Genomic DNA, 288,228 nt, shown 5'->3' with positions numbered 1-288,228 from the left:
ATAACTTAGGCAGTAGTGTGATGCCTGGCCATTTAGATAAGAAAGATTTTTAAGAGGTTCCTTTCAAGAATAGCTACAGTAAAAAGCAAACAAGAAGAATCCTCCCCACAAAAAAATAAAGGCCTGTTCTTTCTGAAAGCTGGAAGTGAAACTTTCTGAACTATAGTATGAACTCCAAGACAAACTAAAGCATATTTATTAAATATGCATGCTCAAAAATGAGGTGCACTACTTATTAGTAAATATTTAATGTTAATCCTATCTCTATATAAATATGAGGATTTTCTAAATTATATCTGAGAAAAGAGAATGATAGTATGCTAAGTCTAAGAATAATCTTTAGCTCCCTGAACTAACTTAAATTTATAGATTTCAGAGCGGGTTAGGGACAAATTTGGTTTATATGGTCAACCAGTTTTTCTAGGTAAAGAGTTTTGTAGGAGCTGCTGACTGCCTTGCCATTGTTTGGCGTGAGTAACCATGTCACTATGACATGGAAACTGGCTATTTCATCACGAATGGTTTTAAAAATATTACCCCAGTGCTAATTTGCTGCCCTTCCCTAAAATCCTTCCTTTTCACACAGTTTGGACACTCAGAGAATGCGCTGTATTGAGATGATGGAGAAGAAGGGACACAGTACACAGTGCAACATACAAAAATCCCCTGAGAAGACAGGAGACAAAGTCCTGGTTATATTTCAACTAGTCCTCCACAAAACGGTTTCAAAACTGCTTGAATCTGAATTTCACCAATAAGATGTTCTTAATCTCAGTTCAGGAAACTCTCTCAGCTCTGTTTCTTAAATTTTCATTCTGTTGAGTGTGGTGAGTACTCTAGTCATTTTCTTATAAACACGCACACACACTTAGCTCTATTCACTTGAGTCCAATGGGATCTGCACCCAGGTTCTCCCATGTATGACCTGGCAACTCTCACGTAGGATAATTTAAGGTCATATTGGCTGAACTTTAGGCTTGTTTGGTCATGGTGAGGACCTCCATGTTGCTTGAAACACTTTCATGAAGATTTCTTCTCTCCACGGTGTCCGAGTCTGAAGATGTTTTAACAGGCAGCTGTACCTGAATTTTTGAACAGTTTAATAATCAGCAAAGCATCTCTTCGAGATTGTGTGCAAATGTGCTCACGAGAGTGACACAGAATGCCTTACTCATTTTTCCTTGTGGACGAAAATTGAACAACTTGCCCAGGAAACCAGCATTGTTAACAATTGTCCTTGCTTTCTGCTCAGAGGACACCTCCACAGTGACCCGCAGTACTATCATTATGGCAACACAGGTTTTCTTTCACTGATGGCTCTGCATCTATTTTTGGTGAATAGCAAAGATAACGCAGAGTAAGTGTAGATTCCCAAGTGAGGCAAAAGTGTTGTAGGAACTATATGAGCAGTCCACGTCGTCTCACCCTTTGCAGTTTTAGGTAACTCCATCAGGCCTGCACAGTAGGTAGAAGAGGGTCCCTGAATCTGTTCTTAATTTCAACCGGAATAAAAGACTTAGCAACAGCTGGCTGCAGAGTAGCTCACAGCGAATTCCACAGATGTGTTCATTCTGGTCAGAAGAATAAAGGAAAGAGGCTATAGAGCAGAATTCATTTAAGGAGAAACACATTCAACAAGGAACTGCATTTGAAAGCTTTCCCCAGGAGGGAAGGGGGGGGGGGTCTGTTTACTACCTTTTCCTATAATCCTACAGTAGCTAATTACTTAATCATTGAGTTGTGACCTATTAACATCCCATGTTCTCACAAAAGCAAAACCATTGACTTTTTCTGCCCCCAAATCTCTTTCTGTTTCACCATGCATAACCAATTGGTGACCTGTGCAGATGATGCTAACATCTCCAAGAGAACAGAAATTAAAATTAGGGAACCAGCAATACCTCCTTCCCTGTGGGTGGGCGGGACACACTAGTAATGAAACTGAGGGCAGGGGCGGGGGGACGGACGACGACGACGGGGGGACACACACTCAAAGACCTTTTGGTGAGGTTCTACTTGAATATCACTTAGTACTATTGGAAGTAGAATTTGGTATTTAGAAGTCTCTATGGTGTTAGAATCAGAACAGCAGGGAAAGATATGGTCAGGATATGAGGAAGTGCTTGTCATAATTAAGGAATCAGGATGTTTTCTTGATAAGAGAGAGTAGGAACTTTTTTGGTGACATTTTTATTGTGGTAAAATATTCATCACATAAAATTGGCTATTTTTATAATTTTAAGCATATAGTTCCATAATGTTAAGTATATTCAATGTTGTGCAACCATCATCACCATCATCTCCAAAGTCTTTCCATCTTGTAGAACTGAAGGCATGCCCTTTTTCCCAGCCCCAGCCACCACCCTCTACCTCTGTCTTTATGAATTTGCTCCAGGGACCATGTATAAATGGGATCAGACAGTATTTGTCCTGTTGTGTTGGCTCATTTCCTTCAGCATGTTTTCTAAGTTCATCCCTGCTGTAGCGCGTAGTGAGGTTCGATTTGGCCTTGAGGTGATAGATAATGGAGGCAATAGCTTTACCAAATAAATTAAGGAAGTGACTGTAATCTCAACAAAAACAACCTCAAAATTTTTTCTTCTGTTACCTAGGATGATCTTATTACCCAGCTGTCTTTGCTTGTCCCTGCCTCCATATAAATAAATTTCAGAAGAAAATAAAGAAGGCCCATCTTCCCAAAAGGAGACCAGGGCAGCAGGTTGGCAGGGAGCAGACCAGCAGCTGGGTTTTAATTAAGTACTCTCTGGCCAGTATTTTTATAGCTTATTTATGACTTTTAACTAAACTGTTTCCCCCAACATTGGAAAAAACATATTAAAATCATAAAAATTAAAATTGGAATAAATAAAAAGGCATGGAGAATTGGATGTATGAACCTCATAAGATGGGTTAATTCATGTGGCTGGACGCTCAGGTGACCCCACGCTTCTGGCTCCGGAAAAAAGCTGTGGTTTTGAGAATTTACCTTCCTGGGGACAGAACCAGCACAGGTGTGCGTCCCTGGGACCCCGCTGCTGTGCTATGGGCAGGCCTTCAGTTGTAGAACGGATAAAGGGGGTTTATAAAGAGATGTCAAACTAGTTGTCTCTTTCAAAAATTCCATTTCCGGTGGGCCATGATGGGATTTTTGAGAAAAACAGTTTGAGCTGCCGAACCCCTAAAAGGTGCGCTTGTGTGTGCTTTTGTTTTGCTTTTTATTTTTAAAGCCAGATGTGGTGTTTTGCAAATAGAAAAAAAATGCCATTTTTGTTGCTAATTTTTTATTTAGAAAAAATGATTTTATTTTATCTGATTTTTTCCATCACCATATATCCCCTCTATGCCCCCTTCCAACCACTATCCCTCTCCACACACACATACACACACACACACACACACACACACACACACACCTGCAATCACAAACTTGTCCATGTCCATGAGTTTCCTTTTTAATTTTTCTTTTCTTTTCTGTTTTTTTGGGGGGTGAGGTATGTAATTGTGACAATACATGGGAAATGTGGGAAAACAATATTAGATTGCAAAAACATTGAATAGAACAGAAAAAAAGTTAAATATTTCACATAGGCAGTCACCATTTAACTGAATTTTAAAATTCTAATATTTCATACATTTGCCTCATTCGTTCATTCATTCCACATATACTGCTCCACATGAGGCCCTATGTTAAGGCTAATTATAAAAGTAAGGTGGGCATGTGCCAGGGGCAGGATGTGAAGCCAGCAGCCCTGGAGATGCAACCCCCTGGACCACATCAACAGCCCTGAACACCACAGCCTCAGTTGAATGAAGATGCTTTTATAGAAAGACAAAAAGCCTAGTCCGCGTTTTTCTCATAACAGGACCAGGAACATGAACTCCTGTACGCAGTTATCATCTGCGTGGTGTCGGTCTTCCCAGGGCAAGTCACATCCTCCGACTTTCACATTCGTCACTTACCACAAAGCACTGTCAGTTTTCTGTCCCCGTGGTGTGAGGTACATAGTTGTGCCGGAAACCCTGCTAACCAGTGGATAGGGGATCTTTATGAATATCTTTTTTACTTTCTCAAAGGATTTGTACTGGTTTTTAAAAACATATAAAATACAAAAGGACAGCATAGCAGGGAGAGAAATCGGTCAGAAAAAGCAAGAGAAGAAAGTAAAGAAGTCGGGGTCGCCCTAACTGGTTTGGCTCAGTGGATAGAGCATCGGCCTGTGGACTCAAGCGTCCCATGTTCGATTCTGGTCAAGGGCATGTACCTTGGTTGTGGGCACATACCCAATAGGAAGTATGCAGGAGGCAGCTGATCGATGTTTCTCTCTCATCGATGTTTCTAACTCTCTATCCCTCTCTCTTCCTCTCTGTAAAAAAAAAAAAAAAAAAAAAAAAAAAAATCAATAAAATTAAAAGTTAAAAAAAAAAAGAAGTCGAGGTCACAAAGAAGTTTGAGACAAGTGCACACGGATGCACAGCCAGGGGTGCTGTGTTGTCAGAGGCGCTGGGATTTCCTCTGAGCTCCCTAGCATCCAAAGCAAAGAGGTAAACACTATTCTTTACCAGATTTGCTTTATCTATAATAGGGGTGTCGAACTCAATCAGAGAAGGGGCCAAAATCTAAAATCCAGCCTAAATCGCTGGCCGAATGGTTTACTGAACAGTCATAAACTGTCATTGTGATGGAAACGCAGCGGAGTGCAGTGATGACAATGCGGTGCGGGCCACATTGCAAGGCCTGGCGGGACGGATTTGGCCCGCGGGCCTTGTGTTTGACACATGTGATCTATAAAATGAGAAGTGCGTCCTTCCAAAGAAAGGCATGATGTCCCAATAATGCTATCTAAGTGAAATTTCTCCTACCGTTTCTAAAAAAAAAAAAAAAAAGAGAGAGAAAGGGGGGTTTAGGTAAAGACTGTGGAATGTAATGCACTATATTCCCAACAATATTTTTAAAAATATATTTTATTGATTTTTTTTTTATAGAGAGCCAGAAACATTGATGAGAGAGAGACATCAATCAGCTACCTCCTGAACACCCCCTACTGGAGATGTGCCCACAGCCAATGCACATGCCCTTGACTGGAATCGAACCCGGGACCCTTCAGTCCGCAGACCAACGCTCTATCCACTGAGCCAAACCGGTTTCGGCTCCCAACAATATTTTTACCAAACAAACATATTCAGTGTTCCTCACTGTGATTTGGATGCAAACTATCAGCCTAGAATTTAGTAAGCATTTACATTAATTACCATATCTACAAAGTAGGAATCACAGTTATTATGAACAAGAAAAAGAAAAAGGTGAAATTACTTAAAATCGTTTTAATAGTATTTTTTGTATGGACAAAGTAATTTTTTATCGATTGACTTGAGAGAGGGTAAAAAAAACACACATCAATTTGTTGTTCCATTCATTTATGCATTCATTGATAGATTCTGTGTGTGCCCTGAATACAATATCGAACCCACAACCTTGGCATACTGGGATGACACTCTAACTGACTGAGCTACCCAGCCAGGGCCTTGCAAGTTCTTTTCCTAATATACAAGTTCTTCCTCACCATATAATTGCTGATGTAATCAAATTACAAAATGATGTGTTAATTTAATACATTGTTTAAAAATAACTGAAGGTATCAGAAATGTTATCCCAATCTGTATTGATATTCTTGAAATGAGGGCATTTCTAGAACCATTCATATTTTTGTCATTGATTTGCAGAAATGTGTTTGTTTACATGGGATGCCATTGGTATGGTCCAGCCATATCACATCTCGTGGTCACACCCCAAAGTCACAGGTGTCAGAGCTGCAATCAAGACCCCATCTGCATTCCCAGTGCCCATGTGAACGGTGACTGTGATTCAGCTCCATTCTTATGGTCACTGACCCTCGCAGTCCGGGTTGGGTCAGCACCTGTTTTGCCCTGAGAAACTGCAAAGCTAAGCGGCCTCCTGACAATGGTGAGATCTCCGACAGCCTGGGTCTGCAGAAACTTCTGCAGTGTGGATGTTGAGGTGTCCTAGAGACACCAGCCTCAGAGGTTCGGGATGGCCACTTCTACTTTTTTATTTCGTATGGTTCAAACACTTTCGCTTTTAGAAAGTCATTCTGTGAAATAAATACAGAAAGAATGTGCTACACTGTAAGTTGCAATGCAACACAATCGTCCATTAAGCACCAAACTCTATTTAAACAAAGTGCATGGATGAATGAGAGCAAGGAGATTTGGAGCAGAGAGCCGCCACTCAGGCCTCCTCAGGGCCCACGGGAAGAGCGGGGAGTATCGTTGTTTTTCATATAACTTGCTTCCTAGTGAAAGAAAGGTATTGGTCAAAATAAAGGAATCCTTAAAATGAAGCCATTTCCTGCAAGCCCCTTTCCCCTCAGCAGAAACACTCCAAACTTGCAGGAGGGAGAAACAATGCCCCACTTTCTGGCCCCTCCCCCACACCTCTGTTATTTTTCTTTAATTTCAGTTGCTGTTTACCCAGTTGTTTATTTTGGAACTTAACCTAAATGGAGCGGAGAAGTGACTTTTAGGCAAACTGATAAGAAGTTTCCATCCTAGGCCTTATGTTCTTTAGGAAATATTCCACTGATATTTGTAATATTAGGAAACATTTCCCTGGAACAATACAAAAGCCCCATTTTAAAAAGCCCTGCTTGGGAAGCGTTACGTGGAGGACTGTTTCGTTTTCAAAGCCCAGAAAAATCATCTTATTTCCAAAGGCAACGGCGTGCTCACATGTACCCCCATGTTAGATGTACAGTTCTCAGGGTCAGTGAGAGGCAGGAAGGATTTCAGGGCGAGCTCTGCTCTGGAAGGGCTGGGGCAGCATCATTTCCATGGAGGAGTGTTCCCCCCGCCCCAATTCCTCATTTTTTTTGTGCAGAATCGCTTCTCCCCCTCGCCCTGCAGAATTATAGGGAAGTTAATGGTGCAAACATCCCACTCATCCAGGCCACTGGGGTTTGATGAACTAAACAGAGTAAACACGGGACAGCTGTGTAAGGGGGCTGGGGAAATGAGTTATCCAATGCCCTGAGAAAACACAGAAACCGTGTAAAAAACAAATAATTCTCTCCAAACTAGGATGGGAGTTTCGGCTGATCAGAGTACACTCATAAAACTGCTCCCCTCTTTTGTGTGTGGAGAATCTATTGTCTAAGTCAAAGATAACGTCAAGAATGCCATGGATGTGAAGGCAAGAACAATGATAGGTGATCAGTTACATGTCTCACACACACACACACACACACACACTAAAATGAGTGCATTAGTGGTGAAATGTCAACTCTCCCAGTGACCAAGGCACAGTTGTTTGTGTCTGTGTGTCCCCACACCAGCTGGGATGGGAACAGAGGACCATTGTATCCTTTCTGAAATAGGAGTAGAGGGATTGTCCTATGGAATTGTAATAATCACACACACTACATCTCAAAGTGCTGTCTCATTTATTGTATTTTAGTTCGGCTCACAACACAAAGTGAAATGGCTCTGAATTACTACCTCCATTTAAAAATGTTAAACCAGCTGAAACCGGTTTGGCTCAGTAGATAGAGCGTCTGCCTGCAGACTGAAATGTCCCGGGTTCGATTCCGGTCAAGGGCATGTACCTTGGTTGCAGGCACATCCCCAGTAGGGGGTGTGCAAGAGGCAGCTGATCGATGATTCTCTCTCATCGATGTTTCTAGTTCTCTATCCCTCTGTATTCCTCTCTATAAAAAAATAAAAAATATATATATTAAAAATAAATAAAATAGAAAATAAATAAATAAAAATGTTAAACCAGAGCAAAGTTGTTTCCTGGGTGGTGTGGTCAGTGAGAAGTGGAGTCATTTTGAATTCAGAGTGTTGTTTTGTTTTTGTGTTTTTTTAAATATATTTTATTGATTTTACACAGAGAGGAATTGAGAAGGACAGAGAGTTAGAAACGTTGATGAGAGAGATACATCGACCAGCTGCCTCCTGCACACCCCCCACTGGGGATGTGCCTGCAACCAAGGTATGTACCCTTGACTGGAATCGAACCCGGGACCCTTCAGTCCGCAGGCCAACGCTCTATCCACTGAGCCAAACCGGCTTCGGCTGAATTCAGAGTGTTTTTAAGAATTGTGCATCTAAGGGTCTAGCTCCTGGGATCCATCGACCCCTTGTACTAAAAGAAGTTGTCTCTGGCAGTGTGATGTTCCCACTACCTGTCATTAAATGTTAAGGCAACTGGCAGCCACCGTAGTGTTTTCAGTGAGAAAAGGACATGCTCAGAGAGGTTTTTGAAGAGTCCTCTGGTTCAGTGGGAGAAGGGCATGGTGGTGGAGAAATCAGCTGGGAGGTGAGGTACCCTGAGCCTGCAGACCACAGTCCTGCGTGTCACTGGCTTGGCCAAAAGGAGGGCAGCATCGATGGAGACTGAGACAGCCAAGGCAGGCCAATGGGGCTCTGCCCTTTCAGGTGGGACCGTTCACCTGAAGAAGACAGAGTGGCCAAGGGTGTCAGGTACTGCTGCACATCCATCGGACTCAGTAACAGGCTGCTGTGGAACCTCAGGAGAGAAGCGTCAGAGAAAAGGAGGATGAGCCGTGGGGAACAGTGACGCCAGCCTGAGCTTCAGTCCCTACTTGGGAGGGTCTCAGGTGAAGGCAGAGGCATTCCTGCCCTTGCTGTTTGTTTGAAGGCAAGAGAGTTGTGGGCACGTTTACCAATGCAAAGATTCAGACGAAATGGAAAAGACATGATGCTGGGAATGACAGCCAGTCCTCTGGGACACCACCCTCAGCCCTTGGTGCTCAACATATAAATCCATTCATGCTCAGGGTGTTCATTCGTGGACATGTGGGAAGCACCAGTCCATGTGAGTGGAGCAGGACTGGACCAGGGGTTGCAAGGTCCATTCTGAGTGCTCTGGGAGTCAGTCATAAGTTATGGGGACCTGTCCCAGCAGCTGCCCTCCTGTCCTCTGATGCTAATTCTAGGTGATAGATCTTGCTTTAGGTCTGCTGCCTCACTTATGAAAGACCCCTCAGAATGTAGAGTTGGAACCTTATGTTTTCACCAATCTCAGGGCCTGGTATTCTTCTGTGCCTCAGACTAAAGGAAACTGGAACTAAAGAATAAATTTAAAAAGAAAAGGGACAGAAGAAATGGGTGATGAAAGAAACCAGGAAAACATATTGTTACATTTTAATAAGTGTTGGTTGTAAAAGTTTTTTTGGATTTTGTTTTATTTTGTTTTTTTTTTTATTGATTTCAGAGAGGAAGAGACAGGGAGAGAGAGATATAAACATCATGGAGGAGAGAGAATCATTGATCGGCTGCCTCCTGCACCCCCACTTCCAATAGAGGTCAAACCCCCAACCCGGGCATGTGTCCTGACCGGAATCTAACCGTGACCTCCTGTTTCATAAGTTGACTCTCATCCACTAAGCCACGCTGGCTGGCATAAAAGTTTAACAATAGCTTTTGGGAATAGTATCCCCCCTAAATGTCAAGACTAAAGGAGACAGAAAAAGCCTGGTCAGATTCTTGCTGTGCTGGGTGGGAGGGAGAGGAATTTATTACACTGAGTATTGGCAGAAGGAATATATGTGTTTGAAATGCATGAGTAAAAACTAGGAAAGAAATCACAAAAGGAAAAATTTGTTAAAAACTAACAAAATGTGTTTAAAAAGCAGTAAATGGAAAATAACACTCTGCAAAAGGAGTTAAGACATTTAGGAATAAAAATAAATGAGAAGTGGGCTCTAAGCCGGGGTTTAAAACTGAGCTATATTCATACAGTAATAGTGTGTGACAGCTGTGGTACCATTCCTACTTCTGACCCACATTCTCTTCCTTTTACCCTTTGTTAAAATCATCTAAAAGCCACGTTATAAATGACAGGGTCTTTTTAACAAATGATGGTATGGCAAGTGGATCTGCACATTGAAAAGAATGCAGTTGGACCCCTTTCTCAAAACATACCCCCAAATCAACTCACAACATACTCCAAAATCAACTCAAATATACACCACAGACCTAAGTGTGAGGGCAAAATATTAAATTCTTAGAAGAAAATAATTAGCAAATCATCACAAACTTGGGTTAGGCAGAGACTTCTTGGCCATCACACCAAAAGCACAAAAGAAGCAGATTAATTTGATCCAATCTAAATGAAAAAGTTCTGTGCTTCAAAGGACATTTTCAAGAAAGTGACAAGACTCACAGAATGGGAGAAAGTATTTGCAAATCATATGTCATCTCTGATAAGGGACTTCTATCTGGTATATCGAAGGAACTTTTACAATTCTTACAAATAATTTAAAAACAAATAACCCTCTTTTAAAAACAGACAAAGAATATGACTAGAAGATAAAGGATCCACAGAAGGTATGCAAATGTCCAATAAATACATGAAAAGACACTCAACATCATTAACTAGTAGGGAACTGCAAACCAAAACCACAGTAAGATGCCATGTCATAGCCACTTGGATGGTTAGAATCAAAAGACAGAAAATAACACGTGTTGGCAAGGAGGTGGTGAAATCCTTATACATTGCTAGTGGGAATGGCACATGATGCAGCCACTTTGGAAAACAAGCAGGTCCTCAAAGGTTTAAACACAGAGTTACCATGTAACCAAGAAACTCCAGTCCTAGGTAAACACCCAGGAGAAGTAAAAACGTACACCCACATACACACTTATACTTGGATATTCATAGCAACATTATTCATAAGAGCCTCCAAGTAGAAACACCCAGACATCCACCCACTGATGAATGGTCTGTGCACACAATGGAGAACCATTCAGCCCTAAAGAGGGTGAAATACTGGTACACATGACAGCAAGGATGAGCCTCTGAGAGCAATATGCTATGTAAAGGGCACCTGTTGTACGGTTGTGTTTATATGACATGTCCAGAACAGAAAACCTATAGAGACACAAAGCAGATGAGTGGTGGCCAGGGGCAGGAAAACGGGGAAAAGGGGAGTGACTGCTCGTGGATATGGGTGATAAAAATGTTTTGGTACAAGACAGAGGTGATGGTTGCACAATACTGTGTATATGCTCAGCACCATTAAATTGTACAGTTCCGTTAGGGGAGTTGTATGGTATGTAAATTATATCTCAGGAAAACTGTTATTTTTAAAAATGGCAGTCTTGAACAATGGTCATTGTCTGTTGGGCACAAAAGGGAATGTAATGGCCTGAAAGACAATGCTTGTTCCTAGTTATTCAATTATATTACAAGTTATTTATTTTTTTTTCAAGTCTGCCCAACTCCCTAAAGTGTCTGTTCACTTGGAAAGGGCCAATGTCACAGTTGTGAAGAGGGAAAGCATGGCATCTGGAGGGGAGAAATGGGAGGAAAAGCTTCTCACCCTGACTTTGCCATGTGTGGCTCTGTGACCTTTGGCAAGTAACTTAACTTCTCTGAGCATTAGATAGTGCATCTGAGAAATGAGAGGCCAGAACTAAATAAAACCTCCCACTGTAAAATTCTATGATTCAGATTTAAAATACCATATGTAAGTATAAAAATAATTATGAAAACAAAAAATATTGCATTTATTTTTTTAAAAAAATGGAACAAAATGTATATCGTGGTTGTCTTGTGTGATGGGTTTTATTTTTACCCCCATATAGTTCTCACTTCTTCCATCACAAAAACATATTTAATTTCACACATTAAAAAAAAACCATCAGTTAACGAAGGGTTGTATTGCATGGGTTAAGATGTGATAATTTGTTTGAAATGATTCTGTTAAATCTATAAATACAGATGTAAGACATTTGTAATTTTCCAGTGATGAGTGCAGATACTTGAAACTCCTTGGTGTTTTCAAAGTTGGAATTCGTCTTTATAGAATTAAGTTCTCTTTATGTAAACGTGTTCTTGGTTTTCAAGTTGAATATAGTCCTTGGCACACTGCTTTGATTCTCATAATGTGTGTGCATGGGCTAACATCACTCACACGGACACCTCGGGCATCGTCAGAAAAATTCTTAATCCTTTCGTTTCATAGGCACCACCTGGTTACCTATGGCAAGACAATAGCAGTGGTGAAATCATTTATAATACACCTGCAGTAATGTTACTGTGAAGGAAGCAGTAACACAGTGAAGATCTCCTTTTAGTTCAGATTTCCAAACCAGGAAACTATGAACCACATGAGACAGAAAGCATGTTCACTTACTAGAAAAGATTTTCTTTAACTCAAGTACTTGGTGTACATTTGAAATTACATTATATCACTACGAGCTTAAAATCCACGCTGTGTATTTTAAGAAGTGAATGAGAAGGCCTGAAAGTTGTTAAATATGCTAAGTGTCATGGTGAACTGGGGCCGGCATCGACCATCCGCCCAAATGTGCCTCCATGTGTTTGCTTATTACGACTGGGACGCTGATCGAGAGCTCATAGTGGACCTCCGAACACCGCAAGCAGTGGGGCCCAAGTGGCTTTCCCTCTGGGAGACAAACAGCCCCTGCAACACACAGCGGCCCGGGATAAACACAGGTCCCTGTTTCTGTCCGTGCTCTAAAATGTCCTTATGTCTGCCAATTATTTCCGCGCCTCAGAACCCATCAAGAGGGGATGAAGGAATGAAGAATGGCACATGTGAAGTGAGGAGCAGCCCCTTTTGGCTGGCTTCTCCGGAGTTGCCTTTGTTATTTAAATATCCTGTTGTGTAAGTGGGAGGACAGGAAGTGAGTTGTACAAACCTCACAACAGCAGCCCCCAAGAGGTCCAGATAAGCAGATGTGCCTAGCATTCGGGCGATGGATATGCATTCGGTTTTCTGAAAACGCTAAAAAGTAACCGCCTTTTCTCTGGAAACAACACTCACTATTTCCATGGGAGCTTGGACAATGCTGCCTAACTCTTTTCTGTTAATCTTCGCACTCTGGCCTGCAACAGCAGACTTTAATTATTGAGCCGGTGCTCTATTTGTGTTTCTTTCAAAACTAAAATCTTGTCTTAACAGAGAGAGAGAGAGAGAGAGAGAGAGAGAGAGAGAGAGAGAGAGAAGAGAGAGAGAGAGAGGAGAGGGGGGGGAGAGGGGGGGGAAGAGAGGGAGGGGAGAGAGGGAGAGAGGGAGAGAGGGAGAGAGAGAGAGGGAGAGAGAGAGAGAGAGAGAGAGAGAGAGAGAGAGAGAGAGAGAGAGAGAGAGAGAATGGGGATACTTTGCATTGTCTGGGCAGCTCTGCTGGGTTTCCAGGCCTTTGGGAGTCTGGGCTCAGGGCAAGGAGGGGAGGATCCTCTTACAGGAACCCACCCACCGGCTGGCTCTCCTTCCAAAGGCCGGGCAGGAGTGCTGGCCGCCTCTGCTGGGCGCCCTCGCTCAGCCTGGCTGAGAAAGCGCCTTCCTCTTTTTTAAGTCAGAGCCAGGAGAGCCCGTTCAGAGTCTCTTATTTTCCATTTACACGTCCTTGATTGTGGTTTGGACTTCAGATTTTAGAAATGGACACATTTTCCTAATTGAGGAGTGTAAAGGAATCCCTTGCAAGATAGAAACACCCCAGAATTTTGCTTCCCCACGCTTGTGCCTGGATCAGGAGAAACAGACCGAAGGTGGTGTGTTGACACAGAATTAAACTGGGTCTCCAGGTCTCCCCATGGATCGCAAAGCTCCTCTTTGGCTGGTCCCACGTGAGCCCTTGAGCTGCAGAACAGGAAGTGGAGAGGAGTTTCCAGGAGTTTCTGAGCTGCTGGGAGGGGGAGTGAAGAATGAGCACCCGCAGGCCTGCTGCCCCTCCCCCACGGGCCAAGGACATGGGCTCCACTTCTGCCAGGAAACAGCACAGCCCCATGGACACCGGGCTCTATCTCTGAGGCCCAGTGTGATAGACAGCCATGCCCTCGCCTTCCACACACGCGGGTGACTGAAGTACCAGCAAACGGACACATTTTCTTTCAAGTTTTTCCTGGGAAGATCCCCAAATTCTGATGAAATTTAGGAGAATATAAAACCAAATGTGTGTATGTGTGTGGGAGGGGGTTGGCTACATTTTGCTCTCATGTTCTCAGGAGGACAGCGTGCACTTAGCACATCGTCAGTGCATAAACAGCTTTACTGAAGACTACTCCATGTTATTCTTTTTTTTTTTTTTTAAATACTTTTATTGGTTTCAGAGAGGAAGGGAGAGGGAGAGAAAAATAGAGGCATCAGTGAAGAGGATCACTGATCAGCTGCCTCCTGCAAGCTCCCCACTGAGGATCAAGCCGGCAACCAGGTCATGTGCCCCTGACAGGAATCGAACCTGGAGCCCTTCAGTCTACAGACCTACACTCTGTCCACTGAGCCAAACCAGCTAGGGCAAAGACTACTCCATTTTAAAAAGTCGGTTTAAGAGTTGAGGAAGAGATGCCAATGTACTACTGGAACATAAAATCAACAACCTAATTTCTTGTCACTGGTTCGCCTTGGTTTTTCCTTCACATTTTTGTCCCTGTGTTAGGAGATGGCTGTTCTGAAAGCTGTGTGCACATTTATGAGCAAACCATTTCAAATAACTGTTTGTATGAAACTTGAAGTGAATCAGCATAAGGAGGACATTGTTGGCACCGGAGTGGCAAGCTGCCCACCCTTTCAGGTTTTATTATCAAACCCCAGCTCTCAGGGCTTCACGGCCAGGCCCGTCGAGCTCAGGAAGCCATCTTGATAGAAACTACACTTTGGCCAAAACCAGTTTGGCTCAGTGGATAGAGCATCGGTCTGCGGACTGAAAGGTCCCAGGTTCGATTCCGGTCAAGGGCATGTACCTTGGTTGTGGGCACGTCCCCAGTAGGGGGTGTGCAAGAGGCAGCTGATCAATGATTCTCTCTCATCGATGTTTCTAGCTTTCTATCCCTGTCTTCCTCTCTATAAAAACTCAATAAAATGTATTTTAAAAAAAAAGAAAAGAAAAAGAAAAAAAGAAACTACACTTTGGTCCTAAATGCATCTTTTTAATTTATCTGATTTGTTGGTTTTCCAAATTAGGTAAACTGTTGCTGGTCCTACTGACTGATGCTAGAGTCATTGAAAACATCCTTGGGCAAGCTCTGAGTGAGGTGTCTTAGCTGGATCTCTGTTCCTGGGTTTTCTCAAACATCGAAGAGGAAAAATCAGTGCTCCTTTGGCCACTTGAAGCCTTGTCTTGATTTTATTGCAACGAAACTACAGGCACATTGCAACACTTAAAATGTGTGTGTCTTTATATATATATATATATATATATATATATATATATATATATACTCACAATTAGATTTTAATTCTCCTGGTTAGAACTCTATCTTAGTTGTATTCTGTTCTAGGATTCTTCCCCTTAGCTTAATCTGGTAACAATTTGGTTCTTGAAGCCTGATGTAGTAATCTCTCATTTAGATACAGGAATTATCTGCCTGGTCATTCCTGAACTTTGCCACAAAACAGTCTAGTTCAGTGGTCGGCAAATCACGGCTTGCGAGCCACATGCGGCTCTTTGGCCCCTTGAGTGTGGCTCTTCCACAAAATACCATGGCCTGGGCGAGTCTATTTTGAAGAAGTGGCGTTAGAAGAAGTTTAAGTTTAAAAAATTTGGCTCTCAAAAGAAATTTCAATCGTTGTACTGTTGACATTTGGATCTGTTGACTAATGAGTTTGCCAATCACTGGTCTAGTTTATCCCTAGATCTGTCAGATTCCAGGAAATAACAGCTCCTGGCATTTATAGAGTTAAAATATAGGATTAATGATCAGCTTTTAAATTTACAAATTAAGTATTTAGCAGGAGTGTAGTCAACTTCCCCTTTACCCAGCTTATTTAACACACATTCTCTCTGATTTTACCCCAAATAAGAGGTGCAGGCTGTCTGCACCTCACCAGACTCCTGTCCCATTAGAATGACATTTCTCACTAGATTTTGGGGATAAAACAGGGAATTACAAGGAAGATAACTTAGAGCAATGGCATATTTGTAGCTCCACTGAAATGCCCTCAAGACTTCAGAGCCAGTAAATGATTAACTTTGAAAGCTGCAAGGCCCATGTCTCAGCCTGGAAAGTACAGAATCTGACACCCAGCCAGGCAGGGCCCAGCCTCCCGCAGCAGAACACGGCTTCCGTGTCCTGGAGGGAAAGGTCATCCTCAGATCGTTCTGAGGAAGACTGGAACAGAGGCTCTTCCCTGAAAACCTCATCAGAGTTACCTGCCTTCTTTAAGCACTTAATAACTATGTGCAGATCGTCACAATTATATAATAGTTCCACTTAGGGCAACCTACCGAGAGGCCATTTATGTACTCCAATTTACATGGTAAAAGGCCAGCACAGACTCGGGAAGCTGGAAAAGGCATTGTAAACGATGATGCTGGGAAGAGCTGTGTGTCTGTTGTCTCTGCCACAGGAGGGGACATTTGTTTTACAAAAGGTATCTTCATTGTGATGACAAGTGTCATGGCTGACATTTCTCCTGCTCACGTCCCTTTCTTTCTTGAGAAAAGATTATTTGCCATTTTCAAACAACCTCCTTCCTGCCATTTTGGCAGGATTTGGGCTTCTTTAACTCATTTTGTTGTTTGTTGGTTTTTAATATATTTTATTGATTTTTTACAGAGGGAAGGAAAGGGGTAGAGAGTTAGAAACATCGATGAGAGCGAAACATCGATCAGCTGCCTTCTGCATATCCTCTACTGGGGATGTGCCTGTAATCAAGGTGCATGCTCTTGACCGGAATCAAACCTGGGACGCTTCAGTCTGCAGGCCAATGCTCTATCCACTGAGCCAACTAGTTAGAGCCATTTCTTTGTTTATTGTACAGGATTGCTTCTCAAGGTCTTCATACCTGGGGTTCCTGGCCACCTCTGTCGCAGAAGCAGAAAGGAGAGCACCCACGGAGGCCTTGTGAAGGGCATGCTGTTGTGTACACACACTTGTCATGCTTGCAAGGGACCAGCCCCCCTACAGTGCATCCGTGTCAGCAGCACACGGTGAACTTGCACCCAGAATACAGGCAACAGGACAAGGACAGCTAGACCACTGGGCACTTTGGTCAGAACAAGCTGCTACTAAATGGCTCCTGTGGTATTTCTTTTCTCATTTGCACCACAATGCCCATTCAAGCAGATGCCACAGATTTCGAAGAATCCCAAGCAACATATTGTTAATAGCCTTCGGGAAATCTAAGCCACAGATAAATCAGCCTCAGGGATCCTCTTTTCTGGGTGCTTAGACATAGGCCATGGGAGACAGAGGTTTTATGGAAGTGTGTTTTTACATGAACGTGGCATTCCCCAAGAGTGACATGCAATGATTAACACCGAGACAGACATGTGAACCTTCTTAGTACACCATTGACTTTCAGCAGTAAAATGTGGGGGAGGGTTTGAGCAGAGTCAGCTCTGTGTTGCTTAAACGTTCAGCTAGAGTTGTCTGTGTGCGGACTCGAGAGTTGGGGAGTGGGGGGAAGAGGGAAGTGAGTAGAGATTTGTACAAGTCCTGTGGCCTTTAGAAGGCCCTTTTTTTTCCTCAGAGTTCGGAGCCTTGGCCTTCCCTACCGAAGGAGGACACCATTTCACTCCCAGGCCTGCTCCTGCCCAGGTGGCACCTGCCTCAGGCACAGCCCAGGTGGGGACCTGGCTTGTCCAGGAGGTCAGAGCGCTCAGTCTGTCATTTGTTTGAAAGCAAGCAGGGCATACCATTCCTAGCACACTCTGTGAATGCTGATCTGAGAGGCCACCTCTGAAAGCCAGAAATCCTCATTCCTGTCATCAAGAGCAATTCCTTCATAAGGGCTGTGATGGGTAACGCTTATGGCCTATCCATTTTCTACTTCATCCTATGTTCTCATTTTCTGTGTACATATCTTATACAGGAAAGCAGAATAGAGACGGGGTTTTTCCTAGTTGCTAGGAAACAGGTGTGTAAGTTGTATCCATGAGGATTTGTCAACTATCAGTATGTTCAACAGCCCTTTCTGCATCTCTCACCTGCACTGACAGGACAGGTCATCAAGACCTTGCAGAGACATTTCTGTTGAGGGCTCCTTTCTTTATAGGCATGTCAGTTTTGCAACATCGAAAGCCCAGGCATGGTTTGGGGGAAGTCAATATTTTAAAAGGCCATTTCCCCCAGACAATAACCAGGTTTGACATCTAGGCCCAGCATCTTGATTAGGGCAAACCCACAGGCTCCCCACAGAGAGGGAAAGACTCGCTGGAAAGAGTGAACTCACTGTGCTCCATTCAGAAAAGGAAAATGAAGTTGACATTAGTGTTTTTTGTTTGTTTGTTTGTTTTTACTGTGATTGCTGTAACCTAGAAACAACTTCTAAGGGAAGTTAAAGTCACTTGGGTTCTTTAACATAAATGGGAAACGGCAGCAAAAACAATTTTCAGGCATGAGAAGAATTGCTGTTAAAAAAAAAAAAAATTTCTAGTACCTATAATTCCACAGAATACATTCCAAAAACTACTCACCAATTGTCAAGAGAAAGTGGCCAATTAATATTATTTTAAAACACCGTTGAAAGGTGCCTGATCCTCTTCAGCCAGGGTTTTGTTGATGTGATAGCTTGGGGCTGGGGTTTACAACCTTAAATCAAGTAGGATTAGAAAGTTGATAAGAACACAGAAATATGCACACATGTGACATGAAGTCACAGTTCACATGGGGTTCAATTGCTTTTTGCAGGAAAAGTGACTAAGACGTGTCACAAAAATTGGACAAGGAAGATAGCTATAATTCCCCAACTAACCGTATCGTTCATCAATTATGCTCAGTTTATCTTTACCCAGGTAACAAAATAAGTGATTAATAGTGAGATGTCACTATATAATTTTTGCATTTAGAAAATCTTTGTAGATTACCCATCTAAAAACAATCACTGATATCTTTAAATGAAAATGTCCATTTATTTCCTTATCAAATATTAATGTGTTCCATTTTTTTATGTCCCCTTAGAGACTAATCAGCGTTCCTCTAGCCAAAATCAAATACATCACGAGAAACAAATACAAACAAAAGACACAGTGATATTGAGAAAAGCAAAACTTAGGAGCCTCTTCTCAGATGGTTGCATTGGCCATTTCATGATTTTAGAAACCACAGAAAGAACCGTGCACCAATTAACTTATTATTTTTTGAAAGAAATTGGCCTGCGAGTGGCTGCCTCAGAGTTCCTGAAAGCTGATTACTCTTCAGCCCACATAGGAAAACATGGAGCATCTTCCTGCCCTACCTCTAACCCCCCACCTCGGGCTCCTGGCTCCCCCCACCGCCCAGTCCTCACTGGGGACTCTGCCCTCTGCTGTTCAGTATTCACCAAGACCAAGCTGATGGAGGCCCAGGACAGGGTGTCTGCAGAAGGAGCACTAATGCTCTCAGGTCCCCAACCCCAGCCTAGTGCAATGGAGGGGTGGGTATTGATCTGAGCCACAGGCTGTGTCTCTGAAGAGTCACATATCCGTTGTGTCTTTAAAAGAACCACCCTGTCAGCGTCCCTGTGCTCTTGGCCCTGCTACCTGTAACCTGACTGCGTGGAAAGGAGAACTGCAGAACTTTGGGAACCACTTCCTGGCACCCTGGCACCAGGCCAATTTGTTTAGTTAGTAATTCTACCTGGCAGGGACTTTCTTCTGGCTGGGCGGCTGTGCTGTCACAGGCTGCATCGCCATGGCGATGGGAAAACAGGAGGCAGAAAGGGGCGGAACCCAGGCTCAGAGCAGCCTTGCAGGAAGAGGGCTGCTTTCTGTGTGGGTTAAGGGATGTGGGGACTCAGAGATCAAATGAGGTCTGATGGGCTGTTGGCATGGGAGATATTTATCATGCTTCGTGTAAATACAAACGTGTCTAAAAAAAGAAACCGAAACCTTAAAAGGCATGTAGATGGAGGTTAGTAAATATAAACATATCGGGGAAACAGGCAGGCTGCTAAATTAACTGGCACTTTCAAAAGCCCTGTTAACTTGAATAGGGATAAATCAAGACGGCAACACTCTCCACTGAAACTGAGAAAAACAAATCAATTGACAACATTGATTAGAAATGCTTTGCAATACCTTATGGCCATAAATGCTCAGGTTGTCATGTGCACCTTGGAAACATCTGGTTACATTTTTTAGCTACATAATGTTTGGTTATGAAGAGCATTGATTTCATACTATTAATAATACAGTTAACTTAGTGCCCAGTGGGCAGCATTAATTTGACACATTGTGAGGTGGTGTTCTGAGCTCTGTTTAGAGAGAGTAGCTTTGTCTTTGGGGGGCTCCACTAGAGACACAATAAATGAGCCTCTAGGAAGAGTGATATGATGGGAAATGACTCCTATTCAGTGAACACAATTATTAGTGCTAATTGGGGCCAGGTGAAGCATGGATAATTGAAATGCATAGATAATCCCAAAACCTCTATTTAACCTATATCTTCAAACTTTTTCCCCATCAAATCAATCACCAGAGGAGCTAACAGAGAAAATAATGGATTGGATTGACTTTTGCTCCCCAAAGATTCTTGTGATGATGTGTTTTTATTGATGGATTCAGAACAAGAGCCCAGGATTGACTGAGCTACAGACTGTCCTCAATGATCAAAAAGGAAAAAATTATATCCCAAAGTTTGTTTGTAAATCAGGTCTTTGAAACTCAGAGTGATGTGGTTGGGTTCCAAGTAAACCAGAGGGACTCACTGGTGACCTGATGACACAGGAAGTATATTTTGAGTTCTAAGTCCCTTTGAATCTTAAGCCCTATCCTCCAACTCCTAAATCTCTCTGAGCCCTACAACTAAGGTTAGTTTTTTAACTAAAATAAAATTCACATAATGTAAAATTAACTGTTTTAAAGTGAACAATGCAGTGACATTCAGTGTCTTCATAATATGGTGCCACCTCCATCTACCGCCTAAACATTTTCATATCCCAATTCCCCCAAACTGTCTTGGGACCCATTAGCAATCCCTTCCTATTCTCCCAACCCCTCAGCCCCTGGCAACCACTGATCCACTTCCTGTCTCTATGGATTTGCTGTTCTAGACACGTCAGTAAGTGGAATCATGCATGAGGTGGCTTCATTTCCATTAGTTGCCAATAGCATTCCATTGTTGGGTTGTCCCACATTCATCGGTCCATCCAGTGGTGGAGAGACACTGGTGTGTCCATCTCCTGGCTGTGTTTCTAATGCCTCATTACACTTAGGATTCCATCCTCTTGGTCTGTGGTTGGAGAGGAAAGAAGGTGTGGCATGAATAAGGAATGCACAGAAGCTTGAGATGCAGGGAGCTGTGGTGGAGCGTGGGGAGACTCAGTCCACGTGAACTGGGCCATGGCTCAGCCAGGTGCTGGTATCTGGAACAGGCAGGGAACCTCCCATGAGATATGCTGTTGGCAAGGGACATTTATTAAGAAGTGTCAAAAGAGAGGGGCGGGACTCAAGACAAGGCACATGGTGAAGGAAGGGGAGGGGTGCAGGCAGACTGGGACCTCTTCAGAGAGTACTTAGAGCCCCTGGAGGCTCTGGGGGCACCATGGGGAGTGGGCACCTCCCCAGATGAGAGTCCCATGGTCTCTAGACTGACCACCAAGATGTCTGGCAAACATTCTTGGTCTATGCCCCACTTTTTTGAAAACACAGGTGCCAGAAAACCCTATCACCCGACTTAAGGTCCCATGCTCATAAAACCCACACCTCATGGCCCTCTCTGCTTTAAAGTGGCAGTGGATCCGTGTGGGGCCCATACTCACTTCCTCTGCACCAGGGCACCCTCCACAATTGCCAGTCAAGCTGTCCCCTGTGTCCATGGCTCCCATTTGGTGATTTCAGTAGCTTCTGTCTGTCAGTGTTTCTCATAACTGACCTGCATGAGTGACATGATCTTTGGCTGGGTAACTTGGTACACGTCTATGTGTGTAATATATGCACAAGTATGTACATATATATGTGTGGATATATCGATACAAATAAATATATGTATTTAATTTTATGAGTTATATATTTAATTCCATAAAGGTTGTTATCATTCAATAAATAAAATTTGTTGACCATCCAATCATACCAACACCTTAATGTTTTGTTTTTCTATATTTTCTTTCAGTTTTTGAAGAACATGAAGTTTTATATTTTGCCTTTTCCTCTATTTCATTACTTTTGTCAGTGTTTCTAATTTAAATATATATGATGGCCCTTTTGCTGGGAGACGTGAAAGATGGCTGGTCATGATGGGAACCATGCTCATCTGATCCTGGGTCCAGTCAGTAGGATGAGTCAGGAAAGGCCCTGGTGACAGTGTCCGTCATAATGGTGTGCCTGCCCCCTTAGTGGAAGGAGTCAGGGTCTCCAGTGTCATCAGGGCCAGGCCAGGGGCAGCCTGAGGGACACCCAGGGGAGGGAAAAGCTCTTCTGTGTCTGCCTCCTCTTCCATTTTCTCAGTGACAAAGTGGACACAGACCTGTTACCTCTGTTGCTGAAAGTAGGTGAGATCCCAACCCAAGATGTGTATGTTTTCAGGTGCCCAGAGCAGGGTCCTGGCTCACTGAGACCCAGAGTCACTTTGAGTCTCTCTGCTTCAGGATTGGAGAGGGACAGCTCACTTGGACAGTGAGGCAAGCATCTCACTCTCCAGAGTCCTTTCCCCTTGAGGTGACTCATTGCCAGCTGTGCCCAGCTCTTGGCTGACCCGAGTGTTGGTGGCAAGAGTGGCCATGCCTTGGACAGTCGGGATCTTCTGCCACCCTGCCCTTATCTCCCTATGTCCAAGTCTGGCCCATCATTCAAGTCTGGTCCAAATGCCCTCTCCTTATTTTCTCAAACAATGTGTCAGTTGGTGGTTGTATTCCTTTAAAAAAAAAAATGGCATCAAAGAAATAAGTGGGTGATTAACACGATGTCATATGAGCAAAGCCGTGGTAATTATTGATGTCTGCACTAATTTTAAATAGACAAATTATGTTCCTTGTCATCACATTTTAGGACTAAAAAGTACCCAGAGATCATTAATCTAACATCATTTTTAAGATATGGAAATTAAGCCTCCAAGAGGTTAATCACACACCCAGGACCGGAACTCCAATTTCCTGATTTCCAATTCAGTCCTTTGCCTTCGCATAGACTATGCGGCCTGAATGAGCAGACCAGCGTTCAGTCGGATGTGCATGTGAAAAGATAAGAAACCACAGTTGTGCTGGAGCATAAAATAAGTCCTAAATGAAAATATCAGCTGTGAAAATATCGGACTTGTACTGATGGTGTTGCTCTTACACTTTAGGACGAATCTACTCACCTGGGGTTGACAAGGAGGGCTCGTTTCTGTCTGGTCTCTGAGGGGTGGGCTGCCTGCCTTCCAGGCCCAAATCAACCTGGCAGAAAAGATTGACCTGGGCTCTTTGCATAATTCCCATCTCTATCTCTGGAAGGAGCACCTGAAGATGCTAGAAAGGGGAGTGGGACTGTGGGGCAGACTGTGACCTCCCTGTTTTGGAAATGTTCTCTTGTTTGAATTGAAGTCTGAGCATGACAATCTTGGTCCTGCATTTGTTGGGGGAGATGTCCCAAGTTGTTCGCTAGCTCCTCAAGATGCCCACTGCTCTGTGTTTCCATTCATCAGAGCAGACGTATTTTATTGGTGGATATCATCTCTTTGACTGGGCGGGTCTTCTGAGTGGGCGTGGCACCTATTGTTCATCTTTGCCTCCCTGGACTCTGCCCAGAGACACTTGTGCGAATGTTTGTTGAGTGAACGAATGAGTGAGTCTGCGTGGGTTCTAACTAGGCCGACATTTCATGGAGATGCAGAGGCACCTATGCAAATAGATTGAGTGGCATCATCTGTCAGCAATTTGTGAAAGTGCATTAGTAAGCACTCAGTTAGTTGGATGAAAGGCTTCTAACTGGCATGTGCTTTTGAGATGCAGCGCCTTGCGGGGTGAAGTGGGTGGGCCAGCCTTTGAAGTGATTCCAGCAGCCAGTGGGTCTGGGCTCCAGGGGAGGGGATAGGAGTGGTTTTTTTTGGCTGAAATGAATGTAAGGTTAGGACTTTAGGAGAGAAGTAAGAAAGTTAGAGGGGTGCATCTCCCACAAAGCTCCCCAATTCTTTCAGGAAACCCGCCCTGGGTCTCCAAGGAGGATGGACCTTGACTACCCCTCAAAGACCAAGGGAGTTCACATGTGTGAGCATCTGCTATTTCACTTATTCTCTTTAAAGAGGTCACCCCCAAACCACCTCTCAGCCTGGTGTGCAGAACACTCAGTAAATGGTGAAAAGCAGCCACATGTGAGCCGCTTGGCGTTGCAAATACCGGCTCCCTCGCCAGCCCACAGTGTATGTTGGGTCACGAACCTCCTCTCCTGGGTTCTCTGTTTCCTGTGGGTCAGACGGTGACAGTCAGGCCTACCTCACAGGTTCCCCCAACTTCCAAGATCCATCTGAAGTGACTCCAAGTCTAAACAACTTAGTGCCGCATCGCCCAAGACCTAGTGGGAAGGGGGTGTGCACACTTCATGTATGAGAAAGTGTCTATACCCAATTGCCTGTGTAGGGAGTTACTGTGAATCGTGCTATTTAAATATTGAGGCGATGTTTTTGAATAGTTAAATGTGAGTCATAAAAAATCATTTAAGGGAGAAACTAACGGTGCTATGACAACCCCCGAGTTAAAGAAACCTGAATGGGAAACAAAGGGGTGATGTGCCCATTTTCCTCTGGAGGAAACCATGTTAATTATCAGACTCGGTGAGCAATCCTAACACACTTGGGAGACCCACCCCAGAGCATGCGCTGTGCTTTTCTTTTCCCTGCCTTGCGAATGCCTGGGCCATCTGAACCATACCGGGGACAGTTTGCTGTCCAATGGCTTAACCCGTCCCCCTTGAGTCCCACTGCTCATCAGCCTGCAACACAGCATGCTTCGCTGGCGCTTTGGATCCCTCGCCATGGAACAAGCCAGGGACTGTTCCCGGGGAAGGTCTCACTCCACAAGTGAGATCCATCACAGGTCTACTCTCTGCACGGTCTGCTCTGCACGTGTCTCTATAAAAGGCCACACCCCAGAATTGAGGTCCTTCTTCCATTTTCTACAGGATTTGGGTGGAAGGCGCCCACTGCAGGCTCCGTTTCCCTTCTACAACCTGGCATCCCTTGGCTTTGTCTAATGAGCCCCATCTTTTGTGACACACGGTGAAGAGAGCTGGGTATGTGGGGGTCGTGTGGCAATGCTGGGGCCTGTTTGCTTTGTAATCTAGTTCCATGTCAAAGGAGAGATGATGGGACTCCGGGACCTGCAGACCACGGGACTCCATTGGAATGGTATGGCACCTTTTCTCCGTGTCCCCAGGGGTCCAGGTGCTGGCCTGAATGAGTGACCAGCCTGCTGTCTCAGACCACAATAGCTTGTCCCATTATGGCAGGAAAGAAGGGCTCCCCATCCCATTTATCCTAGTCATATACCCCAAAGGTCAGGTTTGCCTCCAAATTAACTGCTGGGTAAAAAGAGCACATTTCACAAGGGGCATCCTCTGTTTTCTTTAGTTATCACAGCCTCGACAATAGAGACTTCCAAAGAAACAGACATGGCTTGGCAGGGACTCTGAGCCGGGCCTCAGGAGCACCTTCCGGATGGAAAAGATTGGGCTCCCGCCCTTACTAGGCTGACGCCTGTGCTCTTTCTTCCTCGACAAAAATAAACGAGCAAGCGCGCTCCTCTGAGTTTGGTCCCTTAATTGTTGAGATTAATTGGACAGACACAGGAAGATTCAAAGATGTAGAGAGGTGGCCAGCTCGGGGGAAGGCAGGGATGGTTGTGCTGTCTGTCGAGTCGCTCTGTTTTATTTTTTAAGGCTTGCGTGTGAATCTGATTATCGCCCCTCTCACCCCCTTTTTTCAGAGAAGCCTTGTTTTCCAGGGGCTTTCACACTGTCATTAACAGCAAAGCCCGCTCTGCTAACAATGGACCGGGGAGGAAGGCTGAGAAGGAAGCGGTTTACTCGCAATAATTATGAGGCTGCCACAGAGATCGGGAGATGGGGCACACAGAGTTCTATTTTATCCTCTCTGCACTTGAGTCTCAAGTATGCCTGGTATAACTACGCAATTAATCTTGCCTGTAGAGACTGGCCAGAATTCTAAGCCGTAGGAAGACACACCTCCCCGGAATCCTGCGTGATGTTATTATAAAACACACACGGAGGGAGGGAATGTAAATGACCGAGTCACCGTGGTGTGTTTTCACCGCTTTCATGCATCCAATGTGCATGTACGGAGCCTCCTTGCCCTACGGCCCCGGGGGAGAGAAGAGCTTCGAAAACAGCGTCTGCTCAGGCTTGTTCCATGGTTTCCTCCAGCAGCCTGTCTGCAAGGCTCTTCCAAGGACGGCTCCCACAGCCTCCTCCAGAAATTCACGCAACACTTCGCTGCTAGGACATGCCTTCCTGCAGCTTTCTAGAAATCCCGTATGCTGTTGACGCTTCTCTGTTCCGGCCTCTCTGCAATGACACTTTTCAAGAGCAAAGTCCCCTCATTGGCCGGGGACACCGGTGATGCGTTGTCTCATGAATCTCATCTTTTAATAGGTGCTGGGAGAAATTGATTTAAACCTTTACACCCCCTATTAATTATACACTTGAGATTTCAATAGCTGGTGAGCCAAAACGTCACTAATAGGCGGTAATCAGGCAGGGAGAGACCGCAGATTCATTGTCAATTTATGGAAAGCAATGTCTATGGAAGAGATGACCTGGCACGTGTACACAAAGGGTAAAAATATCAGCTTGTGCCGAAACCAGTTTGGCTCAGCGGTAGAGCATTGGTCTGCAGACTGAAAGGTCCCAGGTTCGATTCCGATCAAGGGCATGTACATTTGTTGCGGGCACATCCCCGGTAAGGGATGTGCAAGAGGCAGCTGGTCGATGTTTCTCTCTCATCGACGTTTCTAGCTCTCTATCCCTCTCCCTTCCTCTCTGTAAGAAAAAGCAATAAAATATTTTTTAAAAAATATATCAGCTGTGTCATGGAGCCAGCTGGCGAGTTCAGCATGGCACCCAGCCTCCCCAGGGTGGCGGAGGCCGTGGGGACAAAACCCCAAGGCTTTGTCCAAAGGCATCACAACCGCAGGGTGAGTGCTTCTGAGATGATAAACAGCATATTTTTTAAAAAATATATAATTTATTGATTTTTTTACAGAGAGGAAGGGAGAGGGATAGAGAGCTAGAAACACTGATGAGAGGGAAACATCGACCAGCTGCCTCCTGCACACACCCTACCAGGGATGTGCTCGAAACCAAGGTACATGACCTTGACCGGAATCAAACCTGGGACCCTTCAGTCCGCAGGCCGACGCTCTATCCACTGAGCCAAACCGGTTTTGGCAATAAATAGCATGTTTTTCAAAACTTTTACTTTAATGGGCAGATAATCCTTACATCTGTGAGGGTGATGTCTGAGAGCAAACCAAATCCTGTTCCTCATGTCTCCAAGCCCCTTAGAACAATGCAGGGTCTCAAGTCATAAACTCATCACTTGTTTTGCACCCAGGCCCTCCCCAGTGTGTCTTAGCAGGCACGTCCATTCTTCGTTTGTCTCTCAGCACGTCTACAGTGAGGAAACTGTACGAGAAAGTGTCTTCACGTGGATTTACGAGGAGCCCTTGAAGTGGAGAGACACACAGTGTTTGACCTCAGATGCGCAGGGTTGAGCTCATATTTTCCTCCTCAGTTGGTGGCACAGCGTCCCCCTTGGGCTGTCTGCGCTGCCTCCTTTTTTGTCACTGAGTGACCATGTCTCCTTATTCCCATTCCTCATCCCATCCCCGCTCCCCACCCCACTGTTGCCAACCACGTGAATGTGTTTAATGTGTTACTGTTTGTCTGCATCATCTTAAACTACCATGTTGTGTGCAAGTGCTCTTAATACAGGTGAGTAGTGGTGGTCCAGCCCCTTTTGTTCTGCTTGCCATTTTGCTCACTCGGGACTGTGCCTTTGGTGTTTGCCCACCCTGATAACGTCCACAGGTCATCTGGGGCTCCCAGCTGCTGGGAGTATCCCACGGCACCAGGTATCTCCAGAACTACCCCCCCCCCCCATTCTTCCAGTGGCCACCCAGATTGGGTTCAACCTTCTGCTGCTAAAATGGCACCCAGGTTCATATCCTTGTGCACAATGAACGCCCCCAGGCTGCTCCCCTGTGGGGATATGGGAGCATTTCTGAAGCAAACTGAAGAGGTGGGCTCCTCCTGATTCTCCCTGGAAGTCTGCTCTTGTCTCTGCATTTGTGTGACGAGGCAAGCTGACTTGTCACCTTCCTAGGCAGCCTCTAGGAAATGAGCACATCTCCATCTGGATATAGAGAGCTCCAAACCATAGAGATTTCTTCCTTCAGTTCACTTTTTTCTTCTTTAAAAATTTTTAAAATACACATTTTTTATTGATTTCAGAGAGAAAAGGAGAGAGAGAGAGAAACATCAATGATGAAAGAAAATCATTGATCACTGCCTATTGTATGCCCCTACTGGGAATAGAGCCCACAACCCAGGCATGTGACCTGCCTGGGAATTGAACCGTGACCTCTTGGTTCATAGGCCAATGCCCAATCATTGAGCCACGCTGGCTGGGTAGTTCACTTCTCTTTTTCTAGACTCTAGAATCTAGAACAATGCTTGGCATGTGGGAGTGTTCTGTTCCGCAAACATGTGCTGACTTTAAACCTGGTTGGCATCAGTGAGTTCCATGTATGGTTGGTCTGGGGTAAGCTTGGCCAGAGTCCAGTTCCTGGAAGAACCAAGCATGGACCACAGTGTCGTACCCAGCAGACTACGGGGCTGGCCTGTGTCTCAGCCAACTTGGGGCCAGTTCTCCACTGGGTTGGCATGTTTCTGGGAAAGGCTGGTTCTAGGCTCTGTCTTCCCTTCCAGTCCCTTCCTGGGCCCAAGTTCCTGAGAGCCAGCCCATGTCTGGGGCTCATTTCCCACTCACTATGGACTGAATGGTGGTGTCCCCCAAATTCCTATGTTGAGTCCCCATCATATATGGCTAATTTGGGCATTGGGCTGCTCTGGTCAGGTGGTGTCCTTATAAGAGGAGAAGACACTAGAGCCCTCTCAAAAGGCCATGTGAGGACACAGTGGGAAGGCAGTGTCTGTAGCAGATGACACTTCACTGGGAACCCAGTCGGCTGGCACCTTGATCTTGGACTTCCCGCCTCTGGAAGGGGAGGAGTACATGTCTGCTGTCCATGGCATTTGTCATGGCAGCCAGAGCAGCCTGGCAGCCTTGTTCCCTGAGCCCTGGGATCCTGTTCTGCCCACACCCAGAGTGCTGGTTCTCCTGTTGGACACTATGTACCCCTTGTCCTGTCGTAACTCCAGGTTTCACCTGCCATCTGGGCATGCCTTTCGCCACCACCTGAGCTAGGTTCCGTGAGGTGTCTGCTTCAGGTGCTGTCCATGGGGACATGTGGGTGGTGCTGTTCTGAGACAGGACAGGGGTGCTGTGGAGTCCCAAAGGCTCCTGGACATGGCAGGTGCAGCTGGAAGCAAAGATGCCTCGTGCTGCCCTGTGCACAGGAAGACCCACAGATACTTATTGACTTACATTGAACCCACTGGTGTCAGCCACACAGCTGAGTCATCTTAATCTGAGCCAATGTACTTTGTAGGAAAAGGTTAGTTGTGTGGAAGTGAGGAGCCCATAGACAACAGAAATGATAGGACCCCTCAGGCACCATGTGCCACTGTGAGCAGCCTTTGTCCTGCAGTTATAACTTTGTGGTCAGGTCTCCACACTGTATGCCTACCATAGTATGAATGTTTTCATTTTAATATATTTTTATTGATTTCAGATAGGGAGAGGGAGAGAGAGAGAGATGTCAATGATGATGTCCTCTTCCTGCACATCCCACACTCAGGGAGCCCAAAATCTGAGCATATGCCCTGAGCAGAATTCGAACCGCCACCTCCTTGTTCATAGGTCAACGATCAACCATTGAGACACACTGGGTGGGCAATGTTTTCATTTTACATGTTAATGATTATCTAAAAATTCTTTTGTGGGGCTAAAGCATCAGGAGAGAATTGTGTCCAGAATAGTTCCTTAAAATCCTTACAAAATATGAATTTATAGTTAGACATTTAGAATGAATGTAACAGAAAACAGGGTGTTACTTCGTGGAGGTTTAATTTTCTCTAAAGCTTCTGGGGTGTCCTGGCTGGTGTGCTCAATGGTTCGTATCAGCCCACAGACTAAAGGGTCATGGGTTCAATTCCCAGGCAAGGTCATGTACCTGGGTTGCAGGTTTGATCCCTCGCCCCGGTTGGGGTGATGCTGGAGGCATACAATAGATGTGTGTCTCTCTCATTGATATTTCTCTCTCTCCCCCTCCCTCCACCTTCCACTCTCTCTAAAAATCAATAAAAAAAAAAAAAAAGATCCTTGTGTGAGGATTAACAAAACATAAAAAATAAAATAAAGCTTGAGGGGTTTCAGGTGTGGTGACCTGGGTTCAGGTTCCTCCTGCCTGGCTTGAATCCTTTAACTTGTCTACACCTAAGTCTCCTCTTCTGCACAATGAAAAAGTGATCCCCACCTGGGGACACAAGATTCCTGGGACGATGGGCACTGACTGAAGGGCGGCAGGTATGGGTGCTGCAGGTGAGGATCAACTCTCAAGGCTGGACCTTCACCATGGGGGAGGGGTAAACTGAGTACTTGTGTCTATTGTCCTTTATCTTTCTCAATGGTGAAAATGATGACAGTTGTTTTTTTCCCCCTACAAATAATGAAAAAGCCTCTTGTCATTGCTATGTACTAGTAACTTAGTATTTTAAAGGAAACTGTTGTCATAGTTTTTGAAGTTAGAGATTGTGCGTTAGAATACCGGTGCCACATTTCCTAGCTCTTATCTTGGGCAAAGTACTCAGCCCCTCGGTCCATTTCTGCATCTGTAAAATGGACCCCCTTGAACCTATTTGGCAGGCTTCTGTGGGGAATGGGAGAGATCACTTTTCTGGTGCCCAGCAAGTACTGGGTCTGTGCTCTTAGTTCTTCCACTGCTCAGAGCTGCAGTCTCCCCTGGACTTCTCCTGCCTCTCTGGGTGTCGGCTGTCAGGAAGGCATTGGTCTTACAGGGCTGGAATGCTGCCTTCTAAATTTTCCAAAGCATTTGCAACATTAGGAAACGAAAGAGATGTTTTAGCTAGAACCATAGGTCAATGTCTCTAACCTTGAAGGCTTGAAAAACAATTTGCTGATTCATGTGTTTGCAGAATACAAACATTTAATATTTTTGTGATAAAGACTTATTTACTCGTTTAATTAAAGTGTGTTCACAGTCGCTTTGGTCTGCCCCTCTGTCTTCCCATGGTTTCTAGGGGATTCCTGTTCTTGGGGGGAATTGCTGTGTGCAGACAACATTTCTGAGATGTTTTTCTGCTTGAATTTGACTTGAGGATATTTATGGCCTGGCAACTCAGGTTTCAGCTACTGGAGGTGGTTCAGCCAATCGGGAGGTGAGTCTGCTCGTATATTTGCATATCCCCACCCACTTTTCAGCAATGCCTTGGCTGGTGAAATGCATCTTTGGGGGGGAGAAGAGAGAGGATGTCACAGCTTTGGTTGAGGTTTGCTTTCTTGTGTAGCTATTAGAACAATCTTGGCGATGGCTATTTCATGTGTGCCATGTGGTGCTCAGATGGGTAGAGCTGCCAGAATGCTGTGAAATCTTGCCCATCCCATTGTGGGACGACACCTGAGGGAGATGAGCAATGACAATGAATGCTGTGCGATTAGATTATTAGTACTTTGCTCATTAATACACTGACTTATGGCTTGTTGTTTTTCTTTGGCTCAACGTGATATTAGTACCTACAAAAAAGGCAAACGTGTGTGAGAATGCTTCCAAAGCAAAATCCATTTGCGCAAAGGTAATGATGCTTTAAAATTGGAAACAGTGCAACTCGGGCAAAAAGAAACCTTAACATGACTGAAGTATTTTTCTTTCCAGCTCTTCTGGCTACTAAAGTTTTTCTCAATGTGTTATCAGATCGGTTCCATGATTTAAAAATAGTTCTAACACAGGAAAAAGTTAACAAGTCTCATATTTTAGGTTTCGCAATGCTGCTGGATCATCTTCCACTGTTCCAGATGTTGGCTGGCTTGGTGCAGGCAGGCTTATGGTTTCAAAAGGTTCCTACTTTAAAATTTGCTCCAGACCCCTGAAAATGCTCAGCTGAGTGAGGGACTCGTGTTTTACACAGGAACACTGTGCACATGTGCGCCTGGGCTTGGGCCCTGCAGAACTCAGGGGGATTTATACCTGTGAGATGGAGACTTTTTAAATGGCATGTTGATGTTTATATAAACGAAGCTGTGTTCATAAAAACTAGAAGAAAGCGCTGGGATATAGTTCTAATTTGTGCCAGAGCCACCCCGGCAGGCAGCTGGAAGCTGTCCAGAGGGCTGCCTGCACTCATTTCTCTGCCTGCAGGAATGTACCTCTATGTGAAAATGCCAGGAAGAAAAATCTGTTGTTCAGCTCTGGGTGTGAATGGATTTCTGAACAGGCTAAAGACCTATATGCACTCACATTCCTTGGCCTTGCCTCTTAGGGAGGACAGGAAGGGGTGTGTGTGCCCTGGACAGTTTCTAAATGACAGAGGAAGGCAGGAGGACACTCTTCTCAGGCCCTCCGGAGGAGCTGAGGGGGCGCTGGTCCGGGACTGTTCAGGGCAGGCCTGCCAGTCAGCAGTTGGCTGGGAATTATGTGTGCAGGTCAAGTGAGTGTGGCTCAAACCCACCTCCGTGAGAGTCAAGGGGGCCAGCTTGCTTTGAGGCCAAGTTCACAGCAGGGAAAGGGGCCAGCAAATCACTTGGAGAGGGAGAGTGTATCTGGGGTTGAAGGGACCTGGGTCCTTCTTTGACTCCTCCCCCTCCACCGGCTCCAGGAGGGGACTTTTCTCTCTCATTTTCCGGTCCTTGCCTGTGCTATTTATTAGTCATGTCTCCTGCGGCTGTCCCTGGATGTGGTCCTGGTAGCGCGACCTGGAGGTGGCCAACATAGTCCCTCCTTAGGCCCGGCAATCCCTAGGCACCCCGAGGGCAGAGAGAGCTGAAACACTGATTCTACTTCTGTATCTGTCTCTGGCTGCTGTGACAAAGCACCCAGGCCAGGTGGCGTAAAGGACTGCAATCTATTCTTTCCTGGCTCTGGAGGCTGGAAGCCAGAGTCAGGTGTGAGCAGGGCTGATTCCTTCTGAGGCTGCGAGGAGACTGCTCCAGGCTGGCTCCTGGGTGCTGGTGGTTGCTGGCAGTGTGTGGTATTCCTGGGTTTGTAGATGCATCACCCTGATCCCTGCCTCCATATTCCAAGGCTCTCTTCTCTCTCTCTCTCTCTCTCTCTCTCTCTCTCTCTCTCTCTCTCTCTCTCTCTCTCTCTCTCTCTCTCAAAATTTTCCCTTTTTATAAGGACCCAGTCATATTGGCTTAGGGTCCACCTGAAGACTTCATCTTTACCTACTCCCTGTAAAATCACATTTCCAAATGTGGTCCATTCACAGGTCCTGGGAGTAAGGACTCTGGGGACACAATTCAACCCGGAGTAACCATTGGGGTCAGAGCTCTGTGACTGGGCCACCGGTAGGGCCCTGTAACATGGGGAATTCGTCACTTGGGTCGTGAGCAGAAGGGAATGCACAACGGCTGATTCCCCCGTTCTACGCGTGATCCGTGGGGAGAGGCAACTCTGCATGAGCATATATGTGATTACATGGAGTATGGCCTTCACTTTCTCCCGGAACTACTGTAGAAGGGCTTTAATGACATTTTTTGAGGAGGATGGTAACCGAACCCTGCAGATGGGTCCAAGGCGCACACCTTCCTGTGTTTGGGGTCTCAGTGGAAGAGGAGCTTTAAAAAGGGCACAGACTTGTAAGAGCCCCATCAGGTCCACTGAGTGCAGCTGCTGGAGGGCTTGTGGGCTGAACAGCAGGATAAGAGCCACGTGGCAGGAACAAGAGGCCAAGATGAGGTTTCTGAATGCGGTCAGGTCCCAGCAGCATCTGGGCTCCAAGCACTGCAGTGGAATTTGGAATATTGAAAGTATACTAGTAGAAACTATATACTCTTATGCAAGCATAGTATAAATTAGAGTATAATGTAGATTAAAAAAAAAACAAGTGTGGGTATAAAATATGTAAGTGTAGAATTGACACATACATGAGGCATTCTTCTTTCTGGGATGGAGAGACCCGAGGGAGTTGGGTGATACTGGCCTGCACACCCCCGTCCTTTGCAGCAACTGGGAAAAGAGGTAGCAGGCATGAGACAGAGACATCTGAATCCTAATAAACCACCTTCCAGACTGTTCCCTTCAGGGGTGGCACTTCCTCAGCTGGGAAGCATCGGGCTGCCCACGCCCTGGGACGTGTGCAGGGCAGGCGTGGCTGCGGGCTTGCCTGTGGATTCCTGGGCTGCCTCTGCACCTGGGGCTTGTCGCAGCCCATCCTCCGGGAGGCAATCCAGGATCCTGCTGGTGTTCAGAAACGACACAGCATTTTTGTTCTGGTGGCAAGTCAGTAGAGGGGAAAATTGAAGACAGATTTAAGGTCTACAAGGCACTAAAGTTTCTGTTTGTTGATGTTATGTTTTGGCTTTGGGATATATTGGGGAAATAGACTAAACATTTTGTAATACATATTTTAGATTAATGAGATCATGAGAAAAAAAGAAAAAGAAAAAAAAATAAGAGGGGCTTGTGGTGACAGGCCTTCCAGCTTGTTCCTGGTAGGTCCACGTGGCCCCGGGCCCATTTCCCATTGAGGGCAAAGCTGTGGGCTGGACAGAGGCCTCCGCCTGCCTCGGCCTCCAGGGTAAACCAGGTCACAGAGGAGGCAGGGGATGGTGTGAAGGCGGCTCCTGACAGAATTAGCATGAGGGAACCTTCTGTAAGGCACTGGTAATTCTTTTCTTGTTTCTTGAGCCTTGATCTGTGGAAAGAGGGGCAAGGCCAGTGGATCTTGAGGCTGATCATACACATTTCTGTGGTGCTGCAGTGAAAACTTCCCTGCTCAGGTGGAGGGCTCTGCTCTGTTTCCAATCCTCATCTCTGGCTCAGTGCATTAGAAGGGGGTTGTCTCAGTCACCCCAGCTGCCATTCTAGGACACCACAGACTGGGCAGCCTGCTAGAGGCTGGAAGTCCATGCTCAGGGTGCTGGTGGATTTGGGGTCTGCCGAGAGCCCATTTTCTGGTTCACAGATGGCCACCTTCTGTCTTCATCTGCTGGAGAGAAAGGCAGCTCTGGCTCCCCCTCTCCTCACAAGGACACTAGTCCCAGCATATAGGCCCCACCCTCAGGACCCGGTCACCTCCCAATTCTGTCTCACTGGGGCTAGGGTTCAGTATATGAATTTGGGGGGACACAGTGCAGAGCCAGAGTCACCGGACCTGAGTATGAGCTGGCTGCAGGATGGGCAGTGTGCCTACCAGCCAGCACAGGGTGCACTGCCACTTTGGGCTCAGCACCCTGTGTCTTAACATAAAAGGAATCCCTGATACCTTTGCCTGCAACATAGAAAGGCTGTGGGGGTCAAATAAGGGGAAATAAGTGGATATATATACTGTTGTTTGAGATACCGTATTTTCCGGCGTATAAGACGACCCCCTAATTTTACAGTTAGAACATAGGTTTAGGCCTATATTCACTGTATAAGACTACCCCCCACTTCTGAGGCAACACCAGTTCTTTTTTTAATAGACTGCCTCTCTGACTCTGGCCAATCTGAGCAGGCTTTTTTTCATTTCAAAAGTCATCTTATACGCCGGAAAATACGGTAAATGCACTCCCCTCCCCACTTGTCTCAGGCTGGGCCAACCAAAACTGGATTGAGCTTTGTATGCTGAGAGGGAGTCGGAAAGCCTTGCTTTTGGGGAGAACCTCTCAGGGAGCTGCTGTAGACACTCCCATGGCCACACCTCTGGTCACAACCAGAAATTACGGAGTGGCCCTCCCTGAGGATCATGCCCCGATAGCATCAAAAGACCTGAATTTGCACACCCCGTGATTCCAGGGGCCTCTCAGAAAAAGAAAGCAGCCCTCCACAGTTGTACAAAAATGACTTTTGTGGGATAGCAATGAAGTCAAAAGTTGTCTGATCCTGCCATCATACCCTTTTGTTCCAGAAAGTGTTCCAGAAAAGCACTTACGCTAGTCTAGTTTGCTGTAATGATAGATTACATTTTGCATAAGATACATTAAAATAATTTTAGTTACATAATCTGGTTTCACTTGTTTTCAGAAAAAAAAATCATCTAACCCTATTTTTTTTTTTTTTTTTTTTTTTACTATCTACTAGGAAATTTCATTCTTTTCTAAATGGCTCCCCACCCCTGGTTTAAACCCTTCCTGCCTTTTCCTGGGAACAGGTGTCCTCAGATGACATTGATCTCCAGTTGAGACAGCAGCTGCTGTGACATTTAGGTAAGAATGTAGGACGCACCACGGATGCTTTAGTTCTCTTGTCCTGTCGTAGTCGTTGTTGTCTAGATAGGCCAAACTTTTCCCAGCACCAAGGAAGGGGGGTTGACAGTTCCTTCAGCTGAGGATCAGAGACAACGGCCTCGGGGTCAGCAGTTTTCACGGGGAAATCTAGGCACTGGAAGGGCCAAGTATTGATGACTCACATTTTGAAATTTTAATCCCAGCTTAGATTCTGATATTCCCTCAGTTGTTCCATCGAAGAAATGGGAGATGTGTCAACATAAGATTGCCTCTTGTTCCAAACAGTGCATAAGTTTTAAAAACCTGAAAAGTAGTTTCTGAGGGGAAAAAAAAGGGTTCTACCAAAAAAACTTAAGGTTTTGAGAAGGATTGGGAGAGGTCCACCCTCAGCGGAGGAGACCAGCCCTCAGAGGCACTCAAGAGCGGTGCAAACACTCCGGTAGTCCCGTTACTCGGAGTGAAAGCTGTGTGTGTGTGTGTGTGTGTGTGTGTGTGTGTGTGTGTGTGTTGCCGCGGGACAGCTCAGGGAAGGCATTATGCAAACAGGTAACGGGGGGTTGATGGACTTGAAAGTCCTCCAGGGACACAAGGTGCAGTGCCAGGGTGAAATTCTGGAAGCTTCCAGGAGCGTGTGTTTCAGCAGAAGCGATGTGAAACTACCGCATTATTTATAGGATTGTGGGAGGGGGGAGGGGTGGGTATTAATGAATTCAAGATTCCCTCTTTGGTTTTGTGTTTGTGACGTTGATAAACGAATCTCAGTCACTAGAATGGCTGTTCACCCCAGGACTGCTTTCACAGGTACACCGAACAGAGGCTCGAAATAGTCCTGTATTTTGCTTCCTGGGTTTAAAAGCCATAAATAACCAGCATGAGTTGGTTTCTGTCTGTATCAGTGCCAGCGTTGTTTGTTTATTTGTTTGTTTTTGTTTTAAAGAGGTGAGAAGGGGAAGGGCTGGATCTAAGGCTATTAGATTTGGGGCTGGGATTTCCTTTCCAGAAACTTCATGCCCAACTGATATGCTTCAGGAATTGGATTGTTGGTGTGCCCCACCTCCCAGCTTTCCATGGACTGCTTTTCTGCTCCCCTGCCTATGAGTGTCTGCTCTTCTTTTTTCCCCCATATATTTTATTAGTTTTTACAGAGAAGAAAGGTGAGGGATAGAGAGTTAGAAACATCAATGATATAGAAACATCAATCAGTTGCCTCCTGCACACCCCTTCTGGGGATGTACCCGCAACCAAGGTACATGCCTTGACTGGAATTGAACCTGGGACCTTTCAGTCCACAGGCAGACACTCTATTCACTGAGCCAAACTGGTTAGGGCTGTCTGCTCTTCTTTTACCGATTCCACCACTTGGCTCTTCTTCACATCCTATGTCACCTGGTCCTCTGGAAGGAAGGGTTTAAACCAGGGGTGGGGAACCTTTTTTCTGCCAAGGCCATTTGGATATTTATAATGTCATTCTCGGGCCATATGAAATTATCAACTTATTTTAGCTATGAAAAAGGCTCCTAGATTTATTGAATTGGGAGTCCTGCCTGTGGTTGCCTTGGCAGGGCCAGACCAAGTGATACGGCCCTTGGGAGGGACATTGCCCACCTCTGGTTAAACACAGGACAGAAATACATAAATAAATAAATGTGGACTGCAGAGCAGGTGTCACAAGTTGAAACATTTTTTGGCAAACACAAGATCAAATAACTGACTTTCTTGTTGCCAAACTCAATAGCTGTGCTGGAGGAGATGACTTCAGTGCAGTCCGATTGAGTACTCAGCTGGACCTTCAGTTACCTTCTGTCACATGTGGAGAACACACAGCTCTCCTGGCGACCCCCACGCAGGACTCGCCTTCCACAAAAGGCGGTAGGGCACATGTTGTTCTGTCCTGGTGACCACGTGGAGGGGGCAATGGGGCAGCAACCTGGCTTGGGACTGTCGCACTAGCAACTAGCCTGGGTCCTTCATTTGCACTTACCCTGAAGGACCCTGTACATCTGTCAAGTCTGCTGTCTTATCTAACAACCCCCAATGCATATCCTGTTAGACACCTGGGGAAGGCCAGGGGGCATGTTTGCCCTGCTTGCATTGAATCAGGTGCCCCTGGGCCCAGGCTGAGAGTACTTGCAGGTCTTGCTGAGCTCCCTCCCTGTCCCTGAACAGTTGGTGCTATCAGTCTGGGGTCTGCAGAGAGGCCCCACTGTGGAAAGTGGACTTCTGCTTCGCCACCCATCCAAATCTGAGCCTCTTGGAGCCCCCTCACCTGGCCCTCTGTGCTTCTGGGACCAGGGAGTGGGCTTAGAGAACAGGATTCCCGTGGTTCCTCCCAACCAGGCCCCTCAGTGCAGAAGTCAGCAGTGAAGCAGCCCTGGAAATCGGAGCTGACACCTGGTTCACAGGGACCTGTTGGTAACACAGGTGCTCAGCACAGGTGTGGGCGTTGATGGCTCGCACTCACCTCCTTCACCTGTTTTAACTCCATACATTTCTGAGTTGGGGGTTCCAGCTGGGACCGGGGGCTGACCAAGGGCATGAGGGCAGCTTGGTGGCAGGGCCTATGACCATTCCCAGGAAGCCGGTATGCTCATAGGGGTGGCGGTGGACAGTGTTCAGAGGGTCTCCATCCTCTCTGAATTCAGCCTGTAGGCAATCAGAGCACATGCTGAGCTGTCTGCAGGGACACCCTAAGGGTCCTTGGATTCTTTTCTGCCGCTGGGAGGACATCACTTTATCCCCAGAACAGTGGATGCTGTTGAGAACATTGCCAGTCATGGTGACTCCAAGGATTTAGGGAGGAACTTGCTTTGCCTGAGATCATTTCATGAGCCTAATGTCATGAAGACTCGAGCCTCTGTATTTTCACACAATGGGAGGGCCTCTGAGCCTGAAGCCTCCAGCTGGCGCATCTCGGCTTCATGTGACTGGACCACGACCGGGCTAAAAGAAGAAAGCAGAGAACGAGATGCTGTTCAGAAGCCCACAGGCAGCACTCAGAGCAGACGGAAATCCCTGCGATGCCCGGTGAGAGAATATCCCTGCACATGCACTTGACATTCAGGGATGTGCTGGTGCAAGTTAAAAACACACAGCCCTGGAAAAGGAACGTGCAACTACCCAAATTCATCCATCCATCCACCTGAGAGGTGGGCTTCTTGTGTCAGGAAGAGACAAGAACGGTTTCATTGGCGGCATCTTCACGAGTCCGTCTGTTCTGAAGGCAGTTTTACAGCAAACAGCGTGTCTGTTATTTTTGCTAATATGATTCTAGTCCGTTTTTTGCACATGTTCATACCAGTAGACTCTGCCTCTCCTAATGTTATCAAATTCCTTTACAAAATCTTTTTGCCTGCCAACGATACATACTGCCTTCTAAGGAAAGCGGAAACACAGGACCCAGAGCGTCCTTGCTGAAGATCACAGTGTTCTCTGTGACAACGGGAATGACAAGCCTGAATCTCCTGTTCCCACGCTGGGCCGGGCTTCACTCAGAAGCCGTAATTAGCCTCCCCTTCCTTCGCAGTCTCCAGGCATCTGTGTGCTTCCCTGCTTTTTATTTGTGTTTGACGAGTTTTCAGTGAAGCCAACGAATTGTTTTCCCTCTGTTCTTCTTGGTGGCACATCTGCTCGTCAGTCCCCTCCAATCAGGGTCTCTTTCTGGCAGAGATGATTCTCAGTGGCTTAAGGAACAAGACGTGATTCGCGCACGCCGGCCACGGTGGCAGCGGGACCCTGATTCTGCGTTCTTTCTTCCACTGCGGTGAGGAGACTGGCCCGCCGCCTAAAGTGTGTTTTTGTCACAAGGTAGCTGCCCACAGGTGTTTGTCGTCAGAGACAAGCAACCACAGTGAGATTACAGGGGCCAACATCAGTCTAACCTGGCTGATGCAATTGCATTTGTGGGGACATGCGGAAGCCATACACCAGGGTCACACATGGAAAAGTGACCGGCATTTAGAAATAAATGCCTCCATAGTCTTTATTTGCGTTTCTTTAGTGCAGCACAAGCATCGTGTTCAGGTAGATGCTGAATGATCAATGAATTGCACCCTTACTGATACAGCACCCTGTCCCAGGGAAGACTCAACAGAACCAGAACCGCTTCCCTGCCCCTAACAGGTCAAGCTGCTTTGAGGCAATGATCACAACAAAACACAAACCACACACCCCAAACCTTCCAAATATGCCAAAATACACATTTAACTTGTAAAATTGTGCCAAAACACGAAGCTAGCCAAATTCTGGGGAGCACACGAAACCTGCCACATGGATAGCCAAGTACCAGAGATCAGTGCTCCCTGGACATGTTAGGGTTACTGAGGGAGTACCTTGGGGCATCAAGGCAAGGAGCTGCCTATGGGAACTGGGGAAAGCGGTATAGGCCTGCGGTGGGCAGGAAGGGGAACGAAGAAATCTGGGGCTTGAAGTGGAAGGTGTGTGGAAGCAGCAGAGGCCACAGGCACAAAGGCCTGTCTTGCAGGGCCGTGCTGTCCCAGGACCGAGTCCCTGCCGGCTTGGGAAGGACAACACACAGCTGAGTAAGGGCAGCTGCCCTGGGGTCTCTGGGCTTCCTGTCAGGATTCCCCTTCGCTTCGCTCCAGGCCAGCAGTGCTGCTCAGTCCTCCCCTCCAGGGCTTCTGAACAGCATCTCGTTCTCTGCTTTCTTCCTTTACCCTGGTCATGGTCCAGTCACATGAAGCCCAGATGCGCGAGCTGAAGGCTTTGTGCTCCGACAGAGGCCCTCCCAGGGCGTGAAGACATAGAGGCTCACGTCTTCATGATCTTAGAGCCAGAGCCAGAGCATGAACCGATTTCGCTGTTCTTTCTAAAAATTGACCCAGCTTCCAGTTTTTATGCAGTTACATCTTTTTACATGACCCCAGAGTGGGAGGGACAGCCTGGATCACCTGGCTGGAGCTGGGGGGAGGGGGAGAGGGGAAAGGGGAGCCCTGTCCTTTCTGAGGTCGCCTGTCTGGTCATATGCCGGCTTTTTCTCTCTGCCCTTCTGCTGCCCTTCACTGAACAAGGAAACAGCCCTCTACCTGCTGCCCCTGACTTCCCGCGCTGGTTTGCAAACCCCAAGTTTGTTCCCCCTGACTTCATGAAAAGCGTCCTCACCTGCGGCGGCTCCGTGGTGCGGGCCTGGAGAACGGGAACGGGTGCGGCACGGTGGATACAGTTCCTACCTCTGGGAGAGTGGGCACCCTTAGTCTAGGTTGGGTGGGGGAGGGGAGCCACACAGAACAATTAGGTGCCCAAGTGGCACAGCAATTATGCAGTAAATCGTGTGGCACAGATAATTGGTGTGTCAGGCTCGGAAAAGGGCTCCGTGTGGGCTGTCCCATTGGCCATGGTTTCGTTAGGGCCTTGGCCATTCTGAAGGCAGATACTAAGGGGTGAGAAATGCTCAGCACAGGGTTCGGCCTGAGAAGGGGGTGAGGGAGGAAAAGGAGCGGTAGTCACAGGTGTCCCCACTCAAGGCGTCTGGCCTAGGAGGAACTTCCTTGCGGTGGTGGTTTGTTTGCACATCACCCAAGGAGACTGTGCCCACGGGGTTCACACCTGCAAGGCCTGTTCTGAGTGTTTTCCTTCCTCTTCAGGACTGTTAATTCCTTTCTGAGGCTATTAAAAGCAATCTCGAGCTTCTTAGGAAGGCTCACAACAGCCAGTCTTAAAAATAGCTGTGTTTCTGGAAGCTTCTGTATAGTTACACCTCAATCCCCCCTCCTCAAAGAAGCAAGGACCCCGAGCTGGCTAGCACAGCTGCCCTTTGCTACTGAGGTACGGTCTCAGGAAATTCAGCCACAGGAAGACGCTGGGATCAGGAGGTAAATGTAGAGGACATCTTCACACCCTGCGGCCTGGCTATCGCTTCTCCATCCATTGGCGGTTTGGCTGCCTGCCAGGGGCCCAGAGGAGCAGGGCTAGCCGGGCATCTTGGACAGGCCCCGCCAAAATGGTCACCTTTCCGACAGCAAGCACATTTCTCTGTGCCATGCCCCAAACTCGGGTCATTTCAATTGCACATTCTTGAGTTTTACCCTAGGTTCTTGTAAAACTTGCCTTTTTTATTCTGAGCAGGTGGAGGTCATAACTTTCTGTTCAAGCCTTCCTGGAGACCGAGGGCCCCACCTGAGTCCACAGGAAGGCCCAGCGGCTGTGTGACTTCCCTTCAGCTGGCAGGTCTCTCTCTAGGGTTAGAAAAGCTGGGGTGAGGGCAATTGGATTGCAGTGGTCAGAATTCAGGCGAAGTCCTGGCCTCCAGGGAGCACTAAGGATTAAAGCTTTCACAGCGTGTCAGGGGGCTGAGCAACTCTCCTTTTTGGTGACATGTGGCAAGTCCAGAGGATGGTAGGGTGGTGGCTCAAGGCACAGGCTCTGGAGTGGGATTCTTATTCCAGCACTGACAGCTGCATACCTGTGGGCCATTCATGTCACCTCCCCACCAGGAGGATGAGGCTGCCTGAAGAGTTTCTGAACACAAATGCTCACCTTGCCCAGTTTGGCTCAATGGATAGATCGTCAGACTGTGGACTGAAGGGTTCTGGGTTCGATTCCAGTCAAGGGCATATATCTTCTGGCCGTGGTCAGGTTGCATGGGGGAGGTAACTAATCGATGTGTCTCTCTCACATTCATGTTTCTCTCACTCTCTGTTACTCCCTCTCCCACTCTCTCTAAAAATCAATGGAAAAAGATCCTTAAGTGAGGATTAAAAAAACAAACAAAACAAAACAAAACAGCTCTACCTACTGCATGAATTCTCATAGCAGGAGTATCACAGAGGCCAAGAGGCGAAAAGAACCCCGGGTCCATCAACCAATGAGGGATGAACATGGGGTCCATTTATACAAGGGAATATCATTCAGCCATGAAAAGGAAGATCCGACATACTACACCATGGATGAACCTTGAAGACATTTTAAGGGGAAGAAGCCCATCACAGAAGACACCAGGTTGTATTATTCTGTTTCTAGGATGTTCAGAATAGGCAACTCTATCGGGACAGAAAACAGGTTTGAAGGAACCCTGGGATCAGGAGGATGACTGGGGAGTGACTGCCAATAGGTATCGGGTACCATTAATGGGGTGACAAAAAGTTCTGGAAATACTAAGTTTGGTGATGGTTACACAACATCATGAATGTACCAAATACCACTGAATCATCACTTTTTTATAACTTTATTTTTATTGTTGACATTATCACAGATGACCCCATTCACCATCCCCCTTCACCTACCTACACCCAGCCCTCGCCCCCACCCTCTATTCCCTCTGGTCATCACCACACTGTGTCCATGGGTTATGCATATATATATCCTTTGATTAATCCCTTCACTTTAAAAAAAATAATTTATTGTTCTAAGTACAGTATTACAGATATCCCTCCCCCCACATTGATCCCTTCTAGACTGCCCCTGCCCCCTCAATCTCTAGTCCTTCTTTTCCCTTCTCTCTGACAGCTGACAATCTATTAACATGTATCCATACCTGTCTCTATTTTGTTCCTCAGTTTTTGTTCATTAGATTCCACATATAAGTGAAATCATATGGTATTTTTTCCCCTCTGACTGGCTTATTTTACTTAGCCTAATAGTTTCCAGGTCCATCATGCTGTCACAAAAGGTAAGAGATTCTTCATTTTCATCACTGCATAGTATTTCGTTGTATAAATGTACCACAGCTTTTTATCCACTCATGGCCACTTGGGCTGTTTCCAGATCTTAGCTATTGCAAATAATGCTGCTATGAACATAGGGCACATATGTTCTTTTGAATTGGTGTTTTGGGTTTCTTAGGATATATCTCTGGAAGTGGGGTTGCTGAGTCAAAAGACAATGCCATTTTCATTTTTTTTTAAAGTAACTCTACGATGTTTTCCATAGAGGCTGCACCAGTCTGCATCCCCACCAGCAGTGCACGAGGGTTCCCTTTTCCCCCACCAGCACTTCGCCAGCACCTGTTAGTTGATTTACTGAGGGCAGCCATTCTGGCAGGTGTGAAGTGCTATCTCATTATGGCTTTAATTTGCATCTCTCTGATGATTGAGATGTTGAACATTTCTTCGTATGTCTATTGGCCATCTGTATGACTTCTTTGGAGAAATACCTATTTAAGTCCTTTGCCCTTTTTTTAATTGGATTGTTTGTATTTTGGAAATTAACCCATCATGCATCACTGCCAAATGTTCTCCCATATAGTAATTCCCTTTGCATTTTGATGCTGGTTTCTTTTGCTGTACAGAAGCTTTTTATTTTGATGTCATCCCATTTGTTTATTTTTTTCTGTTTCTCTTGCCCTCAGAGACATATCAGCAAAAACATTGCTATACGAGATGTCTGAGATTTTACTCTCTGTTTTCTTCTAGGATTTTTCTGGTTCCGTGACTTACATTTAAGTCTTTTATCCATTTTGACTTTATTCTTGTGTATGGTGTAAGTTGGGGGTCTAGTTTCATTTTTTTGCATGTATCTGTCCAACACCATTTATTGAAGAGAGTGTCTTTACTCCATTGTATGCTCTTGCCTCCTTTGTCAAATATTAATTGAGCACAATGGCTTGGGTTGATTTCTGGACTCTCTGTTCTGTTCCCTTGATCTATATGCCTGTTCTTGTGCCAGGACCAGGCTGTTTTAATTACAGTTGCTTTGTTGTATAGTTTGATATCTGGCATTGTGATCCCTCCAAATTGGTTCTTCTTTCTCAAGATTGCTGCAGCTATTTGTGGTCTTTTTGGGCTCCATATAAATTTGTGAAATACTTGTTCCAAGTCTGTGAAATAGGCTATTGGTATCTTTTTTAAAAATATTTTTACTGATTTTAGAATGGAAGGGAGATGGAAAGAGAGAGAGAGAGAAACATCAATAAATCTGGATCTGCTCATCACTCAGTCTAGTCCTTTGTGGTAGCAGCCCTGTGGGCTGGAAGGAGCTCGAACATCATGGGAGGAGGTAGATTCCATCCTGCCTCTGTCCTGGACTCCACGGTGTTGTGAATCTCTCCTCAGTTTGTCTGCCGTCAACTCTAGGACTCATCACAAATAATCTCTGGGTTCCGCTGTGAACATGCAGAGACGGATTCCTCCACTGTGATTCCTCCCCCATCAGCCCCAATTGCACGAGGCCTTGACTTTATTCCTAATTTTAGTTTGATTCACCTACTATGTGCAGAGAAGTGTTTTGAACTGAATACTGGTAGACGTTCAAGACCCTGTGTTAAGTTTTCCTGCACACGTCCCTCATTTGGTGCTTCCTAGGGCACATCGACTGAAGATGAGGGCTTCACTTTGTCACTTGCCTTCCTTTCTTTGTCTGTAGAATGAAAATGGCCCTTTTGTTCTCTAGCTGTTTTGAGGGTTGATTTTTGTAACGTGTGCAGGGAGCGAGGTAGGAAGACAGGTATTGCCGGGATTTCCCTCAGAGGTTGGCTTTTTCCCTGCACAGCCTCTTGGATAAACAGGAAATGCTTCACAAGACAAAGCCAATCCCCTCATCTCACAGGCGCAGCACGGGGCCTGGTTGGTGTTAAATCCTAGCTTAGGAGGACTGGAGCAAGTGCCTGGTTGGTGTTAAATCCTAGCTTACGAGGACTGGAGCAAGTCACCACACCACCACTGCACTGCCACAGACAGCTGGGCGCTCCGGGCTGGCAAAGACACTTTTCATCAGGGAGAGACAGAGTTCTCTGACCTGGAATGAGGGGGAATGGAAAACAATGACAGTGAAACCCCTATTTGTTGATGAAAAGTACTGCAGCCTGAGGAACGCAGACTGAAATACCGTGCTATGAAGCAAGGCTGTCCAGGCAGAAATAGCTACCACCGAGAAAAAGCCTGCAGATCATTCCAGACAGCTGCCTAGTCTAAATGCTCGGGGGCTCAGTCCCCTGATGAAACGACTGAGGATGCCCTAAAATATTCATGCTCTGCTCCAGGAATGGAAATATATTTCCCCATCAAGAGGGTGAAATAAACACAAGGGAAGGAAGCAGCCCGTTTGGGAAGAAGCGGGCAGCCCCGCTCTGGGACAGAGGACTGGTCCACTTTTACTCAGACTCGTCTTCCCAAGGAGTGGAGACTGTTCTCTCTTCATCTCCGCTTCTCTGCAACACACGTCACTCTCCTGTCGCCTTCCCTGTCCCTCCCTTTCGGGGCTCTTGTGTAAGTATGTGCTGGTTGAGAGAAGGTAATTTATTTGGAAAAGAGCTTATCTTGCTTCTTTGAAATCTTGTCCCTCATACTTCCCAGCTCTATCGTATCTCTCAGCAGTTTCTTCTTTTCGTTAAGGAACAGCCAGATGCAATTATTAAAGCGGGCGTTTTTATGGGGTGCATTTGAGGAAGAAAATAATGAACACTGTTCTGTCTTTAACCTGTTTTTAAAAACTTGCAAACACTTCACATAGTATAGGTTGTGTGCCAGAAATGCCCGTGTGTCTGCATAACTATTAATATATTTGATCCCCACAGCTGATACAGAGGAAAACTGAGGCACGGGGAGGTTGTAGGGTTTGTCCATGGTTATAAAGCCTGCAGATGGTGGAGCTTGAATAAGAACCAGGCAGCAAATCAGAGAGCCCTTGCTGTGATCCTTACACCACGTCAGACAGAAAACCATCTGCAATCACATATGATTGTGTGGTGGGGACCTTGTCACTCTCATACACATTGTTTCACAGGATTTAGGTGATCATATACTAGTACACTCACTTTTATATCCTGAATTCTTTGTTTTTACTATGTGGTGTTCATGCTTGTTAGTTTTTGTGGCTGCACAATCATCTAACACGACTGGCTACTCCCCTTTTGTTGGATAACTGGGTTGCTTTCAATTTCTCACCGAGAAACAACACTTCAAAGAATATCTTTGCATTGTGTATTTCCAAGTTATTTCTTTAGAATACATAGAAGCATTACCAAAAGCTGTGACAAAATTGATAACTTATCAAAGATCCACCCAGCAGTTTTTTGGCCCATTGATTTTTAAGATAGTGAGAGGGAGGGAGAGAGAGACACGTCAACTGGTTGCTTCCCGTATGTACCCTGATCGGGGTCGTGGAGTGAGTCCAAAACCCCAGGTATATGCCTTTGACCAAGAATCAAACCCAGACCCTTCAGTGCACAGGCTGACCCTCTAACCACTGAGCAACACAGGCGAGGGCACACCCTGAAGTTTTAAAGGAAGGCTAGCTATCCCAAATAGTGTAATGGGCAGAGAGACAGATGATTTTTTTTTTTAACAAAGAATACAAAAATAGACCCATGCCCATTTGGGGATTTTATAACTGTATAATAAAGATTATATTTCAAGTAAAAAAAGTAACATTTGATTGTACAATAAAGCGAGACATTGGATAATCTTTGGGGGAAAAGGAAGAAGTTGGCTGCCTACATTACAACATTCATAAAATAATTTATTGGTGGATTAATATTCAGGGGTAGATAAAAGTAAATCATAGTTATGAGTACACAAAACAGTTTATCCTTGAATTAACCATTGCATTTTCTATGTAAACAACTATAAACCTACTTTGGCTAAATATATGAAAATGAAATATGTAAATAAGAGGATATCATCTTAATTTGGGGGTGTGGAGATTATTATATTAATATAAGACCAAGACCAAAATATTATATAAAGAAAAAAAGAATAGATTTGGCCAAAGATCTCATAAAAATCAACAAGTGAGAAAAGTATACATAAAAGTCATGTAGAAGGCAAGCAAAGAGAGATATGCAAAACACAGACAACTGGTGCCCAGAAATAGCACCTCACACATTCACCAGCCGTTTGTGTGTCTAATTTTTAGCAACAATCATAGAAATACAAATTAAGAGTACAGGATATTAATTTTCAGCGATTAGATTGCCAAAGACTAAGCTATTAATACCAGTTTTATGACGAACATGTGAATAAATAGGCACCTCCTGCTATGTGACACCACATTGAGGGAGGAAACCTAAATATCAGAATGTGAAAAGTGCTACTTCTGATGTGGCAATTCCACTGATAGTTTAACACTCAGCACACACACACTGTTTTATTTTTATTACATGCATGCCTAATATCTCTTGAAGAACCTTTTCTACATGTAAAGTTTGAAAAAGATAATGTTCATCAGAAAGGGGTCAGATGAAAAAGGGCCTCTATGTGAGTGGTGCACCCAGAGCAGCCTGATTGCTCTATGTGCGGAATCCACATCAAGAAATTTTGGAAGCATAATTTTTTTGGTACTTGGGCAGCTGGTGATGGTTGGTCCTGGAGCCCCCCCCCCAAAAAAAAAAAGTTGAATACACTATTGTCATACATGGAATTTTATACTGTTGTACATGAAAATGAGGTTCTCTGCTGTGCTGACACACACAGATGTCTGTAACGTCATGGTAAGTCACAGAACGGAACATGTGTGAAGCTATTTTTAAGATACTGTCTGTCTAGGTATCATGCAGACTTCTAGATACTATTGTACACATACACACAGTATTCTACTAGACACACAAACATGTACACACACATCTAACTTCCAAAAGTCTGAGAGAACATACAAGACACTGGCCACAGAGGATGGGAATTATGGAAATGTTTTCTTTCATTTGCTGCTCTTTTTTCTTGTATGCTGAATTATTTATAGGTAGCGATTCCTCTTCTTGTGATATAAACAGTGCACGTATTTAAAACTTAAGATGACAAGGCTGTGGAACCTGAGTACTTTTTATAGTGCTGGCACGATGCCAAATTATTTCCAAACATGTTGGGCCAGTTTGCTGCATCGAGTCCCATTCAACCATATCTCTTCAGCCTCTTATGAAATTGAGCTCCGTGCTAGAGTTCTAAGAAAAGGGCAGGGCAGCTCCTGGGCCGGCCAAGCGAACCACTCCACCTGTGATGTGACCAAATTCTTTCTCCTCCTCTGCCTGCCATCTCCTGAGTTCCTGTTGACATCTGACCTCCAGCAAACACAAGGGGAGAAAAGCCACCAGTATCAGAAGTGAGATTCCAACCGGTCAGTTTTGCTCTCCATTTAGGCTACTGGTAATAAGTTTAGTGACTACTATTAAGTAAGGGAAAGTTGCGATTACTTGTATTGTGGGTTTCAGCCACCCGTCGAATTCCCTGCCTGATTTCTGAGTCCCCTTAGTGTGCAGATGTTGGCCACACCTCCAGTGTGCTAACTCCCTTTCCTTCTCATGGTTCTTTTAGCACTGTGCAATTGAGTGTTCTTTGTGTATATCGAAAATTGTCTCTAACATCCTATTAGAATATAAACCCCCAAGATCAGGGACGTTCATGGTTGTTGTTTTTTTAATTGATCTCAGAGAAGAAGGGAGAGAGAGAGAGAGAAACATCAATGATGAGAAGGAGTCATTGATTGGCCATCTCCTGAACGCCCCTATTGGGGATCAAGCCTGCAACCCAGGCATGTACCCCAGACCAGAATTTAAAAGAATTCGCTCACTAGAGGATATTTTTCCTTTGATCTTTTTAGAGAGAGTGGAAGAGAGAGGGAAAGACAGAAATATCAATGTGAGAGCAACACATCGATTAGTTGCCTCCTGCACTCACCCTGACCAGGACCCTGGCTGGGGAGGAACCTGCAACCAAGATACGTGCCCTGGACTAGAATCAAACCCAGGACCCTTTGGTCCTCAGGCTGATGCTTTATCCACTGAGCCAAGCCAGCTAGGGCTAAACAGGGTCTTTTATCCCCATGGCAAAATGACTGATGTCTAACAGTCTTTTCAAACAGCCACCAATGAGTTAATGCAAACTTTTTAACTGATGGCAGGCTTTGAGCATAAGATTTCAAATTGAAAAGATTAGTATCTTTCTTTGCTCACAGTTTAGAGTCCTTGGATCTCAACATTGGGAGTCCATGTAACTCAAACACAGATCAAAGGCTTTCCCGTGCTCCACAACACCCCCGAGCATTCCCTGGCCTCGGCCTAATCAAGACCAGCCCCAGAACTCTCCGGGCCACAGCAAACAAGCTTCAACTTAAAAGGCTTTCATTTTTAAAATTTGAACTTACATTAATCTAGAATCTATCTCATGGTGACTTCCATTTCTACCCTAATCCTGGTTCCCCAGCCCCCACCCCAGAGCCTTGTAAAGTAAGTGCAATTTCCTTACCATGTGGTGGACGGACTTGAGTCTGCCCTGATGATGCTCTGTAAACCTGGCTTCCCAGGCTGACTACATTCAGTCCTCAGACCAGTGCTGCGCATGAGCATTTTCATATCTCTCCTTCCCTGTTTCTACCTTTTGGAAAGAGTCTGGTTTGCCAATGACCATGTCCCATCGAGGTGACAGCAGTCCAGGAAATGGGGTCATAGGTTACATTTTGCTTTGCAGAGGTTTATCTGTTTGTTAGTGATGTCCAGAGACTCCTCACTCAATTTAAATGTGGAAATTGTGTTCACAACAGCAGGGACCTGAAGGACAGGTTGGGAAGGCTTCAAGCTCTACCCATTTGATGCAGAGGGAGTCCAGGTCCAGAGAAGGCCGACCTGATGTTGGAAAAGGAACTTAGGAAATTGTTGAGGACTTGGAGGTTGATGGGCAACATTTACAGTGGTCAGAGCATGGGTGAGGGTGAGCCGAACCGTGCTGCTTATGGGTGAGGGCACCTGGATCCCACTTTCTCACCTTGAGTTGAGTTCACTTCACATAATATCATTTAAGGACTTAGTTTATATGACCTCCAATTTATTAAACAACATCTTCTTCCATAAATAATGGCTATCATGATTTCATTTGATGTAACCACTTGTATGAAATAGGCACAGGTGACATTCAAAACCTTTAACAACCGTCTGGGTAAGAAGGAACCATAGCGGACAGTGGATACAGACATGGCAGCAGACACGCCAGGTGAGCATTGTCAGCCCTGGAAACAGGTATTATTGCCATTTACAAACAGGGAGACAGACTCAGAGGGTTCATGGAACCAAATACATTTTCATGTATTTGAAATAGGAGGATATCTTGAGTGTTTGGGGGAGACGGAATTTTCTGTCTGCCTGTCTTAGAATAAGATTTAAGGGGGAGCATCATGTTCTCAGAATATAATCTGCTGTGACGTCAAACAATGAAATCCTGCCTGACCCTCCAGATTGTCACCACGGACATGGTATTGGACATGGTATTTCAGCTGGGCGGGACCTGGCCATTAGGCTGAGCTAGAGAGGAAATGAAGATGATGCTGTGGGAGGGGGGGTTAATAAATGCATTCCTCACACTGTGCTTGTCTCATGGAGAAAGCCCCAGAGTCAATACTGAGAATGGATTTCGAATCCGTGAGTGTTGTGAGGATGAATGTTGAAACTTGAATCACACGTTGGTGTTAAAGTCATTAGCTTCCGGGAATTTATTTCTGAAACGCACAGAATTCATAAGCTAAGCTGTAATTCTAGTCATTTATACTAAACACACACCTATGCCATTTTTAAAATTTAAATGCACACAATGCTCTAAGCCTCTAGGCATTTGTATTGAAATAAATTTCCGTTCTCCTGATACATGTGCCCTACCATCTATGAATTAACTGTCCCTGCATTACTGATGGGGATAGACTGCTATTTCTGTATAATTTCCATTTGCATTGTATTAAAATGTTCAAGATGCATTTTCTGTGAAAGAAAGTATCATTTTATAAAAGTATTCACTATTCCCCCATATGGAGATGGCAGATGCCGCTCATATAATCCTCAAATTATTGCACAGAGTGTCTTTAGGCTAGCAGACATATTTCCTGTGTTACAGCATGGAGTGCTCAGTGATCACCAGCGTGTGTGATCAGTCTGTTCTCCAGTGACCCATCTACATTTGTTTGCTTTCACTCCATGTGCCTGTGGTGTCATTCCTAATGAGAGACTTTGCTCCTTTTCCTTCCCTTATTTTTTCCAGAGGCATAAAAATTAAAAAGAATAATGAAGCTGCTTTATTTTGTTGATTTAGCAACACTACCTCTGCATGATTTTAAACTTTTCTGTGCATGGAGGACTTGTGAAAATGCAGATTCCTGGACCCAATTTAGGGATTCTAACTTTGAAGTTCTCAAGAGGAGCCCAGTAGCCTGCATTTTTGACAAATGCCCCAATTTTTTTTGACAACTGTAGAGTGTAGGTCATGTTTTGAGAAATATTGCTAAGTACATTAATACTACAAACACAGTTGTAGTCCATGTAAATTACCTTTCCACATTCAAGTTGCCACTGAGTCAACCACATCTTACAGGTTTTGTTTTACTTCCCTTCCAACCTGTCCCTGTGCATTCATCCATCTATCTTTCTGTTATCATCCACCCATTATCCATCCATTCACTCATCTAACCACCCTTCTATTTATCCACTTGGCTTCCATCCATCCATATTTTTAACAATTTTTAACAATTCCTATTGCCAAGACAAATGATCATTTGCTATGAAATGCCCTTACTGATTTCTGGTTAGTTGCTGTTCAGCTGCCATTTGAGAGCAAAGGTTAAATTCCTTCTTAACTATAGGGAATAGCAGCTACCCAAAGTGGGTGGTACAAAGCACAATGAGGGGTTACATGAGTGGATTTTGTTCTCCAAGCAAATTCTGAGTTTTTACTATCCTTGTTCACGCACTCTGTGGGGAAAAAAATTGGTCACATTTTTATCTTTTCAGTAATATCCACATACCCGAATAGTAATCACATTCATAAAGGGCAATTTAATGTAAATGGGTAGAAATAGGCTCTGTAGATGACCTCGGAACAATGAGGGAAGTATTGCAATCCACACAATCTCTCTATTCAGATAGTCAACTTAACTTCCTTTATGAGGAATGGCAACTTTGCTGGTATCTACATAGAATATGGTGATAACTAGTAGATTTTAAGTTGTGCAAGTTTGGACTTTTAACCACCTTTAGCAAGCTCCCTTTTATGTCTTTTTTTGGAAGAGGGAGAGTGGAAAGACTGAAAACAGATCTCTGATATTCTACCCGGATCACAGAGAGACATGGTCTAGGGTATACAAGTCATCTATCAGGTGTCCCTGACCCTCTGTAAGTGGCAACAGCTCCCCTACTCCCTGAACATCCACCCCGGTCCTCCTAGGATCCTTCTGAAGATAATGGCCAGGTTCAGATAAAACTGAACTGGAAGACAAACGGCAACTGTGGGTAACAGGTGCCATCCTTCAGAGAGAGCTGCATTAGCTGCCCAGTGATCGGGTAAGTGGTGTCATCACTAGGACCAAACACCTGACACCTTACGAGTCTCCACCCCAAGGCCTTTGGTGATAGAGCCTCACAGACCTTAAGCCACAGCACAAGGAGAAGAGGGCGACATTTCACCAGGCAGATACCATCTGTTCCAACCATGGCCTTCAGAGGGCAAATGGGTTTTTCTTTATAAGTAAAGCAATTTTATTCTTGAATTGTACACAAAAAGGTGACCTCTGTTATATACATTCAAAAATATGTAGAATAACTGACAATACAATTTCTGTTTCCCTTCCTCTATTTTTAGCAAAACTAATCACATTTTCTTAGATTTCTGAGTGGCTACTTAAAATTTTTTTCTATTATATTAAAACATGTAAACTGTGCCAATTTGACCATTTTCAGAGTACAGTTCAGTAGTATTAATTACTTTTATCATGTTGTGCAATCATCACTGCTGTTAATTTCCAAAACTTTTTCATCATTTCAGAGGCAAGTTTAAGTCCCATAGATAGTCCTAGACTGAATGAAGCAGGTAGGAGAATAAGAAGCAAGCTAAAATGGGTGATCAAGGTGATATATTTATTAGGAATGTGGAACTCGGGTTTTTGAACTAAGGGTTAAGCTCAGGTTCATATCTATGCTCACTGGACCTGCCGGCTTCTGAATTTGCCCCTTTTCTTTGGAATACCTTCTCCTCTTTCACAGCATCTGGATGCCGTTGGTATTTCCCTTGTACTGCATCCCAGAGGCTCTAAACCTGCCCGGCGTTTTGTGTTTTGTTTTGTTTCTGCTGTTACCTTTTCCAGAGAATGTGAGTGCCCCATAGCAACGTGCAGTACACCCCGGCAGCCACCCTGATGCATTATTTCAGGGCTTCACCACCACAGTGGCTTTTTCCTCTTTTGACCGGAACACACCCCTTTTGATCTATAAATGAGACTTGTCACTCGTGGCAGAGCTGGTGCAAGCCCCACCCCTGTCAGCAGGAGCAGTAGGCAGACAGGTGTGAGGTTCAAGTTTGGGTCAATTCCTCTGGGCCTATAGCACATTTACAAGTCCCTAATATCCAACTGGAGCCCACTGCAGAGGAGCTGGAGGAATGGTGGGCTGTGGCTCCTGAGTTTCCCCTTTGCTCACGCCCTTCCATTCCCCGTGTAATCCAGGGCTGATGGAGTGGATTTCTCTGAGGATTCTGCCGTTGTCAGTATATTTGTATCTATGGAAACAGTAAGATGCTTTTGTGAATAAGGGGGGAAGAGGAGGGAAGGAAGGTGTTTAAACCTCCCTTTATAAATTGTCAATGCATAAGTTATTTCTGGCTTTGAACATTATTTTTTAACAAACACATATTTTTACCATATAAACATGCAGGAAACACTCTTTAAGAATTATACCCTCTAGGGTCTATAATGGGAGTCGTATGGTTTCATTTAGGCACTAGGGGAAATCCTGGGCGACAGAGGGAAGAGAGCGCAATGCAAGAAAAGTGTGTGTGTGTGTGTGTGCATGCATGCATGTGTGTGTCTGTACATGTGTGTGATTCTCATGGAGTTACTGCTATTAATATTTTTGTCACGGTAGTGTGGGGAAAGGCTGGATTACAGTGGATGGACCTGGAATTTGATGCTAACACATCTGAAGCCTTGGAAGCAAGGAAGTGAACATTGTGGGCTCCAGTCTATCCACTGGGCATAGCAGGTGTCCCAGGGCTGCTGGCATTCCTGCATCCTAGCGGGTCCTGGGCTATACTGATCCTCTCAGGCAAAGGCAGGGAGCCCAGCTGGAATCTTTTCCTCAATCTGGGAGGGAGATTTTGATGTTGGTGTATGAGGACCGGAGCATAGAATCACAGACATGGGCTGGGGTAGGGAGGGAAGGAGAGAGGGAGGTGGTGAAAAGGAGAGAAACATGAAGGCAGTGAGAGGCGTAGGAAGGACACCTGCAAGGGTGCACCCATAGGCCCCTTGCTCACACCCAACCCCAACTTCCCTCCCAACCAGCACAGCCCTAAAAGCTCTCTGAGCTCTCAGATTTTTCTGTGGAAGAGGCATTTGTCCACATTCATCTACAGTCAGACCACATCCAATGAGAAACATGCGTGCTGAGTTATATGGAAAAGAAGGGTGTGCTGACGAGTCCTGCCCACATTCTACCACCTGGATTAGCCCAGCTGCTGGTGGTGCATTCATTACTGTTCCCACCAGCCCCACGGAGCACATGGCTATTTCGGTGGGGGTGCAGATGGAAGGGCAGCCCGGGCTGTGATTGGGCTGAAGAACTCATGATTGTGTGACATAAGTCATGGTCTCCGAGCAGCTCACAATCCTATGTCACAGAGTATGGAGAGGGAACTGTGAAAGGACATGGGAACATGACAGTCACAGTCACACCTGGCTGGTCTGGGCACCAAAGAGTGCTGTTCTCTATCTTGCTTCAACCAATGTTTTCCCTCCACCCAATGCTCGCCCTCCCCCCCCCCCCAAGCTCCCACCAAGATCCAAGCTCCCACCAAAATCCTGGAAAACACATAATAAGATTAGCACGCATGGTCTGGTTGGTTATTGGAGTCAGCAACAACAAGAGCCAACATTCATTGAGTGCTTTCTAAGTGCCAGCAATCATGCTCGGTGGGGTTGTGCAACAATGGCAAGGCAGGTCCGACCTGTCTTATGCTGCTGCCGAAGAAACCAAAACTCATGGAGGTAATTGGGTGACAGAGCTCAGGTTGAAACCTAACTCTTCCCCAATGGCCTGGTACACAGTTCACTGAGCTTTGCAGTGAGATTCTGCTCACCGAAGAGGAGCAGAGCAGGAGGAGGAGACCTGGGCTGGCCTGGACCAATCCTGACACTCTGACAGCAGGGTCATTGCAGGCAGGTGCCCCCAGACTTCTCTTCTTATCTGTAGAATAGAGATGATGGTGACAGGGGTGTCCATAAAAATTTATGAGGTACACAGTGACCACTCGCTAAATTCTAGCTGCTGTTATTATAGAAAATGAAAAGCAAAATAGCAGAGAGCATAAAGCTGAAGACAGATTTGATCTTAACATGGGCACAGTTTTGCTTTGCTAAGCCTGGAAGGGGCCTGGAGGAGGATAAGAGCAGCCAATTAGGATGGGGTGTACGGGCATCTTTGCAGAGCTCTCTCTTCCAGGACAGGTGGTTGTCATCACTACTTTGCATAGAGGAGCCCTGCACCTCCTTTCAGGGAGCAAGCACCAACTGCACTTGAGTTCTGTCTGCAGAGCCCACTGGGGACTCTGCAGTAACCCCCCAGATTTCAAATCAATTTTGAGAGCTTCCCTTCTTATAGCCACCTGAACTCCTGTTTTATTTTGGTTTCGATTTACGAAAATACATAACAATCCAAAAAAAAAAAAAAAATGTGGTCTCTGAGCAGCTCACAATCTTATGTCAACAGTTACTGCCTACATTTGCAGTGGTGGGCAAAAGCAGCCTCCCAAAGAGGGCCCCGAGCAGCCATCCACTCAGATACAGTCTAGGGATTCAAATGTTCGTATTTCCCACTTGAGTGTGAAGATAAAGAAGAAAATGAATCAAAACAATTCAAAGTTAATTTGATAGTATTTAAACATATATATATATATATATATATATATATATATATATATATATATATGCCTATACAACTGAACTACTGAATGTCGACTGGTTACTATGATGCGCACTGACCACCAGGGGAAAGATTCTCAATGCAGTGCGCTCCCGCTGCCCTCCACCAGGGGCAGGCCAGCCAACCTCACGTGGCCAGGGCAAAGGACCCCACCTGTGCATGAATTCATGCACTGGGGCTCTAGTTAGTTATATATTCTTGTTTCTCTTCTGATTGCTTTTAAACAAAAAGGGAACTTCTCTGCCTCATATGCATGAATTTGTCTACCCCTGATCTTGTACAAAACCCCTTGAGGATGTATGAAGAATCAGTAGCCCTGCTGGGGTCTTTCTTGTTGGAAGACGAATAAGCAAAGAAGCCTCTGACATTTCACTGACGTTTTGTTTTAAGTCCTTTTTCTCCACCTCAAGTACATTTTCTGCTGAGATTCTGCAAAAGGACACCAGAATGAGGGATGAGTCAGAACCCATGTACTAATAATTGTATTGAGCCACATGGGCTGTGACATTGAATTTCGTGTTTCACAGGATTTGCACATGGCACCTGATCTGTCTGTGCACGAGATGCACATGGGAGTGACAGAGGGGTTGCTGAGTAACCCCTTAGACCAGGCTCTGGATGCACCAGGATTAAGAATCTGAGCATTTTTACATACTTAGTGTGGAGTAGAAATGAGGTTGGGATTTGGTTCCTCCAAGGGAAAGCTTCATCCCCCAAAGTTCACAAACTAGGGGTGCAGCGTACCTGTGAAACTGCAATGAAAGGAAGTGTCATTAGTCACAGGTGCAGAGCCTTGGTTCAGGGCATGTTGGATCTGAGCCAGGTGAAGGTTCCCACAGATGTCCACGTGGTAGGCTCCTGGGGGAACCCAGGTGTTGGCTGGCGGAAGGAGTTGAACAGCTGAGGTAGATGCTCAAGCAGGGGGTGTTTAGCTGTGGAACAGGAACCCTGTTCCAGACCCCAAACATCAACTCAGCAGAAAAGGCCTGTTGCTGCCTCCCAGGGTCAGGAAGCAGAGTCCATGCCTTGTTCTGCCAGGTGCAAGGGCCTCAAAAAGTCCTCCTTTCTGAGGGTGTGGCTTTTACTGCACTGCTCTTGTAAAGAAAGGTTTTACAACCATGTAGAGGGAAGGGACACAAGGAAAGGAGGAAAACAGAGGAGAAAGGGGTGTCCTCCCCTCCCCTCTTGTAGTAAGAGGCTGGGATTGGGGTTCCGCTTCTTCATCCTGCTGTGGGTCTGTGGATGTTCTCTGCTTCACTGCACTCAGTGCTCAAAAGATCCCCCAGGGTGTCCCTGGGAGGACCAGAATCTCCAGTAACATGCAATGTCTAAGAATGCTGCAATGACCTCACACCACTAGGGGCATCCCTGATGACCCCTCTGTCAGAGCTGGCTGAGAAGCCAGGAGATAATCAAATTTGGCTTTTGCATTCCACTTTTAAGTTATCTACAGTAATAAAAAAAAAGAAAGATGCAAATTGACCGTACCTCCACAACAACTACCAACCCATCAGGAGTGAGAATGCAAATTAACCCAACAAAGATGGCAGGTTAATTTGCATAAGCAGGTGTGGAATAAAAATTGAAGGGTCCGACCTGAGCAAAGATTGAAGACTGAAGAGGCTTGGCTTCTCCACTGTGGCCAAAGTAAAGGCCTGGGTCCCAGGTGCCGGAGGAAAACCTGTGCAGGCAGCCAGGGTAAGGAAGACCCGATGCATGAATCTTCATGCAAAAGGCCTCTAGTTTATTATAAAATGAATCTACCTGCCCAGCCAGTGTGGCTCAGTGGTTGAGCATTGACCTATCAACCAGGAGATCATAGTTTGATTCTCGGTCAAGGCACATACCTGGATTACAGGCTCAATTTACAGTTAGGGGGGCATGCAGGAGGCAGCAGATCCATGATTTTCTCTCATCATTGATGTTTCTATCTATCTCTCCTTCTCCCTCTCTGAAATCAATAATATATATATATATATATATATATATATATATATATATATAAAAATAAAATAAAATGAATCTACCCTATTCTGAAATTAGATTTGTGGTGATTTGGTAGAAGTGCCTTAGCCTGAGAGGGAAAGATCAGGGCTGTGGTCCAAGGACTCCAGGAGTGCCCCGCAGGGACCAGCCAGGGGCTAGAATGAGGGAGGCCCAGGACTGGGCCACTAGGACTTCCTTTAATCAAGAGCTAACGCCTTTTGTTTTCCTCTGGAAGGTCCTGGAGCCTGAGAGGCCCTGCCTTGTTCATGACAGTGGGGCTTTGTGCTTCTCTGTGAAATAAAACTTTTATCTCAAAAGGGAAAATGTACCCAATGCAGGATGTCATAATCGCAGTATTCAGATCTTTCCCAACTCTGGTGGGAGGGGAGGAAGCTGTGGCTTCTCTGGGGCACAGGGAAAGTACCAGAGCAGTTGGCTCCTTGTTCCTTTTTCTCCTTTCTGGATTTCTGTTGTAAGGTATCAAAGATACACAGGAAATTTAATTCTGAAACTTGGCTTTGACTTATTTTTCCATTTAACCCTTCAAATGTCAGGAAAGACCTGACTATGTGGCCAGGGGAAGTAATTTTGGGTGAAATTCCCACATGTTTGGGTCAGCACGAGGAGGGGAGGAGGAGATGTAATACTCTGCTGCCAGCCCAGGCGTGCCTCCTGGGGAGAGGCCCTCTCTGTGTGGACATCCCTGGGAGAAGCTGGCTCTCCCTGAGCACAGGGCCCAGACACTATCACAGCCCCCTTTCTGTTCTTCTGAGGCCCTGGGGGCTGGCACCCCTGGGCGGCCGCAAGACTCAGCAAGTCCACCAGAGTCTCTGTCTCACTCTGAGGGGATGCTCAGGCATTTTGGCTCAGCCTGCACTAGTGTCTTCTAGAGGCCTTGGCACAGCCAGGCAACAGGCCTGCACAGAGAGGCAAGGAGGGGTGTCTGTGCAGCCACAGCCCTGAGAGATTGTGCTCCTGATACTCATAGGAGGCCTGCCCAGGATTAAAGTGACCGAGAGTATGGAAGATGTGTTTTTAGGACTGGGAACTGCAGTGTGATGGCCTGTGGCCTGGCCTAGAAAAATATATATAATGGTGTTTCTTCAAAACCAAACAAAACCCCCTGCGCGGCCTGCGTGTGCCTGCAAATTCCTGGGAGCAGAAGGCAGGTCTGTTTCCCTGGGCCTCTGGCTAAGGTTTCACCCAACTCACTTCAGAGCAGTTGGAATGAGGTCACCGCCTGAGTGGCTGGGCCTCGGGGCGGGCTGATGAATGGGGAAGCCTTGCCAGTGCTCTGGGTGCTGCCAGAGTCGATTCGGGACTTTCTGGTTTGCCTTCCCTCCCAACACAGCCCAGCTCACCGAGGCTCAGGAATGGGCTTTTGGAATCAGGGAGACGTGGGGCCCTGCATCCACGCCACCTTTGGAAGCCACCGGAATGGAAAATCTGTCTGTGAATGTGGGGACACAGCAGAACATAGAAACCATCTTAGAAAAGACACCAAGGCCACCCACCCCTCAGCAGGAGAGGGCTTACACACTGTCAGCCCTCTTTGGCTGCCTGTATTTGGATTTCCTCAGTGGTGGGAGGGGCCATCCTTCCTGGTACTGTCTCCCCAGCAGATTCACTCTCAGAGGAGCAGCCATTCTCCCCCAGCGCAGGGCTCATGGCCTTTGTCTCTGCTGGAGGCCGCGGCGCCCCCTGCTGGCAGTTCTCCAGGACTCCCCCTCCTGTTCCTCCTCCTTCTGTTCCTCCTCCTCCTCCTCTTTCTCCCTTTCTCTTCCTCCTCCTTATTTCCCTTCCCCCTAGTCTTGCTCAAAGTCTTGGAGGCCCTGTCAGACCCCCAGAGGTGAAGCAGCCCCCTAGCCCTGCAAAGGCAGCTTTCCCCGAGCTCAGAGTACTGAGGAAAGAGGGGTTTGCTGGAAGAACTCGGCTTTTTCAGCTGGGCAGAGAATCCTGTGCTTGTGCCCATGAAAGCTTTAGGAAATTGACTCATTTAACCTTTCCAAAGATGTTATCCAAGCTACCAAGTCTTGGCACTTTCAAGGCACTTTAAGTCAATTTGCCAAAGGGCTTTAGTTGGGGATTAAATGCAAAAATGCTAAAATTTCACTTTTAAAAACACAAGGCCTAAATGCAATCTAAGCACATTGGAACACTATGTCACCCAGGCCCTTGGAAGAGTCCCCCCAACACCCCTCCCTGCCATCTCTCTCCCACACACACCCCACCCCCCATTTGTGCAAATGCTGCTTGCCCTGAGCTTCAGGAACCCAAATCCTGGGGACTTACTTTTTCTGGCAAGCAACCTGAACGTCTGAGCTCACAGAGGGGATGTTTCAGTCCCCGAAGGATGGAAGTCAGCGTGTGTGGAAAGCCGACCCTCCCAGCTCTGGGTGACCTCACAGTGGGCGTGAGACCTTGTCTTCTGGGTCCCCTGGCCAGCCGATCCCCCTGGAGGGGCGTGCCCTCTGCCAGGGTCCAGCGCAAAGTAGGTCCCCAATACTGAAGCAGAAAAGATTGCATTTGCCGAGGGATCCACAGCAAGGCACTTGGCCTGCAGGAACCTCGAATGGAGGCCTGGTGTTCAGAAGGAAAAGATGATGCAGCCCTGACATGGAGGCAGAGCAGGCCACCGCGCCACCCACCACCGCTGTGTGCACACCAGCAGTTTGCTTCTGGGACTGAGCACCCGGTGCTTGGAGCTTCCCGGCAGCTCTTCAGAAACGCGTGAGTAAATATTTCAAGGTGCAAGAAAAGGGCCCTTGGAAACACAGCCTGTTCTGTTCGGGAGAGACGCACAGGAGGTGGCATGGCTTTGGCGGCAACACCCGTGATTATTTTTCCGATTTGAAAACCTGTGCCCTTCCATTCGGACCCGGGAGATGGTAAACACTGATTCCCACGTGAATTAAATTAGTGTGACAGTCCCCTTTGATGGTTCAAGAAACAATAGGGTGACCTCTGGCTGACAAATTGTGCCTTTGCTTAATGCTTTGATTATCTGTTAAATTAAACACAGTCCAATTCAGAGCCTGGACCCCCACCTCATACTTAATCTGCGTTTGTTACTTTGCCCTCTGCTCTGTGGCTGAGTGTGTCCCCCAAAGAGATTAAAAACAAAACAGAACAAAACAGATCTGACCTGTCACAAGCGCTGAGTTTGAAAAACCACATGACCAGATGTAATGTCAAATTAGTGAGTGAGAGGAGAGAGTCCGTCACAGGGTCTGGTCGTTTTCTATTCATGCAGACGGCCTTTTTTCTGTGATGAAAATGCTCTGAGGAGCAGGCCTGCCTGTGCTGTGCTCAGAGGGAGGGGAGGGCCAAGGAAACTCCCTGCTCTAAGGTTTCAGCAAAACCACCGAAACGAAAGCAAATTCTGCTCCGTCCAAATGCGTCATGTTTAATTCAAGTGCATTTCATTCACTCATCCGCTCTGTAAATATTTATGGGAAGCCTAGTTTGTGTCCCAGGCGGCCACCTCCCAAAAGGCAAGGAAGGATCCTTCGGAGAACTCGGGACCACCGTGTGGCAGAAATGCTCACTGCCCGTGAGCTCAGTATGGCCCTTTCCGCCCCCGACGCGGTAATGTGGTGACTGCACACACCTGACCTCAGAGCTCCAGGGTGGTTTGTGGTGGTGGGGGTGGTTGTTTTTAAATCAAACTGCTGTTTAATCTAAATCTTAACACTAAATCTGGAATCTCTCAAATATGTCAGTGGTATTTACCAGATGATAGGAGTCTTGACTACACAGAAAGAAAATAAAAATATGGGTGTCCTTTCATTCTTCTCAGTGTCACCATAATCAACGCCCTAGCACATTAATGGAAGTCTCTCCCCTCCCCCCTCCCGGTGCCCTCATTCTCGTAATGTAAACAGCTACTAATAGCCCCTATTCCTCTTTGTTCAAACAAACAATAACCTTCATAACTGAGAAGGAAATTAGTGTATGGAGAAAGCCTCATGTGTGAGTGCTTATAGCTCTTTCTCACCACCCCCTTCTCCCCGCCCGGGAACAAAGTACGATAATAATCTCCAGAAGAATTCACATTTAAAGTTTCTAAAGCAAGGTCTGTCTTTGAGAATGCATAGCCACTCTTGGGATTGAATTGTAAATATGTTTCTTCTCCGCTGCAATGTTCTGAGAAGCTGCAGCTGGGACAAGAGAGTGGTCGGAGGTGTGGGGAGTCGGAGTCCCTAGCTTTGGTTGTGTTCCATTTAGGGTAAAACCTTGGGGGTGGGGGCTAAACTCCTTCACCAGGTTAAGGGTTTATGGTTATAAATATCTGAGGAATGGAAATGAAAGATGAACTGGAATCTGACCAGAAGCCCTGATTCCTTCCAGCGTGAAAGGACCGGCCTCCTGCTTGACCTCGGGGCATAAGAAAGCTCAGTCTGATTTGAATCTGAAACCCTGGGAGAGGCAGGAGAGACTTTGCAAACTATTTTGTTGTTGTTGTTTAGTCCTCATCAAAGGATCTTTTTTTCATTGGGAGTGTCCGGTGAAAAACATCAATGTGAGAGAGGCACAAGTCAGTTGGTTGCCTCCTGTATGTGCCCTGACTGGGGCAGGGGATTGAACCTGCAACCCAGGTACATGCCCTTGACCAGGAATTGAACCCACATCCCTTCTTTGCTCAGGCTGATGCTCTAACCACTGAGAACTTGGGCCAGGGCTGTAAACATTTTTCATTATTCTGTGGAATAAATTCAATTTGGGTCTACATTTCAAGAATAATCCATTTTCAGAATATCTGCTTTACCTCATTTGTTCGTTATGTTTTGGCCAATTGACCTCCAGGAAGTCATTGGAACAAGACAGAGGAGCTGTGGGTCTCAGAGTCCAGTGACCTGAACTGAAGCCCCAACCTTGTAATTACTTTTATGTGAACTTTAGTACATGACACCCTGGAAGGTTCTCTTGGCTCATTTGCACCACGGGAATGATGGCCATCACACCACCTGTCAGGCTGGGGATCATTAAGATTCTCTTTGGCTCCCATATGTATTTCTTTGACAGGGGCCTTTCTAGGTGCCAGAAAAACAAAAATATAAGACACAGTCCCTTTACTTAAAGAGAAATGCTTCTTGCAGAGAGAGGCAGATAAAAATGTTGGGTAAAGCATAGTCTTTGATTTAAAGGGATTTGCAGTCTAGGGAAAGACAAGGTAAATACCTCATTGATCCAGTGCATATCATTTTAAAATGCAGTGAAATTTGTCACCTGCTGCAGTCCCATCTCCTAATACCAAAGTTTAGAGGAGAAGTTCTCCCCCACAACTCCCCACCTTCCTTGTTCCCTGATGGCGAAAGCTTAGCCATGGGACTCGGCTGCCTACACCAGGACTTGGCAACTGTGGAATGCTGCAACAAACAAAGGAGCCATTAGAATTTGTTCACAGACACGTAAGGGATAGCCCTCATATCAAGTCCAGCACAGCCCCGGCCCCTCTTTGCTGGCCTCCCTAGCAGCCCGGTTCTGTGCATCTCACAAGTCCGGTTTGTCAGCCTCCTGTGAGCCAGTTATCATTTTAACATCTGAACATATCCAAGAAGCTCAAACTATTTAAAATTTCATTCAGATGGGATTCAAAACGGCCAAAACCATTGACAAAGAAAAACAGTTGGAGAACACACCCATCCTGATTTCAAAATTACTACAAAACTACAGAGGTCAAGGCAATGTTCAAGAGCATAGACTTGGGAGTCCAGAAATAAGGTCAATCTAAGGTCAATTGATTTCCTACTAGGATACCAAGACCACTTACCACATAGTGCTGGGACATCTCCAAAAGAATGAATTTGGAGCCCTATCTCATGCCATATACAAAAATTAACTCAAAATGAGCCAAAGAACTATACAATACAAGAGATAAAACTGTAACTTTAAAAAGGAAACACAGGTGTCAGTTCTTAGAACTTTGGATTAAAGTTTTTGAGATATATGATACATGAAACACAAGCAGCCAAAGAGAAATAGTAAATAAATTGACCTTTATCAAAATGAAAAACTTTTGTGCCTCAAAGAACACCTGCCATGAATCGAAAAGAAAACCCACAAAATGGGAGAAAATATTTGCAAACCATATATCTGATAGCATTCTAATATTCAGAATAAATAATCCTACACCTCAACAACACAAAGAGCCCAATTAAAGTATGGGTAAAGGACCTGATACATGTCTTTTCAAACAAAATTGACAGTTGGTCAATAAGCACCTGAAAAGATGCCCGATGACTAGTAATGAGAGGACTTGAAATCAAAAGCAAAAATGTTTCTCTTTACCTCCCTCTTCCCCAATTTCATTCTACTGGTATAATAAGAGGCAGTGGATGGAATGCTGGCCTTCGGACTGAGAGAGAGAGAGATAGAGGGAAATTGTAGGTACTCTCTTTCTAATATGATCTTGCTGTGTTCCAAGGAAATCAAATAAAGGAAGAATGTAAAAATGGATCACCTACTTTATTTTGTATGATTTTTGCCAACACATTCTGTTAAAGATTTAAAAATCATCATCATCATCATCATCATCATCATTCTGGTTCATATTATAATTGCTTTTTCAAAGATAGAAACTCACATATTTGAGAATTCAGCCACTTGTCTTTGCTACAGTATTATTGATTCATGATCACTAGGGTTGGAAATCATTTATAATCCCATGTACAAATCAGTAGAGAGCATGTTATTTTCTGTGCAGATGGAAGGCCTGCACGGTCCCTAAACTGCTCGGCAGGAGGAGGTTAGCCCTGACTAGGTGGTTCAATTGGCTGGTGTCGTCCTGTGTACCAAAAGGTTGCTGGTTCAATTTTTAGTTAGGGCACATGCCTGGATTGTGTGCTTAATCCACAGTAGGGGGTGTGCAATAGGCTGATGATTGTGCTTTGCTCCCACATGAATGTTTTTCTCTCTCCCTCTCTCTTCCTCTCTCTCTAAAATTCAATAAAAGATATTTAAAGGCACAGGTTATACATTACAGGGATGAGCAAGAGTAGGTCTACAGTTGTGATACAAATAAATAATATAAGAATACACTCTGTTTCATATATCCACTACTGTAAACCTACAGAGAAGTATATTCTTCCCTGAAGTCACCCCTCCCCATCCCCAACTTCATCATATCCTGACTTTGTGTTCATTATTCACTTAACTTCCTTTATAATTTTCCCACATTGCTAAATATCCTTAACCATATGTTGCTTAGACCTGCATGTTTTTGAAGTCTCCATAGGGAAATACATTGTAGACAATGCACTTTTAGATTGAAGTTTACGTTTGGGATGCAATCCACGGATGCTGATATATATAGCTCTGTGTCACTCATTGTTATTGTGATAGAGAATTCCATTGCATGAATATACCATTATCTATCTACCCCTGAAAGGATTTTGTTGCTTTTTATTATGTTATTTTAATATTATTCATATATGTAACAATTATTATAAGCTGTAAGCATTTTCTAAATATAGGCTCCAATACATAAAAGATTGAACTGGGGGTTGGTTAATTTTCTACATAGTTTCTTTGGAAACCAACTATTTGACAGATGGAGTTATTGCCAATCTCCTTTATTCTTTCTGGGCCTCCCTTTAAACAGTAACCTCATTCCTCAAGCAATATGTCCTCCAAACTATGACACCAACTCGATGTCAAAGCCCCAGCAATATCCAATGATGTCAAAACATCACTTTATGTCAAATGTAATTTAACCTGAAGCCGAGTTTCCTTCATTGTAATGATAATATCATTTGCCATCTGTCTTTTCTCCACTTTCCTCATTTTGGTTATTAGAACAACACCCCAAGTGGTGCTGGTTTGTTAAATGGCAGGGCCACTACTGATGTGGGTCTGTTGTAGGGAGCAACCTCCAAAGAAGGGTCCAAAGCCCTTTGTGATGCACAGAATGTTGGTTATTGAAAATAATCAAGACATTCATGGGTTCAAACAGGCCTCAGAAATACCATAGCAACAAATGAACAGTAATTGCAGCATTACAGGCTGTTTCCTCAGCTACACTCTCATGCAACCAGCAGGCATGCTGTGTCCTTAGGTGGAGCTGCCACCATCCATGGGACCTGGGTATAGGCCCAGACCAGATGGACTTGGCATCCGGGTCCAGGAGGAAGCATGGGCATGCACTCTCATTTCCAAACTCTCCGTTTCCCACCCGCTTATTCCCATACACCTCCTCAGCACCAACAGGGATGTTGTAGATCTGGGCACCCAACATCCCCAAGTCAGTTCATCCAAGTCACTGAAGAAACTACCTGTGACCCCAAAGTTCTTACCTTGATGAACATCCAGCTAAGGCCAGTCCAACAGATGAGGCTGTGAGCAGATGGTAAGAACATAGTCCATCTCTCCAAGACTAAAGTCAGGAATTAAGAGATAAGGGCTGTGGCTTTTTCCCAGTTAGTTTTGGAAATGGACACACCTCCATTTCCTTACAGCAGAATCAATAAAGGATTCACAGAGTATGTAGGATTCCACCATGACTGACAGCATCATTCTCCATAATAATCTCAGGAAGTTGCCAACATGAGAAGGAAAGACCCCATTTTCCAGGAAATCCTTTGGTCTTACTCATCTCAAGGGTGTGGCAGGTGGTTAGAGATGCCCAGGTTAGGGAGGGCTGCCGAGGATGGAGGTTCTTTCCCATTGTCTCTTGAATGGTATAAACCCTTCTGGAAAGATAGACAAAAACTGAGAGCAAGGGGTTGGGGTGGGAGAAACCAGGCAGTAGAGGGAAGAGAGCAGGCAGAGCCCCTCTTTGTTGTTCCAGCTTCCCTTTTGGGTAGTGGCTTTGTGTCATTCAGGTCACCATGATTGTGCAGCACTTCCCTGCACTGAGCTAGGTTAGTGCTTTTCTTTCCTTTGCCATCTTTGAGGGTGACCTGGATGCTGGAGGTTTTACTCTGGGCATCTCAAATTCACTTTGTTTCCATGGTTACAAAACTCTGTGCTCTCCCTGACCCACAATGCATCAGGGGCGCACTGGCTGCCTGAGAATGATGAGATGGTTTTCCAGATGTGCAGACCTCCTTAACCCACCCGAATATTGGAAAGCCAAGGGCCTCCTGTTGCATTTGCTAGCTGGCAATCCTAATTTTAAGTTGAGTATTTTGCAGAGAACAAAATAGAATATTTGTACTACAAGTTACAAATATTGAGGTGTAATCACCCAATATCAAGGGGAAAGGTTGGAATGTAGGGCAGTGTCAGCAATTGCTCCAGGGGGCTGTGTTTCCTCTTGCCCAGCTCAATCACTTGGAGAGAGGCAACCTGGTCAGGGAGGCCCTGTGCTGTGATGGCCAGAGGCGAGGCAGCAGATAGAAGGCTCTGCATGTAAGTGTTTTTCCTACAAGCCATGGATAACTTATTTTCTCCCAACTGCCATTCTCATGTCTGTAAAAGAAGTAACTTGCATGGGTTTGTTGAGAGGATACAATGAGATAAGTAAAGGATTTGCTACAGTATGTATTATGCACTTGATAAATGATCATTACTATTCTTAACGCGATTTTTAAAAAATCATCGATTCCTGTGATACAAACAGTGCAAAGGATGTTGGTGGTATTTAGAATGAATGAATTGATGACTATGATAATGGTGGTGGTTGTGGTGATGATGATAAAGATATTGAGGTATTAAAACGTAAAGCCTTTCATGTAATTTTGCCCACATTTGCTCCATGTAATGAGGGCAGTAGCATAATGCTTACGAGTGGCAGTCCTGGAGCACAATGTGTGGGTTCGAGTCCAGACATTGTCTCATCATGGGTGTGAGATATGGCTGACTGAACCTTCACGTGTCTAGTAAAGTAGAGATGAAGATAACACACTGGCTGATGAGAGCTCTGAGTGCACGGATATTTGTCAAGGTTCAGACCAGACACACACAGCACAGGAAGAGCAAGGACATCCATGATATAGCTGAAAACCACTGCGTCTTCCTCATCCCTCACCCACCTCTTCACCTGCCCCGTGAGCTGCTGCTTTCTGCCTCCTCAGAGGAAATCTCCAGCCGGTCCTCAGAACCTTTCTACAATAATAGCTCTTGAATCATACAAAAATGTCACTTCTTGGCATAATAACAGCCTATTTCAGAAGTTCAAGTGCCCACCCCTCTGATAATATACCAACACTTCTATTTAAAATAGAAGTGTCTCTCTTTCCCCCACGTTATACTGGCTTAAGAGTGCATCTGTAGCACTCTTTTTAATTAAACTTTTTATTTTGAGATGATTATAGATTTTCATGCAGTTATGAGAAATAATATAGAAAGATCCAAGAACCCTTTATCTAGTTTCTCTCAGTGGTCAATCTTGCAAAGCTGTTATCACAACCAGGATACTGACATTGATACAATTCACTGACATCATCCTGATTTCCCCAGTTTAGTTTGTACTGACACCTAATAGAAATTTAACAAATAGCCATTAAGTGAATGATTGTACATTGTAACTATCTATTATCTATCTATCTATCTATCTATCTATCTAATATATATATATATATATATATATATATATATATATATAAAAGCCTAAGTGACCGACTGACCGAATGACTGGTCGGCCAGTCGCTATGATGTGCACTGACCACCAGGGGGTAGATGCTAAATGCAGGAGCTGCCCCCTGATGGTCAGTGCACTCCCACAGTGGGAGCGCTGCTCAGCTGACCAATGGGTGCCAGACACAGGGCTCATGACTGGCCGCCACAGCCTGGACACTGCAGTGGAGTTAGAACGGCAAGTGAGCCTACCGAGCTGCTGTGGCAGCAGACACAGTGGGGCCGGGATGAGCAGGACTGGCAGGCAGGAGCATTGGACTGCCAGTTTTGGCCCGATCCCAGCAGGCTAAACTGAGGGACCCAGGGCCTGGCTCATTAAAAGCACTCTAAGATCTGCTTTTTTATGGGTGAATGAATGAATGGGTAGGGTACCTTCATATGTTCCGATCCTTTTCTTTTATATATGAAAGGACTTGAACCCTAAAGTCAAGGTGTTTCTCTACTTTGTGTTCTTATTTATGGTGGTCCTCACACATTCTGCTCATATCAATGTTGTTAATACCTGGAATTGTCCTAAAAGGTAGTGTGACCTTGCCTGTCAAGTTCAAGTTCCCTTTTTGTAGATTCAGCAGTGCTGTCTGAAAACTTCCAGACTGAGTGTGAAGGGTGCCAAGAGAATGGAGAATAGGCCTCATTAATTGGATGAGGGGCACGGTAATTAAGAGGCCAGCCTCTGGTCTCAGAGGGTCCACTCACTGTGTGACATTGGGCAAGTTACTCACCTCTGGGTTCCTAATCTGTGACATGGAGGACAATACTACCTGGGGGCGGGGGGGGGGGGGGTGTTAGGCATAAGAGATGTCCAGCAAATGACTGTTGTTTCCGTTTTGCTGTAGGCATCTCCCAGGAAGGGTCAGCTTTTCCTCCTGGTGCACTTGATTTCCTGTGAATTGGTCTATACATTTTCATAATTTGCCAGTTGTACATGAATTGCAAGTTGATGGAATGAAGCTGGCTAAGAGGAACATGAGAGATTTGGTGTCTGATTGGACACTTTATATGGGCTCTTCCCATGGATGGATCTTTTCCTGGTCCCATTCCTTCCAGAATCCATGTCCTCTCTCAAGTTGTTGTCTGCAAGGAGATGTGGATCTTAGCCACTGGAAACCACCCAATTAATGGAGAATGTTGGACTCTATTCAACACTAAATCTACTTTATAACTTTTTAATGTCTTTCATCTGGTGTCTCAAACTTCTTTAAAAGGAAAAGAATTTCAGCCCTGACAGATACATCAGTAACTTTCAAAGACTTTTCCTTGAGAAGACACAGCCACTTCTTATCCATAAATTAGTTTTTTTCCAAGACCCCTGGCCGTAGTCCACTTTGCCAAGTGCAAGATCTCTTGATGACAAAAGCTGTTGTTCACATCAGATGACAAAGGAGGGTTTAGTCACCATTGTACTTGCTTATGTTCCAAATAGTGGAAGAAATGTCTTTACTTTTTGAAACAGAAAGTAGTTACAGCTGTCTGGCCCCTATACTTCAGGAGAGACTCAAACATCATAATTAAATGGGCAGGTCAATGCTTCCCCTTAAGTAGGAATAACAACCAGTTACTGTTGAAAGTGATCTTATACTCGGTCACTCACTGACTCCTCACAGCAACCCAGTTTGGGGGAGGAGGGACCATGCTAAACTCATCTCTTTTTATACTCTGAGACAAAGAGCCTATGCCACAGGCCTCAGGGGCACAACCACGAGTGGTGGGTCTGGGGTTTGAGCTGAGGCATCTTGCAGGAGAGTCTGTTTTATCTTGTGTGACATTTTGCCCTGTGTCCCAAGGAAGGCCCTGGGTTAGTCCTGCACTGGCTTGGAAAAAATCTCAATATGAAACACGTCGTACCATCTTGAGTAAAACTTGGAATAAGTTTAATATTCAATGTTCCCTTATCAAGAAGGCATAGTACCTGTGTTTCAAAACAGAAAAAAGGTTTGGATATTGAAAAGGCATTGCTCTTATATAAATAAATCTATACCCAGATGTGCAGGGGAGGGCGAGGAATTCCGATTATGGCAGCAATACCTACAGCTCCAAGAAAGTCACCATCATTGTTCTAGACTTCCTCTTCTAAATATACTCGATCCTACTACATTCCTTTGGAAAAAGTAAACATCTCATGCCTCATCTACTTGTAATACACTTTCCGAAGCAACTGATTATTCCTGGGGTCTAAGAGTGAAATATTTATTGAGACTGGGATGGCTCCTGAACACTCAGGTGAGGGGAAGTTGGTGGGTGAGTGGACTATTTTTAGGATGGCTGTTTTGTAAGCACCTCAGACTGTGATTTATATTTCCCGTATTTCCCGACAGTAGAACATTAAGGACATGTTAAGAAGCAGAAACCTGCTAACTCTGTGGATTAGTCAAGCAGTTGGTAGTCTAACAATGTTATGATTTGGCTAGAACACAAAATAAATAAAATAGGAGAATACAAATCAATTAAGATGTCGGTTGCTCTTTTAAATACATTCCAAATTCAAGCAATAGAGGTAACTTTTAATTTCTGGTTCCAAAAGATTAAAAGTTTTACTGTCTCTTACTGCACTATTCTTTCATCAGCTCTAGATTTTTTATGTTTTTGCCCAAATTTAGCAACCATTTATTGCCATCAGGGCCTGCCAGAACGCTCTGCTCAGACCATGCAGTGATCTGGGTCTATATCGGTTGCTTGACTGCAGCCTTATTGGTGCTCAAGGCAGCAGCTGTGCCCTCCTAGCTCAGAGAAACAGAACTAGTGACATATGGTTATCAAAACATCCAAGGAGCAGGGCTGGAACAGGAAGCGACCATCATTGCTCCATGGGCCATGAGATCGGGAGCATTTAGAGAAAATCTGAACCATGGCTCAGGGTGTAATTAGGCCTTTAGGATAAGGATGGGGAGGAACAGACAGGAGCATGGGACAGGGGAGCTGTCGTCCAGCAGAAGCATGAAGAGCAGGCTGCAGATGGACAGGTGTTTGGGGTTTTAACAGTGTCCTCTCTGTTCGGGGGGGTGGGAAGGGGGAAGGGGGAAGTTTTTTTAAAACTTGGAGAAAAAAATACCACTGTAGCCCCCCCACAGGTGGTCTCATTGCTCAGTGGTAATAATATTTCAGTTTGTATATCAAAGAATGAAATAATGATATAGTTTCCATTTAAGATAGAAGAATTTTCTATCTCATATCTAAAAGCATATTAATTAAATGTGTGGGGAACTTAGTGGCCAATAAAAGTATAAATATTTAAAAAATTAGTCATTAGGGAACAAAATGAGAACATTTCAAATAGACCAGGACTGTGTTTTTTAGTTTTTATGTTTTGGGGGGTTTTTTTGGTCTGTTTCTGATGTTATGACATGAATCTAAGTGCCATTGAAGCTTTAGTGTATGTGATGAGCCCAAATCCAACAGTGTATAGTATCACATTTTAAAAGTATATTTGCCGCCAAAACCGGTTTGGCTCAGTGGATAGAGCCACCAGTCTGTGAAATGAAAGGTCCCAGGTTTGATTCTGGTCAAGGGCATGTACATTTGTTGCAGGCACATCCCTGATGGGGGTGTGTGCAGGAGGCAGCTGGACAATGTTTCTAGCTCTCTATCCCTCTCCCTTCCTCTCTGTAAAAAATCAATAATATATATATATATATATATATATATATATATATATATATATATATATATATAGTGTATTTGCCAAGAAATCATGCTTATATCACATAATCACAAAATAAAATGCATTAAATGAAGAATACCAGTTTCAATGGGGACAGCCAAAATGTGCCTGTGTATATATATGTATATATCCTATATAATAAAGAGGGAATATGCTAATTGACCATCATAGCCTCACAAGATGGTGGCACCCACAGCCACAAGATGACAGCGCTCAGTGCCCTCAGCCCTGCCGGGGGCTTTGGGTCCCCATGCATCCCCCACTAACTGAGGCTCAGGCAAGCAGGGCTGGCCGAGGCACAGGCAAGCCTTGGATGGCAGCTGCCCAGTCACCCAGGGCCAGCTTGAGGCTCAGGTAACCAGGACCAGATGAGGCTTGTACTGCTGGCAGTGGCAGCAGCAGAGGGTGTGATGGGAATGTTGCCTTCCCCTGATCACCAGGTCGCCTCCTGCCCCTGAGGGCTCCTGGACTGTAAGAGGGGGCAAGCCGGGCTTAGGGACACCCCCCCCCCCTCCAGTGCATGAATTTTCATGCACCAGGCCTCTAGTATATATCATAAAAAATGATCAACCTTCATGCTCAAATTAATGTTAGTGCAATCTTTAATATCATACTGATCAAAAACACCTTTTAAACTTATCATTGCTCCTTCATTACAAGTTGATTGTAAGATTTGCTAAGTTCTCCTGAGGTGCTTGCGATTAGAGATACTGCACAGGGACCTTGGAGGCTGAGCAGAGGTCGGACGCTGTGCAGCCTGTTCAATAACAAGCCCTTCCTTTTCCCTAGCCCAGAAGTGCTTTCATTTCTCCGTCTGTGCAGCGGAGAGAGATTGCTCAGTGAGAAAGCTCTCTGATTGAATTAAGATGCTCTCTTTAGGTTTTGGGCCAACTTCCTTTATTGCCCAGTCTTCTTACCAATTTCTGGAGACACTTTTAGCTTAACCCTGGTGCCCAAGAGCAACAGGGCTGGGAAAGAGGAAGTGAGAAAAGGAGGAGGGCGGTTCCACTAACAGGACCTGCCTGAAGAAGTAAACATCCCTGGAGTTTAGAGAAACGTGAATGTATCAAGGCCAATGTTGTAGCATTTGCACAAATGCAGTTGGGGTCTGATTTAGGCTCCAAAAGCCGAGACTGCACAGAGCTGAGCTCTCAGTCCTGTCGCTGCTGAACTCTGTGCAGATTCACACCTGGCCTATGAGCCCTCACCTGCAGGCCGGGAGGTTCCATCCTGCATTGACACAGGTGTATTTGGTTACACTTCACATCCACACGCGAAGAGCAGACTTGCTGTCATCTCATCCACTTCCCAGCAGCGTGGTCCTGGGAAACCTACTTTTCCTCTCTGTGCCCCATTTCCTCACCTGTCAAGTAGGGTCAGTAACTGCACTGCCTTTATCATTAGAGCAGGAACCCAGTTAAGAGCCAGAAAGTACTGAGAACGGTACCTGTCACGCAGAGTGTCTGTCATAAAATAAAAGTGTCCGACAGATCCATTCAGCTCCTGAAGCACTGGACCCGTCAGGGCACATGGAATCAGGTTTCCTGGAGAGTCAGGCCTTTACCTAACTCTGACTGTCCTTACCTTTGCTGGGGCACAGACTGAAGTAGCACTGTGAGCTGAAAATGTCCCAGCGGAAAAGGACAGACCCAGAAGGAAAGCAGCCCCAAACTGGGGTGCATGTGCAGAAAGGCGTCACTTGGGTACCATCTGGTCACAGGCTGCTAGGGAACACAGCAAACCTCGGGGTTCTGGGGATGGGCCTCCAGAGAGAAGACCCTACAACCACCATTTTCCCTGCTCTCCTGTCTGTCCACGGGGGAAAAGGGGAGGGGAGAAACAGGGGGACAGAATGACTGACAGTTCTTACCTTAATAATAACTCTTCATTCCTCAGTCTTTCTCCTCTCCAGACAAAATAAGTTTCCTTTAATGTTTTCTCAGCAGCCCTCTTCTCTAAACTGTAATGAAACATAGCTAGGAGTGTGATAAGCAGTCATTATTGAGCTGCTGAAGCTTTGTTCGAGTTTTCAAGTTCAGAATTTTTGTTCATCATCAGAATTTCCAGTTATCAAAAGGTCAGTGCTGAAAGCAGGGTGGGGTGGGAACAAGGGGCCCCACCCTCCTCAGCACTGTTTCCCACTGGTTTTGCCAAAATTCTTGATGCTGTGGCCTCTTCCCATTCCTTGGGATGGTTCTGGTATCAAAATGGGGTTTCCACAGTTTTTCCTCTCTCCCTAGGGGCAAGGACATTGCCCCGAGCTTCCAGTGAGCTTGAAACTGCATGCTTGTATTGCTAAGCTCCCCACTGAAAAGTAAAATCTGTTTATTAGCTTTGAAAACTATGCTCCTTAAAATGTTGAAAAGTCTCCCAGTGATCCGAGTTGAAAGGAAAGCCACCATCATGCAAATGGCTAAAATGAGACTGTGTCCATTTGTTCCCCTTCAAGTTCAGGACTGCTGTTTGAACTTGCAGTTGAAGGTCTTCGCCAGTGCCAATGTGACCATGTGCGGGACACACCCAAACTGGGAGCAGCTGTAGGTCATCAACATCGCTGACTGCAAATAATCATTCAAACGGCCAAGGAACCCTTTTGTGCTTGCCCAGGGACAATGAACTCTAAAGAGCCCTTCCCTTTGTTTTCTCTGTTATAAGGAAGAATATACCTGGTGTGTGTGGCTCTTCCATGTCGCTGTGGCTGCTGACGTGTGGCGTGGAGATGCCTTTTCCAGCGAGCAGAGTACCTCCATTCCCAATCCATCTCTCACCTTTAATCCGGGGAGGCTGGCAGAGCCCCTCTGAGTCATCTGGCTGCACAGATGCAGAGCCAGAGCTGGGAGAAGAAGACCTGATGGAGCTGGGTGTACAGGTGGATGAGGAGCGCTTGGTCAGCAGAGAGCTCTGGGCTGTTCCAAAGCCTCACGTGGCTGCTTGTTTTCTCTCTGATAAGCAAGTTATACCTTCCGATTCTGTTGAACTTGAAGTCAAGCCCCGCCTCCTTGTATTCAGAGAGGACACAGGGCCCAGACATCCATACACAGTGCCATTCGCACCCCCAGGGGAGCCGGCACTGCACTTCTGCAGGTGGGCGCTCACCCACACGTGACCATGCTTTCTGAGTAGGGACTGCTTTTCTTTTCCAAAAGTATTTGCGATGTAAAAACATTTACTTTGCATTAAAAGTTAAACAGCATGCAGAACCCTGCAAATCCAGGAGAAGTTAGTTACCATTTTACCTTTCAATCCTGGGCAGCAGATTTCCTACTTTGCTTTCTCATGGGGTCAGTGGAGAAACACCTGTTGAAGCTGTCTGTTCCTATCCCCCAACAGCTGGTAGAATGAGTTCTGTGAATTTGGAGGCTACAAGCAGCAGAGACCTAGCCTGCGTTCAAACCTGAGGCCAGAAGTTCAAGGTGCAGGTGGCAGCAGGCAGTTCCTCCCGGGCTCTGCAGGAGGGCTCCTGGCCTCTCCCAGCTTCTGGGGGCTGCTGGCAGCCCTCATCGGCCTGGGCTCCAGTCTCTGCCTCTCTAGCCACATGGCGTTTTCTCTGTGTGTCTGTGTCCAAATTTCCCTTTTGAACTCTGACCCCATTAAACAATGACTCCCCAGCACCAGCACCAGCCCCCCAGCATCTATCCTCTCCTTTCTGTCTATGAATTTGGCTACTCGGGTCCCTCGTATAAGTGGCATCACACAGTTTGTCTTATGTGACTGGCTGACTGTACTGACATCATGTCTCCGGCCCATCCTCGCAGTAGGTGTGTCTGAACTTCCTGTTTAAGGCTGGATCATATTCTGTTGCCCAAGCGACTCCTAGACACCAAGGTTTGCAAATGGCTGGTGCTGGTGCTGCAGGCTGGGAGGGCGGCCAACCTCGAGGCCCAGCAGGTGGACAGGACACTCGTTCACTCTCAGTTCTCACTATTCCTCCTGAGGGCACAGCAGGTCTGTGTCTTCATTTGGCAAAAGAGGAAAGGCCCAGTGCCTCCCCCAAAGTGAGACAGGCAGTCAGTGTCTGTCTGGGTGCCCTGCCCAATGGTGAGACCTGGGGATCAGACCCAGCTCTTTGTCCTGCTCCCAGTTTCACCTCGAGGTGCCCTGAGATTGGCCACTTGGGAGGGTTTCAAGGAGTTTGTGTATGGACTGGAGGCTATGGGTCACCCAAATCGAGGTGCAAACGCAGCTTGGTGGTATCATCTGGCCTGGGACCTGAATCAGGACAATGAGCCCTTAGTGAGTCCTGGAGTCCTCATCTCTAACGATGGTAAAAGAGCAGTATTCACTCCATAGGCCAATTTGAGAATTAAAACCACAGCCCTAGCTGGTTTGGCTCAGTAGATAGAGCATCGGCCTGTGGACCAAAGGGCCCTGGTTTGCCTAAACCGGTTTGGCTCAGTGGTAGAGCGTCAGTCTGCGGACTGAAAGGTCCCAGGTTCGATTCCGGTCAAGGGCACGTACCTTGGTTGCAGGCACATGCCTGGTGGGGGGGGGGGTGGTGGTGGTGGTGGTGCAAGAGGCAGCTGCTCGATGTTTCTCTCTTGTCGACGTTTCTAGCTCTCTCTCTCTCTCTCCCTTCCTCTCTGTAAAAAATCAATAAAATATATTAAAAACAAACAAACAAACAAAACAAAACAAAAAAAACAAAGGGCCCCGATTTGATTCTGGTCAAGGACATGTACCTTAGCTGCAAGCTTCTCCCAGGCCTGAGCCCTAGTCATGACTCTTGCAGGAGGAAAAACCCATCCATGTGTTTCTCTCACATCAATGTTTCTCTCTGTCTTCCCCTCACTTCCACTGTCCCTAAAAGTCAATGGAAAAATATCCTCTGGTGAGGTTTAACAACAAAAACAAACCAAACTCCCCCTCCTCCCTTGCCCAACAAATCCTATAAAGGGCTCAGCAAGGAGGAGCCAGCATTAATAGTATAGAAGCATAATTTAAGTGGGAAAACTGTGAAGTGTGGTCCATTCATATATTTCAATTTTATGCAGCCATTAAAAATTGTGTTTACTTTTGGTGTTTACAAACTTGCTTAATGCATGAGGAAATGCTTTATGCCACATTACATTTTTTTAAAGTTTCCAAAATTATATACGCTGTATGATTTCAATTACACTTTTCTTAAAAAAGGCATAAAGACCTGGGAGGAAATATGACCAAATATTAATAGCGTGTGTATCTGGTAATGAGATTGTGCATAACTATTTTTCTACTTTCTGCTTTGCTTCTGTATATTTCCCCGTGATGCAGCAACTGTCTTTATAATTATAAATATAATAAATAAAAGATGTAAGGGAATGTAAATATACACTAATCAAGCTCCTCCCTCCCCATTTCACAGGGGTCCCCAGCGCAGACCACACGTGACAGCCACCAGGGTGTCTCCCTGCCAGGGGTCCGGCCGCACACCTGACCAATTTATCCTCATGCAGCCCAGGCCGCAGCCCTGCGCCATAGCCTGGGTCCCGAGGATAAACACAACTGCAGCTTTTGATCAGAACCTTCAAGCGGCTCCCTGGTGCTGTGTGAGGGCCAAGGATGTCGTTCTTATTTTATGTCTCAAGCACCGATGAAACCCCAGGATTAGAGCTTGTTGGTTGAGCCCCTTGTTGATAAGAATTACCAGGACCAGGGTAAACAGGAGGTATCTGCATAATCCTTTATCCCAGTTTTAACCTGTTTCATCGTTTCTGGACACTGCCACACCCTGGCTCTTGCTAACCAGCGGGGAAGGGGTAGGATGAGCCTGGAGGAAACAGAAGGGGCCGAGAGGGAGCTCTCTGCCTGGCTGGTGAGGGGACTGACCCTGGATGGCCCTGGACTCCCCAGGGGCAGACCAGAGTAGAGCTTCCCATATGTTCCTGAGGTGGCATAGCTCTGGGCCTGCGATCCTTTAGTGAGCTTGTTGGTATGTGCCCTCTAAGGCGGCCCCTGGGGGAGGACCAATGGGACTGGCACATATGTGCCCAGCTGCCCAATGTGACCATGCTCCTGTGGGCAGTTGGGTCCCATCATCTTCCCTTCTTCCCCTGTTACATCCTCTTACTTTTCCTGCCCTTCGTCCTCAGCTGCTCTCCTGATTTGGAAACGTAATGTAGGAGACTGTTCTGTTTGGTGACTACTAAGCTCAGGTCAGTGTTATTGTTTTCCTGGAAAGGTCCCTAAAATGTCTGTGTGACTGTCCAGGCTCTTCACGAAGGCTGTTCCTATGCCACTCTGGCCCGTGCCACACCCCTTCTTCCCCAACTCAGACCCATCCAGTTGCATCCTGAGGGTGACAGGAGCCCTGGGAAGGGAAGCCCAGCAGACCCACTGGGACTGAGGGCCTAGAACTGAGTCCAGCTGGTCCCGAGGCCTCTCAGGCATATTCACCTTCCTCTCCCTCTGCAGGCCCCAGCCATGGGCCCACCAGCAGGCACTGGGCTCCCAAAGGTGAGATCTGGGATAACGAGGCAGGACTGGCAGGTCTCTCATGCTCTGGTGACACTCAGACTCCCTGCTCCCTCGTTCTCTCCTTTTTTGTCCAGACTGTCCTCCATCCAGAGCAGGAGACTGTGCGACGGAGTAAATTTCCCTGGAAACCATGTTTTCTGAGTCATCCATGTGATGTAAGTGTATTTTTATTGAATTCAGAGAGAAAGGGAGAGGGAGAGAGAAATAGAAAGATCAATGATGAGAGAAAATAATTGACTGACTGCCGCCTGCACACTCCCCACTGGGATCGAGCCCACAACCCAGGCATGTGCTCTGAATGGAAATTAAACATGACCTCCTGGTTCACAGGTCGATGCTCAACCACTGAGCCATACTGGCTGGGCTAATACTCATTTATTGATGGGTTGATTAAATGCAGTGATCCTCACCATTCCCTGTCAGGTCGGGCGGCTGCGGACCTCCGCTTTCCTCCTGGGAAGGACTTCCCAGAGTTTAACATCCGACTTCCCCACAGCCCTCGAGATGAAGGAGATGCGTCTGAGTGGAGGCAACTCCAAATTGTTCATCAGGACCCGACACACGTGGGGTCCCTGCACCCCCCCTCTCTGCACATTGCTGGGTGGTTCTCTCACCTCATAACGGTCTGAGAAAGGAATGAGAGGAAGGCATCTGCTTATGGACGGACAGGAAACCTCCATTTTTAAGTGCTTGATTCCAGAAGTGCCAAGTCACCGCGTTTTGCTGAATCACTCACACCAAGAAAAGCGCTCGCTCTGTGTCAACTCAACGGTGATTTGCAGAGTAGCTGGAAGTCCTTCTAACGTTGTACTTCTAAAAATAATTTATCCAGGAATAAATTATGGAATTGTGCTGAATTGGCAGGCTCTCATTTTCCTAGGAGTCTGTGGTTTCTGCCAAAGCTGTCCCAGCCACTCAGAATAGATGGAGATCAGCCACGTTGCCCCGTGTATACCCGAGGGGCCCACATTCACAGATCCTCGGACACGGGGCTCCCGGGGCCGCTCACCGCTCTGCCCTCACGCCGTCCCTGCTGTGGCCACCAGGCAAATGGCACAATTGGCTCTGCACTGCTAGGGTCTTGCCTGGAACCTTGCAGGTGGGGATGTCCCCCGGGAAGGAAGTGAGCCGGACTCCTGTGGAGAACAACAAGGCAGGGGCTGGGCAGGCTGTGAGTCAGAGACCCTCCACCACTGCCAACCTGACCTTCAACAGGGCATGGTGTCCTCTGTTTGTAATAAAACCAGGGAGAGTAGAATTCCGAACTCCTTATTTGGCTACTTTTCCCAAAGGTAGAAAGCAGAGTGACACACAGTGGGGATGCCTGGCCACACAGGTGAGAGCAGCCACTTCAGGACAGACACCCGCCAGGTATCCAAGCTCTCGGGGGCCGACCCCACGACTGGAGGGGGTGCTCCAAGCTGATGGGGGACACACCGTAAAGGCTGGGCTTGGTGCCCACGCGGCAGGACCTCAGCCCCGCATTTACTCCGGGACCCTTGCTGGCCCGCTGCTCTTGTGCCTATGAAACAGATGACACCTTCCACACACAGTCCTTCCGAGTCTCATGACATCGATTGAACTTGGGGAACGTGTGTGGCCAGAGAGAGCACCCAGGATCCGTGGACCCGCCGTCCTCATGGCTCACAGGTTGAGCTCAGTGCCCAGCGGCTTCACAAACTGCCACGCACCCAAAGGTTTTGTTTTCAAAGCCTGGTCCTTTGGGGGGTTGGTTTTGTTTTGCTCTTGAGATGGCAAGCAAGGTGAAGTGTTGTTGTAGAATGCAGATGATCCAACGGTTTAACCTCTAAAAGAATGCGATGGCGTGCGCGCACACACACACACACATACACACACACACGCCCACGGCAATTTCTAACGACACAGGGTTCTCCCCGCAGACTGGGTGCTGCCCGAGCCATCTCACCTCTGGGCGTCACTGAGCAACACGCAGCTTCCCGCTTCCGTGAAAAGAGCAAGGTTAACCCAAGCATTGCCAGCTTCCTGCTTTTCCACCCTCGGCCCCTCTGGCAGCAGCTGCTCACTCTGTGCAGAGGGAGGCGGGGCAGCCTGGGGACTATTTTCCAAAAAGTGGCCGCCACCTCCTGGCAGTCTGTGAAACTGCAGGACTCGGGACCCAGGCCTGAGTCATCGCTGGTTGGTTTCTTCCTATTCTCCGTGGGCAGGTGATTCCAGGGCCTCCTGTCAGTGCTTAGGTCAGCATGACCCAGACTCCAACTCACAGAACAATAACACAGGCGCAGGCCCCACCTCTTGCCAGCTAATAAGAGTTACAAAAGGAATTGGCGTCAGCAGACCCTTCCCCGGTAAGTCATTGTTACCAGGACGCAGATATTTTTAAAAACTGGTTTGACGTCAAGTTCATTAAAATATAGCTTTTTGTGCAAGGCTCCTACCACACTTGACACTCTCCTTGACCCCTCACCCCCATCCCCCACATACCAAGTAGGAAAGGGACAGGAACGGGTAGGGAAGGCTCACTGCCCAACTGAACAGACCCTGTCCAGGAACATGAGTCATTCTTTGGAGAATAAGAAGTCTCTGAGATGAAAGCGTACAGCTCGTTGTCGTTCTAAACACGGGAAGATTCACGGAAGCAGGATGATGTCAATGGGTGGGTTTTAACAGTGACCAGAGAGGGCAAAGTGGGGGAGGGGACTGGGGACCAGCTCCTGAGTTTCAGAGGTAAACAAGAGAATGAACAAAGGGTGACTCTCCGAGATCCTGAGGTGAAACGAGTGCTTGCCTCGCTATCTGAGCCAAAATGTGGAATAAGTATTTCTTTTTCTTTTCTTTTTTAACATATTTTTATTGATTTCAGAGAGGAAGGGAGAGGGAGAGATAGAAATATCAGTGATAAGAGAGAAATATTGATAGACTGCCTTCTGCACATGCCCTTCCGGGGATTGAGCCCGCAAACCTGAGCATGTGCCCTTGACTGGAATCGAACCTGGGACCCTTCAGTCTGCAGGCTGATGCTCTATCCACTGAGCTAAACTGGCTAGAGTGAACAAGTCATTCTTCATTAGCTTTTGTCGAGTATGGACTCCACTGACTGTTACTCCTGCAGTAACCCCGGGATTTCCACAGGAGGCCTTATTTCCTGGCCATTGATATCAGGTCTGCTCCGATATATTATCAAGAATTATGGCGGTGTTCCACACATGCACGAGCACACACACATGCAATGCACACATGCTCACACATATGTGCATACATGTGCACACATGCACACAAATACATGATGCAGATGCATGGTAGAGAGCACTGATGGCATTTGTAATTCACCAGCACAGGGGCCTGCTGTTTCCGTCAGAGGATACCCTTATCTGAAGGCCCAGCGCCCAGGGAATATTCAGTTCCTGACTTCTCAATGGTTAGGAAGAAACCAGGAGCAAACTTCCTGAAAAGGGCACTTGGGGAAACATCCAGTCCCCAGAGGAGAATTCAGACTGGCCGTGTCCCTGAATTGGCAGGCATGTGGGAAGGAGCCGTGAGAACCAGGGTGTCTCAGTGGGACCTGGTTCCTCGGCGTCTCTCAGATGGAAGTGCTTGGTGCAGGCAGAGAGCTGGGCTTTGTCAATGGCGGAGCAGGAGCATTTTGGGGTCCAGGGATGTCCTTGCTGGACCGGGTGTCACTGAGGCCCATGTCACCTGCCCGAGCTCCTGGAGTCTGACAGTGATGCCCCAGGAGGCGTGTGGGGTTCTGGCAGACAATGTGATATAGAGGATGTCACCTGTCCCCCCTTCCTTTCCCTCAGCACTGACATGCCCCCTCCCAGTTTATCCACTTAGAGTCATGGTTCCCATCAGGCAGTGCAGACAGAGCACCTTGGAAGTGGGCTCAGGTGAGTCCTCCCTGCATCCACCTCGGCGAGGGACCACGGGGTTGGGGGAGGAGGAAAACCCAAACCTCAGGCTCAGCCCTTCGGCCTGTGCCCACAGGAAGATCTATTATTTAGAGGCGGGCGGTGGGATGCGTCAGTGTCTGGGAGGGGTAGATTTGCCAAAAACTCGCCTCTGGGAGAGAGGGCCACGGAGGGAGGTATCAACCTTTGGAAGTCAGGTAACCCCCAGGAGCTGCTAACTCTGAGGTCCCGTTCCCACCCACTTACCTCCTGCCTGCTCCAGCTCCAAGCCAGTGTGTGTGCCGAGGCGGCGCTGCCCAGGCAGACTGGTCCACACTCCTAGGATGCTAATGCATTGGGGCAATACCGCAGAACCCTCAGGCCCCCTTCCCTGGGCCTGTGTCTGTGTCTGTGGGGTGCGACAAGTTGTCCTCTGCTCCCCATCCCTCCCACCTCCTACCCCCTGGTTTTCCCACTGAGGTCAGCCACTGGGGACAGGCTGGAAAAGGCCTTCCTACCTCGTCCCAGGCCTCCCTCTGGGTGTGTGTGTGGGAGGAGGGCTCCCACTCCAGAGCGCCTTCAGGAACACCACCTGCACCTCAGACCTAGTTGAGGCCACGAGCACTGCTGTGGTTTTCCCCCACGTGATGAGCTGGATTCCTCTTACCAGGAAAGCGCCACTGCAGCTAAGGGAGGAGAGAGGTGAGTGTAACCTGGGTGGGCGCTGTTGTTTCAGCGCTGTGGGTGTGGTCGCCCCGGGGCCCCGCTGGGGCACTGGGTCCTTCCTCAGTGACTCGGGATTAAAAGATTAAACGTGGGCCTGTGGGGAGGAGAGCGAGGGCCGAGCAGCTCCTCCCTGACCTGTACCACGTGCTTACCTGGGAAGAGCTAACCTAAATGTTGGACCTGCAGGTTTCTTGAGTGGGACACACTTTATCCCTTGGTGATGCATGCTTGCTGATTCCTTTTTAGTGTAAAAATTAATTCTGCTTTAAAGTGTAGTATTTTGAAACTGTTGAAACGACTCTCTAATCTTTTTTGAACACCAGCCGACAGGCAGGGTTTTTCATGGTAGAAGTGGAGCCACCCACCCAGCAGGTTATTGAAGCTTCTTCAGGGGAAGGTCAATGGAGGCTCCCCGAGGCAGATGGTACCCCATGGATACAAACTCGGGATAAACCGCTCACCCCTCCCAGGCGCCACTTGCCGCCATTACCTGGAATACACCTCCGAGTTCTAAGCCTGGTGGAAACATGGGTTGGAGAAAGTAAACAAATAAACCATAAGGGCGGAGGCAAGATGCTCTGAGTTCCATTTCCTTGAGTCCTTCAGACGTGTGGGACACCCTGGATTGAGCGGGGCTGCCTCCCACATGCCTCCTGGTGTCTGTGGGCCCATGGTGGGCGCTGTGTCTATAAGTGAGTTCCGGTGCAGAGCAAGTCAGAGGCAATCCGGATGCCGTGCGTTCTCAATGCCAGCAGTGTCATCGACAGGCCTGTGACGCATGAAAAATGCAAACGGGATACCTTATCTCTCACGTCTACCTTTAATCACTGGCTGTCCACCTGGAATTACACCTGGCCCGCAGGTATTACTCTGCGGGGAGCTGTGTTTGAGGACAAGTGTCAGACGGGCCAAATGTTGCTTCCAATAAGAAAGGACGGGCAGACAAGGCGCATCAGTGTGGGCAAAGGGTTACCAGTGCGTGTGGCAGGTCTCAACTCACAGGTCACCGACCAGCGGGCCTTCTGGGGTCCTTCTCCCCGAGGACTCAGTCACCCTCCTTCACAGCGTCCTCTCCTCCCCACCCCCCTCCCCGCCCAGCACCCAGTACAAACTCCCACGGCGGTAACCTGTGATGGTCCACGCTGGAGACATCACCTCCTGCCTGGCGGCCCTCCTCCCGGACACAGGAACTTTGTCTAGTTTCTCTTCACTGTCTGCACAACACAGCACCTGCAGGTCCTCCGCCCACGGTCAGCTCCTAGATGTCGGCCAGGGATACCTCGGACAAGCCCCACGCGTGGAGAAGCCCTGAATCCTCTCGCCTGCTTCCCAGCCCGGCTGGCGGGATTCTGACCTTCGCATTGAAACATTTGCTCAGCAAGTTCCTTTCAGTGCTTTACCCTCAAAATAACCTGACCTTGGGCTTCGTGCATCTGAGTCACAGGCCGGTGCACTGCTATGCCACCAGCAGCTGTGTTCCTGAGGCTGTCACAGGAGCACAGTAAATTTGTGCTGTTGACAGTAAATTTGTGCTGAGGAACTGACTTCTTCAAAAGTGGACTTTTTTTGTTGTTGTTCACCCTGCTAATATCCAAACATGATACAGCAGACCGCATATCTCATGAGAGTTATTTTTTATTCACTAGCTGATTGATACAGACGGTAACACCAGCAGCCTGGAGACCTGCCAGTTCTGAAACTTGCCTCCCACAGGGGAAACGTCCTCGAATAAGGAGCAACGCTCCCCAGGAAGTCGGGACCCGCGTTCCCCTGTCCAGAGACTTACATGCAAAACAGCACTCAAACTGAAATAAAGGCAAAAGGCAAGGCTTCCCAGCCCTGGGGTGGTTTTCACTGCTTTGAGAATGTAGTTTGTTTTGTTTTGTTTTGTTTTTTGTTTTGTTTTGTTTTGTTTTGTTTTGGGGGGAGACTTTAATCCTGGCCACAAAACCGTCCCCCAAACAACAACTGCTTTTAAGAAGTGCAGTTGCAAAGAGTACATTTGGAGGCTCTATTCTCGTGGCAGAATCCATTCCTTGGCACACATGGTGGCGCTGCCTGTGCTCACGTTGATGAAATATGCATATAAAATGGTACATGATAGAGCTGGGGCCAAGGACTTGAGCAAGCGTGATGAGACTGAGAAGCAAGCTTCACCCCAGGATACAGGAGGAACCTTGTCTGTCTGCTCCTCGTTGCAGGGAGAGGAGGAGCGGAGGCGATGCCTGAGAAAGGAATGCGGACACAGTGGGACCCACGGAGGGAGGCAGGCTCGCAGGACAGCTACTCCTCTGCCAGCCAAAGCGCAGAGGGAGGAAGCGAGTTGCCAGACTTGATCCGAAGGCTCTGTGTCCTGGAATGACCCCTTTGTAACTGGAATTTTTTCAACAGGCGAAGGCTTGAGACTGGCCCAAGTTGAAGACACAACAATGTTTCGCTTTTCCTAGCATAAAATGAAATGATAGCAGAGTGGGACTGTATAGCACACATGTTATTCCCTCACATGACTGTCCAGAACCGCCGAAACCGGTTTGGCTCAGTGGATAGAGCGTCGGCTTGTGGACTGAAAGTCACAGGTTTGATTCCGGTTAAGGGCATGTACATTGGTTGTGGGCACATCCCCAGTAGGGGGTAGCTGGTAGATGATTCTCTCTCGTCGATGTTCCTAGCTATCTATCCTTCTCCCTTCCTCTCTGTGAAAAATCAATAAAATACATTACCCACCCGGGACTGTGGACTGGCTGAGACGTCCCGCAGGAAAAGGCCACGTGCGCGTCACCAGAAGGGTCCCTTTTCATTGTGGGGTGCCGGGCAGTGGACTCGCTGAAAACAGCCCTGTCTCCTTTCATTCCCAATCTATGTCAATGCCTTAACCTCAATGACAACTTCCTCTTGTGTTGGGATTTCTTAAACTTGGGGAGAAAGAGTGTATTCAAGGCTGATATTTTGGTGAAAAGCATCAATCTTCGTACAAATGTCATCTCAAAAGTAAAAACAAAACAAAAAACAGTGTCTTGTTTTGATTTATAAAGCTGACAATGAAAAGGAATATAACATCTTTTTCCTACGCAAGATTTTCTTGTTTGAAGGGACCACACTCACTCGCTTGGAGGTAAGCAGGTGGTCTGTAAAGGGGGCGCACCAAGAGGTGGCTCAGAGTCCATCTGAGCGAAGACGTGAGGACTGAGTTGAGCAAGACGGTATTATCTCATACAACCATACTTCCTGTAGGATATGAAAGTGCTTTATAAATATTAATGACCTCGTTCATTCTCCTCACCTTGTGTGAACCAAAGACCTTGTAGGTGGCTGGTCACCCACCTTCCTGGGCTCCTAGCTCAAGATGCCTTTCCCAGGCTTCTAGCTCAAGATGCCATTTCCAATTCAAAATGCTCTACCTCCCTGCCACTCAGAGATGGCACTGATGCTGTCCTTCTACTTACCGCTGCAGAATCGCTAGGCATTTCTACCGCTGCCCAACCTCTTTCCCTTTTATACTTGTGAATGTAGCAAAATTAAGAAACATAGTTACATAGAAATAAGGGCAAGCTGCTCACAAGCTCATGATCATTAAAAATTAGCATGGATATTTGGTGTGTCTCTGCCCTGAGGATTTTCTAAATCACGGGATCATGCATATCTGTTTCCTTCAATACTTCAAAGCATTTGTATCCTGTTTGTTAATATCATTATTTTTAATATATGTAATTATATTCAGGTATTATATATCTTTATATATATATATATATATATATATATATATATATATATATATATATATTATTGATTTTTTACAGAGAGGAAGAGAGAGGGATAGAGAGTTAGAAACATCGATGAGAGAGAATCATCAATCAGCTGCCTCTTGCACACCCCCTACTGGGGTTGTGCCCGCAACCAAGGTACATGCCCTTGACCGGAATCAAACCTGGGACCTTCCAGTCCACAGGATGATGCTCTATCTGCTAAGCCAAACCAGTTTCGGCTATCTTTATTTTTAACAGCTGACTATTATTTTACTATATGGGCATGCCACAATGAAATTACCTAAATTCTTATACCTAAACTTGAAGGTTGTTTAAACATTTTTGCTGTTATAAACCTCTGCCTCTGCCCCAGGCAATTAGTCTGATCTGTGTCTTTCTGACCCATTCTCAATGGCCAAACAATTACTTAAAAACTATTTTCTCATCTATATAAGTGTTTTGTTTTGCAAAAATGGTATCATTCCCTAAAACTCACTTCTGTCACTTAAAAATACATTATGAAAGTTCTTCCAGAGAATTCTTTAAATAGCTGCATCATATTTTCACAGATATCACTCATTGTCCAACCGTTTTCCTTGATAGGCATTCAGGTTATCTCTTGGTGTTTGTCATAAAATAATCCTGCTCCTGAGATCCCGAAACATAAATGCTGCTGTATCTATGTGTTTCCTTCCAGGGGGTCAGGGCAAAGCAGTGAGATTGCTGAGTCCAATGACATATTTGCAATGTGAATAGATTCCTTAGACCCACTTTTTAGAATTCAAGTTGTTCTGCCAGTTTCTCTCATGCCCATGCTCTTGCTAGAAACATCTTGTGTGTCAACACATACACAAGGAAACTGACACTCACAATAGTAATGGAACTTGCTTAAAGTTATACAGCTAAATATTTCAGAATCAGGACCAGGACCTCAGTCTCCTAGTTCTTTGGTCAGGACAGTTTGCATAAGAAAGAGCTTTAGGAAGGTGCTAGGGAGTTGATAAAGTGGTTTTTAAAAAAATAGATGTATCAGTTAGCTATTGGTGTGTAACAAAGTACTCCAAAACTTAGTAACTTAAAATAAGAGCCACATGTATTTAGTTACGATTCTATGGGTTAGCATTTAGGCTGGGCTCTGCTAGAAGGATCTTCTGTCTGAGTTGGGTTTTCCATGTCTATGTGGTCAGCTGGATGCCAGGGCCCTTCTCCCATGCGTCTCATCCTCCTGCACACTATCCCAGACCTGCTCTCCTGGCCGTGATCCACAGAGAGTATAAGTGTGTAAGACCAGCCAAAGCTTGGGCTCAGAGCAGGGCTTTTCCACTTCTGCTATACTGGATGGTCCAAGAGAGTCACAAGGCCCATCCAGACTTGAAGGGGGATGAAATGGGACTTGCCGCTGACTAGAAGTTGCAGAGCCTCAGAGCAAAGGGCTTAAGCAGAGGCGACTGAGAGAAGGGGAGCCAAGCTGGCAAACAATGAACCACATCCTCAGGTTCATTAAGTCTCCCCACTTTCCAAATAATCACACCGGCATCTTGACATGGCTGTTTGGAAAGTCACGGCTCTGTAAGACAATGCAGAAAGTCATGTTTGTCGTGAAATTTCCAAAAGTTATCCCAAGGTACCTGAGGCACATTTGGAGCACCACCATATTAGGTCAGACTTCTTTCCAACTTTAAAAATAGATTTGTCAGATACAAATTAACCACGATGGCTGTTCTAGTCTCATTACTGCATTCTACGGAGAGTTGCTGACTCATCTCTTCTGCAGCTGTGAAGAGCACTGTTTGGGGTTGTTCTTGTGTGTCTTTTTTTTTGGTGCCTGTGCCTTTTTAAAAGGATGTCTCTGTAATTCTCCATCTCATACAATGAGCAAGTGAAGAGGTGGGCTTTAGAGGTCATAAAAATAGCGGGCAATCAGTGCAGTTAAACACAGTGAGCTTCCTTTTGGTATCTCAGCAAGAGTTCTTATACCTAAACACGGAGGTTGTTGAAACATTTTTGCTGTTATAAACCTCACCCACACATTATCTTTGCCTGTGCCCTTGGAAATGAGAGAGGTTGTGTGGGGCAGGCCTGATGGGTGACCCTTAGCTGTGACACGGGGCTCAGGCGAAGGGAATGTGTGGGTGCAGAGACAACCCCTCAGGGTGATTAGGAGTGCCCAGGAGAGAACAAACTCTAAATTTAAAAACTTCTGGCTTTAGCCAAATACAAAATGGGTCTAGGATGTGGGTTGAGGACAGGGAGGGAGCACATACGTTAATATTCTGGTTGTCCTTTCCTGCATTAGCAGCTTGGCCGGAAAATGACTTCTGTTACATTCCTGTTTGTCGGTCGTTACAGATCAGCATGGAACGAAAAGAAACTGATGTGACACTCTGCCAACTTTCTACACAGGGCTTCTTTCGCAGTGTGTGAGTGGGGCAGCCGCTGGTTCTTCCTTGTTGGGCAGAGGCCAGCGACACCTGCAGGGAGCTGGGTTCTGAAGGTGGGATCCAGTGTTCCAGCACCTTTTGGAGTGGAAACCTGGGGAGGCACCTCCAATATGCATGCCCCCCAGAACTATAGATTCCAGAGACTTTCTGTACCAGAAATTCTCCTCTGAGGAAAACAGGAGACTCGGAAAAGTGGACATCCTGTTTGTTGTTTATTTGGATGTATGAAAAGAAATGGGTCAGCTATGTGTTTCCATAGAGACTCATTGAACTCAGACAAACTGACACCAATACTGATTTATTTTCCTATTCAAGCCCCTTGAAAAGAACACTTCAGTGCGAGTTGGTTCTTGAATATAAACAAGAAAACTAAGTTATCCTTCTCAATAGTTATGTCTGCCACTTGCAAACAGGACTTAAAAAAATAATAAGATTAAGATTATTCAAATTCATGCCATTCCAGTTTGTGGAGTAAATATAGTACATGCTTTACCTACAGGGGTTGTATTCTGGGCATTTTCAATTTAATTCTAGTTCTTCAGGTCATATTTGTTCTTGCTTTACGCCAAACGGATTTGCTGTTGGTGACCTCGGCAGCCAAGTGGTAAGGGTTTGGGTTACACACGTGGACACATCAGATGCATTCCTGGGTGACCAGTTGGAATCAGACTTTTAAATCCAAGGCAAGATAAGGTGGGACACGTGGAACACAGCTGTGCACTGGGGAGTCCAGTCACTTGGGCCATTTTGACCATCGAGATGAATCGCAACTGAACTGTCCCAATCCCCCTCAGGCGGTGGGCTCAGTAGGCACGCATGGCCCCAACTCCCCAGTTAGGGCGAAATGGAGAAACAGCCCACGGCTGGGCCCCGCCCACCAGGAATGTGGGTCAGAGGATCCTGTTCCGTGCAGTAGGTTTTTCCTGTCTGGACCCTTTCCTTTGCTCAGCTCTTGGCCTTTGCAGACACAGAGTAAGTGGGTCAGTTCTGAGCCATGGGACGTGGAAAGCAAGTCTTACCATTTGTTCCAGACTCATGCGGCAGAGCCAGGGAGGCTGCTCAGTGCATGGGTGGTCTGGCTGTGTGTGCAAATGAGAGTGTGAGTGAGAGGGTTTGTGTGCATGAATGTGAGTGTATGTAGGAGTACAAGAATGCATGTGTATGTAGATGTGACTATATGTGTGTGTGTTTGAGTGTGGATATGGGTGTGCCTGAGTGTGAGTGAGTCTGCATGTGCCTGTGCTCTCAGATTGTAGTGAGGGAAGCAGCACAATCCATAGCCTTCATCCAAAGTTAGCCCTTAGTTGCCTGGGTCTTGACTTCCCAGTGACCAAGGTGACCCAGGGTCATTCTTCCTCTTTTCTACTTGTCTCTCAGAAAGGTCCTATCTTCACAGGTATGCTGGTGGGAGGAAAAGAAGGAAACTACTTCTGGAGTATGATGGAAAGGGCAAAAGTTGAAACTTTTGGCTAAAATTAGATGAGGTTATGATGGATCAGCCCAAAAGCAAGGAGCTTAAGTGACTGGCTACCCTTCTGCACAGGTCAAGGATCCTGTGTCCTGTTTCTCTAATACAAATGTTTGTCAAATAAATGTATTCTTCTGTATGTAAGCAATTCTTTTCACCCACATAGATAGATGCCAGTCCAGAGCTGGTGGCTGATGAGAAGGCAGTGGTGCACAGTTGCTTGGCAAGGTAGGAAGGTGGACCTCCTGGGGAGAAGGCTGCTCTTCTGTTTTAAAGAAGGTGAACTGTCCCCTCACGGGCAAAGGGGCTCCGGCCGCCCAACCCCCACATGTCCTAGCGTGGTGGCAGTAGAGGGAAGCCCATGTTTGTTCTCCTGGGGTGTGTCCAATGACAGCCTCCTCCCACTTGTACGTGGTTAGGAACCTGTAGACGCCGTTCAGGGTATGGAGACTTTGTAAGGAGGTGCAGGCCATCGCTTCCTCAGATTGCTGACCCTGAGAAACAAAATCAGTCTAACGCAGGAAAGCCACAGAGGAGATTCCTTTTCCTTGCTGTTTTCTAGGAGTACCTAGGTGGAAATCTACACTTCACTAGTCCCTTCAAGTGCTAGACAAATCTGGAAAGTAATGCCAAGTGACAAAATAATAGCTATTTGTTGGTCTTCAAGTTATTTCTAGGTTTGTTGTTGTTGTTGTTTGTTTGTTTGTTTGTTTTCTTAAGCATCCTGTTAGAAAGAGTAAATTACCTTAGCCCTGGCCAGGTGGCTCAGTTGGTTGGGTGTCGTCCCGTCCACCAAAAGGTTGCTGGTTTGAGTGCTGGTCAGGACACATGCATAGGTTGTAGGTTCCATCCCTAGTCCAGGTCCTTGCAAGAGGCAGCTGATTGATGATTCTCTCCATCTCCCATCCTCTCTCTCTCTCAAATCAATAAAAACATTTAAAAAAATAAAAATAATAACTTAAAAAGTAAGCTACCTTAAAATAAAGTATAGAAGAAGAAGAAGAAGAAGAAGAAGAAGAAGAAGAAGAAGAAGAAGAAGAAGAAAAAGAGAAGGAGGAGGAGGAGGAGGAGGAGGAGGAGGAGGAGGAGGAGAAGAAGAAGAAGAAGAAGAAGAAGAAGAAGAAGAAGAAGAAGAAGAAGAAAGAGCAGGCAGCGTTTCTTTGAGAATGTGAATTTATAAACTACTGAAAATGTATTATTCCTATTTACAATGGACTGTGTAGTGTTCCAGTATCCATACAGGCCTCTTTGATAAACACATAAGAATAATCTAAAAGCCAGTGACCAAACAGGATAACTTTTTGTGCTAAAATTGTCTGTATTAGTATCAAATTTTAAGATTTCTTGCAAATTAAGGATAGACATTCTAACAGAAATACAGGTAAGTAACATAACAATATATAGAGGAAGAGGAAAAAGGTCGATAAATATCTGAGTACTTTTGGCTAAAATTAGGTAAGCAAAGAAATGCATCTTAAAATAATGAAACTCTGGCTGCAATGAATGAGCACGCCCAGCACATGCCCAGATCTCAGGTTCTGAAGCCCATCTCCAGTGAAAGGAACTAGGGCTCCTGGAAGATGTGACACTTCAGTGAAAACAAATAAAACAAATTTAGGTAGTTTCAAATAAGAAGGAAAAAAAGTGTGTTGCATTTTTTTCAAAACACCTGGGAGAATATAGGCCCAAATGTAACATAGATGGTGCTTACCTATGTGCTGCTCAAGTTATGTTAGATTACAAAATTAAAAAAAAAAATTCATACCTAAATCAACATAACACTGTTGAAAAACAAACTGGGGCTTGGTTCACATTTATTTATTTTTCTTTATTTTTCTTTTTTAATTGTTTGAAGCATTACTAATAGTAGTACATATGTCTCCTTTTTTTCCCCTTTGACCTCCCCCCAGCCTCCCCTACCCCCATTGGTCACATTTAAAGCCATGGCGTCTATTTCAGAAGTTTGTGTGAATAGAGTCCATAGCAGCCTCACACGGACACAGGAGCCATGAGCCAGGGCAGATGCTGGGATGAGACTCCATAGCATGGAGGGCTGGGGGCTTGCTAACCTTTTCTACAGCAATGTAAACAGCTCTATCCTATATAATAAAAGCCTAATATGCTAAGTGTTCAGTCGTCTGGTCGTCCATTCAACCAATCAAAGTGTAATATGCTAGTGATATGTTAAGACATCTCAACCACTCACTATGATGTGCACTGACCACCAGTGGGCAGATGCTCCAATTGGTAGGTTAGCTTGCTGCTGGAGTCTAGCCTATCAGGACTGAGTAAGATAGGCCAGACATGCCCTGGGGCCCTCCCACAGTCCCTCCTGGCCCCAATCATGCACTAATGGGATCCCTCAGCCTAGCCTGTGCCCTCTTGCAATCCAGGCTGAGGGCGTGATGTCTCCCCCCCCCCCCCCCCCCCACCTCCAACCTCCACCAAGTACATACATTTTGTGCACTGGGCCTCTAGTTTCCTTATAAGTGCAGCAGCTTATTAAAGAGTCCTGGCTTACAGGGCTGACTTTGGATAAACCTGTCTCTTATTTGAAAGTCTTCAGATATGGGCAATCTAAAAAATTTGGGGTAACTAAAAAATTCTATGTTCCTGCTTCTAAGGAAAGAATGGGGACCAGCTTTCCTTACACTGAGATTCTATAATAAACACATGCAGGCCTCTATACCCTGGGCTTTTTGTTAGAGCCAGTACTCTGCACAATCAGGTCAGGATTTGGGCCCAAGAGCAGGAGAGGTAGATTTACTCAGTGCTAATATGATTATGTGTGGCACAGGAGGCAAATATTCACACGTGGGTCATGTTGACTAACTCAGAGCATAATCTTAAAAGAGGATCCTTTGGGGAAACACGGGCTTGGGAAGCTAAGCTCTCACCAGAGACTCCAGGAGCAACCACAGCCCCACGCCAGGCCTGCAGTCTTTCTGGCCCACTCTGCAAGTCCATCTAATGAAGCCTCGTATCTTTTCGAATTGCCTTTCTACAATAGCTCTAATGTTCTGGAGCTCTCTGATTCGGGACCACACAGCAGAAGCTCCAAAAATCCCACTCATGGAGCAGCCATCTTTCCAAACTCAGAGTCAGGGTGCTGCCTCCAGAAGTTTTTGTCCACCTAAAGGAGGAAGCCCACGTACTGGCATTTCCAGAGTATTTCATCTGCTTAATGAGAGAACTAAACAATATTATACAATGGACCCTCAGGTCATTGAGGGCGCCGCGTGGATGGGTGAGTATAGCATGGATACCAAGCAAAGTCTTTAGAGCTCTCCCTTTCTGTCTTCAATTCTTCCCTTATTTGGTGCCACACATGACTCCCCGAGGAGGCCAGGACCCCAGCACTTCCATAAAATTGGATGAGGTTAAAGGAAGGAATAGGGGAAGGGGCTCCCAAAATGAATACTTTTGGTTCCATTTCTTTCATGCTTCTCAATCTTTCAATTCCATTGTGCCTGACTGCTGGCAGTCGAGGAGGTGATTGGAATACTTTACACTAAGGTGTGAATGGTCCACTGCAGATCCCTTCATTCTGTGATCCTCCTCCCATGTCACTTAAAGGAGTAGCTGGGAAATCCAAAGGGAATGGAATGGTCAGAGTTACAGTCATTTAAATAATATTATTAGCCTATAGTTCCCTGCCTTCTGCATGGAGATGGTATTGTTAATATTACACTCTTAAAGCTGTGATTTCCAAACTTCGGATGGTGCAGCATTATCAAATAAAAAGTGAGCTTCTAGCTAAATGACTGAATATAACCACTGCACTGAAATGCTTGTATAAACATGCAAGTTTTAAAGAGAGAAAAATAAACCATATTTTAAAACTATTTTACTTTGACTTTAAAAATATATTTTTTGCTCTCTCTCCAACTTGTGTTTGAGAGGAAGTCGTAAGAACGAAATACTTCTCACATGAACACCACACACACACACACACACACACACACACACATACACACACGAAACGCTGAAAGAAAACCAGTGAGTGTCTCTTGCCTTTCTTCAGGGCACTCTGACCCCACCCAACAGGCAACAGAGGAAGGGGGAAGGGATCGGTCTGTACAGTGTTAGTATTGATAGTTTGATTTTAAAAAGTTCTAAGATAAAGTTCCAGTGGCTTCTTCCTTTACCCCAGTTAATCATCGAGGGTGCAGCCACGGACCTGCATGCCTTATTTAGAACGAGGGCAGGTTCGATCCAGGTTTTGTGGAACTTGGGAACTTGTTACAATTTCTGAGAAGAGTAAACTCTTTAACAAAAACAACACAACAAAAACCTTATTTTTGCGACTTTTGCAAACCCCGTGACCCCGGGAGCACATGACTAGGGCCCTCCCCAGGCGATGGAGGGGCCCCTGTGGGGTCTCCTCGCTGGGAACAGCCTGGAGCAGGTTTGAAGAGGCTGCTCCGGAATGAGCCAGCTCGGAAAGAGAGCTCCTTTGCCAAAGGGTGCTCAACGGCCTGGAATTCATATTTCCTTCCCTGGTTGGGTCCTCTTCAGCACAGTCCCCTCAGAAAATCCCGCCTTCTGTGCTGAATTGTTTAAAGCACAGTGAACTCTGCGGTCTGGCGCTGATAAGAATGGAGCAAATGTTTAGATAGCATCACAGCCATTCGCCCTGGCGGTCTGTTTTTCTTCACGAGCTGCCCCCCCCCCCCCCCCCCCTTCCATCTCCCCCAAACTCTGAGCCGTGGTTTCAGGACAGCCCCTGGCTGGAGGAGGAGGATGCACAGCTCTCTGGTAAAGAACAGTCTGGACTTCCTGAAGTAAGTCAGCTGTCAGCTCCTGCCCACGAAGGGGGCCCCTTTCCCCTGGTCCCTGCTTTCAGGAGAGAAATTTGAGATGAAATTGGTCTTGCAGAAATCCCCGCTGTCTCCCTTTTAAGGCTTTGTGTTCCGTGTAAGAGGAGTATGGAAAACCCAAGCAAAGGCCGTGGCTCCTAGAGGACCCTTATGTCCTGGAGAACACTCTAGTGCAGGAGGGGAGAGCCATGCATTTGAAGCTGGGTTAGTAAAGGGCCCACGTGTGGACTCCAACGTGGTAAAATGTGGGAATGCCCAAGAGAGATTTAATTTTTGAAAATGACAAATTCATTCCTTCTCTCCACTCCTTCCTCTACCCGTGCACACTGGAGAGGCGTGCCTGCCTCCACATCATCCTTTTCTTATATTCCTGACATTTCTCTGTCTTCTGGTGTTGGAGGCAAGACCAGGGAGACAGCCCAGTGGTGTCGCAGGGTCCCCATGTCTGGGGGGGAAGTGGGGAGAGCAGTCTGTGGGTGCCTGCTTTCTAGCCAAGAGGCAGTTCCTCGGGAGACGGGGGCTTGGGGACCATCAGCCTCAGGTCTGTGTCTGAATGTCAGGAGAGCTCTGGCTTCCTGGAAGTGACCCCACAACCAGCTTCTGGGCCACGGTGGACCTACTGGACCGTGGCTCTGTGTGTCTGGACCGCCCAGCATCACCCTGGACCACCCGGTTGATGTCTCTCCTCTTCGGGGACTCTCATTCCTGCGCCCTCTCCTCCGAGAAAGCTGGTCGGCATTGCAGGCGCTCCTCGGCCCATCGCGGTGCTCCACACCCTGCAGGTCCTCCATGGCTGCCCGTGCCTTTCGGGCTGGATCCGGGGTGCCCACAGGCAGCTTACTGCACCATCCATAGCGACCGTGGCCGTGAACCTGTGGTTTCATTCACTTGGTCTCTTACGGTCACATCCAGTCTCTCTACGAGGCTTCGTTTTCAGAGCAGGTGCTGCCTCCAGAAGGAGGGTCTCCTCTGGCCCATCCACCCAACCTGCTGGGCAGCCCCTGTGACCCGAACCCACTCGGGACTGTGGGGAAATTCTCTGAAACATAGTGATTCTCAGCCCTGAAGTGGGGGCAAGACAGGCCTGTGTACCCATCATGCTCAGGGCGACCTGGCCCGGTCTGGGAGCCACCACGTGATTGGCCTGCTCCACGTGACCAGTGATGTGCAGCCTGGGGACTGGTAGACTCATGTCATGTGACTGATACATCCTCCAACCAGCTGGCTGCTGGGGCTAGCACGTGGCTGGAGGTGGCTGTGCAGGGTTGGAACCGGCCCGCTGTGGTTTCAGAGCTACATGTCCCGCACCCTCCACTGGACTCAAACCCAGGCCGCATCTTCCTCCCTGTCCCACAGGCAGGAGCCCTGAAGGTGCCAGAGGGTGAGTACCGGGTTACTGGTTAGAACCTGCCCAGGTGTGGACAGGCCCAGTGCGCAGGGAAGGCCCAGTGTGCAGGGAAGCCTCAGTGCGCCCCTGCTGGAATTTGTGTATAGCATGAGCTCCAGAAAAGGTCAAATGCATTAAAAATTCATCCAGATAACAGGACACCTTACCTGGTACTTGGTTTAATGTAAAACACAGCTCTGAAGAAAGAGGGTCATGTTCTGAAACCCTGAGCCCCGCATCGCGACAGTCCGGTCATTGAACCGAAACGGAGGTTTCTGCAGAGGGAATGATACACCAAGAAGCCGGCTGTTGGAGGGATTTCCTGCATGTTTCACAGTCTGGTGAGAAGGCAGACAACTGCTGGGCGGGGCGGGCTGAACCACTGTCCTTCCACGTCCCTAAACTGCCCTGCGCCCTCCACAGCCACATGCCAGCAACAGGACTTTGAATGGAGTCGGGTCATACTCTGTGGGGTCCCCGCTTCCCAGAAATTTATGAAGTCTGCACATTTGAGGATATTCGCCCCAAGTCCCCACCCGCTGTCTGTAGCTCAGGAGCCTGGAGCCCGTGGTTTAGGCACCACTACCACCTGGTGGCCGCAGACTCGAACTACACTCCAGGGTTTTCCTTCCTTCCTTCCTTCCTTCCTTCCTTCCTTCCTTCCTTCCTTCCTTCCTTCCTTCCTTCCTTCCTTCCTTCCTTCCTTCCTTCCTTCCTTCCCTTCCTTCCTTCCTTCCTTCCCTTTCTTTCTTCCTTCCTTCCTTCCTTCCTCCTTCCTTCCTTCCTTTTCTTCCTTCCTTCCTTCCTTCCTTCCTTCCTTCCTTCCTTCCTTCCTTCCTTCCTTCCTTCCTTCCTTCCTTCCTTCCTTCCTTCCTTCCTTCCTTTTTGCAAGAAAGCAATTCACTCTAAAGGTTGAAAGTGTAAACTTACAGGTATGAAACTTCTTCAAAGTACGTGTCAGGAAAATGGAAGCAGCAAGTGTCTGGCAGTATGGGAGACCCAGACAGTTTCCAGGGCTGCCTGATTCTGGGCTTCACAGGACTGCAGTCAGTTAGAAAGGGTTTGAATTCCCATAGCATCAGGTGACCGGAAATAAAAGAGCCACAACATGTGACAAAGATGAGGTATCAGTGATTTGAATAACCTTTCATTTGGGATTGTCGCTTTCCCTCTTTCTCTTCATTTGGATCCCAAGTTGCTTTCAGTGAGCCCATTTATGACATCTATACTTGACATACAGAAGAGGCAGACCTGGCCCCACGTTTTCACCCTTGAACTCTAGCTCTTATTATGAACTCTGATCACAAAGAACCCATCCAAGAATAAAATACCACTCAAGAAAATAAGAGTCCTCCATGCAGGTGGAAGCTATGCCTCAGAAAACCAGGTTAGACGGTTAATGAAGCCAAATAACAGATGATGTCTCCTTGCTCTTCAGAGCCCTGCACTCCCCATGTTTATACTTGTTAACTTCAAGTTTCTTGAAGTCCTTGACCTTACACTTCGTTAATCCGGTTTAGGGGAGAAGAAGGGCAAAAGTGAAGAAAAGAAAGGACCCATGTCTGTGGTAGGTTTGGCCCAGTGCTCTATGATTTTCTGGAGTTCCTTCACTTTCCACTGTGAAGTGAAAAACCAAGGCGGAGAGAATTGACACCTGGCCCATGTTAAACAGCACGGGGATGGCAAGAATAAACTGTGACACTAGATCTCCCTGTGTGAGTGCAAAGGATAGACTCCTCTCCAGCAGGCCTACTGTAGCCTGTTGAGGCCTGATTCCTTCCCTCCTCCTCCTCAAATGGTTTCATGATAAATTTCCCAAGGAGCTGCAATATTTTACGTCTCCACAGGAGCTTAAAGTGAGAGAGGTTCTCAGCAGAGAAAGCATTAAATCCATGCTGTCCTTTCTTTCCATATTATGCATGAACAAGCTCGGTGCAGAAGAAGGAGGCAAGAGTAAGGATTTTTAGCCTGATTTCAGAAAGCAGGCATCTTAATTTTAAGAGCTGCTCTGTCACACACTTTATAGCTCCTTCTTCTAACTGCTAAGTGCCATAAATCTCTGGAGTCCCTGGTCTCAAAACTCACAAGTAAACACCAGCAATGAGTTGCCACTGAAACAGCTGCAAAGTGAGTGACCCGAAAATAAGGAGCATGTTCAGGCCTTGGCTGATGAAGTCCACTGTCTATCCTCATGCAGGTAGTTGAGGCAGACTGCCATGCTTCCTGGTTATAGCAATCTGGGCAGAAAGGGAGGCCTGAAGGTACAGCACCATCTGGTCTAGATGAGGGCCTGCCCTTGGTCTAGATGCTTCCACGGTGCAGGTGGCCCTGGCAACAGGCACCAAAGGTTGGCTGTGATGAGGCCAGAGTACCAGGGCAGCAGCCCCGTTGGGAGTTGAAGACTGGCTGTGTGCCAGGCACTTGCTCATTGGTGATGGTGATTAAACTACATGGTGATTAAATTACATGCTCTATCCACTGAGCCAAACTCGTCAAGGGCATGTAACTTGGTTGCGGGCACATCCCCAGTAAAGGGTGTGCAGGAGGCGGCTGATTGGTGTTTCTCTCTCATTGATGTTTTTAACTCTCTATCCCTCTCCCTTCCTCTCTGTAAAAAAATCAATTATATATATATATATATATATATATATATATATATATATATTAAATATATATATATATTAAACAAAAATAATATATATTTATATATATATATATATTTTAATATATATATATATATTTAATATTTTTATATATATATATATTTTAAACAAAAAAACAACTACATGGTGAATGGCCCTCCCAAGTCTGTCTGTGTCCGCTCTGACAGTGTGCAAGAGCCACGTTGGAGGACTTACTGCAGACTTCTCTGGGATTCCTATGGGATGGGGACAAGGTAGATGGAGGAGAACCTGAGAAATAATGATAGGTTTTGCTGTAGAGGGAGGGGGCCTGCAAATTTCTTTTTCTGCAGAGGGCCAGGTAATAAACACTTTGGGTTTTGTAAATTAACAGCTTATTTCCACCCCTTAAGTGCTCCGTGGCACAGATGTTGCCACACACCGTGCCTGATAAGCCTGGCTGTGTTCCAGTAAAACTTGATTTACAGAAAAGAGGTGGTGGGTGGGATTTGGCCCTTGGGCCTTGTTTCCGAACCCCTGGGATGAGGGAAGGAGCAGAGATGTTGTCATAAAACCCCAAATCCAGTTGCTGTACAATCATGCACCAGATTCGTGACCTTAGGCAAATTTTCTGTGAGCCTGTTTCACCATTAGTGAAAAGGGGTTGATGACACTAACCGCTCAGAGTTGTAGTAATGTGTGCACAGAATGAACATGCAATAAATATGAGGCCACCCCCTGTTCTTGGGGTGGATCAGCTGCAGGTGGCCGTAAGGCTCTGTTACCCTCATTGTCTTTGATGATCATCTTTGCTTTATTTGTTGGACCTGACTCAGAGTGAATGAAGTGTTTTTCATTCTATTTGTATTTCGAAAGTAGGTCTTTCCAAACTCATTGGTGTGCTATTTCAAGCTGTTTGGCACAGTTCGGGGCTGTGTGGAATCCCCTGGCAATTTCACCATACCAGAACACTGGCTACCCTAAAATTTTAAAATTATAACAGAATCCAAAACAGATGTACCAGATCTAGAGAGGGCTAGAGCAGCATTAACTTGTTCTATGGGAATGCCCTTCCTAAGCACATTGTTAGGCAGACATTTGTGAGAAGAGCCAAGCAGTAAAGATTCCCAGCGTGTTCTAAACACCGCAGTGTTGGCAGTTTGCGACAAAATTTGGAAGGCCTGGAAGCAGAACTGACTGAATTTACGGCTCAGCCTTTCATGAAAATGAAAATGTCACTGGTCGGAGAAATGAGGATTTGGATGGGAAAAAATGAGGTCGTATTTAGATGAGTGGAACTCTTAAGTATGACACTGATTAGTACTTAGTGATTTTGAATATGAACTGGGCCAAGTTGCTACTAGGGATTCTTTTGTCAGGACAAGTTCATAATATAAAGAACAGGAGCTGTACAAGACATGCTAACTCAAATACTGCAAGGAAGTAGAGATAGGGCTATTATGAACATTATTTATAAAAATTTATAAACTAGAACAAGAAGATGGCAATAATGCTATTTTTATTTCAAAACATGCATCCTTGCAGAGTGATAAAAAGTTGTTACAGAGATAATTAAAGCTGTGTAGAGTTGGTTTCCAAGATCTCGTGAAAGTTGCACAAAGGAAAAAAGAAAGAATCAGGTTTTTAAAAATGTAGCTATAAAGACTAAAAGCATTGTCCCTAAGGCAAAGTATAAGAAATGTGCTTTCACATGGTACTAGAAGTTCTAGCCAGAGCAGTTAGGCAAGAAAAAAAAAAAGGAAATAAAATACATCCAAATTGGAAATGAAGAAATAAAATTATTTCAACTGCAGATTACATGATCCTACATAATAATTCTTAAGGGTCCCCAAAATGAACCCTGCTAGAGCTAATAAGCAAATTCAGCAAAGTTGCAGGTGTAAGATCACATACAAAAAATAGTTGTATTTTATACATTTGTGTACTGAAAGCTATAAAACATTGCTGAAAGGCATTTAAGAAGACCTAAATATGCAGCTGTAAGAATAATCTCTTACCCTTTGCGAAAGCATGGAGGGACCTGGAGAGTATTGTGCTAAGCAAAATAAGCCAGTGAGAGAAAGACAAGTATCACATGATCTCACTTATATATGGAATCAAATGAATAAAATAAACTGATGAACAAAAAGAATACAGAGACCTTGAAGCATGCAACAGACTGACATATTTCAGAGGAAAGGAAGTGAGGAGATTAACCAGTGAACTTAAATGCATAGCCTATTGACAGACAATAGTTCGGGGAAGGCCTGGAGAAGGGAATGGGGTGGAGGGGATTAATGAGGATAAAGGGATGAACATCTGTAATACTTTAAACAATAAAGATAAATTTTTTAAAAAGAGAGGAAAAAAGACCTAAATAAATGGCAAGACACAGTTTTATGGTATAAAAGACTTCATATTGTTAAGATAATAAAACAATTTACAAATTCAAATGCAATTCCTGACAAAATTCTAACAGTATTGCAAGGATTCTGAATGACCAAAACAATCTTGAAAATGAAGAATGAAGTTGAAGGACTCAAGCTTTCTGATTTCATAACTTAGTTCAGAGCTATGGTAATCAAAACAGTGTGGTGCTGGTATAGGATAGTCATATAGATCAAAAGAATAGGTTTGGAAATCTATAAATAAGACCATATTTATGACCAAGTGATTTTCAGCAAGGTTGGAGAAAGAATGATCTCTTCAACAAATGATACTGGGACAACTGGATATCCACAAAAGAAATGAATGAATTTGTAAAAGAATGAATTTGGACCCTTACCTTACACTATATATAAACAACCCATGAGTCAATCATCTAAATATGAGATCTAAACTATAAAACTTTTAGAAGAAAATAACAGGAGTAAATTTTTATAACCTTGGATTTGGCAATGGATTCTTAGATATTACACCAAAAGCATGAGCAGTAAAAAACAGATAAATTAGAGTTGATCAAGATTAAGATGTTGTATCATAAAGTGCATTTTAAAGACAGTGAAGTGAAAACCTACAGAATGGAAGAAAATATTTTCAAATCACACATAGGAGAAGGGATAATATACAGAATATATAAAGAACAACTACAACCCAACAACAAGACAATCTGATTAAAAAAATGGTAAAAGGACTTGAATGGATGCTTCTCAAAAAAAAAATATATATATATATGTATATATATACACACACACACACACACACACACACACAAATGGCCAAGAGGCACATGAAAAGACACTCATTAATCTTCAGGAAAAGGAAACCACAACGGTGGCTACAATTAAAATTCAAAAACAAAGACAAAAGTGTTGGTAGGGATGCAAAGAAATTGGATCCCCTGTATATCGCTGATAGAAATGTAGGAGAGTATTGTCCTTGTAGAAAACCGTATAGGTTCTCAAAAAGTTAAAAATAGAATCACTATATGATCCAGCAATTCCACTTTTGAGTATGCAATGATGTGCCACATTATAATGCTTCTTCAGTCAGTGGCGTACTGCATGTACGACAGTGGTACACCATTTGTCCAGGTGAGCTGCAGGCTGGACCAGCTAGGTTGGTAGAAGTGCCCTCTGTGATGTTCACACAACAAGAAAATTGCTTAATGATGTATTTTTCAGGACATATCCCTGTGTAAAGGGGTGCATGACTGTATATGAAAAAATAATTGAAAAAAGGAACTCAACCTGGAAACCAAATGTCCATGGATGGATGATTGATAAAATGTGGTATAACTATACAATGGAATATTTTTCAGCCTTGAAAGGAATGAAATTCAGACACATTGCTGAAACCTAGATGAATCTTAAAGATGTTGTGTTGAGTGAAAGAAGTCAGTCACAAAGGCCACTATTGTATGATTCTATTTATGTGAAAACTATAGAGAATAGGGAAATCCATGGAGACAAATCTCAGCTTGGTGGTTGGTGAGGGGAGGGGCAATAAGGAGTGACTGCTAAATGGGCACAGGGTTTTATTTTGAAGTGATGGCAATGTTTTGGAACTAGATAGAGCTGGTGTTGAGAATGTACTAAATGCTGCTAGATTGTTCAGTTTAAAATGGTTGATTTTATGTTATATGAATCTCACTTTAATAATTTTTAAGAATTAAAAAAATAATAATTTTTAAGAATTAATAGCTAATAGCATCAACTACTTTTTAAAACACTGTATTAGGATCTGTATTATGTGATTTACATATATTTCCTTTTACCACAACAATCCTATGAGGCCGTACTATTCAATTTTATATCTGAGAAAACTGGTAGAGTATTGGCCATCCAGTTAGAAATAGATAGATGATAACTTTAGACAAGAAGGTGATAGAGTTTTTATTGGTAGAATAATAATTGCTACAATTCATGAGCATGTACCACATATGTGGAGTGGTTTCTTCACAAAAACCCAAAAATGGAAATCACCTCTTGCCCTCCTTACAGACAGTAACTGGGCTCAAGGTCTTGGCTAAGAATGAGCTGAGTGCTTCTAAGCTGTTATTTCAAAGTGTTGGGTAATCAAAGATGAAACTGTTGATAGGAAGTGGCTAACTGAGGAATCTCTTTTCTATTCTGGATGGACTAAAAGGCACAGTTGTAAAGGAGGGGTGTGGGGAGAGGGTTGGGAGGTGATTGATGTAGAAAAAGAAACCATCTGGAACTTTAAAACCAGTTATAAGCAGTTTTTACGTATCTTCTAAAGCTTGTGGTTCTGGTTTTAGAGCTTGAAGAGGAGGTCAGGTCCCCAAGAACCCTCAGTCATTGCACAGTTTTTACATCAATTCAGGGTTACTGTGATGCTGTTGCAATATAACGAGCTTGAGCCAAGCTTTGTTGAGTCAGAGATAGTCAGACAAATAGACACACACACACACACACACACAGAGGGAGGGAGGGAGGGAGGGAGGGAGGGAGGGAGGGAGGGAGAGAGAGAGAGAGAGAGAGAGAGAGAGAGAGAGAGAGAGAGAGAGAGAGAGAGAGAATGAAAATGATAATGATGATAATGATAATGATAATGATAATGATAATGATAATGAAATGAGAGTGATAGAGTGATGGTGCACAGAAAACACCAGTTTCTAGCGACTGGACCAGGAGGAGGACGTGGCCTAGAGAAGCAATCTTAAAGCCTTTCTTTATCTGTCTGAGAGGTGGTAAAAATGGAAGAGGAGACAGAAAATGTGAATATGATGTTTGCATACTAGGCTCTTGTTTTCCTTCTCCCTTCTTGATCTGGGGAGATAACGCTTTAAAATATCCACATGGAGAGACCTCTGTCACTTTTGGAGGCAAGAGAGCCATTGGGTCCCTAGGACTGTCCTTGTTCCAGCAGGTCCCCTGAACCTGGATGGTGCTCCATGCGGCACTCTCTGGGCTCTCGCCTCCTCGCCTGTTACTGCACACTCTCACTGCTTTCCCATTATGCCGAACCTCTAATGGTTTCCTGCGAGCCCAGGCCTCACGTCTCTACTTCTTTCCTGTGCTTTCTTCTTTGCCTAGAAAGTCCTCTATTTCTCTGTCCCTGTACTTGTCATGTGTCACCCGATATACCCATTTCTTCTTCTTTTTAAAAAATGTATTTTTACTGATTTCGAAGAGGAGGGAAGAGGGGGAAGAGAAAAACATCAATGATGAGAGACAATCATTGATCAGTTGCCTCCTGCACACCCCCTCTTGGGGATGGAGCCCACAACCTGGGAATGTGCCCTTGACTGGAATCTAACCTGGGACCCTTCAATCCCCAGGCCAACACTTTATCCACTGAGCCAGACCAGCTAGGGCGTACCCATTTCTTAAGCAGAGAGACCACCCAGAACCTGGATAATGTCATAGGTATCCTTGGGTACTTGGTATCTAGCAAATAAATACCCCCAAGAGCACCTAGAACAAGAGGGCTAGGAAGACCGCGCCTGGGGTTCTCTGGTTCCAGGCACACCTGGTACTCAGATAACTGGTGCTTCTCAGTTCACCAAAAGTGGATCCTGTCTCATGCACCTGTATAATTTTCCCATTGTAGACAAAATAAGTTCTTAACTAATTGTTCTCAATTTGAAAAAAAAAAAAAAAGCATTTAGGATAGTGCGTATAATAAATGTTGAACAAATGAATGAAGAAGAGCAACCAATGAAGCAATAATCAGAGAGATCACGCAATGGACTATTCCCTTTTCTATGTTAAATCACCTCCCTGAGCAGAGAGTAGGCCCTCTTCAAGGTGGTCACTTCTCGGTTCATCACAGATTTCAACCTTCAAAATTAAGTGCTAAATTCAATAAGCTGACTTTTAAATACAGGGTCTTGTATTTAAGCACCTTGAGTTTCAAATTTGGAGAAAAGTGAAAGAGAAAGAACCTCTCTTGAATTCAGAAAGTAACTCTGAAAATGAAGGGAACATGGGACTGCAGTGATACTTGAAACCAAGTCAAAGTCAGACATAGAAGAAGCAGGTACCAGAAATGGAAGTTCACAGGCGTGGCTTCAAGAGTGTAACTTTAAAGTAATTCTGTCTTGAGAGGAGGTAAGAATATTGTAAAAGGATCAGTTGTGTCACTCACAGCTCAGCCTATGATGGTGACAAGCACTGGGATGCTTCCCATACATCTGACAAGTCACTTGAATTTGCATCAGCAGCAACCAAAGGTTCCATTCTTATCAACCAGTTCCACAGAATTATCTTGAGGCAACAGCATAGAACAAAAAACCTTTTGCTCCATTTCATTTTGGTGATGCAGTCTTGTGATTTGTGGGAGACACCACAGCAGTACCATTACCAAAGAGCAGTTGACACCAGGTACTTCTCTTCCTTTTTCGGGGTGGGGAAGGTCGAGGGGTTTCCTCAGTGCAAACAAGATAGGCTCCAGCCTTCTGAGGAATAGGAACATAGGGTAGTTTTGAGGGAAGACTGAGAAAGGGCTGACTCCACATTGTCCCTTCAAGCTCTTGAGCCTCAGTGTTCCCTTGCCAGGGGGAAGAGTGTGGTCTCTGCCAGGCCGTCAGGGGCCGGTCAGAATGCCGCAGTGGTTTATGATGTCAGAGGCGCGTGACGGTGCTTCTAGGAAGCTCTCGGCTGCATCTGACAGGAACTCAAATAAATCCAAGTGGGTGAGATTGGGGTGTTCTCAAGCCCACACCTGTCTTGTCTGTGGCAGACCCTTTTCAAAAGTTCTAGGAGGTCAATGCAGGTCGGAGGTCAATGTGGGGGCTTTGCTCGGAACTCTGACGTTTGTCTCAAAATGTTGATTCTTACCATGATCAATCAGAGTGATATTACTGTCCCTAGTTTGTAAATAAATTGAGATTTATTGACTTTTCCATGAGGTAAGAAAGAAATATGACTGGAACCCAAGGCCAGTTCTTGTGATAATAGACCATCATTGATCAGTAAGGACAGGGTCATTGAAAATGATAAGACACCTTCTTATGTCCATGGGAGGACTTCAACTAGTAACAACCAACTTTGGAAGTTTCAAAATTAGTTATTAATCATTTCCGGAGATAAACTATAACAATTATTTTAGGAATCAAATTCTCAAGTAAGTATCCTAGCCAATTGAAAGAGATTTTTTAAAATAAAGTCCTTTCTATTGATCACATATTTATCATTTCTGATGCTGCTCCTTCCTCTGCTGAGGTTCATTCATTCAGCCTTTCTATAGCTGAAAAACTCTTTATTCTTACAATACAGTTCTGCTGGATATGGAATTCTAGGTTGGCAAGTTCTTTCCATAGAGTTGGCTCTCCTTATCTATGGGTTCTACAAACTCAAATTCAACCCACCGTGAAAACATTTGGAAAAAAATGTTACATTGTTGCTGGCAAGTACTATGTTGTTTGGCCTATGATGATTGTATCTGTACTGAACATGTACAAACTTTTTTTTCTTGTTATTTCCTAAACACTACAGTATAACAATTATTTATGTAACATTTACATTGTATGGGGTATTATAAGTAATCTAGAGATGATTTAAAATGACCTGTTGGAGGCACCTGTGGACAGAGCTTTCCACTGAGAACACAACCCCCCATTGAGGGCTATACTGGAGGTTCAGACACACAGTGACATCTGTGTCATTATCTCTCAGGACCTCATCTATGAACGAACAGGATTGGAACGATGTGATTAGCAGATTGTGCTCCATGGTAAGTTCATTCACTACATAGAATTTCACAGACATTATTCTCCATTTGAAAATGTTAACAACAAAAAAGACACCTTGAAATGTTTACAATAACATATCATTATGTATTTTGTCGTAAGTTTTACAAATTCTTTAAACAGCCATTCATCTTCTGTATTTAGAAAAGGGTTTACTTTCACAGTAAAGCTAATCCCTAAACAAATATAAAATACTGCATACCACCATGCATCGCTGAATTAGTTCAACCTACGGGGAGACCTGTACCAGTAGATGGCTATGGTTCAACCACGGCCGCTGTTGACTAGGATGCTAGTGGCTCTGCTACCGAGAAACTGCGTGCATAGGAAGTAGTTTGATGTCTCACCCAACTGCCTGCCTGAAAACGTCTTTCATAGTGGATTAGTCATTATGCAAAGGCCTCCAGAAATCAGACCCTCTTCAGTGAAGTCCCCGGTATAGAGCCCAGTAGCTTGCTTCAGGCTCTGCTAATCACATCGTTCCAATCCTGCTCGTTCATAGGCAAAGCAGGGCCTAATGATGCCCATAAAGTGGCAACACAGACTAAGGTGACTTAAAATAGCTTAATTCATAGACTTCTCATGATGATGTTAACAGATAGGGAGTTTGGGCAAAATTAGTTAAGAGGGGAGACGGTTCCAACAGAATCACAATTAATTGCAATCTTTTGAATAAATTAGGTGTTTTTCCCAGGCTGGTTGCTATATGAACATAAGTAACAGTCTCAGAAATAAATTTTTAAAATTTTCATTCCTCTCTTCTGTTTTTCAATTAGGATGGAAAATAGTTTTAGAACCTAGGACTTGCTTAGCAGGAGGTTTGGGTAAGCTGCTATTTCTACCTCAGGAGCATCCAGCCCACCAACTTAGCAGAATGCTTTTGGTCCACTACTAACCCTAATTTTCATTACTGTGTTTGTTTTAAAATCCTGGCAAAAGCTTCCTTCATTTCAAAAGATGACCTGTAAATTTTCAGTTTTAAGAGAGGTAGTTTTGTAAGATGACAGAGACAACAGAAATGGTAAAAGAAATGGCTAATTCAATTTTTAAATATCATCAAAATGACTGCATTTTAGAACAGTCCTTTCAATCCCGTGTGATAACGTACACCACAGTTTTGTGTTCATTTTAATGGTAGGCTGGTGGCAATCTTTCAGAGGCTTGTATCTGGGCATGCCAGGGCAGCTCACAGAATTTCCCATCAGCACTCCTGCCGGTTTCTTTCCTAGTGTGCATGTGGAGGAGGACATTTCATGCTGTTCAAGAGTGTGAATGAGGTCTCTCGTTTTATGTTCCAGGCTGGTTTCTCACTGCATGTGTCTCAGAATGAAGCTTTCAGTCTCAATACGATGCCAGTTCTACCTGGATTTCACAAAGCTCTGCTACCAGTACTTCTGAAATTCTGGTAAGATCTCTTTTCTTTCTTTTAGTCATTGAAATAGATTTTAGGCATTCCTATGACAAGAAATGCTTTTAATGTTCAAGCACCCCTTTAGTGGTAATTAGCAACTCTCTTCAGAGGGTGCCTTGCTGTGAAAGAGAGATGTCTACTTGACCAAGCAAACCAACGGTTCTGTGAGGGCAGAGGAGGAGCGAGTCTCTGTGTTTTCTTTATCAGAGACATGAGGCATGTCTGTCCATCAGGTGAGCTGGGGAATGAAGTCAGAGGGGTGGGATCCACAAGACCTTTTTATCATCCCAGCTCTTCCTGTAATCATCCTTTGCCCGGAGTGGGGGTGGGGGTGGGGGAGGAGGAGGTCTGCTCCTTGGAAGGCCCCTCTTCTCACCTGCAGCTGAAAGTCTCCCCTCGGGAGCAGGGGGTGGGGGGGTGGGGGTAAGGGGTGGGTGGGAAGGAGGCAGCAAGGTGCTGTCTGCACCCACTTAAGGGTGTATTATGTCAGTGTGGGGCTTTGGCACATAAGGGACTGTTAAACATAGAAATAGTTTTTGCTCCCTGCACCATCTGTCTTTTCTTTCCTCTGAGTTCCCTGGCTCTGCTTGTTTTGTTTCTGTCTTCCTTGTGGGATCATCCCCTCAAATATTTGGAAAGCTCCGTTATCCGGGTTTAATGAGAGTAGTCATGATTGGAGGAGTGAGAGTCAAAGCTGATGGGAAGTTGTGTGGTTGACCAGTGGTTCTCACTTTAAGGTAGGAGTTGGCATTTTTCCTCTGTGAAGCACCATATACTAGTAGAACGTAGCCTCTGCGGGCCATCTGGATTCTGTTGCAACTACTCCAACCCAGTGTGCTACTAGTGTGTCCTGAGTGACAGAAGCCATAGACATCCAGGGAATGAATGAGTGTGGTTGTGTTCTGTGAAATGTTGTTTACAGAAGTGGGCAATGGGCCAGGTGTGCCAGCCTCTGGCACAGTGCCTCATCCATGCCCTCAGCTGTACCCAGAGTCCTCGAGAGCAGAGCATCATTTGTCAGTTCCTTAAAGAAACCTCTCCAGTCTTCTGGGGCATGGGGGTCTGGGTGGAGGGATGTTTGGATTTGCAGTTGCTGGTACACATAGATTGAGAGAGTGGGATGGGAGTTGCTGAGAACACCAAGCCTGTGTGCAGCTTTATTCTTTAAAAAAATTAGGAAAAAAAAAATATGTGTGTGTGTGTGTGTGTGTGTGTGTATATATATATATATATATATATATATATATATATATATTGATTTTAGAGAGGAAGGGAGAGGGAGAGAGAGATAGAAATATCAATGATGAGAGAGACTCATTGATCAGCTGTCTCCTGCACACACTCTACTGGGGATTGAGCCCACAACCCAGGCTTGTGCCCTTGGCTGAAATCGAACCTGGGACCCTTCAGTCCGCAGGCCCACACTCTACTGAGCCAAACCAGTTAGGGCCAGCTTTAGGCTTTAACTTTCTTCCAGAGTAAATGGTGCTTCTAGATCCTGAGGGTTTTAAACACCAGCTGGCTTCCTGTTGACATCCCATGAAGCACACTCAGTTCAGCTCTCTCTCATTACTCAGCCAGGACTACTCATCCACCTCCCAAATTGTGTTATCAGTTTATGGTTTTGATTTTCTTTGTTCTCATGAGTTTATAACTTTTTTCCTTTCAAGTCATTTTGGTGGGATTTCAGGAGGACGTCAAAGCATCATGTGTGTTCAATCTGCTAGTGTAACAAGAATTCTCCTGGGAAGTCTTAAAATGTTTATAAAGACCATGGGGAGAATGAGGTCAGGAGAAGGGAAAAAACAAAGAGAAAAGAAAAAAGATGGGGGAAAAAGAGATCATGGAGATCGGAAAGGAAAGCCTTTAAGTTTTTTTTGTTTTGTTTTTTTTCCCCTTCAAACATGGATCAATGAAATGTTAAAACATCTTTTGCTTTAGACTTTATTCTGTCAATATAAAAAGCAGCTAGAAGTAAAATAATAAATATGGTGAGACTGGAGCAGAAATACAGGGAAGCTCTCTAATCCACTTTCTCCATGTTTCCCTGAGAAGCCAAAAAAACACACTAAACATGAAATACGACTTCCAGGGGCCATTGCTTCTTACGACAGTGTTATTTCTGACAGTAGAGCAGTCTCTTACTCCTTCCCCAGGAAATGCGGAGGCAGGAACCACACTGAGGTCAGATGTGGAGAAATCAAGGCTTCAGGATGGCCCAGGGCTCCTCACTGTACCACCTGCGGGGGTGGGGGTAGGGGAGGGTGGGGGCGGGGAGAGCATTACATTCCAGCCACACAGGGGGAGCGCCTGGTTTACCAAAGAGGTTCCCAGTTAGGGTTTCCTGTCACTGCAACTAAGTTTACACAGATAAAATACTGCGGGGTTCTCAGAACTAAATAATTGGTTTTTTAAAGTGCTGTTCTTCAGAGAAAACGGTGTTTCCAAAAACAGAAGCGTAGTATTGCAACACCTACCTCTGCCTTCCCCATCATGCACATGCGCACGCATGCAGACCCCTTCACCCCAAACTTGCTTTTTCCCCTGGGACAACTTCTATTACCTGACTTGGGGTTGAGCTAACTTATAGTTCTAGTGTATCTGAACACTGACTGCAGAGGGAGTTGGAGGGAGGTGCTCAGGAGCTGTTGGCCTTCACACTGTGGGGATGGGAAGGTCTGCCATGTTTTTACTCCCATATTATTACATCCTCAGTGCTCCTTGATTGTGAGGAACGTAGTTCAATTTGACCGGGGCTCACTGGCTGTTGTCAGAAGGGCAAGGAAGGGGGAAGACAGGGAAAAGCTCATTTAATCTTCAAAACCAAACTCCTGCCCTAGCTGGTTTGGCCCAGCAGATAGAGTGCCGGCCCTAGACTAAGATTCCAGTCAAGAGCATGTACCTTGGTTGCAAATTTCTCCCCTCCTGGGCCCTGGTCAGGGCTCATGCAGGAAGCAACCAATCAATGTATTTCTCTCACACTGATGTTTCTTTCTGTCTTTCTTCCTCTCTGCCACTCTCTCTAAAAATAACTCAGGTGAGGATTAACAAAAAACAAAAAACACCTTCCTTCCTTCCTTCTTATTAGATGATATCACTGAAAACAGAGGTGTTGACTAACTTGCCCAGAGTCACCCTCGAAAGTGATGAAGCCAGGAGTTGAGCCCAGGCAGTAGAACTCTGGAGCTCAGTCACCACCACCACGCAGGCTCCATGCTGTTAGAGGCAGAGGACCCAGAGGCCTCAGGTCCCTGTTGTGCTGAAAATGAAAGGCACAGAGAGAATGTTGTTTGATTTCTATTTCCTTATTGATTTAGGATGTTAAGCAACTCTTCATGTGCTTACTGGCCATTAGGATATCTTCTGTTTAAGTTCTTTACCTATTCTTTAGTTGGGTCATTTGTGTGCTTTTTTTGTTGGAGAGTTGTAAGAATTCTTTATATATACTAGATTCTTATGAGACATATAATTTGCAAATCTTTTTTCCCATTCTGTAGGTTGTATTTTCCTTTTCTTGGTACTGTCCTTTGATGCACAAAACTTTTAATTTCAGTTATCTAATTTATCTGTTTTTTTTCTTTCATTGCGCATGCTTTGGTTTTCTATGTAACAATCCATTGGGATTTTGATGGGATCCATATTGAGTCTTTATAGCACACTGGTGATGTTAGCATCACAACAATATCTGAACAATGTTAAGTGGTCCAGTTTCCTCTGATTTTCACAACACTGCCCCTCCTTTTCACTCAGATCTCAGCCTGTCTCATTCTATTTTAATTCCTCGCATAGTACTCACCACCATGCTATACTATTGCTTACTCGTTGGGCTGGCTGTTTCTGCTCATCTCTGTCCACTAGAATGTAAGCTTTTGGTACACAGGATCTTGTCCATTTGCTTTCTGTTTTATCTCAGCATTTGGAATCGTGCTGGCCCCTAGTAGATACTTGATAACTGAGTGAAATGATGAGTGAATGACCAGAGCGGTTATGTCAGGGTGCTGAGCAGGAACAGTGCTCTTCTGATCGAAAGTGACGGTCATGATGTTTTCCTGACGTGCAAACGCACCTTTTCTGTCTTCAAGCCCTAGGCTCTGCAGTATGACTGCACCTTCAAACATTCTGTGTAAAAAAGGTGGTGGGATTTTCACAGTTAAGAATTCATGAGCAGTAACTACTTGTAATTACATGCTTATGTTTCTCCCCATTTTATTCTGAATTGTGCATTACCCATCAACCTATTAATACTACTAAAAGCTAAATGAAGTGAAAGTGTGTTTTGCTCCTTCATCCAGTCGGTAATCCCTGTGGGAAGGTGAGCTGTTCGAACCCAGAGGCTTCACCCTAAACATGTCTGTCCTCCCGGCGACGGTGCAGCACCAGCAGCCTCGCTGGACAGGCTTATGCCTGACCCTCATCTCCTGTTGTTCAGAGAGCAGGCTCCACCCACCAGGGGCTGTCTCTTCTTACTCAGCGACTCCCAGCCTGCACAGGGCCAGCGTATTCTGGACGTGGCCCTGAGTGCAGTAGGAGGCATACCATGTAGCGTGTGGGCAGCAATAGGGCAGACATGCTGAGGGGCTGGCAGCAGGCCTGAGTGAGCACAGTGTGGCTGGGACTGAAGTTCGGGTGGGGACAAACCTAGACCCGAATCTGCTGACACAGCAGAATATCCCAACAGCATATGAGTTAGCAGTGAAGCAAAGGCCAGACACTGGGAGACAAAGGCTGGAGAAATGGGTGTTTATTCTGAACCCGGGGTGAAGCTGCATCTAAGACCCAGGGGCTTTGCAGAACAGGAAGCACTGAGTCAGCGCCCCAGCACCCACTGGGAGAGGCAGCAGATTGTTAACAGCTGACTTCTGACCTCTGCTCTCGTGTCACCGTGCTCAGGAGATAGGTTAAATGCACAAATATACCTGGAGCCAGGGAGATGCTGAAGCCCACAGGCACCATCTAAGTCTGCTTGTGTAGTGCCACAGAGCCGGCCCTCCTGCAGGTGCTCACGGTGAACCCGAGGGGGCAGCACAGGCCTCAGGCATCTTCGAGGACAATGATTTTCCTGATCTCGGGGCCTATGGGAGTCCAAGTTCTAGTGGTGTGCCCGGGAGGGCAGACCCCCTCCGTCTGTCCTGGCTTGACTGTTACTGTGCAGAAGTTGAGGTGGCCTTGGAGGAAGCTGCCCTCGGTGCCCACCGCTGTCTCCCAGGCGCCCTCACCCAGGTCCCTCCCTCTGCTCCATCGTGTCCTCCCAGCAGCCCCTCTGTCCTGCCAACTCCTCAGGTGCCTTCCCCAGAGGACTGATTCACCCAGGGCTGGGATAGTGTAATTGGAGAAAACATTTTGTTTACTCTTTTGTCCAATGAATTGGTGAGTGCAGGAAGAAAGGGTGAGATGGAGAGTATGGGTTGACACAAAGGGGTGTAGGAATAACCCACAGTAGATGAGTTCCATCGACGAGTTCCAGCATTTGCAACCTGCTCACCAGTTTCAGCGTGGAGCGCATGGCAGGGGTTGGTTCACATCCTCACCGTGTCTCCACTCTTTGTCTGCATAGCTTGGTTTTTCTTGGAAAGGAACAAATGTTTTCACCAAATAATCTTTTTAAGAGGATGCTATAAAATCATTTGGGTAGAAATGGAAATGTGTGGATTTCCCTTTCAAAGGGGTCATCTGTTGGCCTCCCAGGAGGGCAAGATGTTTTTACCTGCGCTTCCGAGCGCCCTGCTCTCCTGTACTCTGTCTGAGAGTCCTTCTCTCCTGCCCTGTGTGCGCATTGGGCCGCCCATCCTCTGCGCCGGGCCTCCTGGTCAGACAGTGAAAGGAGGCCGCTGCAGAGCTTCCCTCAGGAACGGAGTGCAGGTCAGGAGGACTCATGATGCGCTGGTTTGACTACGGCGCACAGATTGTCCTTTCCTGGGCGGATAACTGAAACATTGTCTGCAGGCTGCGGATGAAACTGCTTGTGATCCATAGATGCAAATGAAAAGCAGGCTCTAACCCGGACGTGGTGAGAGCTCAGGATGGGTTTGAGTCTGTGCACAATAGACCCTTTCACACTTCAGGGCAATTGAAATGTCACATAATTCTTAGAGCATAAAGTGTGGCTTGTTAATCCCCACAAATGTCTTAATGCTCTTTGTGCCGCGAAGGAGAGGGAACTGGAGCCTGGCCCCGCCTACCTCCCATGTGTGCCCCGCGGCACCAAGAGCACACTGGAGCCTCACAGCCCCTGGCACAGGCCTGTCTGGGGTGGCGGAGGATAAAGGAGGGGGCCCGGCATCCTTCAGGGGTTGGAAATGTTCCACCAAGCTGATCATCAGAGACAATGAAGCGGTTGGAACGATTTACTAATTAATCACGGTTGCAGGGTTCCTAATGACTAATATATAAAATGCTCCTATAGATCACTAAGAAAAAGGTGACCCGGTGACTCCACCCCAAAAGAAAAATGGTCAAAGATCCAAACAAGTATTTATAAAAGAAGTTGAAAGTGAGTAGAAAAAGTCCAACCTCACAAGTTGCTAAAGCAATGCAAAACAAAAATAGGGTAACGTATACTTTTTTGGGCTCCACAAGATGGCAAGGGGTTCACCTCCCCAAAATAGAAGCTTTTAGTGTTGGTGAAAATTTGGGGAGCGGGTTCGCTTGTGTGCTGCTGGTGGAGAAGTGGATAGGCTTCACTTTCTGGAGTGTGACGCTCATCTCTCAGCTCCAGCAAGACAGCTACTTACCAGGAGGGCTTGTGGGTCCCTGTGGGGCCAACCCCATCACCAGGCTCCACAGCAGGAAAACTTAGACTCAACCAGATGTCAGGTAGCAGGGTCCCTCTGTTTTGTATTGTGATGATTTATTAATCATGCTCCTGTGGAGGAGGATGCAGAATATTCCCAGGGTTTTGCTCCTGAGAACAGAGCTGTGTTAGAGAACGTATACAGCATTCCCCATGCGTCTGCGGGTGCACGTTCGCCATTTTTCTCTGCTGTATCAGTTTCCAGGGGCTGCCAAGATGAAGTGCCGCAGACACACACTGGGTGGTGTAAAAAAAACAGATGCGATTCCCTCACAGCCTGGAGGCCACGAGCCCAAAATTGAGGTCCCGGCAGGGCTATGCTCCAGGGCAGCTCCCTACTTGTCCCTCCGCTTCCAGTGGCTCCTGGTAGTTTCTGACTCCATGGCAGAGCATTTCTTGGAGGGCACAGTTCCAGGACAGAGGACAGATGGGCAGTCCTCAGGGGTAAGGAGTGGGGTGGGGAGGGGAGGGAGCTATAGAAGGGATCTTTGTGATATTGGAGGCATTCAGTGTGCTTGGGGGACACAAAAACTATAATGCGATCAAACTAAACACAAATGTAAATGAAGTGGAATCTGACTAAGATCGGTACACTGTGTATTCTGGCTGTGATCCTGTGCTATCATTTTATAGAAGGTTATCATTTAGTATTTTAAAAAGTGAATTTATTTACCTCCATGTATGTTTATGTCTCTTTGGAAGAATTGTTTGCTGTTAATACTAAGTAAGCAAACAAATGTATAAGCAGATCTTGTTGCCCCTCCCACCTGGTAACGCCCTGCTCATCACAAGCAGCTGGAATAGAGCATTGGTGCTTGCTGTGGCCCACCTGCTCTTCTGACTTTTAATAAAGCTCATATTCAGCCCACTGCCCTCTGCCCTCTGTGGCGTTTCCCTCCAGGTGAACAGGGAGAGGCCTGGCATCATTCCTCTGGTTCAGCTGCTGAGGAGGACAAGTGCCCATCTAGATAAGGGCCCCCTGCCCCCTGGGGTTCCCCAAAGTTAACTCCGATGCCAGAGAGCCAAATATACCCACCCAGTGGGGGGACAAGCCGTCTCACTATTTTTATTCCCAGTGGAGTCATAAGCAGATACAAGCTTCACACTAGTTCCAGTTTACTTCTGGAGGTGTAGGCAAGTTATAACTTCATTCTTCTTGCCTGTCTTCCATGTGCTGTGCAATGCTGTGCAGTGCTGTGCAGGGTGGATGTGCAGGGGCTGCTGGGAGTGGAGAAGCCTGGCCTGAGGCCCGTGTGGCTTCTGTAGTTGAGACCAGATTCCCCCGAGGTGCTTGACCTGCCCCCTCACCTCCCAAATTGCTCCTTTGTCGATAGAATACGTTGTAGGCATCTATAGGCCTCTCAGTGTCCAGGGTCCCTATGGGTCAAAGTCCCGAGCAGGGAGGGCCCTGCAGAGGGCAGGGGTCCTCAGGCTTATCTGGTCCCAGTCCAGTAGTGACTCAGGGACATGCGGGCTTTCAGGATGGCCCAGAACCAGGGTGTGTGCCTAGAAGATGCAGCTTCGTCAAGCAGAGAAGGAACACACTGACTGCCTTCTATGCCCCAGACATTTGCACAGATTATCACATTAGTTACCTCACGTGCACAAATCTAAGATGTTAAACTCGATTTTTCAATTGAAGGAATAGTCTTATTGTGGGCATCTAACTTGCCCAGATCACAAAGAGCTAAGAAGTGGCAGAACCCCTGCACAGATGCTGAATGGTCATGAGAGTGAGTTACTGCTGCAACCCCTCAGCTGCTGCTCTCTGAGACTGTGCTGCCCCCCAGTGGCCCGGAGCCCAGGCTGCTCCTGGAAGTCCCAGGGAGGCTTCTCTCCGCACCAGTGCCCTTGCTGGTCTGCCCCGTGCTTCTCTTCATTGTGATTGCTGTGTGAAGGGCCACTCAGTTCCTCTTGTCAAGTAAAAAGCCTCAACTTTGGGCCGTGACTGCCAGAGGCTCAGAGGCCCTGGTTTTGTTGTTATAGGTTTATTTTGTTTTAATTTATGGGCTTGAGGTCCTGTTTTAGATAATCATAGTCAATAGAAATGCTATATCCATGTCATTGTAAGGTAGGGGTGTCGAACTCAATCAGAGAAGGGGCAAAAATCTAAAATCCAGCCTAAATCGCGGGCTGAATGGTTTACTGAACAGTCATAAACTGTCATTGTGATGGAAACGCAGCGGAGTGCAGTGATGACAGCGCGGTGCGGGCCACATTGCAAGGCCTGGCGGGACGGATTTGGCCCGCGGGCCTTGTGTTTGACACATGTGGATATACCAAGCTTTACCCATAAAAATAGTAGTAATGGACCCCAAGCTGATTGTTCTCACCTTTCAGTGCTTTTGACTTCTGTCTGCCTAATCATCTGGCACCTAGGCCAGACCAGTCCAACCGGTTTCTACTTCATGCTGGCAGCCTCACCTCATCTTGAAGCTGTTACTTGGTGCCCCATACCACCCAAGTATTAATAAGCATTTCTGATGTTTCTTCATGGCATCAATGCACCCATGTCCTCAGAGGCACCTCTTGTAGGGATGCCTCTCACTTCCCCACCCCAGTTTAGTGTGCTCTCAGCCTCACTGTTTCCTCCAGCTGGGCCCCATGTGGGCTTCTAGGGTCTGCAAAGGGCAGCCAGACAGCTCCCGGCCTCGGGGCAAAACACACGTCTCACTCTTTCACAGCACACCAGTGTGGGCTGAGGAGCCCTGAGCATGGGGTTCTTGGTCAAGTCCATCTGGTGGACTTGATTCCTGGTCACAGCGGTCAGTGACCAGAAAACCTGCAGATGACTCCGTGTCATGAGGGGTAAGAGATGTTTATAGTAGGAAGGGCCAAGTGGAAGTTCCTAAAACTGACCCATTCCCTGTCAGTCCCAACCAGGTAAAGTGTGAAGCAGCACCACATTCCTGGGAGCTGAGTGCTACTGCCGGAGACAGGACACAGGCGTCACATCCCCACTCAAGTCAGCTGTCCAGCTCCTGCAAAAAACTGATGTGTTTTGGGGAATACTGGTGAATGAGCACAAACCAGGCCACATCAGTGATCCAGTCTATCAGCCTCCTCACTCATGTAATGTGCCACAGGCAGAGTAGCCTTGGTGACAGAGAAGGACAGAAGGACGACAGCCTCTTACCCGGGCTGAGCTGGTCCCTGCCACTGCTTGTACCCACCAGCAATCACAGACACATACTGATCCCTCGATAAGGGATCCTACAAGGAATCCTGCAGTCTCGTGATGGAACCTTAGGTATACTAAGTTCCCTCTTACCCTGGTAAGAACAGGGACTTGTCCTTCCTGGGTTTGGACCCTATTCCAGAGAGTGACCCTCTAGGCCCTAGGGTTTCTGAGGAGCCCATTCTGCTCTCAGGCATGTACCACCCAGAAGTATAGGGGTGGTAATGCTTTCTTTCCATTCACCTGGAAGATGGTTCTGAATTGTATTTCATGGGGCTCCTCAGTCGGTCCCAAGAGTCATGGTGGCCCCAACTGGAGAATCGTCCTTACATTGGTCCTCCTCCTGCTCCGGCTCCCCGAGGTCACATTTGCAAATGTACCACCTGCACACAAGCCTCTGTGCTTCAAGTCAAACCACGCTGGGACACTGCTGCTCCCAAGAGGCCTTCTGTAGAAAACAAGGACTAACGGAAGGAATTCTCTTGAGTGTCTTTGATTGAGGAAAACAAATCTCTCACTGTTGTTTCCAGGTCTTATTTGATTTTTCAAAGGCACATAATGAATTTTTTGACATCTCATTTTGATAGAGAAACTGTCAGTCTCTGAAAGGATGGGTTTCTTTGGAAAGTGGAAGAGAATGAAGAAGGGATGAGAAAGAGAAGGACTGAAGACTGAGCGGGGGCCGTTCAAAAAGCTGAGGAGGGTGAAAAGGGCCAGTCTGTGGAACGCCACATAGCAGCCCGTGTGGCGCCACTCAGGCCCGTGCTCGGGGAGTGCGCCTGTGGGCACAACAATGGCCGACCTTTACTGAAGCCTGTGGGTGGGCTCCGCTGCTCCAAGCATTTGCTACACCGCTTAGTATTCACAGCAAGCTCTGACGGAACACTAGGTGCCTTCTTGTGCACAGGCTAGAAACAAGGCACACGGACCCTTCTGCTCCTGGATTTTCCCAGTGTGCAGAGCTGGACAGCCCAGCTCCTGACGGTGGGCTCTCCATTAACCTTGGATTATGGATTCGAATTGTCCTAAAATGATGGCATTATTTCACGTTAGACTCAAGTTATCATTGCAGGTTTTTCATCCTATTCACTTTGTATTCATTTCTGCTGCCGAGTGTTTAGCCCAACACCCAACATGCAGTGCGTCTGTCACGTGGCTGTCACAGGAATCTCAGGTGGGCTTGGGATTTTCCACTGACAGCTTTGTTGTTTCAAGTCTCAGCTGAGGATGAAGTAAAAGCCTCCATTTCCTTCCTCTTGTGGCTAAATGTCAGACATATCCTCCTTTTGCAGTTTTTTATGTAGCCATTTCCTGTGCCTTACAGGTAAGCTTCACAAATCATTGACTCAAAAGAATCAGAGCTGGAAAGAACATGAGCAATCACGTACTTCAGGTTAGTAAACTGAGCTCAGGGAAGTTAGGTGACTGAACACAACAAGGAGAGAACAAATGGCTGTGAGAACTCTGCCTTCTGTCTTTTGTCAAGTCCTCTCCCTGTGGTGTCACTATACTGGAAGAATGGGGAATGCAATAGAAGTTACACAGTCTTTGCAAAGCATCATTTGAAATTAAACCTCAATTATTGTAGGCACCGTGTCCCAAACGATGCTATTACCAAGATCTGCCTCTGGGAGCAGGGCTATATTCAGAGGTTACGGACTGAATGTTTGTGTCTTCCCAAGTTCATGTCTTGAAACCTAACCCCCAATGTGATGGTATCAGTAGATGGGGCCTTTAAGACATGGTTAGGTTATGAGAGTGGAGCTCCATGAATGGGACTAGTGTTGTTATGAAAGAGACACCAGAGAGCTCCCATACCCTTCCACCATGTGAGGACACAGTCAGAAGACATCTACAGCCCAGAGGAGAGTTCTCAACAGAATCTGACCATGCTGGCATCCTGATCTTGGATTTCCATTCTCCAGAGCTGTGAGGAATAAATTTATGTTGTGTATAAGCCAGTTGGTCTGTGGTACTTTGTTATAGCAGCCTGAATAGATTAGGACAGGTATCAAGAAAATTGTGAAATAAACGTGCATGTAAGTGTGTTCCCAAGGCAAATGGTATTGAACAATGTTGGTATGTGTTAAGCCTCCTGCATTATGGATCATAATAATCCATCTGTTTATGTCTAATCAAAGTTGCACCAAAGGGAAGGGAGTTTTCATGGATATGATTATGGTTATTTTGCTTTGAAAATATGTCCACAGAAATGAATTTGCATTATTGCTATTGTGCTTTAATTGGGAAATATTTAATTTTTTGTACACATACTACAGGTGGCATAGGAAGTTATTTTAGGTGACACGTCAACAAATATGTTTTATTTAAATATCTGTGTATTTATTTCATATATATTAAAATATATTTGAAACACAATATCTGATAAATAACTGGTAACTAAAATGTATAAAGTTAAAACTCAACAACAAGAAAACCCAATTTAAAAAACAGGCAAAGATCTGAATAGTCTTCTCACCACAAAAAATGTACAGATGGCAAATAAGCACATAAAAAGGTGTTCTGAATCATGTCATCAGGGAAACGTAAATTAAAACAATGAAATACCACTGTACCTACTAGAATGGCTAAAATACAGAGCACGACAATAGCAAATGCTGGTGAGGATATGGAGCAGCAGGAACTCTCATTCACTGCTAGTGGGAATGCAAAGGTACAGCCACTTTGCAATATGGTTTGCAGTTTCTTACAAAATTCAACAATCCAGCAGCATTGCTCCGTGGTATTTATCCAAAGGAACTGAAAACTTAGGTCCACACAAAAACCTGCACACGGATATTTATAGCAGTAATTGCCATCAACTGGAAGCAACCAAAATGTCCTTCATTAAGTGATAGGTAAATACTATGGTACATCTAGGACATGGGATATCGTTTAGTGCTAAAACAAACAAACAAACAAACAAACAAAAAACGAGCTGTCTAGCCACAAAGAGACATGGAGGAATCTTAAATACATATTGTTTAGAGAAAGAAGCCAACCAGAAAAGGCTGCTTACTATATGACTTCAACTATATGACATTCTGGAAAAGGCAAAACTGTGGAGACAATCAAAAGATCAGTGGTATCAGTGGTTGCTAGAGGTTAGGGGGGAGGGAGGGGTGAATCAGCACAGAAAAATGGTGCTGATCTCTGATACCATAATGGTGGGTATGTGACATGCATTTGTCAAATCCAAAAGGGGTACAACACCTAGAGTGAACCTTAAAGTGTGGGATTTGGTTAATACTAATGTATCAATATTGGTTCATTAAATACAACAAATGTACCATACTAATGCAAGATGTTATCAACAGGAGAAACTGTATTTAGGGGGAGGGTATATGGGAACTCTGTACCAGCTGCTCAATTCTTCTGTAAATCTAAAAAATTCTATCAATTAAAAATAACTCAGTTATTGCTCAATAAATAGATGTTACCTATTATTATAAACAGCCAGGGTGTGCCAATCACTGTTTCCTGTTTCATCACTGGAAGTCAGGCCTGTGTAACAAATGGCAGGAGTCTGGGTTGCTCCTGAGACGGAGCTGGCAGCATCATGACTTGCCACCAGGTGGCGCCAAACATATTTTCTTTCTCTCTCTCTCTCTCTCTCTCTCTCTCTTCTTTCCCTCCTCTCTCCTCTTTTCTCCCTTCACCCCTCCCTCTTTCTCTCCTTCCCTCTCCCACCTTTCTCTCCCTCTCTCTCCATCTTCTTCTGAAACACATCCTGAAGAGGGAACCAGCTGGAGTGTCACCCCCACCATGGGCCAGGCCACAGCAGCTCAGGTGCACTGACTCTGAATAGCCCAGAGCAGCCTTCTTAGCCTTTTGGGGTCTTGGTACTGGTGGAAAACCATGGTGACTGACTGCACCTATACACTGCACAGGAGGGTGTGGCATCCTGTCCTTTCTTTTTGGTTAATCCTCAACTGAGGATATTTTCCTACTGATTTTTAGAGTGGTTGGGAGGGGGAAGACACAGAGACCAGGGCCTGGGGATCCAGCTTGCAACCAAGGTATGTTACCTTTGACTGAAAATCAAACCCAGGATCCTTTAGTCTGTGGGCTGACATTTTATCCACTGAGCCAAACCTGCTAGCGCCATCCTGTTCTCAAATGTGGTCACCTTTGTGCACTCCACCTCGCAGAGCTGATGGCAGGCATTAGTGAGCTGCACAAGTGAAGCTGGGCTTGCTAGTGAATCAACAGTGCACTTTCATTTTTATTACAGCCATGTGTAACTCTCACACTGCGGTCCACTGGTGCAGGAAGGCCAGTCCTGGGAGTGTGCTCAAGGGCCACTGGCTCCAGCTTTCATCCACTGGACTCTTTTTGGAGACAAACCACTGAGCGTTTGCTGTTCAGGGCCCAAGCAGAAAGCTGCCTAGAATATGAAGACTGCCTGAGGACCTCACAGAGCCACCAGCCCAACTTTCTCGTTAGTGTCAGAGATCTAGAAAGGTAAAGGGACTTTCCTGGGGCCACACAGCCTGGCACCTGCATTTTCTGTGAAATCTAAGGGAGAAAATGTGTTGGAGGTTTTTAAGCTTTACAGGGCAACTGTCACCCCAAATCGTTGACTATGGAACCTGCTTGTAAGCTGTGTCTAGAAGGGTTTATGTAGTTCACAGTGCAACTTGGCAGGTGCAGAGGGGTTATTTGAGGTTAACAGGGTGACAGAAAGACTGTTTACATAAAACCTCTTAGTTTTAACGAGGAATAGAATAGATGAGGGTTTCCTGCCTCCAAATATGAGACACAATTAAGACCGTATCTGCTCAGGAGAAAAGCAATCAGACTGTTGCCCCACCCCCCACCCCACAATGGAAACAGCTTCTCCAATTTTCTAGAAGTTTTTAGCCAAGGCTGGAGGCTGGCAGGCCTGGAAAATGCTGATGGGTCACATTCCCATGGAACACTGGCAGGTGTGGTGTGTTTTTGTTTAAGTGGAAGTGTACACATAGGTTACACTCTGGCACAAAAAATTATGCCACTCAGAGTCACACTGCCCAGCAACACTTTCTGAAAATGAAAATTCAAAAGATTTATTGAGTGTCATGAAACAACCTAAGTCTTCATCTTCCTTCACTAAACGTTGCTGATAGCTGCCAAGTGGACAGGAGTCCATGCAACTGTGCCAGAAGGAATATACTTAATTGTCCCTTCCAAGAAGGTTTATCACCTTTCGCCAGGAAATCAGCTGTTGATGAGTCTGCGGTCACAGTGACTCTGTGACTGACAAGAAGCTGCAAGCGGCAGGAGGAAAGAGCATCTCTTGAATTGCTGGTCCACAATGATTTTGCCCTTTATGAGGAATGAGCATGTTCCATCTTCTACCACCTTCTACACTAGGAAATGGAGTCATAATGGAAATAGGTGCCTCTGCCTTAGTCCTTGGTGCAGGGAATAAAGAAAAAATAGAGTCACCGACTCCAGAGGACAGGAGGCTGGGATCTGGGCATAAACACCAAGAGTGGAGATGGAGGAGCTGGTTTAGGTAAAGACCACATGGAAAAAGCTCTGGGCTGCAGATCTGAAGGTCTCTGGAGAACTGCTCTATTTTGTTTTCCATGAACTGTAAGCAAGAAGTTACTTTCCTAATTGAATGTACTTAATGCCTCACTTGAAGTGGTTAAATGGTAAATTTTATGCAATGTGTGTTTTCATCCCAATAAAAAGAAACAAGCAGCAGAGTTATTCTCTATTGAATGGGCTGTGGAATCTCCCTTGAAGTACATCTTCCTTGCTGACTTGCACAGCAGGAGGAATGTCAGATGTCTCTTTGAAGAGGAGGAAATGACTGAGGCGCAGAGAGACCGCCCTTGGGCTGCGACAGGGCCCACCTCAGAGGACACTCAGAAAACCCCAGGCTTTGCTACTTTGTTCTGTTTCTGAAAATGCAGGCCAAGCACAGGATCCCCTGTGGAACCTCCTAGCAGTTTCACCTCTATCAGGCAAGCACAAGGGTGAGGCAAGAGGAATATCTGCACAAACATGAGAGTGATTACCTCTTTAAGTTTTATGGAGAATAAAATGAGAAGACCTACCATAAATCTGGTTGGAATTCCAGGAGAAAGAATGCAGCTAAGCCATATTTTAGAAGTGATTCATGAAAATTCCTTATGAATCCCTGAAAGTATAAATGAAAATCCACACACAGGCACTCCAAGATGATCTCCAAGACACCAATAGTGAGAGAAGGTCTCAAAAGCATCAGTGAAGCCAGTCCTGTTTGGCTCAGTGGATAGAACGTCAGCCTGCGGACTGAAGGGTCCGGGGTTTGATTCGGTCAAGGGCATATGCCCGGGTTGCAGGAGGCAGCCGATCAGTAATTCTCTCTCATCATTGATGCTTCTCTCTCTCTCTCCCTTCCTCTCTGAAATCAATAAAAAATTCATATATTAAAAAAAGCTCCAGTGAAAAAGGTGATCACCAAAACAATGAAGACTGATTCTTTATCACTGACGAGAGGCCAAGCTGAAAAGAGAATATTTTCAGTAGATTAGTAAGAAAATAATACTCACCCTAGATGTAATTAGAAGAAACTATCTTTAAAGATGAGACAATATAGAGACATTTTCAGGTAAATAAAAATCAAGAATGTTTGCCACAGGTCGTGCTTACAAAATGAAATAGTAAACATGTATAAGACAGAAAGAAAGCAGAAGGAAGTCAGAGATACAAGAAGGAATGTAGCCGAAACCGGTTTGGCTCAGTGGATAGAGCATTGATTTGCAGATTGAAGGATTCCAGGTTCAATTCCACTCAAGGGCATGTACCTTGGTTGCAGGCACATCTGCAGTGGGGAATGTGCAGAAGGCAGCTGATTAATGTTTCTCTCTCATTGATGTTTCTAACTATCTCTCTTCCTCTCTGTAAAAAAAAAAAAAATCAATAAAATATATTAAAAAAAACACACAGAAGTAGTAGAATACACATAGTATGTGTATACAAAAAAGCTAAAACAAAACTTGACATAACCCAGAATTCCATTAACAATGGACTGAATGAGTAAACTAGCATAATCTTACAATGAAATACTACACAACAGTTAAGTGAGTTAAAGCTATATGCATCAACATCAATAAATCTCACAAGCACAGTATTGAACGAAGACTCAAGACACAGAAGAATTCAGAAGAACTTTAAGAAAAAGTTCAAAAATTGGACCAATTTACTAATACTGCATTTACTTAAAAATATCTAAATGAACTTGTACAACTATAAAGTCCAGGGATGATGCAGTACCAGGAGAGCAGGTACTTCTGGGAGATGATGTCCTCAGGGAGAAGCAGATAGGGACTTCCAGGCTGTTGGCCCTGTTCTCTAACTGTGCTTTGTGTGGTTTTGAGGAGCATATGTTTTAGAACTTTTAATGTCCAATATAGTTATCAATTTTAAAACGAAAGGAAGAGCAGCCTTCTACAGAATTCTGAGACGTCTAGGAAACCAACTTCTACACACCCTACCAAGACTGAATCATGAAAAAAAATAGGAAATTTGAACAGATCAATAATGAATGAAGAGATTGAAATAATAATAAAAGACCTCCCACCAAAGAAAAGGACCAGATGGTTTCATCAGTGAATTCTATCAAACATTTAAAGAAGAATTAACACCAGTCTTTCTCAAAGTCTTCCAAAAAATTGAAGAGAAAGAACTCTTACAAACTCATTTTGGTTGGCCTTAATTACCCTGACCAAATCCAGATAAGGACACTAAAAGAAAACTATAGGACAGTATTCTTGATGAATACATATATTTATATGTTTTAAAAAAAAATACTAACAAAATGAGATCACCAGCACCTTGAAAGGTTCATACACCATGACTGAGGGTAATTTACCCATGGAAAGCAATGCAATTCAATAAATGTGATATACCACATTAATAGAATGAAAGATAGGAATCATAGTTTCATTTACATAGATGCAGGAAAATCATTTGACAAAATGCAACCTTTCAAGAGAAAAATTCTCAAGCAATTTGATGTAGAAAAATGTCTCAACATAATAAAGGCCACATGTGGCAAACCCACAGCTAACACCATACTCAATGATGAAGTGTTCAAAGCTTTCTTGCCAACATTAGGAACAAGACAAGGGTGCCCACTCTCACCACTTCTAGTCAACATTGTACTGCAAGACCTAGTCAGAGCAATTGGGCAAGAAAAAGAAATAAAAGGCATTCACATCAGAAGGAAAGTAAAATTGTCTGCAGATAATATATTTGCTATGTGTATGTATGGTAAAAGAAACAACAGAGATATGGTGATAGGGTTACAGACTTCTTTTATGGATGAGAATCTGGTAACATGTCTATTTCTTTATTTGGGACAAGAAATCTGCAGTTCCATTTCCTATTCACCTTTTATAACTACATAGGACTTTATTAGGTACTTACTTTGATTCTTTACTTTTTTCCTTTAGTCTCATGTATAAATTGCTTCAAATTATTTTCAGAAAAAAATTAGTGTATTCATCGATAAATAAATCATCATAATCCAAACTGATTTGTAAGTAGCCAAGGATTCTTATGATTTGCCTACAACCAATTTTCTTAGCCTTATATCCCAATCTTACTAATATGCATATGGAAACACTGTCATATTGTAAACTTATGTAGTTTTCTGCTTTGATACAACTAGTTGTATAGGATTGTCAGTTAAAATTTGATACTTGGATTTGCCTACAGTCTACATAGTCTGAACCAAATTACTTAAATCCTTTGAACTTCTCAGTATCATTTGTAAAATAGTACTTGTAGGATTGTTGCAAGGATTAGAAGTGTTTTATGTAAGAAGTATTTAAAAGCATTAATAATTATGAAATCCCATTAGCTAGTCACTGGCTGGCTGACGTTGGTTAGAAATGCTGAGCTTGTTTATTATGATTATCTGCCTAATCTTTTTCAGGAATTCGGTGAATACATGAAAACATAATTGAAGCTATATAAAGCACCTCCATATGAAAAGTTTTAATTTTAGTTTCCCCCTCTTTACCTCAACCTGGAAAGTCCTTTCTTACCATATACTAAGACTGAGTTGAGTCCTAATTTTCTGTTCTTGCTTTATCTCAAGGTTCTCCGTGGATGATTTAAACCTCCATTATAATATTTTGACTAGTTTTGTGTCTTTCCTGACCCATGGTTCCAAATTTTGTAACATTAGGCTTGCATTCCCTCATATCTTGCATGTAGTTGGTGATCATTATTTACTGCCTTGAAGTCCTTCTTCAGAGAACACTAAGGTGACTGACTCGCTTGCTCTAGGCTTGCTTCAGCCAATTCCACAGCGCAGCTTCTTAACCGCCCGGCACTTCGCTGGCCCGTTTCCGTGAGAATGTTGTGGGAGTTAGAATGGTCAATAAAGAAGGTTCACCGCATTTGGAACCATGTGTCTTTCATGCACTCCGTGGGAGGACGGGCACACTGAGCACACCGAGGTCAGCTCCGTCGGGCCCGGGGTCCGGGCTCAGCGCTCCCCAAGGCTTTCCTGACTCTGCAAGGTATGGGGGGCACACGCAGGGCCCTTCCTTGGTGGGGGTTCCCATCTTACCCCGGCGGCCCACCTGGGAAGCTTTCTCAGCGCCCTGCTGTCCATAGGGCACTTTTCCTACTTGTAGACCCAAAGGCTGTCCCGGCGGGTGAGCGATCCGGCCACACGCCGGGTTTCCCAGGTAAGGCCGCCACCGGAGCCCCGGCTACCAGGTGACGCCGCGCTCGCCCTCCAGCGCTCCAGGCCCGAACGCGGAACGCGCATGCGCGCGGCGCCGCTCCCCGCCCCCGCTCCCAACACCCCCCCAACGCGGCCCGCCGGGCCATGGAACCCGCCGCGGTGGGCGCGGTCCTAGCGCTGCCGCTCGCCTTCTCGGGCGCCTTCCCCCGTGAGGCCCGCTCGCGCTCGGCCGGGGCTCGGCGGCGGCAGCCTAGGCCGCTTCGCCCGCCTCCACGCTCGGCCGGGCGCGCGCCGCGTCCCCGCGGCCTGTCCCCGCGCGTGCGCGCTCCGCCGTGCGTATGTGTGTGAGTGTGTGTGCGGCCGAGGGGTGGGCCGCCGCCGCCGACGATGCCGCGGGGCCGCCCCCCGAAGCCCAAGGAGAGCAAGGCGCGCGGCGACACCGGTAAGCGGCCCTGGCCGGCCGCCGCTGTGCCGCTCCGCGCGAATGTAGTCCCCGGATGCGGCGCGTGGGGCTCCGAGAACGGCCGGGCCAAGGCGGGGCGGCGAGGGGTCGGGAGGGCCGGGGCCGGGAGGGCCGAGGACGCCACTGCGTCCGACCGCCTTGCCGCCGCCGCCCGACTGCCGGCCGCAGGCGCGGGCGGAATGATACGGCGCGGCCCTCCGCCGGCTGGGCCTACTTTCCTGGGCCCGCGGCGGCGGCGGCGGCGGGCCGGGGGCGAGGTGCACGCCGCCCTCCTCCTCCCTCCTCCCTCTTTTCTCCTCCCCCTCCCACTTCCCTCCTCCTCCCTTCTCCCCCACCCCGCTCCCTCCTCACTCCTCCCTCCACCCTGTACCCTCCACCCTCCACCTTTCTTCCACCTCCTCCTCCTGCTTCCACCTCCCCCCGCGAGTCCGGCGCCTTCCGCCCGCCCGTCAGCGGGGATCGCGCCCCGCCCTGTTCTCCGCCGGATCGTGGAGGCCTGTGGGTGCTGGTGCCGGCGCAGCCGAGCGGCTGGCGGGCTGGCGGGCTGGCGGGGCGGGGAGCCGGTTTGACAGCCGCGGCCCTCGGTGTCCCCAGGCCGCAGGGCCGCAGGGGCTCCTCTCCTCTGGGACGCCGTGAGGTCTTGAGACTGCCGCGCCCGGGCACAGGCAGAGCCCCGTGGTCGCTGACTGTGCGCCCTTGTCCTGCAGGAGGGATGCCCGGGCCCACCGAGCACAGGTGCAGGTGTGGGGCTGGAGCGCATATTCTCCCCGTGGTCCCCCCGAGGTCCTCAGCGAAGGGGGTGCAGCGCAGATGGCGAAGTTAGGGACACGCTGTGACGGGCCGGGGTAGAGGCATTCCAGCCAGGACTGACCCCTTCTTGTAGCCTGGAGTGTTGGCTACTATCCATGGGCGCAGTCGTACCTGGGTTATGGCCATTACACTTGCCATTGCTGGATGGTAGGTGGCTGTGAGGAGGTCCTGAAGGCCCCCCAGCGCCGTGGCCTGGTCCTGTCTCTGCGCATTTACCTTATCTTGTTAACGTGCCTCCTGCCAGAAACCGCCGTCAGGCTCACTATCTGGGTTCCCGGGAAGAAGGCTCAGGACACAGAAGGACCTTCCTGTCCTACCACGTGGCCTAGGTGGTTACCTGGTTTTCCAGAGCGCCCCGCCATGCCCACCTCCTGGCTGTGGAGGCCTGGCAGGTCTGTGGCTTCACCACGAATGTGTATTTCACCTGGGCCCCTATGCTTCCCACCTGGCAGTCATATGTCCCTAGGGCAGGGGCACTTCTGTAGGAGCCTTAATTGGTCTCTGCTCCTCTGTCCTGTCAGCCTCAGGGTCCCCTTAAAGTGTAAATCAGGGGCACACTCACTGGTTAAAACTCTTGAATGGATTCCTCCACCCCTTGACCTTGCATTACAGGAGCCTCAGAGATCCTAAGGGCTGTGGCCTTGCCCAGCTCTCTTTTCTCAAGGGTCCCCTGTGGTCAGATGCCACGGTGTTCCTGTGTCTGGCCTTGCTGTCCCCATGCGGAGAGTCTACCTCCCTTCTCATGCTGTAGGTCTCAGTGTTCCAGCTTCCTGAGCTTTCCCTCTTACTGTTGCTCTGTCTACCACGGTGGTTCTCAAAGTGTGGTTTGGGGACCCCTGAGAGTCCCACACACTTTAGGGCTCTGCAAGGAAAGCATTTTCACAGTGATACTAAGACTCTTTGGCTTTGTTACTTGGTTCCCATTTGCACTAATCATACAACAGCAATGAGGTCTTAGCACAAATCACGGTGGTGGTGGCATCAGACTGTGAGGCTGCATTATCTTCATGTATTTCATGTTGCAACTGGGTGAGTGCAGAAACAGACATGCAGGTCCACCTGTCATTGAGGGAGCATTAAAAAGACTTGTAAGCCTGGCTGGTATGGCTTAATGGTTGAGCATCTACCTATGAACCAGGTCAAAGTTTAATTCCTGGTTAGGGCACAAATGGTGGGGCTTGCAGATTTGATCCCCAGTAGGGGGCGTGCAAGAGGTAGCTGATTAATGATTCTCTCTCATCATTGATGTTTCTTTCTCTCCCTCTCCTTTCCTCTCTGAAGTCAATAAAAATATATACATATTTATACACATAAATATGTAGTATATACTGAGTAGCCAGATTATTATGATCTCTGAACACATAATTGGCCACTCATTGTATATCCTATATAATAAAAGGCTCATATACAAATTGTCTCCTCCACCAGGAGTTGGACCAGCAGGCAGGCCGGCCAGGCTGGCCAGACCCCACCCATCCACCCATGCATGAATTCATGCACCAGGCTTCAAGTGTGTGTGTGTGTGTGTGTGTGTGTATCTCCTACCTAATAAAAGAGAAACATGCAAATTGACCATAGCTTCACTCTGCCCACAAGCCCCACCCACCAGCCAATGAGTGCAAGTATGCAAATTAAACCAACCAAGATGGCGGCTAATTTGCATATCCAAGCCAGAGCAAAGACTGAAGACAGCATAGAAAGAAGCCAAGCACTGCAGAAGGGAGCGAAGCTGCATAGAAGCAAGCAAGTGGGGTGGGGGAGAAGGGAGGGAAGCAGGCAGGGTGGGGGAGAGAAGGGAGGGAAGCAGGCAGGATGGGGAGAAGGGAGAGTAGTAGGTGGGGCAGCCACAGCAGGAAGCCCTATTGTAGGAATCTTGTAAAAGTGAAAACTCTTCTTACTATACTATTTTGGAGTGTATATTTTTCATAAAATATGTATGTTAAATAGATTTATTTTTAAGTGAATAAACATTTAAAATTGCTCGGTTTTGTTGAAACCAGTTTGGCTCAGTGGATAGAGCGTAGGCCTGCAGACTGAAGGGTCCCAAGTTTGATTCCAGTTAAGGGCATGTACCTTGGTTGTGGGCACATCCCCAGTAGGGGGTGTGCAAGAGGCAGCTGATCGATGATTCTCTCATCGATGTTTCTAACTATCTCTCTCTCTTCCTCTCTGTGAAAAATCAATGAAATATATTAAAATAAATAAATAAATATATAAATAAATAAAATTGCTCGGTTTTAATTGCTAATAAAGCAAATATCAACAGATACAGTCTACATAAACTTAAGGTCTTTGGGTTCTTGGTAATATGTAAGAATGTAAAGGGGTTTCAAGACCAAACGTTTTAGGACCATTCTCTCAGTTTATTCTTTTAGTAATGTTTCTTATGATCTGATTTTTTTTGTCACTCATTATGAATTTTATTTCTAAGGAAAACCTGGGAGGTAGGTGGGGCTTTTTATAGATAGGAGAAGTGAGGCTTTGAGAGGGAAAGTGATTTGGAAGGTCCACCCAGCTAGTGAGTGTCAGAGTTGGGATTTGAATCTACATTTGAGCCCCAAGTATGCATTTCACATTGCTCTGCCTTGATAAATGTAAAGCCCTATGTATGGGTTCATTAATGTATTCAGCAAATATTTTTAAGCACTTTCTGTGACTGGTTGGCTCTCTCCTGGTGGCTGGGGATATAAAGTTCAGCTGCAGAGACAAGACCTCTTCCCTAGCTTGTCAGGACAGTGTTCCGTGCTGGTGGGAGCAATCTATGGTAGCAGGGAAATCTGGGCTGGCCAGAGAAAATGATGTTTAACAGAAACTTCATCCTGTGTGTGCGTCTTGTTTTGAGGTGGGTCTCTTGTAAACAGCATATAGTTGGGTCATGTTTTCATATCCATGCAGCTACCCTATGCCTTTTGATTGGAGCATTTAATACATCTACATTCAGGGTTATTACTGATACGTGCTTATTTATTGCCATTTAATTCTGTATGGCTAGGTTCTCTGTTTCTTCTCATTACAACAATCCCTTTAGCATTTTTTGTAATGCTGGCTTGTTGGGGATGTACTCCTTTTTTTTTTTTTTTTTTTTTTTTTTTTTTTTTTTTTTTTTTTTTTTTTTTTTTTTTTTTTTTTTTTTTTTTTTTTTTGTCTGGGAAGCTCTTTATTTGACCATCTATTTTGAGTGAAAGCCTTGCTGGATATAGTAATCTTGGTCTCAGATCCTTGATTTTCATTACCTTCAGTACTTCATGCCATTCCCTTCTGGCCTATAGAGTTTCTAATGAGAAATCAGATGTCAGCCTTATGGAAACTCCCTTGTAGGTAACACTTTTTTTTTCTATTGCTGACTTTAAGATTCTCTCTTTGTCTTTAATTTTTGGCATTTTAATTATGATGTGTCTGGGCATGGGCCTGTTTGAGTTCTTGTTTGGGGTTCTCTGTGCCTTCTGAATTTGTGGTTAAAAAAGTTCTAGGTTAAAAAAGTTCTCTGCCACTATTTCTTCAAACACCTTTTCTATGCCTTTCTCCCTTTCTGCTTCTTCCTACATACCTGCTATTCTAATATTGTTACCTTTCATTATCCCACAGCTCCCTGAAGTTGTTCTCCTGTTTTTAAATTGTTTTTTCTTTTTGGTTCTTTGATTGAGTGATATTTTCAACTCTGTCTTCTAATTCACTGATTCGATCCTCAGCTTCACCCAATATGCTGTGTATTCCTTCTAGTGTGCTCTTTATTTGTGTTATGTCATTCTTTATCACAGACTGTTCTTTTTCATAGTTATTATATCCTTTTTCATACTAGTGAGCATTTTAAACATCATTACTCTGAACTTTGTTTCAGATAAATTTCTTATCTCTGCTTCATTTATCTCTTCTTAGAATTTCTAGTTCTTTCACTTGGGGGTTCTTTATCTCCTCATTTTGGCTTTCTTTTTGGATTTGAGACTATGTATTAGGTAGATCCTCTACCCCACATGTGTCAAACACAAGGCCCGCGGGCCAAATCCGTCCCGCCAGGCCTTGCAATGTGGCCCGCACCTCGCTGTCATCACTGCACTCCACTGCGTTTCCATCACAATGACAGTTTATGACTGTTCAGTAAACCATTCGGCCCGCGATTTAGGCTGGATTTTAGATTTTGGTCCCTTCTCTGATTGAGTTCGACACCCCTACTCAATCTCTATTGCAGGACAGTGTTAAAGGCTGTTTCTGGCTAATTACTACGGTAGGTGTACCAGTTAATAATGTGAATTTTTTTCAATAGATCGAGTTATACATATATTGATATATATACGATTTGATATGTATGCTATTTTATTGACAACAAGCTTCAAAACTTCATATGCCAACTTTTCTGAAGGTGTTAACAGATATTTTTATGCTTAAAAATGTCAAATTTTGTGCCAAAGAAAGAGCATTTGGAGGAAGTTTTAATTCATTTATTTTGAAGAAAAGTGCTGTTGAATACTTCGGGAAGCTTATGGTGAACATGCTCCATCTCAAGATACTTGTGAATGCTGATTTAAATGCTTTAAAAGTGATGATTTTTATGTGAAAGATAAAGAATATCCAAGTCAACCAAAAAAGTTTGAAGACCAATAATTATACAAGCATTATTGGATGACGATGCGCATCAAATTTAAAAACGTCCAGAAAGATTAAACGTTGCTCAGCAAACAATTTCTGATCGTTTACAAGCAATGAGAAAGATTTTAAAGGAAGAAAAATGGGTGCCACATCAACTGAATGAAAGACAAGTGGAAAACCGAAAAGTCATCAGGAAAATGTTGCTTTAACTGCACAAAAGAAAGTCTTTTTTGTGTCGAATTGTGACTGGAGATGAAAAGTGGATTTATTTAGAGAATCCCAAATGCACAAAATCCTGGGTTGATCCAGGTCAACCTTCAACATCAACTTCAAGGCTAAATTGTTTCAGAAAGAAGACAACAATGCTCTGCAGTTGGCTGGATCAGGAAGGTGTGGTGTATTATGAGCTTCTAAAACCCGGTGGAACTGTTAATATTGATCGCTACAGACAACAAATAATTAATTTGAACCATGCTTTGATTGTGAAATGACCAGAATGTTCCAGAAGACATGGTAAACTAATTTGCTTCATGATGATGTACCATCACACACTTCAAAACCAGTTAAAGACACGTTAAAAAATCCTGCCTGGGAAGTCTTAACCCACCTGCTGTATTCACCAGGCCTTTCTCCTTCAGATTACCACTTGTTCCAATTGATGGCACCACACTTTCTGAGTAGTACAGTACATCAATACTAACAAAGAAGTAAAAAATTGTGTCTCTTAATATTTTGCCTCAAAACAAGAAAAGTTCAATTAGGATGGTATCCACAAATTACCTAAAGATGGGGGAAATGTATAGCTAGTGATGGACATTACTTTGAATAAAGCACTTTTGATGTTTCTCCTGAAATTATTGTGCGTTTTTTTAATTACAAAATTCCAATTATTAACCAGTACACCTAGTATAGTGGTTGGAAAACTGCAGCTTGTGAGCCACATGCGGCTCTTTGGCCCCTTGAGTGTGGCTCTTCTACAAAATACCACTTGTGGGCATGCATGTACCGAGCGATTCAAACTTTGTGGTCCATGCGCAGAAGTGGGTTTTTGGCTCTCAAAAGAAATTTCAATCATTATACTGTTGATATTTGGCTTTGTTGATTAATGAGTTTGCTGACCCTTGACCTAGTAGATCTGGCATAGACTAAAAGCCTGCGGAGACTGCCTCCACTCTTGGACTGATAGGATTCTAACTTGAATTGCCCCCAGGCTATCGTTCTCAGGTGTGTTGAGAGTTTTTTGTTTGTGTTTTTCAACAGGGTAGGGCAGTTTCTTCTGCCTGGAGGCTAATTGTTTTTTTTTAATCTCTTAAGTGGCCTCTGGGCAAGGTGTTTTCCAATAGGGTGTGTCTACTGTCTTCCCCACTGGCAACGTAAATGTCTGTGTGGGAAAGACGTCCTCTGCTGCGCGAGGGAATGACTCAGCCCAGGGAACGGGGTGTCTGCCTTCTGAGCTCTATTCCCCAAGTCCCCAGTCCTGGCTTCTCTCACAGCTCCAGTCCACGTCACCCTCCCTCTGCGCGAGTGCAAGGTGGGTGGCTCCACAGGGAATTTTGTGCGTTGGCCCTTTAAGAGGGTGCCTGAATTTTCAGCTGTTAGTCCCTGGCAAATAGCACCCTGCTGCCTTTCACAGCCAGAAGTTATGTGGGTACCCTCCTCAGTTTTGATGCTCTCTACTGGAGGTCTCAGCTTGGGGATTAGATCCCAAAGATCTCAGTGACAACCCCCCACAGTGGCAACTCCCCACAGCTGAGATACCTCTCTAGGACTTCAGTTGCTGTCTGTGGGTGCCCGGCCAGCTCTTCTGCCCCTTTACCAGTCTCTATGTGGTCTCTACTTTCGGTTCTCGGGTATCAGGGTTCTTTCCTGCACGTTTTCTGTTGATTATTCAGCAAGTTTTTCTGTATTTTAGTTGTAATACCAATTTGCTCCTGGGAGCATGTCCATGCAGCATCCACTTACTCTGCCTAGTAGAACTTGACTTGAAATGTCACCAAAAGGCCTCACTGTTGGCTTTCACTTTTGGCAGTACATTAATTTAGTGTAAGAATTTTGAAAGCAGGTTTTAGAATAGAATGTGGATATAGTTAAGAACGAAGAGAATAAAAATTAGATATATTTTTATATATCTAATTTAAAAAATTACATTAATATTTCTAGAAACTGGAGTTTGCTTTACTGGCCATTCTGATAGAAGAATTTTTGAAACTGTTGCCAACTCTCTTCAGTCCTTGCCCCACCTTCTGTCCCGGGGATTTCAATTCCTGCTCTCATGAAGATGCTATTATACAGCAGACTCAAGGACTGCTGGCCAGAGTTGGAACTGCAGGCTGTTTACTCAAAAGAGGTGTGGAATGCCTGTCAAAGACTTTCTGGAGCTTACTTGAGTCTTTAACATAACCTCTACTGTACTTCCACATTTCTAAATTCTAATATTTTTGGGTCAAATTTGCTATGTGACCTATTTGCTCTATATAGTAAGTATTATATATGTATATGTATATATATATATTTCCATTGATTTTAGAGGGAAGGGGGAGAGAGAGAGAGAAAGACAGAGAGAGAGCGCGCGAGCGCAACATCAACAATGAGAGAAAATCATTGATCAGCTGTCTCCTGCAGGCCTCTCCTGGTTCATAGATCATACTCAACCACTGAGCCACACTGGCCAGACAATATGTATTTTATTTTGATGCTCAAATTATAAGACTTGGAGTATACTTATTTTAAAGAAGTAGAGAGATTTAGGACATCTTTATGACATCGTTGACAAATGTCGATGAGTATTTCATAGTTTTTCTTTAAAAAATATTCTTATTGATTTCAGAGAAGGAGAGGGAGAGATTGAAACATCAATGATGAGAGAGAATCATTGATTGGCTGCCTCTTGCATGCCCCCTTATTGGGGAGGTGACCTGTCTGGAATCAACCATGCTCTCCTGGTTCATAGGTCAACGCTCAATCACTGAACCACACTGGCCTGGCCATAGTTTTTCTTATCTGAAAATACTTTTAAATTTACAGCTGTTACCCAACTGGATTTAGAGAAACACATTGGGAAGCACACTGAGGATTGTCCAAAGCTTTGCAGCCCTCTATTTTCCGACACCAAAACTCTCTGAGGGAACAGTTTCTGCTCTTGTTGACTTATTCTTGCTTCTCTGCACTTTTCAGAGGTAGATTGAATTAATGAACTAGCATTTATATTTTGACTGGAGTTTGTTTGCTGAGTGATTTAGGAACCTGTGTGCCTGATGACCTCTCAGGGTGACTTAGAAGTGAAATGCCCCCAGGATCTATAGTGACTTAGAAAAAATTGGAAGCAGCTGGCAAGGGCACAACACTGTGGCTTTGGTGTGTGTTTGCGGGTGGGTGTCAGGTCTCCAGAGTTGAGTTTTAGGTTTCCCAAAGTCCTACTGAGAAGAATTTAGGATTCTGTAGCTCAGTCCTCTTAACATTTCTCATTTGTAACCTAAAAGCATGCCCATTTAAAAAATTCAGGATGTCACCAGTGTCATTTAAAATTCTCATAAAGTTTTGACATAATTTGGTTTCTAAACAACCAAATAATTTTATTTATGCGATGAGAATAACAACTGTTATTTATTATCTATACTTATGCAATTTTATAGATGGAGTTTTAACATTGAATGCGGAGAACACTAATTATGCCTATCAAGTTCCAAATTTCCATAAATGTGAAATCTGTCTACTGTCTTTTCCAAAAGAGTCCCAGTTTCAACGCCACATGAGGGATCACGAGCGAAATGACAAGGTGAGTGTTTTAAAAGGGGCGTCAGAAACGTGAGCGCTGAGACTGGAGGTGGTGTAAACATCCACCTGCGAATTGAAATTATTTCCTATAATTTAGATTCCTAAATTGTGGAGCATCGTATATTATATAAGAACACATTTTTAGCCGTAGTTGTATTCCTAGCCATTAAGAGATCACGAGGGAAAGTGAGAAATTGTCTAGTGAGTCTGTGTATGGAAGTTCTTAAAGCATGCCCTTCTCCAGTAGTTTCTGTTTCCTCTATGAACACAGAATTGGTACATGCTGATGTGTTTTTCTCTGGTAGGGCAGTTACCTTTAAGTGTCTCCATTGTAAAATGGTGTTCAGGCATGTTAGATCGATCGTCAGCAGGGAGCATGCTCTCTTACATAGAGATTTGTATCCTTTCTTGCCGGGGCCTGTGATGAGAATGTTAGTGTCTTAATGGGACGTTTTGCTTGATAGACAGAAAGTGACAGTTGAAACGGCAATGAGAAAGTGATTATGACTTTCCATTAGGTAGGAGAACGTGAGCTAGTCAGCCTTGTGAGACCAGAGCATACCAGCTCTCTTTTCTGGAGCCAGGGCCTGACCAGCTGCGCTTTACTGTTCCTGTGAGTGATAACATAATCCTAATACCACTCGTGGGGAAAATCTGAAAATACTGACTCAGTCCTTATTAGGGCCTTGATATTTCAGAGGGAAATTAATGCCAGTGGTTACTTTTTCTTTTTGTATGTAAAGTGGCAGAATACCTTCCATTTGGGAAACATTTTAGACTGAGATAAGCAACTCCATTAAAATCCAGTAAAACTTTTTTTTTTAAAATATATTTTATAGATTTTTTACAGAGAGGAAGGGAGAGGGATAGAGAGCTAGAAACATTGGTGAGAGAGAAACATCGACCAGCTGCCTCCTGCACAGCCCCTACCAGGGATATGCCCGCAACCAAGGTACACGCCCCCAACCAGAATCGAACCTTCAGTCCGCAGGCTGACGCTCTATCCACTGAGCCAAACTGGTCTTGGCAAAATGCAGTAAAACTCTTATGATTCTTATTTTACTTGAAGTGATTCTGTTGACAGCAGTGGAGTTGGTTGGAAAAAGAGGGACAATTGCGCCAGTGTGAAGCCCCTTCATTTTGTCATCGGAGAGCCCATACCCTGGCACACTGAGGTGCAGCTCTCCTACCAGAACCCTCTTCCTGCCTGGATGGGTGTGGTCCCTACCACCCCTGAGACATTCCCTAAGGAACTTTATGTGTTGGTGTGGGATTTATTGACTTGGAAGTTTCTTAGGAAGATTGTAGATCATGGTACTTGTTAATATTTGAATGCTGTTTACTGTGGAAAGATTGTATTTCAGAGACTTCTTGACTGTTCTCTCCCAACAGCCACATCGCTGTGACCAGTGCCCCCAGACATTCAATGTTGAATTCAACCTGACGCTGCACAGATGTACCCACAATGGGGAGGACCCGACCTGTCCTGTGTGCAACAAGAAGTTCTCCAGAGTGGCCAGCCTCAAAGCGCACATCATGCTGCATGAGAAGGAAGAGGTAATATTTCGGCCTGCCCTCTGTTAACTGATTCTTAAAAGGCCTCTAATCTGTGGGGGGACCTTAGGTATAAACTAGTTTACAAAGCCTTTCATGTAGATTTCAGGGAGCGAATGTTAAATTTGCCTTGGCTGATCTCCAGTTCACTGATGAAAGCTTTTCTTTTCTGCCATATCAGTTGGGGTAGAGACACTTAATGTGTATTTGGAGAATCAAAATATGTCTGCATTGGCTAGAAAAGCCCCCTCCATCCCCCCTTTTTTTTAAAAAAAAAACACAACAGAAATTAACTTTAGTAGAAATCTGTAAAAGTAAATTTTCTGCCTGTGAAGATGGCTCAGGGATCCCCTCACCTGTGTGCATTTGGGAGAATATATAGAAAGCATTTGTGATGACACACAGCAATTACACACCGAGTGAGCAATCGATAACTGATAGGATGGTTGGGTTGTGTTGCTGTTGCTAGAAGTGGAGCCTCATCCTAATATATAAAAACCCTGGGTCTGTCACTACTGGAGGCTTGACCAACTGGAAGTCAGTCCTGCAGTCAGCACTGCAGCAGCAGACACTGTGCCCCAGCACTGACTGCTGAGGGGGCTGCAAATCAGACCCAGAGAAAGGCCTGAAGAGAGAAGCAGGGTCTAATCTGTAGCCTGTGTGGCAGCTGTTGATCAGCACTTGCCTTTTTCTTTCTCTCTGGGCTGGGCCAGCAGCCATGCCCCCATTTCTCTCCAGGCCTCTAGCAGGGCTGCTGATCAGCCCTGCCTTTCTGAGCAGGCCCCGTTGATAGGCCCAGAGAAGCTGACTGGCATAGGAACTGACCAATCAGAACCAAATCTGGGTCAACTGTGAGGAGCTAATTGCTACCTAGGAGGTGGAGCTTTTGACACTGACTGGCATAGAAACTGACCAATCAGAACCAAACCGGCTGGCAGAGGAGGTCATTTGGGTATGAGATCAGGCCTGCAGGGGAGGGCAGTTAGGGGTGATCAGGCAGGTAGAGGTAGTTGGGGGCAAGGTCAGGCCACCAGGGGAGGGCAGTTAGGGGCCATCAGGCAGGCAGGCAGGCAGGCAGGCCGAGGCAGTTAGGTGCAATCAGGCAAGCAGCCAAGTGAGCGGTTAGGAGCCAGCAGTCCCAGATTGCGAGAAGGATGTCCCAACTGTCTGTTTAGGCCTGATCCCTGTGGGACATCCTCTAAGTGGTCCCCAATTGGAGAGGGTGCAGGATGGGCTGAGGAATCCCCGCTCTGTGCATGAATTTTGTGCACCAGGCCACTAGTTTCAAGTATAAATGGCTGTTGCTTTAAAAATATTACCTCTCCACCCTGATTATTATTGCAGAAAATTAGGAAAATGCAAAAAAATAAGGAGGCGAATGTGAAAGACACCTGTAATTTTATCTCCCATGGCTAATTACAGATAATTATTTGGTATATTTTTTCTTCTGAGACAGAGAAACAAATATAGTATTTAAATTACATACATAAAATTCCCATCCTAAAAACTGAGTTCCTACTTTCTGTGTAGACTTGTGTATTTAATTTGTGTAGACTTATATGTCTTTAATTTTTAATATAAAATCATTTATTTATCTTTTAAATCTTATTGTATGAGTAATGCATGTGTAATTTGGGGACAGTTAAGTCTACATCATCAGAGATTCCAGTCCTCACAGGGCACTCTGTGTATGCCCAGGCTCCCCTGCACTCCCTCCATGCAGCCCTGTTATTCTGTGCCTTTTTTCTTCAGTCAACTGTCATAAGTGATGTTACACAAAACCTGCTGGTCATAGATTAACACCCACATGGTGTGACGTTGTGGACACAGGTCACTGTGGGTAGACATGTAGGTTGTTTTCCACTGTGGTAAACCTGGTGCAAACAGAGCCACATGAGCAAATGTTCCCTAGGCAGGCAACTTTGTACCCAGAGGACATTGTGGTTGTCACTGCTATGGGGAAGGGGTGCAGTGCTGTAGGCATCTAGTGACCAGAGATGTTCCAGAAGGCCCTTCAGTGCATAGCCCTTCTCTCCGTCCCAGCACACACACAGTGATTCAGTTCCTAGAAATGGAATTGCTTGGTCAGAGCGAATGTAAATTCAGAATTGGGTAATCTTGCCAAATTATCTCCAAAGAAGTTCTATCAATTTATGTGCCACACCAGCACAGCCAACGGTGAACCTGAGGAGGGGTGGTGAAGGATTGAAGAAAAGACAGATGAGAATACAGCTGGGGCTTGGTAGATCTCCCATGTCTGGATGAGAACACTAAAGACCCAGCCTACAAGCTGATGCTTTATTTTATAGTCTGATTAAAGCAAGGGTAGATTAACATGTATACAAATGTTCTTGTTTTGGCAACAGTTGCTGAATCTCCTGCAGCTACTTAGGAAGGAAATAGGGAGGACTACATGGTCAGGCTTAATTATGCTAGCAGAGCTCTGCCCTCCAGGCTGGGACTTGTTTGTGGCCCTGCCATAGGTTTGACCCAGAGCTGCTCCCTACAAATTTATTCTCCAGCCAATAGTGTATGAAAATGCCCCTTTCTCCATAGAATTTTCATTATCTGTGTTATAAAACTTGTCTTTTCCAATCTGGTAGTTTAAGATGATATGCTTCTGTTGTTTTAATTTGTATTTCCTTAATTATGAGTAAAGTTTATCATCTTTCCATGTTTATTAGCCATTTTTTCCTGTCTTTTAATTTTAATTTTCTAATTTTGGGGGAGTGGGTGGGGATTTTGAGTATATTGTAGATATGTGTTAGCTGTTTACTATACCCAGGAAGTTAGTTTTTTTTTGGTCTTTTCTCAGTTTCTGATTTCTCCTCCCCCCACCCCCATGTAAACTTTTAAATTGTCAAATACTTATAAAATTTTAATCTGTTCATTTACAGATTCTGGTTCTTGTGACTTGCTTAGAAATACTTAACACGCCCACAGTTTTTATTTTTTAAGTCTCACCATGTCTTTTAGAGCAGGTGCACCCAGAGTGCAGTGCACATCCCATTCCAGAGACTACAAGTTCACACTGATCCAAGTCCAGCCACCATCCCAGCTTCTGTGAACCTCCCCCAGTTCCTACGTGTGTCCTTGAGCACAGCAAGGACGTGGCTTCCACGTGGCAGTACAGTCTCCTGTGTTCTGTCTGCAGCAGCATCGCAGTTGGGTGGCTCACCCTACTAAAGGCATGCAGGGTGGAAGGGGACTCAGGGTCATTTGATTCAGCTTGCTTTCTATTTCAGGGCCACCCTGACCATTCTTCCAAGCCACAGCCTTTAATGAGCCACCCTGAATTAGGGTTGAGTTAGTCTGACCACAAAGACAGCCCAAAGCAGAGCAGGGACTGAGAGCTGGGGAATTAGGTGGTGGGTATTTGATTTTTAACCTCCTATTAGAAGATCGAAAGATACAAAGAGCAATCTGTCCCTTCTGTCCCCTCTGCTGGGCTTTGCCTGGGGAGGGACTACCTTGATTTTCTGGTTTCTCTTTGGAATGATAAGCAAATGTTTGTGTACTTCTTATTTTCCTTTTCTGGTTTATTATTAATGTGAACTTTAGAATTTTGCCTACCGTACTTAAACATGAATTTTTTGCTGCATAAAATTTTTAGAATGTTTCAGGAGAGTATTGAACATATTTGCAAAACTGAATCTTTATCATCAAAACATCACTCAGTAATGTTTTGTTCATATGGATTCAGTGCATTATTTAATTTATTCTTAAATGTTTAAGATTTTATTAATATAATTTGGAGGTCTTTCAGTTATATGTTGATGGGATCTGATTAGAGTGCATGCGTTTTCTCCATGAAGTCAGCTTGCCACTTAGCACTCATTGAAATTACCCTAGAACAGTCTGTCTAGGGTAGACACTAGCTTCTGCTTCCAGCCTGGAGGACTTGGTATAACTCTGACTGACAAGGTGGAAATCTGTTAGGTGCCCCTGAGGCACATCCTCCTTCCCCAAAGAGTAAGGCGGTAATGGTGATGAAACTTCTGTTATGTGGCCTGTTTTGGTTGTGGCTCCGGGTATACTTCTGTATGAGCAAACTGCTCACAAAGCAGTTTTTACTAAATAATTCTGACAAATCTCTGATTATAGCTCTTACTTACTAATCTGATCATTAGGTAAGATAGTATTATAAAAAGCAGAAGGATTTGAGCCAGAACAATAAAACAGCAAGGGTGGGAAAAGGAGGATAAAGAGTCCAGTTTTATTTCACAACTGAGACTGGAGACTGAGAGTTGTTGGTAGAAAATGAATAGTTTGAGTAATTCTTCTCTCCTGCCCCTTTTGTGGTGCCATAAAATTCAGAAGCTCAGAGGTGATTTTTCAAAAAAAGATGCAGCAAATTATATTAGGTTGTTTTTTCTTTTCTTTTTGATTGTTTCTTAGAAAGAATTTTCTTTATTTTCAACAAGATACTGACAATCTAATAATTTATTAGTTTCTTAAATTATTATATAATAATACCAATTTAAAGTTATTTAGATGAAATCATTATGGATTGCTCAAAATATTTTTCCTTCATCGTCACTGTTCTTTTTTTGTTAATCCTCACCTGAGAACATTTTTCCATTGATTTTCAGAGAGAGTGGAAGGGAAAGAGAGAGACAGAGAGAGAAACATTGATTGGCTGCCTTCTGCACCAGGGCCAGGGATTGAGCCTGCAACTGAAGTATGTGCCCTTTAAATGGAATCAAACCTGGGACCCTTCCACTGAGCTAAACTGGCTAGGACCAACCTTATCCATATTATTGATTTTTTTACAGAGAGAAAGAGAGAGGGATAGAGAGTTTGAAGCATAGATCAACTGCCTCCTGCACACCCCCTACTGGGGATGTGCCTGAAACCAAGGTATATGCCCTTGACCGGAATCAAACATGGGACCTTTCAGTCGGCAGTCCAATGCTCTGTCCAGTGAGCCAAACTGGTTTCAACCTCGTCCTTTTCTGCAAAGGATGCTCTGAGTAGTGTCGATGAGCAACCTTTTTTTAATGTCGGTTACATACATTTCTAAGACTATGTACAGTACTTAGAAAACACTGATGGAGTGGACAGTTTGTCAGCCTGTGGACTGAAGGGTCCCAGGTTCGATTCTAGCCAAGGACACATGCCTGGGTTTCGGGCTCGGTCCCCAGTGGAGGGTGTGCAGGAGGCAGCTGGTCAATGATTCTCTTTCATCATGTTTCTCTCTCCCTCCCTTTCCCTTCCTCTCTGAAATCAATAAAGATATATTAAAAAAAAAAGAAAAAAAAAGAAAAAAAACACTGGTGGAAAGAAATAGCTGTATATTTTTGTTATTTGAGAATAACAGTTTATGCCATTGTTAGGTTACACTCATTTCTTTTTCATCTTTGGACAGTTCATTTTGAGAATCGTCTAAGTAAACATTTATGTTACCAATTCTCGTGAGTTCTCCTGAGTGATTTCACTGAACCTTGTGCTAAATCAGCAGTTTCTACTGTTCAAGTCATAGTGAGGACTTCCTCTGTCCATGCTGTTCACCTCTTACACATTCACTCACTTTCCGGCAGTTCATATGTTGGGTGAGAGCAGGGTACCAATGTCCCTATTTCGTGGACATGGAGTGGTTAACCCATCAAGGTGCATGTAGCTGTCATGTTACCTAATTGAAATATGAGTTATATAAAATTTATAGTAGCCATATTAAAAAATAATAAAAAGCATAAATTTTATTTTAATATATTTATGAAAATATATCCAAATATTATAATTCAAATATCAAAGTGCTTGAGCTCTTTTTTTTTTCCCAGTAAGTCTTTGAAATATTTTGTGTATTTTATACTTCCTCTACAGCCCTGTTCAGACCACCTGTTTCAGGTGCTCAGCGGGCCACATCTGGACAGAGTGCCAGATTTTTTCTGTAATCAACTACCTATACACCCAGTGAAAGAAAGAAAACTTATCGGCTTCCCTTTTCTTTGGAGTTGGTCTATCAATCTATAATCTTAACTTCTCTCCTGATCCTTTTGTGCTGTCGCCATTCTGTAGAGTGTTCATAACATAAACTGACAAAATGCCAGTCATTCAACAGCCAACTTGAAACAATTTACTTTGCTCAAAAATTGTACTATTCTCTCCTCCTTTTCCCTGTGTTTCTATCTTTTTCTACCAACCAAAAAAATAAAATGATTTTAAATCTTCATATTTAGACATTAGAGGCCTGGTACATGAATTTGTGCATGAGGGGGATCTGGTAGGCCCGCCCAGATGGGGGACTATCAGGGGCAGGGCCAGCTGGGGGGGAGGGAGGGCCCTCAGGTCGTTGGCCAGCTCACCCTCCCCCCTGATTGGAGTGTTGGGGGCTGATCGGGGGTGGGGTGGATGGTGGGAGGTGCCACAGGAGGGCTCCAGGTGTGTCTGGCCCGTCTTGCTCAGTCTCGATGATAGGCTGGACTCCAGCAGCAAGCTAATCTACCAGTTGGAGTGTCTGCTTCCTGGTGATCAGTGCATGTCATAGTGACTAGTTGACTGGTCAACTTTCTGCTCCCTGGTGGTCAGTGTACATCATAGTGAGCAGTTTGGTGGCTTTAGCATATCATTAGCATATTATGCTTTGATTGGTTGAACGGCTGACCAGCTGACCAGACACTTAGCATATTAGGCTTTTGTGAGATGAGTATAGCATCTGTTCCAGAGGAAAATATAATTTGCATGTAGACCGTCTACAATACTAGCTGTTCTCATGGATGGTGTTCCTTTTGCAGAACCTCATCTGCTCTGAGTGTGGGGATGAGTTCACTCTGCAGAGCCAGCTGGCCCTGCACATGGAGGAGCACCGCCAGGAGCTGGCTGGGGGCCGGGCCCACACCTGCAAGGCCTGCAGGAAGGAGTTCGAGACGGCAGTGCAGCTGAAGGAGCACATGAAGAATCATTACAAAATTAGGTATGAGCTTCTACCTGGGCTGGGGAAAAAATCTGTAGGACGTATTAAGAATTGGCAAATTTTGTTGTGATTGGTTAAAAATATTGGCTAATCTGGTGTAGTGTCAGGATGTCTTTTATAATGTGTAGCTCATATCTACAGTAGGAAAATTGTGCTAAAAAATTAAAAACAGGTGCCAGGCTGTGTGGGTAGACAGTTTTAGCCAGTATTTTAATGTTGAAACTATAGAACAATGTGCTGGTGTTGTTTTACAGGCACATAACACTGTGTAGAGTGGATCAGTAAGGGTCAGTTTAGGTCCTTTTTAATGCATTGATTTATTTATACTGTCTCAGTCTTTACAATTTACAGGAGCCTGACAGGGTGTACATGTAGAAACATGTATGTCAATACATGGTACTTGTAGGTCTCCAATTTGCAGATGTATGTGTGTATTTAAATATTGGCATGGTTACTAATATTATGAGCTCTAAAATAGACTATTAGGGTTTAAACATGTGCCTGGTAAGGACAAAGTGAAAAAATCAGTCATTGCAACCATTTCAGAAGGTGGTTGTGTTGAGAAGGAAGTAAAATCGCATTGATCTGGGCAGTGAGGTGCTGTGGCTGAGTTTGAAGGACACAGGGCCTGGGACTTTGGGGCCTTTCTTGGAGGCTTTTATCCTGTGTGCGCTGGAAGCCATCAGAGGGTTTTACACACCGAACAGCCTGCCCTGACTTTAGGTGTAGGGTGGCTGCCTGTGGTGAGGTTGAAGCGGCAGACCACTGAATTGGCACGGCGGGAAGACAGCATTGGAGAGGGGCACGGGGTCATCTTTGGAGATGTTCTGGGATGGAACCAGCAGCCTTTGGAGACGCACTTGAAGTCAGGGTTAGAGAGAGGAAAGCATGGGCCCTACTCCCCAGGCTTAAACTTGCACATTGGGGGTTGCCCTTTCCAGTCCGAGAGAGGAGCAGGCTAGGAATAAAGGAAGAGTTTTGCTTGTGACACACAGGAGTTGAGCCACCCTGAGCCATCCCCGGAGGTTGAGCAGAGTTAGAGGTAGGGGGTTGGTGCTCAGTGAAGGTGTCAGAGTGGTTGGAAGTAGGACTTGGGAGGTCACCATTATCAGGTGGTGTGAAATGAAGGGACAGGAAGAAGTAGCAGAGGAGCAGGTGGAGATACAGATTACAGCTGTGCAGACCTTGGTGTCTGACCATCACAGGTGAAACTTGTCTGTGAGAGGCATTCCATCTCAAACACAAACTGTTTCTCTGTCATTACATTTGGAAAAATGAATTTTATGATATTGGATACACAAAACTAATACATGTATGTATGTACGTATGTGTAGGTGGGGACACACACACTTATATGGGATTGACTTTTTTTTTTTTTAAATATATTTTATTGATTTTTTTACAGAGAGGAAGGGAGAGAGCTAGAGAGCTAGAAACGTTGATGAGAGAGAAACATCGACCAGCTGCCTCTTGCACACCCCCTATTGGGGATGTGCCCACAACCAACGTACATGCCCCTGACCGGAATCGAACCCGGGACCTTTCAGTCCGCAGACCGACGCTCTACCACTGAGCCAAACCGGTTTTGGCTGAGATTGACTTTTCACTGAAGCAGCCAGTTAACCTTTCTGGAAAGATTTTTCATGAGCACCCCTTTTATTTTACTAGGATGTCAAGTACGAGGTCATACAATCGGAATGTCGACAGGAGTGGATTCACATACTCGTGCCCACATTGTGGAAAGACGTTTCAGAAGCCCAGCCAGCTCACTAGACACATCAGGATACACACAGGTATGGAACATGCCACCTCTGGATGACTCATGATGTGGTGCACAGGAAAGAAATGTGCCCAGAGCCCGCTAGACCTAGAATTTAACTTTGGCATTTCCATAGTTTTCTGTGTAATCTGGGTGTCAATTTTGAGATTTTGGGGTAGGCAATTGGATATCTGAGTCTGCAGTCACAGAGGATGTTCTAGCTGGAAGGATATTTGGGTCCTGAGTCTGGGTAACTGAAGTATTTCTGTTTTAATCCGTCAGAGGCTCTCACAATTCTGTGTCCGTTCTCCCCTCCCCCTAGGTGAAAGGCCCTTTAAGTGCAGTGAATGCGGAAAAGCCTTTAACCAGAAGGGGGCATTGCAGACCCACATGATCAAGCACACAGGTGAAAAGCCCCATGCCTGTGCCTTTTGTCCTGCTGCCTTTTCTCAGAAGGGGAACCTGCAGTCTCACGTACAGAGAGTGCACTCGGAGGTAAGCCGGGCCTGTGGGCTGTGGGGTTCCCAGGTGTGGGGTTCCCAGGTGTGCAGCTGCTTACGGGGCTGCGGAGGTGACTGTCAGCACAGCCGTGAGACACTGTAGCAGGATAGACTGAGATGCTCCAGAAATCTCCTCTAAAGATTAGTTGCTGAATATTATTCAGTCCTGTGATGAATCTCTTCACAAGGTGATAGGAATAGACTGAAAGTCTTATCTAGCTAAGTTTAAGGCAGCCACCATAATCTAATAACTGAGGTGGGCTTGATGATGGTGAGAGAATAGGTACTTAGACCTGCCCCTTCACTTCCTGCCTTCCCCTGCAGTGCTGGGACTGGCCATGACAAGTCACCTACCATTTGACCATCCTTCCTAACTTGTGCACTTTATCCCATGAATACTCAGTCAGAGTTATATCTGTGTCTGTCTAGCCTTTATTTCAGGCTGTATGCAACCCTTTAGGAAATTGAGAACATACATCAGATATCTTCTTACTAAATTATAATAACTGATAACTACTTTTTTTTACTCTAATATAAAAAAGACTGATATTTCATTTAATCTCATACTACAATATTGATCAAAGAACTGGGTCATTTATTCTAGAGCTATCGAATTTAAAGGAAAATAATGTTTAAGGGTTCCATTATTTCTGTCATTTTTAATGCAATGGTCAATTATGTGCCCCAATTCAAATGTTTTTATCTAATAATTAAGTATGAAAAATAAAGTTTTCTCTTTTATTCTTTAAGGTCAAGAATGGCCCTACCTATAGCTGTACAGAATGTAGCTGTGTATTTAAAAGTTTAGGTAGCTTAAACACTCATATCAGCAAGATGCATATGGGTGGGCCACAGAACTCCACAAGCTCTGCAGAGACTGCTCATGTTTTAACGGTAAGTTCAGTGAGCTGGCTGGTAGAATATTCTTTTACCAAAATATGTCATCTCACTCATAATCTTTAAAATTGAATAATACTTAGAATATTATTTATTACCATAGAGGTGCTTTGAAGTTTTTCTATGTGGTTGTGTGGTGCTACTATTTTTTAATTAGTAAAAAACAATCAATCTTTAAAATTATAGAATAGTGTTAGATGATTCTGATTTATGGACTATCACCTGAAATAAAAATAAGACAAATAGACTCATCAATTTATTGAATTGGAATTCCTGCAACATTATTGGTGATTACCAGTGAATATTCTTTATCCTTATGCTATAATTTAAAAATCAAATATCCTTTTAAGCTATATTTCTCCCTAAGGTGACAGTGATAATTTTCCCTTAAACTTTGGATTTTGGTTCAGGAACTAAATTGTATATTTCAGTACATGCATTTAAAATTTTATGATTTCACACACACACTCACTCTTTTTTTTTTTTTTTTTGTGGAGGGATTCTATAGCTCAGCCTCCTCAGTCTGTTACTTTCACCTCTCAATTGATAGTAAATGGCAAAATCTAAGCACAGTGCAGTGTCATGCCAGTAGACCTTGGACAGAAGTGTGGAGTGTGGGTGTGTGCTTACAGTGAGTGTGGCTGGGAGTCTGTGGCTTCCATAGCTGCCTCCTGCCCCACTTGATTGTTTGTCTTTAAGCGCCAGGCTCACGGTTACTGTTTGTTTTTTCCTTTCTTTTCTCATAATATCCCTTTGGAATCGATACCTCAGCTCACTCTCCATCAGAGAGGGTGTTGTAAATAAGTCCTGAAACTGGGGAATGATTAGTGCCTAATAATTAAGTCTGAAAATTCTGTTTTGGACTCAGTATGTTTTTAAGAAATTTTGAGTGTTTAAATCAACCAAATACTAAAGAGTTTTCACCATATCCTTTCGCACAGGCAAATCAAATATGTAGATGTAGTGATAATCTGGAATGATAATCCAGATAATTTAAAAAATTATCTTGATAAATACCTGAAAATGCAGTGTAGGGTTGTGGAAACCAGAACACTTCCTCTCTTTCCCTGTTGGACAATGTGAGGGCCCAGCATTGTGGCACGGGTCAGTTTCAGGACTGCCTGGGAGCCCATGTTCACCCTCTAAGTTCTTTGTGGCTCTTGTTTTGCATCTCACTTTTCTTTTTTTAAATATGTTTTTATTGATTTTAGAGAGGGGAAAGGAGGAGAGGTAGAAACTTCAATGAGAGAGAAACATTAATTGGCTGCCTCCTGCACGCTCCCTACTGGGGATCAAGCCTGCAATCCTGGCATGGGCCCTGACCAGGAATTGAACCAGCAACCTCTTGGTGCATGGGACAATGCTCAACCAACTGAGCCACATGGTCGAGGCTGCATTTCGCTTTTCTAACTCTTGGCCTTTTTGCTCTACTTTTATGGGTTTTCCTCAGTTTCATTTTATGATTCTCTTATTGATATTTTTAGCTAGTACAATTTTTAATTTATGGGGCTCTCCTTCATAATCAGTTTGTTTCTTTTTCAAGACATGCTTTTCTGGTTTGTTGTACTTTCCTTGGAAACCTAATGAGCATTTTCCTTCTAAAAGTTCTCTTCCTTTTAGAGTCGCCTGCCTGGGATCATCTGCTAGGGATCCCTCTTTCAGATGTAATTCTTATAACCCTTGTGCCCATTTGTATTTTGGAATGAGGCAACAGCAAACCCTCATGTGAACTTTTCACAGAGGATGGAGCTGGTTCATCTCCAGGGTCCCTTTACCTGAGATGGGCCAAGGAACCAGTTCTCAAACCTGGGGTCCCTGGAGGCAGCACAGAAAGGACTTTGTGCTTAGTCTGGGGACCTAAGTGCCATAAAAGGCTTTAGGTTCTCCCTAAATCATTGTTTACTTTTATTTCTTTTAGACCCCCCCCCCCCCCTTTTTTTTTGTTTTTGCCTGAAGATAAAAGCCTCACTGCCCTCTTTCACCAGAGGAAGCTAGGGGTTAATTGTCAGTCCAAAGTAGTTTTCCCAAAGTCTTTATTATTAGACTATAAAAATAATTTTTAGAGCAGTTTTAGGTTTACAGAAAAAGTGAGCAGGGAAGTCCATTCTCCCCCTCCTTACTAACACCTTGTGTGGGTGTGGTGCTTTTGTTAAATCTAGGGCGGAATGCTGTGTGTTAGTTGCCAGAGTCTACTCTGTGCTGTGTGTGCTGTAGGTTTTGACAGACATGTGCAATGTCCTGCATCCATCATTATGGAGCATCCAGAGTTGATTCTCCTTCCTCTGCTCCACACCATGTTTGTGATGAAGCATTTCAGATTCCTGAGTTACTGAGGAATTGGATCAGCCCTCTCCTCAGATGTTCTGAGCTGTAGCTTCCTCCAATGCTTCTCTTCTCCAGAAGAGTTTTGAATTTTTTGCCCACAGTGGATTCTTTCTTATTTCCTTTATTTTGTAACTCTTTCTATCCTTTCATTCCAATAGGTGACAGGAGTCTGAGGTTTGCTCAGTCCCCATCTTGAATTGCTAGTATCTGCTAATACTTTATGAACTTTAAATGCTTGTAGTAGAAAATTCACTGAATATGATCTTTTAAGAGCCAGTATTGTGCCAAAACATAAACATTAATGAGACAGTATATTTAAAATTTGGGATAGAACTAGATTTTAATGCTTATAGAGGGAAGTTATGCTTCTTCCTTTAAAAAAAAAAAGAAGTACTAATTTAATGTAATTGTTTATATTTTTTAATAACAGGCCACACTGTTCCAGACTTTACCTCTTCAGCAGACGGAAGCCCAGGTCCCATCAGCTGTGAGCCAGCAGAGTTCCCAGGCGGTGACTGATGTCATCCAGCAGCTGCTGGAGCTGTCAGAGCCTGTGGAGTCTAGCCCGGTGCCCCCGCCTGGCCAGCCGCTCAGCATCACCGTGGGCATCAGCCAGGACATCCTTCAGGTGAGTGCACTTCCAATTCTTGGCTTTGTCTGTGGGAGTCCAGATGTTGCTACTGAGAGAGAAATACAGGGCACTTCTCAGAGTAAAGGAATCTTCACTGAAAATGTGTCCTAATTGAATAAGTGATAGCGAAGTAAAATAGGCTTATTTAAAGTGATAGCGAAGTAAAATAGGCTTACTTGTGGACAGTGCAGAATTCGAAATGATTTATTAATCTATACCTTTTTTTTTTTTTTTAAGCCCTAATTTTTTCTAAGTAAATTTACTTTAAAAGAATGGGCTTCTCAGAACTTTCTTGTGTCTGTCTCTGTTGACATAGAAATGTTTCACTGTTTCCTGAGGTTGTGCTATAACTATTTGGAGTCAGCTCTATGCTGTGTGTGTGTGTGTCTGTCCCATGCACGGGGGGAGGAGATAAAGGAGGGGGGGAAGGTGGAGAATGGAGTTCTTTCCTGGTTCTGATGAGCTAGTCTCATGTCCAATGAGATGGCCTTGTTCCTCCTCCTCTCTAGTATGTACTTACTTTAAAGCTAACCTCTCCTCCACCCTGTGGGGACAAGTTGGCCAGATGTCACAACAGCGGTTATTTTAAGAGTAAACCCAGTGTAACTTAAAACTATTTCCAAATCCTTTCAGAGACAACCAGAGTTGTCTTGAGGTCACATACCTAAAAGTCAAATAAATTCACTAAAATCTCCTTTAATTGGGAAATGCCAAAGCTTGCCATACCATGTTTGGGTAGAGGTGAGATGTCAGATATTAGAAGGGATGTGTCAGCCTCAAACCTTTGGTTGTGTCACTTACAGATGACTCCTTGGAAATGCAGACTTATGTTTCTAGGTGGTAGCATTACAGTTCTGTAGATAAGGCTGACTTGGTTGCAGGTTTGGGCCATTGGATCTCCTAACCTTCGAGTTTTTTCTGTCTCAGCAAGCCTTAGAAAACAGTGGGCTGTCTTCAATTCCAGCTGCAGCACACCCCAGCGACGCCAGCCACCCCAAGAGTTCCACCGTGCAGGGTCAGGACCCGGACCTTCCTGACGTGTCCAGTGAGCCAACAGACCCCGTAGATGCGGAGCCGGAGAAAGAACAGGAGAGCCTAGAGAAGCCGGACAAAAGGGAGAAGAAGCTGATAAAGAAGAAATCACCATTTCTGCCTGGTAATTTCAGTGAGCTTTAACCTTTAGATGTTTGCTTATTTTGAAGAAATACCTTTCTTTTTCTTCTGAAGGTGATGCTTGCTGAATGTTTTGATAATATCTACCTCATAGTATTCATTTGATATTTAAAATTGAAAACCAGGAGATAAATTTGTTAAACTATCTTTTTTTCCATAGGCTGCCTTCGTCCCATGATTTGAGTCTCCCCTGACTCATTCCAAGGGCTTGATCTTAGTTGTCACTGACCCTCCTATGCTCTAGCCTTTCTTCCCTCTGGGCTGTGCATTCTGGCTACACTGCTATGGCTGCCTTCACCCTCTCTTCCCTTCCTTCCTCTAAGTGAGGGTGCAACCCCCGCTGACCTGGAAAGTGCAGCCCCTCTGCTCTAAACCCCCAATCTTTCTCTTACACTCATCTCTGCTTCTTGGCCTTTGGGCCTCTGTAATCTGCCCCACAGGTATGTCCTGTCTTCCTGCCCCTGCTCTCCTGGTGCAGATTCACCTGACAATAACGAGGGACTCCTGCTGCTCCTCAAGGCCTCACCTCTTCTACGTGCTATGCTTCCTGGCTACTCTACATCAGGAAGGCCTTCTCCCTCCCCTCCTCGCATTCCATACCCACACTCCTGTTGGTGGTGCTCCTCACAGAAGCTCCCTGCAGAGGGCTCCTCCCCTCTTTTCTCCATCCTGTGGTCTCTGTTAGAGGTTGTGGTAGTGGAGTAACTTGTGTTCCTTTCTGAATTCCCTGCTCCCTCAGCATGTCTCTTTGCACAGGGACAGGGTTACTACATCTTTCTTGAATAAAATAGATTCTTGTCTTTTGGGCAGAAGCTTTCCCATGAAAATATTTTCTTAGTGGCTCTAACTCTCTACCTCCCCCAGTTGTCTTGGGGGAATAAGGGCTCTCTTGCTACACAGCGTGGAAAGATGTTTTCATCTCTGTACACTTCTGAGAATGTATTTCCTCGTTGTTAACAGGTGGTTGTGAAATCCTTCTTTCTCAGCCCACACAGCACTATAGCCTGCTCTCCTTTCCCCTGGATCTGCCCTTCCACAGGCGAAAGTGGACAGTGGAATTTGAGTAGTTTTTCATCAGGATTTTCCTAGTAGCGAAGAAGGCAGGAAGGAAAAAGGGCCATTTGCACATATTTGTGTTATGACAGGACAGCCTGGCAGGTCACAGGGCGCTTGCATTTTGAATATCTACTCTCCATGCACCTGTTGAATGAGTGGAGATCACCAGTGGGGGTGGAGCCTTTCGTCTGTGTTAACACTGGCTGCTATCTATATTTGTCATGCCAGAACCTCTGAAGGTACACTGACATGCTGCCAGCATCAGGCCTTTCTCCAGACTAAAGGCCAGACCTGCTTTCTGCAAGTCCAGGTAGCAGTAGCTCCTCAAACTGAGGAAGGTGGCTTCATTCTGCTGCCTCTCCCAGCTCTCCAGGGGTTGGGATCAACTTCTCTTCTGTGCTGGGCATTAAACAGATTTCAGAATGGAGTTCTGGTCAACCTTACCTATGGTATTGTAATAGGGAGGGTTTTGCGTACAAAGTTCATAAAGATTCTACAAGTTAATTTCTGAATAAGTTAAATACACATATACAGTACTGAGCAATGTTTTGCAGTTATAGTAAATTTTAGATTTAATTTCTCATTTCTATCTATCAGTCCTTTTCCCTTTATTTTTCTATATGACACTTTTTATTTTGGCCAGTATTTTCTTTCAATTTTACTATGTAAAATATACTTTTGAAAATAAAAAATGTGTTACATTGGTACATTTAAGTCAATTTATGAAATTTTAAACTAAATTTTGACTCAACTTTATTTTGTTCCTAAATGAGCACCCAGTGTACACACACATTTCTTTATGTTGTGGTTTCCTCAGTGAAGTGCAACGCCACCTTTCCCCTCTGTTATCTTCTCAAGCCTATGTGAGCCTGCCTGGACTTTATTGTACTTTACTCATGTGTTGTGGCACCGAATGGTTTTAGTGTTAATAGGGAGCCCAGTTCTTTCTTTTTTTAATGTATTTTATTGACTTTTTACAGAGAGGAAGGGAGAGGGATAGAGAATTAGAAACATCGATGAGAAGAAACATCGATCAGCTGCCTCCTGCATACCCCCTACTTGGGATTGCCTGCAAGCAAGGTACATGCCCTTGACTGGAATCGAACCTGGGACCCTTCCATCCACAGGCCGATGCTCTATCCACTGAGCCAAACCAGTCGGGGCCCTAGTCCTTTCTTGCTACACTTTTTTTGAAAGTGTAGTTTTGACTGTTATCACATATTTTTCCATATCTATTTTAGAATCATCTGCTAAACTTCCACAACTGTAGTTCTAAAAAAGTCCTATTGATAATTGTATGTAAGTAATTTAACTAGGGAGATTTGATGCCTTTATAACTTTAATCTTTGTACCAAAGAATAGAGTGTGCACTTTCATTCATTCAGATCTTTTCTTTTTCAAATTTAGTCGTATTTTAAAATTTTCTTCTGGGTATAATTTGCAGAAATGGAGGATGCTGAAGCCCCTGTATTAAAACATGGGCCTTTTTCAGAGACTTATTTTTGGGGCATATTATCATATCATTTGTAAATAATGATTTTATCTTTCCCTTTATAGTTTACTAGAAGCCGGATGCATGAAAATTCATGCATTGGATGGGGGTCCCTCAGCCTGGCCTGCCCCCTCTCACAGTCCAGGAGCCCTCAGGGGCAGGAGGTGATCAGGGGAAGATGATGCCCCATCACACCTCTGCTGCTATCACTACCAACAACACAAGCCTCAGGTGGCCCTGGGTGGCTGGGGGGCTGAGGGGACTGGGAGACTCCAGAGGCAAGCATATGGAATGGCCACACCTGCCACCCTGGTAGGGCTCAGAGGACTGGTTGCCATCATCTTGTGACTGTGGGTCCTGCCATCTTTGAGGGCGTGGCAGGCAATCAGCATATTCCCTCCTTATTGGCTGTGGGTGCTGCCATCTTTGCGATGGTGTGAGGGTCAACTAGCATATTCCCTCTTTATTATATGGATACAGTATGTCTCTTTATCTTACCTAATTTCATTGGCTAATATTTATAAACACATAAGTTAATGGCAATGATAGTGGACTTTTTCCTGACTTTAATAAATAGGATTGCTGTGAGTATTTTTCTATTAAGTCAGATGTATTGGGATGTTTTATTCATCTCCTCCTGTTTTAGAAAGTTTTTTGAAAGTTAAGATTAGATGTTGAATTTTAGTAAAAGCCTTTTTATCTCAATAGTGATTTAATATATACTTTTTCTTTTAAAATTTGATAGTACATTTGAAGAGGAAGGTTGTTGCCCATGGTGAATGCAGCTGTGGTTTTCTCCATCTTCCTGAAGTTTGTCAAAGGGCCAGATCTGGCTTCAGTTTTCCATTGTAGCCCTGGATGGGCCAAGCAAATGTGTAGGCCAGATTTGTAATTCTGCTTCATCTATCCCCTCAGATAATTAGAATCTGGTGACAGTCTTCATGTACGTTAAGATAGGTTCTCATTTTCGTTTGGAAAACATTTGATTTTCCATGATTATTTCCTAATTTTGGCTAATAGTATAGTTCTTTCTTACCTTGTTATACCTTGCTTTTTTTATCTGTCATGAAAAGACGTTTAGATAATTATTCCACTTTCTTAAATCAATTTTTCCTATTAATTTTAAGCAGTCTTAAGTTTTAGTCTCTCCTAATACAAACAATATGACCATGGACTAATGTCTTTTTCTTAATGTGAAATCATTTCCCTGTTTCCTACACTCTTTTTCTCCTTGTGGTTGTGTTCTTCTTATTTCCATTGTTTCACTTTTTATAAAATGTTATTTTTCATTCATTTTCCTAACCTATGTTAACTAGTCTTGCAAAGAGCAATGTATTCAGGAAAATACATGTTCTCTCTCTCTAGTCATGCTCACAGTGGAGAATTCCTGGTATTTACTGGTAGCATGGAGGAGGAAATACGAGATTTTCTTTTTCCTGCTAAAACTACGTCCATGCAGCAGATCCTCGAATAACGTCATTTTGTTAAAATGTTGATGAGGGAAAAATAACCGGATTCCCGGCCAGGCCCCAAGTCTGTGCGGTTGCATTTTCCCATGTCTGTGTGGGCTTTCTCTGAATCTGGTTTCCTCCCACATGCCAGAGCTGTACACGTGATGTGTGGGGTGCCTGGCGTGTCTACACTGCCGGTCTGAGTGAGTGGGGTGTGCGTGAGTGTGAACGTGACCTTGTGATGGAAGGACGACCTGTCCAGGGTGGCCCCCACCTGCACTCTAAACTCCCCGCCGCCTCACCCTGAACTGGAATCAGCGGGTTGGAAAAGGATTATCTTACTTGATTTTTGTTAATTTTTCTTAAATGTATGGTAGTTTACATTTATTTCACTGTTTAATACTAGAATAAGTTGGGTCTTAATTTGGAAGTTTGGCGATGTGTTTTTGACCCAGAAAAGTGCTATGGGAATCTGACTCAGCCTGGGGTGCTGTTGGTTTCTCTGTAGTGATTGGCTTTAAGTCACAGTTTCCACAAACCTGTCAGCATTGAGGTCTTACTGTACAGACACGAGAGTTAACATAAACAGCTAATGTTTCCTGATGAATTTCATCAACTTTGATTTTAAGTGGGTTCTTTACATTGTATGTCTATTTCACATGAATAAATCTAATTTTCAAAATTAAAAATAAAGTGATTCTGAATTTTGTTTTTAAATTTTTGTTATACTTTACAAATCATTCTGGTTATTATGGTTCAATAAATTCTACTTGTGATTTTGTTTTCTAGTAGGAATAGTTTTAAACCTGATTCAGAGTTGAATATTTACAGTTACAAAAGAATCTTTTGATTTTGACCAGGAACTCGTTTGTGTTATATATGTTCTTTTTCATAACTATGTATGTTACCTCTTATAGCATAAGGACTTATTTCTGAATGATTTGCATTTTTTATTAGTGATAGGCTCAAACAGTACAATGTCATTCTCATGTCGAGTCAATTTTGGAATCTCTGCTTTTAATTCACATTCACATTGGACTAAGTCTGCAGCTACCTCTCGACTTAGTCACATCACCTGTCCAGTTAGCCCTCTTGTCTCGTACAGGCTATGCTTTCCGTTCTTGGGGCTGTTAGGATTTCCTGAAAGATTAAGTCATAACTCCCACTAATTGCAGTAACGATGGAAATTTCCACCATGTCCGTAACTATCATGTATCTTCCGTTGTAGCGGAGAAAATCGGGGCTTTTAAATAGTGGGGAGCTGTTCACCGGACGCTAGAGGGACATTAGGCGCTTTGATACCTGGCATCTCACCATTTGTCTCACTGCGCTGCAGGCTCCATCCGCGAGGAGAACGGGGTCCGGTGGCACGTGTGTCCCTACTGCACCAAGGAGTTCCGGAAGCCCAGCGACCTCGTGCGCCACATCCGCATTCACACGCATGAGAAGCCTTTCAAGTGCCCGCAGTGCTTCCGGGCCTTTGCGGTGAAGAGCACCCTGACTGCGCACATCAAGACGCACACGGGCATCAAGGCCTTCAAGTGCCAGTACTGCCAGAAGAGCTTCTCCACGTCCGGGAGCCTCAAAGTGCACATCCGCCTGCACACAGGTGCGGGGGCGGGGCCGCTGTGCGCAGACCAGCGGTGCCCAGCAGTCTGCGCAGCGCCACGGAGCGCCATCAGGACTTTTTTCCTTCCTTAATCCTGGTTGTGGATGGCGTCTGTAGGCTAGGCATGAGGTCCGTACTGGCGGAGGAAACCCACGTGACTGTGGTCCTGCGGCTGCCGGCAGCAAGAGGGGGGTCAAACGTAGGGCTCAGGAAGGAGCATATTAGAGCAGAGTAGTATGGGAGACCACGTGTGGGCAGCCAGGCTCAGGTTTAAACAATGGGCCTTGGTAAGGAAGAGCAGCGTCCCCCTTTGTGAGGACCTGACCACTGCAGCTGCCGGCACCCTGCAAGCAGGGACCTTTGTGCTGGCCTCAGGCAGAGAGGGCACCTACGTCTCCTTTAATGTTCAGATATTTTGTAACCAGTATTAAGTCAGAAAAACTTATATTCGGTCTCTAGTTTTACTTATAACAGCTTTATTGAGATATAATGCACAGATCATAAAGCTCACTGTGTTAGGGTGTACGGTTCAGAATTTTCACACATTTTTATCACCTTTAAAAGGAACCCTGGACAACTAGTAGTAACTTGCCTGACCTGCCTGGGGTTCCAGGGCTAAACTGACCACATGAATGAGTGTTTGAAAAAATACGCCCTTCTCTGGAATCTATTTTCATTTACCAATAAAACTGCAAAAGAAGGAAATTTCCTTCCGAAAAGGAAAGTGATAGTACAATATATTATTACTATCAGCAGCAGTGTTATTTACAATCAATAACAGCTTGTTTCCTAAATGCTGGGTGCCCCCTAAACACTAGTTCACACAACCCCAGCAAAGCCCAGTTGCAGGCATGTGACTCCAGGCCACAGATTACAGCTTGAGAGAGATAAGTTCATACACTGTAATATTCGTAAGGACTTCTGGTAGTTTGACTATCCATATTGTACTTTGTCCTGAAAATAGTACATTTTTTAACTTAAATGCTTTTATTACATGCCTTAACATCTGTAATATGAACAATATGCAAACTAGAGCAAAGAAGTGATTTATAATAGCTAGGAAACCATAAGCATGAAATGACAAATTGAATGTTCAAGTCAATAGTAAAATATTAAAATTTTATATTGGCATTAAGATGTATTTTCTTGAGATAATTCTATGGTTACTTTTGTTTTTATTAGGAGTCAGACCTTTTGCTTGTCCTCACTGTGACAAAAAGTTCCGGACCTCAGGCCACAGGAAGACACACATAGCCTCCCACTTTAAACACTCAGAGCTGAGAAAGATGAGGCACCAGAGGAAACCCGCCAAGGTTCGTGTAGGCAAGGCCAGCGCTCCAGTCCCTGACATTCCTTTGCAAGAGCCAATCCTCATAACCGACGTAGGTAAGGTTTTCTTTCCTCTGGAACCTTTGAAGGCGTATGTCATGCTATGTATGGTCACAGCCTTATGTTGTTTCAGGCTGGTATTAGTGCAGTTCTTATAAAGCTTTGCTGTGTTATTGGCCGGTATATTACACACTTATAGTTTAAATCCTAGTTCTGTTTAAACTGCTGCTCAAATTATGTTCTTGGTTAGAGAAGAAATATGTGTAAGTGAAAGAAAAATTTCTTCCTGAATGGAACTGTCAAAGCCCTAGCTGGTTTGGTTCAGTGGATAAAGGTGTTGACCTGTGTACTAAAAGGTCCCAGGTTTGATTCCTGTCAAGGGCACAAGCTTAGGTTGCTGGCTCGATCTCCAGTCGGCAGCCAATCAATAATTCTTTCTAATCATTGATGTTTTTATCTCTCTCTCTCCCTCTCCCTTCCTCTCTGAAATCAATATTTTAAAAAAGGATAGGTGATCATTATGTGAAGTGCACTTTGTACTTTGATTTTTTTATCTTAGAAGTTTTACTTGGTGTGTAATTGATTATTATTTGGGCTGCTTTAATCTTTGAGTTTCTGAGGAACTATAATTCTTAGGGAATTGATTGCTTAGCAGTGTTTTCCAAACTTTTGACATATGTGTACCCCTTCTATAATTTTTGTAACGCTGATTACCCCTCGTACTCATGAGAACATAGAATTAGGCCCAGCTAGCACAGTGCAGTGCATATCCCCACCAAACTCTGGTGCAATGCGTACCCCCACCAAACTCTTCCTGTACCCCTGGGGTACAGGTACCACACTTTGGGAAACACTGGTTTAGAGCATGATAACAGATCAACACTCCTATGGTAGTTAGAATACTTTGATACCCTTATCTGGTTTTATTAGCTCACAAACAAAACAGACCAATTTCACTGAATATGTACTGTTTAATTTTCACCAGTCTGTAGGTTATCAGTGGTTTATGTTATTCCTGAAAAGTCAGGACAGATTAAACATTTATTTAATAGCCTTAGAATTATCATTCATGCTTGAAGGTTGTTCTCATATTGCCAGTTTTTTCAGATTACCATGAATCAAGTTAAAAACCTCTGGGTTTCTTGACTTTAAGTTTTGAGTGAACTAGAGTCCTGATTCTCCAGACTTTTTCCAATGTTAAAATGGCGTATATTTTACTCTTTGGCTTCACAGATGCCTACATCTTATGCCAAATTAGTGGAAGCGGAATTCAAAAGGGAAATGATTCATACAGATAGCTTCACACTGTAAAATATAAAATATCATAAATACTTATTTTCATGCTTATCATCTTTGGTATGTATATTTATGTCTGACTCTTCTCTCAGACTCTGGGCTGTTTGGGGGCTAGTATCTAATAGATGTGACTAATAAAATTCGGGGATATTTGACAAAAACACGTCAGAGAGAATTTTAGTATAGATTAGTTACAATTATTTGACTAAATTGGGAGATGAGATGTCCCAGTTCAGTCTAGTTACTTAAAACACAGTATATTGTACATTTTACTTACTTTAATAATTCAAAATTGGACACACACACACACACACACACATACACCCTGCCCCTTGCAAATGGCTTAGAATCTTCTTGGGTCTGTTTTAAAATACTTGTGCCTGGGTACCAGTCCAGAGAGTCTGTGTCTCGGGGAACATGAGGTTACAGTTGTACATGCTAGGTTGTTTATCACCCATTGTGACAGTGCATAGTTAGAGGTGATGAAAACATTCAGCAGTACTGCATGTGATGACCTGAGCATGTTGGTACAGCGGGATTCCTTGCAAACACCTAGAGGATGAGGGGGATGCTATCATATGCAATGACTTGAACAGATGTTAATGAACAAGTAATTACAGAACAGCATGTGTGGTTGATCCCACTTGTGTTTGTAGGTAACAAACCCTTTTGTTCAAGTGTGCACCAAGCTGTTCATTTACAGTTTCCTCTGAGGTGTTCCTGTCAGGCTCTTTTGTTTTTCTTTGTATTATCTTCTGAATTATTTCAGAAGAGCCCCCGGATTTGCAGTTGTGGAAGGGATTGGATGTGAAGGGATTTGGCTGGTGTAGTGCAGGCCAGTGGGGAAGGAAGGGAAGACAATTGGAAGACAGAGATAGCCACCCCTCAAGGTCAGGGCTTGTTAGCTTCAAAGAATGGTTCATTAGGAATGAGACTGAGAGCTTCAAGGGAAGCATGTGACCAGGGGCATTGTGTTGTGGTAAATAAATTATGAACCAGACATACTGTGAGGTTGTTTATGATGGAATACGCAGATTCCAGAAGCCAAAAGGGAAAGAATTAGAGGAGTAGGGGCCAGATGGGTTATGTACTGCAGAAGTAGGTAGCTGGAGGGGGGTTCTGCACCAGCGTGGAGGTACCACAGAAAGGAGGGACACCTGTGGATCTTGTGAGGGTTCTGAGCTTGAGGCTAGGTTCGGATTGCCAGTTTGCAGTCTCTAGGTAAGATTCTGAGCAGCTGGCTTTAATGAAGGTGAGATGTCAGGGCTGACAGTGCTACTGTCTGTGTCTGAAGGAGCTACACCAAGGGTGGCCTAAAGCCTGCAGGAGGAGAAAGTCAGTTTTAGGGAAATAATTGAGCTCTCATGGGGGCTTTTGGGGAGGTCAGGGACAGTACCCATTAATAGCCATCTCATGGGAGTGAGTGGTATAGCTGATGGGAGACTTCTGGCCAAGTGGGGTCATGGCAGAAGACTGCCTGTCATGAGGGGCGGGGAGAGCCATGGTGGGTTCATAGGGCACTCTCCTTAATGCTCCTGTAAACTGCTGTCACTCAGGTTCAAATGTGTGTTCCTCCTGAAGTGCCTCAAAAGCTCAGGGGCTTGATTAGGACCCAGTAGTCCATGGTCAGCCACAGGAAGCCTCTATCTATGTAAAACCTGAATAACTCATGTTCTTCACTTATTAATTTTAATGAAATGTCTGTGAAAAATGTTGACTTTTTCAGAATAAAAGATCATGTTAGAGTCATTTCTGTTTTGCATTTATTATAGGACTTAGCGTACAGTCTTTATACTACTGAGCAAATAAGGGTTTTAAATTCCGATTAATCTCAGTTTTGAATGTACTTACGTAAATTTCATGCCAACAAATGGTCATACAGAAAGTAAGTGTAGATACCTGTTAAAATTGACTGTAGGACCAAGGGAATTAACTGACGATATAAGTATTCTTTATGTTGAAAACTGTGTATTTAATATTAATTTTATGAGTATTTCCCCATTGGTATTTTTTAAGTAGTCAGTTCTTAACACAGTGAACATACATTTAGCTGCCATGTTGAAATCTATACTTTTAACTCCTCAGAATGTTCATCTTCTGGGTAAAACAGATGCTTTTGACATTTACTTTCTTAGTAGCACTGAATTATTCCTGATTTTCTTTTGGTTTGTAGGTCTTATCCAGCCCATTCCAAGAAACCAGTTTTTTCAAAGCTATTTTAATAATAATTTTGTAAATGAAGCAGATAGACCATACAAGTGTTTTTACTGTCATCGTGCATATAAAAAATCTTGCCACCTTAAGCAGCACATCAGGTAAGGTCGCACATTAAAAAATGGAATCTGGGATAATGACAGTGAACAGGTGGTCTGGTGACTGGTAGAAATATGAAGAGCGGCTGTGTTAGCTTTTGGAATTTCAAGTGTCACATTTGACCCTAAATATCTATTGATAATTTATATTTTTATTCCCTAGTATCTTGACTAAAATATTTTAGTCAGAAATTGCCACTGAATTTTATTTACACTCCTGTTATATTTAAGTATTTGCAATTTCTAGGACATGTTAAAGAAGTATTTGGTTTGTTTCATTAGAATTATGATCTTTCACATTTTTTTCATGTATATTTATCAAAGTTTAGGTTAATTTTTAGTGCTAACAGTAATGAAAGGAAACTGGAAACTTGACCAGGGTAGACAGAGGTCATGAGAAAAGCATAGAATCCAGAGAAGCCTGGGGCTCTAGTTTGCCTCAATTGCACGTAATTGAGGCTGCATCTCGGGTGTTCTTGCTGGTGGAGGGGAGAGCGTGTCTGCTGCTCAGTGAAATCCTGTGCAAGAGTGCGTTCTGAGTTACAATAATAAAGCATTTGAAAGTGTTGGGAGCTCACTCAGTCATTAACATACTTATTTGTTTTAGATCGCACACAGGTGAGAAGCCGTTTAAATGCTCTCAGTGTGGAAGAGGCTTTGTTTCTGCAGGGGTGCTCAAAGCGCACGTCCGAACGCACACGGGACTGAAGTCATTCAAGTGTCTGATCTGTAACGGAGCTTTCACTACTGGTGGCAGCTTGCGGCGGCACATGGGCATCCACAATGACCTGCGGCCCTACATGTGTCCCTACTGCCAGAAGACCTTTAAGACCTCCCTGAATTGCAAAAAGCACATGAAAACCCATCGGTAGGTACAGTTCTGATGGTCACTGTAACAACCCTTATAATTCCTATTGGTGCTACAGAGTGTTCTTGAGAAATAGTTGTCTTTGACTCCTGTGTTATTACTTCTAATTTGAGGTGTATGGGCTAAAAAACTAATGTCAGTGTCTAAGGATCTATTGGGAACCACAGGCATTTTTTATTTTTAGCCCAATAATTTATATTGGGCTAAATGTTCTGTAAGCTCTCTGTTAAAACCGATAGTAACAAGATATAGTGCTAGACTATGTCTAGTGTTATTAATTAGGTAGTGAAGATTTCAAAGAGACAACCATGGTCCGCCCTATGATTCTAGGCATAACATCAGTGTAGGGAATGGTTCTTAGTCTGTGTTGTTATTTAAAAGAATGCACATTCTAGCCACCGTATAAATCCATCATTAAAGTAGACATACATTTTTACTTGATAAGCGGGTGCTCTCATTTCTTAATGGAGTGATCCAGCCAGCCCTGGATGACCTGAGTTTGTGGTGGTATCCTGAGCTTGTTCAGTAGGTATTTCTGTGAAGCCACAGAATTCTGTTTGTAATGGAAAGCCTTGGTAAGGCAACATCCAAGGAGATTTTGAAAGTAAGAATTATCAGGCCTATCATAGAATATTAACCCTTCTGCCCTTAGAACATTTACTTTTAGGCAGTATTTTAACTCAGGGGTCTCTGCTCAGACATCACCTTCAATACAAACCCCCCAGTGTTACAGTAAGTTAGCTGTGACAAGTTATCTTGGTATCACCCACCTGGCTACCTCAGCACACCTGACAGAATTGACCTTCGTGACTGTCAGAGGTGATCCCTTAGCCCGGAAGTTTAATTGCTCCTGGAGACCATGTGGAGAATATGACATTGGTGGTGTCAGTCTAGAGCAGGTATCAGGGAGATCCAGGCCTGAGAAATCATTGGTCTGGCCTTACTAAGGCAACCACATGCAGGACTCGAAATTCAATAAATCTAAGAGTTTTTTTTTATAGTAACAACCTATATTGAGTGAATTATATTAAGTGTTGATTTTATAAATATCCAAATGGCCCTTGGCAGAAAAAAGGTTTCCCACCTCCAGTCTAGAGGAAGCTTGCTGTTACATACCCAGTAATACTTTATTGCATTTAGGGAGGATATTACCTGCTTCCTATGCATTCAGGACCTGGGGGTTCCTCGTTCAGGTGCTCAGGCCATTATGCTCTACTCATGGCAACCAGAGGCCTGATACTGTCCTCAGAGGCGTGGAGCGTGGGCTCAGTGCGTAGTGAAGAGTATTTTTCTTTGTCGGGAAAACAGCCTTTGCAATGCACTCTTTGTGGTGGTGGTGATAGCACAGTAAAGCCCTAGGTGTGGACTGAATGGCCAGCAATTAAGTTCCTCGGAAGCAGGTCAGCATTTTGGCTGGGTCACCTCTAGTAGGTGGAGTGTCACATTGGCCACTGCTTCTCAAGATTCCACCCAGGGACAGGTGCACAGTGACTTTAGGAGATGGGTGTGTGGCTAAGGAGACGGTCTAAGGACTGGCGGGTCTACCCTTGCAGGGCTGGCATTTCTCTCAGGGAGTGTGTGCACTTCAAACCTGCCACTGAGCAGAGCAGCTGCAGTGTTTCAGCCCTTGTGGGAAGTGTAATTCCTAAAGCACTGTAACATCCTGAAAACAGGTCTAAAAGATTCCTGTAGGAAAAGCCATGGAAAAATCACAAGAAATGAACAGAAAACTGGCCTCCATGTTAGTGTGCAGGACCATCTCCTTGCCTAGGGGCTGTGGAGAAGATTCGTTACACCATGATGTCACTGTGCAGTCACTATTATGGTCTGTGTGACAACTAGGCCACAAGTACTCACTATTTTTTATTGTGTTGTTGTTCCCCTTCTTCAGCAAAAGTTATTGAGGGGTTATAATTTTTTTTTTTTTAAGAGAGAATGGAAGGGAGAGGAGAGGAAAGAAGGAGTAGGAGAGGGAGAAACATGGACATGAGAGAGACTCATCAATTGGTTGTCTTCCGCTCATGCCCTGATTGGAGCCAGGGATCAAACCTGCAACCAAGATACGTGCCTTTGGCTTGGAATTGAACTTGCAACCCTTCAGTCCCAGGGCCGATGCTCTAGCCACTAAGCAAAACTGGTCAGGGCGAGAAGTGATTTTTATATCATGAAGTGAAAAGATTTTGTTTGGAGCTACAAATTTTAGGCAGATGCCTAAAATTCTGGAATAGAACATAGAGTGCAGCTCCTATGGGTCTGATCATGATGTCTTAGCAGACAGGTCACTCTGTCTGAGATCATGTGTAGCCTGTTCAGCAGATAATTGTTTCAGTTGTATTTTAAGTTCTTTGATTTATTCACTTGAATTCATTGCTTAATTTTCTCTTTGACAGCGAAATTGTTGACCTTAATGAAAATATACCTGACATACTTCGTATAGTAAAATCGCAGTATTAATATTATGCAAAATAGCAGAGTGGTCGCATGTCTCCTGGTCTGCTCTGTGAGACAGCGGGTCATTGGTCACAAAGACGTCTGTTGCTTGGCTATGAGACAGCAGGTCGTAGGACTTGGTCCCTATCCATACACCAAAGTGTTTATAATACTAAAATCAGTCTGTAAAGGCGCTGTCTCACTTTGTACAATTCCTTTTTTGAAACTTGAACTCACTACAATTTGTGTTGGGAGAGTTTTACTTTTTAACATGTGGCAGGTTTTTACATTTTTTATTAACTTAAAAATTCTGGGATGCTGCCCTTTAGTCTAAGTTTGCTGCCTCTGTGTCCCCATACCTGTAGAAGGCACTGAGGCAGTGTGATTATTCTTCATAATCATAACAGTATTTAATTTTTACCTGGATTGCCATTGTGACTTTAGAATGAAAACATGTAAAGATGTAACTTAATTAGTTATTATGTAGTAGTAGTAATTTTATGATTTAATAAATAAAGCACATATTGCTCCTTAGCCTCTCTCCTGTCCCTGCTACAGCATCTAACTTGGTGCTCATGGTTGGTTTTTTGAAGCTACGAGCTTGCTCAGCAGCTACAGCAGCACCAAGAAGCTGCAGCACTCGACGGCAGTGCTGTGGACCAGCAGGGTGTGCACGTGGCCACTCAGATGCAGGTGGAGGTCCAGAGTGACGAGCTGCAGCCGCCTGTGGACGCGGTCACTGCAAACCCCGATGCCATGCTCGACCTGGAGCCTCAGCATGTAGTGGGCGCAGAAGACACGGGGTTGGGCCAGCAATTGGCAGAGCCGCCTCTGGAGGCAGATGAAGGTACACATGTCAGGGTTTGACTTCTAGAACCATCCATGTAGTGGCTTAGTCCTCATTATCATTCAGGTTCTATGGTGTCTCCATTTCTGACTAGGCCACAAAGTGTGCTTGTGTCTGTGTGTGTGAGAGAGAGTTTGATGTGAGACAACTTTTGGATACCTGTATTTCCTGTAATCTACCAGCGTCCTTGAGTACGTTGCAAAATGTTTCCTTTTCAGTAAGTATCCATCTGTTAAATCATCGCTATTCTGGTACATTGCCATCTTAGGCTACTGCAGGTCTGCAAACTGTTTGTCACTGGTCTGCAAGGACCTCACGCTCCAAACCAACATGTTGCTTCGACAGAGTCACACTATGAAAATGCCAGCACCACTGTGGACAGTGAGCTTAGTGCCACTGTTGATTATATCTAGCTCAGGCTTCTATCTTGTACAGGCCTGTTAGCAGGCCAGTTCGCTGGCCAATTTACTGTTTTGTAGATGTCCCAAAATATATTTAATCTTTCAGCAGGATTTTGTAGTTTGTATCTTTTCTGTTTCCTGGAAGAATGCCCATCCACAAAGGTTTTAAGCAGTTGTTGACTGACTGCATTTAGAACTTCACGGAAGACTGTCTGAATGTCTGGGTGCTGTAAAGTGCTTCTGGAGCACAAGGTGAAAGTGTCCTGGAAATAACTTGCCCTTCTTTTTGTGTTCTTGTTCCCAGACAGGTTTGTGGCTCCGCAGCTACCAGGGCACATGGACCAGTTTGAAGAGCAGGCTCCTCCGCAGCAGTCCTTTGAACCGGCTGGCTTATCACAGGGTAAGTGCTGGCTCCAAGTGGGATTGTCGTTCGTTTACTCACAACCTGTTGTTTTTTCTAAGGCCCTCCGAAATCAGTAGTTACAAACTGGAGAGTTTTTTGCATGATGTGTGTGTGTGCGCGTGCGCGCTGTTTTGTGGCACACTCACATTTTCTAGAAAGTGACTTTAACAACCATTTTATGTGCAGTTAATAGCCAGGAAAAAGGGATTGAGTTGAAGTGGAGACTTAGGGGTAATTGGGTGTTGGCGGCAGTCCTCCTGCCTGTTCACAGATGATTCTAGAGAATCCTGTTAAGAACTGCTACTGATTTCAACTTAGAAGTAGCAGTGTTCCTTTAAATATCTTTAATTATAAAACTAACTTTTTTTGTGTAACTCATAATTTTTATAGAACTCATTCTCTAATTTGTTTTAGATTTTACGGTACCTGATACATACAGTCAGCAGACTCAGTTTCCACCTGTGCAGCAGCTGCAGGATTCTAGTACACTGGAGTCTCAGGCCCTGTCCACAACTTTCCATGAGCAGAACCTGCTTCCGGTTCCCAGCTCTGATCCTATGAATGTGGTGAGTATTTATGGCAGAGACACTTGTCCTTATTGAGCACATCCTTTTAATCTTCAGTATAAGTATTTAGGATTCCCCTACTTAAGAGTGCATACTATTGTAATTGTTGATAATTAAGATTATTGTGTTAGCTGTGAAAATGTAAATGTTTAGTATATAGGGCTTTTTTCTTAAAAAAAATTTTAATTTTACTAAAGGATTTCCTCAGCTTGATGCGGCTTTACCTTTTTAGTTAAATGTCAGGATGGCCAGTGGAGTGCTGTGTAATAACATCTGAAGAATATTATTGCTTTAGTCACAAAACCAAACATTTTTACGTGTGCATTCTTAAAAGAAACATGTTAGAATGGAAATACAATGAGTAGTGATATATGAAAAATAAATGTTTGAATGCATAATCTTAAAAACTTTATCTCTTAGTCAACTTGAAGACATTGGTTTTGGTTTTGATTTTTCACTTTGGAAAATTTTCATTAGTTACAAAAATGATTGTCCAATCAGTTGTTCTCACTCTTTCAAAGCTTTTCTGGTAGCCTTGCCGAGGTGGTTTTGGGCTGGTGGGAGTGCCCTCCATAGGCACATGGCTGCCCCTGGAGTGTTCTGTTGTCTTTCTCCCGTGATTTTGTGATGATCCAGGAGACTTAATATTTTCAGAAAGTAAGTTAAAACAATTGAATATTTTCTGTCAGGATAGAGTAGATGAAAGGTGATCTCTTATTAAGAACTCCTTTTGTGCTTGATTAAACTTTGTATTAAAATAAGTTAGTGGGAATGTTAGCTACTTTGAATCTATCTATCTATCTATCTACCTATCTATATACACAGAAGTAAGTAAAGTAAGTATTTTATAAAATCGGTTTAAGTGATTTCTATTATTAATCTGGCCCAGTGACCGCAGTGAACTACTTGGAGTTTCTCCCTTTTAACTCCTCATTTATGAATGTTCTTTTTATTGATTGTTAGTTGTTTTGTACTTATTCATAGACATTCAGGCAGCCTGCTTTATACTTCTGTTAAATTTCAGACAGCTCCTTTGATTCAAGAACCATCCCAAGAGGAGCTCGATCTGCCGCCGCCACGCCGCCAGTTCCTGGAGGACAGTGAGGACCAGAGCCGGCGCTCCTACAGGTACACATACCTTCTCGACAGCCAACTAATACCACCACCATTCCGAGGGCTCTGCAATTTAACTCTCTTAAAATCTCTGGAGATAGGTTCCATTATCATCCCCATTTTACAAATAAAGCATCCGGGACAAAAGATATTTATGTGCTAACATTTCTACAGCTGATAAGTGACAGGGCCAAAGTCTGGATGCAGTAGCCTCTCCCTGGCCTGTACATTTCTGCTCAGCTGTATCTTCCAGTCACCACTATAAGCCATTACTGTATTTGCAGACATAACTTAAATTTATATTGTGCCTTTTTGTCCAAGGCTCTTCTGTGATCTATATAAAACACCTTGTGTGCCAGGTACAATATGATTATAAAGACAGTTTTTAAAAGTCCATTCATTTGCTCATTCTCCCTCCTTCCATCCGCCCACTCACCATCCACCCAACAGTGTGTGCTGAGCAACCTCAAGGAATCACTTACTGCTATGGATGCTCCAAATACCTGGTGGGAAAAACAGACAAGGCTGCAGCCCCAGCTCAGGCTAGGACAGTGAATAAAATACATGTGGTTTTATACATTAAACATGAGTATGTATGTAATAAGAAAATGTATTGTCTTTGTAGAGACTGTCTTGAGCTCCTAATATTTTAATGATTTTATTATTTGCTTAAAATACTTTTTAAAGTTTATAATTTTTTAAGAGCCATTTAAGAAAAAAAAAATATGCCTCATTATTTACTCTTTAAAAAGATGTGAGCTATCTTACCACAAATGAGTGGTCTTAATTAAAGCTTTTGAAAATGGGTTGTTTTGCTATTATTATGAAGCTTATACTTTTTGGGAGGCCAAGGAAGTCCTTTTTTTTTTCTTTTTCTTTTTTTCATAGGATTTGTTTCTTGTACAACATCTCAAATGCTCTGAATTGGTGTTCTTACGCATTAGAGTCTATACTTTCAAAAGTGTGTTATCTTGAGGTCTTTCTGAATTCGCAAATTCAAAATATTATCAGAGCAGGAGTTCTAAATCTGGGGTCTGTGCCCTCTTAGGGCACCACCTGGTTTAGTGCAACTCACTTCTCAGTAGATTTTCTTCTTCTGACCTGTGGACCGGAATCTATCTCCATCTCATCTGCCGAATTAACTTTCAGAAATCAACAGTGATACTGTTAGCTTGCTTTTCTAGATAATATTTAATAGGAATTCCACTGAATTGTACCCACATATTAGAATGAAATTTCAAAACATGTTCAGTCAGTCAGCCTTTAGACTCCGCTGGACATTAGAGGAAGGAGAGCTCTGACTCTGCAAGTTCCTGGTCTTAGGTTGAGGGATTCACTGACTTCCTACTATAGACTGAAACTAGGAAATGGAAGAAGCGGGGAATATAATGGAATAAACTTTCTAAATCTTTTTCAAAAAATTTTTTCAATATATGAATAGAAATTTTGAAATGTATAATTATTTCCATTCTTAAAGCAATTTAAATATAAGCCTTAACAACTGAGGGGAAGCATAATACTGTATATATACAGATTCAAAGTAGCTCCAATAAAATCTGGTTTGTAAAGTGTTTTATGAATTGACTTTTCCATGTGTCTAACTCAGGAATGACTGACTCTTAAGCAAAGAAAGCTTTCAGTGTCTCATGACTTAGTAAAAAAAAAATAATACCTATTAAATTTTTTTGTTCTCTAAAGAAAGATTGTGCCTGCTGGGGAATCACTGTAGGATTTACTGGGTATGTTTAACCTACAGATACTTGGAACAGAATTGTTACTGCAAATATTATATAGTGTCACGTGTTGGAGACCCTCTAGTTTCTGACCACGGTTCGATGATTGGGTGGACCTCATGCTTGTTTTCATCTTAGAGGTAACATCTCACTCATGCTGTGAGTTCACGGGCCTGTGCCTTCCTTTGTGTTACAGATGCGAGTATTGCCATAAGGGCTTTAAGAAGTCCAGCCACCTGAAGCAGCATGTACGATCACACACGGGGGAGAAACCTTACAAGTGCAAGCTCTGTGGCCGCGGCTTCGTCTCCTCTGGGGTTCTCAAGTCCCATGAGAAGACACACACAGGTCATTGTCTGCCTACCCTGGGATTGTATGGTTCTCGGTGTGTTCATGGAATTGTGTGCCACTGCCACTATCCACTTCTGGGACATTTTCATCACACCTAAAACAAACTCCAGTCACCTTCATGCCTCAGTTCCACTCAACCACCACCTGCTTTCTGTCTCTCCATTTCCCTTCTGGATGTTTCCCTTCTGGATGTTTCATGGAACTGGAATCCTACAATCTGTGGCCTTTGTCGCTGGCTTCTCTCTCTCAGTGCACGTTCATGGCTCATCCACGTAATAATAGCATGGGTATCAGGGCTTCATTGCTCTGACGCCCAGTGATTTTCCACTGCATGGTTAGAGCCCACATTGTGTTTCTTCACTCAGCAACTCTGGACATTTGAGGTGTTTCCATATGAGGCTGTGCACATCTGCATGTTGGTTTTCATGTGGATATCAGTTTTTATTTCTCTGTTTAGGAGTGGAATCCTTGGTCCTATGGCAATGCTGTTTACATCTGTGAGTCCCCCAAACTCATTCACTGGTCCTCCAGCACTGGAGGAGGGTTTCAGTTTCACTTCTCATCACAGCTCATTGTCTGTCCTTTATTAGGACCATCCTGAGAAGTGGGAACTGGGATCTGATTGTGGCTTAGATTCACATTTCTCTAATGGTTAATGATGTTGAACCTCTTTTCATGTGCATAATGAGAAATATGTATTCTAATCTTATGCCATTTTAAAATTAGATTATACTCTTATTCAGATGTAAAAAAATTTTAATAGACTATCAGGTATATGATCTTCAGTTAAATATATCACTTATATCTCCTTAATATATTGAAGATATTAATAACATCTGTTTAATATTGACATATATTCTGTATAAAGTTTTATTTGAAAATTAAAGGCCTGGTGCATGAATTCATGCATGGGTAGGGTCCCTCGGTCTAGCCGGGGATCTAAACCAATTGGGGTCATCTGGTCCAGTCCCAATTGGGGTCGATCGGGGCCAGCTGGCAGGGGGAGGGACTGTGGGAGGTAGGCCAGCTGCAGGACATTGGCTGTGGGAGAGCACTGACCACCAGGGGGCAGCTTCTGCAGTGAGCATTTGCCCCCTGGTGGTCAGTGGGCGTCATAGCAACCAGTCGACAGGTTATTTGGTTGACCAGCTGTAACAGTCACTTAGGCATGCATATATGGACTAGAGGCCCGCTGCACGAAATTTGTGTACTGGCAGGGGGAATCCCCTTAGTCCGGTCTGCACCCTCTCGCAGTCTGGGACCCCTCGGGGATGTCTGACTCCAGGGATTGGGCCTAAGCCAGCAGTCAGATATCCCTCTCGCAGTCTGGGGCTCTCGCAGTCTGGGACCCCTTGCTCCTTACTGCTCGCCTGCAACAGAGGCAGGAGAGGCTCCTGCCACTGCTGCGCTCACCAGCTGTGAGCCCAGCTTCTGGCTGAGCAGCGCTCCCTCTGTGGGAGTGCACTGATTATCAGGGGCAGCTCCCGTGTTGAGCGTCTGCTCCCTGGTGGTCAGTGCACATCACAGTGACCAGTTGTTCTGCCGTTTTGGTAGATTTGCATATTAGGGTTTTATTATATAAGATAGATGTGTACTGCTTAAAAACATACAATGAAACAAGAATAGGTTTTGCAGGCTGGTCTGTAGTTTGGTGAGTAGGCAGTGGCTTTAATGGGTGAGAACAGGTCACCTGGAGCTCCAAAGGCCCTCCCAGGAGTCAGCAGAGCCGTTGCAGTAGAAGCCATATGCCTTGATCCCCTGTGTGTTTAGAAAGTCAGGGTGGCCCCTCGGTGAAGAAAAGACATGTCAGAGGAAAGTGCCCTTCTTGGCTTGCTTCCCTGTCATCAGGAGAGTGGCCTTCTTGTTCATACTTCGTGTGAGAGTGAAGCTGTGTAGAGGTGTGTAGGCTCTTCCTCAGGGCCCACTCTATCTTTTGCTGTAGGAATGTGAAAAAAGATGGATTTGAAAATAATTTCTGGAGTAGATCCCACAAAGACATTGCTAGTTTCAATGGGAAAGACCAAGGGGCAGAGAGACCTTGAGGTTGTTTAGAGAAAGGCTCTTGGGACTTTGATTTCACTGGGAGTCAGGAAAATGTCAGTGTCCCTGTTCTTAAAGTCAGTTCATGAAATTAGGTGACCGCAGCTAATGACCATCTTTGGTTTATTGAACATATCTCTGTTGGCTTTGACTACTTACTAACCTAAGGAAACAAAAGACATGTTTTTCCTCATTCCCGTGGTCACAGGAGTGAAGGCGTTCAGCTGCAGTGTTTGCAACACTTCGTTCACTACCAACGGCAGCCTCACCAGGCACATGGCGACACACATGAGCTTGAAGCCTTACAAATGTCCGTTCTGTGAGCAGAGCTTCCGGACCACAGTCCACTGCAAAAAACACATGAGGAGGCACCAGGCAGGTCCCTCTGCCACATCAGCGCCTGAAGATGCTGAGGGAGGAGGAGGTATTGTCCATTTGTTGATTCAAGGCTTATTAGCTCGATGCTAATGTGATAAGTTAATGCATAAGTCACAAATAAAATGAATTTTTTTCTCACTATGAAGCAGTATATGCTCTGTGAAGCACAGATTCAGAGAGGCCCAAAGAGAAGTTCTCTCCCTAGTCATCACAGACCAGGCAGGGAGCCCCCACGATGTACAGTCTCCCTTTCAGGCGGACACACGTACAGATGGAGATCTTAATTTCCTAACCAGTAGGGACCTGCCATAGTACCCCATGTAAGGTTGTAGCCCACTCAATCTTCCCTCCCCTTGTGTGTATCCTGGACGTATTTGATGCTATACACAGGTCTCATCAGTTCAAACAACTACATGGATCCCATCATGCTTTGTTCTGTCCTCTCCTGTAGACATACATGGAGCTTCACCCCATCTCACTGGAATAGGAAGAGCATTTAGGAACCTCTGCTCCCCATGTTCACTGTCTCATTTAATTGACATGAAAACTATGGTTTGTGGGACTTCTCTCACTTTGTACATGAGCTTGCTAAATGTTAGACAAGCTTATTTGCCCAGTAACTACAAGTAGTATGTAATTTCAACAGTATTATTTTGTGCTTGTACTTTTTGGGCTTATCAGTTGACTGATTTTGATCAAATACCACAAGTAAAATTACAGTGTCAAGAATGTACACATTTTATATTTTGACACAGAATGCCAGTACACGGCATTTTAGTATTTTTAACCAATGTTAGTCCATATATAGCTTGAGGTATGCTAGTTTGAACACATGTCACAGGGCACCACCTCTGGTGTGGCAGCACTGTGTATCACTCACTCATATATGTGGAATGAATATGCAGAGACTGGGGGTGTGTTTGGCGTGTATTCAATGAGATTGTATGCTCCCTTCCCAATTGCTTACTCCCCATCTGCTGTGCTGGACTGATTGCCATGGAGCTTTTTCTCCTACTTGGGGGAATTTGTCTTTAAATGTACCTTACCTTCCTCAGGTAGCAAACCCAACTCCACTGCTTAGTCAGAGAGCTCCAGCTTGTTAGTCTGATAGAACCTGGTGGAGTCTTTATCTCTTTTTTCATTGTCGTGATTTAGTGAAGTAAAAAGAACGGAAATAACTTTTTCCTTTCAGTGAATTGAAAAAAAAATATAGGCAATGCATATGTTATTTCTAGAATGCCCTAGTTTGCAGCCAGTGACAATAATCTCTTAAGTCTAACATGTGTGCTCTTGCCCATCAATCAATAAGGCATGTAATGCTATGAGGTCAGTGCTGTGAGGACCAATGTGGAGACTTGTTATGGCTTCATCACATGCTGCGTGTAGTTTCAGATGGTCCCTTTAGGTCTTGGTGTTTTCCTACTTTGGATCAATGACAAAAAGAACTTCACATGAAATCCCTTGTCACCTGTTAAATTGTTCTTTTGTGTGTGTGTGTGTGTGTGTGTGTGTGTGTGTTTTTTACTCAAACCTTATAATAGAGATTTAATTCCTTGGTGGACTGACAGTAAGCCTGTCTGGCCTAACACCACTGTCATATTTTATATCTTCTGTTTATTGTGTTCTATTTCACTGTCCCTTGTTACTTAATGGCTTTTTGTTATGTTGGTTTTGTTCTGGGTTACTTTAAAATTTTTAATACAGTTATCCATATTACTTTATCAGTGTTAGTGGAGCCTCTATCTGTAACCTGCTGTTCCCAACTCTTCCCAAGCTTTCTTGAGAATATGGAATTTGAATTCATTATATTTTCTTTTCTTTTTTTTTGAATTTCTACTAAAAATTGCTGTCTCCCAGGACTCGCCTTCTCTCCCTCTCCCTGACCTTTTCTTCCCTTCAGTTCCTTCCTCCCCCACTCATTTCTCCCATCTTCTCATCTTTGGTCCCTGTATTCTAGGAGAAATCATCCAGTTATTCTTTAAATTCACTCAATTGGTTTTAGCCACTTCACTTTGCTAGCTAGTGTTTCTGTTGAACTTTTTTCAAAATTTTAACCAATAGTTAAAAATAGTGACCTGTCACAAGCAGACTTATCTTCCTTCTGTACATTTTCATAGCAGATTATTCTTGTTTTTAATCAGGGTGAGTATGTCCTTACAGTTATTGAGAGAATACATATACACATATATATTTAAAGACATGTTTTCCTTTCAGTAATTGGGGGCTGTTTGCCAGTTTATTGATTGGGCCTCTTATGGGCTGCTGCTTTTCTTTATTTGATGATAATTCATTTCCTGCCCATGTTAACAAATGGGTAACTATATTTATGAATACCCGTGGCTGGTGTGGACACCGACAGTCTCAGAGCTCACTGCTGGGCTGACAGCTGCAGGCAAGAAGTGGACCTTTAGGCATAGTATCCCTCTGATGTCTCCAATCCACCCCCAAGGTGCATCCTTCTTGGACTTTCTTTCTGGTGACCCTGCTTAGTTTCTCAGTACAGTAGTGGTGGGAACAATCTTTCTGAATCTCAAATGTAGCTCCACTGAGTAGTAACTAGTAAATTAGTAGTTAACCACACATACTCGTTTAGTCTAATTTACTTGTTCTGTGGAAACACATTTTTCATTGCCTGTACTTTGTTTAGATATATGCATGGAGGAAGAGGAGGAAAATTCTGAAAGAAACTCATCTAGAAAGGTGCGTCCTGAGGTCATCACTTTCACTGAGGAGGAGACAGCGCAGTTAGCCAAAATCCAGCCCCAAGAAAGCGCCACAGTGTCAGAGCAGGTGCTGGTGCAGTCGGCTGCCGAGAAGGACCGCATCAGCGAGATGAAGGACCGGCAGGCCGAGCTGGAGGCTGAGCCCAGGTTCGCCAACTGCTGCTCCTACTGTCCCAAGAGCTTTAAGAAGCCCAGCGACCTAGTCAGGTAGGTGTGGCCTTGTGGATGGGCCTCATGCTCTGTGTCCCTCTGGCCATTGTCACTGAGTCAGGGAGGCCATTGCTGAGCCTGGTGCCACTAAAGGCACATGGACAGGTTTCCTGAGTCCCCCCTTCAAGCTGCTGTAGATTTTCAGGCTTCCTTTTAAGCTCATGCAGAATGTTAATTAGAAATGTGTTTGCTCTGTAAATTGCTCATACTTACTTCTGTGTGACTGTGGTATTAGTGAAGTTCTAATTGGAGCTTAGTGATTCATTGAAGAGGACCTGGTGCACACTCAGTAGGGTGCAGCCAGTAGCAGGTACTACCAGCCCCTACACTGCTGGTCTGCGAGAGCTCTTGTTTTCAGAACAGTGAACCCTGATTTCATTGGCCTTTCAGGTTTCATGTTGTCTTTTGGATTTGTTTATGGTGTGTGTTTTTTTTGCAGAGAGTGAAACTTTAAATGTTTTATTTGGCTAAATGTATTGGTACCTAGTCCACATAATTTTTATTTATATGGATAGTTATAAATTTAAAATCATGAAGTTTGCTTGAATTGTGTATCACATAAAAAGGAAAAATATTGAACTTGTAATGCTTCCTGGCTAGGCATGTTCGAATCCACACGGGAGAAAAGCCATACAGATGTGACGAATGTGGGAAGAGCTTCACCGTGAAGTCCACCCTGGATTGCCACGTGAAGACTCACACAGGTAAGAGTGGGCCGCGTCGCTGGTGCCTGACTGTGGTGTCTTATGTTTGTTTGCTCCTTTGTATTGTGCACACATCAATACTTTCAAAATTATGGGAAGCATAAAAACCAGGAACCATGATAAATGGATATAAAAGTTTTTTCATTCCTGATGTGGGAAAATTATCTGCAAAGCACTAAGGAAAAGGGATGAGGTCTCAAATATCCAGTTGTCATTTATCTTGTATTCTCAATCAGACATAAATGCCAAAGAGATTTGGTTTATTGAAGTTTTGTAAACACTGGAATTTAGCATCTGATTACAGTTACATGGTAGTAATTCTTTTCATGTGGGGACAAATCTTATGAAGGGAAAAATTAATGTACAATTTCCACGGCCACTTTCTCTCCTACATCTAACTTGAGGGACTGAGGTTAATTAGGCTGTGCTGAGCCTTTGAGTCCTGATTCCACAGTGTGTCCGAGTGATTGGGAGGCAGGTGCCCCCCTCCACCCGGCTTGGACCTTGGCCTCCACTTCTGAGCCACTGGTCTGAGCTTCCAGGGCCTCCTGTGGAAAATTAGGAGTTAAGTTACTCTCAGTAAACGTTAGGGATGTTATTATGATTTATAGGATGATGACTGTTGAGGTAATTTATAGTCTTAATTTTTGGTTATAAACAGAATTAACCAAAAGAGCACAATGCAGTTTCACAAGTTTCTATAAAGCCCCATGATGTTTTTCTGGTGGATTAATATTCGGAACTAAGTAAATAGATACTTGAACCTATTGACATGCCTCTTCTGTGGACAGTTTTTCTGGTATTTTTTGTTAGGTTCTGGGTGTTTGACCTTCTTGGAAACTCTATGAACTGCTGGGGTTCAGGGGGAGCACCCCACCTGTCCTTGCCTCACTAGGTGTAGCAGCCCGCTGACTGCTCAGGGCAGGTGTGGTGACATTTGTGGTGACTGCACACGCTGGGGTTTCCAGTCCGCTTTGTGCACTTGGGAGGGAAAGCAACGTCTCTGCAAAACGCCTCTCTCGTCCTGGTCTGTGTCCCGGCCTGCCCATTTCTGGGGGAGCAAGACCATGACACTCTGCTCCTGGGACTCTCCTGGGCAGCTTGATGCTCATGACAGGGCCCTCAGGTGTCTTCGAGGCCTTCATGACACGCTGGCCTCAGTGAGAGGACTCGTCCAGGCGCTGGACACAAGGTGCCCGACCAAGGGCTCTGCAAGCCCCAAGCTCATGCTCCCAGGTGGCCTCTACCTGTGCTGGCTCCTTGGGGCCTCTTTTCAGGAAAGAATATAAAGAGCTGAGCCATCAGCATGTCCTGTGGTAGTGGTGAGAGCTGGGATATTGTCGCTCTCAGGAGGAGGGATTCTGTTCCCTTTCAGACCCTGGGTCACAGGCTCACACTCACACCACCTACCCTGCCATGTACGTGACGCTGACTCTTGGCCCTTCACAGGTCAGAAGCTCTTCAGCTGCCACGTCTGCAGTAATGCCTTCTCTACCAAGGGGAGTCTGAAGGTCCACATGCGCTTGCACACTGGAGCCAAGCCCTTCAAGTGCCCGCACTGCGAGCTGCGCTTCCGCACATCTGGCCGGAGGAAGACTCACATGCAGTTTCACTACAAGCCTGACCCCAAGAAAGCCAGGAAGTCCACACCACGCAGTGCGCCCGAGGGGCTGCAGCCCGCCAGCCTGCTGAGCCCGGCCTCTGCTGACCCGAATTTGCTGATCATGAACAACTCGGTTCTGACTGGCCAGTTTGATCCAAACCTGCTTCAGCCAGGACTAGTAAGCCAGGCTGTTCTCCCTGGCTCCATGTCAGGTATGGCTGCAGCTTGCGGGTGGGGACTGATAAGGGCCTTGAGATGTACCACTTGTCTGCAGATGTGAGATATGATTCTCCCTGTGTCTGTAACATGGGGTATGATCAGAGCCTAATGAAGTGCAGTTGCTATGTTAAGTGTCCGCTAGTCAGTGTACCCGCCCTGAGCCTCGTTTTCTGATCTGTGATGGTGATGTTACCTCTTTCACAGGTGTGTTTTGTGATGATTGAATCAGACAATGTGTATGTGTGGTGTAAAGTGGGTTTCAGTGTTCCTTCACCAGATCATATTGATATATATGTAAAACTTAAGTTTTCCTATTGAAGAACCTTTTCTGATACCCGTTCCTTCTTGTTCTTTTTCCATGCAGGTGGCAGTGACTGGACAGTGTCTCTGACGGATGGGAGCCTGGCCGCCCTGGAAGGTATCCAGTTACAGCTGGCGGCTAACTTGGTTGGGCCTAATGTTCAAATTTCTGGAATTGACACCTCTGGCATTAACAACATCACATTACAGGTGTGGCACTTGCCATGGTTTCCTGCGCTTGAATGTTATCTCAGTCACACAGCGTGAAACTTCATTACAAATGTGTGTGCTGCCTTTTAGATTGACCCAGGAGTCTTGCAGCAAAGCTTACAGCCCACCAACCTGCTTGCTCAGCAACTGACGGGGGAGCCAGGCTCGGCCTCACACAACAGCTCCCTTCAGACAGCGGACAGCACGGTCCCAGCCAGTGTGGTCATCCAGCCCATCTCAGGCCTGTCCTTACAGCCCACAGTGACCTCTGCCAACCTGACTATTAGTTCGATGTCGGAGCAGGACTCTGTGCTGACCACTAGCAGCAGTGGTAAGAGCCACTCTTGTGGGCTTGGACTTTGGAGGGTCAGATTTGTCCCTGTCATCGTGAAATTGAGTTTAGGATGCTGTGATGCCATTTCTTCTCTTTTTAAAGCTCACTAAACAAATGTCCTATGCCTTAATTGTTGTTTACTCAATATGTGCATGTAGATTGCAACATTCATGGAATTAATTTTGTCCCATTGGCTTCCTATTTCATAAGGCTTTCTTATCTTTATAAGTGAAGGAATTAGAGGTGACTGATTTTATTTCAAATCTCATTTTGAAGTAACAGTTTCACTGAAATATTTTTAATATAAGAAGAGAATATTGTGTGTTTAAGGCCAGCTTTGTTTTGTTCTGTAATGATAACTAGGGACTCAAGACCTCGCTCAAGTGATGCCATCGCCAGGCCTGGTGTCCACCTCCAGCGGCCCCCATGAGATCACCCTGACCATCAACAACTCCAGTCTCAGCCAGGTCTTGGCACAGGCTGCTGGGCCCACCACGTCGTCCTCAGGGTCCCCGCAGGAAATCACGCTGACTATCTCTGGTTAGTCATTCATGTTCCGCATGTTTTTGCCTGCAATCTAAGTCTGTCTCATTTATATTATTTTTTTGTACACTCAGCTTTGCATAAAGCCAGTGCCCAATACGTGTTTATAATTCAGGTAAGAAATTCAGGCTTAGTGACAATGTTACTGCTCAAATTTGATAACAGAAATTGATAGTTCCATCGCTTCCAGTTTAAATGATTTTTTTTCTCACATATTTTTTTGTTTAGCAAAGAGCAGAAAACTGTTGCTTCACAAGTCTCATTCGTACTCCATTAAACTAAAGAAATATAATCCACATAAACTGCATTGTCAAAGATTATAGGGAGCTTACTCTTCTACTCTTTTCACAATTCTATTGGGATTATGTATTCGACAAATGTGAACTATGGCAAACATTGAGAGGTAAATAAGTAATAAACAAGTAAGAATACCCTTTGGCAGTGTAAGTCACTTGAAACTGGCAGAAGAACCCTTTGAGTCTGTCACCAAGCCCATGCATTCTGCCTCAGACTGCAGTATTCGCTGTCGGGTGTTTCTCTTGGGTGGTGTCATTCATGCTCCCAGCGTATTTGACTTGTTAGCTCGGAGCACATGTTACAGGTGGCTCTTCCCACAGGACTCTTGACTGTGCATAAACACTACTTCAGTTAAGTTTTATAGTCTGATAGCCATTCATTAGTCATTTGAAGAAAAACATTACACACACTAGTTAAAAAAGAGGCTGGTCCTCACCTCCCTGAGTTACCTTGCACATATGCAATGAAGATTCAGTAACTCATGTTTCCAGGCCAGTTGTTAATGAAAAGCTGTGTGAAACAGAACCAAAGAGTGAATCCTAGGTCTCCTGAAAACCGGTCTGCTCTGCCCATGGCAGTTGTATGGTTCCATTTGCCCATACATAGCCTGCCGTGTTCGGCTTCCTGTCCTGTTTGTCTGTTTATAATCCCAGAAGGTGCTGGTAATGACAGAGCGGAGTGCAGCGTTCTTTTGTCTTCTGATGCTTTTTCCTCCTGTTTTGTATAGTTACTATGCTTATGCCTAACCTGACAGCAGAATTTTTTAAAAGCAACTTGTCTTTGTCCAGTCTTTCCCAAGAATTCTGTTTGGTACTCACTGAAACGTCAGCAGGTTTAACTCTCATGTTCACCTGCTCCCATACTATTTGGTTCTATGACATGTGACAGTAGCTGAGGGGCTGGCATGAGCAGGTGTGGGACCCAGGTGGGAGACATGGAGGGTGCACTGGAATGCTTGTGAACCTCCTGGTGACTGTGAGCCCCTCCTACTGGGCATCCAAGGTGCCACAGCTTAGCTGGCTACATGGGAGCCAGCTAAGGGCGGTGCTGGTATCATTTTGTAGTATCTCATTGACCCTTTTTAACACATTTTGCTACATCTGGTAGTCCATCACATTGGGAAATATTTTCAATTCAGTTTAAGTTTAATTCAACAAAGCGTGTAACTTAAGTGCCTAAATGTTGAGTTAAAGCAGAACTTTTAAGAAGCAATTGAAAAATACAGCTTAAAAAGTGTGAACAAATACTTGCATTTAGGGAAATTTATTTCATGGTCTTATTTTCACTTTTTTCTATAAACATGGTATTATATGCTCATCACACTTGCCAGATTGTAAATCACCATGCTACTTTCAGATATTACAGTATTAATTTCCATTTAGGTCAAGACCTTATTCAGCACAGTTCTGGTGGAAGCAGTGAGCTAAACGGGACAATAAGATTGTCCGGGGCCACGGTCAATAATCAGTCTGCAGGTGCCACCCTGACAATCAGCAATGACCAGCTTCTCACGCAGAGTGCAGCATTGACCTCTTCAGGTATGCATCTGATGGTGACTTTGTGGGATCTGAAGGTCAGTGGGATCTGAAGGTCCATTAGCACAACATCTCAACCCCTTGTTCGGTCACATGCAGTGTCATTCCACAGTGGTTGATGTTGATAGAGGTCTTTGTAGAATTATCAACCAATTGATAATTCTATATCTTAAGGAACAGCAGTAAGTAATGGTATTCAGATACTTAGGCATTATGTATTTATGCATGCAGGCACTTGGATGGCTCCATGACAGCTGCCCCTTCTCCCCTGGGCTGTGAGGTCCTGGCTCATCAGTCTGTGTGCCCTGCAATGTGAATTTTATGCTCCACTACAGTAGATAACACAATTGAAAGGCATCCTTCTAAGGTATTGAGGAGTAGACTTTTATAAAAACAAATGAGCACAATTTAAAAGGAAGTGAGCTCCTATAAAATCACAGCTTCATGACAGCTTCCCCTTCTCCCCTGGGCTGTGAGGTCCTGGCTCATCATCCTCTGTGCCCTGCTTCATAAGTAACTGTTAGCAGTTTAGGATGCCATACCTTTCTCATGTTCTTTATCATATAGAGATTTTATCATTTTCTAAGCCTCTTATTTTCCAGCTCTCTGGTTCAGTTTTTGAGAAAAAGTTTGGTCTACAGGTACTTGTACTCACAGCTAGACTTTTTTTTGTTCTTCGTTGAAATTCTTTCTTATCCAGTAATTCATTTATTCAGTAAGAGATTGTGTTGTGTACTGGGTGTAAGCATTGTACTAAGTCTGAGAACATGATACTGAGCAAGACAGACATAGTCCCCTGGCATTTTGGGTCCTAGAAACTAATAGAACACAGAGAGTTAATAAAGAATTCATGTAATTACATGAACAGTATATACAGGAGATAAAATGGTGCCAGCGAGCAGGTCACAGGGGATTTGACTCAGTCCGGGTGACCTCTCTGGACACTGGGATGAGCAGGAAGTGGCACTGTGGGGCTGTGGGGAGCACTTCTCCCAAACAAGTGACATTGTGATACAGGCCAGATGACCTCTGCTAGGCTGAGGCGTGGTGCTGTGGTGTAGAAGTTGGCTGGATCCAAGTAGGGCATGGGCACTCAGGACCTTTGGGGAACTTTATATCTATCCTCTCATTTGCTGAAGGGTAAACTGAGGCCTGAGTGGTTAGGAATAGTCTGAATAGCATATTGGCAGATCCAGCACCCCAGCGTCTGGCCAGTGATGGTTCCCGCCAGGTCTCAGGCTTGATTCTGCTCCAGGCTCTGTTCCTCCTGCGTCTGCTCACTTGTTCAGTTTGGGGCTCTGGAATCTGTCACAGAACTTACTTCTTACTCATTTGAAATGAGAGAGGTTTTGTTTATTTTTCAAGTAAAGGGAATTTTATTTTATGTTTTAATTGGCTATAAATTAGGACTTTCAGGTTATAATTTGGTCTATAATAGGTTAAGACATCTGAAGTATATCATGAGCTTTTAAGTTACAGAGAAGACTTTTCTTTGAAAGTCATTCTTGTGTTTTTGTTCAGAATGAGATAGGTGTTTTCTGACCACACACAGAATCCTGTCTCTGGGCTATGAGATTATCCTCTTCCGCCCTCTGCGTGGGACATGTAGGACTAGCAGAGTGGAAAGAGGGTTAGCAGGCTCTGGAATGTCAGGAACCCAGGCTCCCCAGCCTGCTGCACTGGGACTGGGCTGGCCAGGGTCGTGTGACCTATGTCTCCAGCTAGCCCTCGGCACACTGATGGGCAGACAGGGAGAGGGCCTCATGTCTTCACTTACATGGACTGGTTTTGTGCTACTTGGTAATCCTGGAGTTTTGATCAGGTGGAGAGAGCGGGTGGAATGAGGGCACATGAACTCTGAGGCTGTCTCGGCTCCAGTCTTGAAACTCTTGCCATCTGGTTAGTCAACATGAAGCGTCTCCCTTCTGCCTCCTTGGACACATGTGATGGTGCCTCTTGAAGGTGAAGGTCTTGGCATCCATCTTTGAATTGGCCATGAGTTAGGAATAGACTTCAGATAACTACTCCATTCTTGGGGTAAAGCACATCTTTAGAGAGGTTTGCATATTTCATTAGTAACTACTTATAATTAAATAGCAGATCCCATCTACACAGTATTGGTCAAGAGATTGTCATCTCACTGGGAGTATTTACCTTAGAGTCGAAGTCACTTCCAGACCAGGATTCAGGCCACGCCAGTGAGCCTAGGCATTAGTTACCTGGTTTCAGATTAAACATACCATTTCTAAGATAAACTCCGAGGGAGCCAGTGGCAGGATCAGGCAGCATTTCTGTCCAGTTTTATCTGGATGGCCTGTGCTCAGGATAAGCAGATGTGAGGTGAACAGTGTGAACTTGAACAGAGACAGGCAGTTTCTGCATGGGGCCTGACATTTGCTCAGGGATCGGTGGACTCCTCCCTGTGGCTGGTTTCTGGTCCTGCTGGGACAGGGTCCTGGAAGTTCTTGCTGGAGTTTCCTTCCATGGTGATAGCAATGACGGAGGCTGTAGGGTCAGGTTTTTACTCTCCTTATACTGTTCTTTCTCTCTGTTATACTAAAGCAGAGTATATTTACGCATAAAGACATTTAGAAACTGGAGAAAGCTTGCTGTAAAACTGGAATCAAAGACTGTGTTTCTGTGATGTCATTTCAGAAGTTTAGACAGCGTAGGTGCTGGTGATGACAGGCTTGCTCCTTTGTGAAAACCATCCTTCCCACTCCCCCAGCTTTCCCACTGATCTGCTCGCCTGACCTTTCTTGTAGAACTCAGCACCGCAGCCAGCAGCCTTTCTTCCACGGCTCCTGCGTCCCCATCAGCCCTCTCTGCTCAGAACCTGGTCATGTCTTCGTCAGGAGTGGGAGGCGAGGCCAGTGTCACCCTCACTCTGGCTGACACTCAGGGCTTGCTCTCAGGAGGACTGGACACGGTCACACTCAACATCGCTTCTCAGGTAGGTGCACATCTGACCTGTCATCGTGCAGTTACCGCACTCTGCAAGGGGTGATCGGGAAACTGTTAGTTCTTCTCAAATCTGTGTTCTGAACATTTTCTTTTGAAATTGAAGGTCTTTTTTCTGATTAAAAGAAAAGAAATATATTAAGTGTAAAAAGGGGAAAACAAAAAAATTTAGACAATACAAAAAAGTATTCCTTAAAAAATCTACTTCTCAAAGGGAACCACCGTTAACATTTTAGTGTATATTCCCTTCCACACCTTCCTGTGCACATATACTGACATGTGTTTTAAAGTTTTCAGAAAAGAGTTCCTATGTATTTTGTGCAGTGTAAACTTTCCATCTGCCTGCATTCTGAAGGTCATCCCCATCCATGGTTCCAGCCCAGGCGTTAGTGGCTACGCAGCACTGAGTTTTGTAGATGAGTTTACTGAGGGGCGTATGCTGCATCGAGGACTCTGCAAATAATCACTGATGTGCTCAGAGGAGTCCCTGCCAGGGGAGTGCAGTTTCGGGGTGTCTGTGTCACATAATGCATTGAGTGAAGACTTGAAAACTTGGGCAGCTTTAATTAGAAAATCATCAATAATTATAATTTATTCATCATAACTAAAGTAAGAGGTCAGTGAGCAGTTCTTTGTATTCGCTAAGTGACAGTTTTAGCCTGTCCCTTGGATGCAGCTGGAGCCAGAGTCCCGCCCTCAGCCAGCATGGGCACTTGGGAATCATGTGCCCTCGGGGAGTGAGATTATTGTAATTTCTTTCTCAATGTAAACCACGTATAGCAAAGGAATAAATTCAAGTAATTATGCACACCAGAAACAAACAACTTTCATGTGCTATTTCAGTGGATTCCAGCTGACCATTGGGTTTATTTTATTGGGCTTTGCTTATTGAGTCAAGCATTTGCACTAAGAATACTTAATATTAGCAATTGGAACAACAATAATACACTAGTAAATTACATTGTGTATAGGTTTTTAATTAAACTTTTATATTGAGATAATTGTAGATTCACAGGCAATTGTAAGAAACAAGTTAGAGAGATCCTGTGTACCCTTTATCCAGTGTCCCTTCAGGGATGGCATGCTGCAGATCTGTAGATGGTGTCACCTAGGCGTGGCCATCCACAAGGTCAGGCACAGACCGTATCCGCCTGCAAGGACCTCACCCCTCCTCCCGGACGACTGCTAGTCTGTTCTTCTATAGTTTTGTCATTTCCCCTTAATAAGCCCACATGTGCTAAGAATCTCCAATATCATTGCTTTTGGTTGGGAATGTTAATTTATGAGCCAACACTGATTTAGTTGTATCTGAATTTCTGTCCAGCAGTTATATTTATCTTTGATTTTTAAAATAGGAGATATGAATTTATAATTTTGATTGTCACCATTTTTCCACCTTGGTATTGTGCTAAGAGTGGGGCAAAGCCCACAATAGACATGTAGCAGATGGGTAACCTTCCCTTGTAAGGGGGTCATAACACAAAGCTTTGCTAGTACAGATGGCACCGTTTCAATCTATGCCATGTTTAGGTAAAACAATTTGATACATGGACCTACCTAAAGTACTATCATTTCACCTTTTTTAAAGGCACGTTTGGGAGGTAAAGAATCTAAGTCAGCCCTAGCCAGTTTGGTTCAGTGGATAGAGCATTGGCCTATGGATTGAAGGGTCCTGGGTTCTACTTTCAGTCAAGGGCACTTGCTCACGTTGCAGGCTTCATCCCCAGTAGGGGGCGTGCAGGAAGCAGCGGATCCATGATTCTCATCATTGATGTTACTATCTCTCTCTCTCCCACTTCCTCTCTGAAATCAAGAAAATCATTAAAAAAAAAAAAGCATCCAAGTCAATTTGAGAAGCTCTGCTTGTCTGGAGCTGTAAAAATGACTTTGTAGCGTCCCGTCTGCCCCACCTGTCTATGTCCTACCCATTGCCCTGCTCTGTCTGCCTCAGGAAGTGTCTTTCCCGCAGGAAGTGGACCCAGTGTTCTGTATGGGTGAAGTTTTTTAAAGCCTTCTCAGTCCTCCCCCTCCTCCATTCTTTATCTTCCCTGTGGGAACCCAGATTGTTTTGTTCTCCTGGAGACATTGAGGAACAGCCTCACCTTCAGCCGCAGGGTACCTGACATATGGCCCAAGTGTCCTAGTGACTCCTTACCCTTCAGCATGAAGCACTGATATTGAGTCTTCAAGTTAGTATGCTTCAAAAGAGCGTTTGGAGTCTGCGTAAGGTATTTTTAGAAGTAGCTTTGATTTTAGCAGTTCCAGTTCTGTATTAAGTTGTTTATATAGATTCAGCATTTGTAGTACAAAGTCAGGTAATTTAAGTTGAGCTTCCCCTCTGCACCCCCATCCCACTGACCACATCTATTATTGCCTTGTCTCCGATTCCTAGTCAGTAGAGAAGGGTGTGCTAGAGTGGTCATAAGACGCATAGTAGTTCTGTGCAAAGTGGTATGTGTATTTTTAACAAGAAAACATTCTTTATATGTAGTTTATAACTTAATAGTCTTTCACGTGCTTACAAATTTGTGTGACCATCAGCATACCTACTTTTAGGACATTTTGTGACTTTGTGCCATTGGCAGTTAGCCATCACTCCCATGACCCCCTGGACCCCAAGCTCACCCCATGCCTCGCTATGTTCTCCAGCCTCTGAAAACCATTGATATACTTCCTGTCCCCACAGATTTGCCTGTTTGGACATTTTCCATAAATGGAATCATACAATGCTCTTTGTGACTGGCCTCTACCACTTAGTGACTGCTTTCAACATTCATCCATGTTGTAGCCTGTGTCATACTTCGTTCCTTTTTATTGTCGAATAATATTTCATTATATAGATACCACATTTTGTTTATCTAGTTCATGGATATTATGGACTGTTTCCCCTTTGTGGCTATTGTGAGTAGTGCTGCTTTGAGCATTCATGCACAAGGTTCCAAGTGGACAATAGGTTTTCATTTGGGGCATAGATACCTCCAAGCGGAATTGCCGAGTCATGTGATTCTGTGGTTACCTTCTGAAGACTTGTCAACTTGTTTTCCAAAATGACTGCACCATAACAGACCTTCTAAATTATTACTGGATATGATAATGTTATGATGTCTAAAGTAGTGATTATCTTTGTTCGGCAGGGTCAGCAGTTCCCAGCCTTGCTCACCGATCCCTCCCTCTCAGGCCACGGAGGAGCAGGCTCGCCACAGGTCATCTTGGTGAGCCATACCCCACAGCCAGGGTCCACTGCTTGTGAAGAGATCGCCTACCAGGTACAGGGCACGCTGTCACTCACAACCATTCATGCTTTTTAAAAGCACAGATTCAGAAGAGATGGGGAATGGAAAGGTGGGTCTACAGCAAATCCTGAGTGTGAATAGTATGAGCTGTGAGGGTCCAGGGACAGTGAGTGCTGAACTGCTGATACTAGATATTGTTCCTTCCATGATTTATGTACCACACAGTGAGAGGTAGCAAACAATAATGTATGGATCTAGTTAGAAATTTATTAATATCTTCCACTTGCCTACTGATCAGACTTCACATGCCATTTACCCCCATTTAGTTTTTTTTTATAGGTTTTCTTGAAAGACCTTTGCTGATCTTCTATAGACTTGTTATATTTTCTCTCATATACACAATCATATGTGTGTGTATGACCTACTTGTCATTTGAGTAGTCTCATTTCTTAAAATGCATGTTGTCTCTACTCAGCGAATGATAGTTATAAATATAGAAGAGTCTACATACTCTTTCCTTAAAGCTTTTCAGAGTTACAAATACAGAAACAGTCTCTGAATGGAAGAAGCATTAACTTTATGCTTCAGCAATTTTAGCAAATGATTTTCAAGATGACGACTCACTGGTTTTTAGTGGGGCCAGGACTTTTCCATAGAAGGTAGACATGACCTGCATAGGGTTATTTCCCTCCTCTTGCTGAGTTTCTCTTTGTAAAAAGGTTGCAATTGGTCTCCGGGTCCCCAGGACCACGCTTACTTCAGTGATGCACTAGGGCACCCAGGGCTCAGAGACATCCATAGTTGTCATGGTGCAGGGAGCGGCACAGCGAATGTTCCCTCTCATAGTGAGGTGTTGGGTTCAGAAGCAATTGTTTGCCGGTGAATATGGAGTGTGCTGGTGGATCTGAGCGCCATGCGCTCGGGCCCTGTCACCGCATGCTTTGCGTACAACACTCGTAAACCAGGTCTGTATCTGCACTCACAGAGCAGCCTGAAGCACCGCTTACTCTAGTAGGGGTGTCGAACTCAATCAGAGAAGGGGCCAAAATCTAAAATCCAGCCTAAATCGCGGGCCGAATGGTTTACTGAACAGTCATAACTGTCATTGTGATGGAAACGCAGCAGAGTGCAGTGATGACAGCGCGGTGCGGGCCACATTGCAAGGCCTGGTGGGACGGATTTGGCCCGCGGGCCTTGTGTTTGACACATGTGCTCTAGAGGTTCTCAAGTTTGTTTTTGACTCACAAGAAATATGCCTTATTCCGTGTCCTAAATACACACGGGTGTTTTGTTGTTTCTGTTTTACACATAAGGACTCACGTAGACATGTCACACCTGACACAGCGTCACAGAATCACTCTTGCAGCATGTTGGCATTCTCTCTGCTCTCCTGACTGACCTTTTGCTCTTTCATTCCATTCTCTCTTATTGAGTGCTGATCAATGTTAGAGTACGCTATAGACACTCTGTGCTGTTTTCTTTAAAGTATATCCACTTTTGTCTTTTCTAGTATTACAAAGAAGTATTGGCTAGAAATAGAAAACTCCATCAGTTTTTTTCCCCCCAATCAGTTTTCTTTAGAATTATTTATAGTTTTCTTTCACTAAGTCATAAATTTTTATCTGCAAAACTAAACTCCTGTTTATAAGAGCTAAGCAGGGAAGGCCTCCTGCCTCATTCATTTATTTTGTTAGTTATTTTTAACAGCATTTCATTAGAGTGAATAGAAAGCCCATTAAAGGTGTGATCCAAAGTTTGGGGGAAATCCTTTAATCCAATCAGAAGCTGAGAATTGTTTGTGGTGCAGTTTGCAATAGCAATAGTACTTCTTAGCAATATCATTTCTGTGTGTCAAAGCTAACCCTCGCATCAGCAGCATTTTCTGGGTCCTTGCTGTGTCACTGAACCCTGACAGGCAGGTACGTGAATAGTTATGTTTCTCAAATGAGGAAGCGGCCCTCACTGGGACAGACAGCAATGTGGAAGTGGACAGGCAACTGGCAGTCACTCTCAGGTGACCCCTTCTGTTCTGTGAACCCACTCAGTCAGGACTCAGTGGGTGCCATTATGGTCTAACGGCGCCAAGCCCCCTGAGGACACGCAGAGCACTGTGGCTGGTGCCTATGGAGTGAGTCTGTTGTCTTCTGTTGGTTTGCCAACTACACCCTTGAGTAAAGTCCCAATTTCTGACCCATCTCAGGTAACTGACGTCTCTGCTCACCTGACCCCCGGCAGCCAGCCAGAGAAGGAGAGCCGGCAGCACCCATGCCTGGAGTGTGGCCGCAGCTTCGCATCATCTGCACTGCTGCTGCACCACAGCAAGGACACGCATGGCCGGGAGCGCATCCACGTGTGCCCCGTGTGCAGCAAGGCCTTCAAGCGGGCTACCCACCTCAAGGTACAGTGCCCCCAGTCGCCACTGCAGCCCCTCCCCGGTGCCCAGCCCACTCACGGTCAATGAAGGGCGTCACTCTTGAGTCACAAACATTACCACAAATTTCAGTGACAACTTGTGCAATTTTTTTGAGGAAAACGTCTGTTGAGGTAAGGGTGTTTACCAGGGTGTTTTAGTCCTAAGAGGTCTGGTGGCTGCATGAACCAATTGCATGATCATACGTTAGTCATTGTCAGTGGTGAATGCAAATGAGAAGAACACGGAGAGACTGTCGTGCCTCAGAGTGGCCAGTCCTAAAAAAGCGGTCAGCACCTGTGGCAGGTGTGGGGAGACTGAAATCCCCTCAGTACTGGTGAGACTGGACATGCTGGCCTTCTTTAGGGAAATGGGGAGGCCCCTAACCAAGGGTCTCTGCACCTGCTTGTGAATCAGCACGAAAAATGCCCAAGGCCATTCGTGGCGGCATTGTTTGTAGCCACATTGGACAGGACCTGAGTGCCCGAAGGTGGGGCAGTTCCTGTGACCAAGGACATTCCTTCATTCCTGTGTTGTCTTTAACAGGAGCACATGCAGACACACCAAGCTGGCCCTTCCCTAAGCTCGCAGAAGCCCCGAGTGTTTAAATGCGACACCTGTGAGAAGGCCTTTGCCAAACCAAGCCAGCTGGAGCGCCACAGCCGCATCCACACAGGTGAGGAGCCGTGGGGCTACAGGGTCCTGGCGCAGGGACCTTTGACCTGGAGGAACCAGGACTGAGCATGGAACACTTGTTCATCATAACACACATTGTGTGTAACACAAGGACCTTGTATACCGTTGTCCTAATTTTATAACTTATCGCAGTAACTATCCTTTAAGTGAAAGGTTTTGCTGCTCTGACCGTGAGCATAAAGCGCAGTGTCAGGCCAAACTGCCTTGTGGTCCTGCAGGGCTTCCTTCCCGTCTCTCGTCCTCACACTTCTCTGCTGGCTTTTCCTGTCTCCAGTGTCAGTCAGTCTCAGAAAAACACACAGCAAGGGAGCAAATGGCCTCCCTGCCTCTTGCCCCTCTCTCCTGCTCACACAGTAACCTGTTCCTATGTCCCGGGCCCTGTCCTCCACCTCCACCTAGTCTGGGCTCCCTCGCCTGAGTACCTTCTGCATGGGGCCTCCTGGGACCTATCCACCTTCTTGGTCCATGTGTGGGCACCCAGCAGAGGTTGCATTGAGCAGCTTTACCTTTCACTTTCCAGTGTCTGAATTAACATGAAAGCAGTTATATGTTTTTAAAAATATTCCATATATCCTACTTTTAATCAAGTGGTAGGACAGTCTCATGTCCTGAAAGTCTTTTTGTTTTCCTGCCCCAGTGAGTTGAAAACACTGTGTAAGCCCCTGTGCCCCTCATTTCTGGAGCCTTCAGGACTGTCAGCAGCCTCTGGCAGTTTCTCATGTGTCACCATGGAGCGGACTTGTCAGCGGGAGCAGGAAGGACACCATGGTGACCCCTGTGAACCAGCCCGCATCTGCCAGGCATTTTCCTGTGTGTGCCCGGCTCTTGCATGTGTCCATCGTGTGAGTGTGCCCGTCGTGTGCATGTGCCTGTCTCCTGCATGTGCTCCTCGAGGGCAGGGCAGGCACTGATTCGGTTGCTCTGCCCTCAGGGGAGCGCCCTTTCCACTGCACGCTGTGCGAGAAGGCCTTCAACCAGAAGAGCGCACTGCAGGTGCACATGAAGAAGCACACGGGCGAGCGGCCCTACAAGTGCGACTACTGCGTCATGGGCTTCACCCAGAAGAGCAACATGAAGCTCCACATGAAGCGGGCGCACAGCTACACTGGTGAGGCCCCTGCGCACATTGCGCCTTCTGTAGAGGGGCTGGCGCAGTGCTCTGTCCACGGCCCTGGGGAAGCCTTCCTCAGAGTGCAGGGAAGGCCAGGTGTTAGGTGCAGGATGCCATGTGTGGGTCCAGCCAGGCCGCTCTGTGCCCAGTGCTGTCTGTGTGCCTGGCTCTCATAGGGCAGAGTCAGGCCATCCTGTCCACAGACAGGCCTCTGTCCATGTTGACTCACTAACACTGGGGGTATTGAGGCTGTGGGCCCGCTGCTGTGTCCCACAAACCTGGGCCTGCACCAGTCTTTGTGAAAAGAGGGGTGATGGTCATTGGCTGGATGGGCTGCAGCAGCCCAGTGCTGTATGTATATGCTGACTAGAACCTTTGGTGTGTGACAGATGGGCCTCAGGTTTATTTAGGTGTTTGGGTGGTGTGGCCCGTGCATGAAGCTGATGGGCCTGCATGGTGACTGGCCAGAGGAAGAGAGGACACTGTCGTTGGGTTTGGGGGGAGAGAAAGTTCATTTTAATGGATACACTCCAGACCCTGCTTTACTTCCTATCAGGAAAAGAGGCAAGTTGTGAATGTTATTGTCTGCCCCGCCTCACTGATACCACAGGAATAGCACCCTCACAGGTGGGTTTGTCAGTGGCCACGGCCATGTTCACAGTCAGTACCGACATCATCCCTGAGTCATTCAAACTGTGCTCAAATGGCTCTCCTCATTGGGGTGGAAAGCCCTCCATTTAGGAAGTCCTTGTCTGTATTCCAGCTGTCCTTTATCTGAGTAATTTTGTGCTGCTGGAGTCTGATCTGCCTGTGCTCTGTCTACCCTGCAGGAGCCTTGCAGGAACCCACAGGCCCCCAGGAGCAGGGCACCGAGGAGCTGAGCCAGACCCTGCACCTGGAGGAGGTGGTGCCTGAGGCCGCCGGCGAGTGGCAGGCACTGGCCAACGTCTTCTGAGCAGCCCAGGGCACCCTGGGACATCTCTGAGGTTCTGTGCTGTGCAGAACGAAGCACTTGGAATTACTGTTTTGAAGCTTCAAGTGTTAAACATGTTACCACAGTAGGTTTTTAGCTATAAAATTACCTAAAGAATCATTGTCTTTCAGAGACTTAGGGAAAAAAAACGGGGACATGTAACCGCATTGTTCTCATTTGTCTACAAATCACTGAACTCAGGTACGCAACAGGCAGTTTCATCCTCTGCTCCGTGGCCAGTGCGTCTAGTTACACACAAATTAACTGGATCTTCCTATCATTGTAGTGTGATTTCTTTGTATTACAAAGACAACTTAACATGGAAAAGGTCATATTTTCCTTCATGCTTTATGTTCTAAGAAGCATAGCTTATAAAACAAATGTCACGTAGGTGCACAAAGTCTAAAAAAAATGTTAGACCACACAGGGAAGTTCCTTTTCTCTGTGCATTTTGAAGGTAGTAGAACTGACTCTTTTTAGTCTGTAAGTTAATAGAACTAATACCTTGAGAAATGGCTGGACCAGTTCTCTCTGCATTAAAATATCTAATCATTAGTCATAAGAAGGCAGCCTCTGAGCGTAAACCTGGGGAGCAGAGTAAACCCAACACACGGACGAGGACGACTCGGTCCGCGCGTGACGCTGCCCTGCCTCGCCAGCGACAAGCAGGCCCACAGGCCAGGTCGTGGCAGGAAGTACAAGCCCTCCGTTGCCAACAGGAAGTGAGAGAGGAGCTTGGCCCCTGCTCACCGCTGCATTAGGTACTTCTGTAGTCCAAGGGCAAGAGCGCTCCTGAGCCCGTGTTTTCCTCCTCGTGCATCAGCAGGTGTGTTTTTATTTCAGGGAATTCTTGTCTCATCAATGGTGCCACATTCAACATGCCCCACACCAAGCCCCCCGTGCCAGGGCGGCGTGTCCTTCCTGCAGCATTCCAAAGATGGAAAGTTCTCTCTCCATGTGAATTTCCCCTTTGAAGTTATTTATATGTTCTATATATAAGTGCATATGTACATACAGATATATGGGCCTCTGTGTGGCTGAACAGTATATTTTGTAAATATAAGCACTCGTCCCCATTACAGAGAGAGCGTCATCAGCGCTTTTACCTCCCTGTGAGCACTTCAGACCAGTATTGTGTTCATTTTATTAATAAATGGGTCTCTTTTTCATTGTAACATAGAGCTGGGCTGTTTTTATTTTTCTGAAAAATAACTGCCTTCATGTTCTCTCATTTCTTCTCTGGTTTCAGAGGGCAGTTTTATTATACTGTAAATAGTGTACGGACTTTGTATATTAAGAGAGGAACTCATTTCAAGTTCCTGAAAAAAAAAAAAACAGAGACATTTCACTCTTATTTTTTTGAAAGGGCATCTTTTGATTTTTTTGTTTTTGTTCACTTTTGGATATGTATATAAGTAATATGGTGATATAAAAGTTTTTGTTATGTGAAAATATTTAAGTCAGAAAACTGTTAAATAATATTACTTTTTTTTCAAACTGTTGTGTATTGTATATTTTTTTAAGGGGAAAAAGCCTTATTTGACTTATTCTTGTGATGCTGGACTTACTATATCTTGAGATTTTCCTTGAATGTTGGTGTGTGTACCTGGCTGTAGTCAGTGTATTCAGAATAATGTAATTTTGCCAGAGTTTTAAAGGTTCTGCTTCTAATGCACTTTCTTTTATAATTTTGTATTAAAATATTTTAGAAATGTTCATTAATTTTGGTAAACAAAAATCCCAAGTTGCAATTATTGGAATTTAAAAAATGTTGGTTCTTGCTAGTTTATTTATTTTGTTTTTAGCATTAAATGTCATCTCAGGACAATCTCTAAGAGGGTTTATTTAATTCTTAATTGTACGCAAGCACAGCCCTGCTCTGTACCACGAGAATCTAAAAGTACTTCTACGTTGGTTAAAGAAAAAGAAAAAACCCTATCAGCAATTTGTTTTGTGAGTGTTCTCAGTTTATTAGCAAGCAAACACAACATATTAGTGTATTATTTTGATTCACTTTCTAGTCATAAAAGCTGCTTCTTTGCAAAACATTCCTTGAAGAGATAAGATTTTTATGGGAGCTCTGGGTGGAGTGCAGGTTGCCCTTTATGACTTAGTGGCCGGTGAAGTCTCCTGACGAGAGATTTCCAGACTTGCACAACCAAGACCGTGAGGATAGATAACAGCATCTTCAGAAAGATCTCATCTTAGCAGATCTCTTTTGAAAGAACAATAAATAAAACATGAAGTTAAGAAGTGTGACCCACTTTTCTTTTAGAATATTTAATATAAGGAAGTTTGGCACATGAATTCATTCCAAGTTCAGAGAGTTTTTAACAGAAAAGAACTTTGACACCTTGCTTTTGCTCTGTGAACCCAGACAGGGAAAGCTCACTGGTGCCAGGTTAGCAGGTCTGTCGAAGAGCCTGGGTGCTGTTCCTGTGACGCCAGGTCTCAGGAAGAGCCCTGTGTGCATGGAATCCCATCCATCACATTATTCCCATAGAATGTCAGTGGCCTAGGACAAAAGCATCCTTTCAGGAATGGAAACTCCAGTGCCCTTGCCCAAACAGGGTGCCCTGGTCCACACGAGCTGCCCTTGCAGCTAGCCTTTGGCCTCAGTGGCACCTGTCGGGGCTTGCATGGGTATGAAAGGAGACCACACCCACCTAGATATTGCCTGTGGCCCATCAGGTCAGCGGAAGGCTCATCGACTGCCTGTGTCCTCTGGCCGTGTGTCCCTGAGGGGACGGAGAACACCTGTCCGCACAAGGAGTACCCAGTGGTCCTCCCCATGGTGAAATTCCAGTGCCAGCCAATCGTGGCATTTAACTACGGCACCTTTCTTTAGGATATGTTGTGCTCCTCTGCCCATTGTCATTTTTAAGGAAATGTGGGTTTTTGTTTTACAATTACAACCAGTGTCCTCTAACCTCTTCTGTAACATGGTCAGGAGGTGTGTGTTTAGTCCAGGCCTGAGGTTCTGCACATTGAAGTGCATTCCCTGTAGAAGAATATTCTAACTTACGAGGAGACCCATTTTTTTTTTTAACAACAACAAAAAAGTTCCCTTGGATTTATGTAAGCTACACCTATTTAAGAAAATTTGTAAGGGATATAGGATTGTTGTCTGGTTACAGTTTTAGAGATCTCATGCCTTCTCTGCATATCTACCCCCTACCCAAAAGTGTATTTCAAAGTCAATACTCTACCCTCCCCCCTACCACCAAGAAAAAGTTAATCCAACGGTCAATTGTTGCTAATTAATTTCTTTTTTCTAGACTGTCTTGTACAAAGTGAGGCAGAGTTGATACTTGTGAACCTAAACGTTTTGCCACTTTATCTCTAATCGTGTGACACAGGTAATTTGGAGTTTGTAGAATAGAATTTCAGAAATGCCTGCATACACTTGGGGCCTCCGTGTCTTTACCTTATTCTAGTGAAAATTAGCATTTCAAAATCTAATGGCATCTTCATCATTTAAAAAGTGTGTGTGGGGGGCAGACTTTTGGTTAGAGTTAGAAACCCTGTATATCCCTCTTAAAGAAGCAGTCTCTGCCTTGGGGAGGTTTCTAAGCAAATGTCATGCTTGGTCATTGCTGATCTCATCTGAATTTACGGGCTTCCTCAGTCATACCAATGAGTCCACACTCGTCCTCTCACACCCACCCGCTTTCTACGGTTGCCTCATACAATATTTCAGCGCTAACACTGGACACTGAGTGGCCGCATCAGCGGCAGGAGCAGCAGGCCGTCACGGTGAGGCTTTGCTGTTTAACCATTATGTGTAGTGCTTTACAGCATGATGGCTTCTGTGTTCAGTCTAAATTTGTAATCTGTTTGACCAGTTCTAAAATGACAAAGTGATTCACTCTTGATTCACCACTGAAGAAAAAAAAAATTTTTTTTATTGTTTAAAGTATTACAAATAATGCGTATGTCTCCTTTTCCCCCCCAGTGACCTTCCCCTGTCCTCCCCTACCCCCCCTCCCTCCTACCCCCTCCAGTGAATTGTGAGGGGGGGGTGTCTCATTTTCAAACTTTGAGAAGTTGGTGGTTTATTGAGTCATTGTCTTGTTGAGATAGTAAATGAAGGATTTTTGTCTTGGTTCCCTTTGTTTCTAGCACAGAGTAGGGACTCCATACACTTTGGGAGGAAAGTGATGTGACTGGACTTTCTCAGAGAGGCTGGTTAAGAGTCTGCCCCACCTCGTTGTCTGATTGGGGAAGGGGGGGAGGGGTGTTGCTCTAATCATTTTTAAATATGGGGGTGGTGGGATGGGACTATTTCAAGTGATCAGATTATGGGAAATGTATTCTCTTTATAGTGGATTGCTCAACTACCTGAAGTGCTTCTCCCAATGAATTTCCCAGGATACTTGGCTCTTACGATGTGAGAGTGTTTGCATTTAAACACGAAGGCATGACTTGGCCCAGCATCTTGTGCAAATCTGAGATGCAAGGTGACTTGGGGCCTCAGGTTAGCGGAGCCCTGGCACTGACCATTTATATATTAATTATCTCTGCATAATTTTCCAAATTCCTCTGTCCTAGGAGGTTTGGGAAGAGAAGTAAAAAGGAAGAGGGTTGGTCAGTATTGGCTTGGAGTCCCTCGGCCCCACCGTGGGGCTGCCTGTTTCTGAGTGTGGCTGCACACGCTCCCTGAGGTTGTGGGCTCCGGCAGACCCGGGCTGGGGGCCCTGCCCTTGTCCTGCCGGGGCTGCCCTTGCTGAATTTCACAGATGCACAGAGCTCAGCACCACTGCTACCGAGGCAGAAGGGAACCTGTGGTGGTGTCAAAAGCAAAGCAAAATAAAAAATCGTTTTAGTGGATCTTTTTGAAAGAGAATTCTTGTATAAAATCAACTATAAACAAACATTCCCAAAATCACTTGTCAATGTCTCTGCAAGATAAAATGTGGCAAAAAATAATTTGTCAAGAGATTCCTTACTTCACATGAGCAGGGTACTCACTGGTAAATGCATGTAAAAGATGGTTAGCCAGGCCAGCATGGCTCAATGGTTAAGCATTGATCTATGAGGCAGGAGGTCATGGATTGATTTCTGGTCAGGGCACATTGTCCGGGTTGTGGGCTCCCTCTCCAGTAGAGGGTGTGCAGCCAATCAATGATTCTCTCTCGTTGATGTTTCTTTCCCTCTCCTTCTCCCTCTCCCTTCCTCTCTGAAATCAGTAAAAATATATTTTTAAAAAGTTGGTTTAAAGATAACCTGAAGATTCTCTTCGTGGTAAATCAGAGAACCGACGCCCTCACGGTGACCCGCCCCACCTTCTCTCATCCATGTGTGAGCCATGCGATGACATCGCACCTGCGGGAGGTGCGGCCGGCTGTGTGCCGTGACCACAGGTCCGTGCCCACGTTTGCTCAGATGTGATGATGGCGGCATGTGGGCTCACGTTTCACAGACGCAAATAAGAGACCCCGTGCGAGAATCATTAAATGTTTATTTATGTCACTATTCAAGGACAATGTGTTCTCCCCGTGACAGCCACGGCTGCTGCCGAGGTCATCTGCATGGGGCTCACACCAACATCAGCTCACGCAGACCGCTCAGAGTGAGCAGTTTGGAGGTTTTGTTTACGAAAGGTTTTTTTTTTTTTGTTTTTTGTTTTGGGTTTTTTTTTGTTACCCTCTCATCACTGAGGCTATGAGTTAATAGACATTATATAAACCCACACTCAACATTCAGGATTAGATGGAATTAGAGGGGCCTTATGGAGGCCACTCCTCATCTTCATTCTACAGGAAAAGGAGGTTGCAGGGGTCTGGAGGGAAGGCTGAGAAGAGGCACTAAAACTCAAAAGGCACAATCAGTACGTTATGGAGGGGCAGGGGGTGTCCGCTCACATTAGAAGGGTACTGTGCAGAGGACAGCTTTTCTAGCCTCAGTAGTCAGGCCCAGCTATAGGTCAGGGTCAGGGGCAAGAGCAAGATTAGGGGCAGCGGTAGGATTAAGTTCAGGGTCAGAGGCAGGGGCAGGGCCAGGGGCACGGGTAAGTTCATGGTGATCAGGGATGGGCCCTACTAAGCCTAGTCACACAGCACATTCACTCCCAGGATGTAAGCACACGGAGGGTTATTGTTCCACAAGGTTAGTGTTTGCGATGTGCACTGCCATGCTGAGCATGCCACCTGTCACGGTTGGCTTTCCAGTGACCAGGGTGACACCGTGCGGCCACCCCAAAATCTCCTAAGGTCCGCTTTCTCTGTGCAGGTCTCCCCGAGCTCTCAGCCGGGCTCTGGTGACGAAACAGGGCTCTGGAGGGGCCACTCTGGTCCCCGCTATGTCCTCGCCTGTTTCCTGCTCCAGGCTACTGCCGGTCCTTTTGCCTCCTTCCCCTCTCCATCCAACACGAGGTCAGCCCACCTGGCGTGGGAGCAGCCCACAGGGCCTCTGCGCCCACCACTCTGCTCTCTCCCAAGCTGCCCACCGGCATCCACATACCAAAGCTCCCGTGGGGGTGACGCCACTCCTGCTGCCTAGTCCTGTTAGGAGGGGAAGGGGCCTTAGGAGGTGAGACAGGGCAGGGATAGGAACTGGAGGGAGCGTGGCCGCAGGCCCACCACCCGCACGTGTCCTGTGTCACAGCAATGCCTCCCAGCAGTGCCTGAAGCCGGGGGTGGGTCAGAGTGCAAAGCAAGTCCAAGGTCGGAGGGTCCGAGGGACGAGGCCGGGCTTGGGGGCGCCCGGCGCGTCGCTGCGGAATGAGACTCCGGGACACGTTGTCTTCAGACACAGAGTCGGAACAGTGGAACTGTTTTGTGTTTGTGTTGTCCATGCAGCCGTGGGCCAGAAACTGCCAGGAGGATGCGGTGTGCCCGGCCCGACTGTGCGCTCAGGCCAAGGCACTAGCGAGAAGTCGTGTCTAGAAGGAGCGGTGGGCTGGATGGGACAGTGTTAAATCCTAGGGCGGGATTATTAGGAAGCCAGGACAGGGTTCTCGAACAGGAGTCAGGGCTCAGCGTCTAGCCATGGGCGATCCAGAGCGGCTGTCTCTTCCGCCCTGAGAAGAGGAAACACAGTGTTAGGTGAGTGCCTGGACCGTGGCCATGCTCCTCTTTCCTGGAGACCATTGGGGGCGCTCTGCCACCGGGTCTGTGGCTAGAAATGAAGCCACATAAAGGTGTCTTCGCTGCACCTGTCACCACTCCCTGAACAAGCGCTGAATTTTCAGGGCTTCAGAAGAATCATTGGAATTCAGTTCCCAGGATGTTCTTGGCTAGAAATTCAGTTCCAGGTGAAAAAGCTCAGTCTTCATTAGTATGCTCGGAGTGAGCACCTCCTGGTTTTGGCTAGAAATTCCCAGGGTAATGGAGGGAAGTTGCCTGCAAACAGGGACAGGGACAATCTCACCCCTGGAGTGACACACCAGTTGCTGAACCTCACAGGATTATGAGGGGATGGAGAGAGGGGGCAGTGAAAGGAAACCCAAGGAGGAATAGACCAAAATTTGAATGCAAAATTAGCGTGTTCCTCCCATGTCCATCTCAATGACATGGAGGCAAAAGGGCCATGTCCATGTCCATGCTTGTCTGCCCCTCATCTGCCTCGCCCAGACAGACTAACCTACAGGGGGGCTGTCAGCAAACTTTAACTTAACCTGGGGCTTAAAACAACGAATGGACATGTTTTCTGTACAATTAAATTTTTTTTAATTTTTATTTTATTATCATTATTATTATTATTTTTTACTTTGGTCTTCACTGACATAGACATAGACATCTGTGCAGGGCCCGCAGCATGGAGGTGGCTCAGAGGTGAATGCCCACTCTCTGAGAAGACAATACAGTTGGTCACTCATGTCATTGAGAAGGACATGGGAGAAACGCGCTAATTTTGCATTCCAATTTTGGTCTCTTCCTCCCTGGGTTTCCCCTTTTCCTTAAATCTCAGCTGAAAAATCAATCTCTCAAAACAGAGATTTCCTTTAGAGTGAACCCCAGGAAGCAAGATATCCATGGAATATGTTGCTTCCCAGACAGTGAGCACTGACCTGATGCGGTCTAGCCAAATCTGTGTTCCCCACGTGTGGCCCGCAGGCGGGCCTCGGGGGGTGTCTGGAGCAGCACTCAGGGCTGCAGCCTTCCTGTGGGAGCCGTGAACCTCCCCTCAGAGCTGCCCTCGGGGAAGTCTGAAGAGCCTCTCCTTTTTCTGAATTTCCAAGAGGTTAACCCCAGGAATCCCATAGAGTGATTCATTCCCGACCACAGCGGAACCACTACTCATACAGCAAAGCACACGTGTGCTGGGATGGGTTCTGTTCCGATATCCTTTGCGAAGCAGCTTAAGTGAGGTTCCATTTACCCTCTGGATGGCGCCTGTTCAGATGAAGCTGGTGGGCTTCCTGGTTTTATGTTCTGTTCGTGTACCTATGATTTACGGAGTACCTACCATGAGCCAAATCCATTCCACCTGTTCTCTGAGGAACGAGAAAGCCCAGCCCAGAGGTAGCTTTCACACCCTCATAGTATGTGGGAGCTGCAGCTCAGACGGGAGGTCACTTCCCAGTCACTCAGCCCTGGGGGAGCTCTGGCGCTCCGCCTCCTGCTTCCCTCTGTCCTGTTTGTACCACTTTCAACCCTCTGCCTAAGGCACTGGTCTGCTTGGGGCGAGGTCAGACTGATTTGTGTGTTAGGGCAGGGACAGAACGGAGGCCTCGGCAAAGTCACCGCTCTCCACTTTTACACGTCAGGGTTGTTGGGACACACTCTGGGTAGGAATGGGTGCCAGCTCAGCTCAGGTGCGTGGGAATGAGAAACTCCTGCACATTTCGGGGTGGCTCCAAGTGGCTGGGATAGATGTAGTGTTCTCTGCCCGGTTTCCCACCATCAGCCCCAGATAGTGGAATCTTCCTCCCACTCTTTCCTCTCACCCCTGATTTTCTATGGTGAACGAGGAGGAGGGAGAAAAAAACAGGGGGCACGCTGCTACCTTAACTACTGTCAAATCCCACCACTTCCACTCATCTGCCTCGAGGCCTCCCATCGCTGGGGGACTCTTAAAATCTGTTTTAACTGCTCCAGGTTGAACATTCAGCCCCCATGTGATCAGAGTAGCACAGCGGATGGATTTTTAGGTGGTAAAATTGAATTAAAACCATATTAATTGAAATTTCTTTTAATTTGATAAATGGAAGCTTCCCTTGAACTGTATAGAAATTTTAGAATTTCTAAACTACTGCCTATAAGAAGGATTTTAGGGAAACAGTGGCCCTCATTAAGGAACAAATGGGCTCCATACCCAATACCTGTGGGAGGTATAAATGGGTGTTTCCTCAGCAGAGTCCCTGCTCAGTGTGCCCTCCCCTCACCAGTTGGTTGTCACTCATAAATGATTCATAGACACTGATCTGGTTAGCGCAGTAACTAGGTCCCCAGACACGTATTTTGTCCATTTTCTGTGAGGACAGCCTGCACTTCTCGGACAAGAAGGAGATTGCTACAACCGCAGAAAGCTGGGTTCCTCCCCGGGAGCCTCGGGCGCAGGAAGTCGTGGGGCAGCCCAGAAAGGGCCCGGGCACCGCAGGCCATCCCATTGGTTGACCCCCGGCGGCTCTGGGCCACAGGTGGGAACATGGCTGTGCTGAGGGCAGGGCTGGGTTTGGACCCAACACCCTGGTAGGTCCAATCTGCCCGTCTCTGCCACATTTCAGATCGAGGTGAGTGGGTCACAACAGCCTCCATCTGGGGTGGAATTCACTTCCTTCCTCGTAGTTACATTGAGGAGTGGATCTGCCAACATTTTCCCTGACATTAAACCAGAGAGCAGCTCGGCTACTCACCACTCACTGCGTGTTTTTAAGGCTTCCTCTGAACAGCTGTGACTTCCCTAAAAGGTGGCGCCTGCTCTGTCCACACCACCTGTGCGCCCAGCACCACCAGGTCTGGATGCATGGACTCGGCACGGGTCTCCCAAACCCAGACACACCACACGCATGACTCATACTGGGTTAAAGGGCAGATGGGCAAATCAAAGGGTATTTGGATTACAGACCAAGTTATTCCACCAAATTGTAAACTTTTGATGTTTCAGCGAACCAGCTAAAGGGCCAGAGACCTCCCTCAGTGGGGATTTGGGCTGCAGGGCCCTGTTGGCAGAGATTAGCCCTGACCCGGTGTTGCCTGGAGCTCACAGGGAGCAGGGTCCTGCCCTTTGGCTGTCACCTGCTCCCCCGGCCTTATCTGGCCACTCTCCTGGTAACCACCTTGGATGCAGAAGCACATGCACCCTCATCACCCTCAACCTCTTCCTGCATGGGGGTCACAGAAAATGGACACGTATTTTGTCCATTTTCTGTGAGCACCTTTAAGTCGGTCCCTTCCCAAGGCCCTTGTATGGCCAGCTCCAGGCAAAGCCTGTCCATGGGGATGCTTCTCAGGGCCCACATCGTGACCCTCCCCAGCATGAGGGGGTCAGCGCCAGGGACCCTCTGTGACCTCCACAAGTCATGAAGGGGTCTGGGACAGAGTGAGGCCTCAGCCCCTCTGACACCGAGAGTGGGTCCAGGTTAAGGCCTAGTCGGGGGAAATGGCCCCTTGAGACCTGCACCGCAGCCTTTGCTGACCAGAAGGATGTCCTGAGAGCTCGGGTGTCTGAGCATGGTTGTCACTATGAGTTGCAATGACATCAGCTGCCATCCCTGCGAGTGACCTGCAGGCACTTGTGACCACATTGTTCTTACCACCTCTTCCTGTCACAGCGCTTTCCCCACGTGCCCCCGTTCAGAACAGGAAACCAAGGCTCAGAGGTTGCAGGCCGTGGGCTCTTGGGCAACAAATATGGTCCTGGGCCTGTGAGACCCCAGTGTCATAACCAATGGGACATACAGGCTGTGGTTTCTGAGGTCTCTCACCTGGTCCAACCATCCCCACCCCATCACCTGGTCCTGCTCATTTCCTGGGAGGGGAAGATCTGCTGCCTCAGGTGCCCCTGGCTTCCAGGTGGGGTCAGCACCCACAGACTCCCCCAGCTCAGCTGTGGCCTGTGGCCCATCTTGTCCCCAAGCCCCAGGGGCCCGGCCTTGCTGGTTCACTGCTTAATGAGACGCCTGAGGAACGGAGTGAGGAGGCTGGACGGCCACCCCACCCGCCCAGCCTGTCCCGGGACCAGGGTGGCTACGTTACCAGTTTGAAGAATTTGGAAAGTGTGCTCTGGGTGTCCTGGCCCTTCAGTCCCTTGTGAGCAGATTTGTAGTCGGCAGCTCTGCTCCCGTAGCCAAATCCAGGCTTCTGCCCCTCGGCTCCCTGCAAGAGAGGAGCACAGCTCCGGTCAGAGCCAGGCCCGGGGGACCCGAGGGAGCAGTGCCCTCCACTGGCCTGTCTCAGCGCTGGCCTGGCCTGGGCCAGGGCTCTGTTATGAGTTGCCCGAATGCTTTCATTTGAAAGATTGAGGCCTTTTCTACACCAGCGGCCTCCCTGCTTCTCACTGCCTGGTCCTCAAGAGAAGGTCAGCAGAGGTCTTAGGACAGGCGGAGAACCTCTGCCCACACGCGCCTGGAGGAAGGGGACCCAGAGTGGTCGTTCCTCAGAGGGGCCTGGAGGAGGCCGACGCTGAGTCTGGGTTGTTTGCAAGGACTGTGCTCACACTCACTCCGTCTCCTGGAGAGCTCAGGCAGGCGGCTTGGGATGAGGTGAGATTCCCAGCCCACACCTTTCTAACGTGTGAGCATGATACTCTTGCTCTCTGTTCCAAATGAGCCTCTCCCGCTGTGCCAGGAACCATGGTCCCAAGGGTGAGCGTGTAGACCTGGGCCTGGGTGAGCGTGTAGACCTGGGCCATGAAGGGGCAGGTCTGGGCAGGTGAGCCACACCCCTGCGTCGTGCACCAGGGCTCAGCCGGCAGCCTGGATGGCCTCCGCTCCCCTGCTCCCTCGCTGTGTGACCTCGGGCACGTGTGGGAACCTCTCTGAGCTTCCGTTTCCTCCTCTATAAAATGTGGATGAGAACAGCCCTTTCCTCGCTGGTTGCTGTGAGCATCCGTGAGTTAACGGATACCCTGCTCTGGGAACAAAGCTCTGAACTTGCGGTCCTCATGGGGGGAGGGCCTCCATCCCTGTCTCTGCCCACTGCCCTCCCCACAGGGGCTGGAGACAATCTCCTCTGTGGGCTGAAGCCATGGCAGAAGATAGTAGGAATATGAGAAAGTCTGTGTCCCCAACCTTTTCTCAAATGCGTCAGTTTCCCCGGGATGTTCCCCATGGGAAAGAAACGGGACAAACTGCAGTGTGGACACACGCATGTGAGCATTCGGAGTGAAGTGTCCCAGGCGTAGGGACAATGCTCACAGGAGGTGACCCAGCTGCCCACATCCCAGGGTAAGTCTCTGCTCCATGGATGGGGTCTGAGGTTTCCCTTTGTTTCGGCCAACAAGAAATAGGAGGGTGTTTCTCTCCAAAGAATTCTAGGGAAAAAAATAAAACCATCTCTTGATCGAGACCCACAAACCCCTTCAGCCTACAATCTCATAAGAGTGTTTGAGTGCTGGGGGCCTCGGGAACCACCTCACCCAGCCCGGTATGTTAAAGGTACTGGAGCTGAGCGTTGAAGGCTCAGGTTCCCCCAGGTCATGCCTGTCACTCAGCTGGGCAGGACTGAGCCACCTGTCCAGGATCCCATCACACAAGCAGTGTCTGCACTGTCCCTCTCACTCAGCCGAGGCCGGAGAACGGACACTGGACACCGGGTCTGAGGCGGCTGCTCTCATGTGAAGATCCGTTTCAAGGTTATGGAGTGGAGCAAGGGCAGGGGAGGAGGCAGAGAGGGCTGAGCCCCCTGCTGGAGAAATGCCAGCGCTGCCCTTGAGTCCTGGAGGCGTCCACAGACACACGCTCCCCAGGACGGACCCGGAGGGGCGGGTGACAGTGAGGGGCGGGTGACAGTGAGGGGCTGTTGCACCACAAACAGGGAGCCACACTTCCCCACCCGGACACAAACTCAGCCTGTCTTGCTCTCCTGTTTTTCTCCAAAAATAAAGAGCTTCTGAGAACTAAATCCAAGGATTGGTTTTCGGATTAATAATGTACTTGACTTTTCCTCCTTTCAGATTCATGGTCATTTATAGCTTTGAACGACCTAGAATTTATCAGAAAGCACAACGAGTGGTTTAGCAGGGCTGAGAATTCCCCAGAGGAAGGCAGTCTGAGCTGTTGGAAACAGATAGGCAGGCAACAAACGGAAGGCAGGGGAGAAGTCTGCTTGGGGGAAAATAAAATGTAGCGCACATTAACAGGAGGAGAAACGAAGGGTGGAGGAGAGCAAAGGCCTTTCTGGTTAACGGCAGGTGGAGGCGGCCTGGGGAGATCTGGGGGGAAGAAGGCTGGGACCCAGCTGCCAACACGTGCAGGGGGACTTAGTGTGAAGCCCCGAGTCGGCGCCTGCAAAGCTAAGAGGCAGAGCACGCAGTTACCAACACAAGGTTTCTGGGTCAAAAGTGGGTTTCACCCTTCAGTCTCATCTCTGTCTCCTCCTGGCACAGAAAGTCAATGGTTAATTGTCGGTCAGAGCTAGCCCAGGGCCATTTCTATATTATCGTTACCTGTTTGCAAAGTCATTTGGTTAGGAGAAGGCTCAAGTATATTTATGTAAAATTGCAGCAAATATATCAGTTCATAATTCAACATCAGGATGTGTTGGAGGAAACCAGGGGCTTTATGAAATCTTTTCTCTACCTTATCTCTGCAGGCATCTCCCCTCCCTCCAGTCCTCTCTCCCTCTCTCTTTTTTATTTTTTAAATATATTTTTATTGTTTTTTTACAGAGAGGAAGAGAGAAGGATAGAGAGTTAGAAACATCAATGAGAGAGAATCATCCATCAGCTGCCTCTTGCACACCCCCTATTGGGGATGTGCCTGCAGCCAAGGTACATGCCCATGACCCGAATCGAACCCGGGACCTTTCAGACCACAGGCACGAGCTCTATCCACTGAGCCAAACCAGCTTCAGCTCCCTTTTTCTTTTTAAAATTTTTAACCTTCTCTCATTCATTTGTATGATGCCTATTAATTGGGCATCTCGTATATGTGGCCTGTACTAGAGATTAAGGATATGTGTTCCCAAGACACACCCCATCCCTGGCCTAGAGGTTATTCTGAAAATTCTAATTTTTATAAACAAAGAATAATACTTAATATTAACCAGTAACAAAAGACTATATTTGGTTAGAATATTTTAAGTTGGTTCAGATGCTAAATTTCACTAGTATCTAAAAAGTGAACAAATTGCCTCTTTAAGGTCTTCATTAAAAAATTGTTCTGTGTTCAAGAGTTTAAAATTCCTCAGAAGGTTTTCCTGACTGACTTGATATCAAAGCTGTAGTTATTACTAACACACACACACACACACACAAAAAAAAAAAAAACAACAACAAACAAACAAAAAAAAACCAATGTTTTGGGTGAGTTAAGTCATTATAAGTCAGTATGTCCCCTACTGGGATCAAGTCCACAACCTAGGCATGTGCCCTTGACCAGAATCAAACCTGGGACCCTTCAGTCCCCAGGCTGATGCTCTATCCACTGAGCCAAAACAGCTAGGGCCATTTTTCCTCATTGAAAAGTCACCATCTGGGGGTAGGCTGACCATGTAGATGGTGCGTCAGCCACAGGCCCACACTGCAGTGGTGCTTCCTGGTGGGAGCCCCACGGGACTGGTGGGGGCCTGTGGGAGAATGGTTGTTGGCCCTGGGGTGCCTGTCACCGGTGGGAGGAAGCAGGGATATGACCTATGCGGAAAGGAGGTTGGCTGCTGCAACAGCTGCTCATTTCCCCTCAAGGAGAATGCATCCCGGGTCCTGGGGACAAGCTGGGCTGCGAGGAAAGGAAGGGGGAGTGACCGTTAGGCAACTGAAACTGAGCGGACAGACTCCCAGTGGCTGCGAGGACCGGGAGAGGAGAAGCCGCACGGTCATGCAATTGTCACCTACCCAGCTGAATCTGCTGAGGGACTTTCCTCGCCCCTGGATGGGGAAAGAAAGAAATAATGACATTGTGATCAGTGCAGGAAAAAGTCCTTTTAATAGAGAAGAAACACAATCACAGCAGCCTATGCTGAGACTGTGCACGTGTCCCGTCCAAGGGGGTGGCAGTGGCCTCCTAAAGCTTCTAGGGAGGATTTAGGATGAGGGTTCAGAGAACAAGTGAACGGGGATTGATTAGCACTGTCTGCACGGTTGTCGGAGGAGCAGACGTCATGCATCTCAGCATGTCTACTTGGGACCCACTTGGCAAAACTATGAGATCAAGTCAGGTAGCCATGAGCCCAACTCTCTCTTTGGAACACTGAGGAGCTTCAGGGAAGGTCTGTAAGGAAAGTGATGACTAATGAAGATATTCAGAGGTCTTACCTTTCCTTGTGATGGAGGAGGTGTGCGAGGCGTCACCTGCAAAGACACAGGGATGGTGAGCGGCAGTGGGGTCCCTCCTGCAGAGCAGCCCTGACCCTGTTTGTGAAACTCCTGTGTGGTTGGGAGTAGCCCATATCTCTGACAGTGTCCACGACCTATTACGTGAGGGCCATCCCTCTGCCCGGCTCCCCTTTTTCTGCCCCAGCTGAGTGAGAAGTACCGAGGATCTGAGAGTTTGAAAATATCCAGTGGTATTCAGATCTTCCAGAAGTCTCTGAAGGTGCTTGGGAGAATTGAAAATGAACCAACAGGCTCTAAGCCAGGAAACGGACTCGCCTTGGCATGTGTTCCTGGGCACAGTCCGGACACACTGACGGAGGCCGTGAACGTCACCGCCACCCCTTTCGGGGGCAGGAAGTAAGTGTCCCCTGGAATGCAGGTTCTGAAGGAGCGCCACCTGGTCTGTGACTTTGAAAACTCACCAACATGGAAAGTATCATTTAAAAATGTTAGCCGCACAGAAAGTTTACAAGTAGAAGACTGCGGCTTTGCTTTTGTTTTTAAGACTTATTATTATTATTATTATTTATTTTTAGCAGTTTTAAGTTTCAAGAAAAAATGCACAGAAATTACAGAGTTCCCATGGATCCTCTCTGGTTTCCCTTTTACCATCTTGCCTGAGTGGGTTCTTTAGTTCTCCTGTGAACCAATACTGTACCAATTATTAACAAGTTTATCGTTTATGTGGGTTTCACTGTGTCATACATGCTAAGAAATGTGACAAAGGGCCAAAACCGGTTTGGCTCAGTGGATAGAACATCAGCCTGCGGACTGAAAGGTCCCAGGTTCGATTCTGGTCAAGGGCATGTACCTTGGTTGCAGGCACATCCCCAGTAGGGGTGTGCAAGAGGCAGCTGATTGATGTTTCTCTCTCATCGATGTTTCTAACTCTCTATCCCTCTCTCTTCCTCTCTGTAAAAAATCAATAAAATATATTTAAAAAAAAAAGAAACGTGATAAAGGTATGAAGTATGCCCACGATCACATCACATCATCACACAGTATAGCTTCACTGCCCTGAAAACGCCCTGTGTTCCGCTCATTCATTCCTCCCTCCAACCCCTGGCAACCACTGATCTTTTCACTGTCTCCATAGTTTTGCAGAGCTTGTGTTTTTTAACTAAGCCCTCACTGTAAGTTAGTTTCAAAAGGAGTGAGCTCTTTGGTAAAATAAAAGTTCAGTGAGTAGCAGATGCTAAGGTGCTACTTGGTGCCAGATGTTAATGAGCTCCACCCCGAGAAGGATGGAGGTTTCATCTGGAGAAATGCTCATGCCCCTTGTGGATTAGAGTTGAGTCATGTGGGATATACTCACACCCTTAAGGATTAGAGCTGAGTCATTTAAAATACATCCATAACCTAAATGGCTGAAAGCTGAGTCATCTAGGATATACTTTTACCAGATGAAGATATACTTATACCCTCTAAGGATTAGAGCTGACTCATCTGGGATACACCCACATCCCTAATACATTAGAACAAGCCATCTGGGATATACTCACATCCCTAATGGATTAGAGATGAGTCATTTTACCTATACTCATATCCCTAGTGGATTAGAGCTGAGTCATCTCTAATATACTTGTACCCCCTAAGGATTAGAGCTGAGTCACCTGGGATACACTCACATCCCTAATGGATTAGAGCTGAGTCACCTGGAATATACTCACATTCTTAATGGATTAGAGCTGAGTCATCTGGGATATACTCATATCCCTAAGGATTAGAGCTGAGTCACCTGGGATATACTCACATCTTTAATGGATTAGAGCTGAGTCATCTAGGATATACTCACATCCCTAAGGATTAGAGCTGAGTCATCTGGGATATACTCACATCCCTAATAGATTAGAGCTGAGTCACCTGAGATATACTCACATCTTTAATGGATTAGAGCTGAGTCATCTGGGATATACTCACATCCTTAATGGGTTAGAGCTGAGTCCTATGGATATACCCACACCCCTGTGGTCAGTGCTCCCCCTCAGCTCTACTCACAGTGGAAGAGCACTCACAAGGTTTTTGAAGAAGTGGACTACGCGATTCTCATCTTGGGGCCGGCCGTGCTGTGACTTCTGGGGCAGGGAGCCGTAGTGGGTGGTTCTGGCTGCATGGTGTGCATCCTGAAAGACAGAGCACAGAGACCTCAGGGCAGGCCGCACCCTCTGTTCCATCCCTCTGACTCCTGGCTGCATCAGCATCACTGGAATCAGGACTTTGTGCTGGGAAGCTGCTGAAGGCGCCCAGCCACACCTGTGGTGGGGAGGGGACTCGAGCAGGACCTCTGCTGAAACTCCCTGAGCCGGGAGCTCTTCCCACCACAGCGTCCACCTCTGGGCCCCCAAAGGCAGCTAAGCGTGGGCAAGGGGCCGTGAAGGTGATGCCATCTAAGACAGGCCAGGTAGCCAAAGCTCAAACGGAAAACATCATTTCCTTAAGCTCATGGTTTAGACAAATACTCAGGAATCACACACAAAACCACGGCAACAGCGAAGACATGCCCAGTCAGTGGCTTTGGGGTCGCATCACATGGACCGCCCTGTTTCTCAAAATGAGTGACTCAGGTCACAGCGGCACTGAGTCGCATCACATGGACTGCCCTGTTTCTCAAAATGAGTGACTCAGGTCACAGCGGCGCCCAGTTTGGGAAGACAATCTGTGGGCCCGCACTCCGGCATCCTGTGTGCGCCTCCCCAGCTGTGGCTCTCCCACATCACACCCTGGGGTCTGAGACCCTGCTGTCTCCCAGAATCCCCCTGCTCGGCTTCCTGCTCACTCAGCTCTCAGCTCGCTGGCTCCCAGGTTTTCTTCACCACAGTCCTTGCACTCACCCCTGCCCCATCAGCAGGACACCTCTGCAAGGTGGCTCTGCCCGCTCCCTCTCTCCTCTGATCAGCCACAGGCAGCCTCTTCCCCCTGGTCTGCAGACCCTCTGAGCCCGAGGCCCTGGGAGTGTCCGGTTTTCTCTGCTTTCTGTCTTAGCTCTGAGGGGACTGGCCACCTCGCTGGCCCCTGAACAAGGGGGCCGTACGCAGGCCCAGCCTCCTGTGCGATGCTGGCTCTCTCGGTTCCCCCGTGGCTGTCTGGTCCCTGCCGCACGCTTCAACTGTAAAGTCGCTCCTCGCCCCATCCTCCTGGAGCCCAGGCTCCACACTGATGGCCTTGCATCGTCCCTGTCACCCTTCCCAGCCATTCTCCCCACGGTGGTTAGAACAGGTTCGGAAACAGCCCCTTCCTCATGTCCAGTGGCTACCAGTGCTGGCCCATGGACAGCACTTCTGAACAGGAGCCCCCTCTGCCCACAGCGCCCCCTCTTTGCTGGGCATCTGCCCCTCCCTGGGCTGTGCCCCTCAGCTACAAAACTAGGCCATGTGTCCACGGGCACAGCCTCTGCGCAGGGCTTCCTGCAGCCTGAACTCCCCTCCTGGGCCTCTGTCACAGCCCCTCTTCAAGTGGGCTTCCTCCCTCTCAGCAGCCTGCTGGGTTCTGGGATCTGTCAGCTCACCCATCCCCACCCTCAGACTGGAGCACTGGCCATGTGATGTGACGGGTCCTCTCCCCACCCACCCCAGACTTCGTACTTCCTGCTCCTAGGACCCAAAGGGCGCCAAGTTATGCTGTGGGCACAAGAGTGTGGGCAGAAGCAGATGCTAGGGTGTTTGAACACTGTGATGTCAGCAGCAGGAGAAACAGCCGGTCCTTCTTTTCTTATTCTCCTGATGCGGCAAGAACCTAAGTAATCTGGTCCCCTCAAGTTATCTTGCCTTTACCTAGTGCCTTTCTGAACTCACTGACTAGTCCGAATAATTATGCCAATAAAAGAATGGGTGTAAACTTAAGAATAAAAAAAAAAAAAACACCAAACCAAACCAAACAAAAAACCCAGACAAGACAGGAAACTGTTTAAATTGTTTACTTTAAGACAAACATTTTTAAATGCCTAATTTGCCTGAAGTTATTTATTAGATACCATCTAATGGCTTGAAATAATTAAAAGAGCTTAAAATTTAGTACAACTTACCTGTCACTTGTATATGTGCCATTTTCTGTACACTTGTACCGCATTTTGAGTTATAGAAGCATCATCTAGCTTTAATTTAGTTTAGTGATTAAACTAAATAATGTCTTAAACTTTGCAAACAGGTTTTTTAAAGAAATGAGATGTTCAGTCATACCATGCAGGTCTCGTATCATTAAAATGTATTTGTGCGGTGAGATAGTGAAGGAAGTGTTATGTAGATAATAATATTGTTCACATGTGAATTGTGCATGCCTGCTTTGAATGCTAAAAGAAAAACTATATTTTTCTGATTTTTATAATGAATATATTGATCACCAATGGGAAAAGTAACTTCAATCCTTTAAGAACACATGAAGTTGGTAGGTTGCATTATACCCCTCGGAGCTAGGAAATCAGGGGTCAGACGGGTTCATGGGAACGGCTGGCGATGAGTCTCTATGGTGCTCAGCACAGAACTAGCTGTGCAACAAGCATTAGCTGTGCAACAAGCATTAACCGCCTGTTGAATGTGCACCATTCAGATCACTGTTAATACAGAGTCTAACGTACAAGAGATCATAGGCAAATAGAACGGAATTCATGGAATTACACGATTCTTTTGCTGTCTATGGAAGAGTTTCTGGACTAGTCTCGGATGGAGTTCTGGGGAATAAATAGTCAGTTGCACAGATAATGTGATGTAGTCACATAGTTGTAATTGTATCATCATATTATAGTTGTAATGGCCTGTTACGTAAAGAACATTTCATCAACCATATTTCCATATGCTAACAGTAAAACAAAACAAACAAACAAACAAACAAAAAAACACACCAAACACTACCATATATAATAACATCAAAGAAGCAAAATATTAGGTATAACTCTAACAAAACAGGTAAAGAATCTTTATGCTAAAATACAGAAAATGCTAGTGGAAGAAATCAAAGATGACCTCAATAAATGGAGAGACATACTGCTGTCAAGGATTGGCACAATGAAAATATCAGTTCTTCCCATGTTGATCTACAGATTTAGTGCATTTCCAATCAAAATCCCATCAAGGTTTTGTTTAGACACCTACAAACTGATTCTAAAACCATAAGGAATTGCAGGAAAAAACACTACCAAAACACTACCATACAACTGTAAAAAAGAATAAAGTTAGGGAAATTCCACACTTGATTTTAAGATTTCCTGTCTCTATAGTCATCAAGCAGGTGGTGTTGAAAGAGGGACAGACATACAGATAATAGAATACCCTATGGTCCAGAAATAGACCCACACACATATGATCATTTGATTTTTGACAAAGGCACAAAGTCAATTCAACATAGAAAGATAGTCTTTTCAACAAATGGTATTGGAACAAATGGACATCCATATTTTTAAAAATTGACCTCAACCCAACATCTCACATCATACAAAAATTAACTCAAAATAGATCATCGAGCTCTATCTACAATGTAAAACCATAAAACTTTAGAAGAAAACAATAGGAGAAAATCTTCGTGACCTGGTGTAGGCATCAAGTTCTTAGACCTGACACCAAAAACACCACTCATAAAAGAAAAAAATTGGTACACAGGACTTAATCAAAATTTAAATGTCTGTTTTGTAAGGCATTATTTAGAAAATGAATAGAAAAGCTACAGGACAAGATTAAATATTCATAAGTGACATATATGACAAATGACTTAATATCAAAATATGCAAAGAACAATAAAAACTCCATGATAAAAAACCACAACCCAATTATAAAATGGACAAAACACTTGAATAAACACTTAATCAATGAAGATGGGCAGAAAACAAATAAGCACATGGAAAGATGCTCTTCCTAATGGCTTGAAATAATTACTCATTAGGAAGATGAAAATCAAAACCATGAAGAGATGCCACTATACACCTATTAGAAAGGCTAAAATACAAGATATCAACAAATAAAATCTAAACGTTTGTAGAGGAAATGCTGCCACTTATGTTCTTGTTTACTTGTTAGACCTGGTTCTTGTGCCACATAGAGGACTGTGTAGACACCTGGGATCATGGTCACAGCATGCATACGTGTGGTCATGCTGTGTCACTTTTCTTTCTTTCTTTTTTAATACTCACCAGAGGATATTTTTCCATTGATTTGTGAGAGAGAGAGAGAGAGAAATGTGAGAGAAACACATTGATTAGTTGCCTCTTGCATGTGCCCTTAACAGGGCCTGGGTTGGGGAGGAGCCGGGAACTGAGGTACATGCCCTTGACCAGACTCAAACCCTGGACCCTTTGGTCCACAGGCTGATGCTCTATCCACTGAGCTAAACCAGCTAGGGTGTCTCTTAGACTCTTCTTACTCAATAGTAAATTCCTATCAATATGGCTTTTCATGATGATTAATGAAACAAGGACTCCTTGATGGCAGATAAATTAACATGACGCTGGAAAGTTTTAAACACCCTGGGAGGCAAGCCAGGGGGTAAAGGACAACCGTTTTATTTCTTTTTAAAGGCAAATTGCTTTTTCCATTAACCTGTTTCATTGCACTGTTTTTGAAAAATCCTTCCTTTTCTCTGCACTTGTGATAACGTCGTTCACCAGCAGGGGGAGCCCGCCTACTGGGTCTGGATGGTGTGCTCCTCTCCACACATCAGCAAGGGATTTTAACTGTTTTCCAAGGTGCTGCCAAGTAGAGTTCTTCACTTGGAAGTAATGACAGGGGATTCGTTTCACCTGGCACATCTGAGATCAATGACCATCAGATTGGCAGAGATTCGCTCCTTTGACCAGAGAGCTGCTTTATGAAGAAAGAGCAAGGTTTTTGCACCACCACGAGCATTGGTTTTGGCCAGAGACAAACTGATGGAGTCATTTCCTGTGAGAAGAAAATGCCAGATCTTGGGGGGGGGGGGGGGGGGGGGAGAAGACCAATATTTGCTGTGCCTGTGGGTGTGTGTTGAGGGGAATAGTTCTAGCACTTTTTCTGTTTCTTGTCTGAGAGTGGAATGTAAGCTGAATCCCCATCAGAATGTCAAGGAATGAGTTGCATGGAGTGACCATCAGGGCCCGTCACCTCTGTGTGCTCAGGGCTCAGGTTCTGGGCTCGGGTCCCCTCACTGCCTCAGCGTCCACGTGCTGTCCTCTCTCCTGGGTGGTGTATTGGGAGGGTGCAGACGAGGAGCCGAGACCATAACAATAAATCATCAGACACATGAGCAAAAGCAAAGGCTACTGGGTTGTCAGTACTCACATCACAGACTGCACGCCAGGTCTGGGTGTGGACAGCCATTTTTATGGTCTCTTATAACCCAAAGTCCAGATCCTGATCCTGTCTACACTCTGCCCCTGAGAATAAAGCGTGCTCCCTGGGATATGATGACTCAGTCTAGTATTCAATGTCATTGCGTGTGCTCCAGCCTCCTTTAGGCCACAGGTGCAAAAAGAAAGGCCATCTGTTCCTCGACTCTTAGTGATTTTATGTGCCTGTTTGGGGGAAATTGGCCCTTTAAGTAGGATGTGGGCCTACTCCAGAGGGTGGTGCTGTCTGCTTCATGTCTCCTGCCAGAGGGGGCAGGGCTGAGCTCTGGTGGACACCTCTGCCCTTTCATACATCTGACCCCCAGCACTGTCACTGCAGTCACCAAGGTAGCTGTCCCTCACACCAGCTCTGTCCACCTCACGACACTGCTGGCTGTGGGTCAGTCAGCAGGTGCCCAGCGTGTTCCCATCAGCGTCTAGCCCTGTGACAAGGACCTGAGCCCCGGGGCCCACCTGCAGGTCACTCTACACTGTGGTGTGGTCACCAGCGCCATTTCAGAATCACAACTAGGAGGAGGTCTCTCTGTTAATCCGTCTCAAATGGTCCCCATAGTAACGTCCAGCAGCTGAAAGCGGTGACAGTTCTCTTCTTGGCACTTTCTTAATCAAATTCCGGCAATGTGCATTTCTCCCCGTGGCCCCAAAGGAAGCAGCCTTAAAAAGGAGTAAGTCCGACCGGTGTGGCTCAATGGCTGTGCATGGACCCATGAACCAGGAGGTCACTGGTCTGATGGTTTGATTCCTAGTCAGAGCACACACCCAGTTTGTGGGCTTATCCCCAGTAAGAGGCATGCAAGAGGCAGCCGAGAGATGACATTTCTTATTGAAGTTTCTATCTCTCTATCTCTCTCTCTAAAACCTAATAAAAACATTTTTTTTTTAAAGGAGTAAGAGGTGTTTCTACTCGCTTTCGAGCATGGGGTGTGTGTGTTCCTATGTTACCCTCTTGCCCCTACGTTGGGGGGCAGAGATTGAGTGATGTGCTCACCAGGTGTCCTCACATTCCATCCAGGGCTCGGTCCATCCGTGGTTCTGCCAGGCGGGTCTAGGTTGGGGCTCCTGGCCCAAAACTCACAGCAGGTGGGAAACTCACCAGGTGGACACATGGGAGAAGGCAAAGCTCATGGAGAAGAATGGACTTTTTAAAAACTTGGGTTCGTTTTGCTTGTCTTTTTTCAGATTGATGACTTTAGGTTACGTTTGAAGGTCAGATGAGCTAGGAAGTGCTCATAGGGTAGAGAACATGAGTATTTGGTGGATCAGTTAGACGCCTCCGTTAAAGTCTGGGGAACCGGGAAGTCGTGACGGTGCTCGTCCCTGGAAGATGAGTTCCCACTTGTTTCGTAAACACTGATTGTTCAGTACAACAAAGGCCATCTAGTTCATGAGGCCAGCTCTTTCCATTTGGTTCTAATTTTAAAAGATGCATTTTTATGTCATTAAAACCAGGGGCCAGTCAGCTCCCACTTTGAATGGAAAATACTCCTTGTCACAAAAGGTGATATCACCAACATCTTTCTATTTTGTTCACGTGATCAAACCCACCAGCCTCCAGCCTCCAGCACAGGTCTGACACTTGCTCCTTAGTTAAGGTGACCAGACGTCTCGCTTTTCGCAGGATAGTCCCGATTTTTAACAATTTGTTCAGAGTCCCCGGGGATTTCATTGGGAATTTTTTAAAATGCCGCAGGACGTGGGACAAATTGTTAAAAATCGGGATTGTCTCGCCCAAAGCAGGACATTTGATCACCTTATCCTTAGTCCACATGCGGGATGTGGCAGAGTTCACAGACGTCCACACTGTGGCACCAAGGTCCTTCCCTGAGGTGGTTTCACCAGTGGCCGGGAGAGTGAGGGAGGAATTTGCAATTTGTTTTCCCCCAATTTTGCATCCCTCTCAAGGCACACAGACCCCAGCAGTGAAGCGGCTGGTTGGCTAATCTGGTGGGAATCACAGACTGTAACGGTGTCGCCCTTCTTCTGGACCACGGCGAGTGGGCGGCCCACCCAGAGGAAGACTCAGAACCAATAATGTGATTTTTTTCTTATGAAAGTGCTAATAAATCCCGAATGTTTTTCACATTCTATTCTTTATGTCGAAGAAATGCAGCTCTCATTTGCACCCTGTTCTGCTGCCCAAATCTTTGGCCTCTGAAGTCCTTCAATGGCTCAGATCTGGTGGAAGTGATGCCTCCCCTGAAGGACCAGTGGGCTGATCCGCTTCCTGCTTCCTGCAGAACGCCTCCACCTGGCTGCCCACCGTTTCCCAGACAAGGCAGATGAGAGGGGCACCGCTGCTCTGTGCCTCTTTGAAGCCCCCGCAGGAAAGGGTCGTGACATCTTTTCGTCCCCATGCCACTCGCCCAGGTGCAGGCTAGATTAAATAAATACTCTCAAACAGAGCTGTGGTTTCGAGGGTCACCAGCGTGGGAATGAGGTGACACGGTCTGCAGGCTGAGCTAGGACATCTCCCTTCAACGTTGGTCAGACGGGCGTGGCACTGACCTCCAGGTTTCACCCCACGACGCCCCGACATTCTGAGAAGGGGCTCTCCCGCTCCCATTGTTTATCTACATTCTTCTGAGGGAGCGCTTGCACCATTTCTGGTCAAACAGCTCCTGAGCTGTCTCAGGAGAGCTTGGATTGGTTTTTGGTTTTTGTTTTTTGGCACAGTGGACATCTTGGGTTTTGCAATGTGGAGAATGCTTTCCCGTCTGATTGGCACATGCAGTTTGGCTCCTGCCCTTTGCAAGTTTAGAAGCGTGCTTGCTGCAGAGTGACTGACTCGAGTGAGTTTAATTACAGCCGTTGGCCTTTCATTACTTTGGAGGAAGCTGTGCTGTATTAAAGCCGCGGGGGCTCTTCTCTGTTGCTGGGGAAATCACAGGCGAGCCTTCGATTCAGGTGGAAATGTTAGGTACCCGCTGGCTGCTCAGATAACACATTTCTTCTCGGATACTGGCACGTGAGGATGTGGACAATGTGCCGCTTGCTGGGGTGGCAGGGGGACCGTCCTTTGCCCTGGGAGGAGAGGGGCCAGTTTTCCAGTTGGAGAGTCTGGAGTGCTAGTGCCTTGTGAGGTGCGGGCAGCGGGCAGCGACCTGCTGGGTGAGACGCATGAGGGTGGCAGGGGGCATCTGCCATCCTCTCGCATGCTTCACCCGAATGGAGGACCTGAGGCTCCCACTTGCTGGTGAGGACGGCCTCACCCTACACCAAGGCCGTGCTGCAGTGGAAACCAGAGATCTCCTGGCACAGTGACTGAGGGGAGGGTGCTATCTGGGCACAGAGAGCCAGGAGGGAGTCCATGTCGCAGTCCAGGCTTCTGGCTTCTGCACGAGGGAGGCCCTTGTGGTGCCTGCGCTTTTCTGACCTGGGATTTGATCCTAAAGGAGAGGCGCTTCCGGAGCTGGTCCCCCAGTCTCGCCTCCTGGCAGGCGGAGGGGATGAAGGCGAAAGGGATGGAGGCGAAGGCACGGACGGGGAGAGGCCAGAAGCTGCAATTGTTGTGCCTTTTTCCTTAGGTGGCTCTGCCGTCTCCTCCATCTGGGATTTGCAGCCTGTTGCAGGGCCGCCAGGAGGCTCGTAGGGCCACGGGGTCTCCATCTAGGGCTACGGGACTAAGGCAATCGCAATGCCCGGAGCGGCCACACGGTAACCTTCCTCCACTCCAGGCTCCTCTGGGCCTGACTTTCTGGGCCCAGAACAGCGGGAGCAGAACTGGATGTTGGCCATAACCTCCCTGATCTTCCCTTTGCTTCGAGCGGCTGCTCTGGTGGGACCTCCTTGTCCCTGAAGTGCGAGAAAGCTCCCTCCAGCATAGACATCAGGCTGCCTGCTCCACATCGTCACCCAACACAGGCACCAGGCCTGCCCTTGGCTCAGACCCAGCTGTCTCCATGCACAGCGTGGGGTGGGGAGTGTCCTGCAAAGGAGCCGCCAAGCATCCCCTGAAGGTCCTGGCGGTGTCCTGGCTTCACCATGAGGCAGGAGGCCCTGAGGAGAGGTGAGGGCCTGAGTGAGGCCATCAGACCTGGGGCATGAGGTTCGGATTCCCACCGCTTTCCTCAAGGCGACAGGCCTGAGTCCTTAACCCCACTGGGCCTGGTTGGCTGTGGAGTCAGAAGTGGGAGTGTCTTGGGGAGTTCTCTGTGGCCATAGGTCCCTGCTGGGGCTGGTGGGAGAGGTAGGCGGGAACCTGAGATGGCTGGGCCATGGGTCAGACCAGACACTCCAGGCCCTGGAGCCAGCAGCTGATGGAGGGGAGGGTGGGGGCTTCTCCTCGCTGTTCTCGGTCCACCTCCAAGGCCCGGGGGGCCAGACCTGTGGGGTGAATGTGGGCTGAGCCCCTTCCTCCGTCCCAGGCACGTGGCCTGCAACCACCCCAGCGGGTGTCTGAGGGGTGCTCGGCCACCTGCAATAGTCCCACTGCAGGTGGAGGCGCAGAGCTGTGCAGATGGGGGACTGGGGCGAGAAGGATCCACTGCTCGCCAGGGAGGGGCCGTCCCTGTCGTAGGTTTTCCTCCTCCTTTCTCCCGTGCATTCCTTGCTTTCTCAGCGTGCTTTAGACTCCTCTGATGTTATTTCCTCCCTTCACTTGAGCGCCTCCTCCCACCCCACAGTCAGGTCACAGCCCCGGAGCCTGGCTCCGAGCCGGGGCGCGATGCGGCTCTCCTGCCCCTGAGCTGCTTCGTCCTGTGGCGTCTCCTCCCCGACTTCGGGGCAGGTGGCCCTTTGTACCCTTCGAGCTGGATTTGCAGACACCAGGAGGAAGGCTGTGGCGTCAGGGGACACACGTCAACGGGCCCCTGCCCGTTGTCACCTTCAGGGTTCAGAACCGAAGGGGAGGGCCTCATTGGCTGCCGGTCCACCCGGCAGCTCCCGGCTTCACGGGAGACGGTTTCCTCCGAGAGCCGATTTCAGGAGCCTTTGTCCTGTGACCGTGGGACAAGGTATTTCAGAACCACTTGCTGCAACTGGCCTTGCTCTCCTTTCCCGGGGGCCGGTGTCGTTCAACCTGCCCCCCAGTAAACACGGCCGCTTTCTGGGGACAAGGAAGAGCCCCACAGTGTGGGGGAAACAGCCAAGACCAAGATGGCAGGAGCACTTCCTGGGAGGGAGGTCCCGGGTGCCTCTGAGAAGGCGCGGCAGAGCGGCTCCTGCCCCCGGTGCAATGGCTCTGGGCCAGGCCACCTGCCTCCCCATCCCCCCTGGGGCAGAGCCGCAGCTGGAAGGGGATTGCTGAGAGCCTGATGCTATCATAAGGTCCCCGAAGGGTCCTCACCACCAGCAACAATCTGGGGAGCCATCGCCTGCCTCGTATTTTGCCTTTGATTTCAAGTCACTTCTGTCTCCGCCTCCCTTGCTCTTAATAAACACACACATGTAACACACACCCCACCTCCCACTTCTCCCTCCTGTGTCCGTACTGGGCAGGAGGTGTGCAGGCCGGCGGGCCCCAGGCCTGATGGACAGACCGGGCTCTCCGTCAGCGGAGCTGAGGACATAGCTGGCTCATTCTGCACAGGAGGGTACCGAGCTGGTCGGGATGGAGATGGGAGGACAGGGCACGGCTCTTCCTCGACCAGATAATTGTTCAAAAGAGAAAAGTGAGACCTTCGGGTGAAATGCCATCACCACCATACCCTGGTCGCGCACCCTCCCCTTTCTGCAGTTTCTGGGGACGTCTCCTTCTCTCTTTGGGGGCTCAGGTCTCTGCAGACGGGATGGGTAGGGGTGTCCAGGTCGTTTGGAGTGAAGGGAGCAAGTTGGCCCTGTTCTGGATTCTGTGACACCTCTGCTGTCCCCTCTTGTGGGGACAGCACGGCCCTACCCAGGAGGCATGTCATTGCCCCCCTGGCTTCACCTGGACCAGTCCGGCTGCCCCAGGCGGACAGGGGCTCACGAACTTCCTGGAGACAAGGGTGTTTGCTCTCACAAACGAGCCACCGAGAGCCCTTCTCCGAAAAGCAAGCACAGTCCCACCTGGAACACGGCTCAGGAGGCACGCAGACCAGGAGCAGCGTCCCGTCCAACCCTCGAAGCTCTCGGGGAGGGAGAGTCACGCCCATAGCGCCTTAATGGACAGGTCCTTGCCAGGAAGCCAGCAACCCACAGGCACGGCTCTGGGGCCAGGTGACAGAGTCCCTTGTTGCCAGCAGGGGCACTGGGCGATGTGCCCACCTGCTGCCAGCCTTGGGCTCCTCGCTGCCCCAGAGACCCTGCCAGGGCCATCCACCCTTGGGTGCTGGGCCCCTGCCTGTCTCTCCCAGGCCCTCCTCTCCATAAGGGCAGAGCCTTTAACACATTGGAGCAGGTGGGTCCTCAGCCACTGTCTCCCTGACTTGGGCTTGTCAATCACGCCAGGGCCAAGCCCTCTATTCCTGTACCGAGCACGTGTTTCCCACCTTCTGTATTTCCCAGGTGCCCATGCACAGGGCCTGCTGCCTCCTGAAAGTGTCGTCGCTATGGGACCTTATGTGCTGGCTGCCCACCAGCGTGAGTGGCAATCTGACTCGGGGTCGACGTGCGGCCTCCGCTGAGTCCCCGGTCCCCTTCCCTCCCTGCTGTCCACACGTCACTAGTCACTAGAGCTCAGCACCAGCCGCCTCCACTCAGGAGCTGGAGGACCGGTGACAACCATGTCCTCCAGCCCCGGGAGCTCACCTGAGCTCAGGTGAGCACAGCACCTGCAGGAGTTTAAGTTCACTAGCATCTGTGAGCTCAGTGTCTGCCATGCACTCGTTTATCACATAGCTGCGAACACAGGCAGGTGAGCGCCAGGGTCACAGGTCACCTCGCCAGGCCAGCGCTGCGTCTGCCCTGGGCCCCGGTGGAAGTGCCCTCAGTCGGCTCATTCCAGGGCTTGCCCGCTGCTCTGCTCTGCCCCTCAGGGCCCTTATCCACGCAGGGCACAGAGGATCAGGGCGGCTTCTCCCCTGCCCGCAGGACTCCTGTCTTCATACCTGTCCTTTGCTGGCTTTCCCCAGGGGCTTTGCAGACCCTGTGTGAGCCCTGCTGTGCCCCCTGGACAGGAGCGTGCCCTAGACAGCGCCCACAGCACTTGCACGGACAGACCGCGATGGGGACGCGGCCTGCAGCGTGGCGTGGGAGGAGCTGGTGGCTGCCGCGTCTTACCTTGTACATGTTGCACAGCCCGGGCTGGCTGCGGGCATGAGGGGGCAGAGGGCTCCGGCCCTGCTTGAGCCAGGGTACCTGCCAGGGGACACAGAGTGGCCGGTTGAGTCCACAGGCAGCGCTGGTGGAGCCCCCAGTCCTCCGCAGCGTCCCTCCTGACCCGGCGTGGCCAGACCCCAGGTGGTGAGGAGGGGCAGGCAGATGGGCGTTAGAGGACCAGAGGCGCAGAGAGGTGAGGGATGAAGATGAAGGGACCCGGGGAAGGAGAAGACAGAGCTCCAGCCGCGAGAACATTCGGTTGATGGACGACAGAAGGAAAGGGACAAGAGAACAGACTTAGGGAAGAATTTTTTTCTTTAGTGTCTCTTCTGAGGCCCTGTGTCGCCTTGGGTGACCAAGTTTTCTTAAATTGTAGCTGGCACCAGACATGCAAGGATTCTAGGAAACAGTAAAGAAAGCAGCTCCCAGTCCCATGCAAAGCCCTAAAAGGGCCTTTTGGAGGTTTAAATGGAATAAATGCCGCATCCATTTATTCAGAGTTTAACTGTCTTTCATAGCAGGTCTGTCAGCCTTTGCATTAGACCCACGGGTGGAGCCCACGTCAGCTGTGTGTGTGGGGAGGGGTGGAACGGTGGCCGTCACTGTTGGGCCCTCAGTATAAGGACATCATTTTAGGAGTGACAGGTGCTCAGACTTGCTGCAGGCAACCACGCGGAGTGACGGGCTCTCACAGACATCCTTCCTTGTTGGTGGTGACGTTTAGGAGACTAATATTAATAGGACTTAATATTCCTTGACATGAGCAATGAGTTCACCTTAACTCCTACTGAGCATTTGCTGTCTTTTATTGGCTAAGAGACAGTCCCTGCAGCTATGAGTGACATGGCTGAGAGAACATTATTACAGAAGCAAAGCAAACAGCCCGGAGAAGTCCCTCTTTTTAACTGTCCACAGCTAATGGGAGAGGGGAAGGAGGGGGAGAGAAGCAGAGAAAAGGAGAAAGAGAGAGAGAGAGAGAGAGAGAGAGAGAGAGAGCGCGCGTGTGAGCGAGCCTGGCAGATAAAATCAATGCCAAAAAGTTTCAAGGGAAGTCTTGAACTGGCTACAGAGAAAATGGGTTTTTAGTAAACAGGTTAACTTCTGGTTATTCGTGGAGATAAACAGTAATTATAAAACAGAAACACGTTACTGCATTCCAGAAACATTGCTGCAAAGTGAGCACCCTTAGGGTCCAGAGGCAAGTCCGTGGTGGGCATGAACTCGGCCACACAGGTCCCCCCACCCCACCCCGTGTCTCCATGCAAGAGGCCGTTTCTCCGGCAGCAGGAAGCACTCAGAGCTTTAGTTCCTGGCGCTGAGAACTTGCGTGAGTGAGACGATTGTTTTAGGGCAGGTGTCACTGGACAAGCCAGTGGCGGTCTCTGCCGGGACAGGCCTGGCTGTGCCCACAGGGAGTGGTGACCCTCCAAGGGTGGGGTGAAGGCCAGTCTGCATCAGGACCTGGTCCTATCATGGTCACCAGGCAAGGAAGATTTTCTAATGGATTTCTCCTCGATCTAAGACAATGCCCCTTCCTCTTGAGGAGCAGCATCTCTGAGATGTCTGGCCCAGCATCCTTGCTGTCACTTGTGGATGTCTGGGGCGCTGGCCTTGAGGAGGGGAGGAGGGAGGAGGGAAGAGTGGAGGAGGGGAGGAGGGCCCGGCCAGACGGGCTGCAGCCCTGAGGTTGCCGGCCCTGGGGGCTGGCGGGGCACAGAAACGCAGCCTTAGCCTGGCCCATCCTGGCGGTCCAGGCGGAGGACAGCCATCTCTGTCTGTTCAGTGAGAGGTGTCGGCCTGCTCAGTAAAGCAGAACATCCTCCTGGAAGGAGTGGGAACAGGAGCCAGGCCCCGACAAGATGGAGACGAAGGCAGGGCAGCCTCATGCTGAGACCTGCTTGTCTGGACTGCATTAATGGGGCTTAGAAGGGCTTTTTTTTTTTTTTTTTTTTACTATTTTCTGTGAATTGGGGTACCTTTAGAGCATTTAGGAGTTAGTGAGACACCATGGGAACCTCTAAGAACCTCACTAGAGACTTTGATGAGAGACTTCCACAGTTCCTAACGCTTCCTCAATTCCTTCATGATTTCCACGTGGACTCCGTGGGTGGTTTTCCCTAATGTGACAGACTCTGCCCAGGTCAAGCTCGACTCTCCACCAGCCCGTCAGAGTTGCCCATTACCCAGAGGAAAGTGGAAGGGTCTGTCTGTGCGGGACGTGTGCACAGAGGACGAAAGACCAGGGGGAGTTTGTCACATCTTTGCATTCACGTCTAGTTTGCCACGGGCCCCATGCTCACCCGTAACCTCTGAGACTCTCAGCCGTCCTGGGAAGAGCCAGCCCCTGCCCCCAGGTTCCCCAGTGTCCCCCTGCCACCGAGTGCACCCCACCCCACGACACGCAGCCAATGCTGTTGTGTTGGTGTGGCAGGCACACAGGACACGCGTCTACGTAGCGCCATTTCCCTCTGTGTGAGGACAGCACTCTGAGGCGACACGGAAACCTCAGGCAGAACCCAGCAGCCCTGGCAGCAGGACCAGACGCTGACTGTCCGCGGAGACAAAGGAGTCACACGTCTTTGATGAAGGCGGACGAGGGAGGAGCTGTGACCTCAGGTACCCAGGCGGGTGCTGGGCCCCGGACTCACCTGTGGGCAGCTGGATCAGGAGCCACGGAATCACCAGGAACAAATGTGCTTAGTAAGGGAGGGACACCAGAGAGGACAACTTAAAAAATTCACATGCAGTTAGTACACCATCCTCCGTGAACATGTTTAATGAATGCACAAAAACAAAGACAGATAACAAGCAAAATGTCATCACAAAATCAAACTGGAACATAATCACTGGGAGGCAATCGCCACTCAGGGCGTCACAGTTTTTACAGATGTGTCCCTGGTAGGACGTGGCGAGACCTCCGCTGACAAGGGTACTAATTTAACTGTGGTCACCTGCAGGACAGAGGACAACTGAGGGTGTGGGGACGGCAGAGGACACAGTCAGGAGCTGGCGGCTTAGCTGGGGACACCTTTGATCAAAACCTGATCGGGAAATCACACTTCAAAACGAATCCCTGGAGGAAATCTCCAAACATTTTTGTTGGGGTGCAGAAGCAAATGCACCCACCACCGCATTAGGCTTTCTTCTAGAAAGATCTTTCGGCAAACGGATGCACCGAGCGGCAGGGTCGTTGCCACGGACTCACACGGAGATTCCGTGTGGTTCCAGGTGCACTGTTGCACGCCTGTGAGCGCACACACTGTGCGGAAGGGAGTGCGTGCAGGGCCCCTGGCGCAGACCCCGGGGCCGGGCACCCATGCAGGGTGATGGCGCCACTGAGCCGCGTCCCACTGTATCCTCCGTGCCTTCTCCCAGGGTTCCACTCCCCACAGGGTTACAGAGTATGCCGTCACAATTAGGGTATCGTGTTAACAGTCGAGAATTAAGTTACTGTAGAACTGAAATGTGGCTTAATGATATTAAAATGCAGTGGCAAAAAAAAAAAAAATCAGGAAACAGAACACTGTGGTTAAATAGACAAGATTGATTCGACCCCATCGCATTCAATGACAATGCTTCACACGACCCAGGTTCGAGGTACAGAAGTAACACTGAATGACGGAACACTTCCACACGCGGCTGTGGAGGCAGAGTGAGGAGAATAGAATAGGTAAAAGCATCAGGACGGACCCTGTTTAGAAGTGTGCTGAGGAGGAGGAACGGATCTGTGTTCCCCGGCACCCCACCTGGAAACTGACCAGGGTTACCTGTAAACCTTCCTACTTGGTCCCCCCAAAGAGGGACACATTCAGTCTCCACTGCTGGGCTCCCGGGCTTTGGCCAGGGCGGCCTGAGCAGCCGCGGCCCAGCCCTGGCCCAGGAGTGATGCAGGCTCCACAGAGCAGGAGGAGAGGATGCGGCCGCGGAGAGCCACCCTTTCCAAACCCATCAGCTCATCCGATCTTGTCCTCAATGCCCAGCACGCCTCACCGGCGCCACATCCGGGGGCTGGGGCTTAGCCAGCAACAGCCCTCTCTTCCCTCTTCCAACAAAGGAGTGTGTTCTCCGTCAATGCACTTTTCACGGTGGCTCCCAAAGATTCTGCCTCCACAAGGAATTTATAATGCCCCTTCCTTGAATGTCAAGTCCCTGCCACACAGAGAGTAGGCGTGGAGTGCATTCCCAGGACTGGGGGCGGTCCCGGTTACAGCCCAGAACGGGGAGGGGGGTGGTGGTGGTGGTGGTGGTGCCCAGAGCAGCACAGTCCCCTGTCTCTGTCCAGGCATAGCTCTGAGCCATCCTGCACAATTCTACCAGCAAACCTACTCTAGATGGGCAAACCGAACAGCTGCTTTTCCAGACACATGCCTGTCAGAGCAGAAGACCACCCAGGCCTGCAGGTACCCTTCAGCATTCTGTGACCCTTGAGCGCTTATCTTAGAAATGGTGACATGGGCTCTGTGGACAAGAGCCAGGCCTTGGGATTCCCTTATTTTCAAGCTTCAACCCAAAGTAATCTTCTGGCATATAAAGCGAGAGCTCTCCAGAGTTATAGACAGAGCAAAGGAGAAACAAAACCAGAACGGAGCCCCCCAGCAGCTCACCCCACTCAAGTCCACACACCTCTGGGGCCCTGTGGGCGTGTTGCTGGGCGTGCAGTGGATTAGGCTCACCTTTCCAGTGTTTAAAAGCAAATGAAGACTGACAATCACAGGTGAGCTGAATAAACATTGCCAGGAGTTCTCACTCATCCTCTCTGCCAGGACCCTGCACAGGAGGCATCTGCCCAGTGTCTGTCATGAGCAACCGCCCGGTTCTGCGGCAAACTGATCAATGACTTGGGCATCAAAGGGCAAAAGGCTGATCATTTTAAAGCCTTTATTCCTAAGTCAGCAGCGAACACAACGGGTACTTCCAAAAGTCTAGCACAACTACTTAAACACTGTTTCTATTTTTAAAAGTCCTGTGTGAATGTTCCAATTATCCCGAATTGTTGGTAATCTGGCAATCTATTTGCACAGCCAGTGCTTACTCCTGAAACTAGAATCTAGAATCTTTTCTAAGATACTATTCTTTGAAAATATTAAAGCACATAAGAGACTTAAAGCAATAACAGTTGTAATTCTACCTGAAGGGGGAAAATCGTGTATTGTGCTTACATATCCATTCTGTGATAAAGTCACAACGATGGAGATAAAAGCTTTCACAATTTTATTTTAACTGAAACCATGACCCTGGAATGAAGCTCATTTTATAATATATGCTCTCAGGTTATTGAATCTTTTCTGCACATTTACATAGGTTTTTCCTGCCCTTTGGAGGAGCTTAAGGTTTCAGAACTGGCGATGCTGCATGCACATGGGTTGCCCAGCACGAGAGCGAGCCGCCCGTGGGCAGCCAGGGCCGGTGTGCTTGGAAAAGCAGCTCAGACTGCAGTTAGCATTAAAAGTGGGTCAGATGACCGATGCTGCAGGGGAAGGGAAGACGCCCAAAGTAAGGGCACGTGGCTACAGACAGCCACTGGAGGAACCAAGCGGAGATGAAGGCCACAAGCCTTTAGGAATACCAGGTGTTATTCACCTAGAGCCACGGCAAGCGAGGATGTGACCCTTGCCTGGAACCCCAAGCCCTGTCACATCTCGCCACTGACCTGTGTCGTCTCAAACAAGTTCATGATCGCCAATCATTTCAGCACGGTAGTCAGAGCAGACGAAAGCACATTTTAGAAACTCCTTAACTCAGTAGCCCAGCAATTTGGGGGTGCTGTTCCCAGGCCGAGGTCCCTCTGCCCCGTGCTCAAAGCGTCTCACACTCCCCAAGGCCCTGCTGAACAGGCACAGTCCCAGCCGGAAGGCAAGCTGCATTTTACAGGGGCTGTGAGTGCACCCAATAAGCTGGGAGCTTTTCTGAAAACCTCCCTCCTTTCCCAGTTACCCGGCCACCCAACACCCAACAGGTCACGTGACATGCCATGTGTGTGCTCTCGGTATGCCATGAGATTCATGAGACTCTCGTCACAGAGGAGCTATTCACCACCAAGTCTGGGACACACTGTCGGAAACTGGCCCACAGGAGGGACGGTTTTCCTTGGGATACATTTTAATCTACAGAACATTTAAATAATGAAACTTCATAGACTCTATATCCAAATGAGTGGAATCACAAAATAATACAGCTTTGATTCATAGATACACGCGCTTATCCCTCCACCCTCTTCCCCTAAACAACTCGGAGGAGGAGGAAGGCTTGCTCAAGGCAAATTTAAGTAGCGAGCTTGCTCCAGAGACCTCAATCACATTATTGTTGCAAAGCAACACCAGGCGAGCCGCACGCAGGCCAAGAAAAAAAAGGAGCATGACCTGCTGGTGAAGCCCAAAGCGTGGGCAGCAGAAGCAAAATCAGCCACAAAGCCTGAGGGTAAGACCCAGGAGACCCGTGGGCACGGGGCAGTGCCGCGTCCACCCCGCCCCAGGGATGCAGACCTCAGTATGACTTTGCGTCCCCGAGCCACATCCTAAGGACAATCCCTCGTGAAATGAGGAGGAAGAGGGCGAGTTAAGTGGAAATCACAGGAGCAGCAGCCCTGGCCCCTCCCACGAGCCAGAAAGCATTTCCAGAAAGGACGACACCTTACACAGCCAAGAGCATCGCCTCTGTGGCTCAGGACGCCGCGGACTCCCTCCTTTCCATTCACACTAAAGGCTCCTCACTCCTCAGAGCTCACCTTGCCCGAGCCCCGCTTGGGCACACCCCTGTCACCTCCAAAGAAGCGCCCCAGAGAGTCGAAGAAGCCCGTGTCCCTGTGCTTCGGGAGGAAGACGTGCTTGGCGTGGTCCATGGTGCTGGCGGAGGCCAGGTACTTGGATCCGTGCCTCTGGGAGGGTCTTTTCTGTGACGCCATTGCATCCAGGCCCTCGGGAACGGCTGCACTGTCCTCTTGGATGGTCTGGAGCTCGTCTGACTCCGAGGGCCTGTCTTTGAAGGTGTTGTCCTCCCTCCCCGGGGCATCTCGGGAGAAGAGGCGGATCAAGTGGGGGCGGCCGCCGGGGTCAGCTGGGTTGGCATCCGGCCAGGCATTCTTTGGGTCCGCTGTGCGCTTGGAGTCTGTCACCGCTGTGTCCCAAGAGGGGGGACCATTGTTCTGGCCCACATCTGCCTCTCCTGCAAACAACAGTGAGATGTGAATGAGGGCCGTGCAGAGCCGCAGGACAATGCTGCTTTCTTCCCCGATGCTCTGCGGGTCTCCTACAAAACCCACAGAGAGCCCTGGACCATGGAGCCGTGGCGCCCAATCTGCCTGGGCACCAGCCTGGCCAGGCAGCCTGGCTGCTTCTGTGCCCCAGGGCCCAGGAACGGCCTGCCACTGCAGAGGTGGGCCCTACACGAGGTACAGGGGGCTTCTTGGTGGAGCGGCCGAGCACAAAGCGATCCTGTCAAAGGTTCCCTTGGGTGCTGCCCCGGCTCCGTTTGGAGAACCCTGGATGGTGGGCACCTTTGTGGGACATATACGCTCAGAAAGCCCCTGGGGCCTAAGCGAACATGTTGGGAGCATTTATTTGACAAAAGGTATTTGCAGTGTTCTTGGTGGAAAGGGAGCTTCCCACGGCTTTCTGCAATTCCTGCCTCAGAGAAGCGGGCGTTTAGAATTCCTGCCCAGAATCCACCAGAGGCCCCACGTGAAATGCTCAGTCAGGACATTGTGTTCCCGCGTCTGCGCCGGGAGCAGCAACAGTGCGGGCGCCCGTGGGGAAATGGGGCATTTCACGCTGTGTCCCAGTTCATTGCTTTTTATAAAAAATACAGCGTTTCTCCCAAGAATGGCAATACAGCTGTTTTGATCTCAAGTTATAAGTTAGGTTTAAATCAATGAATATGATTTTCCTGTGAGCTTTATTACTCATCTACAAGGATGTGGTTTACTCACACTTTCCTGCAATGCTGCCCATTCAAATAACTGTCTGACAATCTGTTCACTGACATTACCCAATACATATCCAGCCATTCATCTGTTTAGCCACTCACCTATCCATCTACCCATCCACTCTCCATCCATCCATCCATCCATCCACCCACTCATCCACCTCCCTATTCACTCAGTCACTCCCTATCCATCCACCCATTCACCTACTCACCCATCTACTTCCCCTCCACCCATCCATTCCCCACCCATCCACCTACCCACTCATCAATCCATCCACCCACCCACCCCAACTCACCTACCCACCAATCACTCCCATACCCATACATCTACCCACCTATTCATGTACCCATCCACTCCCCATCTATCCACCCACCCATTGATTCACCCACCTATCCAACCATTTACCCACCCTTCCACTCACCTATCAATCCATCCACCCATCCACCCATCCACCCCCCAACCTATCTACCCCCTCACACATCCATCCAATTCACCCACCCACTCATCCATCCAACTACCCACTCATCTACCCACCCATCTAACTACCCATCCACCCATCTACCCATCTACCCATCCACATTCACTGAGTGTCTAATAAGTGTAACGTCCTGTGCCAGATGTTTGGGTTACAGTGATGAACAAGATGAGACCTTATCTCATGAACATCGATAAAGATGTATGTATGGGTTGAATAATGTCCCTCCAAACAGTACATCCACATCCTAACCCCTGTTATGAATGTGACCTTATTTGGAAATAGGGTCTTTTGTAGGTATCATCAAGATACTCTGCGGTCACACTGGAGGAGGGTGGGCCCTGGTCTGAGGACTGGTGTCCTTCTAAGAGGGGATTTAGACACAGGCACATGAGGAAGAAGCTGCTGGATGACACAAGCAGGGACTGAGCTGACGTGTCTACAAGATAAGGATGCCAAGGCTTGCCAGGAGCACCAGAAGGTAGGAGACAACCCTCCCCTGGAGCCTTCGGGAGTGTGGTCCTGTCGACAACTTGATTCAGCCTCTGGTCTCCAGGCTGTAAGAAAATAAGTTCCTGTTGTTTTTAGTCATCCAGTTTGTGGTAATTTGTTATGACAGCCATAGGAAGTGGATATAATATGTAATTTCATACCAAGTTATAATATGAAAGAAAACAGAGCAGGATAGGGGTCAGGAAGGCCCCTAGAGGGACATGGGGGGAAGGAGACTGTGGCCGTGTGAGTACTGGGGTTGCTACTAGGGAGGAAAGAACCCCAGGGCCTGGGCAGACTAAGCTCGGTGTGTGCTCCAGGAAAAAACAGAGGCCTGAAGTCTGAGGTGTGAGCGGGTGGGGAGGGGAGAGATGTGGTGGGAGATGGTGGACCGGCCAGACTTTGCTGGGCTTCCAGGGTGAGCAAGTGGCTGGCCTCTCCTAGAACAATGGGGGACACTAGCAGGTGTGTGTGTGTGTGGGGGGGTGTGTGTGTGTGTACCAAATTTCAGATGGGCATAGGGAGAGGGGCTGCCTCTAGAAGCGATGAGGGAGGCTGGGTGGGGAGGAAAGGGACCATCCAGGGATGATTGTGCGGGCCACGTGATGCAGGGTCATTTCCTTTGTCACCTCTATTTGAGAGGGTTGTATGTCCACAGCACATACTTCCACACACATAAATAACAAAAAGCTAAGAGTTCTACTCTCTTTCATTAAAATCACTTGGTGCACATTAGATCCTCAGTAAGTGGTAGGTGGGTGGATAAGTAGTTACATCGGTCAAGAGGCTGTCCCATGAGGGACAGTTGTCATGCAGTTGACGAATTGGCCTGTATTTGCAAAGCACAGTAACTTACTCCAAGCAAATATCATGAACACTTGCAAGTTAGGAAGCCCAAGGCAGACAGTTGGCACCAGGACCACCGTGACCTCACCCATGCTCCCTGGAGAGCTGCCTGATGCGGCCATGCTCACGCCTTGGAAACATGGCACGTCGAACCCAGCATGTCTTCTGTGACTACTGAATCAACTCAACCACGAGGGACACCAATGTTTACAACACACCTGTGAACACGCCTCATCGCAGGAAGAAACGGTGGCTGGCATGGGGCTGCAGGGTTTGCGGGGGGCAAAGCTAATTCCTAGGTCCCACAGAAAGAGCCCGGCTTCCTAGCTGAGCTTCAGCTTCTGTGGCTCATATGCATCATGCAAATGTGGAGGATAACAAGTGGCGCATTGTACTGGGTTCCATGCATTCACCAAACACGAGCGCATCTGAATACCAACGTGTTCACCACAGTTGGGCTTTGTGTCCCTGAATGTGGCCGTTTGTGAGGCACAGAGATGGGCATTGGTGCCCTGAAAGTAGCGGCTCCCGCGCACAAGGGGAGGGGGACGTCGGAATCTGTGGATGTGCTGTGGTTTTGGAAAGCCAAGTGCAGTGCTAATTTGTCAATTAATATCAGCTTTAATCCTGTTACAGCCAGTGCCCAACTCTCAGGGAGACGCTGGTCACGGAGCCTGTGGCGCAGTGTGAGGCTGGGATCTGACGTTGCGAGAGCGTCACTGACAGTACTCCGCCTTTGTGCACATTCCACAGGAGCTGCGAGAAAATGTCTTTAAAAAATAATAACCCACTCTGACTGGTTTGGCTCAGTGGACAGAGCATGGACCCAAGGACTGAAGGGTCCCAGGTTCGATTCCGGTCAAGGACATGTACCTTGGTTTCAGGCACATCTCCAGTGGGGGGTGTGCAGGAGGCAACGGATTGATGTTTCTCTCTCATCGATGTTTTTAACTCTTTATCCCTCTCCCTTCCTCTCTGTAAAAAAAAAATCAATAAAATATAATAAAAACAACAACAAAAAAACACCCCAATAACCTTTTGATCTAATTTCCAGAATGAGGCCCAGAAAACTTTGGTGGGTTTGCACCGGCCCTTGGAAGGTGGGGATATTAAAATCACAGGATGGTGACATCAGGGATGGTATTGACTGTGGGCCAAGACTGACAGCTGTCAAGACTGAAGGGCTCCAGCAAAAGGCGATGGTGGCCCTGCTTACGCCCTGAATCCAGCTATTCCCACCGAAGTCACCCCTTGCAGGCAGGCAGGCAGGCACTCAGGGTGCCCGCCCTCCATGGCTTCTTCCAGGTGCAATAAATCAGGATGCATATGGACAACGCCTAGTTCTACTTTTTAAAATAGACCACAGGGGAGTGGGCCACATGTTATTCACTCTTCCAATAGCTGAAGTCCGCTCTCCTAACTCCCACACTGAGAGCGTCGGCGACCCGCTCCACTCAGCCACTCGCAGCCACGGTGATTAGAAGGAAAGTTCAGTTTCAAACATGCCCATGACCTTGAACCTGTTGTGGTGTGTGGAGCTGCACAACCTTCTGTGTTTGATGGCATTGTGTGCCCTGAGTGCCTCCTGTCACTCCTCTCCTGGTCAAAGCGCTTGCTGCTGCTGTTGGTGCTTGGACTCAGGGGCTCTCACCCCTCTGGGCTGACCTGGGAGGGTGCTGTCCCCGCAGTGGGAGCTGTGCACACACACACGTCTGTAGGAGTGAGATGGTGTGAGCTCCACCTTGGTTCACCTCCTGAGTTTGCTCCTGCCTCTGAATGCCAGGGGTTCCCAGGTCAGCATGGACAGAAAGCATTCATGGAGTTACTCAGAGCTGGACCAGACTGCTCTCCAAACCAGAGTGACACAGAATGCAGAGACCTCCTTTGTGTGTGCCGGCCAGCTGATTACACTGAACTACGAGATAACTAAGCTCTCGCAACAAGATGACGGTGACAGTGCCCTACAATTAATTTAATTTTTTCTCCTGTGATTAGAGGTCTGAGAATGTTAGATGTAAGGATCATCCAACTCTAATGTCATTAGGGAACTTTAATACATTTTATATTCTTGGCCGATCAGATCTATAACGAGACCGGAAACAATGAAAACTGATCACTGCTCTGCTAATAGGGGCTTTGCCAATTTTTACACTTTGAAAACATGCAGTGAGGCTTAGTTCACCAGAGGTCATCACTGTGGGTTTGTATATGCACATTGCTCTGGAACATCAGGCGACCCAGACTTTACAGACCAGGAAACTGGTAAAAATGAGGGGTGAGGATGCTGGGTGCTCATGCTGCCTCCCAGAACTTCGAGAAGTTTCCATTTTTCCAGCTAAGACATGAAGAGAAACAATAGCCACCATGTAATAGTCCCTGATTTCACTACAGAATGAAAGCAACTTGGAATCAAAAGAACAGAAAAACCTGGTCTGAGAATAAGTGCTGGGGAGTGTGTGTAGGCCATGTTCTGACCCACCTGCACAGTGTAGGTGACCGGATGGCCCTATTTCAAGGCCTCTGACTGGTTCAAGTTCACACAGCAAAGGGGGATATGCACCCCACACTCACGTCCTCCAGTGTGGACAGTGTGGCCACACTCCCATCTTTGTGGAAGGTATAACGGTCATTTACTGCCTAACAAAACTCCCAGGTTATTTTCCAGCCCATGAGCTCCTGACACGGAGAATGCTAATATGTGCCCACAGGATATGCTGAGTCAGAAGACAGCAAGAAGCCAGTCCTGCTGGGGACCAGCGGCCCCTTTCCATCTTGGTGTCCTGGTGGCTCTTGGTGTCCTGGTGGCGTCGCAGCATCAGTCCTGAGGGGCTCTGATCAAACTTGGACCCAGGCCCTCCCTGCCGGGGAGCCTCTTGCAGAACCCCGGTGCTGGCTGCTGGCTATGTACTAGGATCTGGTGCCTGGCACCAGAGCACTCAACTCTTGCCCCCCAGATGAGGACAGGTGGGGCCTCCATTCTGCTTTAAACCCGCGCACTATGAAGTGGGCCGCAAAGTTCTGTACCCTGAATAGAACTTCAAGACAAAATAATGGAGACAAGCACATTGTCCAGAGGAGTGAGGGTGAGTGGGGCACATGCTAAGAGCATGGGACCCTGTGTGGCTGGCCACCCTGGCTTCAGAAGAAGGGGCACGGGGGTACCGGCACGTCTCTGGCCTGCCCAGCAGCCTGCTCTCTGCAGCGGGGCCTGCGGGCCCTGGCATTTGTCTTTGTGGGCCAGCGCTGAAGAGGTCACCCTGGAGGGGAGGGAAACAAAGGCCTCGCTGTGCCGGGGATGTGCTATGGCAGACATCCTGCAGCTATGAGAGGCATGCGGCCGCCCGCCCGGCTACCCCGAGGTTTCTTTAAAACCTTTTCACAAACGAGTCTTATCAACCCACCCAGCCCACTCGAATGCCTCCTTTGTGTGCCTAGAACATATAGTTTTTATTTGCTCTAAATAGCTCACCCCTTGAACCCTCCCACATCAGGGCTGGGGCTGGGGGCTCCACCGTGCACTGCACAATGGGAGAGACCGTCCCTATGCCCGGCTGCCCAGCACAGGGGTGGTAAGATAATGAGATTTAAGATGGAGCCTGGTATGCACATGGGTTCTGTTCCATGTGCAACATCTGGTGATTCTCACAGTAACTGTCCCGACAGCCATGATGCAAAGCAGCCGCAGAGAAGAAGACTTTCCCCGGCTGAGCCCTTGGCCCCTAACCTAATCATTTTCTTCACTTTCACTCATTTCGGCCCTTCGTCCCTGTCATCTTTCCAAATGGCGCTGAGACCCTCCCTTCATGCTCTGTGATCAGCAGTAGCTTTTATTACAGGAGAGGAGGAAGCTGTGACCTCGTTTCTGACCTGTGTGGAAGTCACAGTCCCATCTGACATGAGGAGTCACTCCCTGAAACTCCTCACGGAATCACTGAGCTGGAAAAGGCTGGGAGGAATCGCATTCCTGGCTGAGAGCTCAGCTTGTTACCCCTGCCAGTCATGGGGTCCCCAAAGCTACTCAGTGCACGCACAGGTAGGACATCTCGGCCCAGAGTCCAGCCCCAGGTGGGCACCAGGGAGCCTGTGGGGCGGGGACCTCTTCCGGCATGTGACAAGGTGGGAGAGCCCTGTTGGGGCTCTAGGCCAGTTCAGGTCCAATCTCCATCCCCACCCTAGACTCAGCTCCCACTGCCCTTCCTGGAGACCTAGGAGATGTCCGTGCTGCCTGCTTCCTTTTGTGGGATAGAAATGCCACAAGAGGAGCTGAAACACGTGGCCCAACCACTAAGGACATCCCCTGAGAGCTCCTGGACTGTAAGAGGATAATGCTGGTGCTGGTTGGGCTGAGCATCCCCCTCTGTGCATGAATTTTGTGCACTGGGCCTTCAGTAAATAATAAAACCCCAGTTACACAGAGGAAATGCAGCTACCGTGTCTTTCACATATATCCTGTATAACTTCAAGAACTGAGTTTTAGAATTTTCTCATGTCTTTTTTCTTTTCTTTCATTTCTGAATAATTGTATAATAATAATCTATTTTGGAAGAATTGCCATTGATAGTCTTGCCAAAATATGATTTGTTTGTAACCAGCAAAAAGATGTGACATTTCTCGTGATCCCAGGGCCACAAAAACAAGTCCGAGCAGGAGCTGACGCTGCAGAGATAAAGAAAAAATGTGTCCCAGTCAAACGGAAATAACTGTCACTTTCTGTGACCTTGTTGGAATTCATGCATGCCAAGTGCACGAATGTTTAACATCTACCTGCAACTTTTGCAAAGTAAGGTGGAGGAGGGGAAGAGGGTGAGCAGAAGGTGGTATGCTTTCCTATGCCGGCCAAAGGCACACATTTCAGAAGCTCAACCCTGGGCAACGGGTCATCTTGCCTCGGCATTTGCTGGCAAATGAACCAGGAGCAGGGGTCCAGATTTAACTCGTTTTGACTGGAGTCTCCTCTCTTAGCTAAAACGTAGTATCAAGTTTAACCATCACACTTCTACATACATCTCTGTTCCTCTGTAAATATTCAGAGGATCTTTTCATAATTGGTTACCTGGAAAAGGGGTCAGAAACAGTCACCGTGTATATGCTCTGTGCTGCAGGACAGGCATAATCCATGGGTCCCAACCTAAAACTTCATCCATACATGGACTCTTGGGCGTTTTAGTCAAGGGAGGGTCACGTTCAGATCTTTTCTTGGGGGCAGTGGCAGAGCTGAACTGCAGCACTGTGTCCGAGGCAGCCACAGGAACAATGGTGTCAGAGGTCTGGAGTGGGGACGGGGCCTGCACACAATGCCTGCTTTTCACAGCTGGTCCCAGCACAGAGGAGGTGCCCTGCGGTGCAGCTGGTACCAGCCAGCGGCAGCCACTGCCATCTTTTAAGGGTAAAAATAACTTGAAAACTCTTTAAGTAAATGAGTATTCAGTGAAATACTTACAAAAAATCCTCAGGCAGTAAACCATGAGTTTTTAGATTGAGAAAAGATGGTGTAATAATTAGATACATGGGAATGAAGGAGACATTCCAAGATATTTATAAAAATATAAATATCTCTTTATCTGCTACTTTAACTATTTCTAGGTATATATTGTTTTAGCAAAGTATATATACTAATGTATTAGATTTTTTGGGGGGGGAGGGAAGAGGGTGTTTTTATTTTCATTTTTTGAGAATCATTTTGAGATAATTTTTCATGATCATATAATCACACACATTTACATTTTATAAAGTATCTGACTGAAGAAGTGGAAAATATTCCCTGTTTATTCATTTAGTGGAGATAGATACCTTAGAAGATTTATTTATGAAAATTCTAACTTAATCACAATGGGTACTTATAATAATCTTTTAAAAAATATAATTTTATTGATTTCAGAGAAGAATGGGAAAATATATCATTGATCAGCTGCTTCCTTGCACACTCTACACTGAGGATCGAGCCCCAACCCGGGCATATGCCCTGAATGGAAATCAAACCATGATCTCCTTGTTCATAGGTCGACAATCAACCATTGAGCTACACCGGCCGGGCTCCAATAATACATTTTTATGTTTTATTGCAAGAACTGTAAATAGCCATGGCTGGGTTGGCTCAGTGGTTAAGAGTATCAGCTTTCAGGCCAAGGGGTCTCAAGTTCGATTCCTGGTCCCAGTCAGTGCATGTGCAGGAGGCGCCAATCTCTTTAACATCAATGTTTCTCCCTCTCTTCTTCCCTCCCTCCCTCCCTCTCCTTTCCTCTTTTCTTTCCACTTTCTAAAAATCAATGGAATAAAAATATTCTCAGGTGAGGATTAAAAAAAAAGTATATCGAATAGATGGATAATTTCACAAGAAAATTATCATATACTAGAGGCTAGGTGCACAAAAATTCGTGCACTTGGGGGGATCTCTCAGCCCAGCCTGCATGCTCTCACAATCTGAGACCTCTTGGGTAGGGTCCAGTCCCATTGCAGCATGGCATCGGTTCCCCAGAGCCTGAGGGTTGGAGGAGGGACCAAGATTCCCAGATCATAGCATGGCTGGGACCCTAGCTTGCTGTTCGGTTGTCCGTCCAGACTTTTAGGTTGTGATGGACCCTGGATCTTTATATATTAGGATAAAAAGTCAACATTTGCATGTCATGATAAAGTCATATACACATATGTATGGATGTGTGTGTATTGCTAAGTTCTCCAAAATGCTAGAAAAATTCTCCTTGAAACTCTTCAACATTTTAAATTTTAATCAGAGACAATTTCATGTTATTTTCTACAAGTCCTGGGTAATTTCCAAGTGGTCCTGGTTTCTAGCTCGCTAACTGTCATCCACCTATCAGGCACTGCAGCAGGTAGCCTAGGGTGCTGGGTTGGTGTCACTGTCCTGCTCAGTTCGAATCCTCCAAGGCCAGGATTGCTCATAGCAGAGCTGCAGTGAGTTGCAAAGTCCCCCTTTTCCTGAATCTCTACAAATGTCCATTTTATTGGGGATGAAGTATCCATCTATCATCTATCTTTATGTGTTTTAGGCATGAAACACTCTGGCCACCAACACAGGCCTCAAGCTAGAACGAACTAAGAACTGTACATCTGCTTTGCTCCTGATTGACATAAGAGCAACACCACCAATCAGGTGTCCCCTTGGGGGTGGGGATGAAGCTTTTCACCTCTTTGTGCATTGTGATGGGCTTGGGGTTGTGATGTGAAGAAAGGCTGGCTTTAATTTCTGTCTCTTTTGAAGTTCTGCATGTTGAGCGTGAAAAGCTACGCGAGGTGGCTTGGTGGGCCCTGAAGGGATGCCTATTGGTTTGGGATGAATTCTCTGCCCGTTTGAGGATGTTGGCTCAGGCCTGCCCACTGGTAGACAGTGATAACACAAGAGTATCCACTGCTACGCAGTCCTGCCTCCACGCAGACAGAGGTGCGAGCAGCTCTCCTCACTGGGTGACAATGCCCACTAAACTCCCCAAATGAAGCTCGCTCCTGTAGCCTTGGGAACAAGCCCTGCTTCCATTTGTGCTAAGTCGCTGAGATCCTTATAGAACAACGGCAACAACCAAAATTACAGTTTTCCATTGTCCCCATGTCCTTTCCCTCTCCTGGCTGCAAGAAGCGACCTGTCTCAAAACCATTGCTGTTCCACGGAGACACCTCCTGACTCTCCAGCCCCTGAATCAGGAGGCAAAGATACTGTCCCGGCCCACATAGCCCACTGGGGAGAGAAGCATTGTAAAAACAAAAACCAATTGACACTGAAAACAATTTCTAAATCATTCTGCAGGAACACAGAAGTAGCTCTCTATGGATAGTGCAAATGACGAATGATGTACGTTCCCCTACATAAGTGCGTGGAAGCCGGGACTCGCCTCAGTTAATTCTCTGTTCTCAGGTGCAGTTCCTGCCTGTTGATGAGGGGACTGGGCTACAGGCACACCTCGTGGGCACCACTGAATACATGGCTTAGAAATGCCAACTTTTGGTGAATTTATGCCGGTGTTGGACCATTTCAAAGGGATGTCTTTGTGGGGCCAAGTTCAGTGGTCATCCAGACACCTCAACCTTTAGAAGGGCATTACTGAAGCCTGAGGGCCAGGAGCACAGGGCTTCAGGGTCATGTCACCCCTTCTGAGCAACCTGCCACGTGCCTCACTGTCCACTCCAGGGGCCCAGCCAGACCGGCCCCTGCCCTACTTGGCCCTCATGGCAGCTCTCTCCTTTGATCCCTCAAGCTCCCCAAACTGGCTCCCTGGTCAACAGGATTGCAGGTATGTATTCCCCTAAGTCGGTTTTAATGAAGGTAAAACACCTGGGGACTGGCAGTGTCCTTTGGAACAATGCGCTCACAAAGCCAGAACCAGGACCTGTCTCTCCCGTGGGGACACCCAAAGGGCCTCCTTCTGTCCAGTCATGTCACAGAAAACCACAGTGACAAGGTGCTGCCTGAGCACCGGGAGAAGACATCACCCTGCGAGCTCATCAGTTACTAACTCTCTTTAATCTTTTTTATGGCAACAACTGCCTGCAGGGCCGACTGCTCACCGGGCAGGGCTGTGGTGACCGGACAGAATACTGTGTCCCTCCAGCTTCTCTGCAGACAAGCAGCGACCTCCCCACAGTGGCGTCAGGCTGCCCCGCACAGTGAGGGGAGGAGATGACAACACCAAGGGGCCCAGGTAGTCCCTCCCCACTCTCCCACCCTTCCTTCATGTCCCTCCCATGTGGCTCCCCTGGTCTGGTCACTGGCATCTCAGGAGCAGGAGCCGCATCAGTGTGAGGGAGCACTGTCCGGTCCCCTCAAGGTCCTGGACCCTGCACCTGTGGCAGATTCTGTCTTCGTGCTGTGCCACCTGACGGTTATGGATCGCAGGTTGTAACACCACCCACCCCATCTGGGTTTATAACAGAGTTTCCAGGAGAAAGAAATGGAACACTAAGCCACACTTTTTTGTAGCAATTTAAATAAAAATGGTTTCAACTAGAAGTAAAATCTACACTAATAAAAGGATAATGTGAAAATTGGTCAGGACACCCTCACAGTAATGACTGAACAGCAGGCTGCATGGGGCAATCAGGCCAGCAGAGGTGTTAGTGAGGGACGGCCAAACCACTGAATAGCAGACTGTGTAGGGTGACCAGGCTGGCAGGGGGGTTAGTGAGGGATGACCAGGCTAGCAGAGGGGGCAATGAGGGGCGATCAGGCCAGCAGTGGGGGCAGTTGGCAACAACCAGGCCAGCAGAGGGAGGCAAGGAGGAGCAACCAAGCAAGTAGATGGGGCAGTGCATGGTGATCAGGCCAGCAGGGAAGGCAGTTGGGGGTGACCAGGCCTGCAGTGGGGGAGGAGGGCAGTGAGGGGCAACCAGACCAGCAGGCCCTGGGACAGTTAGGGGCAACCAGGCTGGCGAGGTGGGGGAGGAAGTTGGGGGTGACCAGGACAGTGGGGGTGGGGGGCAATTGGGGGCAACCAGGTTGGTCTGTGCCCTCTTGCATTCAGGAGCCCTTGGGGGTGATCTGACTGAAGGCTTTGGCAGTCGGACATTCTTAGTGCTGCTGCGAAGCAGAGGTTCTCGCCAGCTGTCAGCTTGGCTCAGGGCTTCTGGCTGAGTGGTGCTCTCCCTGTGGGAGCACACTGATGACCAGGGGGCAGCTCCTGTGTTAAGCATCTGCCCCCTGGTGGTCAGTGTGCATCATAGTGATTGGTTGTTCCGCTGTTTGGTTGATTTGCATATTAGCCTTTTATTATACAGGATGGAACTACCTGACAGTCAATGTGCCCCCCTGAGGAGTCCCAGATTGCGAGAGGGCACAGGCCAGGCCGAGGGACCCCACTGGTGCGTGATTGGGGCTGGGGAGGGATGTGGGAGGTTGGCCAGCTGGGGAGGACCATGGGAGGGCTTCAGGCGTGTTCGGCCTGCCTTGCTCAGTCCCAATCGGCCAGACCATAGCAGCAAGCTAACCTACAAGTGGGAGCATCTGCCCCCTGGTGGTCATTGCACATCATAACAAGAGGTTGAGCGGCCTTAGGATATCATTAGCATATTATGCTTTGATTGGTTGGACAGACAACCGAATAGCAGGATGCACTTAGTATATTAGGCTTTTATTATATAGGATTACATATAGGATCAGAAAATGGTTGCACTGAGCCCTGAGAAGTAAGAACAGCCTGGATGCACTACATCTACCTAATGAAACATTCTGATTCAATGTGCCAAAATTTCATCAATTTACCTACATTTCACTTGCTGGTGACTGACACAGGCAGCTCTAAATTGCCTTTATATCCTTAATGATAAAATTATTCTGCTAAGAGCATGTCACATCCATTGTGTGCTTTAAAAGCCTCCTGCCACTGTCTCCACAGCTCAGGGGCTGCAATGTCACCTGCCGGAGCAGGTGTGGGGGATCAGGGCCCAGCAGCACTGATGAAGTGTGGTGACACTATGATGGCTCAGCAGTGACACAGGGCAGAGTCAGGTACCTGATTCTCACCAAAGCCTTTGATCTCTGAAGGCAGGTGCGACCCCCATGCATCTTGGGGCAGGTATGTGAGCAGGGCTGTATTCGGCCAGAACCAGAGCTGGGGATTGTCTTATTTTAATTTTTCAAATCCTCGTGTGAGGATATGTTTGACTCATTTTTGAGAGAGGGGATGAGAAGGGGTGGGAGAGACACACACACAGAGAAACCTTGATTGGTTGCCTCCTGTATGTGCCCCCACCAGGGATCAAACCTGTAACCTAGGTGTGTGCCCTGACCAGGAATTGAATGGACAGCTTTTCAGTGCATGGAAAGATGCCCAACCTGGTCATACCAGCCAGGGCTTATTTTCCTTTTAAAAAACTTGCTTCTTCAGGTTAGCAAATATTGACAGTGAAGCTCTTAGAGGAAGGAGAGGTGTGGCTCACCAACTCAAGGATTCATTGGAGAAGAAGCAAATTCACTTATTCCAGTTCCTTATGGGTTATGGCCCCTCCCAAAGTGCAGGGGGTGAAGGTGGGGACTCATCTGGGAGACGTATGAGGAGAGCTGCCTGCCTGGGGCTGGGCCCTCTGCAGGGATTGTCCTTCCCTTGGCCGCTGACCAGCCCAGGGGACTTGGTGGCTGAGGAATCGTAAGGAGAGAGTCCCACAGCCACACTGCAGCTCCCAAGTCCACACAACAAATTCCATTGGGTGTTAGATGAGATTAGAAATAGTAACTTTTCCGATGGAAACCTAATGTGGGTGCTTTCACTGGGTCTCAAGCTGGGACAGGCCACTGCCCTCCAGCCACGCCCATCACAGCTGCCACTTGTGCCTTAGTGAGGTCTGTATTGCTTTGTTCTGGAGGTTGCTCAGCTGTCCCATTGTGGCTCTGTTGGCCTTAAGTGACCCCTAGGGCACATGCCATTTTGAAGGCCAGGACCTGTGGGTGGGCATACAGGGCAGGCAGCAGTGGGCTCCTCTCTCCCAGGGCGCACTGCTGAGTCACCACCCTGGAAATGGCCTCCTTTGGACCACAGCTTCATCCGGTCCAGGACCCAGTGGGACAGCGTGTGCTCTGCCAACCTAGGACACAGCAGGCGAGCCCCCTCCTCCCCCCCACCTCCTGGCACAGGGCCCTCTCTGCCAGCACACAGCCGTGCTGCCCACCACCCGGCCTCTTTCCTGGGCTGGGCACCCCCTCCTCACCTGATCTCACCTGTGGAGACACAGGGAAGGTGCTGGGAGCTTGTGTGAGTCCTGCTTGGAGACACCTCCCGTCTCTCTTTAGAATGTGAAGAAGGGACTTTTGTTTCTAAAGTATTGAAAGCTCAGCAGAAGCCAGGAACTAGCTTCCCCCATGACAGATCAGTGTGGCCCCAGAGAGCAGGGATGCCGGCACGGCCTCTGGTGTTTGCGAGGACACCCGTCTCTGTGGTCACTGGGGACATTTGTAAGGTGGTCCTCTCATCAGGGGCATCGGAAGGGCAGAGACGTACATTTTAGGACTCAGGGGATGGAGCTCCTCAGTGAGGAGCAGACTGCTCAATCCACAGGGACAGCATGGTCCTGGTTTCACCACCATGTGGAACAACTACCAGTACAACAACACCAACAACCCATGTCCATGGACACTGTTCCTATGGAAACACTGGAGTGAAAGTAGTCTTGGCATTTCATAATTCAAAGAACAAAGCAACAGAGTGTCAGAGATATTCTGTCTGTGGAAAGATTATTATAGTACATGTGTGCAAATACACCCATACAAATGTTAGCACAATTGCACATGCAACTATACACATGAGCACTTGCATGCACACACACTACGTGGCAACACACATGCACTCCTCCTAAGCACACTTGCACACACACACATGCTTGCACATCACCTATCCAGCAGCAGCCTAGAGGCAAGAGCTTGGGCCTCAGGACACACAGTCAAGATACAGGACCTTGTGAATACAACAGTTTGCAGAGGTTGTCTTAGGGACAGAAAGGGACAGAGATTCAGGGTGAATTGGTGTCCCCCAAACACTCCCATCACTTGCAGATGCCACAGGTTAGGCCCCAGCAACCTCATCATCCTCAGGAAAATGAGCCTCAAAGCAGAAAATCAAGCAAAAGAAGAAAACAGCACATGCATATAATTAAATACCAAGTTTGTACAAAGACTGTTATAGGTCTCGACGGGTTTCTGAGAGAGGCCCCGCATCTGGGTGAGACAGTAAGCGGGGCCTCTGCCCAGGGGCACCCCTTTCACCATCATGCAGGTGGCAGTTCACGGGCTGTTCTGTTGTTGGAGCCACAGGACCAGCAAGGTGATTCTAGCTCCATTGTTTGAGCAGTGAACTGGCGGGCATTTTCTAATGATTTCAGTAGAATTTTGCCCTGATTTTTGCATAGGACTGAGCCGTGTAAGATGCTATCAGGTGAAGCTGGGAGGCGGTACTTTCTGTCCTTCCCCATGATGCTGTAGGCCTGCACTTGCACCTCCATGGGACAAGCCCATCCTTACAGCTCTGACCTGGAGACCTGGGTCCCCCGTGGAAGGAGCCCAGGGGTTCAGGAAAGAGCAGGGGCGCCCTCTATTGGGGACTTCTCTCCTGTCAGCATAACCTAAGGCTTCCATTCACTTCACTGACCTGAATGGAGCCATAACTGGGAACTGGGGAGGGGCAGGGTGGGAACAGGACACTGCATTTCCTGCCTGGTTTTCAAATGACAAGAACAGTGTCTGTCACGTGTTGGGTGTGAGCTTCAAAAAATGCCTGTGACGGGCCTACCTGCTTTCCCAAAGAGAACAACCTGCTTCCCTAAAGCTTGGACAACACCCTTAAAATGTTCTCTTCCTCATCAGGTAGCCAGGCAAAGCCACCCTGGAGTGTCACTGTCAGAAAACCAGTCACAGAAAGGGATTTAAAACATGCCCTGGTGTGTCGTTTGCTTAGATCTGAAACAACCCTTTGGAGGGATTTTCCCAGGAAATGGAAAAGTAAACGAAACTCTAGAGAGCATTGATGAGTAAGTGGGGACGCTGGCCCTCACAGGGCCAGGAGGAAGCACGTCTGGGCTCCCTGTCCAACCTGTGGTTGGAGTATGCAGCCTCCTCAGCCCGGCTGCACACTCTCTAAGGTCCCTAGTTCGGTTCTCAGGGGACTCTGACCATCGACAGTACAACACTGAGACCTGGAAGCCTGTGACCCGCAGCGATGAGTCAGTGATAGATAATGGCCCCTGCTTCTCTCTCACAGCCTGATTCTCCTGTCTCGGGAGCAAAATGAATCATAGGGGCTGGGACATTTTTGTGAAAGGAATGCTGATGACCCACGTGGCTCAGAGAACATCACGAAGGCTTGGCTCTCTACCACATTCAGGAGGTTTCTGTTTGGTCAAGAAAAGGCCTTTTTTTTGTAAAGTGGGAGGGGCCTGTTGTCATTCTCTGTGACGTTTGTGGAACACCCCATAATTTAAAGTGAATTCGCACATAGATTTTCCAAGACTACGCAGGGAGGTGGGCAGCCAGGATTATTGAGCTCCTTTCCCGCAGCGGCACAGCCCCTGCAGATGGGGATTTCTCTGGCTTCCTGGGAAGCAGGAGGCACAGGGACTATCGGGTTCAAACGCAGATGCCAGCAGCTCTGCGAGGCCTCCCTGTCTGAACCACTCAGGGTTTTTGGGCAGAGTGATGGAACCCACGAGGCATCTGGGCCATCTTGCTCAAGGTCACATGAAGGGAGGACATCGTCAGATCCTCCCACTTCCCCTCTGCTGTGACTCAACCTTAACCTAGTATGGGCTGTGCATGCCATGGAGGTGCCGTGGAGGTGGCATAGCAGGTGTGGGTGCACTCTCCACTGACGTGTGAGCAGCTCGAAGCTTCAGGCATCGGGAAGTCAAGGGAAATCAAACAGGCAGAATCTGCTTATTCTTCCCCGGAAAAGACAAAGCTGAGTTTGTTATACGATTGGAATGCTTGCATTTCCGTTGGTTTTCACATTCAACTCTAGGTAATAATTCTCCAAGTGGAATATGTATCTTTGGAGAAGGGGACAGAGGCCTGCCTTTGAAAGAGCCCTAGGATTTGTACCATGTTCATCATGAAGGGAAAGGCCTATTGCAGGCCTTGTTCACGTTACATGGCATTTATGTTACACATATGTGTATGTATGTCATGCTCTGTTCCCCTTGAATAGACCAGGGGGACCCCAGGCTTCACTCCACCCTGTTCTCACTGCTTCAGGAATATGAGGCAGATCTCTGAGTGAAAGTCTACCCATGAGTCCCAGGTGAAACACTGCGTGTCACTGTCATGAGGCCACAGTGCAGCCAAAAACCTTCACATGAAAACCACGTGAGAACCTGTCCATTCTGCCCTGGCAGCAGAGAGGACTACATGTAAAGACAACTTTTATCCTTGGGGCACCACGAACATGCAGTTTTATAGGAAACAGTTACTTCCCAGCACCTCGAGTCAAGTCGTTCTTCGTAGTTCAAATAACCACCCTAGTATCTAGGCTTTGGGCCAATTTCACTTCCTTGTTAGTGATTTTTTATGGGAAATGTTTGGTTTTCGAATGCCCACACATAAGAACTAGCAGCTTCTAGAAATGTCGCACAGAGTGGAAAACCAGGGAAATCCACACAAAATAAAACAAAACAAGCTAGCAGCAGATGGGGACGGATCCCGGGCCCTGGGTGGTCAGGGCGGGAGAGGATTGTGAGGTGAGGAAGGGCCCGCCTCCTGAGAGTCGCACTGTCAATAAGGACAGCAGATTCACAGATCGCCCAGGTAACTAGAGAAACTAAACCTTCCTGGTGACAGTGCATTTACACATGGCCGTCCTATGAAACCACAGCTCCCAGCCAGCGTGTCACGTACCAAACACGTCGCTGTCCCCCGAGGGCTCCCGGGAGAGTTCTCGGAGGTTCCTCTTTTTCTCAGACTCCCCTCTGGAGGCCTCACCCTCCTGGAAAACAAAACAAAAAAGTGTTTTATCATCAAAATAATTTACCGCGCTTCGGTCCTCATGATTCTGGAGCCAAAAGCCACATCCCCAATCCGTCCTCAGGTCCAGAACAGTCCCAGTTCCATTGCTCAGGCCTGGCTCAGGCGGATTTACCATAGAAGATCTTGAGCTCCCGCTTCTCCTCTCAGCCTTAACACGAGGCCTTCTGTTCCAGGGCATATATTTTCACACAAAAAGAAACTGAGTATCATTCCCGATAAAGTAATGAGCTGACTCTCACCCCAACCCTGTTTTCCTGACATACTGACCAAGTTGAAAACATTTCTCAGTGTTGCTGGGGATGTGGGACAGGCAGGGACCCTCCTGGGCGCTGGAGCCAACAGCCACAGCCATCCTTAGAGAGCAAGCCACAACAACCTGCTGTCCCCCTGCCTGGAGCTGCCTCTGGAGCCTGGAGAAGGCAGAGGTCTGGGAACTCTGACCCCACCCGGCCAGGTCCCCTCATTGGCTTTCCTGTGCCCGGTGTCTTTCCTGACCCCCTATCCTGGAGATCTGACATGGTCACAGACACCCTGTTTCTTTATTCCTTTCTCCCTGTGACACTGAATGTTTGTTAAGAATGGGGATCTTGCCAAAACCTGTTTGGCTCAGTGGATAGAGCGTTGGCCTGTGGGCTTAAGGGTCCCGGGTTCAATTCTGGTCAAGGGCATGTACCTTGGTTGCAGGCACATCCCCAATGGGGGGTGTGCAAGAGGCAGCTGATAGATGTTTTTCTCTCATGTTTCTAACTTTCTATTCCTCTCTCCTTCTCTCTGTAAAAAAAAAAAAAAAAAAAAAAAAAAAAAAGAATGGGGATCTTGCCTTATGCACCTTTCAGTCCCCAAACCTCACAGTGTCTAGCACCCAGCATGTGCTGGTGAGAAAACTGTTCAGTTTTATCTTATTTAAGAGTAGTTCAAAATAGACAATTTGTTTTGGCAGTGAGCACCAAAGATGGGCTAAGAGACATGGTTTCTTATCTACCTGTTTAATTTTAGAAGAGAGTGCAACTGGGAACAGAATTTTCTGATAGTTTCTTTCGTCAGCTATACATTCTTTCACATGTATTTGTTTCACATCTGGCTTCTTTGCTGATATCAGTCATATTCTTCACTAAGTACAAAACAATAGTTTTATTTGAGGGCTAATTAATAATTATTATGTAGCTACATGTGGATTCCACTGTGGATGTAATTTTTTGTGCTTTAGCATCTACCAGGTCACCTCTTCCAACCTATTCCATCTTCCAATGAAAACTGGGAGTGTTTTTCCTCCCCAGTGGTAAGTAATGTAGGGAGGGCATTTTAGGTTCAAAGTTAAAGCAAAGGATGAAGGTTGGTCATGTGGTGCCAGCTTCCCAGGTTCATGGCTCAGGCCGGAGAGGCAGAGGCACCTGTATCTGACCCCGCCCTGTACGGATGTCTGTCCTGTAGCCACACAGCATCCACCTAGCCTAGAGCAGCCTCAGGCAGGGCCCAGAGTGGAGGTGAGGGTCAGGACCTCAAGCTTCACCCCCACCTTGGGTCTTACCCCTCAGTATCAGTGACGTGCGCACGGTGGGGATAGGGGAAGTACGTGTTGCCCTTGGAAATCTAGTGACTAATTTCTGTTCAAATAAGAAACTTGTTCCTGAGACCTGACACTGTTGTTATCCCACGAACATAAAAATATCCTTATGACTAACACATTTTTAATAAGCAAAATGTCTACAAGCAAAACAAAGAACATCAAGATGATGAGTGTCAAATGCAATAGAATTTTCCTGATAAAGAAATAAAAGCTTCCCACAAGTTGTAAACACTCAGGTACACAAATGAAGGGCCCAACTCCATAACTCAGGAACCTCCAGAGTGTCACTGTCCCAAGTGTCCTCATTCCCAAATGTGTCTGTGGCTGCCAGTGTCTACTAGGTAAATTCACTCGAAACCATTACCTTTTTTCTCTTCAAAATGTTTGTGCCAATTTTCCCTTCCATCAGCCTAAGTATGTGAGGGCTGGCCTAGTGAGAGTCCATTTACTTTTCCATAATCATTTTAGGGGGACATGCAATGAGAAAAAATTCTTATAATTAAGGTAGTTTTAAAAATATTTTCTACTAGAGATGAAATGTATTATTCAATAGCATTGGCATAATAATCACTATAAATTAAGTAGTTTGCTGCATCCCCCATACTTTTTTACTCAACGGTTTTCATTCCTGTGTGATGAACAACATGTCTTGTTTGGTTGATCCGTTCTTTGCTTAGAGAATGAGCCCTGGAGTAGCACAGCGTTCAAACCCCACCATGTGTTTGGTGTGCGCCCCATCCCCCCTCCTCATATCTGCCTGGTGCCCCTTCTGTCACTACCCAGAGTGCAGTGCAGGCCTGTTCCACCCCACGACTCCTCCCTGGGCCCGAGGCCTCTCCTTCCTGTGCATCTTGGGTGCAAGCTGAGCTCACAGTCTTTGTCATCTTTACTGGTTTCGTGCACCGACCTGAACAGGAAACCATGGGATGGAACTTGTCAACTTCAGTGTTGGAAGGGTTTGTAAATTCTCTCTAAATAGAGGAGTGTATATTTCCTGCATTTATATATATATATATATATATATATATATATATATATATATATATATATATATATAATTGATCTTTTACAGAGAAGAAGGAAGAGAGGGATAGAGAGCTAGAAACATCGATGAGAGAGAAAAATTGATCAGCTGCCTCCTGCATACCCTCTGCTGGGGATGTGCCCGCAACCAATGTACATGCCCTTGACCTGAATCGAACCTGGGACCTTTCAGTCCGCAGACCAAGGCTCTATCCACTGAGCCTTTCCACTGAGCCAACCAGTTTCGGCTCCTGCATTTCTTAAAAAAAAAAAACAAAAACAAAAAACAAAAAAAAAACCACACACACACAACAATAGTGCCTTTCAAATGCCTCCTCTGGTATGGTCAGGTGATAAATATTATCTGCAAAGAGGCACTCAGAGCCCCCAGGCAGCCGGCTGGGTGTCCACCACAGCCAGGTGAGAGTCTACTCTCAGGGAAGACTTGCTTCCATCAGATCCAGAGGAAATCGAATTAGCTCAAACCAAAGATCCCAGCTGGACTGAACGGCCTTGGGAGATGCTCTTTCCACTGTTCTAGGGCTTCAGGGGTCCCAAGGGAGAAGATCCGGTGAGTTGGGGACCCTTTCTGGGATGCAGGGGGCAGGGTCACCCTCCTTTTTCATGGCCTGTGTTTGGGGTCAAATCTCAGTCCTTCAACTGTGTGTGTGTGTGGGGTAGGGGGAGGTAATAATAAAAACTCTTCTTACAACGTAGAGCTTATTACTCAGCATTTTTGGTTTGTTTCTTAAAAAACAGAATTATTCTTGCTGTAAGCTGGGTTTGGATAAGTAACAAAGGATTCTAGCAAAACACTGAAAGCTTTTGGGATCAAAGTAAAGAACATGAAGAGACATGAAGACTGGGATCATGTGAACCAGCTCATTGTGAAGCCATGTCTCCCCTCACACAGGGTCAGGGCAGGACGGGGACATCCATGCACGGGCAGCCGTGGCCTGTGCAGCCGAGACATTGGAGAAGTTCTGGGCTGGGTCAGTCCTGGTCATGGTGAAGGCTGTCCTGTGTGTTGTGGGATGTTGAGCAGCATCTTTGATCTCTGCCATAGGAAGCTTGGGGCACCCTGCCGCTGTGACAACTGGACACTGGCAAATACCCCACCCGGGGTGGGAAGGGGCACCCTGGTTGAGAGCCACTGGTCTAGACAAAGGGAAGCATCAGAAAGGAAGCAAAACCTACAAATCCACTTATTTGTGTACTTTCCATAAAGATACATATAAGTCATCAAAACGCTACTTTTAAAAGAACAACTGGAGAGCAGGGATGGCATGACAAGGATTAAAGACTGACTGAGGGTGAGAATCAGATGGAATTGAGTCATGAAAACCAGTGCTGCCTCCGTAATGGTTTCTCAGATGTGAGCCTTAGATATGCTCTTAAAGCACAAGCAACAGAAGATGTTCTGGGAGGCTGGACTTCAAACTCAGAAACCGTCCTGCTTCAATGGACACCACCGAGAGCACGAAACCACCGCTCAGAGAACCGGAGGAAGTGTTTGCAGATTGTGGGCTCGATAAAGGACCAGTGTCCAGCATATGTAAAGTGCTCCTACAACTCAACAAAGAAAAACAAACTGCCCAATTCAAAGCATGGGCAAGAATCTGAACAGACATGTCTCCAAAGAAGATATACAAATGGGCAGGAAGCACGTAACAGATGCTCAACATTGTTATCCGTTAAGAAAAGGCAAATGGAACCAGGCTGGGGTCCCACTTCACACCATGATGGTGGATACAATAAAAAAGACTGTAATAATTATCATAGGCGAGGATGTGCGGAAGTCAAAACACTCATCAGCCAGTACGGTGGAGGACCATTGTGGAAGCAGTATGGTAGCCCTCAAAGTTCAGCCTAGAAGTACCATGTGACTCATCCAATCCATCCCCAGGTATATGCCCAAGAGAAATGAAAACATATGTCCTCACAAAACATTACCCATGGATGTTGTTAGCAGCATTCTTCATAATACCAATAGGTGGAAACAACTCAAATGTCCACCTAGTAATGAGTGGGTAAATTCCTAGTATGGAATGTTACTCAGCAATGACATGTGCTACAGTGTGGATGAACACTGAGAACATGATGCTCCAGGAAAGAAGCCAGACACACAAAATATATGGTTACCCATATATGAAGTGTCCATATATGGTTACCCACATATGAAGTGTCCAAAACAGGCAAGTCTATAGAGACTGCAAGCACACCAGTGGTTGAGTCAGGCTGGAGAGTCGGGTGGGGTGGGGAGTGGGTAGTGACCGTTAATGGGCAGGAGGGTTTCTCTGAGGGATGAACAAATGTTATAAAATTAGATTGCTGTGATGGTTGCAAAATCCTATGAATCTGCCAAAAAACCCACATGGATTTATACATTTTAAATGAGTACATCTTATGTGAGTTCTATTTCAATAAAAGCCATTAAAAACAGCAACATCTGCACTCAACAGCCAGGACCCAGTGGCTTTTGGCTGGGCACGGGTCCCTGGGGGGCAATGACATGGAGGATCAGGATCCTTCCCGCCCATGCTGGCGGGCAGACCTCTGTGGAGCCTGCGTGGGGCTCAGTGCCAAGGCCTAGGACTGGCTTTTGAAATGTGGGAAATTAAAACTTTGGAAGACTTTGACTCTTCTCTCTGATGGCTAGATTGGTTAATTCTACTTCTGGCCAGAGTGATGAACGTGAATGGATTTATAAATAAAGGCGGAGAAAATGCTTGCTACTCAACACTGAGGACCCCAGAAGAAAAGTACGAATCTCACAGAGCTGAGATTTCAACACCAGGACTCCTTCCTCGACCTGTGTGTATGGTGTCAGAGGGCACAGGAAGTGTCCTTGGCTACATGAAGTCACTGCCCAAAGGCTCTGTGAGTACAGATGAGTGACCATGTGTAAGGTGGGGAATAGGGTCCCCACCTCCAGCTAGCAGAGTAAAAGCCAGGCATCATCATTACTTACTTCACTACTATCCATCTTCTGACATTTTTCTATATTTTAGAGAAGGTGGGGGAAAAAGCTTCTTAAGTAAAAACAGGGTTTAATGTGTATACCAATGCAGTGAGGTTAAGAAGTGGAAGAGAAGAATTTTGTAGAACTCTAATTGCACCTGCCTTTTGGTTTCCTCGCTCTAAATTTAGGGACACACTTGCCTTGCAGAAGGAATGGTCCCTGGTCTGTGCAGATGCCCTTCTTCAAAGCTGAGCTCTGCTACTGCTCGGATGGAAGCGGGAAAGCCTCGGACAGAAACTTGCCCGACTCGCTCTGGGAGCTGCAGAACCGAATCAGGCGAAGGCCTGTTTCCACTCTGCCAGCATCAAAACCAGCTACCTGAAGTTTAATAACCAACCAAATGCATCTCAAGCATTTCATACCTACAGGTGCAGACAGACGCCGGTCAGCAAGATTAATGAGATCCATTCTTCACTTCTTCAAGAATGAGAACATGATATTCCTACAAACGCACTTACTTGCAGGAGAAATTTTGCTTTTCAGGCCACAGACCTTCCCCCTGGTTTCATAACTGACAATACAAGTAACTCAGATCATAGTTATGAGAAGATAGAAGCTTCAGACTACTTTTATATTTTGAAAAACCTGCTATGGAGCAGGCAACACAACCCACCAGGTCATAGGACAACTCAGTGACGCATGTGAGGTGCATCCAAATTGGTTCCCTGTGGTTCTCAGGAAACGACCCTCCTGTGTCAAGTGCTGCAGGGATTGTGACTTAACACTCACCCCCGGTTTCCCAGACTTTACTGTGTTGTTACAAACTCACGAAGAGAAATTTAAAGTCGCAAGGTTGATTTTCTTTTAAACACCGAGGCGATGATTAAAAGGCACGTGACTCCATGTACCTAAACAGAGGAACCAAGTGCTTTGTATCCCAGTGGTGGAACGAGAAGGGCCTATGGCTAGTGGGAAGGCAGTGTTAATGCTCCTGGGGTATTCTCCAAACACCAAGTCCTATTTCCCTTTGAAATTTATTGCAACAAACCTCTTTTCAAAAAGACTAAAACTGTCAGAAAGTAGAAGAGAACAGCTAAAGATTTCACACTGTTTACTTTACTTGAAAAGCAGGGTTCTGGGCACCTAGGGGTGAGGTGTATCTGGTGGGGCCACACTGTCCCTTGAACATATAGCTATTTAAATAGAAGTCATTGAAAATAAATAGCACTGAGAGTGTGGTTCCTCAGGTGGACCAGCCACACGCCGTGTGCTTCCTGCCAGGTGTGTCTAATGACTACGCATCGGGTGACACAGACAGAACATTCCCACCAGAACAGATCCACTGCAGCCGTGTCTGTCTGGGGTGGGTGGAGGGTGGGGGTTGGCAGAACACGGCGGTGCCCTCTTACTGCACTGGTGCTTGTGAAAGACAGCCTCCTGTTTTGCAACTGAAGTCTAGAGGAACCCCTTAGGGGTGTGTGTGAGGGAGACGGAGCTGAGGTAGAGATAGACAGAGAGATAGCAGGAGGAAAGGAGAGTGAATCTGAGACTCCTGTAGGTACAGAGGAAAGTCTGTGTGCACCTCGCAGACTAAGAACTCGCCTCGTCGTCTAGGTGGCTCTGTGCAGCTGAGTGTCAGAGGAGGTCAGTACATGTCTGTGGGGAAATGCTTTCTACATTTCAGTTCCTTAAGCTCTTAAGTATAGATTATACGATTAACCTACGAATTACCTGAGTTCTCAAATAAAAAAACCAAACTTGTTTACGGGACTTGCCTAAGAAATTATACAGACAGGTCTCCAACAACTGCCAACGCACTGCAATCAACTCAGAAATGTCCAATTTTGGGGTGAATTTGGGGCTCAAAGGCACCATGGCTCTATCACATGATGCCCCAGGCTAAAGTCTAGGGAACTGGAAGGATTTCCATTTCTCAGTGACTCTGCTTTCCATTCTGTGACATCGTTACCATGACAGTAGCTGGTTTTAGCAGGAAGTGCAGGAGGAGAGTGAAGCAGGAGAGAACAGCGATGCTGGATTTGGGGTTGGGAAGGGCCTGGGTCTCAGTCCCACTGGTGCTCCTGCCCCAGCAGTGGGTGTGGACAGTACCGGCCTGGCTCAGCAGGCAGAGGGCTGGGAGCCACTCTCTGCTGACACTCCCAGGAACCCAGGCCAAAGCCAAGAATCAGAACCAAGTGGAGGAGCTGATTAATGCCTGTGAAACAGGTGGGAAATGGCGAGGGCTGCGCTGGAAATGCAAAGATGAATTCCGGCAGCTTAGAAGGATTCAGATGGAGTTTATTTCCACATTTCCTGTCTAGCTGCATTTTGAAAACATTCCACAGTAAGGGGGGTGGGCAGGGCTGCGGAGGCCCCAGCACTGGACTCCATGGTGGTCTGGAGTCCAGGCCCAGATCTGGGGCTGTAGCGGCGGCCGAGCGCTGCCCTGGAATTGCTGGGGGCTGGAGGGGAACAGTCTACTGGTGTTAGCAGAAAGCCAGAGCCACAGCACCCACTCCGAGGACTGAGGTCTCTGAGCCCCTCATTCTTACCTTCTGGGCTTTCTCAGTGAAGATCTCCCGCTTCCCCGCGTGGTTCCCCATCCCGCACTGAGGAAGCTCCAGAGGCTGGAAGAAAAAAGAGAAGGTATTAGCCTAAAGCTGGCACGTTTAGAATTCTCCGTGTTGTTTTTCATCAGGACACATGCCTGTGAGATGCGCTGTATCCCTTCCCGAAGAGAGAAAACTAAAACCCCAAACTCAAGACACAAGGAACATCTTATTAGTGGTCCCTCGGAAATGGTAGAATATAGGGAGCTGCCGATCTCAATGCTGTTCCGTGACAAATGCATGCCGGGTGTTTCCTCATCGGTAAAATGATCAGGCCGTCCCCAGCAATCTTGGGAGCTGTTTCTACACAGACACATCCGTACAGAGGGGGTCACAGCTCACACGCGGGGGCCACGCCGGGAAATGACTGAGATGCACGGAGGTGCCCACAAGTGAAAGGTAAGGAGTCCGTGCTCACTGCCCAGGGAGTCGTCTGCACAGAAACCTCAAGATCAGGCGGCTTATCAGACAAGTATGCCAAGAATCTGCAGAATTTCCAGGGGAGATACAGTTGGATTTTTTTTTTTTTTAAAGTTTGTATTTCTTGTTCCTATTTCCTAACCCAAACACTAACAGCAAATTCACAGGTCTCCCCCTGCCCCCCCCCAAAACAAAACAAAACAAAAAAAAAACAAAAAAAAACCCCACAAAATAAAACAAACAGGGTATAAAACTGAATAATTTAGCCTAAACCCATTCCAACACACTTTGGGTCCCACCGCATCCCTGTACCGGCACTAACGCCAAGCTCCGTCCACACCCCTGCCCACCTGGTGCAGCGAGGGCTTTGCGGGCAGTTACACCTGTAGCTTTCCATGATGCATTCTTAAAAAAAAAAAAAAAAAAGACACGTGGGTCCCCACCTCCTGCAGAATGCAGAACAGTTTTTCTCCCAAGGTCACAAGCATGAATCATTTCCTAAAAAATGGGGAAGGGGGTTTCTAAAATGTCCGTGTCTGAATGCAAGGCAGCGCATCCCCTGGAGGCAGTCTTCTTCGGAAAAGAGGGAGCTGCCTGCTGGCATCTGGGTTTCCCCAAAGGTGCCGCAGCCCTCGGGCCTCGTCGATACCAACGAAGGATGTGGATGCTCTTTTCAGGAGGACCTCAGTGGGCACACGGATGGTCCTCAAGACTGGAGAGAAAGGACCCAGGACACCTGACAGTTCGCCTCCCAGGGTGTGGGGGTCCACGAGCCGGCACAGGAGGAACCACACAGCCACCCCTCGACAGTGTGGAGATGCGCGCCGGGCCGGAGCCGTCTGCAGAGAGAGCCTGCGCAGGGGGCGTTTTAAAGTGCTGGACTTCAAACGGCTCAGATGAAAGCAGTGAGAATGTGCCCGTAAATCAAAGACATGGTTCTAGTGGTGACAAATGCACTAGCTTTGAAGAATCATATGAATCCCTCATGTTTCACAAGGAGAGTGAAAAAACAAACAAACAATGCTTTAAAGTGTATGATTTTAAAAATGCAAGTACAGCTTTTCGGATTATTCCAGTATGAAATGGGAGTCCACCATCTACCTTCCCCATTTATTTAAATTAGACAGAAACATCTTTTTGGGGTGATGTCACTGAAGAGACTGAGGTTTGGGGTCACATATACTCCTTTCCTTGATAGGAATGGGTATGGAAATGGGAAGACAGACATTGTGCTGTCCTCATGGGGTCCAAGCGGTAGTCAGAGAGCATGCGTGCGTGGACAATAGCTGTTCCTCTTTGATTCCATGTAGGGTTCTAACTAAATGTTAAGAACTTGTAATCTGTATTGAATACATGAAATGGCATTTCCCCAACCATTTGCGCGTCTATCTCCCTGTTTAAGGAATGAGAATTGGTCTGTTCTAAACTAAGCACAGGAAAAATCGTTAACTTCATTAAGGTTGACAGCTTGGCCTTTCGGGGCTCTCTCATTGCAACCATATTTGTTTTCACCTCGCCAGCATCTCTAGCTCACGTCTCTATCTGCAGTCCCCTGCCTCGGCCGTCTCCATTTCCGTTGACCCTCGCCCCATCTTTTCCTTTCCCTCGCTGGCATCAGGTAACCCCAACCTAACTCTCCCTCCTCCAGGGAACAAGCCTCATGCAGGACGACAAGTGACTATTTGGGGGTTGCTTTTGGACTAAGGGGGAGTGTTTTGGTGTGAAGAGTCTCTGAAGCACAGCTGAAATCTAGTTGCAGATGCTTCCTTGGCTCCTGGAAGAGAATTAATCATTCTTCCAGCATCTCTGATCAAATCCTCCTTATGTTTCAAAGCAAAACCTTAGGCTACCCTTGGGGGGAACTGTAATCAACATTTAAAAAACTCGTGGCTCTTGGACACAAACAGAACAGACTGAAGTACCATTTAGAGCAGTTAGGGTCTAGCCTTACACACACAATTTACATACAAGTCAGACAAGAAAAGCAAAGTTAACATGTGATGTGTGGCAGGCCCTCATCAGTGGGAAGACGGCCTCTGAGCAGCCTTGATGGGCACTGGGACTGCATCCGGTGGCCCAGCCGGGAGAAGATGGCGTGGACAGGCAGTCGCCTGCACTCTGCTCTCAGTCTGACTGCGGGTGGGAGGAGGGGTTGGGAAGGCCGAGTTCCTCGCTGTGACTGTGCCTGAGAACTCCGCATCAGCAGCTGGGCTCTGTAATCTATGAGAAGAACCATCTGCAAACCAGAGAGCCGGAAGATGGGGGTCATCTTCATTTCATCTCACTGTTGCAATTCATCAAAACGAGGGAGCAAGAGGAAAACGTGGTAAACATGTGGAATGCCGCATGGAAGCCAGGCTGACTCTGAAGCATTTCTGGGTAATTTCAGAAGCTTTGGGTGAAATAATGCACAATGAACAAGTGGGAAGTGGGAAGGGCTTTTAGGTTATATCAGGACACTGTCCTAAGGCAGAAATTCAATTCTAGATGAGATTTCCTAATAGGCATTGGATTAGTGAAAATTTCCATGCTGACAGGATCATCCACAATTTGTGTCAGCTAGATAGAAGCTAAAATGAAGCATGTGCAGTAGAAACCTCAAGATTGATGGGAGAGCGATCCAACCTAATAGTGTGGCTTCATTTCTATAATAAGCTCCCACCGCTCTGAGATTTCTGCCTATTTTCTTGGTGGAGACCCTGAGAAATCAGCACATCCCTCGTGCATGTGAGCGCCTAAGAATGGGGCAGCTGACATGGTGGAGGCATGGCGGGGAAATGGCTTCTACGTATTTTAACCAGGGACGTTCTAACTCTTCCAAGTGCTGTACTTGAACTTGCAGAAGCTCATCACTGTGAAATGCATGGGCTGCCTGCCATGCTTCTACTGCACATGCTTCATTTTAGCTTCTATCTGCAAGTTCAAGTACAGATCATTCTAAAGTGCAAACAGGGCAATTGAGGCCTAGGTTCCAATCCAAGTTCCTGCCCATGACCGAGGGCAAATGACTCACCTGTCTGAGCCTCAGTTTCCTATACAGTAGAAGTAACAAAAGCTTCCTCACTGAGCTGGTGAGAATGAGATCCATGTGGGAGCTGGTGAGGGGTGGGGAGAGGGTGGGCCCTAGGTGCTGGCTGGTCCCTTTCTCATTCGTCCCACCAGGTGTCTGTCACCAGGATGGGTGGTGAGCAGTGCAGGAGATGCTCCTGGCTGTCCAATGACCCACCATCATTCACATTACAGAGACCTTTCTGTGGGTGCCCACACATGTGTAGATCCACTCCAAACTGTCAAGTTCAGGGAAGGTAAAGGAGTAAAGATGCCAGTGGCCCTTGAGGAGCCCAGAAGTGACCACACTCAATGAGCCCATACCAAGTTCCCGCTCCATCACAGACGGCCCATGCGTTTCACAGTTATGAGCTTCTGCAAGTTCAAGGGCAGCACCGGGACTACAGTCAATGGTATTGCCACAAATGTGGATGGGGCCAGGCAGGTACTACTTATGGGGTGCTGGATTACTCTGTAAGCATGTAAATGTCTAATCACTATGTAGCACACCTGAAAATGATATAACATTGTGTACCAACTGTAATTGAAAAAAAATTAAAAATTATATAAAAGACTATACTGAGAGCGGGCAGTGAGGGAAGAGATAGCCATTCCCCAAACTTCAGAGACGCCTTCCAATATTAAAATGCTAAACTGGCTATTTCTGCAGGGCCCTTGAGTGCATTTTTACAGGAAATGGGATTATTGTGAAATTTTGTTTCGTTTACTGTGGAATAGAGGTTTCAATTCAAGTCTTTCTAGAAGGCTGGCTTCATAGATGTGGTCCCCAAGCATCTTTCCTGTCTCCCCAAACCTCCCCCAATGTGAGGAGATAAACAGAAATTCAAGGCGCCAGGAGGCGGAACCCAGGGTGGGGTGGGGCAGGGTGGGGCGGTCTGTTATCTGCCTGTTACTGTACGCCTGGGCTCATTTCTAATCAACTTGTCTAGTTGTCTTTATGTCCATATTGTAGGAAATGCACCACAGTTGTATAATCGTTATAGACTCATGGCTCTTTTGGCTTTAGTTTCATAAGATGCTGTTGGTTGGACAATTTTTTTTGTTTGAGTCCATGTTCAAGAAAGCACTCCTGCCGAAACCGGTTTGGCTCAGTGGTAGAGCGTCGGTCTGCGGACTGAAAGGTCCCAGGTTCGATTCTGGTCAGGGGTATGTACGTTGGTTGCGGGCACATCCCCAGTGGGGGGTGTGCAAGAGGCAGCTGGTCGATGTTTCTCTCTCATTGACGTTTCTAGCTCTCTATCTCTCTCCCTTCCTCTCTGTAAAAAATCAATAAAATATATTAAAAAAGAAAAAAAAGAGAAAGCACTCCTAAAGTGAATGTTTCAATGGGCAGGGTTGCTTTCACAGTGATGTAATTATAGGAATAACCCTGTAAACCTTTATTCCCATTTTACCGTTGAGAAACTAACGCTGAGAAGGCTGAACCAAGCAATAGAATAACAACGCCTCTAGGAAAATATTTCAGTTAAAAATTGGGGTCCGTCGGATGTTATGAACTTATTGAGGAGGCAAGTCCAAGATAGCACACGTTTCTAAACTGTCAACACAATAAGAGAAGGAGGGCTCTCCTCTCACAAGCATCCTTGAGAAAATAAGGGTTACAAGGACCTGCTCCTTATGAACACCTGTGCATGCATACAGTTTGATAATGAAAACCGGCTTTCTCCACTCTCTGCCTAAGATCTTACAGAGACAGCTGGTGAAAAGTGCACGCAAAGGAATGATTTGCGTGTTAATTCCGTGCCTCCCTATTCTTATTTACTGCAGACCTTAGCAAATTTAATTTCCCTCAGCATCTGCTTTCTCATCCTCTCTGCAGTGTGGCGTTGTAGAGGATTAAATAGGGGACAGGCAGATGAAGCCACCTGCCCACCACAGTCCAGCAATATAACGGCCTGTCTTCCCATAAAGAGGGGCGGCCTGTCTTCCCATAGAGAGGGGCGGCCTGTCTTCCCATAGAGAGGGGCTTGTGTGGTACGTAAGGGGCCCGAGGCACAGGAGACAGATATGAAGCTCTTAGGAACCCAAAGCGCCTATCGCTCATGTATATCTCAACTGTCAAAGTTCACCTTTCTTGTGATAAAAATTTTCCAGTAACTCTTCATAATGAACAGAGAGCCAGCAGGCCATCTGTCTCTTGTGTGATTATTTGTGTATAAAATTTCAGGGCAAGTTTTCTTCTGTTCTGATGCACTTGTGTTAAAACACCATAGGGACATCATTGGTGGGGAGGGCCTGAGGGGGGTAGTGGGCTGAGGTCCCCTGGGCCACAGAGCAGGATCAGTGAGAAACCACAGAAGCACTGAGCCCACAGTTCCCAGCTCAACATCCACGCCCTGGGAATCCACCAGTCTTCCCAGCATGGAGAGAACGAACATGCGTGTGGGGTGGCAGAATTTAAAATCCACCCGGGAGTGACGTTTGCTTTCTTTGATTTTTAAAAATTCACTAAAGCAGAGCTTTCACAATTCCGTGTGCTTTGCCATTAACGTCAGAGGAGTCTTTACTTTGCAGTAGACTGTGAAGGCACCTGGACTGTCCTGTTGTTGCTACAGAGCAGCCACGGTTCCTGCAGAGCCTCCCAGCCGAACCCAGGGCTCTTACCTCTCAACCCGCTGGGGAAGGCTCAGGTCGCCCCTGCGGAAAGGTAGACACGGATCTTTCCATGAGCCCCAGCCACCTGCATTGTCTGCAGGAGCACCCCGTGCTGATCAGGGTGTCTTTGCCTTTTGGAGGTGGCCTCGCTACACTCTGGAGGGATGACAGGCGAGGGGAAGGTGATGGTGCGTTTTCACATGCTAGAGAGGCCCCTGTGGCCTCTGACTCATGTGCTGAGCCCCGAGGGAGCATCTGTCGGATGCAGACTGACTGCGTGAAGACCGCGTCCCAGGAGAGGGATAACGTGAGTAAAGTGCAGAGAAGGACAGTGTGACAATTCCAGAGTGGCTTCATTCTCTCCTCTTTGGGGACAGGGTGAGCCCTCTGGAGAGTGGGAAGCTGATGGTCCCTGCCCATCCTTGGGAGACATGGTCCCTGCCCCCCCCTGCACCCAGAGCAGATCCTGGGCCCAGTAACCAGCTTCCCCTGGTGGGTGTGGTTCTCGAGAGGATGACTGTGCGCTCCCAGCAGGTAAACCAGACCCTGCGGCCCCTAAAAGGCGATACAAAAGGGGATAGGTGAGAGCAGAGTGCTGGCAGGGCAGACAGATAGCTGCGTGTTTAATCTTTAAAAGAAAACCCAGTGAGTAAGTTTAAAGAGCAAGGAACTCATGTATAAAATAAACAAAAAGGTGAGCCGCTTAGGTCTCCTAAGCTCTGAGGAGAGAGAAGAAATATCTGTGTAAAACCAGGGAGTCACAGGAGGCCGGTGTGCTCCGGTGCCCACAGCCAGGTCCAGACAGGCCTTTCTGGTGCAGGGCGGGGACTGGCTGGGCACACGCAGGGCACACCCTCCCTGGGAGGATGGGAGGCTGGAGACTGTAGTCCTGGTGCCTAACTCTGTCATCCCCCTGCCTCTGTGCACAGGCCCGAAAGCAGGTCTGCCCTGCCCATCTTCCCATCCAGAGGTCCAGGGCGGGGGCAGGCCGGTTTCCCAGAGAAAGACCCAAGTGTGAGTGGCAGAGGGCGTGCCCCTCTTGTAGGCAGGCGCTCTAGCTTGCTCCTTATCTGAAACCCCGGAGGGTAAATGTTACTTCCTGGGGAGCTGTGGGAACAGCTGGTTAATATTTCACAGTCACCCGAGGATACCAGGCATGAGCAGGAGGAAGAATAAGCCCAGCCGGGCGTGGCCTCAGTGGCCGGCCCCTGTGCCCTGCCTCCCGGGGGCACGTCCCTCATTAGTCAAGGAGGGAGTCATGCGTGGTCTTGTTACAGGCCCATGCGTGCCACCCGGCCCAGGACACTGACGATGTAATTAGAGGGAATGCAGCCATGCGTGTGCCGCTGCCACAGGCCCGCGTGCGCCAGGTTACCCGGGACACCACAGCAGTGATAGAGGAAGCGGGAATACTTCGAGCATTGCTCATGGCCAGTGATGGAAGGGCACCCCGACAGCCTCCAGAACAACTCGTAGGTTCCTTAATGCCAGGCAAGGTGGCTCCTCATAGCTGTGTGTGGGGAACACATGTGCCGGCTCAGGCCACAGGAATGCATGTGGCCCGGCACCATGGAGCTACAGTCTGAATCTGACTAACGCACCCCCCGGTTTACCAGCCCCCAGAGGATACTGAATCCCCGGGCTTGTTGATCTGATCTCCAGATTCTAATCACCCACCCACCTGGGCCCGCAGGAGACACAGCTCAGAGCCCACCTCCTACGGGGCCTCGTCTTCACAGAGGCATGCACCAGTTTATTGGATGAGTCCTCACTTCTTGAGAAAATAGAAAGATAAAGGAAGCTAGCAAATGACAATTATATTAAAAAAAAAAGGGCAGTGACATGTCCCCGGAGAGTATGATGCAATGAAAAGGACTCTGGATTTTGAGTTAGGAGTCCTTTGATGGTGGCCATCACGCCCTGGAGGACTGTCTGAACATTTCAGAAGTATGTCCTCTTCATCCTCTCACCCCTCATGCACAGGTAACCCACTCTGAGGCCTGAAAGAGTGGGTAATGCCCTCCACGGGGCAGTGACTGGTGGGCGGGGTGGGCCTGGATCAGTCTGGTCTTGGCTGTGCTTGTAGCTATAAGACAACACATGGTCTCCAGAATTCTAGTTCAATGTCAGCCATGGATTGACTGCATGGCTTGAGCAAGGCACTTAATTTCTTTAAAAAAAAAAAAGGGTATCTCAATGCATTAAGCCTCTGATTTATTAAGTCAAGGAGTTCCACCAAAAGGGAAACCTCCTTCATCTCACCTTCAAGAATCAAAGTACATTAAGGCCAAGTTGGCCAGTGATTTCACACCTCTTTCCTTTAATGTGAAAATGAGGGCAGAGTGACAAATGATGAAGCATTATAAAATACACCATGAAATTAAATCTGCTCTGTGGCTCTGTTATTTAAAAAATGGCATTCAAATGAACAGCGGAATGAAAAATGTCTAGAGTGCCTAACGCGTAGCATGAACACAGGCTGTCAATGCACTTGCATTCTGAGCCGGATCTATTCAAGTGGTTCCCACGGCCTTCAGTTTCTACGTGGTCTCTGCGAGGCCCAGAAAGATGAATGCCCTTTCGGAAGGCAAAGATGTATTTCCTGTAGGTAGAGGCCTTTTAATGTTATTGCTCCTCCAAAGCCAAGACGGTCCAGGAATATCTTTTATAGGAAATAAAGAATATTGTTTGAACAGTGAAAACACCTTGGCAGAGTGTATTCATTACAGGGTGCTTACCTGACAACTACACACGCGTTGTCCAGCCTGTGGCTCTGAGGAGAGGGCCCTCAGACTGAGCTTAACCTTCTTTTGCCTGAAATAGTTTAAAGTGAGGCAGGGCATCACAGGAAGTCAAATCCCAGTAGACTGAGAGCCCAGAACCTGGTCTGCCCTCAAGTGGAGCAGAAGTAATGGCCCAGACAACAAAGCAGGGCCTTTGGACTCCAGCACCTACTACAGTGGCTGGTACATAAGTGCTCAATAAATACTTAAGTGACTGGAAGAGGACTCACTGAAGCTGCTCCCTGCACCCAAACCACACACGTGCTCTCACACACACTCACATTGCACAAGCCTGTATTGAATCCACTAAGCTGATCCTTGGATTGTAGCATCACACCCAGTAGAACAAGGCATGAACAGAGAAGCTAGAAGGGCAGCGTGGCTGTGAGGACCAGCACGGCCATGGAGCATTGGGGAGGTCCCTGCAGCCTCTCACAGGAGTCAGGAGGGGTGGGGCTAAGTGTCCCCTGAAAACGGAAGCCCTTGTTCAGAAGAAACACAGGACACTGCAGAAGCAGAAAGGAAGTGGGGACACACACGCCGTTCTGTTCATGGGCTGCTCCTGGGGAGGAAACAGGCTGGGCATAGATGGGGGGTGGGGCACAGAGGGCAGCAGGCAGAGCCAGGGTGCCCAACCCTGCACACAGACCTGCCTCCCTCAGCTCCGCATCAAATCCTCTTTGAGGGCCAAGCAGAGGGCAGGAGGAGCAGACACAGCGGGTATGGGAGCCAAAGCCCGGACAGGGTTCCTGGAAGGCCTGAACCTGCAGACCTCCCTCCACAGAGCCATACAAGGTGTCCAAGGTCAAGGTTAAATGTAAACCCTAAATGAGGCCAGCAAGGGGATCCAGTGTGGAGACTGGACACTGCCTTTCATGTGTCAAGCAGGACTTGTTACCAAATAAGCATGTATAGTGTTCAGCACATGCAACTAGTTATAATACAGTTACAATACGTAGAAACAACCCAGACAGAGGGAGGCTTGTCACACGATTAACACCTTTTCCAAAGTACTAATTTAGAGAATACCTATGCTGTGAGTTTCCTCCGAATGTTAAAATAGAAACACTGAAAACAGGTCAGCCCACAGAGCCTGCTGTGCAGACACAGCCTCCAGGAGGGAGCAGCTTGGTTACCTGGTTACCAGTCTGGTTACCTGTGCAGACAGGTACACTCAGAAAGGCAGGCCCACACTGGCGCTGCACAGAGGCCTGAGCTGCCTACCTTCCTTCCTCCCTTCCTCCCTTCCTCCCTTCCTCCCTTCCTTCCCTCTCTCCTTCCTTGAAACCCCACAGGCACCAATTTGGGTGTGGGCTTCCCCTGCTTTGAGGAATGAATGAATCCCGCCTCTCTCCTCTCTGCCCACTTTCATACCTGCCCTCCCTGAGTGTCTATGTTACCCCAAACGTCCGTAAGTAGTCAGGAAACCCACCATGTCAGCCATGGGCAGAGAGCCCCAAGACAGTGACCAGGAAGGTCAGTCTAAGGAAAGGATGCGGAAGATGCTGGGAGTCCACCAGCAGAACCATCTGCCTCCTGTCTCCTGGACCACAGGTGCTGTGGTCGCTATGTGGGCCATCGAGAAAGGTCAGGAACCAAACTCTGGGAGGGAGTCCAGGGGACATTTCAAATTCCTCTTCGGCCCATCTCAAAAAGCAAATGGAGTCTGAGATTTAGACTCAGTGAGACAATAATATCATGTTAGTGCCACAAAATCACCGTCAGGGGCCTTTCCTACATTCACGCACAAATACCAGTACAGTGTTTTGTTTTTCATAATGGGGTTACATTTTGAACAGGTTTTAATCTCCCTCCATATTAAATTTTACTTTAAGTTCCTAGCACACTTTACTTGGTATTGCTAACCCTGTGTGACATGTTGTTAGGATCTCTGAACGCATAAAAATCTGGCCACTCAGTATATATTCTGCCCATTTGACCAGCAGGTAGGCAGGCCAACCACTCAGGGGACAATTTGCATATTAGCCTTTTATTATATAGGATATACACTGAGTGGCCAGATTATTATGTGTTCAGAGTTCATAATAACCTGGCAACTCAGTGTATATGACTTATACATATCTCTCAATGCGATGCACATGTCATTCCCGTGCTTTTGCAGGAGGCCACCTGCCAGGTCTGTACACCTCTGTATCTCCCTCTCTTCACATAACAGTGTCCAACCACCAGTCAAAAAGGACTAAGATTCTCTTTCAATGTCTGGTGTAAGTCCTGTCTCTTCAAAAATGAGTTTTGACATTTGAAAATAATGACAAAAGTAAAAGGATCAGCGCCTCCTGGTTAGAGCCGACGGTCTCTCACAAGCGGTGTAAAAACGATTCATCGAAGCTCTGCATGCATGACACTGTCCCTGAGGCAATCTCTCTTCCTCCTCTTTCTAGAACCCTGGGTCTCGGCTATTCCAAGGTTATTGCATCTTCAGACATCAAGGAAACAACCAGCATCACAGTCCTCACCCCGCTGCACACTCGCTGGGAGAAAACTGGCTCCTAAAATATTAGAATCATTTTTGTTTATTTTGTTAAATTCCTGCTCTACTGTATCTGGTCTTGTGAGGCAATTCAGTCAGCTGACAGGCCAGGAACCACGTTCTTCTCTGGGTAAAGCACAGATTCAGCAGAGCACCTCTGAGGAGCCCGGATCTGCTGGGCAGCCATTGGGGGATGCGCATTAGAACATGAGGACTGCCCACCCTCCTTGGATGGGTGGATGCCGCAGGTGGGAGCCCTGTGCATGAAGCAGAGACACATGAGATGCGTGCAATAGCTTTCTCACTGACCTCCCCCGGTGGATGCGGCACCTGCGAGCACTGGGCAAAGCAGAGACACAACAGGGAGATGCGCATTCACTGTCCCAGCACTGAGCGCGCTGTGGACCATCTCAGCCCCTTATACACTAAGGGGAGAGTCTCTGGTGCTACAAGCTGTGCGGAAAGGCAGACATCTGGAAGGGAGGTGAGGAAGCAGCCTCTCCACCAATGGGACTTTGGGAAGCAGTCCTGAGGATCAACACCCAGGCGGGCAGCAGGCAGCCAGGGTAGCTGTGTTCAGGGCAGAAGAGACTTTGCAGCCCAGCGTTGATTCCAAACAGCCAGGGAGCCTCCGTCCCTCCTCCAGCGCAGACCCTCCTCAAAGCCCTGTAGAGTTTGGTTGCACACATCCCAGGCACTTAGAAATATTCTGCCTTGGGAAACTGGTTCACACCCTCCCCCAACCCTCCCCCCCCCCCCCCCCCCCCCCACACACACACGGGGAAACTGTGGCCCTCCAAGTCCCCTCCTCACACTCTAAAGCACTTTCAGGGCAAGAAATCCATCCACTTTATCTCCACGTCCTTAGACACGCATGGCACAGCACACCACACGGGCAGCAAGGTTTTAAAAAGCAACCCCGCGTTTGCTCTATTTCGGAAACCTGCAACATAGCTCTGCACTTCTTGCTTTCCTAGTTTAGCAAAAAATGTTGGGTTTTCAACCATGTGAGAAAACAGATGAAGAGCATGAGTGTCCATAAATATTCCTCATTAGATATTCTGGCATGCACAAGGCAGGAGGAAAAATGTTATTCTCTAACTGTGGGGAAAGCATCAAAAATAAGCATGTAAGTGAAACTATATCATCAGCACAGAACTTTTTTTTTTTTTTTTTTTCCATGAGTCATTCTTTCTGACGTAGAGCCAGATTATCAGGAAGCATAAAGAACTTCTTGGGCACTCATCTGAATAGATACTCTTGGGCCCGATCCCTGAGTCTGTAGTGTAATGTGGCCGAGACAGGGGCCTAGGGCTGCACTGAATAGGAATTCTGGGTTAAACGTAGGCAGGAGACTGGCAAACCCCTAGGGGAACATTAGCACCAGCCCTGCCCCATAGCCTGGTGAGAAGACCTAGGTCCAGGCAGGTGCCTCTGCTAATGCTTTGGTGGGAGCCTGCTCTTGCCTCCCCGCCAGCTCCTCCCCTGCTGGCAGCATGACTGACTCAGTGAGTGCGTGGTGTGTGTTGCCTCTCGGTTTCCAGATATCAGTTTCCAGATGCAGCCGGAATAGTGTTGAGAGTTTCTCTCTCTGTTTAGGTTGGCGGGTAGTGTGGATGTACGTGGCCTCGTGTGTCTGGGTGAGCTCTGTGGGAGGAGCCAAACTAGCAGCTGCCTGTGCTCCTGCCTGCAGGGCAGCACTGACTGGAGGGGTGGGCCGCACTGGAGGGATCTCATGTCGGTGGGGACATCCCATGTCATCTGATCACTAAAGTTTGGGGTCACTGTTAGCCTGGTGCAAGCAGTGAACAAGGGCCACCAGGAAAGTGAAGGGGAAGCCGTTCTCTTGCTGTGATAGGACACACCTCATCAGAACCACACTGATTTTGAAACTGGGTCAGTGGCTGATCAGTGGTGACAGAGGGTGACACCGTCAGTGGGTGGGGGAGTTTCTCTGAGGCTGAAGCCAAAGCTTCCTCACAGGAAATGTGATCTGATCAGAGCCCCCTAGCTGATTTTCCTGAAGACATCAGACTTCTCCTTGGTGTGGACTGAAACTTGTAAAATGCAAACAGAGTTGCAAGAGCCATTTGTTTCTTGTTATGAAATGCACTGGCTTCAACAGCATGCTGATTGAGGTAATGTCGTAATTCAGGTTGGTGGACAGGCCTGCCTTGCTGGATTTCTATATTTATTACACATGCATGCAATCACAATACATAGTGTTCTTTTATGTATTTACTAGAGGCCCAGTGCATGGATTTGTGCACTGATGGGGTCCCTGCGCCTGGCCTTCGGGGATGGGGCCAAAACCCACTCTCCAACATCCCCCAAAGAGTCTCAGATTGTGAGAGGGCACAGGCTAGGCTGAGGGACCCCTCTAGTGTATGATCGGGGCTGGAAAATGACCAAGGAAGGGTTCTAGGATGTGTCTGGTCCATCTCACCCAGGCCTGATCAGCCAGACCTTAGCAGCAAATATCTGCCTCCTGGAGGTCAGTGTGCATCATACTGACTGGTCAAATGGTTGGAGGGACAATTAACATATTAGCCTTTTATATATATACTAGAGGCTGTCCCTCAGCCCAGCCTGACCCCTCTCCAATTTGGGACCCCTTGAGGGATGTCCAACTGCCCATTTAGGCCCGATCCCACTGGGCCTAAATGGGCAGCTGAATATCCCTCTCACAATCCAGGACTGCTGACTCCCAACTGCTCACCTGCCTGCCTTCCTGATTGTCCCTAACCACTTCTGCCTGCCAGCCTGATCAACCCCTAACCACTCCCATGCCAGCCTGATTGATGTCTAACTGTTCCCCCTGCCAGCAGAGTGACGGTTAATTTGCATATTACTGTTTTCTTAGGTAGGAGGATATATACTAGAGGCCCAGTGCATGAATTTGTGCACAGGTTGGGCCAATTGGGGTTGGGGTCCTGGTCAGTTGGCCAGGCGGCCCCAACCCTAATTGGGGTGAGGGGGTTGATTGGGGGCCTCGCTGGCTCCCCCTTTGTCAAACACCTGATCAAGGGGACAATTTGCATATTAGCCCTCTATTATATAGGAAAAATGTATATTTTTTCTAAGAAATATGCATACCATATTTATTCATTAGCAATGTGATGTTTCCCATTCAGCATTGTTACTACGAACTTGAGCTATATGGATACCTGAAGTTCTAGGTAATTTAGTTTAACTTCTATGACTACGTCATAGTATATACCCATAACCCTACCTAGAGAGCTATTTGTCTCTCTCTTTTTTAGTATCAAAAATTTTATTCATTAAAATATGTAGGCATAGTTAACAGACTGCTGAAAGGGAAATTTATAGCACTAAATGATTACATCAGAAAAGAGAAAAAGTCTCAAATTGATAATCTAAGTTCTAACTTAAGAAACTAAGGAAGAAGAGTTAAATATACCCAAAGATAGTCGGAAAAAAAAAAAAAAAAAAAGAAAAGAAATGATGAAGATAAGCAGAGAAACCAATGAAAATGAAAACAGTAAAATCAATGAAACAAAAAGCTAGTTCTTAGGGGGAAAAAATCAATAAAATTGATCATTCTCCAGCAGAACTGATACAAAAAAGAAGACACAAAAATCACCTCTATTGAGAATGAAACAGAGGCTCCTACTATAGACCCGGTGGCTATAGAAGACTAGTAAGGAATTCTATTCTAAGATGTACCCATGAATGGCATGGGTGGTGGTCTATCTGTACCAGGGAACACTACTCAGCAATGAAAAAGAATGAGCTATAGATGCACTCAAGAGAATTGTGTTTAATGAAAACAAGCCAATCTGAAAAGGTTCCACATTGTAAGGTTTCACTTGGATAGCATTCTCAAAATGATGAAATTATGAAAACGGGGAACAGATGAGTGCATGCCAAAGGCTCAGGGAGGGAGAAGGGGGAAGATGGCTGTGGTTTTAAAGGACCATGTGAGGAACCCTGTGATGAAACTGTCATATGTGACTGCGGATGGTCCCATAACTCCACTGAGAGGGCAGGGCGGGCGAGGATGAGCTCCTGACTCCACTGTGGGGCAGGGCGGAGTTATCCTCCATTTCATAACTGGACCCAGCCCAATCATGGTTAGCCGAGGCAGTGACATCACCACTGACCAGAGTAAAACCCCTGGACTGGACAAAATTCTCTCTCTTCCACCATGCTGGTGTGAGTGGGACAGAGCCCATGCTAGCATGGAAAAGGCTCTTTTGTTTATTGCATTGGACTCGGCTCCCTGGTGGTCCTTGGGGATCACGAAGTCTGGGCCTAACACACGTGTGTGATAAAATTACACAGAACTTTGAGCACACACGCACACCCCTTTACCCCACATGCAGCCTGGTGAAACCTGGAGCCTCAGTAAGGCTGGCAGATTGTATCAATGTTCATTTCCTGGTTGTGATATTGTTCTATAGTTTTTGCATGATGTTATGACGGGTATATAGATCGCTCTGTATGATTTCTTAAAATTACCTCAAAGTTTTTAGAAATGCTTCCATGAGTATCCTGTGTATATACGTCACACACAAAGACCAGATTCTCCCCCAATGAGACCCCAGGGTCATAGAAGGTAACCATCTTTTCTGGCCAAGGACACATTCATCTCCAACTTTTCCAGATCCTTCTCTAAAGTGTCTGTTCTTTTTTACCCTCCTACTCATAACAACATGAGTCAGAATTCAACAGTGTTTACCAGTACAATGGAAATAAAAAATGTTCCCATTAATGTGATTTTCAATTCCCTGATAACATGTGGATAAAACACCTCAGCATATTTTATTAGCCTGGCTGGGTTTTCTTCTCCAGACCAGCCTGTGCTCTCCTATCTTCTTCTATTGCATGGCTTGTTTCATGTTTCTGAGTTTTAGAATTTTTTATATATCCCAGAGGCCCCACTCATGTCTGTTTGTCCCTGTCCTCTGATTGTCTAGTTTTTCAGAATAGAGCCTCACACCTACTCATTGGTTGCTGGAAACCTAAACCAAACATTGTCTCTGGTAATACAATGTAAAGGGAGCTGGACAACCTTGTTGGCTCTGAATGGTCGGAGTTATTATCTCATCATCTAGTTGAGATAGTGGTAGTTAAGGCAACTTTAATTTGTTAATCATATGTAAATTCTTGTTGATTTTCTGTTGTTGGAATTTTCTGCCTAAGGGATGTTTTTGTCTCAGAGTCTCAATAAAAGGAATGGTAAAAGGCCAGAGGATGGAGTAATCCTCCCTAGAGGTGGACACCCGCCTGGCCCCCATTTTCCCAAATTAACTCTTTTCCAGTCGGTTTTTCTTCATTTTGTGTGCGGCCTTCTCCAGAAACCGGACTCTGAGTGGGCCCTGAACCACTCGGGTCGTGTTAAGGGATCCCACAATTGGTGGTCACAGAATTCAGGGTAAAATAGCATACAGATTCCCATTTTTGAATTTTTAACAATGATCGAGCCTGGGACATTCCTAATGGCTTCAGAATACGAGCTATCTGGCTGGAGCATGAGGGCGATTCTGCAGAGGCAGCTTTGGCGCACGCTGAGAGCTCCAGCCTCCCTCCCTTCTGGCCACCTCCCCAGCCTTGTCCTTGCAATAAGTCACTGCTATGCACCTCCTCCTGACTCTATCTCTGGTTTTGCTGGACCACTACACACTTGGGCGGAGACTAGGAGCCTGCTCAGGAGAAAGGCCAGCTGCTGTTGGCTCTTAGCGTGGCTGGAGCACAGGGCATCCTGGTGCATTCACTGTGGTGTAAAACCATCTCCAAGCCCCCAAGTTCAGCTGGTTTCAGCTTCCTTCAGGGTGTCTTTTGGACCAACAGAAGCATCTTACTGCTGATGACTACTTAATAGAAACCACACAACGTCTTCTGAATACTTCCTTCTCTCAGGAATGACAACTGAGGAAGGCAAGGAGAGGATGACTAACAAAGACATGTGCAGCACCATTACAGCCAAATCATCCTGAAGAGGAAGCATGGTTTTGGGCGTGGTTACTCACTCATGGTGGAATTTTAAGAAGGAGAAGAGGAAGCCAGCTCTGTAAGGCTCCTGGGCTGTCATATTCACCAAGGCCGCACAGGGCGGCAACCCACGCTGGTGATGGTCTTCTGGAACTGAGCCTCAGTGTCCCCGTGTCTCCATGCCTTGGTTTACTCAGCCGAAACCAGGATGTAAGAGAGTCATTATATCAGAGGAGAGCATCCTGGAGCAGTCACAACTGTGACGATGTGGTCTGCAACTCTCAGAGGAGCCTGGGCAGTAAGTGCTGCCTGGATACCTGGGTAGAAAGGCAGCCAGACAATTGCTAACTTTGTGTCAAATGTGTAAAGAATCTAGAGAGAAAGGAAAAAGCATCCAGACAGAAACAGGACAGTTAACAGAAAGGTTTTCCAGCTCGGTGTCCTCATGGACCCACCCACCGTTCAAAACCACCACGACTGGGCATTACAAGCCAAATCACAGAACAGGAAGCCTGCCTTACGTGTCCTCCCCTTTGGGCAGAAAGGTGATACTTTAGAGAGATTTTCTAAGTGGCTGTGAACCAAATAGCTTTTGCTCAACCCCACGTTAATGAAAGTAGTTGTTTCAGAACAGTTACATCCTTGGCAGTTAGTGCTAACCACATTTTACAATACTTTTTAACTGGAGTCTCTCCCTTCAGGTTTTTGTTTACTGCACTTAAAATAAAACTACTGATGGGCACTGTGCCTTGGCTGGCAGAAACATAGCTATTAGCTGCGGCCTCTTCCTGGGTCCTTTGGCCCATCCCTGGGGAAGAGCTGCCGCTTGCCAGCTCCCCAGTCTGCACACCTGGGCCCAGAGGCTCCCAGGTCGCTGCCAGATAGCCTGGGTGCAGGACTGAGCGGACTACGGTGGCCCTGGCCTTTGGGCTACTGTTCTGTACAAGTCTCCCTGACTTTGGCAGGCTATAATCTTCTCCCTAAACCACAGGTTTTAAATAAGGGACCCATAAAGTTCCCTTCTTTTGAAACACAGTGTGGGTGTCAGCTGCCAGTACAGCCCCCCTCTCCCCCCCACCCCCAGCTGTGCCAGTGACTTCCGTGGGTGCAGAGATCAAGGGAACACATGGTATTGATTCTCACAACGGCGAAACAGAGAACCAGGAACCGGAGTGCACCCATTTCCTGCCAGCGTCCTACCCAGGTCCCCAAAGAAACCGAACCCTTTTCACAAAGCCCACCGCTCCCGTAAGGGACACTGGGAGCCCCCAGCACCTCACCACCTAGAACCACCTGGGTTCAGGGGGATGACTGCAGACACAACACCTTGGGGCGCCCCTCCTGACCTTTGCGGCTCAGGGAGGCTTCCCGCCCAGGAGGGCCGTGCCAGCAAGTGGGCGCAGGTGGGCGAAAGTGGAAGCCTGCGGCTGGAGGCAGCGCGGCGGGCTGGACGGCCCAGCAAAGGCGGAAGCCGCCAGGCCAGTGGCTTCTCCCCACCTCTGAGCACAAAGGGAAGCTGGGGTTCCCCTAAGGGTGCGGGGGAAGAAGGGTGGTCCGCTGGGCTCCAGGTGAGGAATAAGGAGGCACTTGAAGCTCCTAGGGATCCCCCCCGCCCAGCCTTCTTCCCAGCTCCTCGATGACCGTGTCCGCGCCGCCCAGAGTGGCCACTCTGGCCTCGGTCACTTCCCACCCCTACACCGCCACCCCCAGCCCAGCGCTCCTCCGCGACCCCAACCAGGAGCTGGGCCAGAGGCCACCCGGGAGCCCGCCGCCTCCAGACCCGCTCAGCACCCGCGCCCGCCAAGCGCAGGGAGCCCGCGGGCCGCCACCTGCCCCACCTGCCCTGCCATCTGCGCGCCCGCCCGCCACAGGGTCCCGCACGCGGCCCGGAAGGGACCCTGATCCAGAGCAAAGACAGTCCCTGCCCTGGGCCTCCCCCGCCCTGGGCCTCCTTCCACCCGGCGCCCCGCGCCCGGCTGAGCCCCGCTCTGGGCCCCGGCGTGCGTCCGCACCCCGCGCCCCGCCACCAGCGCGCGGAGACAAAGCGCCGCCGCCCCCGGAGGTCACCCACCTCGCTATGCTCGCCGCTCCCAGGCCGAGGGCTCCGCGGGGTCCAGGCCGCCTCCCCGCTGCCCGGGCCCCAAGCGCGGGGTCCCCGGGCCTTTGGCGCCGCCTTCCGGGTCCGGGACGCGGGCCGCCGGGGCCGGAGGCTCGTTCTCGGCGGCGCTCGGCGGCGGAGACTGAAGGCACAGCTCCTCCGAGGCCCCGCGCACCCCGCCCCTCCCCGCCTCCCTCCCGGGCTTCCTCCTGCCAGGTAAACACCCCGAGCCCCACCTCCTGCCCGCGAGCGAGCGAGGCAGAGTGAGACTGGAGGGCCCAGGGGGCGACCTGGGGATGGCCGGGCCACAGGGAGCCTGGGAGGGCGGGGCCGGAGTGCGCCCCGCTGACCTGCTGTGCCTCAGCCTCTGAAGCCCCAGAGATCACCTTCTCCCTGCACCTCACAGCCAGCGGCTCAGGCCCAGAGTGAGAGTCCAGGGGCCAGTGCCAGGTCTTCAGCGCTCTGGGTCCAGGTCTGAAGATCCTGGCCCTTGGGGACACGGGGGGGGGGGGGGGGGGGGGGGGGGGGGGGGGGGGGGAATTAGCTCTGCTAGGACCCTCAACCACAGGCAGGTCCGGGCTGGAGAGCACAGGGTTCCCTCCAGGCGGCAAGTGTAATGTGCCAGGAAACAACCAGAAAGTGCCCAGGAAAAGGGGGTCCCACAGGCTGCAGCATATGTTGGCTTGTGGTCCCTCCTCCTCATGATTCCAAGGAAGCCTGCTGTTTGGACGGACATTAGCCACCTGGAGGGACACACAGATTTGGTGGATTCAGAGGACCTTTTCCTAGATCCTCAGCCTCCTCCAGATGGTGGAAAAGTGAGAGTGAGAGAGAGAGAGAGAAAGACCCTCCACTGAGACCCTGGAATCCCTTCTGACTTATCTGACACTTCCCAGGAGCCCAGGGACCAGACAGTGGACTGACACAGTGCCTTTGGGTGTGTGTGTGGTGGTGGTGGTGGTGGTGGGAGGGGTGTCTGGTGCTGGGCAGGACTCAGCAAGCCCCTGTACAGCGCCAGCAGTACAAGGCCTGCGGAGGCCACTTCCAGTGTGTTCCTGGGCTGCGTGCCCAGAGCACCTTCACACACCAGGGATCCGTCATCATGTTCAAATGCTGCTGATTCCAAGAGAAATACTAGTAGGTCTGCAGTAATATAAATATTTAATCTGAGCCTTTCTCAAAGGGTCATCGAGAGGAGAGGACATCAGGGTGGCCCTCATGCACTCTCAGTGGTGATCTCAGAAGAGGAGGGCAGAGGAGAAGCCATGTGCACAGGGAGCAGGGGTTGGAGGGAGGTGGCAACCAGCCGAGGAAGGCCTGGCCCACCAGGAGCTGGAGGAGGCAGGAAGGACCCCTTCATACACCCACCCAGAGACACGAAGTGACCACATCCTGGTTCCAGAGTTCTTGCTCTCGATGGTGAGAGAACACATTTCCGTCGTTAAGAACAAGAGGGAAAATGGGTGCCGGATGCAGAGGCCAAGGGCTCAGACCTGTTCTGGCCCCACCTCAGCCACCTGAGCCAGCTGGGCTGTTTCGGGGCAGCCTCACACAACACCCAATCCCCTGACCTCCCTGCCCATCTTCAGGATCCTCCCCTCCCACTGCAGGCACTTGGTTCCCCAGTGCCCTCCTGATGGGAATGCCTGTGGGCAGGCACAGGGTCCCACCCACCAGGCCAGCATCAGTCATGCCGCATGGGTGACTGAAAAACCCAGAAAGTGGGCGGTGAGCCTGCTTTGAGGTCGGAGAAGACCTGAGAGTCCCTTGATGTGATTCTTGGGGTGAAAAGCACAATGGAGCAAGGACAGGTAGGGATGCCAACAGAGCGAGGTCAGGGGCATGAGATGCAGAGGAACTGAGGGACTTTTGGGGCGCAAGCCTGTGGCAGGGTGGTGGGAGAGAGAGAGGAGGCAAAGGATACAGGGAGGGCGAGCAGTCCTTGCCAGGAGCTGTGAGGCTTCCTGCAGTGAGCAGGGCTTGAGGCCCAGGAAGCTGTGGGACTGTGGGCTCCCAGCTCTGGGGGCTGGAATAACGGGGAGAGATTGGAGTACAGAGAACACTGGGGAGAAAAGCAGTAATTACAGTGATCAGCTAACATAACTCCAGGCGTGGCCTAGTTCCAGCACTGCTCTGAATCCCACGCGGCTGGGGATGCAAGCTCGATTCTGATTCTGTGTTGTAAGGGGCACAGGGCTGCCAAGGGGCACCAGCTGGAGCCTTTGCCACGGCATCACTACTGCTTTTTAAGCCCACAAAGGTGAGGGAGGGGGCCCTGCATGGCTGCCCAGGATAAGTATCTGCTGTTTGTCACAGGGGCTGTAGTGGGGATTCGGTGGTAGGTAGGCTGGGGCAGGGCGGAAGGCAGGGCCCATTGCTTTGCACAGGGGTAGGGGGGGACCAGGAGGGGCTGCAGAAGAAGGGAAGGCCTCTGAATGACACTCAACTTCTGCCAGGATGGCTGGTGAGTGTTGGCTGAGACCGAGAGCATGGGATGAGCTGCAGGTCCAATGGAAAGAGGGAAACATGGCTCTCCCAGGCAGGCTGGCTGTGGGGTCTGGGATGTTCAGGTGACACATGTTGGTAGTCGTATTCCTAAGGCATGGTAGGTAGGATGTCATGTCATAAACAGCTCTGGCTGAGGAGCCCCCTTCTTTTCCCACGCTTCCCTCCCCAGAGTTGCTGGCCCTGGTGGCCGAGGCCTCCCTCCACAGTGCAGGGCCTGGCTAGGACACTCGGTCCCACATCCATACGTGGAAGTGCTTCTGAGGGACTGTAAATACCCCAAATTAATCTCCCTTCACCTCGTTTGGTGTTTATGGACATGAGGGGGCATCCAAGTGTTGTGGGCACAAAGCCTAACTATTGGAAAGCCATTAAAAACAAACAAACAAACAAAAAAGCAGGGCAGAAGAATTGAATGTGCTGTGAGGTCCATGGGCAGTAAGGGACCTTGGTGGCAGAGCTCCACCAGCCCTGTAACCGCCAACACGTGGCTCTGTGGTCTTGCAGGTAAAATGCTCATTCAGAGTCTGGCCCCAGGCCTCCTCTCAGCTATCGGGGCCACATATTTATGAGCCTCTTCTTGGACCTGGTGCTTCATGTTCCTGCGACTTCACTGTGGCACAGGCCCAGTGAAAGGTCGGGAGTCTGACTCTGTACAAAGCCCCTCAGCCTTCAGTGGGCTTTGCCACTTCTGGTATGTGTTACAACGTACGCACCAGCACCAACCATGAGAACATGATTCTGTGTTTGGAGCTCCTGGCTAAACTGAGATGGATGCAAGCAGTTTGTAGTGATATATCTGGTAAGAGTTCTTTCTGGCTTTTAACTGTTTTACCTCTCAAAACACTGAGTACTCATGGGCAGGGCTGGAGGAAGCCAGGCTGTGATTGGGTAGTGGCACCCCTGTGCTGCCACTCCTGGGGTGGACGTTTGCAGAGATGTTCCTGTTGCAGCCAGAGTAACGCCTGCAGAAGCTCATCTGGTCAGAACAGCAGAAGACTCTCTGCACTGCCAAAGGATCCATGGGGTAAGCAAGGCTCTTGTGGGATCAACAGCGTCATACGTGATCACATTTATGTTAAGAAAAGCTGTCTATGCTGCTCCAGATCCGAACAATGTTAACCTACCCTGAGGTCCTGTGTCCACAGGTCTGACATGACCAACTAGCCCTCGGAGTCAGACTGTCCCATAAATCAGATTGTGAGCTGTGGGGGGAAAGGTCTTCTGCTCACAGAGCTATGGTTCATGTCCCCTCTGTCCTCAGGAGGTGGCTGGTTCCGAAGTAAGCTTACATCTTTCCTTCAGGGCCTACCACTCTCCCACACTGGGAATGTCCCATGTTTCCCAACCCTTCAGCATACATCCTCCCAGTGCCAATGCATAATCACAGTGATTTAGCCATGTGTTCACCTTTAAAATGACAAGATGGCCAATCATTGCCCCATTGGCTTCAAATCAGCCAATTCCCCATTTAGAGGTTGTTCCTAATAACCTTCCACTCCTGGACCAAAGTATTTTCTGGGTGCAATAAGAAGGAAACCAGCGAAACAGTGAATGAACATTGAAAGGAAGTTCAGAAGGAAAGCTGTTCAGGTATGACATGAATTGGCATCTCGGATGACATGACAAGGGTCAACATCTCTCTTTCCACTTTGCACTCAGTGCAGTTTCTTTTTCTTTTTCTTTCTTTTTTTAAAAATATATTTTATTGATTTTGTACAGAGGAAGGGAGAGAGATAAAGAGCTAGAAACATCAATGAGAAAGAGTCATCGATCAGCTGCCTCTTGCACATCCCCTACTGGGGATATGCCCGCAACCAAGGTACATGCCCTTGACCGGAATCGAACCCGGATCCCTTCAGTCCCCAAGCCGACGCTCTATCCATTGAGCCAAACCGGTTTTGGCTCAGTGCAGTTTCTTTCTTGGCAGGACTCTCTCATTTTTCTGGGGGCTGCTGGCAGCTCCCACACCCCCATTGAGAGTCAGTCTTCACACAAAAGTCTGGGCTCAGTCTGACAGGACAGCTGCAGTGTGTGGTCATATTTGAAACAAGGACCATGATCAGGAGGCTAGTTCAGTCAGGAGCCCTAAGCCCACCAGGAGGGCGGGGGCTTCTTGGGAAGGTGGAGTTCACATTTACATGTGGAAATCAGGTAAGAATAATTTCTTTCACTGACATGTACAGTAGAGATTTAGCATAGAGGAAAAACAAAAACAAAAACCATGAACAAGGAGCCAGCCAGCCTGGCTTTGATCTTTGCTCTGTGACTCACTGGCTGTGTCACCTTGGTTGAGTTATTTAACCCAGTTTGTTCACTTGTAAAACGGAGATAAAAATATTTCCTTATTCTGAGGACTGTCCCAGGAATTAAGTGTATGTGTCTGATGCTCAGACAGGGTCTGGTATGTAGTAAAGATTCATTGTTTGCTCTGTGTCTGTGTGTTTTTATATATAAATGGAAGTAAGTACTAGGAGTTTAAAGGGCATGAGATAACCACAACCAGGCTAACTGATTATCATCAAATGGCGGCTTTATGAGAAGGGCCTTGTTATCATTAAACTTGAGTAATGAAGACAATCACAATTTCTTATTACCTAGTGTTCATATGAATGAGCACCGGAGGAGGTTTAAAAAGTTTATTCTTGTAAGTAGGTTGAACAGTCTCCTTGCAAAATTGTATGCTTTTGCTCATGGATAATTGAAATGGTGTGGTTTTCAAGTGAGAGAAGCATTTGCTGTGTCCACAAAGCTGGGAGCTGGCTGCCTGACTTAGAGCCTTGAGGCATAGATCCCTCTGAGCTGAGTGGGCTCCACTGGCCAATGGTATACCTCCCTGAGGTATGAGAGTGGAGGCCCCTGATGTTAGGGTGTTTGGTAAAGTGAATCACCTCCCATTAATGAAAAGGAATTAATTAACCTTGGGCTACTGGTTTGTCTCCAGGAGAAATCTCAGAAACAGCCCTTTCTTATTCTCTTTGGCTCCTGGGCCCACACTGTACAAGGCCTGGGGTTCCTTACTTTAAATGCAGATGATTGAAATGGGGACATAAGACAAACATATACTCAAGTTGGCAGAAAAGCGCAGTTAAAGCTGATTAAGTATTAGGTGCACCCTCCATTACACCTCAGGACATCATCCAACAGCCTACCTGATGCCTTACACTGTGTGTACAGCATGTAAATTCCATCAGCGTGGTTCTGACTGAAGAACACAACATTCATCTCCATGAACCAGGTCCTTGAAGTGAACCCTGGAATGATAAAGGTCCATTTGGAAGCTGTCATGTTTCTTAAGGACCTGAGGAAATTTGTTTTGGGCACTAAGATTATGACTTGATAAAGCTGAGTCAGTACCACAAAGATCTACTCACAAAGGCAATTTATCTCAATACTAGTATTACAATATTTTCCAAGAGCTTCTGTCCTTGCAACAACTGTCAGAGGTGGCTTGTGGGTCAATTACTATTGTAGCATAAGGATGTGTATTCCTCAGGGTGCTAAGGAAAAGTAGAATCAACCAGAGATGGAGGTATCAACAGAAGCAATCAGAGATGGAGATATCTACCTATCTATTGACCTATCTGTCATCAATTCAGCCAGACACAGGCTGAATCTCAAGCTGCGGTCTTGGGCAGAATTCCTTCTTTTCCAATAAACCTCAGCTTTCCTCAGGTGTTGCTCAGTAGGTACCAGGGTTCTTGTCCCAGCCTTACAAAGCGTTCTGCAATCTGGAGAAAGGACCTGCATGTAGATTCAAGAAGGAGTACAAAGATGAAAGATAATTTTGAAAGGCATTGGGGGGGTCAGAGGAGTTTCAGCTAAAGGAACTGAAGACTAACCGTTGTCTAAGGACCCTGTGCTATTTATTAACATAATTTGTTCTAAGGCAAGGTGGAGATAATACACTTCAAAGGGTAGGGTACAAAAGCATTGTCAGTTTGGGAAATAGCCTACAGCTGTTCAGGTGTTTGGCCAACAGGAGGCAATAAAATGCAGATTTAAGATACTCTGAGCTATCTGGCAGTAAACAATCCTATTCAGGTTTTGGGGAAGTGCCCTTCAGCCATTCCAGATGATTCAGCTCTGCTGGCGTGCTGGAATTGGCTTCCTGCAAAGGCTTCCCAGGGACTGCAGAGTCTCACCCATATTATCAATGGTAAGGTCAACTGATGGAAGGTATTAGTCATGAGTACAAGATACCTTTACAGCAGCCCCTAGATAAGTACTTGATTAACAACAGGTACCTATAGCCTCACCCAGCAGAGATAAAATTTACCCATCAAAGAGGCATTCACTGTTTCATAAGAAAACTTGGAAATGTGTACAGACTTTCTTGACAAACATGAACTTCCTCACATCATTGACTAGAATTATAATACTCCTTTTTCTTACAACTTTTAGAGTTATGGTCCAATTTCATGGTCAGCATACTAGTAGGTGGCACAAATGTTAGAATATGTTTTCCCTTGTCTCCGACTCTATGAATGTTAAGGAAATAATCACCTTTAGGAAGAGCTGGAAGATGAAAGTCCTCCAAGACCTTTGTGCCCAACCCTTTGGGGCATGGTGACATTTTATGCTAATGCTGCCTCTCAACTTCCTTAAAATGCTGAATTATTCTCTCCTTGGAGGGGTGCAATCACTTTTCTGCTGACTATTATGAAGACTATAGATAAAAGCAAAGTCTGAAATGTTCTACAAAAGTTATTTACTATCTCTAGCCTGTTGTGGAAATCCACCCAAGATGCCCACTGATGGGTGACTTTGCCATCCTGCCTGGAAGACACAGTCGTAGCTGCTTTTATGAAGAAATCAGTCTACTCTCCATGCAATATACACTGAGTGGCCAGATTATTATGATCTTTGAACACATAATAACCTGGCCACTCAATGTATATCCTATATAATAAAAGGCTAATATGCAAATTGTCCCCTCCACCAGGAGTTCAACCAGCAGGCAGGCCAGCCAACTGCCCATGTCCCCTCCCCCTGGCCAGTCTGGTTGGACCCCACCCATGCACGAATTCATGCACTGGGCCTCTAATACACACACACACACACACACACACACACACACACACACACTCTGAGTGGCCAGATTATTATGCGTTCAGAGGTCATAATAATCTGGCCACTCGGTGTATATTTTCATGACAGGAGAGTGCAGCTAAGATCAGCCAAATTCTAAGGCAGAAGTGGCTGGAACTAGGAGGCCTTGGAAATGTCCTCTCCTGCCTTCCCAATTATATCAATTTTCCACTGGCCGATATAACATTATTATTTTAAAGCTTTGATTCATGATAAAATGCAAATGCTACTGGGAGAAGTAAGGGAAATGGAAGCTATCAAACTATTTTCATGTTGGATAAATGTATTTCGGATCTTCCCTGATCTGATTTCAAAAAGGATGGAGGAACAGTCATGAGATAAGCAAAGCTCTTGGTGGGCATGTTGCTGAGGAGGCAGGCTGGAGGTGAGGTCAGAGGCCCTGCAGGCCATCTTTTTTCTTTACTTCCCCATTTTATCCAACATAAACCTGACCAAATGCTTTTAAAAACATAAAATCAACAATCAATATTGCAGGATCATTTCTATGACATTCAATGCTGATGATTCAAAGGATTAACTGCAGGAGGTAGAAAGATTTGGGAGATGATTTAAATACTGAAAATGTTATGGAATGGTTCAAAGTATTTTTATAAATCATCATTTGGAAAACCTGGCTGACATGTG

General features: G+C 46.6%; 2 protein-coding genes, 1 long non-coding RNA gene and 1 other non-coding gene across 20 annotated transcripts; 2 read left to right on the top strand and 2 right to left on the bottom strand.

Moving 5' to 3' along the window:
- Positions 1-48,555: 48,555 nt before the first annotated feature.
- On the top strand, positions 48,556-48,689 carry LOC118708562. The gene has a single exon (XR_004984635.1). It is a non-coding gene; the product is annotated as a U11 spliceosomal RNA (small nuclear RNA).
- A 75,766-nt stretch (positions 48,690-124,455) lies between these two features.
- On the bottom strand, positions 124,456-127,258 carry LOC123651573. Its single transcript, XR_006740364.1, has 2 exons — positions 126,586-127,258; positions 124,456-124,991 (listed from the first exon to the last, which is right to left on the bottom strand). It is a non-coding gene; the product is annotated as an uncharacterized LOC123651573 (long non-coding RNA).
- Positions 127,259-130,360: 3,102 nt separating this feature from the next.
- Positions 130,361-199,281, top strand: ZNF236 (zinc finger protein 236). Of its 7 annotated transcripts, none has more exons than XM_036419027.2 (32): positions 130,361-130,656; positions 139,800-139,846; positions 141,238-141,402; positions 148,134-148,312; positions 149,981-150,105; positions 150,394-150,566; positions 151,322-151,465; positions 154,224-154,421; positions 155,352-155,580; positions 160,933-161,205; positions 162,388-162,591; positions 166,004-166,145; positions 166,750-167,010; positions 170,034-170,287; positions 170,993-171,088; positions 171,506-171,657; positions 172,682-172,785; positions 174,700-174,851; positions 177,103-177,318; positions 179,920-180,202; positions 180,806-180,909; positions 182,359-182,724; positions 183,096-183,241; positions 183,332-183,572; positions 183,939-184,115; positions 185,798-185,953; positions 188,716-188,903; positions 192,046-192,177; positions 194,345-194,542; positions 195,101-195,230; positions 196,182-196,358; positions 197,192-199,281. In XM_036419027.2, the coding sequence occupies exons 1-32, from the start codon at positions 130,602-130,604 to the stop codon at positions 197,314-197,316; spliced, it is 5,592 nt and encodes a 1,863-aa protein (XP_036274920.1). In that variant the 5' UTR covers positions 130,361-130,601; the 3' UTR covers positions 197,317-199,281. The 7 variants fall into 7 exon arrangements, with proteins under 7 accessions (XP_036274920.1, XP_036274918.1, XP_036274928.1 ...); XM_036419025.2 differs by having other exon boundaries at positions 139,704-139,846; XM_036419030.2 differs by lacking the exon at positions 130,361-130,656 and adding an exon at positions 131,711-131,879 and having other exon boundaries at positions 139,704-139,846.
- A 3,655-nt stretch (positions 199,282-202,936) lies between these two features.
- Positions 202,937-280,184, bottom strand: LOC118708074 (myelin basic protein). 11 transcript variants are annotated; one of them, XM_036419036.2, is made up of 10 exons: positions 279,961-280,147; positions 260,520-260,594; positions 252,287-252,374; positions 233,958-234,394; positions 227,195-227,272; positions 214,767-214,874; positions 212,692-212,727; positions 212,272-212,304; positions 208,476-208,595; positions 202,937-204,355 (listed from the first exon to the last, which is right to left on the bottom strand). In XM_036419036.2, exons 2-10 carry the CDS (start codon positions 260,568-260,570, stop codon positions 204,311-204,313), a joined length of 996 nt encoding a protein of 331 aa, XP_036274929.1. In that variant the 5' UTR covers positions 260,571-260,594; positions 279,961-280,147; the 3' UTR covers positions 202,937-204,310. The 11 variants fall into 11 exon arrangements, with proteins under 11 accessions (XP_036274929.1, XP_036274930.1, XP_036274931.1 ...); XM_045574658.1 differs by lacking the exon at positions 202,937-204,355 and adding an exon at positions 205,019-205,216 and having other exon boundaries at positions 279,961-280,167; XM_036419037.2 differs by lacking the exon at positions 212,272-212,304 and having other exon boundaries at positions 279,961-280,153.
- Positions 280,185-288,228: the final 8,044 nt, after the last annotated feature.

Source organism: Pipistrellus kuhlii, unplaced genomic scaffold (genome assembly GCF_014108245.1).
Source record: "Pipistrellus kuhlii isolate mPipKuh1 unplaced genomic scaffold, mPipKuh1.p scaffold_m20_p_6, whole genome shotgun sequence".
In the NCBI taxonomy this organism is placed as follows: domain Eukaryota; kingdom Metazoa; phylum Chordata; class Mammalia; order Chiroptera; family Vespertilionidae; genus Pipistrellus; species Pipistrellus kuhlii.
Note: the sequence above shows the minus strand (reverse complement) of the source record. Positions and strands in the feature narration are given on the sequence as shown.

Excerpts from the sequence above, each read along its gene's own strand:
- ZNF236 (XM_036419025.2), top strand. The coding sequence starts at position 130,602 with ATGCCGCGGGGCCGCCCCCCGAAGCCCAAGGAGAGCAAGGCGCGCGGC. Across the intron at positions 184,116-185,797 it reads AATCACGCTGACTATCTCTG|GTCAAGACCTTATTCAGCAC; the intron begins GTTAGTCATTCA and ends ATTTCCATTTAG. Across the intron at positions 195,231-196,181 it reads CCACAGCCGCATCCACACAG|GGGAGCGCCCTTTCCACTGC; the intron begins GTGAGGAGCCGT and ends CTCTGCCCTCAG.
- LOC118708074 (XM_045574658.1), bottom strand. The coding sequence starts at position 260,570 with ATGGGGAACCACGCGGGGAAGCGGGAGATCTTCACTGAGAAAGCCCAG. Across the intron at positions 212,728-214,766 it reads TCCACTTCTTCAAAAACCTT|GTGACGCCTCGCACACCTCC; the intron begins GTGAGTGCTCTT and ends GTGTCTTTGCAG. Across the intron at positions 208,596-212,271 it reads CCCTCAGCAGATTCAGCTGG|GGAGCCGAGGGGCAGAAGCC; the intron begins GTAGGTGACAAT and ends CCTCTCTTGCAG.